Genomic DNA, 274,617 nt, shown 5'->3' on the forward strand with positions numbered 1-274,617 from the left:
TGGTGCAGGAAACCACTTTTGCACTTGTATTAGTGTGGAAAAAACACTTTTTGCACTTGTGATAGTGTTGAAAAACCACTTTTTGCACTTGTGTTAGTGTTGAAAAACCACTTTTCGCACTTGTGTTGGTGCAGGAAACCACTTATGCACTTGTATTAATGTGGAACAACCACTTTTCGCACTTGTGTTAGTGTTGAAAAACCACTTTTCGCACTTGTGTTAGTGTTGAAAAACCACTTTTCGCACTTGTGTTTGTGCAGGAAACCACTTTTGCACTTGTATTAGTGTGGAATCAACACTTTTTGCACTTGTGATAGTGTTGAAAAACCACTTTTCGCACTTGTGTTGGTGCAGGAAACCACTTTTGCACTTGTATTAGTGTGGAAAAACCACTTTTCGCACTTGTATTAGTGTGGAAAAACCACTTTTCGCACTTGTGTTAGTGTTGAAAAACCACTTTTCGCACTTGTGTTAGTGTTGAAAAACTACTTTTCGCCCTTGTGTCAGTGTTGAAAAACCACTTTTCGCCCTTGTGTTAGTGTTGAAAAACCACTTTTCGCACTTGTATTAGTGTTGAAAAACCACTTTTCGCACTTGTGTTAGTGTTGAAAAACCACTTTTCGCACTTGTGTTGGTGCAGGAAACCACTTTTGCACTTGCATTAGTGTGGAAAAACCACTTTTCGCACTTGTGTTAGTGTTGAAAAACCACTTTTCGCACTTGTGTTAGTGTTGAAAAACCACTTTTCGCACTTGTGTTGGTGCAGGAAACCACTTTTGTACTTGTATTAGTGTGGAAAAAACACTTTTCGCACTTGTGTTAGTGTTGAAAAACCACTTTTCGCACTTGTGTTAGTGTTGAAAAACCACTTTTCGCACTTGTGTTGGTGCAGGAAACCACTTTTGCACTTGTATTAGTGTGGAAAAACCACTTTTCGCACTTGTGTTAGTGTTGAAAAACCACTTTTCGCACTTGTGTTGGTGCAGGAGACCACTTTTGCACTTGTATTAGTGTGGAAAAACCACTTTTCGCACTGTGTTAGTGTTGAAAAACCACTTTTCGCACTTGTTTTAGTGTTGAAAAACCACTTTTCGCACTTGTGTTGGTGCAGGAAACCACTTTTGCACTTGTATTAGTGTGGAAAAAACACTTTTTGCACTTGTGATAGTGTTGAAAAACCACTTTTCGCACTTGTGTTAGTGTTGAAAAACCACTTTTCGCACTTGTGTTGGTGCAGGAAACCACTTTTGCACTTGTATTAGTGTGGAACAACCACTTTTCGCACTTGTGTTAGTGTTGAAAAACCACTTTTCGCACTTGTGTTGTTGCAGGAAACCACTTTTGCACTTGTGTTAGTGTTGAAAAACCACTTTTCGCACTTGTATTAGTGTTGAAAAACCACTTTTCGCACTTGTGTTAGTGTTGAAAAACCACTTTTCGCACTTGTGTTGGTGCAGGAAACCACTTTTGCACTTGCATTAGTGTGGAAAAACCACTTTTCGCACTTGTGTTAGTGTTGAAAAACCACTTTTCGCACTTGTGTTAGTGTTGAAAAACCACTTTTCGCACTTGTGTTGGTGCAGGAAACCACTTTTGTACTTGTATTAGTGTGAAAAAAACACTTTTCGCACTTGTGTTAGTGTTGAAAAACCACTTTTCGCACTTGTGTTAGTGTTGAAAAACCACTTTTCGCACTTGTGTTGGTGCAGGAAACCACTTTTGCACTTGTATTAGTGTGGAAAAACCACTTTTCGCACTTGTGTTAGTGTTGAAAAACCACTTTTCGCACTTGTGTTGGTGCAGGAGACCACTTTTGCACTTGTATTAGTGTGGAAAAACCACTTTTCGCACTGTGTTAGTGTTGAAAAACCACTTTTCGCACTTGTTTTAGTGTTGAAAAACCACTTTTCGCACTTGTGTTGGTGCAGGAAACCACTTTTGCACTTGTATTAGTGTGGAAAAAACACTTTTTGCACTTGTGATAGTGTTGAAAAACCACTTTTCGCACTTGTGTTAGTGTTGAAAAACCACTTTTCGCACTTGTGTTGGTGCAGGAAACCACTTTTGCACTTGTATTAGTGTGGAACAACCACTTTTCGCACTTGTGTTAGTGTTGAAAAACCACTTTTCGCACTTGTGTTAGTGTTGAAAAACCACTTTTCGCACTTGTGTTGGTGCAGGAAACCACTTTTGCACTTGTATTAGTGTGGAATCAACACTTTTTGCACTTGTGATAGTGTTGAAAAACCACTTTTCGCACTTGTGTTGGTGCAGGAAACCACTTTTGCACTTGTATTAGTGTGGAAAAACCACTTTTCGCACTTGTGTTAGTGTTGAAAAACCACTTTTCGCACTAGTGTTAGTGTTGAAAAACCACTTTTCGCACTTGTGTTGGTGCAGGAAACCACTTTTGCACTTGTATTAGTGTGGAAAAAACACTTTTTGCACTTATGATAGTGTTGAAAAACCACTTTTCGCACTTGTGTTAGTGTTGAAAAACCACTTTTCGCACTTGTGTTGGTGCAGGAAACCACTTTTGCACTTGTATTAGTGTGGAATAAACACTTTTTGCACTTGTGATAGTGTTGAAAAACCACTTTTCGCACTTGTGTTGGTGCAGGAAACCACTTTTGCACTTGTATTAGTGTGGAAAAACCACTTTTCGCACTTGCGTTAGTGTTGAAAAACCACTTTTCGCCCTTGCGTTAGTGTTGAAAAACCACTTTTTGCCCTCGTGTTAGTGTGAAAAACCACTTTTCGCACTTGTGTTAGTGTTGAAAAACCACTTTTCGCACTTGTGTTAGTGTTGAAAAACCACTTTTCGCACTTGTGTTGGTGCAGGAAACCACTTTTGCACTTGTATTAGTGTGGAAAAACCACTTTTCGCACTTGTGTTAGTGTTGAAAAACCACTTTTCGCACTTGTGTTAGTGTTGAAAAACCACTTTTCGCACTTGTGTTGGTGCAGGAAACCACTTTTGCACTTGTATTAGTGTGGAAAAAACACTTTTTGCACTTGTGATTGTGTTGAAAAACCACTTTTCGCACTTGTGTTAGTGTTGAAAAACCACTTTTCGCACTTGTGTTGGTGCAGGAAACCACTTTTGCACTTGTATTAGTGTGGAAAAACCACTTTTCGCACTGTGTTAGTGTTGAAAAACCACTTTTCGCACTTGTGTTAGTGTTGAAAAACCACTTTTCGCACTTGTGTTGGTGCAGGAAACCACTTTTGCACTTGTATTAGTGTGGAAAAAACACTTTTTGCACTTGTGATAGTGTTGAAAAACCACTTTTCGTACTTGTGTTAGTGTTGAAAAACCACTTTTCGCACTTGTGTTGGTGCAGAAAACCACTTTTGCACTTGTATTAGTGTGGAACAACCACTTTTCGCACTTGTGTTAGTGTTGAAAAACCACTTTTCGCACTTGTGTTAGTGTTTAAAAACCACTTTTCGCACTTGTGTTGGTGCAGGAAACCACTTTTGCACTTGTATTAGTGTGGAAAAAACACTTTTTGCACTTATGATAGTGTTGAAAAACCACTTTTCGCACTTTTGTTAGTGTTGAAAAACCACTTTTCGCCCTTGTGTTAGTGTTGAAAAACCACTTTTCGCCCTTGTGTTAGTGTTGAAAAACCACTTTTCGCACTTGTGTTAGTGTTGAAAAAACACTTTTCGCACTTGTGTTAGTGTTGAAAAACCACTTTTCGCACTTGTGTTGGTGCAGGAAACCACTTTTGCACTTGTATTAGTGTGGAAAAACCACTTTTCGCACTTGTGTTAGTGTTGAAAAACCACTTTTCGCACTTGTGTTAGTGTTGAAAAACCACTTTTCGCACTTGTGTTGGTGCAGGAAACCACTTTTGCACTTGTTTTTGTGTGGAAAAAACACTTTTCGCACTTGTGTTAGTGTTGAAAAACCACTTTTCGCACCTGTGTTAGTGTTGAAAAACCACTTTTCGCACTTGTGTTGGTGCAGGAAACCACTTTTGCACTTGTATTAGTGTGGAAAAACACTTTTTGCATTTGGGATAGTGTTGAAAAACCACTTTTCGCACTTGTGTTAGTGTTGAAAAACCACTTTTCGCACTTGTTTTGGTGCAGGAAACCACTTTTGTACTTGCATTAGTGTGAACAAAACACTTTTTGCACTTGTGATAGTGTTGAAAAACCACTTTTCGCACTTGTGTTAGTGTTGAAAAACCACTTTTCGCACTTGTGTTGGTGCAGGAAACCACTTTTGCACTTGTATTAGTGTGGAAAAACCACTTTTCGCACTTGTGTTAGTGTTGAAAAACCACTTTTCGCACTTGTGTTAGTGTTGAAAAACCACTTTTCGCACTTGTGTTGGTGCAGGAAACCACCTTTGTACTTGTATTAGTGTGGAAAAAACACTTTTCGCACTTGTGTTAGTGTTGAAAAACCACTTTTCGCACTTGTGTTAGTGTTGAAAAACCACTTTTCGCACTTGTGTTGGTGCAGGAAACCACTTTTGCACTTGTATTAGTGTGGAAAAAACACTTTTTGCACTTGTGATAGTGTTGAAAAACCACTTTTCGCACTTGTGTTGGTGCAGGAAACCACTTTTGCACTTGTATTAGTGTGGAATAAACACTTTTTGCACTTGTGATAGTGTTGAAAAACCACTTTTCGCACTTGTGTTGGTGCAGGAAACCACTTTTGCACTTGTATTAGTGTGGAAAAACCACTTTTCGCACTGTGTTAGTGTTGAAAAACCACTTTTCGCACTTGTGTTGGTGCAGGAAACCACTTTTGCACTTGTATTAGTGTGGAAAAAACACTTTTTGCACTTGTGATAGTGTTGAAAAACCACTTTTCGCACTTGTGTTAGTGTTGAAAAACCACTTTTCGCACTTGTGTTGGTGCAGGAAACCACTTTTGCACTTGTATTAGTGTGGAACAACCACTTTTCGCACTTGTGTTAGTGTTGAAAAACCACTTTTCGCACTTTTGTTAGTGTTGAAAAACCACTTTTCGCACTTGTGTTGGTGCAGGAAACCACTTTTGCACTTGTATTAGTGTGGAATAAACACTTTTTGCACTTGTGATAGTGTTGAAAAACCACTTTTTGCACTTGTGTTAGTGTTGAAAAACCACTTTTCGCACTTGTGTTGGTGCAGGAAACCACTTTTGCACTTGTATTAGTGTGGAAAAACCACTTTTCGCACTTGTGTTAGTGTTGAAAAACCACTTTTCGCACTTGTGTTAGTGTTGAAAAACCACTTTTCGCACTTGTGTTGGTGCAGGAAACCACTTTTGCACTTGTATTAGTGTGGAAAAAACACTTTTTGCACTTATGATAGTGTTGAAAAACCACTTTTCGCACTTGTGTTAGTGTTGAAAAACCAATTTTCGCACTTGTGTTGGTGCAGGAAACCACTTTTGCACTTGTATTAGTGTGGAAAAACCACTTTTCGCACTTGTGATGGTGTTGAAAAACCACTTTTCGCACTTGTGTTAGTGTTGAAAAACCACTTTTCGCACTTGTGTTGGTGCAGGCAACCACTTTTGCACTTGTATTAGTGTGGAAAAACCACTTTTCGCACTTGTGTTGGTGCAGGAAACCACTTTTGCACTTGTATTAGTGTGGAAAAACCACTTTTCGCACTTGTGATGGTGTTGAAAAACCACTTTTCGCCCTTGTGTTAGTGTTGAAAAACCACTTTTCACACTTGTGTTGGTGCAGGAAACCACTTTTGCACTTGTATTAGTGTGGACAAAACACTTTTTGCACTTGTGATAGTGTTGAAAAACCACTTTTCACACTTGTGTTAGCGTTGAAAAACCACTTTTCGTACTTGCGTTAGTGTTGAAAAACCACTTTTCGCACTTGTGTTAGTGTTGAAAAACCACTTTTCGTACTTGCGTTAGTGTTGAAAAACCACTTTTCGCCCTTGTGTTAGTGTTGAAAAACCACTTTTCGCCCTTGTGTTAGTGTTGAAAAACCACTTTTCGCACTTGTGTTAGTGTTGAAAAACCACTTTTCGCACTTGTGTTGGTGCAGGAAACCACTTTTGCACTTGTATTAGTGTGGACAAAACACTTTTTGCACTTGTGATAGTGTTGAAAAACCACTTTTCACACTTGTGTTGGTGCAGGAAACCACTTTTGCACTTGCATTAGTGTGGAAAAACCACTTTTCGCACTTGTGTTAGTGTTGAAAAACCACTTTTCGCACTTGTGTTAGTGTTGAAAAACCACTTTTCACACTTGTGTTGGTGCAGGAAACCACTTTTGCACTTGTATTAGTGTGGAAAAAACACTTTTTGCACTTGTGTTAGTGTTGAAAAACCACTTTTCGTAATTGTGTTGGTGCAGGAAACCACTTTTGCACTTGTATTAGTGTGGAAAAACCACTTTTCGCACTTGTGTTATTGTTGAAAAACCACTTTTCGCACTTGTGTTAGTGTTGAAAAACCACTTTTCGCCCTTGTGTTAGTGTTGAAAAACCACTTTTCGCACTTGTGTTAGTGTTGAAAAACCACTTTTCGCCCTTGTGTTAGTGTTGAAAAACCACTTTTCGCCCTTGTGTTAGTGTTGAAAAACCACTTTTCGCACTTGTGTTAGTGTTGAAAAACCACTTTTCGCCCTTGTGTTAGTGTTGAAAAACCACTTTTCGCCCTTGTGTTAGTGTTGAAAAACCACTTTTCACACTTGTGTTGGTGCAGGAAACCACTTTTGCACTTGTATTAGTGTGGAAAAAACACTTTTTGCACTTGTGGTAGTGTTGAAAAACCACTTTTCGCACTTGTGTTAGTGTTGAAAAACCACTTTTTGCACTTGTGTTGGTGCAGGAAACCACTTTTGCACTTGTATTAGTGTGGAAAAAACACTTTTCGCACTTGTGTTAGTGTTGAAAAACCACTTTTCGCACTTGTGTTAGTGTTGAAAAACCACTTTTCGCACTTGTGTTAGTGTTGAAAAACCACTTTTCGCACTTGTGTTGGTGCAGGAAACCACTTTTGCACTTGTATTAGTGTGGACAAAACACTTTTTGCACTTGTGATAGTGTTGAAAAACCACTTTTCACACTTGTGTTAGTGTTGAAAAACCACTTTTCGCACCTGTGTTGGTGCAGGAAACCACTTTTGCACTTGTATTAGTGTGGAAAAACCACTTTTCGCACCTGTGTTGGTGCAGGAAACCACTTTTCGCACTTGTGTTAGTGTTGAAAAACCACTTTTCGCACTTGTGTTAGTGTTGAAAAACCACTTTTCACACTTGTGTTGGTGCAGGAAACCACTTTTGCACTTGTATTAGTGTGGAAAAAACACTTTTTGCACTTGTGATAGTGTTGAAAAACCACTTTTCGCACTTGTGTTAGTGTTGAAAAACCACTTTTCGTACTTGTGTTGGTGCAGGAAACCACTTTTGCACTTGTATTAGTGTGGAAAAACCACTTTTCGCACTTGTGTTAGTGTTGAAAAACCACTTTTCGCACTTGTGTTAGTGTTGAAAAACCACTTTTCGCACTTGTGTTGGTGCAGGAAACCACTTTTGCACTTGTATTAGTGTGGAAAAACCACTTTTCGCACTTGTGTTAGTGTTGAAAAACCACTTTTCGCACTTGTGTTAGTGTTGAAAAACCACTTTTTGCACTTGTGTTGGTGCAGGAAACCACTTTTGTACTTGTATTAGTGTGGAAAAAACACTTTTCGCACTTGTGTTAGTGTTGAAAAACCACTTTTCGCACTTGTGTTAGTGTTGAAAAACCACTTTTCGCACTTGTGTTGGTGCAGGAAACCACTTTTGCACTTGTATTAGTGTGGAAAAACCACTTTTCGCACTTGTGTTAGTGTTGAAAAACCACTTTTCGCACTTGTGTTGGTGCAGGAGACCACTTTTGCACTTGTATTAGTGTGGAAAAACCACTTTTCGCACTGTGTTAGTGTTGAAAAATCACTTTTCGCACTTGTGTTAGTGTTGAAAAACCACTTTTCGCACTTGTGTTGGTGCAGGAAACCACTTTTGCACTTGTATTAGTGTGGAAAAAACACTTTTTGCACTTGTGATAGTGTTGAAAAACCACTTTTCGCACTTGTGTTAGTGTTGAAAAACCACTTTTCGTACTTGTGTTGGTGCAGGAAACCACTTTTGCACTTGTATTAGTGTGGAAAACCACTTTTCGCACTTTTGTTAGTGTTGAAAAACCACTTTTCGCACTTGTGTTAGTGTTGAAAAACTACTTTTCGCCCTTGTGTTAGTGTTGAAAAACCACTTTTCGCCCTTGTGTTAGTGTTGAAAAACCACTTTTCGCACTTGTATTAGTGTTGAAAAACCACTTTTCGCACTTGTGTTAGTGTTGAAAAACCACTTTTCGCACTTGTGTTGGTGCAGGAAACCACTTTTGCACTTGTATTAGTGTGGAAAAACCACTTTTCGCACTTGTGTTATTGTTGAAAAACCACTTTTCGCACTTGTGTTAGTGTTGAAAAACCACTTTTCGCACTTGTGTTGGTGCAGGAAACCACTTTTGTACTTGTATTAGTGTGGAAAAAACACTTTTCGCACTTGTGTTAGTGTTGAAAAACCACTTTTCGCACTTGTGTTAGTGTTGAAAAACCACTTTTCGCACTTGTGTTGGTGCAGGAAACCACTTTTGCACTTGTATTAGTGTGGAAAAAACACTTTTTGCACTTGTGATAGTGTTGAAAAACCACTTTTCGCACTTGTGTTGGTGCAGGAAACCACTTTTGCACTTGTATTAGTGTGGAATAAACACTTTTTGCACTTGTGATAGTGTTGAAAAACCACTTTTCGCACTTGTGTTGGTGCAGGAAACCACTTTTGCACTTGTATTAGTGTGGAAAAACCACTTTTCGCACTGTGTTAGTGTTGAAAAACCACTTTTCGCACTTGTGTTAGTGTTGAAAAACCACTTTTCGCACTTGTGTTGGTGCAGGAAACCACTTTTGCACTTGTATTAGTGTGGAAAAAACACTTTTTGCACTTGTGATAGTGTTGAAAAACCACTTTTCGCACTTGTGTTAGTGTTGAAAAACCACTTTTCGCACTTGTGTTGGTGCAGGAAACCACTTTTGCACTTGTATTAGTGTGGAACAACACTTTTCGCACTTGTGTTAGTGTTGAAAAACCACTTTTCGCACTTTTGTTAGTGTTAAAAAACCACTTTTCGCACTTGTGTTGGTGCAGGAAACCACTTTTGCACTTGTATTAGTGTGGAATAAACACTTTTTGCACTTGTGATAGTGTTGAAAAACCACTTTTTGCACTTGTGTTAGTGTTGAAAAACCACTTTTCGCACTTGTGTTGGTGCAGGAAACCACTTTTGCACTTGTATTAGTGTGGAAAACCCACTTTTCGCACTTGTGTTAGTGTTGAAAAACCACTTTTCGCACTTGTGTTAGTGTTGAAAAACCACTTTTCGCACTTGTGTTGGTGCAGGAAACCACTTTTGCACTTGTATTAGTGTGGAAAAAACACTTTTTGCACTTATGATAGTGTTGAAAAAACACTTTTCGCACTTGTGTTAGTGTTGAAAAACCAATTTTCGCACTTGTGTTGGTGCAGGAAACCACTTTTGCACTTGTATTAGTGTGGAAAAACCACTTTTCGCACTTGTGATGGTGTTGAAAAACCACTTTTCGCACTTGTGTTAGTGTTGAAAAACCACTTTTCGCACTTGTGTTGGTGCAGGCAACCACTTTTGCACTTGTATTAGTGTGGAAAAACCACTTTTCGCACTTGTGTTGGTGCAGGAAACCACTTTTGCACTTGTATTAGTGTGGACAAAACACTTTTCGCACTTGTGTTAGTGTTGAAAAACCACTTTTCGCACTTGTGTTGGTGCAGGAAACCACTTTTGCACTTGTATTAGTGTGGAAAAACCACTTTTCGCACTTGTGTTAGTGTTGAAAAACCACTTTTCGCACTTGTGTTAGTGTTGAAAAAGCACTTTTCACACTTGTGTTGGTGCAGGAAACCACTTTTGCACTTGTATTAGTGTGGAAAAAACACTTTTTGCACTTGTGGTAGTGTTGAAAAACCACTTTTCGCACTTGTGTTAGTGTTGAAAAACCACTTTTTGCACTTGTGTTGGTGCAGGAAACCACTTTTGCACTTGTATTAGTGTGGAAAAAACACTTTTCGCACTTGTGTTAGTGTTGAAAAACCACTTTTCGCACTTGTGTTAGTGTTGAAAAACCAATTTTCGCACTTGTGTTAGTGTTGAAAAACCACTTTTCGCACTTGTGTTGGTGCAGGAAACCACTTTTGCACTTGTATTAGTGTGGACAAAACACTTTTTGCACTTGTGATAGTGTTGAAAAACCACTTTTCACACTTGTGTTAGTGTTGAAAAACCACTTTTCGCACTTGTGTTGGTGCAGGAAACCACTTTTGCACTTGTATTAGTGTGGAAAAACCACTTTTCGCACTTGTGTTAGTGTTGAAAAACCACTTTTCGCACTTGTGTTAGTGTTGAAAAACCACTTTTCACACTTGTTTTGGTGCAGGAAACCACTTTTGCACTTGTATTAGTGTGGAAAAAACACTTTTTGCACTTGTGATAGTGTTGAAAAACCACTTTTCGCACTTGTGTTAGTGTTTAAAAACCACTTTTCGTACTTGTGTTGGTGCAGGAAACCACTTTTGCACTTGTATTAGTGTGGAAAACCACTTTTCGCACTTGTGTTAGTGTTGAAAAACCACTTTTCGCACTTGTGTTAGTGTTGAAAAACCACTTTTCACCCTTGTGTTAGTGTTGAAAAACCACTTTTCGCCCTTGTGTTAGTGTTGAAAAACTACTTTTCGCACTTGTGTTAGTGTTGAAAAACCACTTTTCGCCCTTGTGTGAGTGTTGAAAAACCACTTTTCGCCCTTGTGTGAGTGTTGAAAAACCACTTTTCGCCCTTGTGTTAGTGTTGAAAAACCACTTTTCACACTTGTGTTGGTGCAGGAAACCACTTTTGCACTTGTATTAGTGTGGACAAAACACTTTTTGCACTTGTGATAGTGTTGAAAAACCACTTTTCACACTTGTGTTAGTGTTGAAAAACCACTTTTCGTACTTGCGTTAGTGTTGAAAAACCACTTTTCGCACTTGTGTTAGTGTTGAAAAACCACTTTTCGTACTTGCGTTAGTGTTGAAAAACCACTTTTCGCCCTTGTGTTAGTGTTGAAAAACCACTTTTCGCCCTTGTGTTAGTGTTGAAAAACCACTTTTCGCACTTGTGTTAGTGTTGAAAAACCACTTTTCGCACTTGTGTTGGTGCAGGAAACCACTTTTGCACTTGTATTAGTGTGGACAAAACACTTTTTGCACTTGTGATAGTGTTGAAAAACCACTTTTCACACTTGTGTTGGTGCAGGAAACCACTTTTGCACTTGCATTAGTGTGGAAAAACCACTTTTCGCACTTGTGTTAGTGTTGAAAAACCACTTTTCGCACTTGTGTTAGTGTTGAAAAACCACTTTTCACACTTGTGTTGGTGCAGGAAACCACTTTTGCACTTGTATTAGTGTGGAAAAAACACTTTTTGCACTTGTGTTAGTGTTGAAAAACCACTTTTCGTAATTGTGTTGGTGCAGGAAACCACTTTTGCACTTGTATTAGTGTGGAAAAACCACTTTTCGCACTTGTGTTATTGTTGAAAAACCACTTTTCGCACTTGTGTTAGTGTTGAAAAACCACTTTTCGCCCTTGTGTTAGTGTTGAAAAACCACTTTTCGCACTTGTGTTAGTGTTGAAAAACCACTTTTCGCCCTTGTGTTAGTGTTGAAAAACCACTTTTCGCCCTTGTGTTAGTGTTGAAAAACCACTTTTCGCACTTGTGTTAGTGTTGAAAAACCACTTTTCGCCCTTGTGTTAGTGTTGAAAAACCACTTTTCGCCCTTGTGTTAGTGTTGAAAAACCACTTTTCGCACTTGTGTTGGTGCAGGAAACCACTTTTGCACTTGTATTAGTGTGGACAAAACACTTTTTGCACTTGTGATAGTGTTGAAAAACCACTTTTCACACTTGTGTTAGTGTTGAAAAACCACTTTTCGCACCTGTGTTGGTGCAGGAAACCACTTTTGCACTTGTATTAGTGTGGAAAAACCACTTTTCGCACCTGTGTTGGTGCAGGAAACCACTTTTCGCACTTGTGTTAGTGTTGAAAAACCACTTTTCGCACTTGTGTTAGTGTTGAAAAACCACTTTTCACACTTGTGTTGGTGCAGGAAACCACTTTTGCACTTGTATTAGTGTGGAAAAAACACTTTTTGCACTTGTGATAGTGTTGAAAAACCACTTTTCGCACTTGTGTTAGTGTTGAAAAACCACTTTTCGTACTTGTGTTGGTGCAGGAAACCACTTTTGCACTTGTATTAGTGTGGAAAAACCACTTTTCGCACTTGTGTTAGTGTTGAAAAACCACTTTTCGCACTTGTGTTAGTGTTGAAAAACCACTTTTCGCACTTGTGTTGGTGCAGGAAACCACTTTTGCACTTGTATTAGTGTGGAAAAACCACTTTTCGCACTTGTGTTAGTGTTGAAAAACCACTTTTCGCACTTGTGTTAGTGTTGAAAAACCACTTTTTGCACTTGTGTTGGTGCAGGAAACCACTTTTGTACTTGTATTAGTGTGGAAAAAACACTTTTCGCACTTGTGTTAGTGTTGAAAAACCACTTTTCGCACTTGTGTTAGTGTTGAAAAACCACTTTTCGCACTTGTGTTGGTGCAGGAAACCACTTTTGCACTTGTATTAGTGTGGAAAAACCACTTTTCGCACTTGTGTTAGTGTTGAAAAACCACTTTTCGCACTTGTGTTGGTGCAGGAGACCACTTTTGCACTTGTATTAGTGTGGAAAAACCACTTTTCGCACTGTGTTAGTGTTGAAAAATCACTTTTCGCACTTGTGTTAGTGTTGAAAAACCACTTTTCGCACTTGTGTTGGTGCAGGAAACCACTTTTGCACTTGTATTAGTGTGGAAAAAACACGTTTTGCACTTGTGATAGTGTTGAAAAACCACTTTTCGCACTTGTGTTAGTGTTGAAAAACCACTTTTCGTACTTGTGTTGGTGCAGGAAACCACTTTTGCACTTGTATTAGTGTGGAAAACCACTTTTCGCACTTTTGTTAGTGTTGAAAAACCACTTTTCGCACTTGTGTTAGTGTTGAAAAACTACTTTTCGCCCTTGTGTTAGTGTTGAAAAACCACTTTTCGCCCTTGTGTTAGTGTTGAAAAACCACTTTTCGCACTTGTATTAGTGTTGAAAAACCACTTTTCGCACTTGTGTTAGTGTTGAAAAACCACTTTTCGCACTTGTGTTGGTGCAGGAAACCACTTTTGCACTTGTATTAGTGTGGAAAAACCACTTTTCGCACTTGTGTTATTGTTGAAAAACCACTTTTCGCACTTGTGTTAGTGTTGAAAAACCACTTTTCGCACTTGTGTTGGTGCAGGAAACCACTTTTGTACTTGTATTAGTGTGGAAAAAACACTTTTCGCACTTGTGTTAGTGTTGAAAAACCACTTTTCGCACTTGTGTTAGTGTTGAAAAACCACTTTTCGCACTTGTGTTGGTGCAGGAAACCACTTTTGCACTTGTATTAGTGTGGAAAAAACACTTTTTGCACTTGTGATAGTGTTGAAAAACCACTTTTCGCACTTGTGTTGGTGCAGGAAACCACTTTTGCACTTGTATTAGTGTGGAATAAACACTTTTTGCACTTGTGATAGTGTTGAAAAACCACTTTTCGCACTTGTGTTGGTGCAGGAAACCACTTTTGCACTTGTATTAGTGTGGAAAAACCACTTTTCGCACTGTGTTAGTGTTGAAAAACCACTTTTCGCACTTGTGTTAGTGTTGAAAAACCACTTTTCGCACTTGTGTTGGTGCAGGAAACCACTTTTGCACTTGTATTAGTGTGGAAAAAACACTTTTTGCACTTGTGATAGTGTTGAAAAACCACTTTTCGCACTTGTGTTAGTGTTGAAAAACCACTTTTCGCACTTGTGTTGGTGCAGGAAACCACTTTTGCACTTGTATTAGTGTGGAACAACACTTTTCGCACTTGTGTTAGTGTTGAAAAACCACTTTTCGCACTTTTGTTAGTGTTAAAAAACCACTTTTCGCACTTGTGTTGGTGCAGGAAACCACTTTTGCACTTGTATTAGTGTGGAATAAACACTTTTTGCACTTGTGATAGTGTTGAAAAACCACTTTTTGCACTTGTGTTAGTGTTGAAAAACCACTTTTCGCACTTGTGTTGGTGCAGGAAACCACTTTTGCACTTGTATTAGTGTGGAAAAACCACTTTTCGCACTTGTGTTAGTGTTGAAAAACCACTTTTCGCACTTGTGTTAGTGTTGAAAAACCACTTTTCGCACTTGTGTTGGTGCAGGAAACCACTTTTGCACTTGTATTAGTGTGGAAAAAACACTTTTTGCACTTATGATAGTGTTGAAAAAACACTTTTCGCACTTGTGTTAGTGTTGAAAAACCAATTTTCGCACTTGTGTTGGTGCAGGAAACCACTTTTGCACTTGTATTAGTGTGGAAAAACCACTTTTCGCACTTGTGATGGTGTTGAAAAACCACTTTTCGCACTTGTGTTAGTGTTGAAAAACCACTTTTCGCACTTGTGTTGGTGCAGGCAACCACTTTTGCACTTGTATTAGTGTGGAAAAACCACTTTTCGCACTTGTGTTGGTGCAGGAAACCACTTTTGCACTTGTATTAGTGTGGACAAAACACTTTTCGCACTTGTGTTAGTGTTGAAAAACCACTTTTCGCACTTGTGTTGGTGCAGGAAACCACTTTTGCACTTGTATTAGTGTGGAAAAACCACTTTTCGCACTTGTGTTAGTGTTGAAAAACCACTTTTCGCACTTGTGTTAGTGTTGAAAAAGCACTTTTCACACTTGTGTTGGTGCAGGAAACCACTTTTGCACTTGTATTAGTGTGGAAAAAACACTTTTTGCACTTGTGGTAGTGTTGAAAAACCACTTTTCGCACTTGTGTTAGTGTTGAAAAACCACTTTTTGCACTTGTGTTGGTGCAGGAAACCACTTTTGCACTTGTATTAGTGTGGAAAAAACACTTTTCGCACTTGTGTTAGTGTTGAAAAACCACTTTTCGCACTTGTGTTAGTGTTGAAAAACCAATTTTCGCACTTGTGTTAGTGTTGAAAAACCACTTTTCGCACTTGTGTTGGTGCAGGAAACCACTTTTGCACTTGTATTAGTGTGGACAAAACACTTTTTGCACTTGTGATAGTGTTGAAAAACCACTTTTCACACTTGTGTTAGTGTTGAAAAACCACTTTTCGCACTTGTGTTGGTGCAGGAAACCACTTTTGCACTTGTATTAGTGTGGAAAAACCACTTTTCGCACTTGTGTTAGTGTTGAAAAACCACTTTTCGCACTTGTGTTAGTGTTGAAAAACCACTTTTCACACTTGTGTTGGTGCAGGAAACCACTTTTGCACTTGTATTAGTGTGGAAAAAACACTTTTTGCACTTGTGATAGTGTTGAAAAACCACTTTTCGCACTTGTGTTAGTGTTGAAAAACCACTTTTCGTACTTGTGTTGGTGCAGGAAACCACTTTTGCACTTGTATTAGTGTGGAAAACCACTTTTCGCACTTGTGTTAGTGTTGAAAAACCACTTTTCGCACTTGTGTTAGTGTTGAAAAACCACTTTTCACCCTTGTGTTAGTGTTGAAAAACCACTTTTCGCCCTTGTGTTAGTGTTGAAAAACTACTTTTCGCACTTGTGTTAGTGTTGAAAAACCACTTTTCGCCCTTGTGTGAGTGTTGAAAAACCACTTTTCGCCCTTGTGTGAGTGTTGAAAAACCACTTTTCGCCCTTGTGTTAGTGTTGAAAAACCACTTTTCACACTTGTGTTGGTGCAGGAAACCACTTTTGCACTTGTATTAGTGTGGACAAAACACTTTTTGCACTTGTGATAGTGTTGAAAAACCACTTTTCACACTTGTGTTAGTGTTGAAAAACCACTTTTCGTACTTGCGTTAGTGTTGAAAAACCACTTTTCGCACTTGTGTTAGTGTTGAAAAACCACTTTTCGTACTTGCGTTAGTGTTGAAAAACCACTTTTCGCCCTTGTGTTAGTGTTGAAAAACCACTTTTCGCCCTTGTGTTAGTGTTGAAAAACCACTTTTCGCACTTGTGTTAGTGTTGAAAAACCACTTTTCGCACTTGTGTTGGTGCAGGAAACCACTTTTGCACTTGTATTAGTGTGGACAAAACACTTTTTGCACTTGTGATAGTGTTGAAAAACCACTTTTCACACTTGTGTTGGTGCAGGAAACCACTTTTGCACTTGTATTAGTGTGGAACAACCACTTTTCGCACTTGTGTTAGTGTTGAAAAACCACTTTTCGCACTTGTGTTAGTGTTGAAAAACCACTTTTCGCACTTGTGTTGGTGCAGGAAACCACTTTTGCACTTGTATTAGTGTGGAAAAAACACTTTTCGCACTTGTGTTAGTGTTGAAAAACCACTTTTCGCACTTGTGTTAGTGTTGAAAAACCACTTTTCGCACTTGTGTTAGTGTTGAAAAACCACTTTTCACACTTGTGTTTGTTTAGGAAACCACTTTGTGCACTTGTATTAGTGTGGTAAAACAACTTTTCGCACTTGTGTTAGAGTTGAAAACCCACTTTTTGCACTTGTGTTGGTGTAGGAAACCACTTTTCGCACTTGTATTTATGTGGAAAACCACTTTTCGCACTTGTGTTCGTGTTGAAAAACCACTTTCCCCAGTTGTGTTGGTGTTGCAAAACCACTTTCCGCACTTGTGCTGGCATTGAAAACCACTTTCCACACTTGTGTTGGTGTTGCAAAACCACTTTCCGCACTTGTGCTGGCGTTGAAAACCACTTTTCCATCTTGTGCGAGTGTTGCAAAGCCACTTTCCCCACTTGTGTTAGTGTTGCAAAACCACTTTCCGCACTTGTGCTGGCGTTGAAAACCACTTTTCCATCTTGTGCGAGTGTTGCAAAGCCACTTTCCCCACTTGTGATAGTGTGGCAAAACCACTTGCCGCACTTGTGCTGGCGTTGTAAACCAATTTCCGCACTTTGTGTTAGTGTTGCAAAGTGTGAGTGTGGAAAGTTGTTTTGCATCACTTGCACAAGTGTGGAAAGTGGTTTTGCAACACTAACACAAGTGCGGAACGTGGTTTTCAATGCCACCACAAGTTCGGAAAGTGGTTCTGCAACACCACAACAAGTGCCAAAAGTGGTTTTCAATGCCACCACTTGTGCGGAAAGTGTTTCGGCAACACTAACACAAGTATGAAAAGTTGTTTTCGACACTAACACAAGTGTCAAAAGTGGTTTTCAATGCCAGCACAAGTGCAGAAAGTGATTTTGCAACACTAACAGGAGCACGAAAAGTGGTTTTCCAACAATTACACAAGTGCGCAAAGTGGTTTTGCATCACTCGCACAAGTGTGGAAAGTGGTTTTCATTGCCACCATAAGTTCGGAACGTGGTTCTGCAACACTAACACAAGTGCCAAAAGTGGTTTTCAACGCAAGTGCAAGTGCGGATTGTGGTTCTGCAACACTAATAAAAGTGTGAAAGTGGTTTTCAACACTAACACAAGTGCGAAATGTGTTTTCCAAAACTAAGAGGAGTGCGAAAAGTGGTTTTGCAACACCAGCACAAGTATGGAAAGTGGTTTTCAATGCCACCACAAGTGCGGGAAGTGGTATTGTAACACTAATAAAAGTGTGAAAAGAAGTTTTGAGCACTAACACAAGTGGGGAAAGTGGCTTTGGAACACTAACACAAGTGTGTAAAGTGGTTTTCAATGCCAGTAAAAGTGCGGAAAGTGGTTTTGCAACACTAACACAGGTGTTAGAAGTAGTTTTGCAACACTAACAGGGGCGCGAAAGTGGTTTTGCAACAATTGTACAAGTGTGGAAAGTGGTTTTGCAACACCAGCACAATGTGCAGAAAGTGGTTTTCAAAACCACCACGAGTGCGGAAAGTGGTTCTGAAACACTAACACAAGTGTGAAAGTTGTTTTCGACACTAACACAAGTGCCAAAAGTGGTTTTCAATGCCAGCACAAGTGCAGAAAGCGGTTTTGCAAAACTAACAGGCGCGCGAAAAGTGGTTTTGCAACAATTGTACAAGTGTGGAAAGTGGTTTTGCATCACTAGCACAAGTGTGGAGAGTGGTTTTCAATGCCAGCACAAGTGCGGAAAGTGGTTTTGCAACACTAACACAAGTGGGGAAAGTGGTTTTGCAACACTAACACAAGTGTTAAATGTGGTTTTGCAACACTAACAGGAGAGCGAAAGTGGTTTTGCAACAATTGTCCAAGTGTGGAAAGTGGTTTTGCATCACTTGCACAAGTGTGGAAAGTGGTTTTGCAACACTAGCACAAGTTCGGAGAGTGGTTTTGCAACACTAACACAAGTGCGGAACGTGGTTTTCAATGCCACCACAAGTTCGGAAAGTGGTTCTGCAACACCAAAACAAGTGCCAAAAGTGGTTTTCAACGCCACCACTTGTGCGGAAAGTGTTTCTGCAACACTAACACAAGTATGAAAAGTTGTTTTCGACACTAACACAAGTGCCAAAAGTGGTTTTCAATGCCAGCACATGTGCAGAAAGTGGTTTTGCAACACTAACAGGAGCACGAAAAGTGGTTTTCCAGCCATTACACAAGTGCGCAAAGTGGTTTTGCATCACTAGCACAAGTGTGGAAAGTGGTTTTGCAACACTAGCACAAGTTCGGAGAGTGGTTTTGCAACACTAACACAAGTGTGGAAAGTGGTTTTGCAACACGATCACAAGTGCAAAAAGTGGTTTTGCAACAATTGTGCAAGTGTGGAAAGTGGTTTTGCTGCACAAGTGTGGAAAGTGGTTTTGCAACACTAACACATGTGGGGAAAGTGGTTTTGCAACACTAACACAAGTGTTAAATGTAGTTTTGCAACACTAACAGGAGCGTGAAAGTGGTTTTGAAACAATTGTGCAAGTGTGGAAAGTGGTTTTGCATCACTTGCACAAGTGTGGAAAGTGGTATTGCAACACCAGCACAAGTTCGGAGAGTGGTTTTGCAACACTAACACAAGTGCGGAACGTGGTTTTCAACACAATCCCAAGTGCGGAAGTGGTTTTCAACGCTTGCACGAGTGCGAAAAGTGGTTTTTCAACACTAAGAGGAGCGTGAAAAAAGGTTTTTTTACACGAACATGAGTTCGGAAAGTGGTTTTGCAACACTAAAGTGCAGAAAGTGGTTATGCAACACCAACACAAGTGCGAAAAGTGGATTTCAACACTAACAGGAGCGCGAAAAGTGGCTTTGCAACAATGACAAGTGCGCAATGTGGTTTTGCATCACGAGTACAAGTGCGAAAAGTGGATTTCAACACTAACAGGAGCACGAAAAGTGGTTTTCCAACAATTACGCAAGTGCGCAAAGTGGTTTTGCATCACTAGAACAAGTGTGGAAAGTGGTTTTCAATGCCAGCACAAGTGCGGAAAGTGGTTTTGCAACAATTGTACAAGTGTGGAAAGTGATTTTGCAACACTAGCACAAGTGGGGAAAGTGGCTTTGCAACACTAAAACAAGTGTGGAAAGTGGTTTTCAATGCCAGCAAAAGTGCAGAAAGTGGTTTTGCAATACTAACACAAGTGTTATAAGTAGTTTTGCAACACTAACAGGAGCGCGAAAGTGGTTTTGCAACAATTGTACAAGTGTGGAAAGTGGTTTTGCAACACCAGCACAAGTTCGGAGAGTGGTTTTGCAACACAAGCACAAAGGGCAGAAAGTGGTTTTCAAAACCACCACGAGTGCGAAAGTGGTTTTGCAACAATTGTACAAGTGTGGAAAGTGCTTTTGCATCACTTGCACAAGTGTGGAAAGTGGTTCTGCAACACTAACACAAGTGTGAAAGTTGTTTTCGACACCAACACAAGTGCCAAAAGTGGTTTTCAACGCCAGCACAAGTGCAGAAAGCAGTTTTGCAACAATAACAGGAGCGCGAAAAGTGGTTTTGCAACAATTGTACAAGTGTGGAAAGTGATTTTGCATCACCAGCACAAGTGTGGAAAGTGGTTTTGCAACACTAACACAACTGCGAAAAGTGGTTTTCAATGCCAGCACATGTGCGGGAAGTGGTTTTTGCAACACTAACACGAGTGCGAAAAGTGGTTTTCAACATTTATACAAGTGCGAAAATTGGTTTTGCAACACTATCACAAGTGCGAAAAGTGGTTTTGCAACACTACCACAAGTGCAGAAAGTGGTTTTGCAATGCCAGCACAGTGCAGAAAGTGGTTTTGCAACATGATCACAAGTGCAAAAAGTGGTTTTGCAACACTCTCACAAGTGCGAAAAGTGGTTTTCGACACGAACACAAGTGTGAAATGTGTTTTTCAAAACTAAGAGGATTGGGGAAAGTGGTTTTGCAACACCAGCACAAGTGTGGAAAGTGGTTTTGCGACACTAACAAAAGTGGGGAAAATGGCTTTGCAACACTCGCACAAGTGCGAAAAGTAGTTTTCAACACCAGCACATGTGCGGAAAGTGGTTTTGCAACACTAACACGAGTGTGAAAAGTCGTTTTCAACACCAACGCAAGTGCGATATCTGTTTTTCAACACAAGGAGTGCGAAAAGTGGTTTTGCAACACCAGCAAAAGTGCGGAAAGTGGTTTTGCAACACTAACACAAGTGTTAAAAGTAGTTTTGCAACACTAACAGGAGTGCGAAAAGTGGTTTTGCAACAATTGTTCAAGTGTGGAATATGGTTTTGCAACACCAGCACAAGTTCGGAGAGTGGTTTTGCAACACAAGTACAAAGTGCAGAAAGTGGTTTTCAATGCCAGTACATGTGCGGAAAGTGGTTTTTCAACACTAACACATGTGCGGAACGTGGTTTTCAACACTATCACAAGTGCGGAAAGTGGTTTTCAACACTTGCACGAGTGCGAAAAGTGGTTTTTCAACACTAAGAGGAGTGTGAAAAACAGTTTTCTACACGAACACTAGTTCGGAAAGTGGTTTTGCAACAATTACACAAGTGCACAATATGGTTTTTCATCACTAGCACAAGTGCGAAAAGTGGATTTCCACACCAACAGGAGCGCGAAAAGTGGTTTTGCAACAATTACACAAGTGCGCAATGTGGTTTTTCATCACTAGCACAAGTGCGAAAAGTGGATTTCAACACTAACAGGAGCGCGAAAGTGGTTTTGCAACAATTAAACAAGTGCGCAAAGTGGTTTTGCATCACTAGCACAAGTGTGGAAAGTGGTTTTCAATGCCACCACAAGTTCGGAAAGTGGTTCTGCAACACTAACACAAGTGCCAAAAGTGGTTTTCAATGCCAGCGCAAGTGCGGAATTTGGTTCTGCAACACTAATAAAAGTATGAAAAGTGGTTTTCAACACTAACACAAGTGCTAAAAGTCCTTTTCAACACCACCACAAGTGCGGAAAGTGGTTCTGCAACACTAACACAAGTGTGAAAGTTGTTTTTGACACTAACACAAGTGCCAAAAGTGGTTTTTAACGCCAGCACAAGTGCAGAAAGTGGTTTTGCAACACTAACAGGAGCGCGAAAAGTGGTTTTCAACATTTACACAAGTGCGAAAATTGGTTTTGCAATACTATCACAAGTGCGAAAAGTGGTTTTGCAACACCATCACAAGTGCGGAAAGTGGTTTTGCAATGCCAGCACAAGTGCGGAAAGTGGTTCTGCAAACGATCACAAGTGCAAAAAGTGGTTGTGCAACACTATCACAAGTGCGAAAAGTGGTTTTCGCCACGAACACAAGTGTGAAATGTGTTTTTCAAAACTAAGCGGATTGGGGAAAGTGGTTTTGCAACACTAGCACAAGTGTGGAAAGTGGTTTTGCAACATGACCACAAGTGCAAAAAGTGGTTTTGCGACACTAACACAAGTGGGGAAATTGGCTTTGCAACACTCGCACAAGTGCGAAAAGTGGTTTTCATTGCCAGCACATGTGCGGAAAGTGGTTTTGCAACACTAACACGAGCGCGAAAAGTGGTTTTAAATGCCACCACAAGTGCGGGAAGTGGTTTTGCAACACTAATAATAGTGTGAAAAGTGGTTTTCAACACTAACACAAGTGGGGAAAGTGGTTTTGCAACAATTGTACAATTGTGGAAAGTGGTTTTGCATCACTTGCACAAAGTGCGGAAAGTGGTTTTTCAACAATTGTACAAGTTCGGAGAGTGGTTTTGCAACACTAGCGCAAAGTGCGGAAAGTGGTTTTTCAACACTAACACAAGTGCGGAACGTGGTATTCAACACTATCACAAGTGCGGAAAGTGGTTTTCAATGCTTGCACGAGTGCGAAAACTGGTTTTTCAACACTAAGAGGAGTGTGAAAAAAGGTTTTCTACACGAACACTAGTTCGGAAAGTGGTTTTGCAACACTAATACACGTGTGGAAAGTGGTTTTGCAACACTAATATGAGGGGGAAAAGTGGATTTCAATGCCAGCACGAGTGCGGAATGTGGTTTTTCAACACAAATAGGATTGGGGAAAGTGGTTTTGCAACACTATCACAAGTGCGAAAAGTGGTTTTGCAACACTATCACAAGTGCGGAAAGTGGTTTTGTATCACCAGCATAAGTGTGGGAAGTGGTTTTACTAAACCAGCACAAGTATGGAAAGTGGTTTTGCAACACCAACAAAAGTGTGACAAGTGGTTTTCAATGCCAGCACATGTGCGAAAAGTGGTGTTCAACATTAACAAAAGTGCGAAATGTGTTTTTCAAAACTACGAGTGCGAAAAGTGGTTTTGCAACACGAGCACAAGTGTGAAAAGTGGTTTTGCAACACTATCACAAGTGCGAAAAGTGGTTTTCAACACGAACACAAGTGTGGAAAGTGGTTTTCAAAGCCAGCACAAGTGCGGAAAGTGGTTTTGCAACACTAGCATAAGTGTGGAAAGTGGTTTTGTATCACCTGCATAAGTGTGGGAAGTGGTTTTGCAAAACCAGCACAAGTGTGGAAAGTGGTTTTGCAACACTAACACAAGTGCGAAAAGTGGTTTTCAATGCCAGCACTTGTGTGAAAAGTAGTTTTCAACATTCACACAAGTGAGAAATGTGTTTTTCAAAACTACGAGTGCGAAAAGTGCTTTTGCAACACTAGCACAAGTGTGGAAAGTGGTTTTGCGACACTAACACAAGTGGAGAAAGTGGCTTTGCAACACTCGCACAAGTGCGAAAAGTGGTTTTCAATGTCAGCACATGTGCGGAAAGTGATTTTGCAACACTAACACGAGTGCGAAAAGTGGTTTTCAACACCAACACAAGTGCGATATGTGTTTTCCAAAACAAAGAGGAGTGCGAAAAGTGGTTTTGCAACACTAGCACAAGTGTGGAAAGTGGTTTTGCGACACTAACACAAGTGGAGAAAGTGACTTTGCAACACTCGCACAAGTGCGAAAAGTGGTTTTCAATGCCACCACAAGTGCGGGAAGTGGTTTTACAACACGAATAAAAGTGTGAAAAGTGGTTTTCAACACTAACACAAGTGGGGAAAGTGGTTTTGCAACAATTGTACAAGTGTGGAAAGTTGCTTTACATCACTTGCACAAGTGTGGAAAGTGGTTTTGCAACACCAGCACAAGTTCGGAGAGTGGTTTTGCAACACTTACACAAGTGCGGAACGTGGTACTCAACACTATCACAAGTGCGGAAAGTGGTTTTCAACGCTTGCACGAGTGCGGAAAGTGGTTTTCAACACTTGCACAAGTGCGAAAAGTGGTTTTCAACGCCAGCACAAGTGCAGAAAGCGGTTTTGCAACATTAACACAAGTGTTAAAAGTGGTTTTGCAACACTAACAGGAGTGCGAGAAGTGGTCTTGCGACAATTGTACAAGTGTGGAAAGTAGTTTTGCATCACTTGCACAAGTGTGGAAAGTGCTTTTGCAACACTAGCACAAGTTCGGAAAGTGGTTTTTCAACACTAAGTTTCCAAGTGTAATATTACTAACACAACTCCGTTGCCCAGCACCCATACGTGTTGTTTTGCTGTACGTACTAAAGTACATACTATTTGATGAACCACACAGGTTTCTGCAATGGAGTAGCGAACATCTGCTCACCAAGATTTTGTGTCAAATACGCTCCTTTTTAGCAAGAAACAAGTCTGTTCTTGCGTGATTAAGGTTCCAAGTGTAATACGTGTTGTTTTGCTGTGTACAAGCTGAAGTACAGACTATTTGATGAACCACATATTTTTCTGCAATGGAATAGCGAACACCTGCTCACCAAGCTTTCGTGTCAAAAACGCTTCTTTTCAGCAACAAACAAGTGCTGTTCTTGTATGCTTAAGGTTCCAAGTGTAATACGTGTTGTTTTGCTGTGTATAAGCTAAAGTTCACACTATTTGATGAACCACACACGTTTCTGAAATGGAAAAGCAAAAACCTGCTCACCTAGATTTTGTTTCAAAAACGCTCCTTTTTAGCAAGAAACAAGTCTGTTTTGCATGATTGAGGTTGCAAGCTTAATACATGTTGTTTTGCTATGTACAAGCTAAAGAACGCACTATTTGACGAAAAACACACTGTGTTTGGTGAAGTCTGTTATTATTCCCCGTTGGACTTGGCCCAAAACGGAGGCTTATGGATTGGATCTCGTCAGTCCATCAGTCCGTCCGTGCGTCCGAAACCATATATTGGCGATGTATGGACCAATTTTGTTTATACTTGGCAAAAAGACAATACATGATGACATATATATTTATATATATATATAAATATATATATTGTTGTGGTTTTGCAATAAAGAACACCCTCCCTAGTTAATTACACGACAACATGTTGCCTGCATTAGTCACTTATTTCTTATTAAATGTAAAGATTAGCTCCATGCCCATTGTGTCATAATTAAAGCAAATATGCGTTGAGTTTCGGCAGGATTTCAAATCTTCTTGAAGGAAGACGTTGATTCATGGGAAAGGAGGCGTGGCTGCATGCACAGTCCACGTGATCAACCGCGATTGTGGTAGGCATGGCTAAAAGAACCACCCACGTCACCAGCAGGTAACCAATGAGAGATCGTGGACACGCAAACAACCAATGAGAGATCGTGGACATGCAAACAACCAGAGAGGTCGTGGACTCTTCCTCAGCATACTTCACCAGCAAGCCTCGGCCAATGAGAGGTCGTGGGCACGTAAAACAACCAATCAGGTCTGGACTCTTCACTAGCAAACTTCGGCCAATGAGAGGCCGTGGAACATTCTAGGGAGCTTTTCCACCCGATATAAAACCCATGCTCATCGCACTTTGAGTTATCTCTGCCCTCTCTTGCTGCCCTCTCGTCGTGGTACTTTAAGCTGGCTGTCCGACGTGCTGGTTCGTCCTTCCTCGTGCTGGTGCTTGAGCTAAGGTCGTCGCCTGCGTTGAATCGTTCATTTGACCTGGATCGTCGTTCGTGCTGAGTTTAACGTGGTGGCTCATCCTGCGGACCTTCTGCAAGCTGCGCATCCTGAACGGCCTGGGAGCTGCGCCCGAAAGCTGGTGAACCCAAGTCCGCAGCTGCACCTTGCTCGGTAGAGTTTAACCTGTGCGATTCATTCCCAGTGTGTGTGTGTGTGTGTGTGCAAGGCGCCTGTCGGGATTTAGATAGGTAAGAATTGATGTCTGCCTCTCATCCTTTTTCTGTGAATTATAAATAAAAGACATGTACATTTTTGTTTCCTTTCATCCTGTTCGTGTACATCTTTCCCCCCATTGGTCCAGCATAGTCCGAACCGAATTTGACTTTTAATTAGGTCCAGAAATCATGCAGCATAACCATGATTCACACCAGCGCAAAAACCGCTCGGCGCACTCGATTGGAATAATGTGTGAAATCGCGAGAAGGGGGTTAATTTCCCGGTCTTTCTAACCATGTGGTCTTGAAGGTATTTGGGTAGTGACCAATTTTACGTCTTTTTCTTCTTGTTTTTTAAGACTATGAAAAATCCACACAGCATATGGGATGTGGACATTGGGTCAAAGGATGTGTTTATGGAATGAAATGACTGCATGAGAAGAAAAGAAGAATCAGGTAATATTCTTGGAGACATTGTACAAGCTCTTCGTGTTGTATTATCAGGCAGGATGGAGAGTGGAGAGAGTAAGAGAGAGTAAGAGAGAATATGAGAGAGTAAGAGAGAGTAAGAGAGAGTAAGAGAGAGTAAGTGAGAGAGAGAGAGAGAGAGAGAGAGAGAGAGAGAGTAAGAGAGAGAGTAAGAGAGAGAGTAAGAGAGAGTAAGAGAGAGTAAGAGAGAGTAAGAGAGAGTAAGAGAGAGAGAGTAAGAGAGAGTAAGAGAGAGTAAGAGAGAGAGAGAGAGAGAGAGAGAGAGAGAGAGCTGGATATATACAAACAGAGGCCACACATTAGTGTCAGCGGTTGGTGATGAATATATGGTCTGGTTAACAGATGTACCATTTTTAAAAAAACACCTTTAGAGGCCATTTTTCCCCGCAAAGCGGGGGTTGGCCTTTTTCGGGCACCGTGGTTGTTGTTGTTTTTTGTTGGTCCCCTTTTTGAAGCAATGTTTTACGGCCGGATGCCCTTCCTGCCGCCAACCCTGTTTGTCGCCTTTTTACGACAAGCAGGGAATTACCAGTGAACTGGTACTCAATTAGCCGACCTCGGAAGGATGACAGGCTGAGTCAACCCCCCTGGCGTTAATTCAGCGATCGACCGGGATTCGAACCCAGGATCCTCGGATCCTAAGCTGGCACCCTAGCCGCTACACCAAAACCAAAACCAGATGTACCATAATGTTACACTGTAATAGAATGACAATAAATGCACAATGGAAGAAACCTCAAAGCCAGGTGCACTTGAGGGGGTGTGGGATTGAAGTGGAGCGAACACATAATAGGCTTACTGATTCATTCATGATCTTCAAACAGAAGAGCTGGTGTGTGTGTCAGCAAAGTAATATTCTTGGAGACATTGTACAAGTACATACTGCATGTAATCAACTTATTTGAGTATTCAAAACCCATGCATTCCCATATTCACAGTAAACAATAAACAATATTACATATTTGCACGTTTCGTCATGAGATGCCATGTTGTTTCCCTCAATCAATCTTTTTTTTTTTTTTTAAATATAAATCAATAAATTCACATTAAACCTGCATACAGAATGTACAAACATATCATAAACAGAAACTTTCTCATAGTTTGGACACAATTTCAGGTTTCAGGCCTCAGATATCAACCATGCTGGGAATGTTTGAGGGAAGAAGAAGTAGACCATGTCTCTGCTCGAGCTAAAAGATGCACAATTGGCATCATCATCATCATGTCACCATGAAGCTGCCATGTCACTGTCCGAATCTTCAAAGGTATGTACTGATTGGCGATTTGAAAGACAAATTTCACCTAGGTTGTCTTGAACTTCTTCTTCACTTAGAATATCACCTGTTTCAGATCCTTCGTTTTCATGGCCATCCGTATTTCCTTTTGTGTTTGCCTGTCCAAACGATATGACGTGGAGTAGTGTAAATACCCTGAAGAGCCAAAGAAAACAAGGCTTTGAGTTAGTAGGCATTCAGGTAGAATGTGCAGCAAATAAAAGGTGTTCCCGTCATAATGATACGATATACGATATAACAAGTTAATTTTGGGGGAAGAAAAGACCCTAGGGTGCCTGTCGCTGGCACCATGGCCAAATTACAAATTCCTTCCCTAACTACTCCTAGGAAGGCAATGACAAACTTCCCAGTGTAACCCTTGGACAGGAAACCACTTTGGTGGCACCAACGCTCTGCGAACAGGATGGTACATCAGCCCCTTTAAATTTGTGGTGGTTTCGATGTTCATCGCATAAAGAATACAGATTACTGTTAAAAAGTGAGCATCTTTGAGACGTCTCATGCAACCAACTTCCAAAAAGTGCATGCAATAAAAACACTGGCCCTCTTTCGTATGTAAACGACTCCACTTCTCGTCGACAAAATGGCCAAAATCAATAAATCAAGGTATGCTAACTGTCTTCGGAAGCAAGGAGAAGCTGACGTTCTGGGCGTTTTTTTTTTTTGTATACAAGATCGAGGCTCATGAAAGAGCGAACATTAATCGCACAAAAAGTCAAACCGACACATAAAACATATAATAAGGGGAGCGGCAGACAAGATGGGGAGAGAGGGGGAAGGACACAAACACAACATTTGAGAGCAGGGACATCGAGAGATCTGTGGGAGGGAGAGAGCTTGGGGGGAGGTGGGAGAGGTAAAAAAAAACATATGGACACTGCAAGGACTTCCAGGAAAGAAGTTGGAATTTCAAAAAAGTGGATCTGGGGTGAATTAGCGGGGGTAGAAAAGATCAAGGTTTTGGATGGGGGGTGAACAAAGAGATGGTGGTGGTGAACACCAAGAGAAACAAAGAGATAAGAGATGGTGGTGAACAAAAATAAAAAACCTGGAGGGAGGAGTGGGATTGAAGGTAGTGGGGGAGTTTTTTCCAGAGGCGGGAGAAAAGAGGAATGAAAGAGTGAAGGTGAGCAGAGAGCCTAGATTTTGGCAGTTTAACCATAAGAGGGTTGCAGGCAGATCTTGTGCGACCTGCAGGAATATTTGGGGGACAGAGCACAGATAGAGCTGGGGGAGCAAGGCCGGAGAGGAGTCGGTAGAAGATGGAAAGACCACCAACCTGCCTGCGGTGAGTGAGTGAAAGGCCCTCAGAATCAGCTTCATCGCAGGAGATTCCAATGATTCTGAAAGCTTTGGTTTCAACAGCGTGAAGCCGAGCTAGGTGTGAGGCAGGAGCACCGCCCCAGAGGGGAGAACAGTATTGTTAACAGTATTAACAGTATTGAACAGTATTAACAGTATTAGTATTAACAGGGGAGAACAGTATTTGCCCTTCGACGAAGGAAAAATATAGTTTAATGCCCAAAACTTCAACTACCATCATTTCAAGTGGCTTGGCATTAATCTTCCTACGATGTCCATGGTTCTGCAACAATAGGTCTCACTTCAGGCCTCAACCAACCTGTGGATTCTCGACCTAATGGAACAATCCTCTTGAAGTTTAGTAACTCAGACTCCTGGGTTTCACCATCACTCATGATCTTTCTTGGCAAACGACATTTCAAAGTTGGCCTCCAAAGCCAGTCGCTATATGGGCATCCTCCGTCCTACAAAGTCCTTCCATGGCACACCTGAACTCCTATCCACCTACTTGGCTTTCATCCACAGCTTGAAGGAGTACTGCTCTACCCTCCAGGCTAGCTCCCCTGTCCCACACCTTGTTCAGCTTGAAACCATAGAAACCAAGGCCTTCAAGGTCAATGCAATCTCCTGTGCTGAGACTCAGTCAATGGGCCTATCACTTCACCATCGCAGATAGGTCAGTGATTTCTATGTCCTCTACCACCTCCACTATGGTCTTGCACCCTCTCCTCTTCCAGTGTTTTGCACATCATGCCCCCCCCCATCCCCCATCCCTTCCCCCCCCCCCACCCCCCCCCCCCCCCCCACCCTGGTTTCTGCTGGGTGCACATGGTCCACAATAAACCTCCTCCTGGTGAAACTATCCAAATCCAGAATCACTGCTCACTTCCACTCAGTCGTTCTTATTTTTTCCCAACTGTGGAATGAACGTCCACATTCAACAACTATCGGGGACACCTCTTCATGGTGGTTGTACCCCCCAACACAAGTCGGGGGCCAAGTCTTACCCGCTGCCCTGCTGCCCAGATTCGTCAGGGCAGTGCGGTCATGGTCAGAGTGTCGATCGGTCCCCATGGACCATCTTTCCATCTTGTCTCTTTCTTTAACTCTGTCGTGGCCCTGACTTTGTGAAGGCGGGGTACTCCATCCTCGATATGGGGGATTTCTGGGTCGCTCCTGGGATATCAATTGGCTGTCTGCGCGCCGCGGACTTGCTCAAAAGAACTGTCCGGGGCTATACAACAACACCAACTTCCACATTCTTCAATCTCCTTTTTCCCTCCAGGTCTTCTCGACGATAGTTTCACTCGACGGGAGTTGTGGGAGATATGTTGAAGGCAGCAGGAAGTTGGGGTGTGAAGAGAATGACAGAGATCTGTAATCTGGTGGTGAAAGAAGGCCGCATTCCAGTGGATTGGGAACTGAGTACCCTCGTCCCTCTATACAAGGGGAAAGGTGACCCTCTGGAGTGTGGCTCGTACCGAGCGATAAAGTTATTGGAGCATGGAATGAAGGTATTGGAAATGGTGTTGGAGAGGAGGATAAGGAAGAAAGTGAAGATCGACGAAATGCAGTTTGGATTTATGCCAGGAAGTGGAACGACAGATGCGCTTTTCATTGTGAGGCAGTTGCAGGAGAAGTACATGGAGAAGAGGAAGAAGTTGTTTTTTGGGTTTGTTGATCTGGAGAAAGCATTCGATAGGGTTCCACGCAAAGTATTGACATGGGCATTGAGGAAGTTAGGAGTGGAGGAATGGTTGATCAGAGTAGTGATGGCAATGTACAAAAGAGCGCGCACAGCTGTAAGGACGAAGGACGGGAACAGTGGTGAGTTTGAGGTGAAGGTGGGAGTGCATCAGGGGTCGGTACTAAGTCCACTACTATTTGTAGCTGTGATGGAGGTGCTGGCTCAGAACGTAAAGGGGGGTTTACCGTGGGAGTTGTTGTATGCAGATGATCTGGTGTTGATTGCGGAAAGTATGGATTGACTGAAGGAAAAGATGAACAAGTGGAAGGAATGTATGGAGACAAAAGGTCTGAAGGTGAATATCGGAAAGACGAAGGTGATGGCAAGTGGTAAAGCATGTGGTGAGGTGGAAAGAACTGGGAAGTGGCCGTATGCTGTGTGCAGGAAGGGTGTCGGAGTGAACTCCATTCAATGTACAATGTGCGCTGAGTGGGTTCATCAAAAATGTAGTGGTCTGAGAGGGTCAATAACCAGTGTGGCAGCTACATTAAAATGTAAGGTGTGCACAGAGGGAGCTGCAGATGGAGGAAATGTTGAGTTGGATCTTGGAGACGGCGTGAAGCTGGAAGGTGTGAAAACATTTTGCTACCTCGGAGACATGCTGAATGGAGAAGGTGGATCAGACTCGGCAACGGTTGCTCGAGTGAGATGTGCATGGAAGAAGTTTCGGGAACTGAGTGGCGTGCTGATGAGGAGAGTGTCGCTGAAGCTGAAGGGAAAGGTGTATGCTGCATGTGTGAGAAGTGTTATGATTTATGGGAGCGAGACATGGGTAATGAACGTAGAGCAGCAACGAAGGCTGGAAAGGGTGGAAATGCGAATGGTTCGATGGATGTGCGGAGTATCGTTGAGAGAGAGGAAGACAAATGATGAATTGCGAAAGATGATGGGAATATTGCCTGTGATTGATGCCGTGAAGAGGAACAGGTTGAGATGGTTTGGTCATGTGTTGAGGAAGGATGAAAGTGACTGGTTGAGAAGAGTGATGGAAATTAATGTAGAAGGAAGTAGAGGATGGGGAAGACCGAGAAAGACTTGGCTAAAGATGGTGGAAGAAGAAATGCGGGCAAGGGGGTTAACAAGGAGAGATGCAGAAAATAGGGCAAAATTGAGAAGATTGTCATGGGCACCGCAAGGCTAACCCCCGCTCTAGCAGGGAAAATGGCCTTAAAATGCATGTTGTTGTTGTTGTTGTTGTCTTCTCGACAGATGTTCACCACCATCTCAGATCATTCCCAATCCAAACCATGATCTTTTCTACCTTTATTAACCCCCCCCCCACGTCAAGCCCGTCTCTTCCAAATTTCCAATTTTTCCCTCCTGTGAGTTTCCTTCTGTATCCATCTTGTCCTTTCATACCCCCATTCCTCCCCACACAGACACACCCATTGTTTGTCCAAGTCTCCCTCTATCTTGGCCTTCAAATCTGCTATTGGTGTCCCCCCCTCGCTCGGCTGTTCCTTTTGTCCTGATCCGTTCAGTGTACCAGCTTTTCCATAAGCCTTGGCTATGTATAAGAAAAACAGCAAAGAAAAAATTCCCCCAAATGGCTCATGCTCTATGCTATAATTGATAATGTCCAACTCTTCTCCCTTCCCTCCCCCAAAACTGTTTTGCTATTCCTTAAATAATGTACTCCTGGAAATGCTCGTCTCTCTGGCTGTCTTCAGCTTCTACCTGTCCACCAAGTTTCGTCTGAATCGGTCCACAACCTTTTGAGATATCGTGCCATATATCGTTTTTGGCTGAATCTCTCAATGGTGAAGAATCACTTAAAAAACGCTAGTAGCCATATCTGGATCTGGATCTTCACCAAAATGCAATCATTTTGTCCTTGTTAAACACCCAACCTGTCCACCAAATTTCGGTTGAATCCGCCTCCAACTTATTGAGATATTCTGTTCACTGACAAACAGATAGGAGTGAAAACATAACCTCTGCCCACCGACAAGAATGTAAGTTATCATCGAAGACACAGCACCCAACCACACCTTAAAAATTGGAGGCATACATTTTACATATACATATATATATATTGTGTGCAGAAAGGTAAAATATATAAATAAATAATTAAAGGTGGTATGTCAGCATCAGTGATGGTAAAGTGTAAATAAATAAATAATTCTGTATATAAATGATGGTTCCCAAAAGTATATACAATTCTGTACTCTCCTGCTGTAAGAAATTTAAATCGCCAAAATTCGAAAATGAACTTGTGTTCCATGACTTTTGACTCCGATCCAAAAATCAATTGATTTGCTTCATTCTCGGGTGTTTTTGCATACATGTGCCGAATCTATACTATGTTGTTGTTTCGTAAGCAACCTGTGGCTGTTGTTGCATCATTCCTGGAATCGCAGCTGTGCCACTAATGCAGTGCCCTCTGCTACCAGTAAGCTGGTGCTCATTTTGGCGATCTCAGAAGGATGACAGGTTGAGTCAACCTACCTGGTGTTAATTCAACACAATATAGAAAGGGGCTCCAACTCAAGACCCCAAGTTATTTAGCCAGCCACCTTAACCGTTGAGCTAACACCAGGCTTAATCTATACAATAGGAGAGCCGTTTGTTTGTCTGTCGGTGTCACCATTTTTTAGAGATGGCCAAACGAATCTTCGTCAAATTTTCAGAAGTTCATCAATGACTGCCGGAGAGAGTTTTATGCCAAAAAAAGTTAGATTTTTAAAACATTTGCTCTGTAGTGCCGAAGCCTTTGTAGCTATGTGAAAAGTAATATTAAATGATCGCCGACCCCAATCCTTAGTGTGAGTAGGGAAGTGTTTTTGGCCCCCCAAAATAAATTTATTTATTTATTTGTAATGTCAACAGGATTAGAACAGCATCGGCAATGCCAGCTACCCCTGGTAGTATGGAATAAATGTCCAGTCATTGTCCAGTAAATGCTCTGCACGGACTGACCACACAAACTATAATCCCTGGTCGAGCTATCTGGTTGTTGGTGAAAAACAAACATATTAAGGGGTATAAAATGACGGGAGAAGGGGATAACAATTGGATTACCTGTGGTACATCATGGCGAGGAACTGTATAATCAACATGGAAGCAAAAATGATGAGGAACATGAAGGCAAGAGGAGGTACTCTGAGATCTTCCTCTTTTGTTGTATCATTTCCGCCGTTGTTGTTTCCAAGAAAAACCTTTGGGATAGGGATTAATAGAGTGTTCCCAAATACCTCCAACGTTAATGTAGCCACAATCCAGAGGCAGTTGATCATCAGGTAAACGAAGGTTACCTGGTTTGGGGAAGAGGGGGAAGGGGAGATAAAGGTATCAATAATGCGTCTGCTAATAAATGTTTTCTTCGACACTTTGGTGATGTAGAAGGTTCTACAGTGCTCGTCTTTTAACATGATATTCTAGTACAGTATTACAGAACTGTATTTTACTGAAACTGCTTTCTGATATGCAATGCCAGCAGTTAGGAACAACTTCCTTGTAAACACTGCAAAATATAGTTTTCTTGGAAAAAAAACTATTTTCTAAAAAAAAAAAAAAAAAAGGAAGAAGAAGAAAGTTTGTGTGTAGTTTGTTTGTTTATGCATTCGGACCCTGCAGGAACCAGTGCAACCAACTTTGCATGACCTCCTCTTTCATCCAGTGGAAAATCGAGGGCTATGTTCAGATTTAAAAAAACAATTAAATCAGATAATTCAGGTCTTCAGGCCTCGATCAGGTCTTGTGCTAATATACTGCCTGGGTTTTTTCCCAGGAGCGATCGAGCATTTTGTGAAGATCGGATTTCGTGATTTGTTGTCAACAACACAAATTTAATTGTTATAGTGTTTACATGTGCGACTGTTGTTAAAAATATTGCTTTACATGGGTTTATTAGAATACTTCCATGCTCAGGCCTTGAGTGACTATGTTGCTCACACTATGCATCTAATAATATGTATTGTGAAGAAAATGCATTTATGCAAGCTAATGACAGAAAATGTGTGTTCCTTTTGTGGGTTCAACCCCTACCTCTAATCCTCCCATCATGGTATGATCCATCTGTTGCTTTTTCAACTTTAATCTACTGTCACAAAGATTGACACGGTATGATCCGTCTGTTGCTTTTTACGGTTTAGCCCATAAGGCAAAGCCGTCTAGAACAGTGTTTGTCTGTCCGTATGTATATGTCCCCTCAAACGTACACCAATCAGAGCTGAGAATCTGGACACATGACAGGGGTGATGTGACGTCATTACGGCGGTACGACGGCTGACTCCACACACCGCCATTTTGATTCCTATGCCGTTCAGGCCGGACATATCATTCAACCTGTCATGTATCACAATGTGCATGCTCTTCCTCAACGTTTTTCATTCAGTGTGAAACACAAACACGTCAAACACATGAAGTAAAACACGTGAAAATAAGGATCTTTTATAACACTCAATTGTTATCATGGCTGTGGTTGTCATTGTTTGTGGGCTGTTTCTGTGTAGTTTTATATATTTTTCTATTGCTTCACAAAATATCACCACTGTATATATAATTTTGTATGCTCATTCCATGTCCTTCCAAAGGGTTTCTACTGTCATAGAATAATAAATGTTTCCGTTCAAACTCTGTGTGAATAAACCGTACATTAGCGCTTCTTCCTCTTCTTCATACACGCAAAGATGCTTTTAGAACTGGCACATTCGTGATTAAACAAACGATTTTTTACGGCGTAGATGTTTGGTTCCTGTGTTTACAGTGTTTGTCCCTCACATATTTATCCTACATATTGTGTGATTGTTATAGTTAACAATTGTGCTTCTGAAAGGTAGAATGTAATGCCATTCGGCTTTGTCAGTTATGTTTCCTTCAACACCCTTCAGGAAACATTCATATATTACGTTGTGGTGGACGCGATGGCTCGCTGGCGCGATGACATCATTCCGCGCACCAGGAGGGTGTCGGCCATGCCCGAGGGGTAGGCGTGGCCTCGGGATATACACGGGGCTCACAGCCCCGAGCACGGCAGTGCTATAGTTTGATCCGTGGAATAAAGACACTTGTGGTTACATCGTTGTTGCTTCCTTTATTGGCAAGACAAGTCGTGCGCATAGCACCGCACTACATTGGTGACCTCGACTAGTTCCGCCGACGCTGAACTACAGAACGCGCCATGACGAGCAGCAATGCGGTAGTGGTGAAACTCCCTGAGTTTTGGGAAGCTCAGGCGGAGATATGGTTTATGCAGGCCGAAGCCCAGTTTCAGCTTCGTGGCATAACGGCGGACGAGACGCGCTATTTCCACGTCATCGCCGCCCTCGGGCCCGGCACAGCCGCCCGAGTCATGTCTGTCCTGCAGAACCCACCGGCCGACCACAGGTACGAGGTGCTCAAGCGTCGCCTCATCGCCAAGTTCGGCCTCACAGATGGACGAACGGGCCGACCGTCTCCTGGACCTTCTCGACCTCGGCGACACGCGACCATCGGTCCGAATGGACCACATGCTGTCGCTACTGGGGGACAAAGCACCGGATTTTTTATTCCTGGCGCTCTTTTTACGCCAGCTACCGGCCCAGGTATGCCTCGCGTTGGCCGGTTCCAAGATAAAGGAACCCCGAGCGCTGGCCGTCGAGGCCGACAAGTTTTTCGTGGCGTGTGACACGCGGGCGAGCTTCGGTGCGGCCGTCGCGGATCCCGGGGCTGACCCTGATGCTGATGCACAACACCTCGTGGATCTCGAGGCTGATACACACCGCGTGGCCGCTGCCACGCCCCGCCCACCACCACCGCGAGAACCGCGGCCTCCGCCTTCGCCGCAAACCTGGTGCTATTTCCACGCCAGGTTTGGCCACAAGGCGAGGAATTGTTGCCCGCCGTGCTCCTTCGGCAAGTCGGGAAACTACAAAGCCGGTGCTCGGTAGCGGCCCTGAGCGTCAGCCATTCCGGCAGCCTCCTGTTTGTCACGGACACCTTGTCCAGGCGTCGCTTCCTCTGCGACACGGGCGCACAGGTGAGCGTTATCCCCGCCTCCACATACGACAAGCGAGACGCGGGTCGGGGCCCCGCGCTGCTTGCAGCCAACGGTACGCCCATACGCACCTTCGGGAAGCGCTGCCTCTCCCTGTGGTTTGGAGGGCAACGCTTTCAATGGACTTTCGTAACCGCCAGCGTGCCCATGGCATTGCTCGGTGCAGATTTCCTGTGTGCAAATGGGCTGTTGGTGGATGTTAAGAACAGGCGCCTCGTCCAGGCGGAAATGTTCAGCTCGCTGGCGTGCACGCTGAGCAGCTCGTTGAGCAGCTCACTGAGTGGCTCACCTAGCGGCTCGCCAAGCAGCTTGCTGAGCGGTCCGATCCCGGCGAGGTTGGTTTGTACGCTCCCGGCAGCGGACGAGTTCACCCGCCTCCTCGCCAGCTTCCCGGCCCTCACGCGGCCCACCTTCTCGGCGGTGGCTGTCAAGCACGGGGTGGAACATCACGTACCCACCGTCGGGCCACCGGTCTACGCCCGGGCCCGCCGCCTCGAACTGACTAAGCTCGCGATGGCGAGAGCGGATTTCGCTACGCTGGAGCGGCTGGGCATCATGCGGCGCTCCAAGAATGCCTGGGCGTCGCCGCTACACATCGTGCCGAAGCCTGGCGGGGGATGGCGGCCGTGCGGGGACTACCGCCGCCTCAACGATGCCACCACCCCCGACCGTTACCGGTCCCTCACATCCAGGACTTTTCCGCCCGGTTGGCGAAAATGTCCTTCTTTTCGAAGGTGGACCTCATACGCGGCTACCACCAGGTCCCCGTACGGCCGGAGGACATCCCGAAGATGGCCGTCATTACGCCATTCGGCCTTTTCGAGTTCCTTCGGATGCCCTTCGGTTTGAAGAATGCGGCTCAGGCGTTCCAACGTCTGATGGACAGCGTCTTGCGTGACCTGGATTTTGTCTATGTCTACCTGGACGACATCCTCGTCGCAAGCGTGTCCCGTGAAGAGCACCTCCGCCATCTCCGCATGCTCTTCGAACGCCTGGTCCAGCATGGCCTGATCGTGAACCCCGCCATGTGCCGGTTCGGCGTCGCCGAGATCGACTTTTTGGGGCACCCCGTCACCAGGCATGGGGCCATCCCCTTACCAGCAAAGGTGGAGGCGGTCAAGGGGTTTCCGTGCCCCCGCACGATCAGGGGGCTCCAGGAGTTCCTGGGCATGGTGAACGTTTACCACCGTTTCCTGCCCCGCATTGCCCAGCTCCTGCGCCCCCTGCACGAGGCCCTCCGAGGGACGCCGGGCAAAGGTGACATCGTTTGGACTGAGCAGATGGACGCGGCGTTCACGGGCGCGAAACTCGCCCTGGTTAATGCCACCATGCTCGCGCACCCGATGCACCGTTCGCCCTCACCACTGACGCGTCGGACTATGCGGTGGGCGCGGTGCACAAGCAATGGGTGCGTGGAGCTTGGCAACCGCTGGCGTTTTTCAGCCGGCAGCTTCGCCCGCACGAACGCCGGTACAGTACCTTCGACCGCGAGTTGCTCGGGCTTCACCTGGCGGTCAGGCACTTTCGCCATCTGCTCGAGGGCCGTTCGTTCATAGCCTTCATCGACCACAAGCCCCTGGTCTTCGCGATGGCCAAGGTCGCCGAGCCGTGGTCGGCCCGGCAGCAGCGTCACCTCTCGGCCGTGTCCGAGTACACGACGGACATCCGGCACGTCACGGAGAAGGACAACCCGGTGGCGGATTGCCTTTCCCGGTCCGTCACCCACACGGTCCACCTCGGCATCGACTATGCCCGGATGGCGCCGGACCAGACCACCGACCCCGACGTCCAGGCCTTGCGGACCGCCATCACGGGCCTCTGCGTCACTGAGGTGCCGTTCGACGGCACGGGCACGGCCCTCTTGTGCGACGTCTCCCTCGGGCGGCCTCGCCCCATCGTGCCCGCTGGCTTGCAGTGGCGGGTTTTTGACGCCATCCACGGCCTGTCCCACCCGGGCACGAAGGCCTCCCAGAGGCTGATCGCCGACATGTTTGTCTGGCATGGCCTCCGGAAGGTCGTCCGCGATTGGACCAGGACGTGCCTCGCGTGCCAGCGCGCGATGGTGCACCGCCACACCCAGGCCCCGTTGGCCCCGTTTACGGTGCCCGAACGTCGGTTCGACCACGTTCACGTGGACTTGGTGGGACCTCTGCCCCCCTCGCGGGGTTTCACCCACGTCCTCACCATGGTGGACTACACCACCCGGTGGCCGGAGGCCGTGCCTTTGGTGGCGACAATGGCGGCGGACGTCGCACAGGCGTTCATCGCCACCTGTGTTGCCCGGTTCGGCGCCCCCTCGGACATCTCGTCCTAGCGCGGCCCCCAGTTCACCTCAGAGCTCTGGGGGGCGGTCGCGCGGGGGCTCGGTGTCCAGCTGCACCGTACCACGGCCTATCATCCCCAGGCCAACGGCCTGTGTGAGCGTTTCCACCGCTCCTTAAAGGCCGCACTCCAGGCCACCCTCCGTGACGGCGGCTGGGTCGACAGGCTCCCCTGGGTCCTGCTGGGCCTCCGGACGGCGCCCAAGGACGTCCTGTGCGCATCCGCGGCGGAGTTGGTCTTCAGACAACCGCTGCGGGTGCCGGGCGAGTTCCTCCCCGACTCCACGGCACCATGGTCCGCGGCGCAGCAGCGCTCCGCGCTGCAGGAGACCGCCCAAGGGTTCGCCCCGGTGCCGACGGCGCACCACGGGCGCCCGCCAACGCACGTCGCCCCGGAGCTTCGCACGGCGGAGTACGTGTTCGTCCGACACGACGCCCACCGGACACCGCTGCGGCCCCCGTACGATGGGCCCTTCCGCGTGCTGGAGACCGGGGCGAAGCAATTCACCCTGGACATCGGCGATACTCCTGACCGCGTGTCCGTTGACCGCCTCAAACCGGCCCACCTCGACGTGGACCACCCCCCGCCAGTGGCTCAGCCCCCGCGTCGGGGCCGCCCCCTGGCGGGCGGACCCCCGGCACCGCCAAACCCCGCCAGCACGCTGCCCCCCGGTCCCGCACCCATCCCAGGGGCAGCCGGTGGCATCCCAGACGCCGCCAGCCGCCAGAGGGCGCTTCGGCCGGGTCATCCGTTTGCCCCGCAAACTGACCCTTCAGGTGCGTGGGAATTCTGGGGGGGTGCGTGTGGCGGACACGATGGCTCGCTGGCGCGATGACATCATTCCGCGCACCAGGAGGGTGTCGGCCACGCCCGAGGGGTAGGCGTGGCCTCGGGATATACACGGGGCTCACAGCCCCGAGCACGGCAGTGCTATAGTTTGATACGTGGAATAAAGACACTTGTGGTTACATCGTTGTTGCTTCCTTTATTGGCAAGACAAGTCGTGCGCATAGCACCGCACTACAACGTCATATACCTGGTTGAGGCAAATTATCACACTTGATGATTGGGAAAAACTGAAATTATGACAACAGGGTGATCATATATGACAGAGGAGGGGGGTGCATGTCCTTCAGATCATATATTATTAAAACATTGATTAAGGGCTCTTCAAACATTGAAGTATTTCTTATGACTGGTGTTGGCTTAACGGTTAGGGTGGAGGGCTTGGGATTCCAAGGTCCTGAATTCGAATCCCGGTCAGCTGTTGAATTAACACCAGGTGGGGTTGACTCAGCCTGTCATCCTTCCAAGGTCGGCAAAATGAGTACCAACTCACTGGATTGGTGGCAGGATTTGCAATCCGGCCACCGTAAAACACCTCATTCCGTAACACACACAGTGGTGTGTGTCGGGATGGTGCTGAGATCACTTTGATATTGTTGGCTAACTGACCAACATATAGAAGAAACCAGTTTTTCAATGCAGTCTCTTCACTTCCATGGTGACAGACACTTAGAGAACTTCAAGAAAGCAAATAATGTAAGTATTACATTAACTGGTATCTCAACCCAGGTCATACGATCCTCTTCAACTAAAGTATCAAACAAGCCTGGCTGTGCTGCTGTTAGACTTTCGGTCTTGTTTAACTTTAATCTACCACGCCTTGAAGATCGGCACGGTATGAAGAGTCTGTTGCTTTTTAACTCTAATCCACCGCATCACAAAGATCGGCATGGTAAGATGCCCGCCGGAGCACTTCTGGTGGCTTCAATAGCACTAATAGAGATAGCTCTGGAAAGCACCATTTTGAGCGGATTGCACATAAGGATTTATTACAACATCACCATGTTCATGCTCCCCCACCTGTAATCCTCTCCGTCTGTTACACAGAAAATACATCGACTTAATTTATATACAACCAAATGAAGCATGTACACGTTTTTTTAGTGCACCATCCATGCTTGCACTCGGGGTGGTTGCCCTGTCCGCCCCTGCCAATTTGCACTCATATGGATGTAAAATAAAAGTGAAGAGTAGACTCACCTTGTTTCGTAGACTGATTAGCTCTTTTTGAATTTCCTCTTTCTTCTTCTTATCTTCATTCAGTGGTTCCAGATACCTCTTTATCAAATCATCCCAGAAGTTCTTCTCCTATCAGTAAAAAAGGTGGCAAAAACTATTTGTCATGTGCATGGGGAAAATGGGAGAAAAGTAAGAGGGAACTAAAACCAAGATAAATCAAAACAGTTTGTTTGAAAATATCTCTCATTCTACAACAGCTGCAAGATAAAAATCAAACGATATGAAAGAAGAAGTTCATGTATGGTCTTTGTTCCCTGCAGCAGCATCTTCCCAAGCACTTTCATATTTTACATCTGTGCAATTGGGTGATGTGTGTGTATATGTGACATGTGTATGTATGTGTGTGTGTGTGTGTGTGTGTGTGTGTGTGTGTGTGTGTGTGTGTGTGTGTGTGTGTGTGTGTGTGTGTTTGCGTGTGTGTGTGTATGTGTATGTGTATATGTGTGTGTATGTGTATGAATGTATATGTATGTGTATGTATGTATATGTATGTGGATGTATGTGTATGTGTGTATGCGTGTTTGTGTGTATGCATGTATGTGTGTGTGTGTGTGTGTGTGTGTGTGTGTGTGTGTGTGTGTGTGTGTGTGTGTGTGTGTGTGTGTGTGTACATGTCTGTATGTGTGTGTGTGTATATATATATATATATATGCAAGTGTGTGTATATATGCATGCATGTGTGTGTACATATGCATATATGAATGTGTATGTGTGTTCGTTTTATTGTAATTTATATACAATAAATTTATAATAATTTATAATAATTATATTTATCATAATTCATAGAATCATACGATACATAATTCAAGAAGTGTTTGTTTGTTTGACATCTTTCAATCTATGCACTCCTGAACCCAGGCCCATAGCTACAGGGGGTGGGGGAATAATTTTTTGCAACATCTACAATCGGACTGACCAAAAAATAACAACGGTTAGCATGATAAAAATAAAAGTTTGATATAAAACCAAGAGTTCTCCCATTTTAAGTTATTTCGGAGTGGGTCCCGATGTCTGGCCGTATGTTCGTACGTATGCCCGTTACATTTATTTGACTGAAACATCTCACAAACTACCTGACCGATATGGACCAAATTTGGTATGATGCATCAGGATAGCAAGGCCTCATAGGGGTGTGCTCCCCATCCAGATGTGCCCCCAATAAACCGAGTAAAAGGGAGTAAAGGGAGTAAAAGGGGGGTGTTGCGCCAAATATTGGTATTTCATTCAAAGATCCTCTGAGGCTGCCAGACAGATACAGACCAAAACTTGCCACGAAGCATCATGACAATGCCCTAACCTTAAGTTGTGCTCCTCCTGGCTGTATCTCCCCCGGAAAGGGGCCACGGTCCCCCTCGAAATCCCTCATTTTCACTAAAACATCTCCTTCTCCACAACAACCAGGCCGATGCGGCCCAAATTTGGTACGATGCATCAGTACAGCGAAGTATCAAGGGGTTGTGCTCCCCCATCCAGATCCACACCTATAAAGGGAATAAAAGTTTGGGTTTGCCCCTAATTTGGGTACATCATTCAAAAATCTTCTCAGAAACTGACCAAGCTGGCCATGTAGCATCAAGGCCATTCCCTAACCTTAAGTTGCACTCCCCATGGCCGTATCTTCCCCGGAAAGGGGGCCATTGGCCCCTCCCCGAGTCCTTCATATTCACGAAAACATCTTCTCCACAACTACCCGGATGATACGTACCAAAATTTGTATGATGCATCATGAGAGCAATGTCTCATGGGGCTGTGCTCCGCATCCAGATCTTCCCTATAAAGGGGGGGAAATGGGGTTTTACCCCTAATTTGAGAATTTCATTCAAAAACTTCTCAGAATCCAATCATATCCAACTGAAACTGGCCATACGGCATCGAGACCATGCTCTAACCTTAGGTTGTGCTCGCCATGGCCGCATACCCCCGGAAAGGGGCCCACCTGCCCCCTCCCCGAATCCTTACTTTTCACCGAAACATCTTCTTCTCAATAAGTATGAGCCAGAATTGATGGAAATTTGACAGGATTCATCAGAGCAGCAGGTTCTTCTGGGATTGTACTTCTCATCTGGATCCTTTCGCCCCCACGGCACCAAATTCAGTTGTGGCGTTCAAAACTTGGCTTTGGCAAAATCCAATCAGGACCCCATTAACCAAAACCGATTCCATCCAAACAGTCCCTACTTGATTCCGCTTAATCGGTCCCGTCCCCGGTCACCCAGCCTGTGGGGGAAAAAACAGTCCCTACCCGATTCCGCTTTGTCGGTCCCGTCCCCGGTCACCCAGCCTATGGGGGGAAAAAACAGTCCCGACCTGATTCTGCTTTATCAGTCCTGTCTCCAGTCACCCAGCCTGTGGGGGAAATAACCGTCAGTCCCCCATGGGGCTATGTTTTTTAACTGCCATCCTAAGACGGGAATGACATGATTTCAAATAAATCTAACTGTTCTTCAATGAAACAATCCTGACATGGAGAGGGGATCCACAACATGATAATATATTTTGTTTTTACTGACAGTTGTTAACAAGAACTAGGCCCATGCACTCCCAAATGAAAATAGTAGAGTTTTGCTCAAATTACACTGCATATAAAAAATTATTTCTGTTTCATCAGTGCCAGATCTGAAATTGATGTGCTTGCCAGAGGATTGCAATGATAACTTACACCTTGCAGTTCCTCTTCTACCTCCTCATTGAAATCTTGATACAGTTTTACAATACTCATTGCAGGACGACGTGATGTGTGATTTCTGCGGGAAGATCCCACGAACACCCCTGCAGGAAGAAGAGACTGAATGTCAGCATGCAATCAATTCATTTAATCTCAAAAGTACATCTAAGTCAAAATGAATTGTTTAAATCGAGATAACGCAATAAATGGTCTCTAATGAAATGTAAAAAGAATGAATATTTTTTGCAGAAATTATGACTCTCACATAGTTAAACAAGAATGGCCACACTGTGGTCACAATACAAAACAAAATTGGGTAACGGGCCGATTGAGAAACATGCATTTAAAGCACCCTTAAAAGATGAACAGCATGATTGGGAAACACACGTTTACTGTGCTCATAAAAATAATTAACTTAACACCTCTGATCCATGTCACTCTCCCCACGGTTATATTAAAATGAACTGATTCATCACACGGTCATGGATTATTTAACCCCAATATGTGGCCGTTCAAAAACTTATATAATGCTATTTTTAAGGGAGGTGCGTACCGTGCATGCTAATGGGCTTGATTAAACCTTACTAATAATTTTTTATTCGACATTGATTCGATTTTTCAGGTCTCTCATCATACACTTTAAGCAAACAAAGGCAATGGAAATCTGACGCAACAGAACCGGGCAGTGTATAATCAGCAAAGGCCTACAGGCCTGATGTGTTAGGCCAACGCTATTTTTTTAGGGAGGCATGTACCGTGCATGCTGACAGGCTTGACTAAACCTTACTAATAATTTTTATTTGACAGATGATTAGATTTTTCGGCATCCCTCTTCGTGAGTAACACTCGACCCAAACAAAACCAATGGAAATCTGACCCAACAAACACGGGCAAGTACATAATCAGCAGAGGCCTACAGGCATGATGTGTTAGGCCCACCAGAAAGCCAAGATGGTGGCCATATTATTTTGTCAGGGTGTAATGGTGGGAGAGTCGAGCAACACATGTGGGTGGGGTCTGGAAGCTATATGACCAATGGGTGCACCTTTCAAAAATCGACCCTCAACAAGAACCCCGACAACAAAATCAACAAAATCAACAAAATCAACGGGCCCTGTGCTTTTTCTGGTCTTCATCAATGATCTCTCTGACTCTCTTGAAAATGCTCTCTATCTCTTTGCTGATGACTCTACTCTCTGTCGCTCCATTCCTCATCCCTCAGATCGGCAGTCTGCAGCCTCCTCACTCTCTGCAGACCTGGACAAAATCACAGACTGGGCAAACAAGTGGAACATGTCTTCAATCCTGACAAATCTCACACTCTTACGATGTCTCTCCGAAAAGACCGACTGGACAACCCTCCCATCCACTTTCTGAATAATCCTCTGCAAGAAGTTCTGTCACTGAAGCTTTTGGGTCTCACTATCTGCCCTGATATTTCCTGGGAAAACCACATTTCAAATCTGGCCTCCAAAGCCAGTCGCCGACTGGGCATCCTCCGTCGTGCGAAGTCCTTCCTTGGCACACCTGAGCTCCTCACCACATACAAGGCTTTCATCTGCAGCTCAATGGAATACTGCTCTCCCTTCTGGGCTGGTGCTCCTGCCTCACACCTAGCTCGTCTTGACGCTGTTGAAACCAAAGCGTTCAGAATCATTCGAATCTCCCGTGATGAAGCTAACTCCAAGGGCCTTTCACTCACTCAACGCAGGCAGGTTGGTGGTCTTTCCTTCTTCTACAGACTCCTCTCCGGCCTTGCCCCCCAGCTCTCTCTGGGCTCTGTCCCCCAAATATTCCTACAGGTCGCACAAGATCTGCCTGCAACCCTCTTATGGTTAAACTGCCAAAATCAAGACTCTCTTGCTCACCTTCACTCCTTCATTCCTCTTTTCTCCCGCCTCTGGGACAAACTCCCTCACTCTCTTCAATCCAACTCCTCCCTCCAGGTCTTTAAAACAGCTGTTCACCACCATCCCTTATCTTCCCCCATCCAAAACCTTGATCTTTTCTACCCCTGCTAATTTCACCCCAAATCCACTTTTTTGAAATACCAACTTCTGTCCTGGAAGTCCGTGGTGTCCTTGTGTTTTATACTTCTCCCATCCCCCCCCCCCCCCTTCCCACGCCTCCTCCCCCCAAGCCCTCTCCCTCCCACACATCTCCCGATGTCCCTGCTCTCAAATGTTGTGTTTGTGTGCTTCCCCTTCTCTCCCCATCTTGTCAACCGCTCCCTTATTTTGTACACCACACCTTTCCTTTGCCATCTCCAGGCATTGCAAATCGTCATTGCCGGGGACCGAAGGGGGCTCGGCAGTGACGCACGCTGAAAGGGAGTACTCAGTTTTCACTCTGGTTGTTTGTTGTACACCGCACCTTTCCTATGCCATCTCCAGGCATTGCAAATCGTCATTGCTGGGCACCGAAGGGGGCTCGGCAGTGACGCACGCTGAAAGGGAGTACTCAATTTTCACTCTGGTTGTTTGTTGTACACCGCACCTTTCCTATGCCATCTCCAGGCATTGCAAATCGTCATTGCTGGGCACCAAAGGGGGCTCGGCAGTGACGCACGCTGAAAGGGAGTACTCAGTTTTCACTCTGGTTGTTTGTTTGTTTGTTTGTTTGTTGTACACCGCACCTTTCCTATGCCATCTCCAGGCATTGCAAATCGTCATTGCTGGGCACCGAAAGGGGGCTCGGCAGTGACGCACGCTGAAAGGGAGTACTCAGTTTTCACTCTGGTTGTTTGTTTGTTTGTTTATTTCTTTCTTTCTTGTTTGTTTGTTTTTCCGGGCGATATCTCAGCCATCCTTTGAGCTAGGAGGCTGAAATTTCGGCACAATAGTGAGCAAGTCCTTTCTCAAAAATAGTATTTTTTGTTTTTTGATAAATCAATTAATTGAGGAGTTATTTAATTATTAGCGATTAATAAAGTACTTATTTAATTAATCAAATTTTCTTTCTCTTCTGACCATTAACTCAGGCACCTTTTGAGTTAGGAAGCTGATATTTGGACATGCCAATGACCAGGTGATTTGGCTGCAAAAGCTATTTTTGATTTATTAATTAATCAATTAATCGATTAATTATTTTATTATTTGATTAATGACAAAAAAAAAAAATTTAAGTTACAGATTCTGATGAAATGGTGGTGGTTTATGTGTTCTCTGACCGAATTGATTAATGATTTAATTTTTTTATGATTATTATATATTTATTTTCATTATTAATCATTTATTTCTTTTCTTTCTCATTTGGCCAATATCTCAGGCACCTTTTGAGCTCAGAAGCTAATATTTGGACATGAGTGACCAAGTGATGTGGCTATCAAGGATATTTTTGATTTATTGATTAATCAATTAATCAATTAATCGATTAATTATTTAATTATTCGATTAATTACTAAAAATATATATATATTCAGCCACATTCTGATGAAATGGTGGTGGTTTTTGTGTTCTGTGACCGAATTGATTAATAATTAAATTTTTTAATGATTATTATTTATTTATTGTCATTATTAATCATTGTACACCGCTCCTTTCCTATGCCATCTCCAGGCATTGCAAATCGTCATTGCCGGGCACCAAAGGGGGCTCGGCAGTGACGCACGCTGAAAGAGAGTACTCAGTTTTCACTCTGGTTTCTTTCTTTCTTGTTTGTTGTACACTGCTCCTTTCCTATGCCATCTCCAGGCATTGCAAATCGTCATTGCCGGGCAACAAAGGGGGCTCGGCAGTGACGCACGCTGAAAGAGAGTACTCAGTTTTCACTCTGGTTTCTTGCTTTCTTGTTTGTTTGTTTTCTTTCTTGGTTGTCCGGACGATATCTCAGCCATCCTTTGAGCTAGGAAGCTGAAATTTCGGCACAAGAGTGAGCAAGTCCTTTCTCAAAAACGGTATTTATTTTTTTTGATTAATCAATAAATTGAGGAGTTATTTAATTATTAGCGATTAATTAAGTACTTATTTAATTAATCAAATTTCCTTTCTCTTCTGACCATTAACTCAGGCACCTTTTGAGTTAGGAAGCTGACATTTGGACATGCCAATGACCAGGTGATTTGGCTGCAAAGGATATTTTTGATTTATTAATTAATCAATTAATCGATTAATTATTTAATTATTCGATTAATGACCAAAAAAAATTTTTTTTTTAAGTTACAGATTCTGATGAAATAGTGGTAGTTTATGTGTTCTCTGACCAAATTGATTAATAATTTAATTTTTTTATGATTATTATTTATTTATTTTCATTATTAATCATTTATTTATTTTCTTTCTCATTTGGCCAATATCTCAGGCACCTTTTGAGCTGGGAAGCTAATATTTGGACATGAGTGACCAAGTGATGTGGCTATCAAGGATATTTTTGATTTATTGATTAATCATTTAATCGATTAATTATTTATTGATTAATCGATTAATTATTTATTGAGTAATCAATTAATTATTTTATTTTTTATTAATGACTTATTTAATTACATTTCTGAAAGATACATCTTCGGATGAAGCACTAGTGCTTTAGTTATGCGATTAGCCAATTGATTATGAAAATATTTTGTGATAATCTTTTATTGATTTTAATTATACAATTAATCAATCGATTAGTGTACACCTCTCCCTCCCAATGCAGCCTCAATGAGCTGCACTGCGGTATTGCCGGCCGCCGGAGGTGCCCCGGCAATGCCGCTCTGTAGGATATTTAATTATTTGGCATTGGGGCGGTGTACTTTGAATGTATGTGTACTTGTTTATTTATTTTCTTTCTCATTTGGCCAATATCTCAGGCACCTTTTGAGCTGGGAAGTTAATATTTGGACATGACAGTGACCAAGTGATGTGGCTATCAAGGATATTTCTGATTTATTGATTAATCATTTAATCGATTAATTATTTATTGGTGAATCAATTAATTATTTAATTGTTTATTAATGACTTATTTAATTATATTTCTAAAAGATACATCTTCGGATGAAGCACTAGTGGTTTAGTTATGCTATTAGCCAATTGATTATGAAAATATTTTGTGATAATCATTTATTGATTTTAATTATACAATTAATCAATCAATTAGCGTACACCTCTCCTTCCCAATGCAGCCTCTATGAGCTGCACTGTGGGTAGGTGATAAATGTTGCTTCTGGGACACCTCCGTTTAACATGGGAAATCCCTATCTCATGTCATTTACCCCCTTGTCTTTTTCAAAAATCATAAACACCTCTATTTCTCCCTCTATGAACCTATAATCCTTCTCACCTTATGAACCTATAATCCTTCTCGCCTTATGAACCTATAATCCTTCTCACCTTATGAACCTATAATCCTTCTAGCCTTAGGAACCTATGATTTTCTTCCTTTATGAACCTATAATCCTTCTCACCTCCACTCTTTAGTCTGGCTCATACTTGGTTCTATCATTTATGGCGAAACATTGCATCATCTTTTGTTGAGCCAGTTGCCAACGTGGCACAGGAAATGACTCAGCCTTGCCAATGACTCAGCCTTGCCTATAAAGGCTCTAACCACACTTGCTTTTTTAAACACACATTATGTTTCTCTGGAGGATGGAGGATGAAGCTTTATCAGAAGACAGGTAAGTTTTTTTGTTCTCACGATTAATTATTCATTGTCTTATATGGAACATCATTAACAGCCTCTCAATAATTATTGTTTTTTCTCTTTTTCCAGTCTATCTTTATCAAAGCTGGTGATTGATGTTGAAAATGAAGCCAATGATTATCACCAACAAAGGGAGGATTTGAATGAAACGCTTAAACAATTCACTGAAGTTCGGAGGGGTCTCCATAATGAGATGGTTGAATGTTTGAACAGCCTCTCTCACTCATTAATATTACCCAAAGCTGTCTCTACAAATGAACAAATGACTGACAACGAATTAAACACCTTGTTTGGGATGTTATGTGAGAGGTAAGATATATGATTAATTCTTCACAAACTTTGATACTGTGTGTATGTGTGTTATTAAACGGTTTGGTTGATACTTGGATACTGTCTTGCGATTTTGATATCACCAGTGAGTTGGTATTTAAATGTCAACTGTTTGTTTTATTTCAGCATTAAAAGCCAACCAAACAACATGAACTTTGATGATGAAACCAATGATTATCACCAACAAAGGGAGGATCTGAATGAACCCCTTACAGAATTACCTGGAGTTCCGAAGGATGATGATAGATCAATAGCAGAGATAATAGATGAGATCGATGACTTCATAAAGACCTGGGATTTGAGGTAAGATATATAATTAATTATTCACAAACTTTGATACTGTGTGTACGTGTGTTATTAAACGGTTTGGTTGATACTTGGATACTGTCTTGCGATTTTGATATCACCAGTGAGTTGGTATTTAAATGTCAACTGTTTGTTTTATTTCAGCATTAAAAGCCAACCAAACAACATGAACTTTGATGATGAAACCAATGATTATCACCAACAAAGGGAGGATCTGAATGAACCCCTTACAGAATTACCTGGAGTTCCGAAGGATGATGATAGATCAATAGCAGAGATGATAGTTGGGAGGAGTGTCAACTCATTTCCTGCCCATGTGAGTTTAAAATTTCCATCTTACAATGTGTGATTGTGTGTATGTGTGTGTATGTGTGTGTTTGGTGAATTATAGTAAGATACTGCTTCGATGTGATTTGATAATGATGATCTAACGGATTTGTGTGTGATATTTGGGATATGGGCGGGTACTGTTGTTAGTTGACTTAATTTAACATCCCTTTTGTGCCTTGCAGACACAACCAATGCAATTTTTATCACCATTGGCCAAACAGCCAATAGGTGTGAAGGTGTTGGTGAAGCCAACATGGGAGACAACATTCTGTTGGACTGCTTTGGAAGAAACTGTATTTATACCTCATGATGCCTTGGAAGAAACTGTATTTATGGAAGATTATATTTGCTTTGTATACAATTTTTTAATTCTTAATTATAAAAAGAGAATAAAGGAAAAAAGATGGGAAGGTGCGTTCCCCACCCTTGATCCCCCCCTCATCCCACCCCTCCCCTCCCCTTGTGGGTGTGGGGAAGGTGGGGGTGGGATGAGGGGGGGATCAAGGGTGGGGGCACACAGGGGTGGGGGATGATGGGTGTGGTCTGTGTGGGTGTGGTCTGTGTGGGTGTGGTCTGTGTGGGTGTGGTCTGTGTGGGTGTGGTATGTGTGGGTGTGGTCTGTGTGGGTGTGGTCTGTGTGGGTGTGGTCTGTGTGGGTGTGGTCTGTGTGGGCAGGGTCTGTGTGGGTGTGGTCTGTGTGGGCGGGGTCTGTGGGCAGGGTCTGTGTGGGCGGGGTTTGTGGGTGGGGTCTGTGTGGGTGTGGCTTATGATTTTTATTTATTTATTTAATTTTTTTTATTACTACTAATTAAATTAGCTAATCTGGGTGGATGAAAGTATGGATGGTTGTTGTTTAATGAATTATCAGTTTTGTTTTTTTAATTCTTGTGAGTAAAATGAACCCAAGATTTCTTCCCAATTCATATCATATAATTTGTAAGTCCAAGGCATAGTATCCATTACATCAACGATTTTGAATAATTCATTAGTCCATCTCTTTGTATAACCTTTCTCAAAATGACTTTTCCATCTGTATATTCTTACAATATCACCAACTTTGAACTTGGGCTTTCTCAAATTAATCTCCTTTTCATATTCTAATTTTGTAAATGTTTCTGATGGTTTTGATTTTGTTGATGAATGAACTGTATTATTGTAATTATCTACAATATCCTGAATAAAATACACCCATTGTTGAGAATCGAGTTGTGTGAATTTTTTATATAATTTCTCTTTTAAAGTACGATTAAAACGCTCAATAACAACTGCTTTTCCTTCATTAAAGGTGCTGTATAATTTAATACCCTCCCCCTTAAGAAATTTCATAAATATTTTGTTATAGAACTCTGTTCCCTCATCGGTCCACAGTTTCTTTGGTTTTCTTTTACTTTTATTAAATATCTGTTGGAAGGCTAACATCAGAGTATAACCTCTCTTGTTTTTCAAAGGAACAACCCAAGCAAATCTACTCCTCAAATCAATTACGGTTAAAGCATACTTGTATCCCTTATCATTTTTTAGTTCGATTAAATCAGCGGACCATATGTGGTCGGTGTATTTAGAATAAACTTTCCTTCTTTTAAACTTTGTGATTATAGGTTTATGTAATTCATCAGACAAAAGCTCCTCAGTCTTGATGACATCATTAGAGCCTAATAGATATTGAGGGTGAATAACCAAGGCCAAGTTTCAATTTAGCATTTATCAAATTTCTCACAATAAACCTATCAACCTTCTCTCTCAACGTTGGATTTTGTATCAAAGACAAATTATACAACATTTCTCTGTCGGCTTTATGTTTTTCAGTCAACGTAGTGGTTTTCCCATAAGCAATATCATGCTTCATACACACTTCGTCAACCCTATTTGTAGGTTTAGACCAAGGTTTAGGATTGTCAGCCTCATCTAATCTTTTATCCAGGTTTGTTCCAGGACCACATCCAGGTAGATGTAGTTCCCCTGGAATTCCAGTTGTTGTAAATTTACTTCCTGACAAAAACTTTTGTATGTCTCCTCCACTTTTAGGAGAGATGAATTGGCACTTTTTAGAGCCACACACTTGACATATTCCTTTTTGATAAACTCTATTATTTTTAGCTTTAACAAAGGAGATATTTTTAGATTTAGTTTTCTTTTTACATTTGAGACAATAACTCATATTTATTTATGAGAAAAAGTCCTAAATAGTGCCAAAGCCTTTTGGGTTTTCAACATATACATTTCTATCTTGATTTTTAAAACATAAAGAATCCTTAGGAATGCCTTCACTCTCTCCTCCATTTATTTACAAATAAAACTAACTAAAGTCAATAACACCAACATCATCAACTATATGTTGTATATCTGCTCTCTGAATTTATTATAGCAAATTAAAAAACCAATATCTTCATAAGAGTCATTAGTTCTTTATTTTCCTCTTCGGTGCGTTGAGATTGATTTATTTGCCGTAATAACTTCAATCTTTCATTAATCTCAGGAATGGTCATATTTTTATATTTTTCCCCCCTCTCTCTTTCCTCCCTCTCCTCCTCCTCCTTTTTCTCCCTTTCCTCCCTCTCCTCCTTCTCCTTTTTCTCCCTTTCATCCTTCTCCTCCTTCTCCTTTTTCTCCCTCTCCTCCTTCTCCCTTTCCTCCTTCTCCTCCTTCTCTCTTTCCTCCTTCTCTTCTTCAACTCCTTCCTCCTTCTCTTCTTCAACTCCTTCCTCATCCCTTGCTACCCTTGAGCTTGAGCCCAAAAGAATATTATACATATACTCATCTGGATTTTGAGATATTCTTATATCTATAATTATTTTTCTCATAATAGGATACCAATAAGATTTGTTGACGATTTCTAAAAGAGTTTTATATTTCATAACTTTGAGAAGTTCATTTTTATTTAATATTTTAAACAAGTCTCTATTTGTGGGTTTAGCAATATCAGTATAAGGCCAGTTTTTAATGACAAAATTTCCATGTATATGCTCCAAATCAAAAGGTATGTAATACCGAGCACCCTTTTCTTGTAGGTATCCCTGAATACAAAAATTATAATTCTCTTGTAGTCTTTTTCCTGCCATTTATGTATCAGAAATATATGTGAGATTAATATTATAACAGTTAATACCACCCCATCTTCCCACTACCAAATCGGTTTGTATTCCTCGGCTTTCTATCCTTATCTCATTACCTTCCTTCTTTGTCATGTTAACCATCGCTATACTATCATATATTTTTCTTTTCTTAAAATCATGTATTTGTTGTTTACTAATTGTACTTCCACATAAATCCTTATCCTCACCAAGCGGATAATATTCTTCTTTACGAGACCGATTCAAATCATGTAGGTCTTCTAAGTTTATTGAAAAATACCAATTATACCCTAAATCAGGCATATCATACCCCCATTTATTGATTCGCATATTAATGCGAATACATCGCTATACTATCATATTAATGCGAATATCATACGCCAAATATGTCCTTCTTTATAAAATTCAATTGTAAGCAGATAGTTAAATTGAATGAGGAAAGGTGTATGGTCAGTATAACTGGGTGTTGTGGTTGTAAATTTTACTTGTTTAACAAAACGTGCTGTTTTATTTAAAAATATATATTGTGATAAATCACTGAATCTAATTAAGTCATTCGCATCTGTAGGGTTTGGATAATTGATTAATTTATAAGTATTCTTCATATTAATATTTTTACTTATACTATATTTTTGTCGTTCAGCCTGTGCCTTTGTATAATAATTTGATAAATCAATATCCTGAGAGGATTTTCCAAAGATAGAACCATCTTTTCCAACATAAGTCATTTATATTAGATTTAAAATGATATCATAAAAATTTTCATTATTGTTGAGTTGAAATAATACATATAAACATAATTGACCACAACATTTAGAATTAATTTCTTGAACTTGAAATGTTTGATAAACACCATTCTGTAAGAATTGTATTACTTCAACAGGCGGTGGCATACCATAACTATCAAAATAATATTTATCCTGACTATTATGAATACAAACCCAATGAGAACCATTTGGTGTCTAAATTCATAATAATATTCATTGTATTCTTGGACAACTTTTTTAATTCATCTCTCATACAAATAACCACATTATCAATTTTTAGTTTTTTACAATATTTAGTAAGTTCTATATTTGACGTTGTATTCTTTCCAAATTGTTTAAACCATTTATCCATTTATTTATGAGAAAGATATAACCCATTACCCCTTTTAGTTAGTTTAACACCCGCTTGAGCGATAGAGGAAAGCATATCTCCAACTAACAATCTAGCTTTATCGGGTAGACTTTCAGGTTTTTGAGCAAAATCTACAATTACACCACTTCCACTAATTTGTTTCTCCAACTCCTTGTTATGTCTTTCCAATTCTTTTTGAGCTTTTAGTTGTGCCTTCCTTTCGTTAGCAGTTTTTACCGCTGCTGAAATACCACCAGTCAATGCTCCCGCCGCACTTAAACCAGCAAATAAAGGAATTAGAAACAGGAGAAATCCTCCTCTTGACTCGTCTATTGAATATTTATTTAACATAGGTTTTGTCATTTTAATTTTAAGTGATCCAGCATCATTTAGTGTTTTCACCTGCTCTCTTGTGAGTAAAACATCAATTCTTACTGCTCCTTTTCTTTGAAATGTATTAACATTAATAATACAAGGCTTTTGATTTTGAATACAAGATGTTAATTTATCAAGATTGATTTGATTAACATATACCCCTACCATTTATTTATGAGAAAAAACCTATGTGATATTAATCATAACACCATTATCTGTATTTATCTGTAATTCTGTTTCCTCCAAAAGCAAACAATAAGCATCAACTTCTTCATTCTCTCCTCTTTCAATGTATAGAGAAGTATCCACTCTATTAGACTTTATAGTTTCCTTTTGAGAACTCAGGTCAATTGCATAGATTGTATAAAGTTTTTGAAACGCAACCATATCCAAAATAGGTTCATTATTACCGTTGCTTTCACACACCTTTTGGTAAGACTTGTAGGCTTCCGCATAATCATTTTTTTCCCAATCAATTTCCAATCTATCTCGCGGATAAAATGTTCCATCAAGATAAACCCGAAGTTGTTTCACCTTAGCATTATCACTCAGCGCATTATTCTTATCAGTACCCTCCTCTCCATCTGGTTTCTTAAAAATGAGCCATAGGTATCGTGGCTTTCCTTCAAGAACACCCAAATTCCAAGTGTAGGTAGTGTGTTCCAGTTTAACGTGTTGACATCTTCTTTTAAGGTATGATACATTTAGCGGTTTCTTTGAGTTAAGTCTTCTATTTAACATCTCTTCCGTTTTAAGATTAGGAGTATATTCACTAATATACCAACACAAATCATCTATCTATAATTCCAGTAATCTCTGTGTGTGTGTGTGTCTGTGTGTGTGTGTGTGTGTGTGTGTGTGTGCATGCCCGTACATGCCCGTACTATATATATATCTAAAATTATATCCCCCCCCCTCTATTTACATGAAATGGTTTGGTCCATTCGCAAAGCCAAAGCGAACGGCTTGCGAGTACGGTGACAATCCCCCCCCCCCCCCCCCCCTCTATTTACATACCAACACAACGTGGGCATACCACGTCCATGTCATATGTTGGTATACATCTGTGTGAATGTCTGTGTGTCTGTGTGTTTGTCTGTGACCGCTGTTTCTCGACAACTACCGGTCCGATATACTTGAAACTTGCCAGGTATATTGCTGGGGACCCGAGGATGTGCCTTTTCAAGGTTTCATATTAATCGGAGAAGTAGTTACCGAGCTATGTCCAAAAAACGATTAAACCAATCAGAGAGCAGCGAGCTATCACGTGTGCCGAACGTGCCGAACAGACTCTGCCTCGGACGGCACATTTGAGAGCGTATTCATTTATTTCACGTTGGCAAACTATTTCGGTGCTTAGTTGGCGTTAAACTATGTTTTAAAACTAATTAAAACTAATTTGCGATTCATCGTAATTGCGCGTTTGTGCACGCTATGGCGATTTCTTTACCAAACTCCGCAAGCCGTTCGCTTTGGACCAAACCATTTCATGTAAATAGAGGGGGGGGGATTGTCACCGTACTCGCAAGCCGTTCGCTTTGGACCAAACCATTTCATGTAAATAGAGGGGGGGGATTGTCACCGTACTCGCAAGCCGTTCGCTTTGGACCAAACCATTTCATGTAAATAGAGGGGGGGGGGGATTGTCACCGTACTCGCAAGCCGTTCGCTTTGGCTTTGCGAATGGACCAAACCATTTCATGTAAATAGAGGGGGGGGGATATAATTTTAGATATATATATAGTACGGGCATGCCCTAGTTAATAACAAATTTATTATTGTCGCCAAAAGCATTTTCAGCCCCAAAAAGCAACCTATTTACATTATCATTCCTTTGTAGTTGAAATCTAATTTTAAGACCATACAAAACTTTATCATAATCACAAAATCCAAATATACCTTTCAGAGGTACTGCTACGGTAAAACTATTCTCTGCTTTTGTATCATCATTATACATTGACTTCCTTTGACTATAACCAGGGTCAGCATTTGTTCCCATTGACATATCAGGAATAAAACCTTCAACAGCTCCCTTACCCATTCTATCACTAAACGAATATAGTGTAAATTTCATCATTTCAGATATAGCAGAGACATATTCAACCGCTTCAACCTCTTGTGTTCCAATATACAGGCGGACACTATCAAACATTTTCCAGAAGAAATCATTTACGAGTGTAGCATTAGTATTATTCGCAGCCTTAGTGAATTTAAATTTACACAGCAAGAAACTATCAGCTATATTCAAGTAAGTTTGTTGATTATTTATTTCAAAACTTTTTGTTCCATTTGAATTCCAGTCTGTTCCTGTTATAGCATTTACCTTAAAATAGTCTTCCTTTTTAGTAGAGTTTGAAATGATAATCGTATCATCCAAATCATAGATACTATCAATCGCTTCCATACTTGTATTTATATAGCATTAAAATCGTTGAAACCCTGACCCAAGTATTTTAATGATTTTTTGTCGTTCTTGTGAAGATAGTTGAGTTTTACCTTTTTTAATTTCTTTGATTGCTTGTAATTTATGAGACTCCTTTTAAGCATCTTTTATACTCTTTATAGCACCTGCAACTGAGCCCACGGCTGAAGCAGTTGAACCAATTAGGTCTTTATGTTTAAGGATGGTTGAACCAATACCCATTAGAGTATCAATTATCCCATCTCCTTTATTTCTAAATTGATGTCCCACACCCCGTTGTCTCTTTGGTTTATAGTATCCTCTACCAAGAAACATACCTTCACCCTTATAGTATGGTGAAAGGAACATCCCATCCCCTGTAATTATTTTATATTTTCCCAACTCGTGTTTTCTCACAATAACCATTATTTATTTATTGAAAAACTTCACGTAGGTGAATTCTGATGGATATAATTTCATCATTAAAGGATATCATACGATTATCTTGGTCGGTTATCCTAAAATTTACTCTGTATATGGTTTTTCCTGACACAGGTAAATAGACAAGATTTTTTGGTTCCATATTAAATTTATAACCAATCGGGGTTGAGTATGCACTGAATGAAAATATTGTATTTGTTCTTATTCCATCGTTATAAGCACCATCAATCAAATCACAATGAATTAATACTGAATTTATACCGGAGGATATTTGAATGACATTATCACTGTAAGACGTCCCATTCGTTTCAATCTTTTTCGAAGAGAAACCCAATAGCTCTCTGAACGAATTTTCAATCGTGAAATCAACTTTATAATTATTTTTAAGTTTAATAGTTGATTTTGAAGTGTGTTTTTGAATATCTATTACAATATTTTTTGGTTCATCACCTTTTTCTTTCATAAGGCGAGAGACTTCTGAAGATATTTGAGAAATCTCGTAAGCACCGGGTGAAACGGTTATAGTTTTATATCCACTTCCTGGATTATAACTAAACTTGTTGTTTTTCTCTGTGATATTAAAGGGTATTGTAAGGGTATTGTAAGTCTCCGTTGACAACAAAGAAGCCTCATATTCTTTTGTGGGGTCAAGTTGTAGTGGGTAAGGGAATGAAGCTGTGTAATCACTCGTTGTGAAATTAAAACTAAGAATTGTGCTTCTCATCTTATTTAATATCTAATAAAATATCTTTGTCTTGACATTTATTAATTATTTTCATATTCATCAACTGATCTAAAATGGCGGATGCTTCATTAAAACAATTGTTGTTTCCAGCCTTCTTACTACCTAACAACAATAATAACCTATTAACTAATTGTGATGGGTCATTTGGAAGAAAACTAACACCCGAACCAAGCTTACTTAAAGCATCAATAATATTTTTCTCCTTCTCATTCTTCTTACTTTTACCAGCAACAGAAACTCCATAATCAAGTGTGTTTAGCAACTCAATATACTCTCTATCTTCCTCTCTTTCCATATCAAGCGGTTCATCAAAATAAGGTGAATTAGCATGTCCATCTTTTGTTAGAAGAAACATTAATCTTGGGGTTAATTCAACATTTGGTTGGTCAGAACTTAAGAACACCAATTTATCATTAAATATCAATAACTTTTCTTTCACAAGATGGAACTGTGCTGGTTCTTCTGTTGGAATGAGACCTGCTCTGGTTTTTGAACCCTTCAAATATTCATTGTTTTGAAGAGCTTCTACAATATAATTGGAAAGTTTATTTACCTTCTCAAGATGTCGAAATAATCCTTCATCATCATATTCTAATTCTCCAAGTTCTTGCTCTGTCATTTGACTAAAATCTTTGAGCATTTGAAATTTTTTTGGAGTACATTCTACCGTGGGAACTGTAGGTGAAATCGTTTGTTGAGTTTTTAAAAGTGGTTTAAAAAATTTCTCTTGTTTTCTTTCAAAGGCTTCTTCACCAGTTAGTTTCTGTCTCCTTTTCTTCTTTATGTCTTCCTGTTGCTTTACAACTTTTGAAACCAACTCTTGATGTTCTTTAAACTTTCTTACTCTTTCTTCGGTATTCATTTTCTGTATTTATTTATTGAAAAATATCATTTAGTATCTCATCTTGTTTCACAACAATATATTTATATTTTCCAATCGTGTGTTTCATATTATTTTCAAATTCCTTCTTACTACATAATGTAGAACAATTATCTCTCCAAAAATTATTTGTATCTATTGAATTTAACTTAAATAAAATAAAAGTATTAGCATTGTTTCTTATTGAGCGCCGAGGGAGTTGAAAATATGACTGACTAAGATAAATACAATTACAAGAAGAATGTCTCCCTCTTGTATAGTAGCTATCCATTACTGTTTGGTTTCTCTCATTAACACAATCATCAAAGATAACGAGGTTCTTTTTTGATTTATCTAAATCTTGAGGTGAAGGTATATCATCCGTATTATCACTGAGAATACAAGTTATGGGTTTTGGTTTTGATTTTGATTTCTGTGTATCACAAAATAATTGTATTATATCATCAATATTATAATCATTTAGTTTGTTTTGAAGTTTAAATAAACCGATAATGTCTTCCTTTTTAAGACCCGCATTAAAACCCTGTGAGAGTAGTTGATACTCGGGTTGAAAACTTGACTTTGTAAAAATTATTAAATTATCATAATCTAAAAAATTAGGACTAAGGAGCATCTTTAAAAGTAAACAGGTTTTTCCACATCCGCTTGAACCGACTATTAGACATCTCAATGAATTTGGAAGATTTTTATGGTTATTAAATTTTATCTTATTTTCCGAAACGGGTAAAAAATCATTCATTTATATATTTGGAAAACAAGTCATCTAACTTTTTTTGAGTTTTTTGAGAAACTCTATATTTTATCCTGGGTTCAGGTTTAATTTCAAAATAATCCATTATTTTGTTTATATAGTATCTTGTATTAACATTTCCATTAAAATTATTTTGAATAATAAATATCATTAAACCCTTATACATTTCCTCAATACAAATAGTCTCTTCCCTCGTAAGAAATGGTGTATTATCAGTTATCACCAACGGATGATTTGATATAATAACAAAAACTGCAAGGAGTATGTTTTTGATATTTATTTGTGTATGATTCTTTTGTATCTGGAGAAGCAGTATCTATTTTTTCTAGAATACTTTCAAAATCAGCATATATAACAAATGGATGTTTGATCTTTTTCTTTTCATCTTTGAATGTGATATTTGAGCCTTCTTTAGGCATATTGATTACCGTTGATTTATGTTAACCACAATAATTTGAATGTTTATCTAATCTTTCTTGTGTATGGAAGAAGTTAAGACAACGCAAACAAATATATATTTTATTTGTTCTTTTACATACTTGTGGTTTTATTAATTTAGCAATATCTTTAATGTATGTATAATGTGAATTTTCCTCTGAATTAAAATATAGAAGATTAATATGAGTTTGTTTACAATTGTCAGAAAGCTTTAAAACCTGAATGCTGTTTGTTTCTGTTAGACCATAAACATTAACTGATAAATTATTTATCTTTTCAAATTTAGGAATATCATTTAAAGCCATAGGAAACTTTAGATCTTTCGTATTTAATGTATTCTCATATTTTTTATAATGAGATACTCTTTCATCATGAAAATGTGGAGGATGTAAGTGTGCTAGAATAGACCAGAGAAAACATTTATTGTCTTTATTTTTGATATTGATAACTGCTTTTCTATTTTTGATAACACTGGGTAAATCAATGTAGGAAGAAGCTTTTAGAGGATCTGATTTAAGAATATGAATGTCTATGTAAATAATTTTTCCTATATTGAAGCCACTTCCTACGATTGAATTATCCACATCTTGCTCTTGTTTAATAAGTTCATCATAGACTCCTGATGTTTTAAAATCTTAATATGAAGATATAAAGTGTGGCTCAGTTCTCATGTATGGTGTATCTATAACTCCTTCGTCCTTTGTCATTTCTAATTTTACTCCCATATAAAATTTAAGTGGTTTCATTTCTTTTAGTGTTTTTTCAATCAACGTTTGAACAGCAGGTTTAACTATTTATACAGCATCAACTATAGATTCTGGTTCAGGAGGTTTGAAGTTAAAGACTCTTATTTTAATATGTCCTTTGAATGCGCCATCAGAGTTTTTAGTTGTGATAAAATTTGATAAATGTAGAATTGTTTTAAGATGTATTTCGAAGCCTTTCTTGAGGATATTTTTATTACATGCAGAACAGTGTTTTGTTTCCTTCTGAATAGGAGATAGTAGGTGAAGTAGATTAAATGTGTGTTTGTTCGTTTTAAGGTGTCTTTTGTATTGTTTATATTCTTGTTCACAAACGTCGCAATATGTTGCTTTGATCATATTTATTTATATAGTAAAATTATACTTAAAACAAAGTGCCTTTTTTAGAGGCTTTTTAAAAGATGAAACTGTGCTTAAAGTAAAACACCTTTGAGCTTTTCAACTCGTTTTATGTATATAGCTTTACTTAAAGTCAAACACCTTTGAGCTTTTCAACTCGTTTTATGTATATAACTTTACTTAAAGTAAAACACCTTTGAGCTTTTCAACTCGTTTTATGTATATAACTTTACTTAAAGTAAAACACCTTTGAGCTTTTCAACTCGTTTTATGTATATAACTTTACTTAAAGTAAAACACCTTTGAGCTTTTCAACTCGTTTTATGTATATAACTTTACTTAAAGTAAAGCGTCTATGTATTAGCCAGAAAGTTTAGATACTCTAGTTCATCAATTTCAATTTCACTATCTGAGTCATCAATAAAGCTGCTCTCATAACTATCATTTGAACACAAACTATTAGTATCATAACTATCTTCAGATCCTAGACTCTCAGTATAATAACTCTCAGAGTATTGACTGTTAATATCACTCATTTACATACCATTAAACTTCCATCAATATCTATATATTTTCTTTCATTAAAACTAATAACCACAATATTTTTTACATTAAATGTTATTTTCAAATAATCTCTAATAATCAGAGTACGGAATGATAGTTCACCACTAATATTCATATTATTAATTTCACCCACATCTTTGGGTCTATTAAAGAATATACAAATGTTTCCTCTAGAATCGTTGATGGTCTTATCATTCATTTTCAAAGCTTCTTTATCAATGACCTTTTCAAGCTTTGAGTAAATTGTTAGTAGTAGTGGAGAAACTTTTATCAAATTTACTTTCATAGAGTTATTAATTAACATAGCTTGTCTCGTAAATTTAATAAAAGGACACATGTTATTCTCCATTATGGGTTTAATCCAAAAATTTCCATATTTATCTTTGTTCAATTTAACATCTTTGACATATTTTTCTATATCTTCCACCGAAGTAGAGATTGATTGAAATTTGTCTTTTGTGTTTTACTTTAAGCACAGTTTCATCTTTAAAAAAGCCTCTAAAAAAGGCACTTTGTTTTAAGTATAATTTTACTTTATAAATATGATAAATTCTGAAGGATATTTAGAATTTCCAGACTCTCCATATGATAAATTAGAAATCTGCCACCGTTGTGGTAGAATAGGGCTTAATAATGAGGGTTCATATAAACAATGTATTTTCTGTGATTTAATTTTAATTAATGATAATAAAAAATATAGAAAAATATATAACTCTTTTAAATTAGAACCAAAAATGAATTACTTTACAAGATTAATAAGAGAGATGAATGTTAAGTATTATGGTGATATTTGTTAAATATAACAAGTTAGAGGAGTATAGAGGCTCAAATACCCCAGAGGAGTTTGTGAAACGACTAGAAAAAGACTGTGTCCGATTAACCAAGATAATGAGAGAAACTAATAAACCAATGTCCTTGACGAGTGAACAGAAAAGGGAATTTAGAAAAAACAATGTTTGTCATATTTGTGAGGAAAAAATTGGTGAAGGTCTAAAGGTTAGAGATCATTGTCATCTCACTGGTAAATATAGAGGTCCAGCTCATCAAAGTTGTAATATTAATTATCAACTCCCCTCTTTCATTCCTGTCTTTCTTCATAACAACGCTCATTATGATACGCATCTATTTATTAATGAACTTTCAAAGACATCTGGACACATTTCAGCAATTCCTAACACGGATCAGAAATACATTTCATTCACAAAAACAATTCACACATCTCCTATTACTCATATCAGATTTCTTGATACATTTAAATTCATGGCAAGTCCATTGGCTAACTTGGTTCAAAATCTAAAAGAGTTTCCATGTCTTTCAGAGTATTTTTCAGATAAAGATTTTCTAACACAAAAGGGAATTTACCCCTATGTCTATATGGACTCATTTGAGAGATTCAATGAAACACAACTTCCTTCAAAAGAAAATTTATATAACAAATTAAACAACAGTCATATATCTGATAAAGATTATGTACACGCACAAAATGTTTGGGAAAAATATAACATCAAGAATCTTGGCGAGTATCACGATTTGATTCTCAAAACTGATGTGCTTTTATTGGCCGATGTATTTGAAGCCTTTAGTTAGATCTGTTTGTCGCACTGGATATGGATTGGATCCTGCTCACTACTACACAGCACCTGGATTGGCTTGGAGCGCGATGTTGAAAATAACAAAACAAGATTTGGATTTGATAACCGATGTCGATATGCTTTTGATGACTGAAAAGGCAAAAAGAGGTGGAATTTCACAAGTATGCTCGAGCAGATACGCAAAAGCAAATAACAAATATCTTCCAAATTATGATTCAACGAAAGAGAGTTCTTACTTGATGTACTATGACGCAAACAACTTGTATGGCTGGGCAATGTCTCAAGCTCTTCCTTATGGGAAACTAAGATGGGTAAAGGAAAAAGACTACACAAAGGTTTTACAAGATGTATGTATCTCTACACAAAAAGAATTGGATGATTCAAAGGTTGGTTATTATTTTGAGGTCGATTTAAAATATCCTGAAGAACTTCATATCAAACATAAAGATCTTCCATTTGCTTGTGAGAAAGAAAGTCCAAAGAAAGAATGGTTGAGTGGTTATCAACGATCGTTTGATATAGGTGAATCAACAGAAAAATTACTTACTACATTATATAACAAGAAAAATTATGTACTACACCAAAGAAATTTGCGACAATATTTATCAAAAGGTCTAAGAGTAGAGAAGATCCACAGGGTTCTAAAGTTCAATCAAAGTCATTGGTTAAAGGGGTACATTGATTTTAATACACAAAGAAGAACAGAGTCAAAAACAGATTTTGAGAAAGACTTTTATAAATTGATGAATAATGCGGTCTTTGGTAAGACCATGGAGAATGTGAGGAAAAGACAAAATATCAGACTAGCAACATCTTGGGAACAAGCATCAAAATTAATTAATAGACCGAGTTTTACTAGAGCTGAGGTCTTTACTGAGAACTTTTGTGCGATCCATTTGGTTAAAGAGAGTATTGAAATGGACAAACCTATTTACATTGGAACATCAATTCTTGACTTGTCAAAGTCATTAATGTATGATTACTTTTATATTAATCTAAAATCAAAGTATAAGGATAATGTGTCATTGTTGTATATGGATACTGATAGTTTTATTTTGAAAATTAATACTGATGATGTTTATTCAGACATGAAAAAGGACATTAATATCTATGATACAAGTAATTACAGTCCAGAGAGTGAGTTGTTCTCTTCTAAAAATAAAAAGGTGATTGGAAAGTTCAAGGATGAATTGGGAGGAAATGTTATGAGTGAATTTGTGGGATTGAGGTCGAAGGCTTATGCTTATAAATACATTGTGAATAACGTTGAAAAGACTGATAAGAAGTTAAAAGGTGTAAAGAAAAATGTCATTAAAGAAACAATAAACTTTAAGGATTATTATAACTGTTTAACAACAAAGAAAGAAGAGTTTAGAAAGATTAATGGAATAAGAAGTTATAAACATCAATTATATTCAGAAGAGGTGAATAAGAAAGCATTGGGGGCTTTTGATGATAAGAGGTTTATTTTAGAAAATGGAATTGATAGTCTCCCTTATGGTTATATAAGTATATAAGTGATAAGATATATAAGTGATATGATATAAGTGATAAGATATATAAGTGATAAGATATATGTGATAAGATATATATATATAAGTGATAAGTTAAAAAGGGGGGTTAGGGATTTTAATGGGCTACCGCTGCCTTTTTTACTATTATATAAATGATAGAACCAAGTATCAACCAGACTAAAGAGTGGAGGTGTAATCAACCTTGGTATATAAATGGAAAACATAACGAATGTGAAAAATATCAGATTCAAGAGGTTGAGAGAATCACTGGTAAGAAGGTTCTCAAGACGGATAAACGTATTCATTTGTTAAGTGGGGTAATGGAGGGTGGGAAGAAAAATATATTAGAGTGGAGTGAGAACTTTAATGGTTATCAATCGGATAATAAATATTATAATTTTAAAATGGTATGTGGGAGAGGAGGAGGTCAAACAAGAACCCTCCGTGAAACATACCACTTTATACTTTCACAACAAAAGGTTAAGGAACCTGTATACTTTATAAATATACTTGATGGGGATGAGTTCTACAGGAGAATGGAACTCTTTAAAAATTTAGAAAGAGATAATATATTTATAGGCTCATTAGTAGAGTGGTCTAAGGAACTACATTAAGGGGGTTGTGGGGGGAATAGGGTAAAAATTACATGTAAGTGAGAAGGATCATAGGTTCATAAGGCTAGAAGGATTATAGGTTCATAAAGGAAGAAAATCATCGGTTCATAAGGTGAGAAGGATTATAGGTTCATAAAGGAAGAAAATCATAGGTTCATAAGGCTAGAAGGATTATAGGTTCATAAGGTGAGAAGGATTATAGGTTCATAAGGCGAGAAGGATTATAGGTTCATAAGGTGAGAAGGATTATAGGTTCATAGAGGGAGAAATAGAGGTGTTTATGATTTTTGAAAAAGACAAGGGGGTAAATTACATTAGATAGGGATTTCCCATGTTAAACGGAGGTGTCCCAGAAGCAACATTTATCACTTACTACTGCAGTATTGCCGGGCGCCAGAGGCGCCCCGGCAATGCCGTGCTGTAGGATATTTAATTATTTGGCATGGGGGCGGTGAACTTTGAATGTATGTGTACTTGTTTGTTTGTTGTACACCGCACCTTTCCTATGCCATCTCCAGGCATTTCAAATCGTCATTGCTGGGCACCGAAGGGGGCTCGGCAGTGACGCATGCTGAAAGGGAGTACTCAGTTTTCACTCTGGTTGTTGTACACCGCTCCTTTCCTATGCCATCTCCAGGCATTGCAAATCGTCATTGCCGGGCACCGAAGGGGGCTCGGCAGTGACGCACGCTGAAAGAGAGTACTCAGTTTTCACTCTGGTTGTTTGTTGTACACCGCTCCTTTCCTATGCCATCTCCAGGCATTGCAAATCGTCATTGCTGGGCACTGAAGGGGGCTCGGCAGTGACTCACGCTGAAAGAGAGTACTCAGTTTTCACTCTGGTTGTTTGTTTGTTTTCTTGCTTTCTTGCTTTCTTGTTTTCTTGTTTGTTTGTCCGGACGATATCTCAGCCATCCTTTGAGCTAGGAAGCTGAAATTTCGGCACAATAGTGAGCAAGTCCTTTGTCAAAAACGGTATTTTTTTTTTTTGATTAATCAATAAATTGAGGAGTTATTTAATTATTAGCGATTAATTAAGTACTTATTTAATTAATCAAATTTCCTTTCTCTTCTGACCATTAACTCAGGCACCTTTTGAGTTAGGAAGCTGATATTTGGACATGCCAATGACCAGGTGATTTGGCTGCAAAGGATATTTTTGATTTATTAATTAATCAATTAATCGATTAATTATTTAATTATTCGATTAATGACAAAAAACTTTTTTTTTTTAAGTTACAGATTCTGATGAAATAGTGGTAGTTTATGTGTTCTCTGACCAAATTGATTAATAATTTATTTTTTTTATGATTATTATTTATTTATTTTCATTATTAATCATTTATCTTTCATTGATTTTAATTATACAATTAATCAATCAATTAGTGTACACCTCTCCCTCCCAATGCAGCCTCAATGAGCTGCACTGCGGTATTGCCGGGCGCCGGAGGTGCCCCGGCAATGCCGCGCTGCAGCATATTTAATTATTTGGCATGGGGCGGTGTACTTTGAATGTATGTGTACTTGTTTGTTTTCTTGGTTTCTTGGTTGCTTTCTTGTTTTCTTGTTTTCTTGTTTGTTTGTCCGGGCGATATCTCAGCCATCCTTTGAGCTAGGAAGCTGAAATTTCGGCACGATAGTGAGCAAGTCCTTTGTCAAAAACGGTATTTTTTTTTTTGATTAATCAATAAATTGAGGAGTTATTTAATTATTAGCGATTAATTAAGTACTTATTTAATTAATCAAATTTCCTTTCTCTTCTGACCATTAACTCAGGCACCTTTTGAGTTAGGAAGCTGATATTTGGACATGCCAATGACCAGGTGATTTGGCTGCAAAGGATATTTTTGATTTATTAATTAATTAATTAATCGATTAATTATTTAATTATTCTATTAATGACAAAAAAAAATTTTTTTTTTAAGTTACAGATTCTGATGAAATAGTGGTAGTTTATGTGTTCTCTGACCAAATTGATTAATAATTAAATTATTTTATGATTATTATTTATTTATTTTCATTATTAATCATTTATTTATTTTCTTTCTCATTTGGCCAATATCTCAGGCACCTTTTGAGCTGGGAAGCTAATATGTGGACATGAGTGACCAAGTGATGTGGCTATCAAGGATATTTTTGATTTATTGATTAATCATTTCATCTATTAATTATTTATTGATTAATCGATTAATTATTTATTGAGTAATCAATTAATTATTTAATTTTTTATAAATGACTTATTTAATAAAATTTCTAAAAGACACATCTTCGGATGAAGCACTAGTGGTTTAGTTATGCGATTAGCCAATTGATTATGAAAATATTTTGTGATAATCTTTTATTGATTTTAATTATACAATTAATCAATCAATTAGTGTACACCTCTCCCTCCCAATGCAGCCTCAATGAGCTGCACTGCGGTATTGCCGGGCGCCGGAGGCACCCCGGCAATGCCGCGCTGCAGCTAATTATTTGGCATGGGGCAGTGTACTTTGAATATATCTGTACTTGTTTGTTTTCTTGGTTTCTTGGTTGCTTTCTTGTTTTCTTGTTTTCTTGTTTGTTTGTCCGGGCGATATCTCAGCCATCCTTTGAGATAGGAAGCTGAAATTTCGGCACAATAGTGAGCAAGTCCTTTTTCAAAAACGTTATTTTTTGTTTTTTGATTAATCAATTAATTGAGGAGTTATTTAATTATTAGCGATTAATTAAGTACTTATTTAATTAATCGAATTTCCTTTCTCTTCTGACCATTAACTCAGGCACCTTTTGAGTTAGGAAGCTGATATTTGGACATGCCAATGACCAGGTGATTTGGCGGCAAAGGCTATTTTTGATTTATTAATTAATCAGTTAATCAATTAATGGATTAATTATTTAATTATTCCATTAATGACAATTTTTTTTTTTTTAAGTTACAGAATCTGATGAAATGGTGGTGGTTTATGTGTTCTCTGACCGAATTGATTAATAATTTAATTTTTTATGATTATTATTTATTTATTTTTTATTATTAATCATTTATTTATTTTCTTTCTCATTTGGCCAATATCTCAGGCACCTTTTGAGCTCGGAAGCTAATATTTGGACATGAGTGACCAAGTGATGTCGCTATCAAGGATATTTTTGATTAATTTCTTAATCAATTAATCGATTAATTATTTAATTATTCGATTAAGTACGAAAAAAAATAATAATAATCAGTTGCAGATTCTGATGAAATGGTGGTGGTTTATGTGTTCTGTGACCGAATTGATTAATAATTTAATTTTTTAATGATTATTATTTAGTTATTTTCATTATTTCTCATTTATTTATTTTCTTTCTCATTTGGCCAATATCTCAGGCACCTTTTGAGCTGGGAAGCTAATATTTGGACATGACAGTGACCAAGTGATGTGACTATCAAGGATATTTTTGATTTATTGATTAATCATTTAATCGATAAATTATTTATTGATTAATTGGTTAATTATTGATTAATCAATTAATTATTTAATTTTTTATTAATGACTTATTTAATTAAATTCCTAAAAGATACATCTTCGGATGAGCACTTGTGGTTTAGTTATGCTATTAACCAATTGATTAAGAAAATATTTTGTGATAATCTTTTATTGATTTTAATTATACAATTTATCAATCAATTAGCGTACACCTCTCCCTCCCAATGCAGCCTCGATGAGCTGCACTGCGGTATTGCCGGGCGCCGCCGCGCTGTAGGATATTTAATTATTTGGCATGTGGGCAGTGTACTTTGAATGTATCTGTACTTGTTTGTTTTCTTTCTTGTTTTCTTGTTTGTTTGTCTGGGCGATATCTCAGCCATCCTTTGAGCTAGGAAGCTGAAATTTCGGCACAATAGTGAGCAAGTCCTTTCTCAAAAACAGTATTTTTGTTTTTTGATTAATCAATTAATTGAGGAGTTATTTAATTATTAGCGATTAATTAAGTACTTATTTAATTAATCAAATTTCCTTTCTCTTCTGACCAATAACTCAGGCACCTTTTGAGTTAGGAAGCTGATATTTGGACATGCCAATGACCAGGTGATTTGGCTGCAAAAGCTATTTTTGATTTATTAATTGATCAATTAATCAATTAATCGATGAATTATTTAATTATTCAATTAATGACTAAAAAATTTTTTTTTTTAAGTTACACATTCTGATGAAATGGTGGTGGTTTATGTGTTCTCTGACCGAATTGATTAATGATTTAATTTTTTTATGATTATTATTTATTTATTTTCATTATTAATCATTTATTTATTTTCTTTCTCATTTGGCCAATATCTCAGGCACCTTTTGAGCTCGGAAGCTAATATTTGGACATGAGTGACCAAGTGATGTGGCTATCAAGGGTATTTTTGATTTATTGATTGATCAATTAATCAATTAATCGATTAATTATTTCATTATTCGATTAATTACTAAAAAAAAAAAAAAAAATCAGTTACAGATTCTGATGAAATGGTGGTGGTTTATGTGTTCTGTGACCGAATTGATTGATAATTTAATTTTTTCATGATTATTATTTATTTATTTTCATTATTAATCATTTATTTATTTTCTTTCTCATTTGGCCAATATCTCAGGCACCTTTTGAGCTGGGAAGCTAATATTTGGACATGACAGTGACCAAGTGATGTGGCTATTGAGGATATTTTTCATTTATTGATTATTCATTTAATCGATTAATTATTTATTGATTAATCGATTAATTATTTATTGATTAATCAATTAATTATTTAATTTTTCATTAATGACTTATTTAATTAAATTTCTATAAAATACATCTTCGGATGAAGCACTAGTGGTTTAGTTATGCTATTAGCCAATTGATTAAGAAAATATTTTGTGATAATCTTTTATTGATTTTAATTATACAATTAATCAATCAATTAGCGTACACCTCTCCCTCCCAATGCAGCCTCGATGAGCTGCACTGCGGTATTGCCGCGCGCCTGAGGCACCCCGGCAATGCCACGCTGTAGGATATTTAATTATTTGGCATGTGGGCAGTGTACTTTGAATGTATCTGTACTTGTTTGTTTTCTTTCTTGTTTCCTTGTTTGTTTGTCTGGGCGATATCTCAGCCATCCTTTGAGCTTGGAAGCTGAAATTTCGGCACAATAGTGAGCAAGTCCTTTCTCAAAAACAGTATTTTTGTTTTTTGATTAATCAATTAATTGAGGAGTTATTTAATTATTAGAGATTAATTAAGTACTTATTTAATTAATCAAATTTCCTTTCTCTTCTGACCAATAACTCAGGCACCTTTTGAGTTAGGAAGCTGATATTTGGACATGCCAATGACCAGGTGATTTGGCTGCAAAAGCTATTTTTGATTTATTAATTGATCAATTAATCAATTAATCGATTAATTATTTAATTATTCAATTAATGACTAAAATTTTTTTTTTTTAAGTTACACATTCTGATGAAATGGTGGTGGTTTATGTGTTCTCTGACCGAATTGATTAATGATTTAATTTTTTTATGATTATTATTTCTTCATTTTCATTATTAATCATTTATTTATTTTCTTTCTCATTTGGCCAATATCTCAGGCACCTTTTGAGCTCGGAAGCTAATATTTGGACATGAGTGACCAAGTGATGTGGCTATCAAGGGTATTTTTGATTTATTGATTGATCAATTAATCAATTAATCGATTAATTAATTCATTATTCGATTAATTACTATAAATAAATAAAAATCAGTTACAGATTCTGATGAAATGGTGCTGGTTTATGTGTTCTGTGACCGAATTGATTGATAATTTAATTTTTTCATGATTATTATTTATTTATTTTCATTATTAATCATTTATTTATTTTCTTTCTCATTTGGCCAATATCTCAGGCACCTTTTGAGCTGGGAAGCTAATATTTGGACATGACAGTGACCAAGTGATGTGGCTATTGAGGATATTTTTGATTTATTGATTATTCATTTAATCGATTAATTATTTATTGATTAATCGATTAATTATTTATTGATTAATCAATTAATTATTTAATTTTTCATTAATGACTTATTTAATTAAATTTCTATAAAATACATCTTCGGATGAAGCACTAGTGGTTTAGTTATGCTATTAGCCAATTGATTAAGAAAATATTTTGTGATAATCTTTTATTGATTTTAATTATACAATTAATCAATCAATTTGTGTACACCTCTCCCTCCCAATGCAGCCTCTATGAGCTGCACTGCGGTATTGCCGGGCGCCGGAGGCGCCCCGGCAATGCCGCGCTGTAGGATATTTAATTATTTGGCATGGGGGCGGTGTACTTTGAATGTATCTGTACTTGTTATATATTTTGTTTGTCTGTTTGATATGTTTGTGAAATAAATCTTAGCTCTTTCACGAGCCTCGATTCTGTATACAAAAAACAACAAAAAAACAACAACAACCAACCACACATCGCAGCTAAAAATCATAATTCCATTCACCCTCTGGTAATGGGGCGGAGTACCTCAAACCCCTTTTGCATGTAACGAACCAGGTCCAAAGACCTGCCGCACTAGCAGAGGGTTAGAATGGAAGTATTACATGATTGAGCCAAGTAGGGTAAGTATTGGATGGCCAGCAGGCGGTATTCTATTTTGTCATCTGCTATTACCCTGCACTCGCGAAGCGAAAAGTCGGGTTAGGCATTCGGTTGCATACGTGTGGTGCGTGTATGTGCGCGTCTGCATTAAAAAAACAATTTTTGGCAACCGTTGGTCCGATTGGCACAAAATTTTACCATAGAAGCGCCTCCACCTGTCAAATGTTTTTATTCATAATTATGACGTCATAGGTCATGTGGTACAGACGCCATCTTGGAAAAGAGTTACACCTCCATATCTCCCAAACCGTTCAATGGAAAAGTTGAAACAAGGCTCATTGTCAAGTACTCCCGATAGGGAATACGATCTGGTGATGATGATGTCATCGGTGCCTTCATTATGACGTCATAATTCGACAAGTTCAATGCTTGATTTGATCAGTATGAATTTTTTTCTCCGCAATTCTTGATCTGATTAACAAGAAATTTTCACCATAGAAGCGTATCCTCCTGTAGAATATGATAATGATAATTATGACGTAATATGTCATGTGGTACAGGCGCCATCTTGGTAAAACTTTTCAGCTCCATATCTCTGAAACCACACCATGTAAAAAATTGAGACTTAGTTAATTGTCAAGTGCTCCCTAATTTGGAATAAGATATGTTAATGGTGACGTCATTGATGCCTTCATTATGACATCCTAACTCGACTAGTATAGTTAGCAAAGGTACCTGCCCTACGGGCGGGGCTTCAATTGGGAAGCCGAAATGAAAAGGCAAAATATCAGAAATTGAAGGCAGAAATTTTTTTTTTTTAACGATTCATGTAAACATCTGTCAAATCATATCACACGTAAATCATCAAAATCAAGTTGTTAGTATAAACGGTATCTTTAGAATTTCAATAAAAGCCACATCACTGTTCATATCGGTAAATATTATTCCATCGTGTTTCAAATCGTGATATCAACTGTAGGCTTTTCTTTAGGGAAAATAATTGAATGATTTTGTACCTTTTCTTCAGCTTAGAACTTCAGGATAGACGACATTGCTGATAAAAGTTGCTTTTCTCGAATTGCACGAATATGTGAATTATGATTGTGTTTCATTGTGATGTTTGTGCGGCGACAGGCAGTGTGTAAAAAGGGCAGGGACTTAATCAACGTGAGCTGATGACTCACGCTTACTGGGAATTCCTCGTTCGTGGGACACTGCCTCAAGCCCCAGTCCCCATCACGGATGGGGCTCAGCGGTTTACCCGAGCCTGACGGCGAAGGGCAAGGTACACACTGGCCCGTCCAGTGTAGCGCGCATGCGGCTCCGGACATCGAAGGGCATTAAACGTTCATAAAACATTAAACGTTCATTAAAGGATTACGAAACGAAATACATATACGAAATTACGGATTGCACGAATATGTGAATTGTGATTGTGTTTCATTGTGATGTTTGTGCGGCGACGGGCAGTGTGTACAAAGGGCAGGGACTTAATCGACGCGAGCTGATGACTCGCGCTTACTGGGAATTCCTCGTTCGTGGCACACTGTCTCAAACCCCAGTCCCCATCATGGCTGGGGCTCAGCGGTTTACCCGAGCATGACGGCGAAGGGCAAGGTACACGCTGGCCCGTCCAGTGTAGCGCGCGTGCGGCCCCGGATATTGAAGGGCATTAAACGTTCATTAAACATTAAACGTTCATTAAAGGATTACGAAACTAAAAACATGACGAAATTACGTTCAAACCGTCACGTCAAACACTACCGTGAACACATACATCGTCACAACATTGTCACAATGAGAACATCGTCACAATGAACGTTATGCGAACGCGAATGTTATGCGGGAGTCCAAACCTGAGAATGCTGGAGATCAAAGCTGAAATTGGGAAAACTAAATAGCCTATTTTACTCCCAGGGGTCCCAGGATTACCCACCCAAAATATCTTTGCGATCGGTTCAGCAGTTTCTACGGTACCTCCGAACAGACAGACCAACATTTGGTGAATTATAGTAAGATACTATAATGCTTCATCCAATTCGTATGAATATTTTTTTCTCTGCAACTGTTGATCTGATGGACACAGAATTTTCACCATGGAAGCACCTCCTCTTGCAGAATATTTTAAAGATAATTATGACATCATAGGTCACGTGCTACAGGCGCCATCTTGGAAAAACCAAAAAACGTTGCACCTCTATATCTCCAAAACCGCTTCATGGACAAAATTGAAACGTGGCTCATTGTAAAGAACTCCGCATGGGGAATAATTGTTATTGATGATGACGTCATTGGTGCCATAATTATGATGTCACAATTCGACAGGGACAATGCTTAGTCTGATCAGTTTTAAATTTATTGAGCGTGATCTACGCAACAATTATATTAGAGAATATAAATTTATGATGTAATCGTTCATGGGGTCTGGCACCCATATTGGATCAAAGAAAAAACCGTTAAAAAACAGAAGAGTTGGCTCACACCAAGTTGACTGCGCAGGGTAAGTATTCTATGAATACCATCTAGTTAATCTATTTTTTTTACTTTTCCCCACAATATTTGTTAATTCCCAGTCTAAAAGTAGAATTATTATTTCAATATGCATTCGGATGTCTATGCCAGATGGCTGGTTCGAATTTGAGGTTGGCCCATCATCTTGATTGGCTGTTCAAAGAGGGATCGAGGGTGGAAGATTGGGAAAGACACTTTAAAGGACTGCCAAGTTACGGCTGAGAAGTTTGGGAAAATTTGGAGAGATAGTTGAGCAGTGAGGGAGTCACAATAGTACAAATGAGACATATGAGACGGTGTAGATAAGAATGGTTTCATCCATTGCAGCCATAATAATAATAATAATAACTAGAATGGCACTCTTTGACGTCATGACGTCGACCGAAATGCCTGCGCCAACAAATATTAGGGGTTTGGTCAGATGGCACCAAGCTTCTGCCCCTGTATTGACCACGATCTTCCTCCACTCCACTCTGTCCTCAGCCAACTCTCCCCACCCTCAAACCACCCCACCTTACTTGTTATATCCCTCATCGTACAATCCCCCCATCTCAATCGTGGTTTACCTCCTTTCCTCTCACCTTGATCCCTCAACCTATCCACTCTCTTTGCCATTCTCTCTTCCCCCATCCAACCAAATGTTAAGCCCATCTCAACTGGCATTTCACCAATCTCCCCATCAAGCTCATCAGCACACCAATCTCCCCCCTCAGTTAATCCATTCTCCTTCCATCCACCCTCTTCACTCCTGCAATTCTCCTGACTCAGTTGTTCTTGCACACCTGCAGCTTCTGTTGTCACAATCTCTCTGTCAGTGTCTCCATCTCCTAACCGTAAAAGTATGCCGGCATTACACAAGACATCAGAAACTTTCCTTTCAATATCTTTGATATCTTTCCATCTGCCATTAATTCCACCACCCTCCCCCATGCATTTGCACCCACCTGAATCCTCCTCTGCACATCTGCCTCTGACTTACCATTCTCGGTGACTGTTCCACCCAGATACTCAAAATCGATTTACTTGTCTGATCTCCTTCCCATCTAACCTGATATTCACTTATTTTCTCGACTGCCTCATTCACATCCCCTCCATCTTCTCCATACTCATCTTCAGCCCATGTTTCTCAAATGCCTCCTTCCACTCCCCCAGTACTTCCTGCATCTCCTGCCCACTCTCCATCACAACAGCCAGATTGTCCGCATACAATATCCTCCCCAGAATACCACTCATGTTTACCTTACTGCTTACCAGCTCCATCACCATGATAAATAGGAATGGGCTGGGAGCGCTTCCCTGCCTCAAACTGATGTACAAACTGAACTCCTCCAGCATCCCAGGACCAATCCAAACTCTTCCCTTTGTTCCCTTGCACATCCCTTCCACCAACCTAACCTCTGCTTCTGGCACTCCCACCCATCTCAGTGTTGCCATCACAATATCTCCCAGGTCAGTGGCGTAGGCCTTAACAAGATCCACAAATCCCAATGCCATTTCACCTTGCACTTCTTTTCCACCAACTGTCTCAGCTTGAACATCCCATCTGTCGTTCCCCTACCCTTTCTAAATCCTTGCTGCTCTTCTCTGATCTCCTTCTCCACACTCTTCCTTATCCTCCCGTCCAGGACCCTCTCCAGCACTTTCATGACATGACTAAGGAGTGTAATGCCCCTGTACTTCCCAGATCTTAAACATCCCCTTCCCCTTCCATATCGGCACAATTAACCCTGTCCTCCACTCCTCCGGAATTGACCCATCTCTCATACATACATTCAAGAACCTCTTCATCGACCTGCCTCGGACATCTCCCGCTGCAACTATCATCTTTGTACACCTCGTTAATGTCTGGCGCCCGCCCCTTTTCACATATAGCTACAACCATGCATAAAAAATATTAATTTGGAAATATAGTACAGATTTGAGGTAAAGTATGTGATCTGATGGATCTAGAGGGATCTAGAGAGAAAAGTACAAAGGGAACAAATGTATATGGATATAATGTTGAGAAAAAACAACTTTTTTTTCATTTCCTGGTCTCAATATTTATTTATTTTGACCAAAAATAACAAATGTAACATTTTGTTTCCAGTGTATAGACGAGCCTGCTTATCTTGCTTATCTGACATTTAAACAATCAGGGTTGCTCTGATATCTTACCGTCATTTCTCTTTGATGTTGCCATGCCTGTTAAGTATTCTTCGACATTTTCAATCTCCTTTTCCAGCTCCTCACGCCGCTTCATGAGCTTGCCATATTTTTCATTCAGCTCTGCATAATCTTCTGGAATGTTGTTGTCTTTCAGAAATCTCTGTTGAAATTGACAGTTTAAAAAAGGATATATTTGCGGGGTATTCTTCAGGCATGGTGAAAGACACCAACAATTTTATCTGCATGTTATGTTAATTTTATCTGCAAAAATAATTTGAATTTGCCACTTTTTATGCAATTCCCTGTAATTTTCATTTTAAATGAAATTATATTTATCGAGAAATAAAATAAGAGACATTATTTTCATACCGTCCCGCCTACATTGTCAGGAAGCAATCTCTGGTTACGAAATAAACAGATTTGGTCATTGAAGCCTTTCCTGCAATTGATAAATTAGATGACAATATTCCAAACCCAGGACATTTGATTAAGTGAGCATGCATTTATTACGTGTGGAAGCGAGTGGGTGAGGCAGTTCAGGTTAGTGTGTATACATGGTGCCCCATGGGTGGGGGTTGTATGTACAAATCATTATCATCGATACTTTTATTACATTATATTTTGAGTAGTTTGCCCAAAATATTGACGTAACTTTATTTGTCTGTTTGAAGCAACAGATGATTCTGGTATTTATAAAGCACTCAAGTTTTTTTGAGGCCTACCCAAAAAAAATTCTTTATAATATTGAGGTGCATGGAAGATCAAGGTTACAGAATGTTTGAACTGACGGTAGGGAAGCGAGGCAACAATTGGACCCAATAAGCAATGTGTACAAAGGAATTTGTTGGAGGGATGGTTAGGGGAGGGGTGGTTTGGAACTGTGCAAGTAAGTCTCACAAGAGTGGAGAGGTGTAAGGTGGATATAATTGAAGACATTTTCAATATGTAATAATGAGATGGCTCCTAGCAACTTACTTCATCCACGTACTCCACAGCAATGCTTCTGGCAGTTTCCACACGTTCTTTCAGATTTTTTTTCAATTCCTGGTATTTCTTAAGTAGTGCTTCGTATTGTTCTTGAGTGTGTTCAACACAATCTGAAATAAAATTGTTTCTTTCTTATTTGCTTGTGAAGTATTAAAGCATACTTTTTCCGAAGGATTCATTAAAATGTAAAGTTAACTTGTTAACAAAAGAGATAGAAAGATATTATGTTACAAGATATTATTTTTCAATTTGTATAACTCGTACACCTGTTTTCCAAATGGGGGAAGGATCATTCCTCTCAGCAATATATAAATTCCAGTAGAACTACGGTCGGGCCTCAAGAACATTGGAGGTCGGGGAGACGGTGTATTTACCAAGTTTCTTATGGAGAGCTCGCTCAGTGTTTTAAGCATTCGAGCAAGCACTCCATTCAAAACCTTCGATAAGGAAGGCTGGCTTGGCAAGTGCAAGTGCTAGCTAGCTGTTTGGTAACTAAACACACCCCGGGTTTCCTCCCTTTCAGTTTTGGGTTAAACAGCAGTAGCGACTTTTTCAAATGACCGCCACGAAAAACGCCACGTTAGTGGCAGGAAGGGTCATGTTGTTAACCCTGGTTGGGTATATAGATTACAGTAGATCTTCACCTCTTGGGGGGGTTGGATATTACTTATATGAATATTGTTTTGTAATAACATTAATATTATGCTCTTATCATTAGGGTTGTTATTATTTTTGTTATTAGAAATGGCCTTGGAAAATGCCATGGTTAGCTCTCTTAACACGGATACGCACCTTAACACGGATTTCGCCCAAGACGGAAAACCCCTTAGCAAATGCAAATTGCAAATGATGTCGGCAAATGATGTCACTACAACCTCCATCGTGTGACCCTTAGTCCTCCTGTCAAGTTTGGTTGAGATTGGCTAAGTAACGACTGAATGCATTGCAGTCAGACAGACACCAAATTGCATGTCTTACTATGATGAAGCAAGTTGACGTGACTCATACTCACTCAATGCAAAGCACTAATAATCATCCTGACACTTCCTTTGGTATATTTTTGAGTGATGAATGGTTCGGTGAGAGTGGGTGGAGGTGTGGGGGAGCTAGCTGTGGGAACTCCTCTCTAAAAACAATATGTTGATGGGCAAGCCCATGGAAAGATTAAAGGCAAAGCAGGATGGAATTCTGAAAGTTCTTCCAGGGTTCAGTTCAAATCATCCGTTCTTCCCCCATGTTTGTGCAAAACAGTCAATTACTACACTTACCCAAACCTCCATTTGAATCATTGCTGATATCCTGTTGTGTGAAGTCCCAATGCGTTGCTCTCACCCCATGTTGCAAAGGAACTGATACTATACAATGGCACGACAGGATAAAGATGAAAAGAACAATGAATAAACAATGTAAAATTGATGAGGCATTTGAGGTGTATGGGGGACAAAAGGAGGGCAGGGTGGGGTACAAGAATTCTGCCATATTTGCGTACGTAACAAACAGATAGGCTCCTTATGTATCTTTATAATGTGTTTTTCACATGAAGGCATGCATTAAACACTCACCTTCTGTTGAAAGTTTGGGATGGTGTGTGTATAACCTGAAAAATAAAGCAAAATGCAATCAACAAACTGATCAAGTAATTGCATTTCAAAGTTTGACCTTCAGTTACAATCCATGATGATGTTTTCACAACATTAGCAAAAAGAGGGAACACCACAACATCATCAGAGGTTTGGAACAGTGAAACAGAACATTTATCGATTATGATGGAAAGATAAAGGTAAAGACTGAGTTTTCTTACGGATAAGCCCATTCTTCATCGGAATCAACCACTTCGTAGCTGTTCACCCAGGGCAAGCAGTAACAACAGCATTTGGTACAATCCGCTTTCCAGTCCCTTCCCTGCCATGGCCACTTGCGCTTGATTTTCTTCGCTTTGTTATCAATTACTTCTGTCGGCTCCTCCGTTGCCTTGTTCTCCCGGGTGCCCCAGGAAACGTTGTTTAAGTTGACGAGGGAGTATATGAGCAACAGTAAATACCCGGAGGGGATGCAGATGGCATAGACAAAGCCATGAACGATGCAAAAAAATTCTTTGGGATGAAACAGAGCGGCTGTAACATGGATGATGATCAATGCAAGGAAGAAGATCCCCGTCGGAGTAAAAGGTCCGTCCGTAATCATTTCAGCAACAACGGCCAATACGGCCGCCAACATGAAAAAACAATAAATCATGGTGAAGACAGCAGCCACGGCAAGCTGGATTGATTCTTTTGTCTTGAAGCAAATGAGCAGAAAAAATGCAGGTGGAATGACAGAAAGCCCAAGAGAAATGGTCGGGTTCACTTTGAAGAGAAAATGAAATGCACCTGCAAAGAGACAATCAGGATCATTCGTGAAACATCAAAAACATAGTCCGATACAAGAGAATTATTGCCATTTCATTGTTTTTGATGCACCTTTTCCCTCCAAAACTTTTGGGCCGATTACATCCAGACTCGCTACATAGGATCAGCATGCCCCCAATTAGTGTATAGGGGTGTTGTATTTTTGCCGGTGGTCTTGGGGATCCGGGGTTGGGGGGGGGGGGGAGGAGGCACACAAATGATCAATGTAAATTTGTATCATGTAGCACCATCTCTAGGTGGGAGAAGGTATTACAAGTCCTCCCCCCCCCCCCCCCCCCCCCCATTACTGCAGAGGTATTTTGAATTACACGTTTGAATAACGATAATAACATAACCCTCCTGGCCACTCAGGAAGGGAGCACTCCCCCCCCCCCCCCCCCCCCCCCCACATATCCATGTGCCTTTGTGCCAAAGTCATCCACCTGACCTTGCCTGTAGAGGAGGTTTTATGCAACACAACCTTACCCTATTTTGCTCTGTTGTTTACATACACTGCCCGATCAGTGCACATATTACTTGCGACTTACTCCTGCCAGACCCCTAATATAAGAGTAATTCGAACCTACTCAAACAAACAGTCCATACTATTCTTACCACAATCTATCGATGGACCACCATCCCCCCCCTCCCCCCCCCCCCCGACCACTTCCACCCCTCAACCCCCACTTCTACGTAACAATACAATAAGTCAATTCAAGTCATGATCACAAACATGACAATGAATAATGTTAGTGGGGGATTTCCATTTCTCCATGTAATAGGCTGCATTTTGCAATTATAATATGTCTATATTGGCAATATTCCACACCAGACTCGGTGGAATAATAGTTTGAGTGTCCACTCTGAGTCTGAGAGGGCAGCAGGTCAAACCCGGTCGAGTCATACCAAAGACTTTAAAAAAGAATTTTCTGCAGCCTTGCTTGATGCTCAGCATTTAAAAAGGATAGAGCATGGACAACAACAATAGGTTGTCAACCATTGTGCAGGCTTGATGGGAATAATGGTGTTGAAGTTTCTTGCAAGAGAACCTATCTCATATGTGCTTGAAAAAAGAAGAAGAAGAAAAAAAGATTTGGTGCAAGTCTCACAGTACGTTTTATGAAAGGGGAAAACATCATTACTCCCGCCAGGGAGTAATGCATTCACTCGTGTCCATGTGTGTGTTCGCGTTTGTGAACAAGATATCTGGAAAAGTTCTGAACGGATTTGGATGAAAGTTGGTGGGATGATTGCCCTTGGGATAAGGAAGATTTGATTAGTTTTTGGTGAAGCTCAGGATATTATTCCGGATCCAGGAATTTTTTGAAGGATTTTTTTACCATTGGAAGATAGGGCTTATTTTTTTTTAACATTATCTTCTATATATTATATATTTAACATTGTGATATGAAAATAGTTTTCATATTTGTTGTAAATGTAGTTTAAACTCGTGGTTATGCGTTAGAGCGGTGTATTTTTTTAGCAGCGTCGTCTTCAATGTTCATTCTTTTTTTTTCTAATAAAGACATATTCTGTCATTTTAAAACCACCAAAGTGTGTATTACGTTTCCCCGTTTCATAAAATGTATCGTTTGATACGTATAATCCTTTAAAACTGTTTTTTTTTGTTTTGTTTTTTTTTACCTCAGAAGAGATATCAACATTTAGCTCAGCGAATGTCATTCGCTGTGTCAGTATTTGATGAACTTATAAAGACTTAGTTCCACATTTGTCAATGGCTGAGGTATATTAACAAACGAATAAAACAGATTTGGCAAAATTCCAACCTTTTTTTTAAAAGATCGCATATTCACCCAGGGTTGTGAGAGGCTGAAGAAGAAGAAGCCTCACATGGGCTCCCAGACCAAATAAATAATTCTGGTTCTGGGATTTTCAGGTTTATTTATCTATATATCTACATATCTGGGCAGTGTCTGTTGGCACTGAACTACTCCCTGAAACTTTTATTTCCGTGGTTGTGAAGTGTTTTTAATAACGTGGTGGTGGTTTTGAATCACGTGGTGGTGAGGTATTTTGAATTATGTGGTGGTGAGGTGTAAATGACGTGGTGGTGAGGTGTTTTTAAATCACGTGGCTTTGAGGTGTTTTTTTTATTTTGTGGCTGTGAGGTGTTTTTAATTTCGTGTTTTGTGGCTGTGAGGTGTTTTTAATTTCGTGTTTCGTGGCTGTGAAGTGTTTTTAATTTTGTGTTTTGTGGCTGTGAATGAATGAATGAATGAATGTTCGTTTTAAGGCCATTTATCCCCGCTAGAGCGGGGGTTAGCCTTGCGGGCCCCATGACAATCATGGTTCCCTGTTTGCGGCAATGTTTTAATGGCCGGATGCCCTTCCTGCCGCCAACCCTTGGTCACGCTCTTACGATGCGCAGGGATACAGTGTACCTATTCTAAACCGGGGTGCACACCGGGATCATTCATCCCAGCAAGCTGGTACTCAATTTTCCGACCTCGGAAGGATGACAGGCTGAGTCAATCCCCCTGGCATTAATTCAGCGATCGACCGGGATTCGAACCCAGGATCCTAGGATCCCAAGCCGGCACCCTAACCACAAAGCCAACACCATGCGTGAGGTGTTTTTAATTTAGTGTTTTGTGGCTGTGAAGTGTTTTTAATTTCGTGGCTGTGAGGTTTTTTTTTTGTGTTTTTTTGTTGTATACTGAATCGAGGCTCGTGAAAGAGCTGACATTTACTTCACAAACAAATCAACCAGACAGACAAAGTATATAAAAAGAGGGAGCGGAAGACAAGATTGGGAGAGAAGGGGAAGCACACAAACACTTGAGAGCACACAACATTTGAGAGCAGGGAGATGTGTGGGAGGGAGAGGGCTTGGGGGGAAGAGGCGTGGGAAGGGGGGGGGGGGTGGGAGAAGTATAAAACACAAGGACACCACGGACTTCCAGGAAAGTTGATATTTCAAAAAAGTGGAATTGGGGTGAAATTAGCGGGGATAGAAAAGATCAAGGTTTTGGATGGGGGAGGATAAGAGATGGTGGTGAACAGCTGTTTTAAAGACCTGGAGGGTGGAGTGGGATTGAAGAGAGTGAGGGAGTTTGTTCCAGAGGCGGGAGAAAAGAGGAATGAAGGAGTGAAGGTGAACAGAGAGTCTTGATTTTGGCAGTTTAACCATAAGAGGGTTGCAGGCAGATCTTGTGCGACCTGTAGGAATATTTGCGGGACAGAGCCCAGAGAGAGCTGGGGGGGCAAGGCCAGAGAGGAGTCGGTAGAAGACGGAAAGACCACCAACCTGCCTGCGGTGAGTGAGTGAGAGGGCCTTGGAGTTATCTTCATCGCGGGAGATTCCAATGATTCTGAATGCTTTGGTTTCAACAGCGTGAAGCCGAGCTAGGTGTGAGGCAGGAGCACCAGCCCAGAGGGGAGAGCAGTATTCCATTGAGCTGCAGATGAAAGCCTTGTATGTGGTGAGGAGCTCAGGTGTGCCAAGGAAGGACTTCGCACGACGGAGGATGCCCAGTCGGCGACTGGCTTTGGAGGCCAGATTTGAAATGTGGTGTTTTTAATTTCGTGTTTTGTGGCTGTGAGGTGTTTTTAATTTCGTGTTTTGTGGCTGTGAGGCTGTGACTGCAATGTCTGTCTTGTGTTGTCTTGTCTTGTGTTGTCACTGAACTACTCCCTCAAACTTTTGTGAAATCGTACTATTCCAACTTGACCCACGGCGGGAGTATGCGCGCTGAGTGGCGTTCTAGTTTTATTTGCTTTATTTAATATCGGCTTTATCTCGAAAGTGAATTTTATAATTGGGTTGTTTTACTCGCGTTTTGAACTGCAAATATTGGTTTGCATAAAGAGCGAGGCATTGGGCTGTAATTTTTTTAAATATGAAGTCAAGGCTCATGGAGGAGCTATTTATCACAAGTCTCAATATTTTCATCCCTTTGCCATTTTTACCTCGCGCATGCAAAGTGAAAACGGGGTTAAGCCTTTAGTTCATGTCCGCCTACAAATGTCAGTTTATGATCAAGAAACAATTTCATTTTCAAATTTAATGTTATATTTTGAACACAAATCGGAAAATGAATCAGAAAGCAAACCTGCCGTTTAACAATGTTTCGTCTCTGAATTTGTTCCGATCAGGAATTTGATCAGGAAGGAGACTTGAGATAATTTTTTACTATCTGCCTGCCCAGCAGTCAAACAAAGTTGTAAATCAGCCCAAACAGGAAACTTACTGTTTTTAGGGACGTCATAAAGAACACAAACAACAGGAAGGAATAACTAATATAATGTGTTAGATAGGGTGGTGTAATCGACAGTGTGGCAAAGGCGGTAAAACGGCGGTAAATTCCAAAATTAATTTAATTATATGACTTTTACGATTTTTATTTTATTTTAATTGAATTTTACAATATTTATTTTATTTTAAATTGAATTTTACAATCTTTATTTTAAAAAAATAACCACATTTAGAGGCCATTTTTCCCCGCAAAGCGGGGGTTGGCCTTTTTCGGGAACCGTGGTTGTTGTTTTTTTTTGGTCCCCTTTTTGAAGCAATGTTTTACGGCGGCCGGATGCCCTTCCTGACGCCAACCCTTTTTGCCGCCTTAACGACAAACAGGGAATTACCAGTGAACTGCTACTCAATTAGCCGACCTCGGAAGGATGACAGGCTGAGTCAACCCCCCTGGCGTTAATTCAGCGATCGACCGGGATTCGAACCCAGGATCCTAGGATCCTAAGCCGGCACCCTAGCCGCTAGCCCAACACCAGGGCTTTATATCAATCTTTATATCATTTAAATTGAATTACTACTTCAACACTGTAGAACACAAATCACCTTCTTATCACTTCCAAGAACCTTCAGTTTTGCAGTACTTGGACATGGTAAATAAGGTGGTGTATAATGGAGGTGTATTAGACTGCTTCAGCAGCGCTAAACTTCTGGATTTTTTTAAATGATCTATTAAAATCAATATTTTATGAAAATTGAAGTATTCATATTCTATGGGGTAACGTATTCGATGAACATATTATATTAACTCTCTAGTTACCCTCGCCAGAGGATAGGGCATTGCATTTGAGTCTGTTTGTTTGTCTATTTGTTTGTCCGCACAGAATAAATATGATTTTCTCTGCAACCGTTGGTCGGATTGACAGGAAATTTTCACCATAGGTGAACCTCCTCCTGTAGAATTTTTAATGATAATTATGACATCATAGGTCACGTGGTATGGGCGGCATCTTGGAAAAACCGAAATAATTGCACAGCTATATCTCCAAAAGCGCTGCATAGAAAAAATTGAGACATGGCTCATTGTAAAGAACTCTCCATGTGGAATAACAAATGTTAATGATGATGTCATAGGTGCCTCTATTATGATGTCATAATTCGACAGGTACAAAACTTCATCCAATGAGGATGAAATTTCTTGAGCATCATCTACAAATAAATTGGTGGAGGAAAAAAAATGATGATGAGGTCATCGGTCACGTGGTCCGGCCGCTATATTTATTTTAACACAAAAGCCTTTAAAAACCACTAAAAACACGTCCTGCTGAAGCTCTGCAATCTCCGATTGCTCTTTCCTGTTTTTCTTGTATTCGTTTTTAACGAGACTAAATTTACATTTTTGATTGTTCTTTTTGTGTTTAAAAATATCTTAGATCACCAATGATGGAGGTCTGGTTTTTATTAGATTTGTGAATCAGATGATTTGCCCATTCAAAGTATCCACTCGATTTGTGGGATTAATTTGTGTGTGTGTTTAGCTTGGAAAGAAACATTATATTTTACAAATGTGGTTATGCTGTACATTGTCAATTTTCTGGTTATGTAGATGGTATGGCTATCTTGACATATAATTATTGATTGGGACTATATTATTATGGAGTTATAAGGTTGATTGAGAATGTATGATTATGTCCTGATTATATGATTACATAGTGAAATGATCCTATGCTTAATCCCATTCTCATTAAGACTATATTGCTCGGTGCTACATTTTGATGAAAAAAACTTTTCAAAACCACCTTTCGTAGTAAAAAAAATAAAAGAAAAACAAGTGCAGGTACAATTAAAGTACACCACCCCATGCCAAATAAATAAATATCCTCCAGTGTGGCACTGCCCTTTAGGCGCCCGGCAATACCGCCGTGCAGTTCATAGAGACTGAATTGGGTGGGAGAGGTGTACAATAATTGATTGATTAATTGCATAATTCAAATCAACAAATAATGATCATAAAATATTTTCTTAATCAATTGGCTAATAGCATACCTAAACCACCAGTGTTTCATCCGAAGCTGTAACTTTTTGAAAATTAATTAAATAAGTCATTAATCGAAAATATTAAATAATTAATCGATTAATTGATTAATCAATAAATCAAAAATATCCTTCATAGCCACATCACTTGGTCACTGTCGTGTCCAAATATTAGCTTCCTACCTCAAAAGGTGCCTGAGATATTGCCCAGATGAGAAAGAAAATAGATAAATGATTAATAACGAAAATAAATAAATAATAATCATTAAATAATTAAATAATTAATCATTTGGTTAATAGAATACCTAAACCGCCACAGTTTCATCAGAATCTACAACTTTAATTTTTTTTATTAATCAAGTCATTAATCAAACAATTAAATAATTAATCGATTAATCAATCAATCAAAACTTTGATTTGGCCTTTACAGCCAAATCACTTGGTCATTGTCATGTCCAAATATCAGCTTCCTAGCTCAAAAGGTGCCTGTGATATTTCCCAGATGAGAAAGGAAATATATAAGTACTTAATTAATCGATAATAATTTAATAACTAATCAATTAATTGATTAATCAAAAAAGAAAAAATAGCGTTTTTGCCAAATTTCTTGCAAACTTTTGTGCCGAAATTTCAGTTTTGTAGCTCAAAGGATGGCTGAGATATCACCCGACCAACAAACAAACAAGAAGACGTCATGCGTAGCACGATACTTGCAAAATCCCCCCCCCCCCCCCCCCAAAGTTTTCCATTGATACAGTAAATTGTCCATTTCATGAAGATTAAAATTTACAATCTTGATCAAGCTCGGGTCAACAGGATGAAAATTGACGATTTTTCAGATGAAAAATGATGATTTTGGAAGGTTGACCTTGAGTTGACCTTTGACCTCTTGACCTCAAAACTAGTTAGTTTCCCTATTTAGTGACTCGATGTGCAAATGCTGTTCAATTGTCAAGTCAATCGGATGAAAATTGAGGATATTAAAAATTTGGCCTATGTTGACCTCAAAAATAGATGGTGGTTGAATTCAGTGACCATATATATAAATCCTCTAAGAAGTTCAAGTCAATCAAATGAAAATTGGTGATTTAAAAAATTTGGCCTATGTTGACCTTTTGGCCTGTGTTTACCTAAAATATAATACGTGGTTGAATTCAGTGACCAGATATGCAAGTCCTCTTCAAATTTCAAGTCAATCAGATGAAAATTGAGGATTTTTTTTTTTTTTTTTTTGTATACAGAGTCGAGGCTCGTGAAAGAGCTAACATTTATCAAACAAACAAATCAAACAAACAAGCAAAGTATATAAAAAGGGGAGCGGTCGACAAGATGGGGAGAGGAGGGGAGGAAGCACACAAACACAACATTTGAGAGCAGGGACATCGGGAGATGTGTGGGAGGGAGAGGGCCTGGGGGGAGGCAGGATAGGTATAAAACGCAAGGACACCAAGGACTTCCAGGAAAGAAGTCAAAAGTCACCTCAAAAAAGTAGATTTGGGGTGAAATTAGCGGGGGTAGAAAAGATCAAGGTTTTGGATTGGGGAAGATAAGAGATGGTGGTGAACAGCCGTTTTAAAGACATGGAGGGAGGAGTGGGATTGAAGAGAGTGAGGGAGTTTGTTCCAGAGGCGGGAGAAAAGAGGATTGAAGGAGTGAAGGTGAGCAGAGTCTTGATTTTGGCAGTTTAACCATAAGAGGGTAGAGGATTTTAAGATTTTAGGATTTTAAGATAAGAGGCTTTTAGAAATGTGGCCCATGTTGACCTTTTGGCCTATGTTGACCTCAAATATACTTGGTGGTTGAATTCAGTGACCAGATATGCAAGTCCTCTTCAAATTTCAAGTCAATTGGATGAAAATTGAGGATTTTAGAAATTTGGCCTATGTTGACCTTTTGGCCTATGTTGACCTTTTGGCCTTTGCTGACCTCAAAAATACTTGGTGGTTGAATTCAGTGACCAGATATGCAAGTCCTCTTCAAATTTCAAGTCAATTGGATGAAAATTGAGGATTTTAGAAATTTGGCAAAGTTGGTGACCTTTGGCTTCTGTTGACCTTTTGACCTATTGACCCCAAAACAATAGGCTTCTTGAATTTGACCAACTCTACCATTTGGTGAAGTTTCGTGAAGATTGGTTGAAAATTGTGACCTGTAGGCCGGTGACAAACAAACAGACAAACAGACAAACAGACAGACAAACAAACAGACAGACAGAACCACAAACACAACCGAAATCTTTGATTTTGCAAGTAACAAACAAGAAAACAAGAAACCGGAGTGAAAACTGTGTACTCCCTTTCAGCGCGAGTCATTGCCGGACCCCCTTCGGTGCCCGGCTCTGGCGTTATGCAGCGCCTGGAGATGGCATAGGAAAGGAGCGGTGTACAAAATGTTTCTGGGATTCCTTATTGAATAATAGTGGAGTAGTGTCCCAGAAACAACTTTTCAATACTACTGTACTGAAGTTCAACACAAGGTGACAGGGATTCGTTATTTGTTTAGGGTGCTGGCGATGGCTCGCAGCGTCTTCGCAAAGGACACCGTGGGATCTTTAAAGCCCATTAACTAATGCTAGTACTAGTAGACTGGATCCCCAGTTTGATGTCCATCTGAGGGATGTCATTAATCTGTATCACCCTACCTGGTGGGAATGACAAAGGTTTGACACCTGAAACGCCCACTTCTAATCACTTTCCAAGGCAGGAGAACACCTCTCAAAACTCCATCGAATTTACAAATTGTACACCTCGATGTGACACTATCTTAAAAGTATATTCTCTGAGTTTTAATTCAATTATATAATTTGTTTCATTAGAGATTGCAGTTCCACGGAACAGTAATGGTGGCCGAGTATAAATCCATCACTATCAATCAGATCTCCAATAACAAGCCTCTAAATACAGTTAATTATGAATTGAACCTATCTGTAAATAGTGAGATGAGATCCTTTCTCTATTTTGTGAATAACACCTTGTTTCAACGTCTCACTGGGGAACTTCAAACATAAAATTCACACACTGACATAATAATTAAAATACTGAATTGAATAACTTTTCTTCAGAAATTAATATCACTGTTCACGATGCTTTTGCAAGAATTTACCAGCAATCAAGAGGCAAACAGATGCAGGTCCCAGCATGGATGTTGCAGTGTAGAAAATCTCGTACAAAATGTAAGGGGAGGAAATGGACGCATTTCGGCGGGAGGTACGTGTACTGGTTTGGAGTAGGTCCAGGGTGTTGGCCAAGGTTGATGGACCCCAGCGTCTGCGCTGATTGTAGAACTCACTGAAGTACTGTGGTGCGTTGGTGAATGCATCTGATGCGGCACAGTACTCTACACGCCAGCCACGCTGCAGCAGCAGTGTGCAGAGCCACCGGTCTTCACCTGAAGAACAAAAACAATTTGGAGTTTTGTGATAGAATATATGTGAAGTAGCTCATAGCCTAAAGGAATTTAGTTTCTTCAAGTAAGGTTGAACGATGCTGCATGGGTTTGAACAACAAGGTGGTCAATGTTCACAGTGGGGATGTCTTCCTTCTATTTTTTCAAAAGACTGGCAAGCTACTCTTTTATGATTTGCACCAAAAAAGGAAGAGTCAAATTGGATGGTGATTTTCTAACAAACTGGGTGAATCATTTCTCAATAGAGTTTTACATGCATGATCATGAGCAAAACAAATTCAGATTTATTTTTTTTTGTATACAAGATCGAGGCTCATGAAAGAGCTAACATTAATCACACAAAAAGTCAAACCGACACACAAAACATATAACAAGGGGAGCGGTAGACAAGATGGGGAGGGAGGGGGAAGGACACAAACACAACATTTGAGGGCAGGGACATTGAGAGATCTGTGGGAGCGAGAGGGCTTGGGGAGAGGTGGGAAAGGTATAAAACATATGGACACTGCAAGGACTTCCAGGAAAGAAGTTGGAATTTCAAAAAAGTGGATCTGGGGTGAATTAACAGGGGTAGAAAAGATCAAGGTTTTGCATGGGGGAAGATAAGAGATGGTGGTGAAAAGCTGTTTTAAAGACCTGGAGGGAGGAGTGGATTGAAGGGAGTGGGGAGTTTGTTCCAGAGGCGGGAGAAAAGAGGAATGAAAGAGTGAAGGTGAGCAGGGAGCCTAGATTTTGGCAGTTTTACCATAAGAGGGTTGCTGGCAGATCTTGTGCGACCTGTAGGAATATTTGGGGGAGAGAGCACAGAGAGAACTGGGGGAGCAAGGCCGGAGAGGAGTCGGTAGAAGATAGAAAGACCACCAACCTGTCTGCGGTGAGTGAGTGAAAGGCCCTCAGAGTTAGATTCATCATGGGAGATTCCAATGATTCTGAAAGCTTTGGTTTCAACAGCGTAAAGCCGAGCTAGGTGTGAGGCAGGAGCACCAGCCCAGAGGGGAGAACAGTATTCCATTGAGCTGCGGATGAAAGCCTTGTATGTGGTGAGGAGCTCAGGTGTGCCCAGGAAGGACTTCGCACGACGGAGGATGCCCAGTCGGCGACTGGCTTTGGAGACCAGCTTGGAATTGTGGTTTTCCCAGGAAAGATCATGGCAGACAGTGAGACCCAAAAGCTTGAGTGACAGAACTTCTTGGAGAGGATTTTTGAGAAAGTAGCTGGGAGGTTTGTCCAGTCGGTCTTTTCGGAGAGACATAGTAAGAGTGTGAGATTTGTCAGGATTGAAAGACATGTTCCACTTGTTTGACCAGTCTGTGATTTTGTCCAGGTCTGCAGAGAGTGATGAGGCTGCAGACTGCCGATCTGAGGGATGAGGAATGGAGCGGCAGAGAGTGGAGTCATCAGCAAAGAGATAGAGAGGATTTTCCAGAGAGTCGGAGAGATCATTGATGAAGACCAGAAAAAGCATAGGGCCCAGAACACTGCCTTGGGGAACTCCAGCCTGAACAGGAAGGGGAGATGAGAGAAATCCATTCAGGGCCACACGTTGACTACGACTAGAGAGGATGTCCGCAAGCTATGCGTGGAGATTTCCATGGATACCATAGGAGGACAGTTTGATGAGCCGAGCTGGGTGCCAGACCGTATCGAAGGCACGTGACATGTCAAGGGAGACAGCTCTAATTTCCTGTTTGGCATTGAGGACCTCCATCCATTGTTGAGACAGCAGAAGCAGCATGTCCAAAGTAGTATGACCTAGTCTGAATCCAAATTGATAAATAATCGGAGATCAAGCCACTGGAGAAGAGGAAGGATTTGATATCCGAAGCAATGATGGATTCCATGACTTTGCTGATAATTGGGAGCAGGCTGATTGGTCTGTAGTTGCAAGGATCTGTTTTTGCACATTTTTTGTGTAAAGCGGTAATGTTTGCTGATTTCCAAGATGCTGGCAGATGACCTTGAGCAAAACAGAGGGTGAAAAGAACAGAGAGAGGGTGAGATAGAGCGGCAGAGCAGGATTTTAGGACCCGTGGGCTGATGCCGTCTGGTCCAGTTGCAGAATCAGAGTCGAGGTTTGACAAAAACTTCTCCACCTTGTCAAGAGAGAAGGACACAGAGTCCAGGAGCAGTTGGGTTCGACTGGGTAAGGTGGGAACAGAGAGAGATGGGTTTGGGTCACAAGACTTTGAGGCAAACAAAGAGTTGAGGCATTCGGCTTTTCACGTGCGGTGTAAAAAAACATTTACACCGTAAAATTTGAGTTTAATGTTAAAAAAATAATCGTGAAATTAAGAGCCTGGTGTTGGCTTAGCGGTTAGGGTGCCGGCTTGGGATCTTAGGATCCTGAGTTTGAATCCCTGTCGATCGCTGAATTAACGCCAGGGGGGTTGACTCAGCCTGTCATCCTTCCGAGGTCGACAAATTGAGTACCAGCTTGCTGGGATGAATGATCCCGGTGTGTACCCCGATTTAGAATAGGTACACCATATCCCTGCGCATCGTAAGAGGCGCCTAAGGGTTGGCATCAGGAAGGGCATAAAAACATTGCCTCAAAACAGGGAACCATGATTGTCATTGGGCCCGCAAGGCTAACCCCCGCTCTAGTGGGGGAAAGTGGCCTTAAAACGATCATTCATTCATTCAATCGTGAAATTAAGAAGTAATTTATAAAAGGTGAGTTCTTCCCACCCCTCCCCTACTCCTCCCACCATTCCCTTCCTCCCTCTCTTACTATTCCTATCACGAAGCGACTTTGCGTTGGCCAGCAATGTTGCATACTTTGCTAGCATTAAATAGTAATGTGATGTAAAAAATATTATCGGAGACATTAAACCATTTCTGTACCCTTTTTAAGCCTTAGGCATTATGAGGCATTATATTTTTGAGTTGTCTGTATGGGCAAACCTTGCTTATCTCAGCAACCACGTGTGATTGAGATGAAACTTTCAGGGGAGATCATGGCGATAGGTGGCGGCTCGGATGGTTTAAAGTTATGAATTGTGAGAAAATAATTGTTTTAAAACCCCTATTTAGGTGCAGGGTGGTAAAAGATGTTATCCTATAAAGTTTTGTGCCGATTAACCTAGGGAGCTCAGAGGAGTAGGTTCAGAAATGAACAACCAAACAAACAAACGGACATTTCGCTTTAATATATACAGTATAGATTATAATCTCAAAAACCGCTTACCCTATTGATGCAAAACTTTACAAATGTAATCTAACACTATTGCTGCATATAGTTTGAAAATGATGACGTCCTAAGTCACCTGGTTTGGCAGCCATCCTAAATAGAAAAACAAACCTTGTCGATCAACACACAACTTCACAGACTTGATCCCCTACCCACACATGAGGAGTGTACATTTTTTTATGTCATATATCACGTGATTTGGCAGACATATTAATTTGAAAGCCGATATTAAAAACACCCCTTCCCCAAAACCGCTTCACCGATTGATGTGAAACATGTCATGTCTGGTAAAAATGTGATATTTGAGAACAGCTGAAGGAATTTAAATCAAACTTGTTTATTTTTAGGACAGTCTACGAGGGCATCTACCTGTTGTCACAGACAGGGACTACACGGAGGCATATTGGTAATGAATTCACATTGCTCTAGATCTATAAAGCTTTTGTTATTACAATTAAGTTGGGTGAACCGACCAAGAGCAGGTTACTTAGACTTTAGTTAAACATCAAGAACATTGTTGTATGCAGCATTAAGCAAAAAGGTAATTCGGGAGTGTAACACAGCAATGATGGGCCAAATGGCCTCCTCATTTCGTTGTTTAAGGTCATGCAGGATAAAGCAACCACTCGCTACACAGATTATCGTCCACAGGAGACTGTGGTCCCTTTGAAAATCAATTTCCATTCTGCATACCAAAATTAATATTTCAATGCAATTGGTATGTTTTTGCTAGAACATCCTCCTTCAAAAGCATGGCGTAGTCTAAGCTCTGCCAATCTCCCCACTGAAAAGTGCACGTGAAGTACGATGCTTGATTGGTCAAAGCCCCGTTATGTTATGCTTTTACATCAATTTGATTAAGAATTGAAAGTTATTATTATGACATTCACCTTCTGTGTGGGAAAATAATGCGGTACAGCAAAGTTGGGGGAAATTGGTCCGGGGGTTTGGAAACATGAGTAAAAAATTAATCTTTACCACTGCCATTCCAGCCAAAGAGAGCTGCATAAAGCAACCAAGAAAAGCTACACGAGGTAAGGCATTTGCCTTAAAAAACAAAGTATATGGATACATCATTCTTCACCTCGCCGAGTTATAATTCTCACCCTGATCATACTGCACATATTCTGAAGCCGCTCCAGCAACAGTAGTGTACGTCTTTAGTACATTTTTGTCCATTATTGCAGTTCCACGGAAGAGTGAGAAGCAGCCCGGAGAACAAAGCACACAGCCCAGGACGTGCTCAGTGGTTTTCTGCAGCCAGTGACCCACAGCATACTCAAACTTCTGATACCAGACGAGAGGACCTAAAGAGCAGTTTAAAACCGTGCATTAGGCCTTTCTGCCATCATAAAAATATCCAGCTCCACCATGACTGCATACGTGTACGTACATTCAATAGTCCAATATTTCCACTTAGCTTCACTCCTTTGTCTCCATTTTCTCATGTCCACCTAATCTTGGCCACCCCTTGTATTCTCACCTACCCCTCATCGTTATCTGCATCCCTTGTTTGTCCGTCTCCGTCTACCTTGTCCCTCCATCCTACTATTGGTGTTTCCCCTTTGGGGATTCGAAATGTCCCTCCATCCATTATTGGTGTTTCCCCTTTCTCCCTGCTGTTCCTTTTGTTATGTTGCATTATGATCCATTATGTGGTCTAGCTCTTCCACGATCCTAACTCTATGTAAAAAAAAACCCTGCTTCTGTTTGGCCCATCTCAATTTATTCCTCCAAATTCCCTCGACAACAAGCTATGCTTTCGCTCACCATCATTCTATTCTTTCTTTAGCCCAGTCATTGCAGAAAATAAATAAATAAAAACATATAATAATATAAAAAGACACCATTGATTATGCCTCATCTTTGACCCAACATGGACTCTACATTTGCAGATGTATCTATCTCCTTCACGATCACAAGCAGGATTTTGATGCATTCGGTGACGAAAGTGAAGGTGTCATTGTTGAAGAAGCTTTTGGAATGGAAAATAATTAACAGAGATTATTGCAAAAAAAACTTCTTTAATTACCAATTGGCGATAGTTTTCAACACTGAAGTAAGCCACCCTCATGCTGATAAACATACAACAAACAAAACCACAATGTTATTTACATAAACAAGTGGCGTCCATTGTCATTTGATGTCAAAATATATACTATGATAATAGCCATAGTGTGTAACATAAACATTCCTCCAATATAATACAGTCATGGCCAAAAGTATTGGCACCCTTGCACTTTTTTCAAATAACTCACAGTTTTCTCTAAAAATAAGTTGAAAATGACAAACGTATTTGGTTTCCACAGTTCTTTATTTCACTGTTAATATTACAGAACCTTCGTTTTTGATTCAGAACTTAATATATCCTTTTAAATCAGAAAATAAAAAGAAATGGCATTAACAAAATTATTGACACCCGAGACGTAATATTTGGTAGCACGGCCTTTGGGCAAAATAACTTCAGTCAAGCGCTTACTATAGCCATGATTGAGCTTCCTACACCTCTCTACTGGCAGTTTGGCCCACTCTTCTTGTGCAAACTGCTCCAGTTCTCTCAGATGTGAAGGGTGCCTACTCCCAATTGCTGTTTTCAGAACTCCTCACAGGTGTTCAATGGGATTTAGATCTGGATTTATTGCTGGCCACTTCAGAACAGTCCAGCGTTTTGTCTTGAACCATTCCTGGGTGCTTTTTGAAGTGTGTTTGGGGTCATTGCCCTGTTGCAAGACCCATGACCTTTGATGGAGACCCAGCTTTCTGACACTGGGTTGAACATTGCGTTCCAAAATGCCTTGGTAATCTCCTGATTTCATGATGCCATGCACACATTCAAAGCACCCAGTGCCAGAGGCAGCACAGCAACCCCAAAACATCTCTGAACCTCCTCCATGTTTGACTGGAGGGATGGTGTTCTTTTCTTTGAAGGCTTCATTTTGTTTTCTGTAAACATAGAGATGATGTGCTTCACAAAAAAGCTCAAATTTGGTCTTATCTGTCCACAGGACATTCTCCCAGAAGGATTTTGGCTTGTTCAGGTGTGTTTTGGCAAACTCCAGTCGGGCTTTCTTATGTGTCTCTCAGCAGTGGGGTCCTCCTGGATCTCCTAACATAGAACCCCCTTTCATTGGGTTGGTGATGGATGGTGCAAGTTGAAACTATCGTATGTCATGAAGGTCAGTTTTAATCTGTTTGGCAGTTGATCGAGGTGCTTTCTCCACCATTTGAACAATCCTTCGCTGCAATCTTCGATGAAGTTTTCTCGTGGCCACGTCCAGGGACATTGGCTACAGTCCCATGGGCCTTAAACTTCCTGGTAGCATTATGTACAGTGGACACAGGAACATGAAGGTCTTTGGATATGGACTTGTAACCTTGAGATTGTCCATGCCTGGCTACAATCTTGTGTCTGACCTCCTTAGACAATTCTCTGGATTTCTTTCTTTTCTCCATGCTCATTGCAGTACACACAGTGACACAAAACAGCAGAGTGACTCCTTTTCTCTATTCAAACTGGTTGAATGCATGATTTTTATAATGCAGGCACCTGCAACTCACCACAGGTGAGTTCAATTCCAAAGAAAAGGAGAATCACCTGCTTGAAAGGTAATTATTTCTAACAACTTCTAAAAGGTGGCAATAATATTGTCCGAGCCATTTTAGGATTTCTGTGTGGAATAAGCTAAGATTTAGGAATTTTTTTCAGCTTTTTTTTGTTTTGTTCCACAGCAAATCAAAGAAATACATATGTGGATACAAAAAGATTTTTTAATTTCAACAATTTTCTGAAAGAAATTCTACATTATTTAAAAAAAAAAAGTGCAAGGGTGCCAATATTTTTGGCCACGATTGTATATGCTGTTTCTTTTTCAGGTTACAAGTATGCATAATTCTTTTAACATTCTGATATACACAAAAAAAAAATGCAAACAACTCACAAACCTCCATAACTAAAGACTAGTATTAACAAGAATTGCAATCAGTAGAGTACAAACAGTACCTGGCTGACAGTTTACGTTTTGTATCCCATTTATATGGCAGATAAATCTGTGTCTGGACCTGGGGATCGGCTTGTTCTTGTCACCCACCCAATTCATTCACCAACTTTTGTCATAATCCATCGACAACTTTTGGAAACATCATGCTCATATCGTTTTTTTGGCCCCACCTCTCAATGGTGAAGAATCACAAAAAAAATCTCGAATCCACATCCAGATCTTCAGCCTGGTGTTGGCTTAGCGGTTAGGGTGCCAGCTTGAGATCCTAGGATCCTGGGTTTGAATCCCGGTCGATCGCTGAATTAACGCCAGGGGGGTTGACTCAGCCTGTCATCCTTCCGAGGTGGGCAAATTGAGTACCAGTTCACTGGTAATTCCCTGTGTGTCGCAAGAGGCGACTAACAGTGTTGGCGGCAGGAAGGACATCTGGCCGTAAAACATTGCTTCAATAGGGGACCATGGTGCCCAAAAAAGGCCAACCCCTGCTCTGTGGGGAAAAATGGCCTCTAAACGCGGTTGCACATCCAGATCTTCACCACAATTGAATCACTTCTTTCTTGTCACACATTCAAACTGTCCACAAAATTTCGTCCGAATTCATCCACAACGTTTGGAGATAGACTGCTCACAGGCAAACAAACATGAAAGATGTTGTGCAGGGCACAATAATTGTGAAATCCCTGAAACAAATTTGACCTCAAATATAATTGGTGGTTAAATTCAATGACCTGATATGCAAATCCTGTTCAAATTTCAAGACGACCAGATGAAAATTGAGGATTTTAGAAATTCCACCGCCTAAGTTGTTGACTTTTGGCCTATATTCACCTTTCAGCCTATGTTGACCTCAAAAATAATGGGTAGTTGAATTCAATAACCAAATATGCAAATCCTGTTCAAATTCCTAGTCAATCGGGAAAAAATTAAGGATTTCAGAAATTCCACCTAAGTTGTTGACCTTTGGCCTATTTTGACCTTTTAGCGTATGTTGACAAAAAAATTCAAAAAGAATTAGTTTTAAAAATTAAAAATAAAATAAAATAAAAATAGAATAATTAATTAATTAATTAATTACTATAAAAATATAATCAATATAATAATAATAAAAAAATTAAAAATAAAATTAAAAATTCGAAAAGAATTAGTAATTGAATTAAATGACCAATATACAAATCCTCTTCAAATTTCAAGTCAATCGGATGAAAATAGACAATTTTAGAAATTCAGCCTATTTTGACGTTTTGGCCTATGTTGACCTCAAAAATATTGATGGTTGGTTTCAGTAGGCTGATATGCAAATCCTATTCAGATTTCAAGTCAATTGGATGAACATTGAAGATTTTAGAAATTTGAAAAAGGTGATTGACTCTAGGCCTATGTTGACCTTTTCGCCTCTGTTAATTTCAAAAATAGTTGGTGGTTGAATTCAGTTCGCCAATATGAAAATCTTATTCAAATTTCAAGTCAATCAGATGAAAATTGAGGAATTTAAGAAATTCAACAAAAAGTGGTTGACCTTTCGCCTATGTTGACCTTGTGACCAATGTTGATCTACAAAATAGTTGGTGATTGAATTCAGTTAGCTGATATGAAAATCCTATTCAAACTTCAAGTCAATCGGATGAAAATTTATGATTTTAGAAATTTGAAAAAAGTAGTTGACCATTGGCCGATGTTGACCTTTTGACCTATTGACCTCAAAATATATACGATTTTGTCGGACCACGAACTCCACCATTTGGTGAAGTTTTGTGAAGATCGGTTTAAAATTGTGACCTGTAGGCAAGTATAAGTGAGCGGACAGACAGACAGACAGACAGACACACACACACACTCACACACACACACACACACACACACACACACACACACACACACACACACACACACACACACACACACACAGGTGAGATCAACATTCTTGTCAATAAAAAAAATTTGGCCAAGTAATAATATGAGTGACCAACCAATATACTTGAAAAAATTTTGATTTTCGCAAGTAACAAACAGACAGACAGACAGGGGTGAAAACATAACCTCCTCCATTCGGTGGTAGAGGTAATAAAGCAAGATAAAAAATAATCAAATAAATTCACAGGTAAGATAAATTGATTTCCACAGATAACAACACTAACAACAACAACAACAACAACAACAACAACAGCAACAACAGTAGTAGCAGCAGCAGCAGCAGCAACAAACAGTTGTCGTACCCATTCCGGTGGGGTGTATCCGTCCACAGGCCGCCCCAACATGGGGATCTCGCCTTAGGCAGTCCACCAGCATGGAGACTGCCGATGGCTGGAAGTCCGTGTCTCCATCCAAAGCCAAAATGTATGTGTGCTTGAGGAGATAGGATGAAAGCAACCTCAGTGGCAAACTCACAGCGATATATGATCAAGACAAATCAATTAATTACTTATTTGTTATGGTTGCCCTTCGTATAGGTGACTTTAACTTCATTAGGAGGGAGGTTGCCCTCCTAATGTGACTTTAACTTCATCTTACCTCTCTTTTATGTTTTCTTGCTTCTTTATTGATTACCGAGGTTGTTTTCCACCCCAGTAGGTAGTACATGTACATCACCTGATGGGGGAATGTGAATATCAGAATCTTAATAACACATGATTCTTCAATCGTTAAGTTTTTCAGTCTTCAATTTTGGAAATACAAGTTGTTTGAAAGACCTTTTTCAATACATAGTCGAGGATCGTGGAGGAGCTAGTACTAGTACAGGTACACTGAAAAGATCAGGGCACAACAGGACAAAAGGACAAAAGGAACAACACATCTCCCGATGTCCCTGCCCTCAAATGTTGTGTTTTTGTGCTTCCTCCCCTTCTCTCCTCCATCTTGTCGACCGCTCCCCTTTTTATATACTTTGTTTGCTTGTTTGTTTGCTTTGTTTGTTTGATAAATGTTAGCTCTTTCACGAGCCTCGACTCTGTATACAAGAAAAAAAACAAAAAGAAAAAAAAACAGAGCAAGGGGGAAAACACCAACAACTTAGCCGAAGGCCAAGACAGAGGAAGGCAGACAAACAATGGGCGGGCGGGGGGGAGGGTGTGGGGGGGGGGGGAGAATGGAGGCTGGAGCAGATGCATGGGGTGGATAATATGAATACAGAGGGAAACTCCATGGAGGGAAACTGGACGTTTGGAAGAAGGAGGGATTGTGGTGGAGGTGAGGGGTTAATGAGGGTAGAAAATATCACGGTTTTGGATTGGGGATGATTTTAGATGGTGGAGAACAGCTGTCTTGAAGACCTGGAGGGAAGAAGATGAGATAGAGGTTGGTTCTATGGGATAGAAGATGAGATAGATGGTTATACAGACTCGAAAAAAAGAGGAACAAATGAGTGGGGGTGAGCAGTGATCCTGGATTTAGGCAGTTTCACCAGAAGGGGGTTGGTGGTGGACTATGTGTGTCCTGCAGTAACCTGGGGAAGAGAGGGGAGCAATAACAGAAAGGAGGCAGTAGAAGATAGAGAGACCCTGACCTGTCTGATGGCGAAGTGAGAGACCCATAGACTCAGCTTCATTGTGGGAGATTCAAATAATCTTGAATGCGTTGGTTTCCAGGAATCAAGATGAGCAAGATGTGAGGAAGGGAAGCCAGCCCAGAGGGAAGAGCAGTACTCCATCAAGGGGTGGATGAAAGCCTTGTAGGTGGATAGGAGTTTAGGTGTGCCAAGGAAGGACTTTATACGACCGAGGATGCCCAGTCGGTGGTTGGCTTTGGAGGCCAACTTTGAAATTTGGTTTACCTAAGAAAAATCATAGCTGATAGTGAGACTCAGGAGTATGAATGACTGAACTTCCTCAAGAGGATTGTTAAGAAAGTAGATAGTTGGGTTTGCCAGATGGTCCTTTCAGAGAGGGATAGTGAGAGTGTGAGATTTGTCAGGATTGAAAGACATATTCCAAGTGTTTGACCAGATTGTGATTTGTTCAAGGTCGGAAGAGAGGGAAGAGGCTGCAGCCTGCCTGTCTGAAAGATGAGGGATGTCATGGCAGAGGGTGGAATCATCAGCAAATAGATGAAGAGGATTTTCCAGAGAGTCGTAGAGATCATTTATGAAAATGAGGAATAGGACTGTACCCAGATCAATGCCTCAGGGCACTCCATCCTTGACAGGGAGAGGTGATGAAAGGATTTTGGTGAGTGCCACAAGTTGACTACAAGAGCATAGGAAATCAGTAAGCCATCATCATCATCATCATCATTTTAAGGAAGTCAAAGGTAATCCTTTTGAAACTTTTGATCATTCGAGGGAGATTCCATATGTGGAGTTGACCTTGGATGCCATCGGCAAAGAGTTTGGAGAGTAAGGCAGGATGCCAGACCGTATCAAAAGCACGAGATATGTCCAGAGAGACGGTCCTGATCTCATGTCTAACAATGAGGGCCTCCATCCGTTGTTGGGTGAGTAGAAACAGCATGTCCAAGGTGGAGTGAACTGGTCTGAAACCAAATTGATGATCTGAGATGAGGTTGTTGGAGAAAGGGAAGAATTTCATACCAACTGCAATGATGTATTGCATTGATGTATTCCAATAACATTGCTGATGATTGGAATAAACTGACTGGTCTATAGTTGGGGGATACGTTTTTGCACATTTTATGTAATGCTTTTCAAGCTTGAGTGAAATGCCAGACTTACAAGCGTTGAGGCAGCTCTCTGGGAATAGCCAGAGAGATGTTGACTTTCACAAGCATAAGTTCAGATGAACCAATTGGAGCAGAGGAAGAGCAGGAGACATTTGCTGAGAGGTTTGCCATCACCAAGTCCAGAAGGGAGGATATGCCATTGGGAGAAATCCAGATTGGAAAGTTCACAGCTTGAGTTAGTCCCATGACGTCACAGAAGTCCTTTGCCGAAGTGTCATGGCTGGTGAGAGAGGTACCAACACCCAGTCAAGTTGCATGGTGACAATTGATATCGCCACACATGAGGATGGGAAAGTTGGGATGAGTGGTGAAAAGTTTGTGCATGTTGTCTGAGAGAGATATGTTGATGGCATCATCACTGTTAAGAGGACAGTACAATACATAGATGGACACGATGTGAGAGCAGAGGGGAAGTTGCAGCCACAGGTACTTGTGGGGGATGGGAGGTGTAAAATCAAATCAGTAAAAGGGTCATGAGAAATTGAGTTATTGATGTAAAGTGTATCTCCACCACCAGGGTGTGGTTCGGGTCTATCAAATAAGGGGAGACAATACCAGGGAGAGACACTAAGGAGTCAGGAAAGTTCTGTAGGAGGAATAATTCTGTTATACACATAATGTCTGCTTTATCAGCAGCGGCCTGGATTGATAGATCTGTCAAGTTAGAGCAGAGACCTCGGATGTTTGAGGTCCACACAGTTAGAGATAGAGGGGATGAGTCGTTGGGAAGGTTGCATAATTTTGGGGGTGGGGGACAGAGGGGAGGCTTTTCAAGGGCAAGGTGGGGCTTTTGGGGTGGGAGTGAAGGGGGTAGGTGAGGGGGGAAGGATGGATTGTGTGTGTGTTTGGGTTTGAGTGTGTGGGGTGTGAGGAAAGGTTTGAGTGAAAGAACCATTATCACTATAAGAAATAACCATCATCATCATCATGTCACATGGATGAAAACCTATATTTCACACATTCAATTTATACATATATAACTAGAGAGTTCATAGAACACGATACCCCATTTAGTGTTAAGTATGCCACTGTTAACATGCAACCCAGTGCTATCTCCCACATGGTTAGGTTGGCGGTAACTAAACCGACACCTCACTGGCTTTGCTAGTGGGGAGAGTATTGTTACACCATGCCAGGACTAAAAACAACACCTGACAAAGGGTGGATGAGCTCCCTTTGGGAGCCAACGGCCATGCAGTATGGAGATGGTGTCTCCGAAAAACACCCAATGGGGGTAGAAAATTTTATTTTTCCGCCTGGCCTAGTTACTCCCTCCTGCACAGTGGTCATGTGAAGAGATTTACTTGTTTCAGGACTGGGTGAAGGTTTGCTAGTTTTTCCTCTTCTTTTTCTCTGTAGCCCTTCACATTTATTGGCTATCAGCCTTGTTTAGGGCAAAGTTCAAGAAATAAAATCGTTCAATTTGAATGAAACAATGATATTAAAGATCGTTAAAACACTTCTTTCTATGCAAGTGCCATCGGGAAAAATTAATAGACAAAGTACTGTCAAGCGGGAAATATGTCTCCCTATTCATGATCAAAATATAGCATTCAACTTAAACAAGTTATTCTTCGAACATAAACTGACGCTTACTGACAGACAAACAGACATGACCCAATTGCTCGACCACACTTTTTGCTTCGCGTGTGTGTGGTAATAATCCACAGGGCTACAATGTGTGGTAAACGGACACTTGCATTCTAGCTCACAGGGCGAGAATGCATGGTCATACAATAACTGGAAACCACCCCTCATGAGGTTGTGGTGTTCCCTGGGTGATGAGCTGACGTGCTGTCCCATGAGAGAGTATATACATCAAGCATTCCATAACTGGAATGGTGACCACGAACCCCTGTGCCACAGCAGCACTTGCTGCAAGGTTCCTAACAGGGGATACATGCCGCACATCCACATGTTTGGGTACTCATAATCAGTTAATAAGAACTTTGCAGCTGAGATAATAGTTATGAAGTTAAATTATATCAGATGTTTTGGACAAGCTATTTGTCTTCAAACTCTTTGTTGCTGCCAATGTCAGATGGTGGAAGGAGCTTAGAAAAAGTCTCAAATATACAGTGCATTCAGAAAGTATTCAGACCCCTTCACATTTTCACATTTTGTTATGTTGCAGCCTTATGCTGAAATCGTTTAAATTCATTTTTTCCCTCATCAATCTCCACTCAATACCCCATGATGACAAAGAGAAAACAGGATTTTAGAAAGTTTTGCAAATTCACGAAAATTAAAAACTGAAATATCACATTGACATAAGTATTCATACCCTTTGCTATGACACTTGAAATTTAGCTCAGGTGCCTCCCATTTCTCTTGATCATCTTTGGGATGTTTCTACACCTTGAGTGGAGTCCACCTGACACATGAAAGACACATGAAAGACATTCTTGTTTCTCACAGACAGTGACAGACCTGTTTCCCACAGAATCTTGTTTCTCACAGTCCGAGAGTCCTTTAGGTGCTTTTGTGCAAACTCCAAGCGGGCTTTCATGTGTCTTTCACTGAGGAGAGGCCTCCGTCTGGCCACTCTGCCATAAAGCCCAGATCGGTGGAATGTTGCGGTGATGGTTGTACTTCTGGAAGTTTCTCCCATCTCCACACAGGATCTCTGGAGCTCAGCCAGAGTGTCCATCGGGATCTTGGTCACCTCTCGTACCAAGGCCCTTCTCCCCCAATTTCTCAGTTTGGCTGGGCGCCCAGCTCTAGGAAGAGTCCAGGTTGTTCCAAACTTCTTCCATTTAAGAATTATGGAGGCCACTGTGCTCTTGGGAACCTTCAATGCAGCAGAGATTTTTTTTGTAGGCTTCCCCAGATCTGTGCCTCGACACAATCCTGTCTCTGAGCTCCGCAGGCAGTTCCTTCGACCTCATGGCTTGGTTTTTGCTCTGATATGCATTGTCAGTTGGGAGACCTTATATAGACAGGTGTGTGCCTTTCCAAATCATGTCTAATCAATTGAATTTACCAAAGTTGGACTCCAATCAAGGTGTAGAAACATTTCAAAGATGATCAAGAGAACTGGGAGGCACCTGAGCTAAATTTCAAGTGTCATAGCAAAGGGTATGAATACTTATGTCAATGTGATATTTCAGTTTTTTCTTTTTAATAAATTTGCAAAACTTTCTAAAATCCTGTTTTCTCTTTGTCATTATGGGGTATTGAGTGCAGATTGATGAGGGAAAAAATGAATTTAAACGATTTCAGCACAAGGCTGCAACATAACAAAATGTGAAAAAAGTGAAGGGGTCTGAATATTTTCTGAATGCACTGTATGAATGACATGCCCACTCCTTCGTTTCCCATCAGTATTATCTCTTCCCAACCTTTTTTTTTTTACCTACTATTCCTATTTTCCTCAGCCTGTCTTTGCCCCCTTTCTGTGCCCATAACCATATTTTTTCTCAACATTCATTTTGCACTTACCATTGCATGTACTTTTATCAGTTAGATGCCTAAAAAGTCTCATTGTGTTCTTTTAAGGAGGAAATTAGAATCATATGGCAAGTCGATTGAGATCTAAGTCACCAGCTGAGTCAAACAAATGGTGAATCTGGTCTGTCATTGAGTAAAGTAACTGAAGTGCCTTTAGTCTGAACCTCACCTGTGACCAGCGTTTCCTGTGCCGAATGCAATCTTTGTCTTTTAGGTGCACATACAGCTTGTTATCGCAAGGCATCTTGAATACCAATCGTGCCCCATATTTGGTTTTCAGAAACATTCCACGATATTTGAAAGGTTTATTTGGCCTCTCAAATTCTGGAATACCCTTGCTGTTCCAAAATTCTTCATCTTTTCGCCGTTGAAATATCCTGCACTCAACAATAAATTTTCATAAGCACCACTGTAACATGTTTTTTTTTAAATCCAATGTACAATAATAATTTTGCTTGAATCACAACTGTGACTCAATTTTTTTAAATCCAGCAACTGAGCGTTTGCACATTACCAAGTACCATACTTATATAAATATGCTGGGATTTAAGTTCAAAACATATTCATAAAACATTCCTTTTTACTTTCTTACAAGGTTCAACATGGCATTGGAAAGTTTGCAAATTTGACCATCCATGATGCAAGGAAGTCGAAGTGAAATGACTATATATGCACACGGTGCACATCGATTTGCGATACAGAAATCAATAACGATTCGAAGAACAAAATCAAAAAGTATCGTTTTAAAATTTGAACATCAATAAAACAAAGCACTAAATTACAATTTTAGCAACAGAGTGTGTGAATCAAATGGGATTCTTATACAGCACTTTTCATTTAGTTAAGAATCTCAAAACGATTTGGTGCAAGAAAAACTTGTTACAGTAGCAAAAATTCACAAAATAAGTGAAAAAAGATGAGATTTTAAATATTAAAATAAAATGAAAAAATTATATTTACAAAAAGCAATTGTAAAAAGACGGGGTTTCAAGAGGGATTTAAAATCGTAATTGAAGCGGCTGTGTGAACCCTGAAATGCACCAAATCCCAAAGTGTCAGAGCATATCAACTGAAAGTATGATCCACAAGATGTGTTCATCCCTGTGCGAGGGATTCACAGGAAACTCCGGCTGTTAGACCGTAATGTTCTTGCTGGTGTGCGAGGTTTGGGTAAAACGGGAATATAGTCAGAACCAAGTATATTTTAACTTTAAAATTATGTGGAAAATATTTTGGTATTAATGCGCTGACGCACTGGAAGTCTTCAGGATTGGTTGGAATGATATGATTGGACTTTGAGCTTGACGACAATCGATGAGAGCATAAATCAGGGCTTCAGTTGTCTGGTGTTGGCTTAGCGGTTAGGGTGCCGGCTTGGGATCCTAGGATCCTGGGTTCGAATCCTGGTCGATCGCTGAATTAACGCCAGGGGGGTTGACTCAGCCTGTCATCCTTCCGAGGCCGGCAAAATTGAGTACCAGCTTGCTGGGATGAATGATCCCGGTGTGTACCCTGGCTTAGAATAGGTACACCGTATCCCTGCGCATCGTAAGAGGTGACCAAGGGTTGGCGTCAGGAAGGGCATCCGGCCATAAAAACATTGCCTCAAACAGGGAACCATGATTGTCATGGGGCCCGCAAGGCTAACCCCCGCTCTAGCGGGGAAAAATGGCCTTAAAACGATCATTCATTCATTTATTCAGTCGTCCTCCGATTAAAACATGAGTGTATTCGAGCGATATTATTAAGATGAATGAATGAATGATTGTTTTTAAGGCCATTTTCCCCGCTACAGCGGGGATTAGCCTTGCGGGCCCCCATGACAATCATGGTTCCCTGTTTGAGGCAATGTTTTTATGGCCGGATGCCCTTCCTGACGCCATGATATTATTAAGATCAAGAAAGGAAATAGGTTTACAGTTTTTCGCAATATGTGGAATAAAGAGGTGCCGACTCCCATGGTGACACAAACATTAAGAACTATAGACAAATAAATTAGGTGCTGATTGCCAAGGTTCATTATCTGTGGTTGCAGCTTTTTGAGAACAGAAAAGGGGGCAATGATCAGCATATCAGTCTTGGAAGCATCAAGTTTGAGAAAATCCCAGGAAATCCACCTTTGAAGTTCAGGCAACTTAGAAGTTAGAGTTGTGAAAGAGAGCAAATGATCTGATTCAATCACATCCTTACCCATAGACTTCGATGACAACCTTCACCAGTAGTTTTGCATACTCGTTGATATGCTTGACACCTTTGGTTTTGCTGAAGGCATCATCAAAAAAGATGTGTGCCTCGATGTTGTAAGGCTCTCGTTGATATCTCTCATGCCTCATCTCTTGAACCTCCTCCTTGAACCTGTTAACAGAGTATTAAGGTTTGAAGCAAAACCTGAGTTTAGATAATAGACCAGCTGTAAATAGTTTGTACAAAGATTACCTTGACATATAATAGAGTGTAGCACATGCCTGCAGACTGTCGCTAAATTTAAAGGTCTTTGAGATTAAATAGAATAATTAATTGTAAAAGGGTATTTAAACTAGGAAATATAAATCGACATATGGATAGATGGATATGCCTCAGCTCGTGTTGCATGTCAACCCACTATGACAGTTTGATCTCAAGTTATTGTCACATGAAAGATTAAAGTTCACATTAGAAAGAGTGCAAGAGATAAATAGAAGAGAGACAACATCAGATACTTCCAACTCGAATTATGGTTAGCGAAATGAGTTTCAAAGTGCACATGACCTTTGACCTGTTGACCACAAGATTTAATCAGTTCATCTTTGTACTCCAGTTCATAAGTGTGCGAAGCTTGGTTGGAATCTCTTCAGTGGTTCACAAGTTATCATGGTAACAAAAACCGAAAACGGAAGCATGGATATGGACTGACAGCCTGAAAACAGTCTCCTGGTACAAGGTTTTTACTGAGCGTACAGATATCGGTTTTGTCCGAAGTTTAATGTATACATCTAGGAGATTATATACAGTGCATTCAGAAAGTATTCAGACCCCATTCACTTTTTCACATTTTGTTATGTGATTTTGCCTTTTGCTGAAATCGTTTAAATTCATTTTTTCCCTCATCAATCTACACTCAATACCCCATAATGACAAAGAGAAAACAGGATTTTAGAAAGTTTTGCAAATTTATTAGAAAGAAAAAAACTGAAATATCACATTGACATAAGTAGTATTCAAACCCTTTGCTATGACACTTGAAATTTAGCTCAGGTGCCTCCCATTTCTCATGATCATCTTTGGGATGTTTCTACACCTTGATTGGAGTCCAGCAGTGGTAAATTCAATTGATTGGACATGATTTGGAAAGGCACACACCTGTCTATATAAGGTCTCACAGCTGACAATGCATATCAGAGCAAAAACCAAGCCATGAGGTCGAAGGAACTGCCTGCAGAGCTCAGAGACAGGATTGTGTCGAGGCACAGATCTGGGGAAGCTTACAAAAAAATTTCTGCTGCATTGAAGGTTCCCAAGAGCACAGTGGCCTCCATAATTCTTAAATGGAAGAAGTTTGGAACAACCAGGACTCTTCCTAGAGCTGGCCGCCCGGCCAAACTGAGCAATCGGGGGAGAAGGGCCTTGGTAAGAGAGGTGACCAAGAACCCGATGGTCACTCTGGCTGAGCTCCAGAGGTCCTGCGTGGAGATGGGAGAAACTTCCAGAAGGACAACCATCACTGCAACACTCCACCGATCTGGGCTTTATGGCAGAGTGGCCAGACGGAGGCCAAACAGTTCAATCTTGGTTTCATCAGACCACAGAATCTTGTTTCTGACAGTCTGAGAGTCCTTTAGGTGCTCTTTTGCAAACTCCAAGCGGGATTTCATGTGTCTTTCACTGAGGAGAGGCTTCCTTCCGTCTGGCCACTCTGCCATAAAGCCCAGATCGGTGGAGTGTTGCAGTGATGGTTGTCCTTCTGGAAGTTTCTCCAATCTCCACACAGGATCTCTGGAGCTCAGCCAGAGTGACCATCGCGTTCTTGGTCACCTCTCTAACCAAGGCCCTTCTCCCCCGATTGCTCAGTTTGGCCGGGCGGCCAGCTCCAGGAAGAGTCCTGGTTGTTCCAAATTTCTTCCATTTAAGAATTATGGAGGCCACTGTGCTCTGGGAACCTTCAATGCAACAGAGATTTTTTTTGTAGGCTTCCCCAGATCTGTGCCTCGACACAATCCTGTCTCTGAGCCCTGCAGGCAGTTCCTTCGACCTCATGCCTTCGTTTTTGCTCTGATATGCATTGTCAGCTGTGAGACCTTATATAGACAGGTGTGTGCCTTTCCAAATCATGTCCAATCAATTGAATTTACCAAATTGTGGGCTTCAATCAAGGTCTAGAAACATCTCAAAGATGATCAAGAGAAATGGGAGGCACCTGAGCTAAATTTCAAGTGTCATAGCAAAGGGTATGAATACTTATGTCAATGTGATATTTCAGTTTCTTCTTTTTAATAAATTTGCAAAACGTTCTAAAATCCTGTTATCTCTTTGTCATTATGGGGTATTGAGTGCAGATTGGTGAGGGAAAAAATGAATTTAAACGATTTCAACAAAAGGCAAAATCACATAACAAAATGTGAAAAAGTGAATGGGGTCTGAATACTTTCTGAATGCACTGTAGATGTACAAAATAAGCATATTAATCAATACTAGCGGGGTCACCCGTGGGAATCCCACGGGCATGGATGTGTGTGACATTTCGACATATTGAGTTATATGCTGCACATTCATTTTTACAAAATGGTTACTGGCAAGTCATCAGATCCAGAAATGGTGTGAATTTAGTTATTTCACATAATATGTGACCCCTCACTCCTCTCCACCTGACACTCTCCTGTCTCCACCTGACACTCTCCTGTCTCCACCTGACACTCTCCTCTCTCCACCTAGCACTCCTCTCCTCTCCAAACCCTCACATCCCTCTCCTTTCCAATCCCTCACCTCTCCAATCCCTCACACTCCTCTCCTCTCCAATCCTTCACACACCTCTCCAATCGCGCCTCACACTCCTCTCCAATCGCGCCTCACACTCCTCTCCAATCGCGCCTCACACTCCTCTCCAATCGTGCCTCACACTCCTCTCCAATCGTGCCTCACACTCCCCTCCAATCACTCCTCTCCAATCGTGCCTCACACTCCTCTCCAATCACGCCTCACACTCCTCTCCAATCATGCCTCACACTCCTCTCCAATCGCGCCTCACACTCCTCTCCAATCGCGCCTCACTCGCCTCTCCAATCGGCTTTCCCCGTCTCGTTTCTCTCCTTTTTCTCCCGTCTCGTTCTTTTTCTTGCTCCAAATCGGCCCGTCGGAATCGGAAATCGGCCCGTCTCGCCCGTCGGCCCGTCGGAATCGGAAATCGGCCCGTCTTGCTTTTGTGCTTGTGCGTAAATAAATTGTGTTCATGACACCATTTCTGGTGTTGGGCTAGCGGCTAGGGTGCCTGCTTAGGATCCTGGGTTCGAATCTCGGTCGATCGCCGAATTAATGCCAGGGGGGTTGACTCAGCCTGTCATCCTTCCGAGGTCGGCTAATTGAGTACCAGTTCACTGGTAATTCCCTGTTTGTCGTTGAAGGCGGCAAAAAGGGTTGGCGTCAGGAAGGGCATCCGGCCGTAAAACATTGCTTCAAAAAGGGGACAAAAAAACAACAACTACCACGGTCCCCGAAAAGGCCAACCCCCGCTTTGCGGGGAAAAATGGCCTCTAAACGGTGGTTTTTACACCATTTCTGGATCTGATGACTTGCCAGTAACCATTTTGTAAAAATGAATGTGCAGCATCTAACTCAATATGTCGAAATGTCACACACATCCATGCCCGTGGGATTCCCACGGGTGACCCCGCAAGTTTGCATTGACGTTCGTCGATGGACTCGTTCGCCCGTCTCATTCGTTTTCTTGCTGCATCCTGTTCAAGTCTGCGTTCTTCATCGATCGTCTCATTCATTTTGGAAATAGAAGTTTCCACGCAGCGCATGAATTGTCACGATCCTCAAGAGGAATTTGTCTCGTAATCATCAAATGATAAATGGCAAGTAAATTATATTGTGGAAAATTAAAGATTTCAAATAAACCTATTTAAAGTGTATTCGCACATAACTAATTTTAAAAAACGAAGAAATATCTCTCGGTAATTTCCTGAAACATATTTTACTTCCGGCTAATAATGTTGAATTAAATAAAAACGAAGAAATATATGTCGGCATCATTGTTGACGTTTTTGTGACGACTGTCATCAAACGAAAAAGTAATATATCTTAACGGAAAAGCAAAAGCGAATTTTTAATATATATCGACACGTTGCCGTCGGTGTCATGTTGGGCGGTGTATGATACACCATGACGCGATTTTTAAAAATATATCTCTGCATTTTCCCGCGTGTGTGGAATGTTCTCAATTATTGCTGACACCGAGTCCAAAACCATCGATAAAAATGAAATCATATGGTGAGTTAGATTGGAGATAAAGGCGTGAGAGAGACTCAATGGCCTTGAAGTTGAAGTTACAGGCGTTTGAGAATTCATTTCGTTCTATAAACGGCAACTTTCATTGGATTTCCTTCCCGTTTTTTTTCAACCGAGTCGAAAACTATGTTAGCGACTGTGAAAAATGAAATGATATATCGAATTTTTAATATGTATCGACACGTTGCCGTCGGTGTCATGTTAGGCGGTGTATGATACACCATGACGCGATTTTAAAAAATATATCTGCATTTTCCCGCGTGTGTGGAATGTTCTCAATTATTGCTGACACCGACTCTAAAACCATCGATAAAAATGAAATCATATGGTGAGTTAGATTGGAGATAAAGGCGTGAGAGAGACTCAATGGCCTTGAAGTTACAGGCATTTGAGAATTCATTTCGTTCTATAAACGGCAACTTTCATCGGATTTTCTTCTCGTTTTTTTTCAACCGAGTCTAAAACTATGTTAGCGACTGTGAAAAATGAAATGATATATCGAATTTAAAATAGATATCGACACATTGCCGTCGGTGTCATGTTGGGCGGTGTATGATACACCATGACGCGATTTTAAAAAATATATCTCTGCATTTTCCCGCGTGTGTGGATTGTTCTCAATTATTGCTGACACCGAGTCTAAAAGTAAAACCATCGATAAAAATGAAATCATATGGTGAGTTAGATTGGAGATAAAGGCGTGAGAGAGACTCAATGGCCTTGAAGTTACAGGCCTTTGAGAATTCATTTCGTTCTATAAACGGCAACTTTCATCGGATTTTCTTCCCGTTTGTTTTTCAACCGAGTCTAAAACTATGTTAGCGACTGTGAAAAATGAAATGATTTATCGAATTTGATTTGAAATAAAACTGGGGGAGAGCAAGACACCACGGGCCTACAAAACAGGACTCAAAGCTATGCGAGTTAATAAAATGGTGGATATTTGTTTATAGCCACTCCCAGAATGGGTGGAGCTATGGGTGGAGCTACTCTGCAAACCGAGTAAGCCACACCCCGGACAGACACCCAACAGATAGACAGACAGACAGACAGAATCATCTACGGCTATTATAATATAGATTGCCAAAATCAACACAGAATATGGGATATGACCTTGAGTTGCAGCATCGTGAAGCATGCAGATTGCAGCAATCTTAAAGCAAATGCATGTTGGACAAGGATTCCATTATGAAATCTGTCTGCTGGTTGCATCATGATTGAAGTATGGATGGTTCTACTTGTGATATAGTATCCATGTACATTAACGCAGGATTTTGAAACAAAGCCAGGGTACCAGCACACAAACGCCTACTTGTTTGAAAGCCACTGTGGGGCCATTGACGTCTCGCAGTGAATGTGATCAGATGCCCCTGAACTCAGCACGCCATCTCCCAGAATGGCCGTGCTGTAGGCTCAATTTAATATGGAGGATGATCAGCATTTTTAACGAGCAAAAAGCGAGCGTTCTAAATACGCTCATTATCAGGAATACAATTAACTTAATTGAACCATTAAGGAAAAGCTCATTAAGGAACCAGGAGAATGTGTCATCTTAAAGAAATAGATAATTTATTAAAATAGGACGAGACAGCATCACCAGAACAGACATCGACTTATCAAGACAAAGGACATACAGGCTTTTATAATAAATAAATACATAAATAAACAAACAAACAAAACAAGAAAGGTTTCGTATTTGCACACAGCACAACACGCACAACACAGTACAAAAAGCACAGCATGGTACTTGCGAAATACAAATTGTTGCCATGGAAACAGTAAATTGACAATTTCAAAACAATGACCGAATCAAGCGTTTTCCATGATTCAATGTAATACAAAAATTTGACTCGAGAGTTTTCTAATTGCAGCCTAATAGGTGTTTTATATGTTTTGGATGGCCTTGACCTTCATCTTTTACTAATTTTGACCGGATTTTACACATATATGATACACATGCGTACAATAAGATGTGTAGGTTTCAATATGAATGAATGAATGAATGAATGATCGTTTTAAGGCCATTTTCTCCGCTAGAGCGGGGGTTAGCCTTGCGGGCCCCATGACAATCATGGTTCCCTGTTTGAGGCAATGTTTTTATGGCCGGATGCCCTTCCTGACGCCAACCCTTAGTCGCCTCTTACGATGTGCAGGGACACAGTGTACCTATTCTAAACCGGGGTACACACCGAGAGCATTCATCCCAGCAAGCTGGTACTCAATTTGCCGACCTTGGAAGGATGACAGGCTGAGTCAACCCCCCTGGCGTTAATTCAGCAATCGACCAGGATTCAGAACCCAGGACCCTAGGATCCCAAGCCGGCACCCTAACCGCTAAGCCAACACCAGGTTTCAATAATTTGACATATTGAAAAATGATTGAGGTATGGCAAAATAACATCACAAAAAGTCCCATTTAATTTTAATGTGGTGAAATTGTCATGGAAACCGTTGACATGTCAAAACCGCTAAATCAATCGTTCTGAGGTTTGGTAAACCAATTCAGTGATGCAATATGCAAATCATGTTCAAATATCAGGTCAATGAGAAGAAAATGTACGATTTTATGCGACCTTGACCTTTTGACCTCAAACAAAATAAGCTTCCAGCTTTTGAATGGTGAACCAATTCAGTGACCCAATATGCAAATTATATTCAAACTATCAGTGTACCCACCCTTCGGATGAGTGGGATTTGAGCGCATCACTAGCTGAAAAAAGCATATTATGTTATACATATTGTTACGTTTGTAGGGGTAGGGATACCATAGACCAGGTAGAGTGCATAAATTAGCATGCTCTGTATGCCGCAATGAAGAAGAAGAACCACTGTAATAATTAGGGAATTTGTATTAGCCCGGATGTCATGTAAGGTGTATCTTCGTCCCCAATACGAGAGGTGGGGTATGTTAATTAGCTCAGGGATTATGGGTAATTTATGCCTTGTAGGTGGTTACCTCTGTAATTTATTTCCTATGTCCCTTTTGGCACCATACCATAGTCACTAGCCAATCGCGCGCATTTAAACACCCTAATTAAAAACCTACTGGAAGCCAGGACATTGAGCGCTGACGCTGATGACATTGACTTTGGAAGCTCATCGAAGCAGGCAGGTCCGTGGGGCCACACCCCCAAGAGCAGTGATTGGTTAGAGGGAGTGCGAGGCGCTTGGGGATTGGTGGAAGGATGACATCAGCGAGAACGTTCTGGAGCGGGCGAGTTGGCACAGACTGGTTGGATTAGGATGAGGATGACGTCAGGGTATGGATTATAAAAGACTGGTGATCCTAACATCGCTCGCTCGGTTGCTGGATCGTGGGTGGCTCTCTCCTGGCTGGATGGTGGATTGACTGGCCGTCTCCTCGTCTTGGCATCGCTCTTTGGGCTTGGTTCATTCGTTCATGGATTCGTTCCTGGTTCCATGTGTCGGCACAAGTGGGATAGTTCATTCCCTCTGCAACATCGAACGGCCGGAGTTTCGAGCACTCCGGTGCGGGAACATCGGGAGGTTTGGCGGTCGGAAGAACGACACACAACGAGGAAAGAAGGTCTGGTGGAGGGCGACTTTTTCATCCACGATTTGGCACCAACCGGCGTGCGTTTCCCGCGTAGGGACATGGGGCCTGGACGACTCGTGACGGGGGTTTAAGCAGAGCAAGGAAAGCTAAGTGCCAACCACAAACATTTATTTTATATAACGTTAGTTTTACCTTTGTCTGTGTTTGGGTCTGTTGTGAGAGCGCTCAATTTAGGAATTTAGTTTTATTTTATCGTGCATTATTTGATTACCGGTATTTCTTTAACAAAGCCGGTATTTTTGTACAGTACATTTTCGTGTGGTTTGAGTTATTTATTACAGGTGAAGACGTCAGGTGGAAGCCGTTCAGGTAAGGCTCCGGTTTCCTCTCTCCCTCTTGCTCCCCCATGCGTATTATCCGCTATTTAAATGAACACCTCGGAGTAACAGCTCGTTTGGTCATCCGTGCTACCCTAAGGTGTTCACCAAGGGTAGTCACACGGCAATATTATGCATATTATGATAATATTAAGCATATTGTGACAAAAGCATATCATGTATACACTAAACCCTTAAATATTGTGGCTTTGAATTTCGTGGGTTTTGACCAAACGCGAGCAACCTCTTGTGTACCGATTTAGTTATCGAGGTGATTAATTTTGACCAATCGCCGTTTTGAGCCGAGTTAATCTCCCACCAAGAGCCTTTTGTTGTTTCTCGTGCACTATTAATAATGACTGAAGTGTAAAACGATGGAGAAAAGAAATGATTATTGTGAACAGTTTAGACTTTGCACATATGAATTCGACTTTACACCTGTATTTGTAAATCAGCGGCGCTGCTGCGGTGCAGGTAGTAACTGAGACATGCAGGGCATACAGTACTGTACTGTACCACCAACACTTCTCCACATCAACACTTTGTTCAGTGTAATCGTAATAAATTCTTGTTTTCAGTTATTATTGTCCTTAACAATTTTTATTGTGAATGTTAAAGTTTTTTTTAATTTTTCAATTTTAAAAAATGATTTAATATATTTGAATTGATGTCTGACTGAGAAAATGGAGGTTTTGGATAAGCTTATTCGAGGTGAGAGTGCGTTATATTTTTGCTGGTTTCGGAGCTGCAGAATGATTTATAAAAGAAACATCACCAGATTACAAAGGGAAACAATTTAAGATATCATGGTAATAGGAGAGGAATAGTGGGGGCTTTAGGTCAGGATGGTCTAGACCAGGGGTCGGCAACCTTAGGCACGCGTGCCACCATTGGCACGCGGCAGCGTAGTCATTGGCGCACTGGCGAAAGCAGTGCCCTCTCCGCTGCATGCCAAATCACCTATTGAACAGCCATTGGCTGTTGTGCGTGTTGCACTATAACAGTATCCCGGTGTGATTGTGCAGGGTGATGAGGTAGATGGATCAGAGCAGAGTCACCATTCCAATTCCAAATTCTATTACTGGAATAATAAATCAAAGATGCACAACATGAGATGCCGGCCTGGCGCATTCAAACACAATATTCGCGGCAACCGGATGTGCTGTAAGAACTGTGGTGTTGTTCACAGCAGATGGTCCGAGGCTGCATCTCCACTCATTATTATTATTTGGACTGGTTTCTGAGTTTTAATATTATTAATCATCATTATTCTGAATTGTATAATAATCGCAGATATAAAACAGGAGATGCAGGCTTGGTGCCTTCCGATATGCCGTTCGCGGCAACCTGAGGTGCTGTAAGAGCGGCTGTGCTGTTAACATCCGGTGGTCAGCGGTTGCATCTCCACTCTTTGTTATCATTCAGGCTGCCTTCTGCGTTTTAATATTGATCTCGTCATTATTTTGAGTTTTTTATGGGGTGGTAGTAAGGAAAATGGGGGTAGTAGTTTTTCTCGTAACACGCGGCCTGTCTTATTAGCCCCCTACCGGTGTACACCGTAAGGGACTATCGGTTTGCACTCCATCCCTCCGTCTGTCAGTCTGTCGATCCGTCAGTCCGTCACGCAAAGAACAGCTTTCCGGACTTTTTTTTCTAAACTCTTAATGCTAATGATTTCAAACTTGGTACATGGTTTCGTCATGACAAGTTACAGATCAAGTTCCAACTTCACGACGTTTCGATCATTTTTGACAAAGTTATGGCACTTTGAACTTTGGGAATTTCCCCAACAGTTTTCCAGACTATAATTTGGAGTGCGGTGAGTCATAATGCTGTCTTCTATGACAGTGCTACCAATGCTGGTAGGGGACATGTTTTGCAGTGCAATACTCAGAATGCTTGTTTAGTTTGATTGACGGTACGGCCTCCCGCTCACATTTCCCACAGGAATTGCAGTGAAGCGGTTCAGGTTCGGTAGATGTTCGGTAAATGTTTCTTTAAAATATTGTTGCTATGCATGTAGCCGATATGGATGAAATAAAATTCCATGTCTGTTGGAAATATTTTTTTGATGTGGTGTCAAAATTAAACTTAATGTTAAACTTAATGTTGATATGGCACACTAATTAACAAGAACATTTCAAACTGGCACTTCATGTCAAAAAGATTGCCGACCCCTGGTCTAGACTGTTGTCTAGCATGGGTTCGAATTCCGACCTGGCTATAAACTGTCATCCCAGTGTCTCACAGATATTGCGATTCATCAGTGTGTGCCAGATAGATGTTAAACTGGGAATCCTGTCTGCCGGCATTAGTTGGTGGAAATTAAAGATCCCCACAGTGTCCTTTGTGAAGAGTTTGCAAGATATTGCTGGCCTAATAGGTGGCACCATGAACAAATTCCAAATGCCTGTCATAACTTCTGCTGGGAAGGCAATGGCAAACCAGCCAGTATATCCCTTGCTCAGGAAGCTGTGCCGATGGTACCGATGCTCTATGAAGATGGTGATGCATCAGAGAGAGAGAGAGAGAGAGAGAGAGAGAGAGAAAGAGAAAGAGAGAGAAAGAGAAGTGGGGGCTTTGGACAAATTACAGAAAGGAAAGGCTGTGTTTTGCAGACGTTGTTGTTTTGAGTTCCAGACCCATCTATGTCTTTAGATCCCTTGACACCCCGTAATACCCCAAGACCATTTAGAACCTTTAGACTCCTTAAGACCCTTAATACCTCCTCAGACCCTGAAGACCCTTCAGACCAATAAGACCCCTAAATACCACTAAGATCCCTTATCCCTCCTTTACTGCGGCGGGGTATCTCAAACCCCTTTTGCATGTTACTAATCATGTCCAAAGTCCTGCCACACGAATGGATGGTTATGACCCCTAAGACACTCTCGTCCCTTTATTATCCAAAGACCCTTTAAGACCCTGAAGAAACCGAATACCCTTTAGACTCATAAGACCCTTAAGGCCCTTTATAATCCTAACACCCTTAAAAAGACCATTTAGACCCTTTAGATATTTTAGACCCTTTAAGATCCTTTAGAACCCTTGACCATTACGACCCTGTTCCATACTTTAGACCCCAACTAATGTTTTAACATACCCTTTGGATCTTTTAGACCCCATAGACCTTTTAGGCCTCTATAAATCCTTTAAACCACATCGACTATTTCGACCTTTACACCGGAGACATATAGACCCTCTAGACCCATTGATGCACACACACAAACATCCATGGAATATTCTTGCAATATACAGACTACGTTTTTTCAGCAAGCAATGAACAAACTCCACCTGTTGAGTGGTGTGCAAACAGGATGGTGGGTACTGTGCTAGTGATATATACAGTATTACAACTTTCTTGGTCAGGTTAATATATTAAAGTGAACACTCATGTCAGCAAGTGACAAACTTGAGATAAATGACTTGAAGATTACGATAATTATTCACAAACTCAAAAACAAGTGGATTTTCTCACTTTCTTCCTAATGTTTGCCTCATTTGTTTCTTCTCCGACCTGAATAAAACAACAAAGGAGAATATTTTATTGTTTAGGCAAAGATAGATAAAATCATTTTCAAATTTCGAGGTAATTAAACAATATTAAGCAGAGATGTTTTCAATTTACAGTTTAGCAGCCACTCATTTATTCAAAATGCAGAATTCAGGAGGGAAGCGTGGGAAGCAAGGGTAACTGGTTGTTTTGAAAAGATAGAAATTGAAAAACAAACAAATGAAATTGAAGAGTGAAGAAAGGGGAAAACAAGAAGAAAGGAAAAGGATATGTCTGTGTTATGATAGTGCAAGGTGTCAACATTCTGACACTTATGTATAAAACAACATTCTGACAACATTCTGACACTTTATACATATTATGTATAAAAAAACAATTGGCCCCAATGGGTGTGACTTCAACAATCACAAGAACGGGGAAGTACAATAATGATTTCTCACATTTCATCAAAGGTTGTTCCTCTCCTTTCTTTCCTAAAAAAGAAAATTTTAAGTACAATAAACCATATTTTTCATGTTCAAGTGTAAGTTTGTCATACGTCCATGAAACTTAAGTATAACTCCCATTTTTTGATTCAAAATGAAACAAACACATGATCAGAATTCCATGTTTGTGTTAATTACTTTTCTTCAAAAACAAATCAAAATCCTGTTTATGTCATATATTTGAAAAGTGACATTGTGGGGTTTTCTATGGGAGGTGTGACGATTTTCAGAAAACTCGTACACAGTTATTTTTAGTCGAATTTCAATTTTTATTTTTTTTAAAGACTACATTCTGTTACATGGTCCTCCCGGTAACTACCTGGTCTCGGTGACCCCCGGACCGTGGGAGGCACCCCGCCAGAAAGATATATGATTTATACGCTTTCATAACGCAATCAAGATGAATTCCAGTCCATAAGAAACCCCACACCAAGGATTCCGAGTAATCAATAATATATTCCCCCAAGGAATCAACAATCAACAACCATCAACAATCCACAATCAACAATCAATCCCCGAGATGATTAAGATGGCCATCTTATATATGTGTGTCCCCTTTCCCCACTCCCGACCCCTTGGGTACTCACGACCCCTTTGGTCTCTGTCCCTCACAATGTCTCTGGGCCCCTCCTGAACAAGGTTATGGTCGGCTTCGCCGCACACGGGCGGTTGAACGAACCCCGGGCGGACGTGCTTCCACCGGGCACGTACCGTACCGGGAACCACGGCTGCAGCGCACACCTCCTGGCCAAGCAAAGCGGGCAAAGCAAGCACCGCTTGCAACGCGCGCGAGGCCCCAAAGTGCGACCCGTACGCGTCCTTGTAGACGGTGCGGCGAACTGTGCCGGACGCTGGGTCTGTGCACGGCCCCACGGGAACTTGACGTGTCAAAAGGGTAGTTACACGTCCCGGTAACTCCTCTCGCCAGACGGGCTTGGGAACGCAGCTTTTCCACGTTGCTCAATATCGATCCCAACTCTCGTCGGAGCTGGGTGAGGAAGAAGAAGAATCGTCGCTTCTCCCGGACCTCGTGTCTTTTCTTCTTCCGTTTCCGGTCTCCTTTTTCCCAGAAGGGCTCCTGACCCTTTAATCACAACAACCCTTAATCGACTACACATTGATAAGCAAAGACCTGAATAGTAATTCACATACATTCACATAAATATGTAACACTCCCCCCCTTCAAGAAAGAAAGTTTGAACCCAGCGAAAACTTTCTTTGCCGGCCAACTTGGATAAACAAACCAGATAACTCACGCCCCCCCCCCCCCCCAACTCATCAGTTCCCCCCGGGCACAGTCATCACTTAAAAATAAAGCAACAAAATTTCACACAATCCCCTAGATTAATTCCCTCTGGACCAAGCGTCAACCACTTCTAGTTTCTCTTGAATGACGGTTAAGAGGTGGTGACCAAAGCCCCCAAATTTAAACCTCTCTATAGCACTTTTTCGGGAGGCCCAGCGGAGTATTCCCTACATGGACGCCTTAAGGAATGTGGAGTTCACGGTTAGTCCGGGGAGGAAAGTTCACTACCTGGACGCCTTTAAGAACGTGGCGTTCACGGTTAGTCCGTGTAGGAGCCCCGGCTCGGCGGCTCCCCCGTATATATAGTGCTTCAACTTCTCCAGACTCCTAACAGTTACGGTGGGACCACTTGTCCCAGCCGTTACCTGACTGGCGGTCTCCTTCTCGGCCAGTGCTCTGACATTCATTTTTTCGGGAGGTGCCGTAACTCTGGGAGCCTCCATAGTAATATCGGCTGCTGCCAACCCCAAAACTACTGCCAAGTTGTCCTCTTCTGTAGACCTCTCGACGCCTACGAAATGCCTTCCCTACTGTTATGGTCCGACCCTCCAAATCCTTACCATTCCAATTCTTCTCTGCCTCCCTGGCATCTCTTGTGCTTGCAAACGTGACAAAGCCGAACCCTCTTGACCGTTGCGTTTCCCTGTCTTTTACCACCCGCACTTCCACCAGCAGCCCATATCTGTTGAAGACAGAGGTCAGAACTTCTTCCTCTGTGTTGAAGTTCAGTCCCCCTACAAATAACTTGGAACTTTTGTCGCCATCCCGAGCTGGTGGGGTGTTATTTTCCCTGCTGTGCTCTTTACCAACCCTCGGGTTACCATAAATTTGCCCCCCGGCCAAATCATTCCCAATAATCACAGATACTCCCTCTACAGGAAGCGTGGCTTGTAAACCGACGGTGACCGGTCCTGACACCAAATCGGATTCCAAATGGATGACATGAAGTGGGGCACTAACACAGCCACCGATCCCTTGTAACCGAACACTATCACCCGTTGCGATACTCTTTGACAATGGCAAAATGCCTTCAAGCATTAAGGATTGATGGGCTCCTGTGTCCCTCAAAACCCTAACCGGTCTTGGGTTAGTCAAGTCTCCCTTGAGTGAGACCAACCCCTCATAAATAAATGGTCGGTAACTCTTCTGTGGGCGATTTCTTACGCTTGCCATCGCATTCGGAGTGGTAATAGTCGGACTCTGCTCTGGGTCTTCCCTTTTCATGCGGTAACAACTGGACATCAAGTGTCCAGGTTTCTTGCAAAAAGCGCAAGTAGGCCCGGAGGAAAAACTCGTGGTCTGCCTCGGGCCCCCCGAAATATAAGTTTGTCTTGGGCCCCCAGCCCTCTGATTTCGAACAGGTGGGGTATCCGCGTTGTCCCCATAATCCTCTCGAGGCCGCCGCCATGTATTGTCGTTCTCCGCACCTGCTGTTCCCCACCTCCCCTGCGGAGATCTAGGCGAGGAGTTAGGTTCGTGGACCCCTATCCGGTGTGTTAAGGCATAATCATCTGCCATGGTGGCTGCGTCCCACAACTTCGGTACTTTCTTTTCCTGCAGGTACACTTTGATGTCCTCGTGGACACACTGTTGAAATTCCTCCACCAGGATCAAGTCACGCAATGTTTTGAAGTCTTTCCCGACTCCTTTTGACTCACACCACCGATCAAACATGTTTTCTTTCACTCTGGCAAACTCCACATGGGTCTCACTCTCCCTCTCCCTGGCATTCCTGAATTTTGCCGGTAAGCTTCCGGAACCAACTCATAGGCTTTGAGGATGTGCTTCTTCAATACCTCATAATCTGCACATTGGTCCATTGGTAGCGCCGAATAAATCTCTTGAGCTTTTCCCACAAGCACACTTTGCACTAGTATGGTCCAGGCCTCCTCCGGCCAGTTTAACTGTCGAGCCACTTTCTCAAAGTGTGGAAAAAATTTAGCGACTTCCTTTTCACTGAAGGGTGGAACCAGCCTCACATGTCTGCCCACATCCCAGGTGTTCTGGCGAGGTGTCGACCCCGTCAGCAAGGGTGGTACCTCTCCCCGTTCTCTCATTAACTCCAGCTCCTTGAATTTAATTTCTTGCTGAAGCTCCATGTCACGTCCCTTTAATTCCCTTTCCGCTTTTCTCTCCTCTGCTTCGAGGTCCCGTGCAGCTCTCCTCTCCTCTGCTTTTCTCCCTTCTAACCTTTCCTGGAGTTCTCGTTCCACTCTCCTTTCCTCTGCTTGTTTCTCTTCTCTCCTCTCTTCTGCTTTCCTTTCTTCTTCTGCTCTTTCCTTTTCTGCTTTCCTTTCTTCTTCTGCTAACCTTTCCTGGAGTTCTCGTTCCACTCTCCTTTCCTCTGCTCGTTTCTCTTCTCTCCTCTCTTCTGCTTTCCTTTCTTCTTCTGCTCTTTCCTTTTCTGCTTTCCTTTCTTCTTCTGCTCTTTCCTTTTCTGCTTTCCTTTCTTCTTCTGCTCTTTCCTTTTCTGCTTTCCTTTCTTCTTCTGCTCTTTCCTTTTCTGCTTTCCTTTCTTCTTCTTTGATCCGTTCCTGGCTCCGTAATTGCAACTCCAGTTTCCGGAGCTCAACGTCTTCTGGTTCTTCGGGTAGCCACTGCCAGGCTAACTCGTCCCATGTTCCTAATCCCACCATAGATTGTATCACCGTGGTCTGCAACTCTGCCTTCCTCACATTAGTTCGAACCTCCAAGTTAAAATGTTTGGCCAATTTAAAGAGGTCCGACTTTAGTAACGCTCGGAACTGTGCCTCACTCGGTGTTACCGCAAAGTTCTGTGCCACAAACGCCATGGTGACTATCGTTAACACCTGTTAACCTTCACCCAAGACTTTACCCCAATTTCCCCAAAAATTTACCAATTAATACTTAATTAATAAATTTTTATTAATAAAAATATTATTTTATTATTTTATACAATTTTAGATCCCGGACGTAGACCCAATTGCGAATCCGCAAATCGTAATTTGGACGAGCCCCCAATTCTGTTACGTGGTCCTCCCGGTAACTACCTGGTCTCGGTGACCCCCGGACCGTGGGAGGCACCCCGCCAGAAAGATATATGATTTATACGCTTTCGTAACGCAATCAAAATGAATTCCAGTCCATAAGAAACCCCACACCAAGGATTCCGAGTAATCAATAATATATTCCCCCAAGGAATCAACAATCAACAACCATCAACAATCCACAATCAACAATCAATCCCCGAGATGATTAAGATGGCCATCTTATATATGTGTGTCCCCTTTCCCCACTCCCGACCCCTTGGGTACTCACGACCCCTTTGGTCTCTGTCCCTCACAATGTCTCTGGGCCCCTCCTGAACAAGGTTATGGTCGGCTTCGCCGCACACGGGCGGTTGAACGAACCCCGCGCGGACGTGCTTCCACCGGGCACGTACCGTACCGGGAACCACGGCTGCAGCGCACACCTCCTGGCCAAGCAAAGCGGGCAAAGCAAGCACCGCTTGCAACGCGCGCGAGGCCCCAAAGTGCGACCCGTACGCGTCCTTGTAGACGGTGCGGCGAACTGTGCCGGACGCTGGGTCTGTGCACGGCCCCACGGCAACTTGACGTGTCAAATGGGTAGTTACACGTCCCGGTAACTCCTCTCGCCAGACGGGCTTGGGAACGCAGCTTTTCCACGCTGCTCAATATCGATCCCAACTCTCGTCGGAGCTGGGTGAGGAAGAAGAAGAATCGTCGCTTCTCCCGGACCTCGTGTCTTTTCTTCTTCCGTTTCCGGTCTCCTTTTTCCCAGAAGGGCTCCTTGTCCCTTTAATCACAACAACCCTTAATCGACTACACATTGATAAGCAAAGACCTGAATAGTAATTCACATACATTCACATAAATATGTAACAATATATAATGCCATTTAATACACTGTAACAAAGACATTTTAAAAATGTAATTCATGTTTGAATTGGGTATAACAATGCAAGTGGGGGGTCTAGCGCATGCGTGATGGCTGTTGGTTACTCGTTGTTAGGCGCCATTTCAGTAGCCATGGAGCTGTGGACGATTGAACATCGCGTCTTTGTTGTTGAGACGTTTATTCAAACGGGTAGTTCGGTGGTGCTTACACAGCGCAGATTTCGTACTCACTTCAATGTTGGTCAACGTGGCGCCGTTCCGTCTCGAAACACAATATTGAAGTGGGTAAAAAACTTCAGGACAACTGGATCTGTGAGGCCGGGAGCAGCTCGGGGAGGTGATCGAACCGTTAGGACCCCGGAAAACATCGAAAGGGTTCGACAAGCTGTGGAGGCCAGCCCTCGTCGGTCAGCGGTACGGCACGCTCGCGCTCTACGGATGTCAGACAGATCAGTTCGTCGAATTTTGCACTTGGACCTTCATTATCACGCATACAAAATCATGGTGGTTCAAGAACTGCAGCAGAATGATTTCGTATGGCGGTTTACGTTCCCAGAAAGAATGCTGGAACTGCTGAGGGATGCTGCTGTGCTGAGAAATGCTGGAACTTTTCCGTGCGTCTGCAAGAATGCTTGGACAAGAACGGCCGCCATTTAGATGATGTCATTTTTCAAACATGAATTACATTTTAAAAATGTCTTTGTTACAGTGTATTACATGGCATTATATATGTAGTCTTAAAAAAAAAAAATATTGAAATTCGACTAAAAATAACTGTGTACAAGTTTTCTGAAAATCGTCACACCTCCCTGACAGACCCTGAATATTGAAAACCGTTTCATGATGCCTCTGCCACAAGATAAAGCATGTTGATCACTGAACTCTGAGTAAACACAAAAGATAACAGGAACCTGCTATACCATTCCATTTACCTAAGTTTCCTCAAAGGTTTGTCACAATATTGTTGCACCAATTTTGTCAATGAACACTCATTCATGAATGTCATAACAAATCGAGTACAATTACAAAATTGTGAAATAACAACAAAATCGTACAGTAAAATTAATCTATTGATGCTTTCTGCATTACACAAAGAAACAACATTGAAACAACATTTGTGTGCATTTCAACAGTGCATTTCCATCACACTGATAACAAGAAAGAGCAATAAGCGATCGCAGACCCTCTCCAGGACATGGTTTTAGTGGTTTATAAGGCTTTTGTGTTAAAGCAAATATGGCGGCCGAACCACGTGACCGATGACGTCATCATTATTAATTTTTTCTCCGCCAATTTATCCATAGATGACAATCAAGAAATTTCATCTTGATCGGATGAAGTTTTGTACTTGCCGAATTATGACGTCATAATGGAGGCACCTATGACATCATCATTAACATATGTCATTCCCCATGGAGAGTTCCTTACAATGAGCCATGTATCGATTTTTTGTAGGCAGCACGTTCGGAGACATAGAGGTGCAAAGTTTTTCGTTTTTTCCAAGATGGCTCCCGTACCACGTGACCAATGACGCCATGATTATCATTAAAAATTTCTACAGGTGGAGTTGCACCTATGGTGAAAATTTTCTGTCAATCGGACCAAAGGTTGCAGAGAAAATAATATTTATTCTGTGCGGACAAACAAACAAACAAACTCAAATGCAATACCCTCTCCTCTGGCGAGGATAATTATATAGATTACTGTATTGAGAAAAAATTGGTATGCGGGGGCTTACATGGTTGCGGGATGAGAAACAAAAGTTTACAGACAGTGATAATTACAGAATACAACTAGAACGGTACTCGGTAGAGTGCATACCTCCACCAGGCTGAACAGTTTACGTTTTGTATCCCACTGATAGGCCGGACCTGTATCCGGCCATCAACCAAAATCCAATCGGCTTGTTCTCGTCACCAAGCCAACTCATTCAACAAGTTTTGTCATAGCCTGTGCACAACGTTTTGAAATATCGTGTGACATACAGTATCGTTTTTTGAGGTTTTTTGAGCCTGGTGTTGGCTTAGCGGTTAGGGTGCCGGCTTGGGATCCTAGGATCCTGATTTCGAATCCCTGAATTGACGCCAGGGGGGGGGGGGGGGGGGGAGGGGTGTGACTCAGCCTGTCATCCTTCCGAGGTCGGCAAAATGAGTACCATTAGGATGGATGATCCACTGATCCAGGTGTGTACCCCAATTTAGGCGACTAAGGGTTGGCGTCAGGAAGGGAATCTGGCCTTAAAAACATTGCCTCAAAAAGGGAACCATGAGGTCATGGGGCCCGCAAGGCTAAGCGCTGCTCTGGAGGGGAAAAATGGCCTTAACACGATCATTCATACAGTATCGTTTTTGGCCCGATCTCTCAATGGTGACGATTCACTTGGGAAATTGTAAAAACTCTTGCATCCAGATCCGGATCTTCACCAAAATCGAATCAATTCGTCCTTTCCACACACCCAACGTGTCCAGGTTTTGGCCGAATGCGTCCACAACTTTTTGAGATATCCAGCTCACAGTCACACAGACAGGCAGACAACCCTTAGGTGGCAGAAGTAATAAACATCAACTAAAATGCCAATAATGTAAATGTAAATGAAATGGATGCGGAATAGAGGTTAAATTTCTTACGTTTTTTCCAGTGAAAATCGAACTTGTTTCTTGTCCAATCTGAACAAAACAAAGGTTTTTATTAGTTCATCAGTTAAAAAAACAAACAAGAAAGCATCTGAAAATGTGTCTGCATCCACTTCTGAAACCATTCATACTCAATAAAATACAAAAAAATATACGATTTTAGGTGATCTTGACCTTTAGTCCACAATATGCTTCCTATGCTTCAATAACCCAATATGCAAACCCTGCTCAAATTTTGGGTCAATTGCAAGAAAATTGTCGATTTTATGTGATGCTGAACTTTGGAGCAAATTATTAATTTGTCTTCGCCATATTCTCATAATAAAGCTTTGTTGAAAATTTTATGATGAGGCTGAAATGGTAAATGGAAATTTTAGATCATTTGGATTGAAAATTGATCATTTCAGGTGACACTGACCTTTGACCTTTTCACAAAGTTATTAATTTGCCTTCTCCATATTCTCATATTAAAACTTGGTTGAAAATTTGATGACAATAACGCAAATGGTAAAAAAAAGTTACGACACAGATGCATACGCACGCACGCCCACACACACATACACAGGCGGCCTGGGATTTGGCGGACTCGAGTGGGAGGGGGTCCTGAGATTTGGCAGACTTGTGTGGAAGGGGGTCCTGAGATTTGGCAGACTTGTGTGGAAGGGGGGGGGGGGGCTGAAAAAGATTAGGACCGGTGGTAATGATGCACGCATGCCCGTACACACACACACGTGCATGGGTTGTGATTTGCACATACACATGCACGATTATGGTTTATACACGTTTGGCTTTGGTTTTGCTTTTGGTTTTGCTTTGGCATGTTTTGGTTTGCTTTGGGTGACATCATATGCTGTGTATTGTGTGCACACATATTATTTTTATGCGATACATACATATATACATATTGTGTACATGTTGTACTGTATACACACATATTATATGTGACATGTTTTGCAGTAGTATGTTGTGCACACGTGTCTTGTGTGTGACATATTGCACATATTTGGTGTGCACATACACACACACACACACACACACACACACACACACACACACACACACACACACATATGAAGGTGGATACATCAAGGCCTGGGAGGTCTCCTTTCCACCTTCTGAAACCCGCATTTAGAGATAACGATGCACACACGCATGCACGCACATAACACAACACACACACAAACACACACACAAAAACACACGCACACAACACAACACAACACAAACACACACAATAGCAAAATCCCATGGGATGGTCTAATAAATAAATAGATAAATAAACCAATGGTGGGAGCTTTCATGAGTTATATATTTTATTGTGCAATACTTTTGCTTGGAAATAGCTCACCTGAAAATAGATGTCAGTATGCGGGTCATCTCATCTTGCGTTTCATGCCACATCGTCGCACACATATAGATGTCAACGTCCTCTTTCATATACTCATTTCTGAAAGAAAGATTGATGAGTTTTTATTTGTTATAAAATAAAGTTTTACACATGAAAAAGCCACACCACTATATTTTTTGTAGCTTATTTCAGATGCACCCAACTCATCTTGTCACCTACCCAACTCATCCACCTAGTTTTGTCATAATCCATCCACAAATATTTGACATATTGTGCCATATATCATTTTGGCCGCCATCTCCCAATGGTCACATCACTTTAAAAAATTATAAATATTCTCATATACAAATCTGGAGCTTCACTAAAAGTAAAATCTAATCAATTTGTCCTTGTCACACACAAAACCTATCCACCAAGTTTCGTCCAAATCCGTCCATAACTTTTTCAAATATCCTGCTCAAAGACAGCCAAACAGACAGACAGGAGTGAAAACATAACCGCTGCCCACCTTCGCATGTAGGTAGCAAAGTGGCATGTAATTTAAAATTGTAACCACAACAGTATGATATCGTTGAGTAAGGTGACAATATATGGGCTGGTTTCAACTTACAGTTTCAAACAAAAACTCTTTCTTCTTCATCTACTTCTTCACATATAATAATGGTCAGTCTCATTCAATCCCGTTTCTCATATCGATTACATTCAGAAAACGCTTGCTGTATTCAATTGTTTTCCTGACAACATTTCCATTTTATTCATGTGGCAGTATTGTAACGCCCTATCAAACAGTATTTCTGATTATACACTGCCTTTTAAAGTATCACAAAGCGCTCTTTACGTTGACGCTCTGCAGTACTTACAATGCAGGTCAGAAAAGGATATTAACAAAAAGCAGAAAGTATTTTTTTTTTCTCTTAAAGTAAGTCGGTCAAAACACTATACCATCTATTTATTACATAAGAAAAAATGGAAAAATTTCCCTCCTTCCCTCTACACTATTCTCCATAAGTGAGGGGTGGCGGAATGATGGAATATGGTGCTTCTCGGAGGGGAGGAGGCACGTGACCTCAAAAATTCCTCTCACGTGCAGACATAAATCCATTTCTATCTATAATATTGATATTCTCATCAGCAAAGCGACAGGTCTTATCACCTAGTTCCATCTTATGCAGCAGCTGGCAGTGATGTTATTTATGTCAGTATGCGGGTCATCTCATCTTGGAGATGCAGAGGCGCAGACACTCCTTGGTGCAGTGTGCTCCATCATTCGGGGCAAGATATTCCGAAATTTGGACATGGTAACAGAATACTATGACCCACTCTTTTTGAAAGGTACCATATGGCCTTAACCACATGCAGTGGCATAATGTTTATACGTTAGAAAGTTAGAACATCTGCTCTGAGTCTGGGGTTGGGGGGTGGGGGGGGGGGGGGGTTGCCGAGTCATTCATACCAAAGACTTGAAAACGGTATGTGCCGATTCCTTGCTTGATGCTCAGCATTTAAAGGAAGTAGAGCCAAGACAAAGAACCAAAAGTTGGCAACCATTGTACAGGCTTGGATTGGCCGAATGGCCTCCTGCATTGAAGTTCCTCTTAAGGGAACTTATTTTGTCATTTCCTCTGAACAGAAGCAGCTCAACAATGACTAACTAAAAAAAAAAATCTTACTTTTTGATCTGTAGATATTCTTCTTTGCACCGCCGATTCAGCATCATGTCCGCAGCAACACACAAAGTATCATGAATCCGTCGCACGAACATTTCCCTCGTTTTTTCCATCCTCTGCGTTTGCTTCTTCCATATGTGGCAGGTTACCAACATGAGTCCCAACCACCACAATACACCTGCTGCAATTGTCAGGTTGAGGCATTTACTTCGAACCAGCGCATCAGATGACCCAGCAGAATTCTTGAAAAATAAGTTGCTGTGACTGGTATTGTATGTGTAGGAGCATATGCTGCGGGCGACGCCATTTGCCAGGCGTTCAGGAAAAGTTTCTTTCCCAGTTCGTGATTCTATTACCATGTCACAGTTGAAAGAGCTGTGGAAAGACAGATGATGGTCAGATATTTTCAGACATTGTCAATTTATCTTTTAAAATTACATTACAAGACAACAGAAGCAATTTATTTATTTATTTTAAGAATTAACAAAGAAAAAAATTACATTGCAGGATATATATATATATATATATATATATATATATATATATATATATACAGTATATATATATATATATATATATATATATATATATATATATATATATATATATATATATATATATATATATATATATATATATATATATATATATATCCACGATATCCATTTTTCCGTTCTCCAACCTATGGCTTTGTCTTTAAAAACTCAACGTTTCGGCCAGCAACCCAGCGTGCGCCGAGCCTCCACTAGCCTTCATCAAGAGAAGTTCCCTTGTTCACCTCCTCCCAGATATATCTGGGGGGAGGGGTGGGCCTATTCTATCAACCAATCACAAAGCTGCGTTGCGAGACCTCGTGACCATGGACCCATGCTCGGCTTATGTTGCAAGTGTTTTGTGCGTGTTTGAGCGGTGTATGGTGTTTTGTTGTCCGTGTTGCCTGTGTCGGCTATGTCCCACTTTGTCTTTGTCCACCTCCACGCATCGGTATGTCTCTGGTGTATTTATGCATGAGAGGTCCGTATGCCTGTGGTAACGCCACAGTCTCCTTTGTCAATGGTGCCCTCGTTTGGCCAGTGTGCCAGGCCTCCAGTATTCGCCTCCTGGCCCGGTTCGGGGATGCCGCCAGCACGTTCACATTGTCCCATAGAGGAACATGGCCCGCCCTTATTCCATGCTTGGCGATAGCAGATCTTTCTGGGTGATTACACTCAAAGGCCTTGTGGTGTTCATTAATGCGCTGGCCTAAGATTCTTCCAGTCTCGCCTATGTATTCTCCACCACAGTCACATGGAATGGTGTATACCACACCTGTGCAATCATTCTTCAGTCTTTTGTCTTTGACCTTGGTCAGTGCACGTCTCAAGGTGTATATAGGTTGGTAGTTGACCCTCACCCCGACCGGTCTCAAAATCCTGCCAATCCATTGAGATACCCGTGGCACAAATGGTAGCACGCAGAAGCCCTTAGGTGGTTCCTGTGGCACGTCCTGTGTTCCTGGAGCCGCCAGTACCATTTCATTTTTTGGGCAGAGGTGGTCTGGGTAGCCATTGGCTTTCAATACCCATTTGAGATGCTTGATCTCTCTCCTTTTGCCCTTCAAGGTGGACGGTATATTCCTTGCCCTTTTTACGAGTGTATTCACCACAGCTCTTTTATGGTGCAGTGGATGGCAAGACGTGAAATCGAGGTAACGCTCGGTCTGGGTGGGTTTCCTATAGAATGCGGTACTTAAGCTTCCATTGAGGTTCCTCCTCACCAAGACGTCCAAAAATGGAAGCGACCCATCCTGTTCTTCCTCACAGGTGAATTTGATGGAAGGAACCGTTCCACTGATGCCCTCCTGGATTGCATTAACAGCCGTGCTGGGCAGATGACAAAAGTGTCATCGACATTGCGGTACCAGACACGTGGCTGTGTTGGGAGGGATGGGATGGTGTGTGTTTCCAGCTCTTCCATCACCATATTGGAAGAGGGGGAGGACGGCACGGAGCTTCCTCCACCATGTGACTGTGGTGGAGAATACATAGGCGAGACTGGAAGAACCTTAGGCCAGCGCATTAATGAACACCACAAGGCCTTTGAGTGTAATCACCCAGAAAGATCTGCTATCGCCAAGCATGGAATAAGGGCGGGCCATGTCCTCTATGGGACAATGTGAACGTGCTGCGGCATCCCCGAACCAGGCCAGGAGGCGAATACTGGAGGCCTGGCACACTGGCCAAAAGCGGGCACCATTGAGCACCATTGACAGAGGAGACTGTGGCGTTACCACAGGCATACGGACCTCTCATGCATAAATACACCAGAGACATACCGATGCGTGGAGGTGGACAAAGACAAAGTGGGACATAGCCGACACAGGCAACACGGACAACAAAAACACAATACACCGCTCAAACACGCACAAAACACTTGCAACATAAGCCGAGCATGGGTCCATGGTCACGAGGTCTCGCAACGCAGCTTTGTGATTGGTTGATAGAATAGGCCCACCCCTCCCCCCAGATATATCTGGGAGGAGGTGAACAAGGGAACTTCTCCTGATGAAGGCTAGTGGAGGCTCGGCGCACGCTGGGTTGCTGGCCGAAACGTTGAGTTTTTAAAGACAAAGCTATAGGTTGGAGAACGGAAAAATGGATATCGTGGATATAATTCCCAACCGCCGTTCATTACTTGATATATATATATATATATATATATATATATATATATTATATATATAATATATATATATATATAATATATATATTATATATATATATATATATATATATATGTATATATATATATATATATATATATATATATATATATATATATATATATACTATATATATATATATATATATATATATATATATATATACAGGGTGCGTCAGCTATTTGAGAACAAAACTTTTAAGAAACAAAAGTGGCCCAAACTTTAATTAAATATGCTCTCTTTTTTCAGCCCCAACATGGAAGCTTCGAATGTAACACAGACGATGAAAAGGCATGCCGTTCTCGTCGCCTTAGCCGCCAACCACAGAGATTCTGAGATTGCATCCTTCTTAAATGTCGCCAGATCCTTCGTGTTTAAGATCAGAAAAGAGCTCCTGGCCTCTGCCGGGAATGTTTCCTCTGTGGCAAAAAGAAAAAAAACATTCTCGACGGTCAGATATTGTCAGAAACGTCGAGTTTGTCCAGCAAGTCCAGGGCATCATCAACGAGAACCCCGGCAAGTGAATGAGGGCCAATGCCAATCAGCTCAATGCTTCGGAGTCAACCATCAGACGTGTGGTGCATGAAGACATCAGGTACAAATCCTATGTTATGAAAAGAGGGCAGTTCATATCCGATAAGACCCAGAAGAACCGTGTGATCAAGGCGAAAGGCTTGCTGAACAAACTCAAGCACTGAGACATAGACATAGACATAGGAGCCCGACAAGCTCTGGTTCTTCTCAGATGAGAAAAACTTTGTCCAAGATCAAAAGGTAAACAGGAGGAATGACAGATGGCTCTGCGCCAGCCCCACTGAAGTTCTCACTATTATGCACACCAAATTCCCATAATCTGTGATGGTCTTTGGGGTCGTGAGCAATGAGGGCCATGTCATGCCTCCTCACTTTTTCCCGCAAGGTCTTAGGGTCAATGCGGCAGCCTACATCCAGACATTGGAGACGGTTGTCAAGCCCTGGATCGAGAGAGTTGCTCAGGGGAGGCCTTACGTGTTTCAGCAAGACTCTGCTCCCTCTCACACAGCCTGCATGGCCCAGGAGTGGATGGCCGAAAATTTTTATGATCATGTTACCCCTAACATTTGGCCTCCTAGCTCTCCTGATTTAAACCCCCTGGACTACTATGTCTGGGGCGTCGTTGAGAGGGATACCAACAAGCATGCCCACAATACCAAGGACTCGTTCATGTCTGCTATTGGGGACGTTATGGCCAACATGAATAAAGATCACCTGAAAAACGCATGTAGTCGTTTCAGAAGCCGTATCGAGGCAGTAATCAAGACTGATGGCGGTTTTATTGAATAGCCTTTTGCTATGTGTATTTGAGAATATGTGTACCAAATTCTATAACAATATATTGGTTTTTCTAATAAATATTTTTGTTTTCCTTAAAATAATTTTGTTCTCAAATATCTGGCATATATACTGAAACGCAAAAGAAACTTACCACCTTTGAAACCTTTAAATATCAACAATAACACTGCATGTAGTAAATGTGTGAACTTATTTGTGGACAATAGTGTCCTCACTGTCAGACAAAAACAGTCACGGATGGTCACTTGAACCTTCAATGGTCACTTCATAGCACAGCTGTTGAACAGCCGTTTTGACTGTCAGTGATTAGCCAATGGGTATGGGATGATTTTAATGAGCTGCACGTGATGTCTTGATGTTGGCTTTAAAAAGGCCAGTGCAAAATGGGCATTTTGACCGAAAAATTTGACCATTTTGACCAACTTCAAAAAGACCGAAAACACAAAAGAAACTTACCACCTTTGAAACCTTTAAATATCAACAATAACACTGCATGTAGTAAATGTGTGAACTTATTTGTGGACAATAGTGTCCTCACTGTCAGACAAAACAGTCACGGATGGTCACTTGAACCTTCAATGGTCACTTCATAGCACAGCTGTTGAACAGCCGTTTTGACTGTCAGTGATTAGCCAAGGGGTACGGGATGATTTTAATGAGCTGCACGTGATGTCTTGATATTTGGCTTTAAAAAGGCCAGTGCAAAATGGGCATTTCAATCAACATGCCACGATTGTCAAGGGATCAACGGCAGCGTGCCCTGGGCATGCTGCAAGGCGGACTGAACTACCGTGAGGTGGCACGTCGCCTTGGCTGTTCACACCAGACGATATCGGCCCCTGGTGGACAGAGACACCCTCCACAACTCTGCAGATGACAGACCTCGATCAGGGGAGGCCAGGACGTCACCACTGCAAGGCAGGACAGGCAGATGGTCCGAAAGTCACCTGCGGGATCGATTCCGTCCAGCATCCCGCACTGCGGCAGAAACTCCGGGGGTGTGCAAACCCACGGATCTCCAATGATACTGCACGAAGACGACTGCATGACTATGGTCTGACTGCCAGAAGACCATACAGAGGCCCCGTGATGACGGTTGCCCATCGCCGCAACCGTCAGAGATGGTGCCGAGCAGCATCAGCGGTGGATCTTGGCGCAGTGGAACGAGGTCCGCTTTCAGCGAAGAGTCAAGGTTCTGTGTGGACAGTCCTGATGGGCGTGAGCGTGTCTGGAGAAGAACTGGCGAGCGATATGCCGATTGTTGCGTGCGTCAAGCCAACAGGTCGGGGTGGCCCAAGTGTGATCGGTGTGGGCAGCCATATCAGGCCGGTACAGGACGCCACTGGTGGTTGTAGATGGGAATCTTAACGCCCAGCGGTATGTGGATAACATCCTGCGACCTCATCTGCTGCCATTCCTGCTAGACCACCCAGAACTGAGAACCTTTCAGCATGACAAACGCTCGTCCCCATGCTGCTCGCTTTACCACTGCATTTCTCCAAGGCGAGAACATCAACACCATGCAGTGGCCTGCGCTCTCACCCTGACCTGAATCCCATAGAGCACCTGTGGGATGAGCTTGGGAGACGCGTCGTTGGCAGGGCCAGGACACGGGCCAGAGCTGCTTCAGACATTGAGGACTGAGTGGGACAGAATCCAGCAGCCAATCCCATCCAAAGACTGGTAGGCAGTATACGCCGACGATGCACTGCCTGTATCCAAAACAATGGTGGCCATACACGCTATTGAAAGGGGACTGACATTGCACCCTGTGCTGTTCTGTACTGTAGAACAAACTGATGGGATGGTGTGTATCTTGGTCAAAAACTTGACATGTCATCAATAAAATGCCAATGTTTCAATTAGCAATTGTTGGTTTGTTTTATTTTGAACTGTTACAATTTTATTACATTTCAAACAAGTGGTAAGTTTCTTTTGCGTTTTCGGTCTTTTTGAAGTTGGTCAAAATGGTCAAAATGGTCAAAATGTTTCGGTCAAAATGCCCATTTTGCACTGGCCTTTTTAAAGCCAATATCAAGACATCACGTGCAGCTCATTAAAATCATCCCGTACCCCCTTGGGTAATCACTGACAGTCAAAACGGACTGTTCAACAGCTGTGCTATGAAGTGACCATTGAAGGTTCAAGTGACCATCCGTGACCGTTTTGTCTGACAGTGAGGACACTATTGTCCACAAATAAGTTCACGACATTTACTATACACAGTGTTATTGTTGATATTTAAAGGTTTCAAAGGTGGTAAGTTTCTTTTTGTGTTTCGGTCTTTTTGAAGTTGGTCAAAATGGTCAAATTTTTCGGTCAAAATGCCCATTTTGCACTGGCCTTTTTAAAGCCAATATCAAGACATCACGTGCAGCTCATTAAAATCATCCCGTACCCCTTGGCTAATCACTGACAGTCAAAACGACTGTTCAACAGCTGTGCTATGAAGTGACCATTGAAGGTTCAAGTGACCATCCGTGACCGTTTTGTCTGACAGCGAGGACACTATTGTCCACAAATAAGTTCACACATTTACTACACGCAGTGTTATTGTTGATATTTAAAGGTTTCAAAGGTGGTAAGTTTCTTTTGCGTTTCAGTATATATATATATATAATTTTTTTTTTTTCCAACTTAAATCTTTAACTTCAAATTATTTATAAAAATGTAATATCACTGACATTGCAAATACATTTGTGCAAAAGAAATTTTGTATTGTGATTGGTGTAAATCATAACAACACAGCAGCTCACATATAGTCATTATCCTCAGTTAAAACAAGGCTGTCTCTATAGACATGTGATGAGGTGTTTTGAATTGCACAGCATGAGGTGGTAATTATGTGAAGGTAAGGTAATTATAATTTCGTGGCAGTCACATGTTTTTCATAACGTGCGTGTACGTGTTGGTGAGGTGTTTTGAATTGTGTGGTGTTTGCGTCTGTTGGTGAGGTCATTTGAATTATATGGCGTGTCCGGTGGTGGTGAAATGATTTGATTTATGTGGCGTGTACGTGGTGGTGAGGTGATTTGAATTATGTGGTGTGTACGTGGTGGTGAGGTGATTTGAATTATGTGTGGTGGTGAGACAAAGTATTTAATATTCAGTATGCATATCTGTGCAGTGTCTGTCACGTCATTGAACTACTCACTCAAACTTTTGTGAAATCATCCAAAACTTCCAGTCTGCACCGACTTCTCCCATGCGTATATGCTAAAGGGTTCCTTTTAAAAATATTTTTATTTCTGCAACCTAAATCTTCAACTTAAATTGCTTATAAAAATGTAATATCACAAATATTACAAATAAATTTGTGCAAAATAAATGTTTGTATCATGATTGGTGACAATACAGCAACTCCCAACTCTCAACTCAGGTCATTATCCTCAATTAAATCAAGCCCGTTCTTCCATTGCGATGTGTGGTGAGGCGAGCGTAGTGAGCCGATGTTTGTATTTGGGATAAATAAATAAAAATTTATAGGGATATATTGTCGATCAATAAAAAAAATAACAATCTGAATTTAATCCATTTTAAATTCAGGCTGAACACAACATATTGTGAAAAAAGGTCAAGGGCTTTGAATACTTTCTGAAGGCATTACATACAGTACACAACGCACACACACACACATATATATATATATATATATATATTATATATATATATATATATATATATATATATATATATATATATAGGTTTTCTTTACAAGAAAAGTTCTGTAGAACCAAACATCTGTATATAGTCACGTGAAAAAGTAAGTACACCCCATGTAAAGTTTTCACTTTTTCAACATATTTCATCATACAGCTATTTGATCTTCATTTCAACAAAATTGATAGATAAAGGTGATATAATATAACAAATATCATGAAACATTTACATTTTGTAGTCCATATAATTAAATAAACATAAATGCAAATTTCCCATGTGGAAAAAGTAAGTACACCCTTGGCAGAAACAACCTCAAGTTGGCGTTTCTTATAACTGTCTACCAGTCTCTGACATCGACAGGGAGACATTTTTGCCCACTCCTCCATGCAGAATTCTTTCAGCTGTGCGATGTTTGAGGGGTTTCTTGCATGCACTGCTCGTTTCAAATCCCCCCACAATATCTCGATGGGATTTAGATCCAGGCTTTGACTTGGCCATTCCAGAACCCCCCGTTTCTTTCTTTTCAGCCATTCCTTGGTGGATTTACTGGTATGTTTAGGGTCATTGTCATGTTGCAAGGTCCACCTTCAGTTGTCTTCAGCTTTCGGACAGATGGCCTCACATTATCCTCAAGCACCCTCTGGTACAATGAAGAATTCATAGTGGATTCCATGATGGTGAGCTGCCCAGGCCCTGATGCAGCAGAGCTGCCCCAAACCATAATATTTCCACCACCATGCTTTACAGTTGTATCAGGTTCTTGTGGTCAAATGCTGTCTTAGTTTTCGCCAAACATGTCTTCTGGTACTGTGGCCAAATAGCTCTACCTTTGACTCATCTGTCCAGAGCACATTGTTCCAGAAGTGCTGGCCTTTGCCGAGGTGTTCATTGGCAAACTTTAGTCTTGCCCTGATGTTCTTTCTGGAGAGCAAAGGTTTCCTCCTGGCACACCTCACATGTAGATCAAATTTGTGCAGCCTCTTTCTAATGGTAGACTCGTGCACTTTGACATCAACAGTGGCACGAGCTACCTGTAGGTCCCGTGATGACATTCTGGGGTTCTTATAGACTTCTTTCAGCATCTTGCGGTCTGCTCTCGAGCTGAACTTGCTGGGGCGGCCTGGCCTTAACAGTGTTGACAGTTGTTTGGAATCTTCTCCACTTGTAGATGATCTTCCGGACAGACGAATGATTTATTTCAAATTGTTTGGAGATCTTTTTAAATCCGTTCCCAGACTCGTAGGCATCTATAACCTTCTTTCTGAAGGCCTCAGAGAGCTCTTTTGGTCGAGGCATGGTGACGCTGCACACTTCAACCACAAAGAGCAAACCAAACTAAATGTCTGAGGTTTAAATAAGACAGGTTCCTCCAAGATCCTCTCTAATGATGTTCTAATCATTTGCACCTGAGCTGGTGCACCTGATTCTAATCTATATATATAAAACACAGTGTGTGTGTGTGTGTGTGTGTGTGTGTGTGTGTGTGTGTGTGTGTGTGTGTGTGTGTGTAATGTTACCGGTAGACTCCTAAACGGAGAGGCTCACGTACTTGATATTTGGCACAAACATGGCCATTGAGCCTGGGAAGAACATGGTCGACCTAGAAATTTATTTCATAATATTTTTAAACCATATTTTTACCTCAGCGCATTTCAGCGAGGCATATTATGACCGGAATGGCAGAGCAGCGCGCTGATTCGCTCAGAGCGATCACGTAATGTTCCTTGCCGCCATTAACTCAGTTACGCGTTCGCACGTATTTCAGAGCGAAAAGCGATTCCATTTTTTCACATTTCAGCGACGAACATTGCCATTCACACCACATAGGTTTTTTTCCCTTTCATCTTTAGATCCATATTTTTTGCCATAACGTAGCGCATTATGGCTCTCTCGAGCTCGAGTTAGCCAATCACCTGGGAGCATGAGGCCACGTTGGCCATGCCCACGACACGACACAGAGTTGCAATCGATCGCTCAGAGCGATCACGTGATGTTCCTTGCCACGCGATTGCGTTTTTTCACATTTCAGCGAGGAACATTCCCATTCACATCACATAGGTTTTTTTTTCTTTCATCTTCAGATCCATATTTTTTTTCAGCGAGGAATATTATACACGGAATCTGAATCGGTGGCAGAGCAGCGCGCTGATTCGACGATCAGGTGTGTTTCCCTCCCCCCTCCCTCCCCGCCCCCCCACCCCCTCCCCCATCACCCTCCCCTCCCCCCTCTCCTTCCCTCCCCCCTTCTCCTCCCCTCCCCAACCCCCTCTTCTCTCCTCCCCCCCTCTTCTCCCCTCCCCCCCTCTTCTCCCCTCCCCCCCCTTCTCCCCTCCCCCCCCTCCTCCCCTCCCCCCCGTTCCCCTCCCCTCCCCTTTCCCCTCCCCTCCCCTCCCCTGCCCTCCCCTCCCCTGCCTGGCAATGCCGGGTACTTCTGCTAGTTTTAGATATTTGAAGTAGTGATAAATGTAGGGGTGCACTTACTTTTTCCACATGCAAAATTTGCATTTATGTTTGTTTAAATTATACAATGGACTACAAAATGTAAATGTTTCATGATATTTGTTATATTATATCACCTTTATCTATCAATATTGTTTTTTGGTTTTTTTGGTTGTTTTTGTATACAAGATCAAGGCTCGTGAAAGAGCTAACATTAATCACACAGAAAAACAAACCAACACATAAAACATATAACATGGGGAGTGGTAAACAAGATGGGGAGAGAGGGGGAAGGACACAAACACAACATTTGAGAGCAGGGACATCGAGAGATCTGTGTGAGGGAGAGGGCTTGGGGGGGGGGGAGGCATGGGAAGGGGGGGTGGGAGAGGTATAAAACATATGGACACTGCAATGACTTCCAGGAAAGAAGTTGGAATTTCAAACAAAGTGGCTCTGGGGTGAATTAGCAGGGGTAGAAAAGATCAAGGTTTTGGATGGGGGAAGATAAGAGATGGTGGTGAACAGCTGTTTTAAAGACCTGGAGGGAGGAGTGGGATTGAAGGGAGTGTGGGAGTTTGCTCCAGAGGCGGGAGAAAAGAGGCATGAAAGAGTGAAGGTGAGCAGAGAGCCTAGATTTCGGTAGTTTAACCATCAGAGGGTTGCTGGCAGATCTTGTGCGACCTGTAGGAATATTTAGGGGACAAAGCACAGAGAGAGCTGGGGGAGCAAGGCTAGAGAGGAGTCGGTAGAAGACAGAAAGACCACTAACATGCCTGCGGTGAGTGAGTGAAAGGCGCTCGGAGATAGCTTCATCGCGGGAGATTCCAATGATTTTGAAAGCTTTGGTTTCAACAGCGTGAAGCCGAGCGAGGTGTGAGGCAGGAGCACCGGCCCATAGGGGAGAACAGTATTCCGCGATGAAGCTAACTCCGAGGGCCTTTCACTTACTCACCACAGGCAGGTTGGTGGTCTTTCTGTCTTCTACCGACTCCTTCTACCGCTCCCCCAGCTCTCTCTGGGCTCTGTCCCCCAAATATTCCTGCAGGACGCACAAGATCTGCCAGCAACCCTCTTCTGGTGAAACTGCCAAAATCAAGACTCTCTGCTCACCTTCACTCCTTCATTCCTCTTTTTTCCCACCTCTGGAACAAACTCCCTCACTCTCTTAAATCCCACTCCTCCCTCCAGGTCTTTAAAACAGCTGTTCACCACCATCTCTTATCTTCCCCCATCCAAAACCTTGATCTTTTCTAACCCCGCTAATTTCACCCTAGATCCACTTTTTTGAAATACCAACTTCTTTCCTGGAAGTCCTTGCAGTATCCTTGTGTTTTATTCTTCTTGCCCCTACCCCTTCCGACGCCTCCTCCTCCCAAGCCCTCTCCCTCCCACAGATATCCCGATGTCCCTGCTCTAAAATGTTGTGTTTGTGTGCTTCCCCTTCTCTCCCCATCTTGTCTACCGCTTCCCTTATTATATACTTTGTGTGTCTGATTTTTTTTTTGTGTGATAAATGTTAGCTCTTTCACGAGCCTCGATCCTGTATACAAAAAAAAAAAAAAATTATCAAAAAAACCGGGAAAGAAGGACCTTGTCAGACTACTTTCACAGAACTACAGAGTTCCTTGGCTGAGATGGGAGAACCTGCCAGAAGGACAATCGTCTCTGCAGCACGACACAAATCAAGGCTTTATGGGAGAGTAGCCAGAAGGAAGCCAATCCTGAGAAAAAGGCATGTGACGGCATGCCTGGAGTTTGCAAAAAGCCACGTGAAAGACTGAGAGCATGAGTCAAAAGATTCTGTGGTCTGATGAGATGAAAATTGAACTCCTTGGCCTGAAGGAAAAGCACTATGTCTCGCGGAAACCGAGCACAGTGTGATGAAATAAAGGCGAAGATCCGATGTAATTCCCTCTCTAGCGGTAAGACCTGCCTATAAGAGGTTAGCTTGAGAGTGAGGGGATTGCCCTTTTTACTTCTGACTGGATTCGAGTTGGTAAGTTAAAATGATGCATCTTTTATGGCTTGCTTTACATGGGATATATTCTATGGACGCATTCTAAATGTCATTATCCTTTTTGTAGATGTTGTGGAGAATCAATTACAATAAAGCTCAATATCTTGAAGAGGCTGTGATTGAATCGCATCACACACAGCTCATCACCCATCAAACACCATCCCTACTGTGAAGCAAGGTGGTGGCAGCATCATGCTATGGAGAGGCTTTTCAGTGGCAGGGAATGGCAGACTTGTAAGGATAGAGGGAACAATGAATGGAGCCAAATACAGTCAAATCCTTGAGGAGAACCTGCTTCAGAGTGCAAAAGATTGTAGACTGGTGAAGATTTGCATTCCAACAGGACAATGATCCGAGGCATACAGCCAAAGCAACACTGGAATGGCTTCAGAACAAGAATGCGAAAATCCTTGAGTGGCCCAGCCAAAGCCCATACTTGAATCCCATTGAGAATCTATGGAAAGCCTTGAAGATTGCTGATTGCTGAAAAGCCTTGAATTGGGGGAGACAGGGGAGAGAAGAGGGGGAGACAGGAGAGTGGCAGAAGGGGGATGGAGAAGGGAGTGGGGGAGAGAGAGAGAGTGGAGGGGGATACTTTTGCTAGCTTTTCCCATCACTTGGGACAGGTACTCTTCCCAATGTGTGTGTATATATATATATATATATATATATATATATATATATATATATATATATATATATATACAGTGCATGAAGAAAGTATTCAGACCCCTTCACTTTTTTCACATTTTGTTATGTTGCAGCCTTATGCTGAAATCGTTTAAATTCATTTTTTCCCTCATCAATCTACACTCAATACCCCATAATGACAAAGAGAAAACAGGATTTTAGAAAGTTTTGCAAATTTATTAAAAAGAAAAAAACTGAAATATCACATTGACCTAAGTATTCAGACCCTTTGCTATGACACTTGAAATTCAGCTCAGGTGCCTCCAATTTCTCTTGATCATCTTTGAGATGTTTCTACACCTTGATTGGAGTCCACCTTTGGTAAATTCAATTGATTGGACATGATTTGGAAAGGCACACACCTGTCTATATAAGGTCTCCCAACTGACAATGCATATCAGAGCAAAAACCAAGCCATGAGGTCGAAGGAACTGCTTGCAGAGCTCAGAGACAGGAATGTGTCGAGGCACAGATCTGGGGAAGCGTAGAAAAAGATTTCTGCTGCATTGAAGGTTCCCAAGAGCACAGTGGCCTCCATAATTCTTAAATGGAAGAAGTTTGGAACAACCAGGACTCTTCCTAGAGCTGGCCGCCCGGCCAAACTGAGCAATCGGTGGAGAAGGGCCTTGGTAAGAGAGGTGACCAAGAACCCGATGGTCACTCTAGCTTAGCTCCAGAGATCCTGTGTGGAGATGGGAGAAACTTCCAGAAGGACAACCATCACTGCAACATTCAACCGATCTGGGCTTTATGGCAGAGTGGCCAGACGGAAGCCTCTCCTCAGTGAAAGACACATGAAAGCCCGCTTGGAGTTTGCAAAAAAGCACCTAAAGGACTCTCAGACTGTAAGAAACAAGATTCTGTGGGCTTTCATGTGTCTTTCACTGAGGAGAGCTTTCTGTCTGGTTATTCTGTCATAAGTCCCAGATCGGTGGAGTGTTGCAGTGATGGTTGTCCTCGCGGCTCGTGCTAATGGAGATAGCTCTGAAACGGACCATTGATGGCGCATTACACCTTCGGATTTATTACAACACCATCGTGTTCATGCACCCCCACCTGGAATCATCTCCGTCTGTTGCGCAGAAATGACACAGGCTCAACAACTCTTTTTTTTTTTCTCTTTTTTTTTTACTGATGTTAATTACTCGGTTTTTATTTATTATATTATGTATTCCCACGTCATGAAAACGAACTTTGTTTGCAAGTCATCTGCTTCTGGGCTCCCAAGATATTTTCGATTCTGACAATAGTTCAATACATATTGCATCGAATTTCCCCAGGCAACACCGGTTACTTCAGCTAGTATTTATGTATATATATATATATATATATATATATATATATATATATATATATATATATATATATATATATATATATGTATAATTTGATTTTCACATCATCTCCATCGGAGTGGTGACGCATCCAGAATTGGAACTTAAACAAAGAAAAAGTTTCTGCAGAACCGATACTCTGTATTGAGCATGGTTCACGTGATGGTGTGATCTTCTTCTTTCGAATGCAGCACAAGGTTGCTGGGTGGCATCATTGCTTGAGGAGTCGACTGTACCTCTGATGTAATTCCCTCTCCAGTTTATGGCAGGAATTTGTAATTTGTTCAGGATAGCTCGCCTACTCTTCGCAAAGGACACAGTGGGATCTATAACGTGCGACAACTAATTTCTTGTCCGTGAAACACCAGGATGACAGTTTATAAGCTGGCCTGGGATTCAAACACTCACTAAGCAGCTTTGAGGCGAGTGTGTGTACCTCTAGGCCATCCTGCCAGGCTATGGTGATGATAATTTCACATCATAACTAGAACGGCACTCAGTAGAGAGCATACCTCCGCCTGGTTGGCCATATCACTCAATGGTGAAGAATTACTTTAAAAATTCCAGTTGCCGGATCCGAATCCGGATCTTCACCAAAATCTAATCATGTCGTCCTTGTCACACACGCTACATCTCTGCCAAATTTCGTCCGAATCCGTCCTCAACTTATTGAGATATTTTGTTCACAAACGGACAGACCGACAGGGGTGAAACATAACGTCCATCCACCTTTTTTTTTCTTTTTTATTTGTATGCAAGATCGAGGCTCGTGAAAGAGCTAACATTAATCACACAAAAAGTCAAACCGACACATAAAACACAAAATAAGGGAAGCGGTAGAAAAGATATCTTTGGTGGTGGAGGTAAAAATATCTCATCTTATCTCATCTCATTGTTCAATAACTTTAAATAAAGTCCACCATTCACCCTTACGCCACACCATGAAATGGATTGCACATTTAATCAAAATCCTGCACTTTAAAAGAAACAATCAATGTGTGAACTTTATTGCTATGTTTGTGCCTATTATGTCATTTTGTTTGTTTTCTTTCTTGATTGGTTATGTCGATTCAAAATGTCATCCAATTACTATAATCTCCAACTCACCTCAAGTTCCGTGCGAAGAATCCTTTCGTCCACCACTCATTGACATCCCATATGTTGCTACCAGAAGCAAGGGAGGCCATGAACCACAAAGCTAAACCAGTGGCTGGAAGTGTAAGAGTTAGTGGCATTGAGAAGCAAGTGCGTTGACGGCAAATCTTACAGGCCACGTTTCCCAACCAGTGGCAGAAGGATGCCATAAGAGCCTGGCAAGCCATGAGACCTAAGGCAGGTGTTGCATATTCACTTGGGTTAGAAGATACGACCCACATTTTTGACCAAGACCATTGATTCTTCTCCGTTTCCCAACCTAGGAAATAAAAACATCTTATATAATATGATCTTTATTTTTAAAAATGCTCATGAAACTTGAATGTCAGTCGTACAAACAAACAAACTTTATTTTATTTTTGCCAAATATTGATGTTTAGCCTTAGGTTAACCTTGCACTGGACTTTGGAGGTCCCACAATGTTTTCTTCTTGATTTGGACTCCTGAGACTCTGTATTGCGGTTGCCAAACTGGCATCTTTGGGCATTTTGAGAAAATGCCAGTTGCCATGGCAAACACGTACATTAATTGCATATTTTAGAAAGTTGAATATCTGGACCTACAAATTATATAAACATATTCCAAATGTCCATTCATGTGTTCTTTGATATGGGCTATCAAATAGACAACTAACCAAGGTGAGGTCAAGATCAATGAGAAAAACTCAAGGTCAAGTGAAAAATGCACACTTTCTGCAAAAAATATACTTTGAAAACATTTTTTTACCAGTTTAGCATTCATAAGAGAACTTTTATTTTGTCTCTGATGTACCTGCATTATTATTTTTTATTTTTTTTGTATACAGAATCGAGGCTCGTGTAAGACCGAACAAATTGAACATGAAAACATGCACAGACACATAAAACATACAATGAAGGGAGCGGGAGACAATAGGGGGAGAGAGAGGGAAGCACACAAGCACAACAACAGTAGAGAACAGGGACATCAGTAGATCTGTGGAAGGGGGAGGGATGGGGGAGGAGGGGGCGGGGGGGGGGGGTTCACGGTATAAAGCAAATGAACATTACTAGGAATTTCAGGAAAGAAGTTGGGGATTGAAACAAGCGGATTTGGGGTGTTTTAATGGGGGTAGAAAAGATCAAGGTTTTCGATGGGGGAAGACAAGAGATGGTGGTGAACAGCTGTTTTAAAGACCTGATGGGAGGAGAGGGATTGAAGAGAGTGTGGGAGGTTGTTCCAGAGGTGGGAGAAAAGAGGAATGAAAGAGTGAAGGTGTGCAGAGAGCCTTGATTTTGGCAGTTTCACCAGAAGAGGGTTGCTGGCAGATCGTGTGCATCCTGCAGGAATATTTGGGAGGCAGAGCACAGACAGAGCAGGGGGAACAAGGCCAGAGAGGAATCGGTAGAAGACAGAAAGACCACCAACCTGCCTGCGGTGCAAGAGAGAAAGGCCCCCAGCATCAACTTCATCGTGGGAGATTCCAATGATCCTGAAAGCTTTGGTTTCAACCGCATAAAGCAGGAGCACCAGCCCGATTCATCAGTAGGTGTGAGGCAGGAGCACCAGCCCAGAGGGGAGAGCAGTATTCAATTGAGCTGCAGATGAAAGCTTTTGTAGGTGGTGAGGAGCTCCGGTGTGCCCAGAAAGGACGTTGCACGATGGAGGATGCCCAATCGGGGACTGGCTTTGGAGGCCAGCTTGGAAATGTGGTTTTCCCAGGAAAGATCATGGCAGATTGTGAGACCCAAAAGCTTGAGTGACAGAACTTCTTCAAGAGGATTGTTCAGAAAGTAGATGGGAGGGTTGTCCAGACGGTCCTTTCGGAGATTCATTCACAGAAAAAGAAGAGCTTCCTCACAGAGAACCAATGTTCAGTTGCCATAGCAATATATTTGTAAAGTGTACCCATTGTTCAAGTTGATTTATTTATGGTACTTCACGGGCATGCTTGATAGTATCATGTACTTAGTGTACGTAGTTTAAGGTTATGAAATTTAGCCAAGGTCACTGATCAAGGTCAAATTTAGCCAGGGTCACTAATCAAGGTCAAATTTACTCAGGTCACTCACTGACAAAGGTTTGTGACGGAAGTCAAAAACACAGAATATTTGAACTGCCGAGTCAGCATCTCTCTTCCAGACATTGACTTCAAAACATCTTCTGGATCCTGTCAGTCACCCAAAGGAGGGCATAGTCTGGATAGTGAGTGGCTGGATTGCAGGCGCCCCTGTAAATGTTGACACAGCATTGTCCACTGGTCAAGCAATGATGAAAGAATATGAAAGCACCTGGCCTCGTGGCTTTAATTACCCATTGTCGAAAGAGGCCAACTTCCATGTATACAAATTCTGGTGACATGCAGACAGCAAAGGGAAAATCAGTGCTGATGAACAAGCTGCAGATTGAAGTGCCAACAAGATCCTTGATCAAATCAGATAGTGTGATTGCTGATGGATCTGCAATGTTGTTGGTTGTGCACTGGCAAAAAATGGGAGTAGGGGAGTTCATAGACAATATCCTCTCGTAAATCACCAGCAGGTTGAAAGATTATGATGTGTACCTAGTGTTTGACAGGTAAAATAAATTCAAATGACATCAAAGGTGTGAATCGAGCAGCTAGAGCAGCTAGATGCAGGCGATATAAACCCTCAATCTCTATGCAATTGCCATCGAAGAGGGTTCTTCTGACAGTCACCTATAACAAGGTACAAATGATCAGTCTGATCATTGAGTACTTGCAAGATTAGAGAGAAGGGTGGCTCGTACCAACTGAAATCAACAGTGGCTCGCTCATCAAATGGCAGGACGTAGTGAATACTGAAGAGGCCGATTTGATAACGATTCATCAGTTGGTGTCCATTGCAGAAGTAAGGGGAGCAGACACTCATATTAAAATAATTTCAGATGACAGATGTGTTTGTGTTGCTCCTCTACTTTTACAAGAGAAGACAACTGAAATGCTCACTGACATGGAACCAACTTCTAGAGAGAGGAAAAGCATTGCCATCAGAGCATCAGCTGAGACGAACAACGATATCATTCTTGACGTCTTGACTGTCCAGTCTCTATCTGCAAGTGACACTGTCACACGATGCTGGGGGTATTGGGAAGGCTAAGGTGCTGAAAGTGCTTCATGCAGGTGGATACACGGTATAAAACAAATGGGGACACTACTAGGAATTTCAGGAAAGAAGTTGGAGCTTGAAAGAGGTGGAATTGGGGTGTTTTAACAGGGGCAGAAAAGATCAGGGTTTTGGATGGGGGAAGATAAGAGATGGTGGTGAACAGCTGCTTTAAAGACCTAGAGGGAGGAGTGAGATTTATTTTTTTTGTATACTGAATCGAGGCTCGTGAAAGAGCTAACATTTATTTCACAAACAAATTAACCAGACAAACAAAATATATATTTTTAAAAGGGAGCGGAAGACAAGATGGGGAGAGAAGGGGAAGCACACAAACATAACATTTGAGAGCAGGGAGATGTGTGGAAGGGAGAGGGCTTGGGGGGAGGAGGCGTGGGAAGGGAGGGGGGGGGTGGGAGAAGTATAAAACACAAGGACACCAAGGACACCAAGGACACCAACGATTGAAGAGAATGTGGGAGTTTGTTCCAAAGGCGGGAGAAAAGAGGAATGAAAGAGTGAAGGTGAGCAGAGAGTCTTGGTTTTCGTTTGGAAAGGTGATGATCAGCTGGAGAGGAGGGAGAACAATGGAGGAGATAAAAGGGCGGGGCGAGCCAGCTTGTGGTCGAGGGTGGGGGAGGGGAAGCCGCGAGGAGAGAAGGAAATTATTTTTAGGATAACAAGTTTTTTTTTTTAGTTTTTTTTTTGTATTTAAGACTTTAAACAAAGGGTAAGATGTTCGGGTGAAGTAGGGGATGAAAAGAAAAACAAAGAAGAAGGCAATACAGCGAAATAACGAACATAAATAAACAAAAGAACGATGAGGAGACGGGAAGCCTCGAAGGACAGGCCCCAAAACGCAGCGCGAACACGAACGACTATAGAACACGAACGACTATAGTGTGCAATAGCTATTGCACACGAGTTTGTACGATTTACACAACAAGAAATGTAGTGTCAGATGTGTTAGGATTTTGTTGGGAAAGGTTTTACATGGCATTGATCAATCTGTAGTTAGACTTTGAATTTGCTTATGACTTCTATGACTTCTGCCTCTGTATTCACACTGTTGTGACATGTGGACACAGCATGACTTTAGTCTAAACTGGTGGTGAGGGTTGTATACGTTTGGAAGCGAAGTGCTGACTTAGCAGTTTGAAGCAGCTGTTGATTTGTCATCAGTCACTGACCTTGATCAGTGACCTTGGCTTCAGCCCATACCCTTGACCTAGTTAACATGTCCAGGAGACTGTCAAACATAGACACCATGAAAGTTCAAATGAACCCATGAGTACAAATTGCAAATGAATAGCTATGGTAGGTACAAATTTACCATCAATGTTGCAAATGAACTATGTCTTATAAAAGTTATGTATGCTGTACATGTTATTATGGCAACTGAGTATTTGTCCTCTTCAAGGAAGTGTGATTTCTGCAGGCATATCTGAAGAGGTAGGATGACAAAGCCAAATATATAACTTTTTGATGGTTGCTAAATTTGTCATAAGGTTTTGAATGTATAATTTTCACTAACCTTGAGTTTTACTCAATGACGTTTACCTCAAATCACATTGGCTATGTGTTAATTGGATAGCCCATGGCAAAGAACATATAAATGGACACTTGAATCTCTCAGATCATTTGTAGGTCCAGAGATATTCAACTTTCTAAGATATGCATTTATTGTATATGGTTGCCATGGCAACGGGCAATTATTTAAAATACCCAAAGATGTCAGGTTTGCACCCGTCAATGTACAGGGTCTACAGAGTCCAAATCAACAACAAAAAACATTGTGCGACCTCTAGTGCAAAGTCACATCCTTGGCTGCGGTTCTATTTAAGCATTTTCCCCCTGAAAGACATAATATTAAAGTGCAATTAAATAAATAAACAGGATTATACCTAATTAAATTGATATATGTGGGAAAATTACACACCCAGACCAGGAATCAAACCCAGGTCCTCTGGGGAACCGTACCAGTGCTCTGCCATCTGAGCTATCTGGGAGACCCTGACTGAGCATGCAATTTTCACACACATATAATTGCCACTTGTTCCGTCAATGCTTCCGGGGCACTCGCTGCCAACCATAGGAGCACCAACGGCCTGCTCACAAAAGGGTCTTCCTCCAATGGGGGGTACAAATCCCTGTCCTCTATTATATACACCACTGGGGGCATAGAAACACAGGATTATAACTATCTATTCTAGCTAATTAATTGACATATGTGGGAAAATTGCACGCCCAAACCTGGAATCGAACCCAGGTCCTCTGGTGAACCGTAGCAGTGCTCTGCGATCTGAGCTATCTGGGCGACCCTGACCAAGCAAGAGGAAGACCCTCTCGTGAGCAGGCCGTTGGTGCTCCTATGGTTGGCAGCGAGTGCCATGGAAGCAGTGACGGAAAAAGAGTGGCAATTATATGTGTGGGAAAATTGCATACTGAGGCAATTTCGCATGCATCCTGGTGAAGAAAGGGAGGGTCAGAGGAATAAGAGAGACAGAGGTAGCAATATGGGAGAATAGACAGTAGAAAGCAGAGAGACCATCGACCTTCCTGTGATGTGAAAGCAACAGACCTTGTGTTTCGGTCTCATGACTGGAGATTCCAATAATTTTGAGAGCTTCACATTCCCCCGAATCCAGGAGTGACAGATGTGATGCTGGGGTGCCAGCCCATGGTGGAGAGCAGTAATGATAAAAATAATAATAGGCCATTCCGCCCATCAAATCCTGCGTTAGTCTTGCCAATTGTGTTTTTTTTTTTTGTTTTTTTTTTTGTATACTGAATCGAGGCTCGTGAAATAGATGACAACCGCGAAGGAAAGACAGCACAGGGGGACCACGAGGGAAAGACAGTACAGGGGGACCACAAGGGAAAGACAGCACAGGGGGACCATGAGGGAAAGGCAGTACAGGGGGACCGCAAGGGAAAGACAGCACAGGGGGACCATGAGGGAAAGACAGCACATGGGGACCACGAGGGAAAGACAGCACAGGGGGACCGTGACGGAAAGACAGCACAGGGGGACCACGAGGGAAAGACAGCACAGGGGGACCGCGAGGGAAAGACAGTACAGGGGGACCACGAGGGAAAGACAGCACAGAGGGACCGCGAGGGAAAGACAGCACAGGGGGACCACGAGGGAAAGACAGCACAGGGGGACCACGAGGGAAAGACAGTACAGGGGGACCACGAGGGAAAGACAGTACAGGGGGACCACGAGGGAAAGACAGCACAGGGGGACCACGAGGGAAAGACAGCACAGGGGGACCGCAAGGGAAAGACAGCACAGGGGGACCGCGAGGGAAAGACAGCACAGGGGGACCGCGAGGGAAAGACAGCACAGGGGAGCACGAGGGAAATACAGCACAGGGGGACCGCGAGGGAGACAGCACAGGGGGACCGCGAGGGAAAGACAGCACAGGGGGACGGGGAGGGAAAGACAGCACAGGGGGACCGCGAGGGAAAGACAGTACAGGGGGACCGCGAGGGAAAGACAGCACAGGGGGACCGTGAGGGAAAGACAGCACAGGGGGACCGTGAGGGAAGGACAGCACAGGGGGACCGCGAGGGAAAGACAGCACAGGGGGACCGCGAGGGAAAGACAGTACAGGGGGACCACGAGGGAAAGACAGCACAGGGGGACCACGAGGGAAAGACAGCACAGGGGGACCACGAGGGAAAGACAGCACAGGGGGACCATGAGGGAAAGACAGTACAGGGGGACCGTGAGGGAAAGACAGCACAGGGGGACCACGAGGGAAAGACAGCACAGGGGGACCACGAGGGAAAGACAGCACAGGGGGACCGCGAGGGAAAGACACCACAGGGGGACCGCGAGGGAAAGACAGCACAGGGGGAGCGTGAGGGAAATACAGCACAGGGGGACCGCGAGGGAAAGACAGCACAGGGGGACCGTGAGGGAAAGACAGCACAGGGGGATGGGGAGGGAAAGACAGCACAGGGGGACCGCGAGGGAAAGACAGTACAGGGGGACCGCGAGGGAAAGACAGCACAGGGGGACCGCGAGGGAAAGACAGCACAGGGGGACCGCGAGGGAAGGACAGCACAGGGGGACCGCGAGGGAAAGACAGCACATGGGGACCGTGAGGGAAAGACAGTACAGGGGGACCACGAGGGAAAGACAGCACAGAGGGACCGCGAGGGAAAGTCAGCACAGGGGGACCACGAGGGAAAGACAGCACAGGGGGACACGAGGGAAAGACAGCACAGGGGGACCATGAGGGAAAGACAGTACAGGGGGACCGCGAGGGAAAGACAGCACAGGGGGACCACGAGGGAAAGACAGCACAGGGGGACCGTGAGGGAAAGACAGCACAGGGGGACCGCGAGGGAAAGACAGCACAGGGGGAGCACGAGGGAAATACAGCACAGGGGGACCGCGAGGGAAAGACAGCACAGGGGGACCGTGAGGGAAAGACAGCACAGGGGGACGGGGAGGGAAAGACAGCACAGGGGAACCGCGAGGGAAAGACAGTACAGGGGGACCGCGAGGGAAAGACAGCACAGGGGGACCGCGAGGGAAAGACAGCACAGGGGGACCGCGAGGGAAAGACAGCACAGTGGGACCGCGAGGGAAAGACAGTACAGGGGGACCGCGAGGGAAAGACAGCACAGGGGGACCACGAGGGAAAGACAGTACAGGGGGACAGTGAGGGAAAGACAGCACAGGGGGACCGTGAGGGAAAGACAGCACAGGGGGACCGCGAGGGAAAGACAGTACAGGGGGACCACAAGGGAAAGGCAGTACAGGGGGACTGCGAGGGAAAGACAGCACAGGGGGACCGCGAGGGAAAGACAGCACAGGGGGACCACGAGGGAAAGACAGCACAGGGGGACCATGAGGGAAAGACAGTACAGGGGGACCGCGAGAGAAAGCCAGCACAGGGGGACCGCGAGGGAAAAGTTTGTCCATATTCTATCTTTGAAACATCGAGCGTAAAGCAAGGAAGCAGCAAACACCATATTAAAAGTCTTTGCCATGACTCGGCTGTGGTTTGAAAAGCTGAACTCCCAGGTCATCCCCATCCAAAGTCTTGATCTTATCTACACCTGTTAAACCACTCCCACCCATCCCCAAATTTGCTTATGTATCCATGTCGTCCACCACTTGTGTTCTCCCTTACCCCTCATCGTTACCTGCAACCGTTATTTGTCTGTCTCCGACTACCTTCTCCCTCTTCCCTGCTATTGGCGTTTCCCCTTTCTCTTTCTGTTCCCTTTGTTATGTTATATCCTGATCTGTTCTGTATCCGAGCTCTTCCACAAGCCTAGACCATGTATATAAGAACCACCTTTAGGGGCCATTTTTCCTCGCAGAGCACGGGCTGGCCTTTTTCGGGCACCTTGGTCCCCCTTTTGAAGCAATGTTTTATGGCCGGATGCCCTTCCTGCCGCCAACCCTGTTAGTCGCCTCTTGCGACACACAGGGAATTATCAGTGAACTGGTACTCAATTTGCCGACTTCGGAAGGATGACAGGCTGAGTCAACCCCCCTGGCGTTAATTCAGCGATCGACCCGGATTGGAACCCAGGATCCTAGGATCCCAAGCCAGCACCCTAACCGCTAAGCCAACACCAGGCTAAAACCATGTATATAAAAAGAAAAGAAAATATATTTTGAGATATTTTCTGAGCTAAGCAATTTTCACCACACATGCAAAGCTTCATTGCTGTATTTTCCTTTCCACGTGTCCTCTCGCCTGTTCCTTCTACTCCTTTCCATTAATATATTATGTTTTCATTTCCTTGCATTTTGCACCATTTTTATTTTGCCTCTCCTTGTCACAACTGTAGTTGTATCTAGAAGTCGTATTGCTGTGCTCACCATTTGAAGCTGTTGTCATTCTTTGTCTCAATGTGCTTATGTGTATTTTTATTGTTTATGTAGGCTGTTTCAGGAGTATTAGAAAAATACTACAAAAACGTTTTACATGTGATTTTTAACACGTTATCGATCGCAGAAGAGACTAGCAAGGACTCACCTACGACAGAGCAAACTACGATGAATGTAACCACAATACGGATGAGGCTTCCAAGAAAGTTTGCGGTGTTCAGCGTGGTCACATTGACATTTTCTTCACAATCAGAGGCATTATTCCTTGGCCAGAAGTTCTCCCACCAGGCAACAGAGCCCAAGATGAGCCCAACCAATAGCAGAGTCATACAAACGATTCTTGAACTGAAAGAAAATTGGAATAAGCAGAATACCAGCAAAACTCTGAAAGTTAACCAACTATTTTCTTCAAAATAATACTTTTTCACAAATATATTGTTATGTGGATTGGAAAGGGTTGGGGGCAACCGGCAATGTATAAGTGTAATGGAAATCACTACTGTTTGTGTTCATGTTGTCAGCCCCGCCCTAATGAAGTGGGCTTTTGTAGCCAAGCTCGAGGTCCAATGCCAATCATTTTAGTGCAGCAACTTGTCCAATAAATCTGTGTTAGCAAGTCTCACCACCCCACCCCCAAACCCTTCTCTATCATCAAATGGCACCACAGCCGAATCCGTTCGTGAGAAGGCCAAATGCCTCAATTCTGGGTGTCCTTCCAACTATTGTATCGCCAACCCCTCACTCTCTGTGTTCACCCCACCCAGTCGCACCCAACTGCTCCAGGACTCGGTGTATTTTGGACTTGTGAAGGTGGAGGAGTTTCTGGCAACCTGTTTCTGCCACGGTTTCTGTGATCAGGTAACACTTCACTCTAAGTCTGCAACTGGACTTGATGGCATCAGCTTACATGTCCTAAAAAAACTTCCTCTGCTGCTCTTGCGCATCCCTTTTTTGCTCTGATCACCATTTAATTTGCCCTCGGTGATCTTCCATCTGCTTGGTAGTCAGCCAACATAATCAAATTACATAAACTAGAACGGCACTCAATAGAGAGCATACCACTGCCTGGTGAACAGTTTACGTTTTGTATCCCACTGATAGGCCGGATCGAGATTCTGACCTGAACCAAAATCGAATCGGATTGTTCGTCACCTAACCAACTCATCCACAAAGTTTATTCATAACTCGTCCAAAACTTTTTAAAAGATCATGCAATATATTGCTTTCACCCGATCTCTCAATGGTGAAGAATCACTTAAAAATTAAAAAATTCTTGAAGCCGAATCCATATTCAGATCTTCACCAAAATCGAAACTATTTGTCCTTGTCACACACCCAACCTCAAACCAAGTTTCCAACCACAACTTTTTGATACATCCTGCTAACAGACAGAGAAACAGACAGGCATGAATACATAACCTCCATCCACCTTCGGTGGTGGAGGTAATAGATAATTTCTCTTCTCCAACGGCCTGATCTCTGATCATCAATTTGGGTTCACACCAGGTCCCCCCGACCTTGGACATTCTAGTTCTACTCTCCCAAAAATAGATGGAGGCCCTCAATGCCAGATGAGAGCCATTTCTCTAGACTAGTGGTTCTCAACTGGTGGTCAATGGTGACATTTTCGGTGGTCCACAGGAACATTGTCCAAAGTCACACGGCGTGAGAAGGTGCCACCATCCGGCTGTTTTAAGCCGTGTACAAAAGCTGTGTTCGAACTCAGTCCGAGGTGGTCCACGAAAAAATTTTGATTGGCCTGGTGGTCCGTGAACTGAAACGAGTTCAGAACCACTGCTCTAAACATATCTCGAGCATTCGACACAGTCTGGCATCTCGCCCTGCCCTTAAAACTCTTTGCATTTAGCATCCAATGACAACTCCACACTTGGCTTATTGACTTCAGGCCCGGTCACAACCCACCGTGCGTGTTTTTAGTCCGTACGTTTTTTGGGGAGGCCACGGCCGCCACGTTTTTCCAAAAACGTGGGGAGGGAGTGGCAAGAGTAGGGAGAGAGTACGTCAACGCACGTCACTCGCACGGTTGCGCAAGGTGTAAGTACGTGGCCCGCACGCCACGCCTGGCCGTGAGCGGTTGCGTGCATCGTACGTTGCACACGTGGTAAGTGAGTTGTACGTGCTTACAACTTGCTTACAACGTACGATCTCCGTGCGATTGCCACGTTATCGTACGGAGGCCGTACTTACACGTGCTGCTCACGTACGGTGTCCTTACTCACTCGCATGTTGTAAATGCATGGAAGTGCGCCGTCTGTAGAGCAAGTGACCGTGGGAAAAATTTAAAAGACTCACGGAGTCAGTGCGTTGTGCGCTCATTGGCTGTAGAAGGCACGCGCGTCACCCGTACTGGGGTGAATCCGTAGCCGGACCGCATCCCGAACGCAGCGAAAGTTCCTCATGCACTAAAAGTGCTACGGCGTGTCTGCGTGCTCACAAATCCTTACTGAGGTGGTACTCACCACGTACGGATCCCCAAATTTTGCCCACGTTTTTGCAAGTAGACAGCACGCACTTGCAAGTACGGCGGGTTGGGACCACGGCTTTACTCTGCTCTCACAGCCAATGTTTCGTTCTCAATGTAATCCTTTCATCCCCCCTCCCTGTCAAAGCTGGAGTGCCACAAGGCAGTGTTCAGGGCCCCGTCATATTCCCAATCTTCATCAACGATCTCTCTGACTTTCTAGAAAATCCTCTTTATCACTTTGCTGATGACATCCCACTCTGCCGTAACATATTGCATTCATCAGATAGGTAGGGAGTATCCTCTTCCATCTTACAGACCTTGATAGAATCACAAGCTGGTCAAACAATTGGAATACATCTTTCAATCCTGAGAAATCCCACACACTCACTGTCTTTCGCCAAAAGGACTGTCTGATAAATGCCCATTTATGTTCCTAACAGTCCTCTTGAAGAGGTTTATTAACTCAAACGTTTGGGCCTCACTATCAGCCATGATTTCTCTTTGTCAAACCACACCCTAAGTTGGCCTCCCAAGCCAGTTGCTGACTGAGCATCCTCCCTCTTGCAAAAGCCTTCCTTGGCATACCTGCACTTACCACCTACAAGGCTTTTGTCGTGCAGCTTTATGTAGTACTCCTCTCCCCATTGGGCTTGTGTCCCTGCCTCTCAACTTGCTCAGATTGATGCTGTGGAAGCCAAGGCCTTTAAGATAATTGAAAACTTTCCTGATGAAGTTAAGTCTATGGGATTATCCCTTTCACATATCAGATTGGTCGGTGGTCTCTCTGTCTCCTGCCTCCTCCCTTCTGAGCTTGCACCCTCCGCTATGTCCATACTCTGCCATTGACCTCCTCCTCCTTCTTCACTCCCCCCTCTCTCTCTAACTCATTACCTATTGCTGTACCATCTCCACTACCACCACCATCACATAATCGACCATCGGTATCTTCCTGCTGCCAATGGTATCGAGCATGCACTGCGTGCAGACAAACGGACAGGCGTGAATACATAACCGCCTGTCTCTCCGCACTCAGTGGGACATTTCCTCAGGAGGAATTTCCTCCTCCCCATGGATACCAACCAATGTTTTTTTGATGATTGTTTTTGCTTAGATCAAAAGGTCAAAGGTCAAGGTTGAGTAAAATCACCAATGTTCACCCGATTGACCTGAAATGAAAATAATTTGCATATTGGGTCTCGGAATTGGCCCACCAATCAAAAGCTAGAAGCTGATTTTTTTTTTATATCAAAAGCTCAAAGGTCAAGGCTGCATAAAATCATCAATTTTCATTTTGTAGTTTTTAACCAATTTCGTTATTTTGAGCATATGGAAAAAGAAGAAGACGTCTTATACAAACGGACGTGGAGGGGTTTTGTATTTTCAGATGCTTTCTAGTTTATATATTGGTATTCTATTGCTCTCCTACTGGTTCCCCATTGACCAACTGTTTTTTTTTTTGGTATTTTCTGCTGGTCCAACATTTCAACTTTCCTTATTGAAACCAGTAGATCCTACTGATCCAATTTCATATGGGATTTTTATGGGATTTGTCCTATTGGTTTTCTATGGGATTTTTGACCTGAGTATCTAAACCGCCATTTGGAGCACGGTGGGTTAATGGTGTGACATCACTGGCGAAATCGAAAATCGAGTTGTTAGGGTTAGGGTTAGGGTTAGGCTATTTTTGACACTTTTTCTGGTTGGTAATTTTTTTTTAAATTACCTTCAAATTAGCCCGTGATTATTCATTATTATCAATGGTGTTCAGAAAAATATTTTTGCGTTTGGGTTCCCCTTTAAGGGAAACCAAAAGTTTTGCAACCTGACCATAACAAGCAATATTCATCAAACTTCGTGGAACTCCCAACCACCTCACAACCCCACCCACCAAAACCTCCATCCTCTCAACATGCCCAATCGCAATACTAATGGCAATAATCCAAACTTCAAATACCATATCCTCAATTTTCCTGGCAAACCACATCCCTTAATCCTCCTTAAACATCGAAGAAGCTTGTTCCATATCTACTCCACCAAACAAACGCAGAAAATGGGAAAAAAAATCCAATGAAAATTGACAATTGTATGTGACCTTGACCTTTTGATCTAATTATTCTTTTTCTCCATATTCTCCCAATAAATCTTTGTTGAAAACTTGATGACAAAAGCTCAAATAATAAAGAGTTATAGGTCTGGACAGACAGAAAGATACACACAGAATCGATTGCAAAAGACCGTCTCCCACCCTGCACAAGCGGACGGGCTAATAATCATCTTCTTCTATATATATAAAAGAAAGTTTTTGTTTGTTTGTTTGTCAGCAAGTGCTAATCTCTTGAACGGTGAAAGATAGGAGGAAACCTCTGAAACAAAAAATGTTGCGACGGGCCCCGGGAAGGTTATAGGCTAGGTGGCGAGGCCAATCGAGGCCGCCTCGGCCGGGCTGGGCCCATTTCGCAATTAAAAGCTGAGCTGAATTATAGGAGTCAATCTTCTACAGCCACGAGTAAAAGCTGAATTATAGTAGTAAATTCATTCAAAAAGAACCTGGGAAACGCTGGGTGCATTCAGCAAGTCATATTATAATGGAGCTACGACGTATGTGTGTATTTACGTATGTATGTAGCCAAAACTCCAGGGATTGCATTTTTCATAAATTACAATGAGTACATGTCTTTTTTTTGGAAACTTGAGCTTGAATTCAATTGTAAAGATATATGTGCAGAAAAAATAATTTAATTTGAAGGTAATTATAGAACGCAACAATCACAGAACATGGTTATATGAGTGGAAAGAGAATATTTGTGGTATTTACCGAGGCACGTCATAGATGGGCACTTCTGTTAGTAATAATACTAATAATAATCAACACACATGAATGTAAAAATTGCTTACCCTTGCGGGTCTTCTCTCTCAAAGACGCACACACCATAAAGCACAAATCCCAGTAGACAAAGGATCAATCCAATAATTGAGATGAATCGGGAATTACTTTTACATTTGGTCCTCCAGGAGTCAATAACCTGCCAGGAATACAAATACTTCACACAGACACTGAGCAGGGGATAACAGTGCAGAATCTTGTCAAAGCTCAGTTGAGCTCCATATGGAACATTTCATAGACAGCACAAAAAATCAATTCGCATTAGATTCGAACATTGTAGGTATGTATGGTCCTATAAATACCCCATAACTCCAACTTCCAAGGTGAAATGCAATGTAATTCCAGCTTTTTTTCACCGTAGCATTGCTACATTATGTGTGTTTTGAAAGTTATTGCAATCCTGCAATTTAACGGGAAAGTCATCTCATTAATGACATCGTGTTCCAGCACAGGAACGTTTCCATTTCTATCCCACATACCTTTGCAGGACATTTAAAGACATTTTATAAAGTTACCTTTGGAACAATATTATCGCAGCAGCCTCTTAATCTTCATACATGGAACACCTTAACAACTTCACTGGAAGTATGATATGATTAACACAGTTATTGATATTTATATTATTTTAAACACAACTACGCTATGCTGTATGCCAATGTATAGGGCCCAGTCTTTTTCACGAGTGCTTACAAAGTTGACAGAAAAGACAAGCAATTCAGATCAATAAGCAGATGAAAAAGCATGAAAGAAAATTCTCAGTTGTTGGAAAAGTTAATACTATTGTTATTTTGAAAGGATAATGTTTTATTACCCTCGCTAGAGGAGAGGGTATTGCATTTGGGTCCACTTGTCTGTTTGTTTGTAAACCTCCACCACCAAAGGTAGACAGAGGTTACGTTTTCATCTGTTTGTTACTTGCAAAATCGAAGATTCGCAAGTATGTTGGTTGCTATGGTCTGTTATTACTTGGCAAAAAAAAAAAAAAAAAATTTGCAAGTACAGTCATGTGAAAAAGTAAGAACACCCTATGTAAAGTTTTGACTTTTTCAACATATTTCAACATACAGCTATTTGATCTTAATTTCAACAATATTGATAGATAAAGGTGATATAATATAACGAATATCATGAAACATTTACATTTTGTAGTCCATTGTATAATTTAAATAAACATAAATGCAAATTTCGCATGTGGAAAAAGTAAGTACACCCTTGGCTCTCATAGGTGGTATTGCCCCCTTTGGCAGAAACAACCTCAAGCAGGAATTTCTTATAACTGTCTACCAGTCTCTGACATCGACTGGGAGAAATTTTTGCCCACTCCTCCATGCAGAATTCTTTCAGCTGGGTGATGTTTCAGGGGTTTCTTGCATGCACAGCTCATTTCAAATCCCCCCACAACATCTCGATGGGATTTAGATCCGGGCTTTGATTTGGCCACTCCAGAACCCTCCATTTCTTTCTTTTCAGCCATTCCTTGGTGGATTTACTGGCATGTTTAGGGTCATTGTCATGTTGCAAGGTCCACCTTCGGTTGAGCTTCAACTTTCCGGCAGATGGCCTCACATTAACCTCAAGCACCCTCTGGTACAATATAGAATTCATCGTGGATTCTATGATGGTGAGCTGACCAGGCCCTGATGCAGCAAAGCTGCCCCAAACCATAATATTTCCACCACCATGCTTTACAGTTGGTATCAGGTTCTTGTGGTCAAATGCTGTCTTTGGTTTTCGCCAAACATGTCTTCTGGTACTGTGGCCAAATAGCTCTACCTTTGACTCATCTGTCCAGAGCACATTGTTCCAGAAGTGCTGGTCTTTGCCTTTGTGTTCATTGGCAAACATTAGTCTTGCCCTGATGTTCTTTCTGGACAGCAAAGGTTTCCTCCTGGCACACCGCCCATGTAGATCAAATTTGTGCAGCCTCTTTCTAATGGTAGACTCGTGCACTTTGACATCAACAGTGGCAAGAGCTACCTGTAAGTCCTGTGATGACATTCTGGGGTTCTTAGAGACTTCTTTCAGCATCTTGTGGTCTGCCCTCGGGCTGAACTTGCTGGGGCGGCCTGGCCTGAACAAGTTGGCAGTTGTTTGGAATCTTCTCCACTTGTAGATGATCTTCCGGACAGTCGAATGATTGATTTCAAATTGTTTGGAGATCTTTTTAAATCCCTTCCCAGACTCGTAGGCATCTATAACTTCTTTCTGAAGGCCTCAGAGAGCTCTTTTGATCAAGGCATGGTGACGCTGCACACTTCAACAACAAAGAGCAAACCAAACTAAATAGCTGAGGTTTAAATAAGACAGGTTCCTCCAAGATCGTCTCTAACGATTTTCTAATCATTTGCACCTGAGCTGGTGCACCTGATTCTAATTTTAGGTATTTGAAGTAGTGATAAATGTAGGGGTGTACTTACTTTTTCCACATGCGGAATTTGCATTTATGTTTATTTAAATTATACAATGGACTACAAAATGTAAATGTTTCATGATATTTGTTATATTATATCACCTTTATCTCTCAATATTGTTGAAATGAAGATCAAATCGCTGTATGTTGAAATATGTTGAAAAAGTCAAAACTTTACATGGGGTGTACTTACTTTTTCATGTGACTGGATGTTGATCACTCCGGTTTGTGTGTTTGTGTGTTTGTTTGTCCGCTCACTTATACTTGCCTGCAGGTCAGAATTTGAAACCAATCTTCACGAAACTTCACCAAATGGTAGAGTTCGTGGTCCGGCAAAATCATATATATTTTTGAGGTAAAAATGTCAACATAGGCCAAAGGTCAACCAATTTTTTTCACATTTCTAAAATCCTCAATTTTCATCTGATTGACTTGAAATTTGAATATGATTTACATATCAGCCAACTGAATTCAACCACCAACTATTTTTGAGATCAGCTTAGGCCAAAAGGTAAAATAGGCCAAAGGTCAACCACTTTTTTTTGAATTTCTAAAATCCTCAATTTTCATCCGATTCACTTGAAATTTGAATGGCATTTACATATCAGTTAACTGAATTCAACCAACAACTATTTTTGAGATCAGCATCGGCCAAAAGGTCAAATAGGCCAAAGGTCAACCACTTTTTCAAATTTCTAAAATCCTCAATTTTCATCTGATTGACTTGAAATTTGAATATGATTTACATATCAGCCAACTGAATTCAACCACCAACTATTTTTGAGATCAGCTTAGGCCAAAAGGTCAAATAGGCCAAAGGTCAACCACTTTTTTTTGAATTTCTAAAATCCTCAATTTTCATCCGATTGACTTGAAATCTGAAGAGGATTTACACATCAGCGAACTGAATTCAACCACCAACTATTTTGAGATCAGCATAGGTCAAAAGGTCAACATACACCAAAGGTCAAACACTTTTTCAAATTTCTAAAATCCTCAATTTCCATCCAATTGACTTGAAATTTGAAAAGCATTTACATATCAGCTAACTGAATTCAACCGCCAACTATTTTTGAGATCAGCATAGGCAAAAAGGTCAAAATAGGCCAAAGGTCAACAACAATTTCAAATTTCTAAAATCCTCAATTTTCATCCGATGGACTTAAACTTTGAAGACGATTTGCATGTCAGGTCACTGAATTCAACCACTAATTATTTTTGAAGTCAAAAGGATGCTCTCCTGAGTGCCATTCTACTTTGTTCTGTTTTGCCAAGTGTCGCTCTATGAGTGATTTTTCATTCTGTCTATCTGTCTGTTTGGATGTTAATCATCTACAGGTCACATTCTAACTCCGATCTTCATGTAAATTCATCTGGTAGAGTTAGTCATAAGCAAGAAGCCTATTGATTTTGAGGTCAAACGATCAAAAGGTCAAAATCGGCCAAAGGTTCGGTCCAATTTCTAAAATCCTCAATTTTTATCTGATAGACTTGAATTTTGAAGAGTATTTGCAAATCAGATCACTGAATTTAACCACCAATTATGTTTGAGGTCAACAAAGGCAAAAAGGTCAACATTGGCCAGATTTCTAAAATTGATAATTTTTTATCTGTTTGACTTGACATTTGAAGAGGATTTGCATATTTGGTCATCGATTTCAACCACCAATTATTTTTGAGGTCAAAAGGTCAACATAGGCCAGATTTCTATAATCATCAATTTTAATTCAACAAGAAAGATTAGGGTTAGGACGTCAGGACACTCACTCATCAAGACAGCACACCATTCTAAAATCAAACCAATTACCCCACTTCGTCGATTAAATAGAAATGGTACTTCTTGACCTCAAGGGAGAACATCAGCCACGAATTATGTCTCACTCAGCAATCCCCACATAATTCGCAAGTAACAAACACGTGCCTGCCACACACATATTTGTTCCCACCAATGCAAACCACAGAAACCAGCAAGTACGTTTGATCGGGCTGAATAGATGAGATATATGGAGCGTGATGAGCGTCCTAATGAGTGCAAGTAATCACGAAATCCGGATAGGCAGCTCTGTTTTGATATTTAACCAATGATCACCACATAAATCTCCATATCATGGAGTGCCCGGGCTGAAGCCTCCGAGTTGGAGGTGACGCTCTGGTTTAAGCTGTACCGACGCTATTGTTTGTGCATGCGTGGAGATCGGGAGAAGAGCTTGTCACTCTCCATATATATATATACAGACTTGGCATTTAATATGGAATATTTTTTTTGTGGGGATGAACTTACTTTTCATGATGTCTTAGAACAAAAAGTTCATTGGAATTATGTTGAAATTATTCTCGATTTTGTTAATGTGACCTTTAAAAGAAACAAAAACCACATTTGACATTTCGAAACAAATAAATTGATCCTTGAAAGTGATGTAAACTGATATCGAACTCAATTCATGGACAGTACTGTGTTAAACTTCTGTACGTTTTCCAGAAGTATCTCTTTATTTTGCACATTAGCCAAAAAAAATTTCAACGAAAACAAAAGTGACATTACGACTGGGATTACGGACAGTAAAATTACAGTTCAGTACTTCGGGTAACTCCCACGAGCATTCAGGAGAGCACGTACACGTTGAGGCATGCTGTGTCACGAGATTTGCCAAGGTTTGGACAGGAATCGCTTGCCATGCAGTGACAATAGCCTGCTGCAATTCACGCACATAGGTCGGCTGCTGGTCCAAGTGGGCGATTTGACGCGTTAATTCTGCCCACAAGTTCTCTATCGGATTCATATCCGGGGACATGGCAGGCCACTCCATATACTCTTCACCACGGTCAGCAAGAAAGTGTTGGATCATGCGAGCACAATGAGGCCGTGCATTGTCATCTTGGAAGACAAAGTTTCCTCGAAAGGCTTGCCGAGCAAATGCAAGCAATGTTTCTTCCAGAATGGCCCTGTACTTGAACTGGTTCAGGTTTCCATTCAGAACAACCAGGTCAGTTTTGCCCCATGCATGAAAAGCAGCCCAAACGGTCACCCCATCACCTCCAGCTTGGACTCTTGGCACTATACAATCTTTATTGTAGGCTTCATGCACTTGTCTGCGCACTCGGACGCGGCCATCTTGACGATAGACCAGAAATCTAGACTCGACACTGAAGATCACGTGATTCCAGTGTCCTGGCTGCCATTGACGGTGCTCTCTGGCCCACTGCAATCGGCGCTGGCGGTGTTGTCTGGTCAGGCTTGGCTTTCTCAGGGGACGCCTGGCACGAAAGCCTGCTTGAACCAGTCGTTGGTTGACTAGCCTTCTGGATACAGGCACTTTTGTCAGTTGCTGCCACTCACCCTTAAGCCGATTAGCTGAATTGGTACGGCCATTGCGGACTAACCGGTGCAGCTGGCAATCATCCCTCCTTGTGGTTCTGCGGGGACGTCCTGACCTCGGTATTGGAGTAGGGACACCCCTCTGAGCATTTCGTTTCAGGATCTTTGACACCTGACCTTGAGTGATGCCATACTGCCGAGCAATAGCACGCTGTTTCATGCCGTAATTTCATAAAGCCACCACTCCATGACAAACAGCATTGTCGAGTTGACGGACCATCTCCAGAGGAAGCGGCAATAACTTTTGGAGACGTGCAGCAGTTGTTTTCCACTAATACAGAACGCAACAACCCTTGTATACCCGACTGTGAGCCAATCATCAAATGCACCTGTCCGTACATTTTGCCACGCCACCTGTGATATAATCCTGTTGTTGACTTCTTGCTGCGACAGACAATCAGTGACATGGTTCTTTTAACAAATAAATCACCAAAGTGTAAAAGAAACTCACCAGATTGATATACTGAGTTAAGAGAGTAAACCCAAGTCAAGAAAGAAAAAAAAATTCCATATTAAATGCCAAGTCTGTATGTATGTATATTGTCCAGATATATATATACAAGTCCTCCAGATATATATACATACTGTATATACAGGGTGAATCAAAAGTAGCGCCCGATTTCTGTTTTTTCGGCTGTCAGATTCTTTCTGGGATTGTCATGTTGTTAATAATTGTCTTGCAGATTATTAATTTTCTTCATTTATATATTTTTGTTTTTGTTTTGCAGGTTATTGATGAGACTTTGGAAAGTTACTGAAGTTGCACCAAATTGAACCATGAATTACCTTTCAATAAATCAATGCATTGCGGCCGTGAAACATTCCTACAAATGTAATGAACAACCAACGATGGTGGCACTCCGTTTGGCACAGGAATTCGATATTAACCCACCCCAGGGAAGAAACATACGATTGAGTGTCGAGAAATTTGAAGCAACAGGGTCGGTAGCCACTGCAAAGAAGTCCGGTCGTCCGAAAACGGCAACGAATGTAGCTAAGGCTGAAGAAGCCATCAGGAGACTGGAACAAAGTCCGCAGAAGTCAACTGGCCGTTTATCTGCAGAGTTGGAAGTGAGCCAATCAAGTGTTATCCGTATCCTTCACCAGAAAAAGTGGAAACCTTACAATCCACGCTTACTGCATGCCCTTCATGATGGAGATGACGACCGGCGTCTTCAATTTTGCGAAGAGTTCTTAGCTAAACTTGACGAAGAGGACACAATGCTAGACAACATCTGGTGGTCAGATGAGACATGTTTTAAGCTTAAGGGCACAATTAACAGACACAATGGTGTCAACTGGACTGTGGAGAACCCAAGAGTGACAGTTGAGAAGGAGGTAAATTTACCTGGCGTGACAGTTTGGGCAGCCATATCTCCATTAGGGATAATTGGACCCTTTTTCTTTGAGGGATCTGTCACTGCAGAAATTTACCTGGATATGCTGCAAACCTTCTTTTGGCCCAGGGTACAAGATCAGGACTGTTATTTCCAGCAAGATGGAGCTCCTCCTCATTATGGACGTCATGTTCGTCAGTGGCTTGATGAAAACTTTCCCAGAAAGTGGATCGGCCGCCACGGTCCGATTGAGTGGCCGGCACGCTCCCCAGACCTTACGCCTCCAGATTTCTTTCTTTGGGGGCTCATGAAAGACCTTGTTTATCGTGAAAAGCCTCGTACCATTCAGGAATTGAAGGCTCAAATCACTGCAAAGTTTGAGGAAATTGATATCGAACTCTGCAAGCGTGTGTGCCACTCTGTGCCTGCTCGGCTGCAATTGTGCATCGATCACGAGGGAGGGCACTTTGAAAATTGCAAGTAAAACAGCTTGGTACACTTCCGTAATAATTTTCCCCCGAATAAATGGTTAGATAAACATGTCATTCATTTATTTATATGTTCTTGTACACTGTAATACAAATGTCAAACAAACAATCAACTGACAGAAATATATATATATAAACAGAAATCGGGCGCTACTTTTGACTCACCCTGTATATATATACACGACCGGTCAAAAGTTTTAGAACACCTCAATTTTTCTAGTTTTTATTGAAATTTACACAGTTTAATGTCCAGTGAATAACCTGAAATGGTACAAAGGTAAGCAGTAAACTTCTCGAGGTTAAAAAAAAAGTTTAGGTTAGCAAAAACGGGAAAATAATGTAAATTGCACAGTTACATTGTAAAAAAAAAAAGGCCTTCTTCAGGGAACAAGTAATGGGTTAACAACTTACAGCTGTTCTGCAGCAATGTAAGTAAATTAAGCCTTGAAAGTTGATGCAATCTATTCCTGCAGGTGTCCCAACCTCTGCTGATTACTTGATTACAAACCCCCTGTCTGTATAAAAGCAGTATTGGAACAGACTGTTATTACACCCTCTGAAGCATTATTTGGACAATATTGCACTGCAGGAAGTAGTAAATTGGAAACTAGAGGAAACTCTGGCAGGAAACGGCCTGGCAGACCCAAAGCCACAACAGAATCAGAAGACAAGTTTCTGAGAGTCAACAGCTTGCATGATAGGCGGCTCACAGGACAACAGCTTCAAGCACAGCTTAACACTGGTCGAAGTAAGCAAGTCTCAGTTTCAACTGTGAAGAGAAGACTTTGAGCTGCAGGTTTTACAGGTCGAGTGGCAGTAAGAAAGCCATTGCTAAGATGGCAAAATAAGAAAAAGAGGCTTGCCTGGGCTATGAAGCACCGCCAGTGGACTACTGAAGACTGGAAGAAGGTCTTAAGGATCGATGAATCAAAATTTGAAATCTTTGGTTCATCATGCAGGGTTTTTGTATGCCATCGAGTAGGCGAAAGGATTGTTCCTCAGTGTGTGACACGAACTGTCAAACATGGAGGAGGAAGCGTGATGGTCTGGGGCTCTTTTGCTGGATCCAGAGTCGGCGACTTGCACAGAGTGACTGGCACCCTCAACCAAAAGGGCTACCACAGCATTTTGCAGCGCCATGCAATGCCCTCTGGTATATGCCTAGTTGGTCAGGGGTTCATCCTACAGCAAGATAATAACCCTAAACACACCCCAGGCTATGTCAAAACTACCTTCGAGGAATTGAACAAGACGGTCGGCTTCAAATCATGGAATGGCCAGCACAGTCTCTAGACTTAAACCCCATCGAGCTGGTCTGGGATGAACTGGACAGAAGGGTGAAAGCAAAGCAACCTACAAGTGCAACACATTTGTGGGAACTTCTGCAACAGTGTTGGGAAGAACTTCCCGAACAATATTTCATTTCCATTGCAGAAAGAATGCCACGAGTGTGTTCGGCGGTTATATCTGCAAAAGGTGGCTACTTTGCTGAGTCAAAAAATTTAATTAAATCTTGTTAAACAAAATGATTCTATGATTTCTTTTTTATCTCCAATTGTTTATTTGTTCTATGCTTAATTTCAGAATACATTGAGACATTCAACTGCATAAATTTCAATAAAAACTGGAAAAATTGAGGTGTTCTAAAACCTTTGACCAGTAGTGTATATATATGTATATATATATACATATATGTATATATATACATATATATACATATATGTATATATATACATATATATACATATATGTATATATATACATATATATACATGTATATATATATATACATATATATACATGTATATATATACATATATATATATATATATATATATATATATATATATATATATACTATATATATATATATATATATGTATATATATACATATATATTGTTGCGGATATGAGGACTGTATATATTTTTTTGATTGTGTGCTGTACTATTATTATTATTGTTTATTCTGCGCCCCCCTACCTCCGGAGCTGTGTAAAGGTGAAAGGGCATCCCATAATTAGTCCACAAGCATACACATCAGCCAAATAATAGAATACCCCTGTTTAATAGTTATCTCTTATTCTGTGTTTTAGAGTAAGGCTGTGTCTCCCATTAATTGAAGCACTCCATTGCACCAGTGAAAGAGAATAGATCCCCTTTCCTTCCCATCCCCAAAATCTCCATTTCCTTTTACACCCCCTTCCGTCATTGCCGGGCCTCGATTGCTGAATTACCTCCCCTCCAATAACCGCCATTGAACATGTGCTCGAATCGGAGAAGAAAGGCGTGCCCGCCCGTCGTCATCAAGGGCGGAGCCAGAGGGTCGCGCGACCAACCAGGGCCGAGGTGAGCACCCCGATGGGCGTGTCCAAAAGGCCGGCGGCTTAATCGCCGGAGGCGCTATAAAAGGCGCGCACGCAAGAAGCAAGTGAGTTGGTCGCCAAAAGAGAGTCGTGAGGAGTCAGTCAGTGGAGTTCAGTTCTGTTTGGTCAGTTGGTTGCGTTGGTTGCGGTGAGGAGTCGGTGGTGGTGGTCAGTTGGTTGCGTTGGTTGCGGTGAGGAGTCGGTGGTAAAGAGTGAGTGGACCAAGAACGAGTTGAGGGTTTGGACCAGACGAGTCGGACAAGGCCTGGCAAAGCACGCGACGTACACAGCAGCCACAACAGCAGCTTGGGGGCCTGAACGGCGGTTTGGAGCAGGGCCGTAAAGGAACGGCCGTTTTAGAGTAAGGCTGTGTCTCCCATTAATTGAAGCACTCCATTGCACCAGTGAAAGAGAATAGATCCCCTTTCCTTCCCATCCCCAAAATCTCCATTTCCTTTTACACCCCCTTCCGTCATTGCCGGGCCTCGATTGCTGAATTACCTCCCCTCCAATAACCGCCATTGAACATGTGCTCGAATCGGAGAAGAAAGGCGTGCCCGCCCGTCGTCATCAAGGGCGGAGCCAGAGGGTCGCGCGACCAACCAGGGCCGAGGTGAGCACCCCGATGGGCGTGTCCAAAAGGCCGGCGGCTTAATCGCCGGAGGCGCTATAAAAGGCGCGCACGCAAGAAGCAAGTGAGTTGGTCGCCAAAAGAGAGTCGTGAGGAGTCAGTCAGTGGAGTTCAGTTCTGTTTGGTCAGTTGGTTGCGTTGGTTGCGGTGAGGAGTCGGTGGTGGTGGTCAGTTGGTTGCGTTGGTTGCGGTGAGGAGTCGGTGGTAAAGAGTGAGTGGACCAAGAACGAGTTGAGGGTTTGGACCAGACGAGTCGGACAAGGCCTGGCAAAGCACGCGACGTACACAGCAGCCACAACAGCAGCTTGGGGGCCTGAACGGCGGTTTGGAGCAGGGCCGTAAAGGAACGGCGGCTGCTAAACGCGCCGGTTGAGCTGCAGGACCCCCTTGGACACACCTCCTTCCAGCCATCCACCTCCTGCCTTTCCATCCTTCTTGTGTACGTGAGTTTGTTCTGTTTGTTCTGTCCTGGGTTAATTAAGTCTGTATAAGCTAGTATTTTCCCTGTGTCACCTGCGTCTTATGTGCTTGTAAATAAACGTGACTGCTTTCTTTTTGCTTATGTGTGTAAATAGTCAATAAATTCAGTAGTATTTCCAAACCTTTCTTTGCCTTCGTTTTCCTCTTTGCATTCGTCGTTTTAGTCTTTTCCCTCATTGAGCAGCTGCGGTGCGATCCGGCCAACGTTTGGGTTCTAATCGGGGAGTAACTGTTCGGACGCGGTAATACCAACCGCTCGGTAAAATAACATCTAAAACCGCGTCTGTAACAATTGGTGTCTGGGAGTGAGATTCGGGGCCCGAACCAAATTTTTAAAACATCAAAAAAAAAAAAAAATTGGTCAAAATTTGGAGCGGCCGAAATTTGTTTTGTTTTATAAAACCCGAATTTTGAAATCGCGCCATGGCTGGTCAAGGCGACGGGATGCCGGTGGGAGAGATAGACAGGGTAGAATCGACCCAGGACCTCGGGGAAATGTATGTGGATGAAAAAGAGGAGGAGAACATTGGCAATGTGGTTGAGGGGGTATCAGGCGCGCAAAATGGCGCCTCGCACATAGCTACGGCGGCCGCACCCGCTGCACAAGTGGGAGGGATGGCCCAAATGCAGGCCCTCATGGAGCAATTTATGGCGCAAATGCAGGCGTCCCTCAAACTGCAGAGTGAGCAATTGGGGGTAATGGGAAACCAAATGGGGGTAATGGGGAACCGGATGTAGGCTCAGAGTGAGCAAATGGGGATAATGAGGGATGAAGCGAGGGGTACCGGTGAGGGGTTAGACAATAATTTTAAGGGATTAGACAAGAAATTTGGGAAGTTAGACGACAAATTTGAGGGGTTAGACAACGGGATAAAAGAGGTGAAAAATGGGTTAATGGGGTTAGAAAATAGGATGGAGGACAAATTGTGGGAGATAGGGGAGCAATCCGCCCGAGAAATTAAACAAATGGGAGAGCAGATAGAGGAGGTAAAAATCGGGGTAGAAACCAAACTGGATGCTCAGAGGGATGAATTGGGACAGATGAGGGCGGCATCTACAAAAGAAAGGGAGGAGATGAAGGAGGAGATACGACGAGGTGTAAGTGAGGAGGTCTCGGGGGTACGCGAGGAGGTAAAGCGAGGCGAAAAGCGTATAGAGAAAGAGGTGAGGAATAATACGGCTAGGTTACAGGGGGGCATAGAGGGTCTGACGAAGGGAGTAGAACAGCTGACAGTGGGACAGAAGGAACTCGTGGACCAAGTGGAAAAGAACACTGCAATAATCGGGGGGTTAAAGGCGACACAAAAAGAAATTTAAAAAGAATTAATAGCGACACAGAGGCAATGTCAGATGGTACGTGAGGAACTGACAATGAGGGTGGACGAGGTGACAGAGATAATGGAGACAAAGGACCGGCAGGTGAGGATGCACATAGAGACGGTCACGGTAGCCTTAGAGGATGAACTTGAGGAGACGCACCGAGAAAAAAAAGAGGTTAAACAAAAATTAGAGGAAGTGGAAGAAGAGGTGAGTGAAATTAAGAAGGGACGGACAGAAACTAAAAGAGAAATCCAGGAGGAGGTGATGGAATATGTGCAAGGTCGGTGCTCAACTCATGATGTGATGCTCACTAACCAAATAAAGAGTTTGCAGGTGGCAAAGGAGGTGCGACGACGAGGTACGGAGGTGAGTGGCAATGTATATGATGTGAGGAAAGCTTCAGTCGGCTTGGGGATTGGTTTGGATCCGGGTGTTCGTGAGAGGCCGTTGGTGAAGTGTGCGACAGGTCTGGTGTGCGAAAAAAGAGGTGTGCGAGAATGTCCGACCATGGGGTGTGTGAGGAAAAAGTGCATGCCGAGGAGTGAGTGTGCCGTCAAGAGTGAGTTGGTCGAAGCGCGTGTGCGAGGGAGCACAGGGAAGCGCGGTGTGGTGAGTGTTACGGAGGAAGTAACGAGAGAGTGTACGCCTGTGGTGAGTGTTACAGAGGGTGTAACGAAAGAGTGTGCTGTCAAGAGTGGTGGTGAGAGTAGTGAGAGTGGCACGGAGCATGAGTTGGGTGTGACAGGTGAGCGAGGATGCACACCTGGAATGGTAGAGCGTGTGTGGGAATGCACACTTGAGTTGGTCATGAGGCACGTGGTTGGGTGTGTGGGTGAGAGTACACCTGTAATTGTCACAGAGGAGGTGACCGAGGAAGGGGCGCGAGGAGGTGTGTTGGTGAGGTGTGCGAGCGACGAATGTGTGCCAAGGTGTTCGGTGGTCAGGTGTGTGACCAAGTCGGTGAGCGGAATGAGTGTACCGAGGTGTGAAAGGAAAGGTACGAGGAGCATGGGAACAGCTGGAGGTATGAGCAAGAAAGGGGTAGCGTATGCTTGTAAGCATCCAGGTGAGGCATCGACGGTAACCGGGTTAGAGGTTAGAACGACTTATAGCCGAATCGGGCCCTCGGTGCGCGTCGGGCAGCTTCGCGTGCCGCGAGGACCAGCGGGGATCCGAACCACGGCGGTTTCGAAAGAACCGCCGTACGCGATCCACGCTGTGCCTCGCTTGGAACGGCCGCGTCCGGGCTCCACTAGGCGGAGCGGGCAGCCCGATAGGAAGGGTCGTCATGGAGACCACTTTCTATTGAGACGTGCCGGCAGGTCGAGATCGGGACATTGGATGGCTCCACGCCGAGGTGGTGCGTGGGATCTCGGCCCGGGTAAGCCCCCGTCCCTGCACCGAGTGCCGGACGCATCCAGCCGCCGGCACAAAAGAACCCGCGTTCATGGCTCGGCTGTACGAAACCGAGCTTTAGAAGGGAATTGGCGCACCGAGAGGATGTAATAAGTAGACGGGTGATGAGGATAGTGTTTTGGCCACGAAATTAGAAAAAGGCGAAATTTGATGATTGGTACGATGATTGGCAGAATTTTTGATTGGTTGGATTTAGGTGTGCGAAATTGATAGTAGGACCTCCCCGATGTGGTGGGATGGCAAATCCACCATCCCTCACAGAAGAGGGGGCAAATGCGCTATAGATTATGGGGTGTATGGCAGTGAAAACTAGCCCGGGTGGGTTAGGATATATCGTGTGTCGGGATCTAGCGAAGATGACAGTAGGTAACGTTAAGGTTAGTTAGTGACTGATACCTGTAGTGGGGATGCAGGTAGTTTAGTGTGGATGATAATGACGTGGGAGCGCAATAGTTTAAAGGGGTGACTGGGAAGCGCAAGTTTCGTAGGGGAGTAGTTAGCTGAGATGATGCCGTGTGTTTGAGGATTGAACAGGTGTGATTGCACAGGTGTGCAACTGAACAGGTGTGTGGAGCAGTGTATGAGGGAGTAGTGGTGATTGCGTGTTGGGTTGACCAAATGGTCCAGGAAGAAAGGAGGGTGCAGGTGGCACCAGGTGTGATTGCACAGGTGTGCAACAACAGGTGAATGGAGAATGGTTGTGTGCAATAAATGGTTGTATGGAATAAATGGTATGGAGCACCACAGAGCAATTGAGAAGCACCACAGTTTGGTCATGGAGTATTGGAATGGATGGTCGTGGAGTGAGTATGGTGGAAATTGTGGAGTGGAGTGGATGGTGCGAAGGTGTGAATGGGGGAAGAGTGGACCCCCATCACGGATACCCGGGGCGGGTAGTGTAAGTGTTAGGTAGAGGGTACAGGTAAATTGTGGTTGGATATTGGCATCTGTGGTGCGAGTGAAAGAATGGTCTTTGGATGGGTGCATTAGTGTTGTGGAAATGGCTGGGCGTGTAGCCTGTTAGTGTGTGTAGTTGGTTTGGGCACTCCACCACTGTGAGGATGTCGGCCAGGTGAGGCCGCAGGTGGGCTCTGGGAGCCGGTAGTTGTGGATGGGGCCCGAGGATCCGGAGGACGGACCCGGGTAGCCCAGTGCCAGAGGGCACCGAGTGGGGTGACAGAGCCAGGAGAGGGCCTTCCCCAGTTAGTTAGGTTAGGGTGAGGAGCTAGGTAAGCTCGGGTGGCAACTGCAGTGGTGGAGGTGTGCAGGTGGGTAGACCTGCTGGGAGAGCTACACGTCGCAGCCCAGAAACTGTGCGAGGGCACCGGGAGATGAATCGGGGGAGTGAGACCCCAAATTGAGAAGCACCACAGTTTGGTCAATGGGAATTGGTTTTTAGAACCCATAGTGTAAGTTGGCCAATGGATTGGCAGGGAGAGACCCCGGGTAGTGTAAAGTGTGTTAATGTCATTTAGAAAGTAGTTAGGATGAAGTCTCCTCGCACCATCTGCATCCACTCACCTGAGGTGACAGGTACTCCGCACCATGCCATGTTTAATTATTTTTACTGTGCAAATGTTTGGATTGTGAGACGCATCATGACGTGGGTGTGACATTGTGCTTTGATGTTCCATCTCTGCCTCCTTATGAGGATTGATGATGAGTTTGGTGATGGCAAATTTTGAAGTAGAGGGATTGTGGAGACGAATTTGGTATAGGGGAAATATGGGGAAGACGTGACAGTAGTGACGAATTTGTAAATGTGTAGATTTTTGTACATATGGGGTAAGGGCAAGGGTAGGGTAGGTGACAGGGGGGTGACGTACGGTAGGGACGAGCTTTCTCACTCCGCCCTCCGTACGCATTTCGCCTTGCATTGCCTTATTGATGTGTACCCTTGTGACCTTACCCCTCGCTCAATTGTCTTTCCCCTTTTGTCTCCCACATGACCTGTGCGCCACTGGGTGCCGAGGGGAGCGTGCGTGGGTCGGCCATTGTGCGCCCGAAATTCCCAGAACCAGCTGTCTGCATCGATGCACCACATTATGGACCACATGTCTGTGGCCGAGCACCACTTATGGACCCCATGGGTTGGGGCATGGCCCCTCTGCTGGAACCGGCCATGAGGGCCCGAAATCTTGCTGGCGGACCTTGGCCACAGGGCACCGATGCCCCACAGGTGAACCACACTAGTCGGCCCTGTGGGCTATAAATAAAATCAAATAAAAAGGACACATTGGGTGCATTTTTCAGTTCAAATAGGCCGCCAGTAAGAACATGAAGGAAAAGACAACAACTGGAAGAAATAATAATAACCAGCAGAGGGAGCCGAAGAGCAAGAGATCACCTGCAGGGTTAGGGGTTGTTGATTTTATTTTGATTGAACACTGATGAACAATGGTGACTGCACCGATTGGTGCTTGGGTGCGTTTTTGGGTGCTTTCATGGTGCGTCGATGCAGAGCAGACTGTCTCCCCCCCCCCAGAAAGAACAATCACAGGTCCTGGGTTAGTTTTGTAAATAAAAATAGCGTCATTGTAAATAATGCTTCCCACCGTCAGTGTATAGTTTGAAGACCATTCCGCAATTCGGTTAACTGTGGGCGTAAGTCTGTTAGGCAGGGTGCAATGGAGCAGCGGGGCACATTTATTTATGTTTTAAAAAACTGTCGCACTCAGGGTCAGGTTAAAAGTAGAGGGAACTACACCTACGTGTCACACTAAAAATAAAAGTTGTAGGCTCGGGGTGTGCCTAAGAGGAGGAGGGTGCAGTGTTGCGGATATGAGGACTGTATATATTTTTTTGATTGTGTGCTGTACTATTATTATTATTGTTTATTCTGCGCCCCCCTACCTCCGGAGCTGTGTAAAGGTGAAAGGGCATCCCATAATTAGTCCACAAGCATACACATCAGCCAAATAATAGAATACCCCTGTTTAATAGTTATCTCTTATTCTGTGTTTTAGAGTAAGGCTGTGTCTCCCATTAATTGAAGTACTCCATTGCACCAGTGAAAGAGAATAGATCCCCTTTCCTTCCCATCCCCAAAATCTCCATTTCCTTTTACACCCCCTTCCGTCATTGCCGGGCCTCGATTGCCGAATTACCTCCCCTCCAATAACCGCCATTGAACATGTGCTCGAATCGGAGAAGAAAGGCGTGCCCGCCCGTCGTCATCAAGGGCGGAGCCAGAGGGTCGCGCGACCAACCAGGGCCGAGGTGAGCACCCCGATGGGCGTGTCCAAAAGGCCGGCGGCTTAATCGCCGGAGGCGCTATAAAAGGCGCGCACGCAAGAAGCAAGTGAGTTGGTCGCCAAAAGAGAGTCGTGAGGAGTCAGTCAGTGGAGTCGGTGGTCAGTTGGTTGCGTTGGTTGCGGTGAGGAGTCGGTGGTGGTGGTCAGTTGGTTGCGTTGGTTGCGGTGAGGAGTCGGTGGTAAAGAGTGAGTGGACCAAGAACGAGTTGAGGGTTTGGACCAGACGAGTCGGACAAGGCCTGGCAAAGCACGCGACGTACACAGCAGCCACAACAGCAGCTTGGGGGCCTGAACGGCGGTTTGGAGCAGGGCCGTAAAGGAACGGCGGCTGCTAAACGCGCCGGTTGAGCTGCAGGACCCCCTTGGACACACCTCCTTCCAGCCATCCACCTCCTGCCTTTCCATCCTTCTTGTGTACGTGAGTTTGTTCTGTTTGTTCTGTCCTGGGTTAATTAAGTCTGTATAAGCTAGTATTTTCCCTGTGTCACCTGCGTCTTATGTGCTTGTAAATAAACGTGACTGCTTTCTTTTTGCTTATGTGTGTAAATAGTCAATAAATTCAGTAGTATTTCCAAACCTTTCTTTGCCTTCGTTTTCCTCTTTGCATTCGTCGTTTTAGTCTTTTCCCTCATTGAGCAGCTGCGGTGCGATCCGGCCAACGTTTGGGTTCTAATCGGGGAGTAACTGTTCGGACGCGGTAATACCAACCGCTCGGTAAAATAACATCTAAAACCGCGTCTGTAACAATATATATATATATATATATATATATATATATATATACACAAAGAATTAAGTTAAGCACCCCCCCCCCCCCCCCCGTTTTTTTACAACCTCGCACATTACAAGTTTGTTGTCGTCAAAACAGTGTAATATACCCATGATATTGCTATATTTTCTGGAGAAGTGATATTATGGTCACATAAAAACATAACAATCATGCCGTTTTCAATATTTTATTCTGAATAATTTAAGGTGAAATTTTTTGGGAATTTTAGGCATATTTTCACCTCAATTTAAGTATGGAGCTATAGGTCCATCACGGACAGTGTGGATGACGTTTATGTTTTCTAACGTACAGTCATTGTTCTGAGAAGACCTCTAGCGATCTTTGCGTCAATAACGTGTGTAGGACCCACGTGATCGGATCACTGACTCAACCAATCACTTTTTTTCACTTTGATCACTCAATTTCATCAATGGATAATTGCTAATGTCATACCAATCATTATTTGATCTCACATACCTTAGAATATATGCCAATGTATACATATACACAAAGAATATATATTAGGGGGTGCTTACCTTAATTCGTTGTGTAGGGGTGCTTAACTTAATTCTTTGTGTTATATATATATATATATATATATATATTAGTTTCGTCGGGAATGTTCGGATTATGTCGGCGGTGGGACGGGGTTTAGCCCGATGGTGAAAATGCACTGGGTTTCCGCCGGCTTGTCGGTGTTGTTGGTTAAGGGGGGCCTGATTGCATGGCTGGATGAGTGAATGTAAAAAACATAAGGGGAAATCACAGGAGGCAATTACATACTGGGAATTATCCTTAAGCCATATTTAACTAACACAAAACCACCCTCCGTGTGGTGACACGTAAACACTCTTAAGCTCACAGTTTTCCCTGCTTATATACATCGAGATGTCTCCTACACATTCACGGTCCATGCTAATCTATACGATCCTATTTCCACGATGGTATGTCATCACCTACCCCCACAAACGTAATAGTATCATAAAGTTTGCATCGATTGGTGTACAACAAACAAACCTCGACTGAAAACCTCTCTTATTTCTGCAGGCCATTTTACAGTACTTTATACTGCATCTGGACAAGTGAAGTCCTTTTTTTTTGTTAATCAGAGTATAACACCATTACAACGATAAGCGTCGGAAATTATCAGTTTCTACATGCTGCAGAATAATGTCAGAGTAGAAAGCACACCTCAAACAAAAGCAATGAAGCCATGAGGTATTCTAAAAAAATAAAACTCAAACAGGGGTAGTTAATACAGTTGAATGATACATAATGGCACGAATACAATTCTAACATATTTCATTTCCCTATCTCAAGCAATGGTTGGCTGGTCCAGATCCATACTGTGTTAGTATGACGTATAGTGAGGAGAATTAAGTGCAAACGCAAACCTGTAGGAAGGATGGCACCAAGGCGATTCCTCCCAGCACCATGAGATTGGCGATTATATCATTGCAGGGCATCCCGAGGAACACGATCAAGGCATTTCCCAGGGCCGCAAGTAACTCCGCGACACACATCTGAATAAAGGTATAACATTTTCAATTTGATGTGCTCATCATTGTACCAATGCACTCTCCATATGATTCAAAGACAAGTTATGCAGAAAGGACTTGGAAAAGTGGAAAATATTGCAACAAAGGTGAAATAATTATTTTTATGATACAAATTAATTGTATTAATTGTAGGGTAGGAAGGTCCTGGTACACTTTCCTCCGATGTTATCGATAATAATAAGTGTGTGTGTGTGTGTGTGTGTGTGTGTGTGTGTGTGTGTGTGTGTGTGTGTGTGTGTGTGTCCTCCATAACTCCAAAACCTGTGGACCTAGCGGCCCAAAGTCCGGATGCAGGGTAAGGTGTGGGAGGGAGGAAGGGAAAGGGGTGGAGGGAGGGAAGAGGTTGCGATGGGAAGAGGGAGGGAAGTGGGGTGTGGTGGGAAGTCTGGAGGGAGGGGATGAGATGCGAGGGGACAGGGGAAGGGTGGGATGATGGAGGAGGGAGGGGTGTGAGGTGGGGTGGAAGTCCTGAGGGAGAAAAGTGAGGTGGGAGGAGGGAGGGGATAGGGCAGGGTGTGGAGGGGTGGTGTGGGATAATTTGGGAGGGGGGGGGGATGGGAAAGGTGGTGGAGGAGGAGGCAGGGGAAGGGGTGGGAGTCTGGAGAGAGGGGGGTGGGGTGGAGGGAGGAGGAAGGGAGGGGGAGGGGTGGGTTGGGTGTCTGGAGGGAGGGGGTGAGATAGGAGGAGGCAGGGGAGGTTGTGGTATAAGGGAAGGGGTGGGGGGGAAGGGTGGGAGGAGGAACCCAGCTTGGCCATGCAATGCCGGGTACCTTTGCGAGTTTAATATAAGGTGAACCAAAATCCTTGTCTTGTTACTTATTAATTTTTACATCAAAAAAGGTTCACCTCAGCTTCAATTTTCATCTTTGGAGGTTACTCCTTTTTTACTTTGCTTTACAGGAGTGAGACTCATGAGTGAACAAACATCAAGTGAATGAACGATTAGGAAAAGAGGAGAGGGAGTGAGGGAGGAAACACTGAAACGAGCAATTAAGATGGATGAGTGAGGAAAAGTTAATGGGGGTATTAAAGATCATAGATCATTGGAGGTACTAAGGATGACATTAAAGAGGGGTAATGAAGATCATGAGTTTTTTTAATGGGGCAATAAAGATCTACACTCATGTAGCCTCAAAACCGTATAATAATTGAACTCGTATCGTCTTATGATCTCTAAATCACAAGGCAGGTCCTGAGCTCCTTTCACTAATCTCCTTTAAAAAAGTGAGATTTGGCGGGTTGGATCTGCCAAACGTTTTCAGCCATTTAAACCAGAAAAAAAAATCAGCTTTCTAATACTTGCCAAGCCGGCCATTCCTTATCAACCGTTTCAATGGAACGCTTGCTTGAGTGCTTAAGCTGCTTGGCGAGCTCTCTACAATCTGCTTGGTAATGGAGCACACCGTTGTTTCTCACCATTCTCTTACCATTCCATTTGCTTTGTTTGTCGTTTTGCTTAAATATTTGTAACTAGAAAGAGTATCTATTTCATCCCAAACATGTTCTATGGGAGAAAGATCAGACAAAACAGCTAGCCAGGGAAGTGTGGGAATGTTCTGTTGTGTGATGACGTCAGTGACCACTTATGTGACGTTAGCACACGCATTATCCTGTTGAAGTGTCATGTGACGTCCATGAACCTGCAGGAATGGGAAAATGTGACACGGAGAACTTCATCACAGTACTGAATACCTGTCAAATTGCCATTAATGATCTCCAGGTGGGTTCTGTGATGTGTGGTGATCACGTTTATGACATTCATTTTCAAAAAGATGTGGCATCACATTTATGACAGTCATCATTAAAAATGTTTTTCACAGCTGGGATGGTTTACCGAATTGTGCTGCGTTGCAATTCGCTCAGTACCACGTGCAGCAATGTCACGTGACTCAGTACACACACATGGCAATTTGTGCGTGTAGTGCACAGCACGCACATACATGCAATTCCCGGATATTCATCGGTAAACTGGGGAACTTGTCAAGGCACATGTTGGCTGACACATATTACTCGGGTAGATGTCAGTATCATCTTACTATAATTCACCAAATGTCCGTCTGTCCGTTCGAAGGTACCGCAAAAACGGCTGAACCGATCGCAACGATATTTTGGGTGGGTATTCCTGGGACCCCTGGGAGTAAAATAGGCTATATTGTTTTTCCAATTTTCCAGTTTTTCCAAACACGATGGAATAATATTTACCGATCTGAACAGTGATGTGGCTTTTGTTGAAATTCTACAAATACTGTTTATTCTACGTACCAGGAGAGAGTAGATCGACTCCTGACGAACTCTTCCTATATAAACGTGCGGCTCCGAAGTAACACGGCAGCGTGTGCAAAGCGACTGAGAAACAGGTGTAGCGGCCGCTTCTGTGTTACAGATTCGGAGCGCACTCTTCACACATAAACGTGCGACTGAGAAAGACGTGTAGCGGCTGCTTCCGTTTTGCAGAATTCAATCTTTTTTCAAAATGGGCGCCATGTACTGTTTAGATTTTGATGATTTGCTTGTGATATGATTCAACAGATGTTTATATGAATCGTTTAAAATAAAATAAAAAGCCTTCAATTTCTGATATTTTGCCTTTTCATTTGGGCCTCCCAATGGAAACCCTGCCCATAGGGCGGGTACCGTTGCTAGTTTGTAGAATTTTGTATTGTGCACAGGAACTTTTTTCCTCATGGACTCTCTCAGATTGACATCAGAAGTCTTCCTCCAAACACCACATCCATTGGGCATTGTTCAGACCATGAAGGCTTACTTCATGTATGAGATGCATCAAGCAATCATAGACATGCTTGAGGACAATGGTGATCACCTGACAGCAAACGAGGTTGCAAAGAAAATGAATATGCCTGATGCCGTGCACATGTTGGCTGGAGCCTGGTCCAAGGTCTCTTCAGAGACCATCGACAGTTGTTGGAAAAAAAAGATTCAAACCACAAGAGGAAGAGCCTGCCACAGCTGAGGAAGAGCTGGATGCAGCCAATGTTGATCTTCTTCCTGGAATAGTTGCAGAAGAGTTCCAAGCTTGGGTTGCCATTGATAATGAAATTCTGGTGACACTTGAAGATGATGAAGAGGAAGATGAAGCAGCCTTGGAAGAAATTGTGTCTGAAATCAATGATTTGAATGCATCGGATCAAAATTCTGATGATGCTACTGCTGAAGAGGATAATGAAGAAATTGAAGGCACTCCTTCAAATGCTGAAATGCAGGCTTGTCTTCACCATCTGCAAATCGGTCTTAAGAGGCACGGATTTGACAATATTGGTGGGTTTAAAAATTTCAAGGTGTCATTGTAGGGGATTTGTAGGGGATATTGAATCCCTGCTTGAGAGAATGCCAACCCCCGCCCCACCATCAGGGTCGTCTCTCAAACTCACAATCCCATGAGATATGCGGAAAGGACGACCCAAAACCAATTATCTTCTTTTTGATTCGTATATAAACATTAAAAGTAAATAATGACCTCTGCCAAAGTTCAAACGACGTGGGTTTAATCTCTACATGAGAGAATTCCACATAGCTATTTGGGTGGTGTATAAGCTAACAGATCGCTGTCTCCATCGATCTTGCCAAGGCCGTAACACCTATCGGCTCAAAATCCTTTTAACTGTTGACTTGGTAGTTTTTACAATGAAGGAAACACGTATCGGGAGTACATACGACATAGCGATTGTGAATGTGACAGCTCTGAGGCGTCTTTCGCTTCGCATCGCAGTGACGGCGAGCACCAACATGGCGGCTGTAAGATTAAAATCTGGCTTCAAGCCCCAACACCATCCAAAGCCTTCAACCAGACATATTAACACGCTCCTCCCCCTTCATTCCCGTTCTTCAAAGCAAAGCGGTAAAAATTGTTGTATCGCCATTCTAGCCGGCGTTGTGAATGAACGCGTACGTATTATGTTGAAAAGCCAGATTTTGCTGGATCCCTTGAGAATTTCGAAGCTTTGACGCACCAAATCGCTCAATGGAGGCCGCCATCTTGCGGATGCGGAAGTATGCATTTTCATTACATTCATTCATCGCATTCATTCATTTATTCATTCATTTAATGATCAATGCACTCATTCTTACACTCATTAAACGTTCATTAAACATTAAACGTTCATTAAACGATTACGAAAATAAAAACGAAAAACATTACGAAATTACGTTTACACCATCACATCAAACACTACCGTGAACATAAACATCGTCACAACATCGTCACAATGAAAACATCGTCACAAACGTTACGTTACGTAATCCAAACCGTGAACACATCGAATATTGGAGAGCCGATTGCCCAAACGATTTGTTTTCTCTGGAACGTGTTTCTGGGCGGGTACCGTTTCAGATAAACCGGTAAAATGCCTCCAAAATGGAAATCCTCATTAACCCTCTGGAGTCTACTCTGGGCGGTAATTGCGCGGTAAATTTGAATGCGGTTAGAGCCGATAAATTCGGCTTGTAGACATTTCGGCGCATGCGTGAAGCCGATAGAATCGGCTTGTAGACTCCAGAGGATTAACGAAAACGTCCAAGGAAGCTGTTGCAAGAAAGAAGGCTAGGCTAGACGAGGAATATCTGAAGCAGGAACAAGGACATAGCACAGCTGCACACCAGTCTCGGAGGCAGTCCGAGGAATACAAATCTGGTGAACAAGAACGTAACACAGCTGCACACCAGTCTCGGAGGCAGTCCCAGGAATACAAATCTGGTGAACAAGAACGTAACACAGCTGCACACCAGTCTCGGAGGCAGTCCGAGGAATACAAATCTGGTGAACAAGGACGTGACACAGCTGCACACCAGTCTTGGAGGCAGTCCCAGGAATACAGATCTGGTGAACAAGGACGTGACACAGCTGCACACCAGTCTCGGAGGCAGTCCGAGGAATACAAATCTGGTGAACAAGGACGTCACACAGCTGCACACCAGTCTCGGAGGCAGTCCCAGGAATACAGATCTGGTGAACAAGGACGTGACACAGCTGCACACCAGTCTCGGAGGCAGTCCCAGGAATACAGATCTGGTGAACAAGAACGTAACACAGCTGCACACCAGTCTCGGAGGCAGTCCGAGGAATACAAATCTGGTGAACAAGGACGTCACACAGCTGCACACCAGTCTCGGAGGCAGTCCCAGGAATACAGATCTGGTGAACAAGGACGTGACACAGCTGCACACCAGTCTCGGAGGCAGTCCCAGGAATACAGATCTGGTGAACAAGGACGTAACACAGCTGCACACCAGTCTCGGAGGCAGTCCCAGGAATACAGATCTGGTGAACAAGGACCTGACGCAGCTGCACACCAGTCTCGGAGGCAGTCCGAGGAATACAGATCTGGTGAACAAGGACGTAACACAGCTGCACACCAGTCTCGGAGGCAGTCCGAGGAATACAGATCTGCTGAACAAGATCGTAACACAGCTGCACACCAGAGCGCTAGGAAAGTCCAGCTTAAAGTGGCTCTAACGCAAAAGAGGAGGATTGGAGCAGTGTTTGATGTCCAGCACATTGAGAAGCTGACTATCCAGCAATGCAGCAAGATCACAAGCTGCCAAGTCTGTATGATACAGAACGTAAGTGCCCCTTCTGCAAGGCCCACTGCTGGAATGACGAACGACCTGGATTCTGCTGTGAGAAGGGAAAAATTGCAATCAATCTGCTCAAGAACTACCCTGAAGATTTCAAAGTTCTGTTCGACCGAAAGGAGTTTATTCAGAAGATACGCCAGTTCAACAATGCCTTGGCCATGGCATCGATCGGAATCAAGGAGCACTTCATGTCAGGATTCAGCCCCATGGTGAAGCTTCAAGGTAAAGTCTACCTCCGAATTGAAGCCCCTCCCTTAGGGCGGGTACCGTTGCTACTATATGTAAATATATATATACAGTACATACAGTATATAAAAGAAGGGAAGACGACTCATTTTGTTGCCATCTGTCAGCACGTAATTGATAGCCATTGGTTCGGGTAGCATTGCGGCGGAAGGTTAGTTGCCGACGTCAATGATCTGTCAACACCCTGGCCTGAGATGGATCAATACGTAGTTGAGATGGAGGTTTGCCGCTGAGTGGGGGTTACCTGTAAAACTCTGGACCCTGCAGGAAGCGCTCTCTTGCACTCCACTCTCATCTCTTCCTCCCTCGATTCAATAGAGTCTATTGGGACTCTTAGTCTCTGGTTGCGAATCCCTTCTCTGCCGCATCTTAACGATGACTCTGGACCTTTGTCTGGATCCCGCTCCCGCGCTGCACCAAATGAGTTCCTCAATAGCTTGGTGATCTTCACCCCATGCCTTTCCCCCACTTGCCTGGTTTTTCGTGTGTGTGTGTGTGTGTGTGTTGGTGATTTGTATTGGCATGATTTTCTAATACTCTTTTTATTTATTTCTCAAGTAATTCATTGCCTCTTGTTGCTGCCAGTTTGTCACAATGACAATTGCGTTTGATTGGGATACTTGGAAGTCTAAATTCAAGGCAATTTTGGTTTATAACTGACACGGTAACATACCCTGCTTCATCACAGGCCAAACTCCACTGCTTGGTAAAGGCTAATGAAAACGTGATAGTTCAGCTATCCTTGAAGCATCCACTTCAGCATGATGGTAGGTAGATACGTGGGTGTAGTTGTGTACTGTTAGAAGGTTTCCAAAGGGACGACAAAATTCTTAAAAGATTTTTAAAAGTCAATTAATGTTGATGTAAATACCTTGGCAATGGTTGCATTCTCGGATTTTGATTTATTACTAAAGGCCATTTTCCATGAGCTTTTCAGGATTGAAATCACGTTTGGAATGATTAAAAGGAAGCTCAAATTCCAGAGAATAAACAGTCGCTCTCCTGGCTGAGTAGTCTCCTTTGCAAACATTTCAAGAGAGAGCAGGCAGAGCTGTGGAGTTGAAACAAAGATGGGGGGGTGGGGAGCGGCAAATAAAACTCGTATTCTTCACATCCACATCTTTATCTTAATATTTTTTATTTCCCTGATCTGCTACTCTCCCTCTCCACTCATATTTTATATAATTTGTGCAGCTCTCCCTTTATGATATCCCAACTATTACTACCAAAGCCAAGTAAAATCACTCCTTCAATATTTGGGCTGCTAACGTTATGCACCATTGGTTGTTTCATGTACTTTGTCTTACTTGTGTATTTGCAGCTGAACAACAGTTGACCTCTAGGATTTAAATATTATCTGAGTCGTGAAAAGCATAAAATAGTGCATTCATGACTTTCCTAACCCTTTTATGGATATTGGTAGCCATTACAAGTACCCCATCCAAAGAGTTTCTTTTGGTCTTCGCAATACTTTTGGCTAATAAGGAGTTGGATAAAAATATATTTGTGATATTACAAATGTAGTCCATGGGACAAGTGCAGAAATTTTACTTGTCGTTATCACATGGGGTGGCAAAGCCTCAGTGGGTTTTTTGGAAAGGTCTTTGGATAGGGGACATATTTTGATGTGATGAGCATTACACAATGACAGCCCTATAAGAGTTTTGGGGCAAAAAAAACACCTTTTTTCAATTCCAATTTAAAAAAATTGGATTTCATCGATAAATATTTATTTGAGGGTGGTATATGGTTTGAATTAAATATCTGCAATTTTTCTGAGTGAATTCCATGCATTTTAAACCATGGAATTGCCATTTTGGGTCAAAAACTACATTTAAAAATCATTTTTGAAACAATTTGAAATAACTCAAAAAATCGAATTATTGAATCACTGTGTATTGTAGTTCATAGGACACCAAATGCTAGAAGTATATCACAATCAATATGCCATGGAGCAAAAATACTACCAATTAGTATATAGACTGATAAACTCTTCTGATTGATGAACGTTTTCTCTTGTATTTTTCAGGATGAGGCTTGTTAACAATGGAAGGTGAAAGTAGTCGACTGCGTACAGACTGCGTGAAACACTGCACTGAGGACGATTCTAAATTAGTATGACCACAAAACCTAGATTTATGACAGAGTTTGTTGAGGGCAGCAGAAACCAAAAATTATGACCATTTTGAACATCGCAAAGGACCTGCCAGAGGGGGAAACCACATTCGTGCAATACCATTGTAAATATCGCAGAACATTGACCCGTAAAAGGCTTCTCAATGAAACAACTACCAAAGGAGCCAACAAAGAGGACTTTGATGATCATGAACACTCTTGATAGGGTTCAAACAAGGCAGGAGGCAAGTTCATCGAGAGTCTATGAGGCGAAGTGTATCTTTTGCCATAAGGTTAACAAACACCTTAAGGGACAGAACTCCAAGGAACATCTGGTTCAATGCACTCAGCTACGCGCTGATGCCACAGTCAGACAAGCTGCTGGAAGAATGATGGACTGGGGGATGCTTGCTATTGTAAGCAGGGACCTTGTGGCAGCTGAAGGCCATTATCCATTACCATGCTACTGTGTGTAAGCGAAAGAGGAGTCTGCGTCAGCCAGTTGTGATGGCCTGGAATGCATTAGAAAGAATGATGACGCTATCTACCAGGCAGCAGAGAACGTAAGGAATGAACTATTTTCGATGCCTGAAGTGATACGCATGATCGATCTCACTAGCATTTCTTCAATGAACATGCATGGCGTCCACGAGGTTAAAGACTCAACCAAAAAGCACATTCGACATAACTCGGAGTGTGAGTTTGGGGACTCGCTTCATATTGTTCAGGATAGCAGTGGCAAACTGTTGGTACACCCCGACCATCTGACAAGGGGATCAACTGGTCTGTGACAATATGAAGCTGAAGAAGGAGTTAAAGGCAATCCGTTCATCTGAAACGGATCCAATGTCAATGGTGACACAAAAGCTGCTCTTTGTATGCGTACAGACATCAAGACCATGATGTGACGGGGGAATGGCCTCTGCAACCATCACAACTCATTGTGGAATCAGCAAACCTAACTGCTGCAGTGAAACACATTTTGTATAATTTTTGAGATATAATTTAAAAAATCTAGTTATACCCCAAAATGTACTTATGATTAGCAGAACTTGTTTCTAAATATTTTATATATTTTGGAGCATGCGGTGTCCAATTAAATACCCCTCTAGTTATACCTCTAGTTATACCCTCTCACCCCTCCTCCTCAAAGCGGCCTCCCCGCTTCTTCCCCCTTCCAACTTTCACCTTCATCTTCCTCAACCTTCTGCCTCACTCTTCCCCCTCCTCAAATAACACCTCACTGCGCCTCACCCAAACACCATCAAACCTTTTGTCCGCCCCATTCTTCCCTTTCTCCAAGCTATTCTGTAATCTCTGACACACCTGCAACAGCTCTCCTTACCTCTTCCTCCTCTTCCACATCCTGCCCTACCGTTCCCCCCCCCCCCCCCTTCCTCCTTCATGATGTCTCTGATTCCTTGGTATCTCTCCCAGGTTACTCCCTCCTCCGGTATGATAGACCTGAGCCTCGTCCTGGAGGTGGGGTTGCTATCTTTATAAAAAAAACTCTCTTCCTCACTCGCCCTGCACTGCCCTCTCTCCACCTCACCCCCAGGAATACCTTTGGCTACGGCTTCCCCTTCGCTCCCACCTTTTGTTCATATGCGTGTTGTACCGTCCACCAAACAGTGATGACTCCATCTACATCTCGCTGTCTGATAATATGGACCAACTTCTATCTACCCATCCCAACTCTCTCTTCCTCATATGTGGTGATTTCAACTGTCACCATGCCAGTTGGCTGGGGGTGGGTACCTCTCTCACCAGCCATGGCTCTTCAGCAAAGGACTTCTGTGACTCACTGGGACTGACACAATCTGTCAATTTCCCAACCCGGATCTCAGTCAACGGAGAATCTTCTCTTCTGGACTTGGTTATGACTAACTTCCCTGAAAATGTCTGCTGCTCTTCTTCTGCTCCAATCGGCTCTTCTGATCATGTGCTTGGTAAAGTGGACATCTCTCTGACCATTTTCAGAGAGCCTCCTCAGCATCGACGAGTCTGGCATTTCACTCAGGCCAACTGGCACGGTCTTCAAGCAGCCATCAATCATCTGGACTGGTCTCCCATCTCTACTGCCTCTGACATCAACTCATCCTGGGAATTCTTCCAAAGTAAATTGCTCTCTCTCATGCACAGATTTATCCCTTCTCGTCTTCAGTTGTCATACCCTTCCTCCCGTCCATGGTACACGGAATCTTGTGGTGAGGCTATTGCCCAGAAACAACTTGCTTTCGTCGCCTGGAAAGCAAATCCAACGGAAGGAAATTTCATTTCCTTTCACAAAGCCCGAAACAAGTGTGTGTCCACCCTCAGGAGAGCCAGGAAACAATATCTCTCCGTCCTCAGGACCGAACTCTCTTATCTGTCTCCCTCTTCCAAATCCTGGTGGCGTCTGGTGAAATCTGTTTCTGGTGTTTGTTCCCCCTCCATCCCCTCCCTCACCTTAAATGGCCACACGGCTGACTCCGCACGTGAAAAAGCTGAATGCCTCAACTCTGTGTTTGCCTCTAAATCTTGTGTCCCAAACCCATCCCTCTCTGTACCCACCGTACCCAGTCGTACCCAGCTGCTCCTGGACTCTGTGTCCTTTCCTCCTGACAAGGTGGAAAAGTTTCTGTTAACCCTCGACTCTGATTCTGCAACTGGACCTGACGGCATCAGCCCACGGGTCTTAAAATCATGTTCTTCCGCTCTTTCACTCCCCCTCTCTGTTCTCTTCACCCTCTCTTTTGCTCAAGGTCATCTTCCATCTGCTTTGAAATCTGCCAACATCACCGCTTTGCACAAAAAAGGTGCAAAAACAGATCCCAGCAACTACAGACCAATCAGCCTTCTCCCAATTATCAGCAAAGTCATGGAATCCATCATTGCTTCAGATATGAAATCTTTCCTCTTCTCCAATGGCTTGATCTCTGATCATCAATTTGGTTTCAGACCTGGACACTCCACTCTGGACATGCTGCTTCTGCTTTCTCAACAATGGATGGAGGTCCTCAATGCCAAACAGGAAATTAGAGCAGTCTCCCTTGACATATCACGTGCCTTCGATACGGTCTGGCACCCCGCTCTGCTCACCAAACTCTCCTCTTTTGGTATCCATGGAAATCTCCACGCATGGCTGGCGGACTTCCTCTCTAGTCGTAGTCAACGTGTGGCCCTGAATGGGTTTCTCTCATCTCCTCTTCCTGTTCAGGCTGGAGTTCCCCAAGGCAGTGTTCTGGGCCCTGTGCTTTTTCTGGTCTTCATCAATGATCTCTCTGACTCTCTTGAAAATCCTCTCTATCTCTTTGCTGACGACTCTTCTCTCTGTCGCTCCATTCTTCATCCCTCAGATCGGCAGTCTGCAGCCTCCTCACTCTCTGCAGACCTTGACAAAATCACAGACTGGGCAAACAAGTGGAACATGTCTTTCAATCCTGACAAATCTCACACTCTTACGATGTCTCTCCGAAAAGACCGACTGGACAACCCTCCCATCCACTTTCTGAATAATCCTCTCCAAGAAGTTCTGTCACTCAAGCTTTTGGGTCTCACTATCTGCCATGATCTTTCCTGGAAAAACCACATTTCAAATCTGGCCTCCAAAGCCAGTCGCCGACTGGGCATCCTCCGTTATGCGAAGTCCTTCCTTGGCACACCTGAGCTCCTCACCACATACAAGGCTTTCATCTGCAGCTCAATAGAATACTGCTCTCCTCTCTGGGCTGGTGCTCCTGCCTCACACCTAGCTCGCCTTCACGCTGTTGAAACCAAAGCATTCAGAATCATTGGAATCTCCCGCGATGAAGCTAACTCCAAGGGCCTCTCACTCACTCACCGCAGGCAGGTTGGTGGTCTTTCCGTCTTCTACCGACTCCTCTCTGGCCTTGCCCCCCCCAGCTCTCTCTGGGCTCTGTCCCGCAAATATTCCTACAGGTCGCACAAGATCTGCCTGCAACCCTCTTTTGGTTAAACTGCCAAAATCAAGACTCTCTGCTCACCTTCACTCCTTCATTCCTCTTTTCTCCCACCTCTGGAACAAACTCCCTCACTCTCTTCAATCCCACTCCACCCTCCAGGTCTTTAAAACAGCTGTTCACCACCATCTCTTATCTTCCCCCATCCAAAACCTTGATCTTTTCTACCCCCGCTAATTTCACCCCAATTCCACTTTTTGAAATACCAACTTTTGTCCTGGAAGTCCTTGGTGTCCTTGTGCTTTATACTTCTCCCTCCCCCCTCCCCACCCCCCCCCCCTCTTTCCCACGCCTCCTCCCCCTGGGCCCTCTCCCATCCACACGTCTCCCTGCTCTCGGATGTTGTGTGTGTGTGCTTCCCCTTTTCTCCCCATCTTGTCTTCCGCTCCCTCTTTTTGTGTATTTTGTTTGTCTGGTCGATTTGTTTGTGAAGTTAATGTTAGCTCTTTCACGAGCCTCGATTCAGTATACAAAAATAAAAAAAATAAAAAATAAAAAAAACACAGAAAATGTTTGTTTCATATTTTGAGTGTATGTCTTAACTGACAACCTACTATGTACGTGTCTTCTATGTGTAATCTAAATTCTACAAATTGCACATCAAAAAACGAGGTATTTATTTAACCCAGATCCCGTAGAAACATTGGTACAAGCATTTAATTTCTTCACAAGAATGTATTGTACCATTATCAATCATATGCCATCGCCATTTTTGTACTACCATTAATATTTCTAATTTTAGAAAATGACTTTCAGTAACCACTTTTACCCAAAAACCGTCTTTTCACATCAAATCGATGTGTTCAAATGATTGTGATGTATTTCTAGTATTTGGTGCCCTATGACTTACCATACCTAGTCATTCAATCATTCCATTCTTTGAGTTATTTCAAATTATTTTAAAATTATTTTTAAAATGCAGTTTTTCACCCATAATGGCCATTTCCATGGCAACCATATGTCAAAATGCATGCAATTCACTCAGAAATTGACAGATAGTTAATTAAAACCATATACCACCCTCAAACTAGAGAGGTTCCAGGGAACCTGAACTCAAATGGTCTATATCAATATGGTTAGAATATGCATAATAGAACCACAAACTAGAAAGTTTATATGTAATAAAAATATATGACAAAAATTTATTTTTCAATATGGCCGCCCTGCCAGGCCCATTTTTGGGCGTGCGACGCCCAAATGCAATCCCAAACTAGTTTATGTCTTAAAGATGCTGCATAACAAGTTTCATCAAATCCAATCAATATTTGTGACTTTTAGAGCATAGACGTCGAATTGTTTACAGACGACAGACAGACAGACAGACAGACAGACAGACAGACAGACGACAGACGGACACTGGGTGTCGACAAAAACTCAGCTGGACATAGTTCAGTTGAGTTTATAAATTTTATTGATCAAATCCAATTTTTGAAAATTGGAATTAAAAAAACATGGTTTCCTTCAAAAACTCTTATTAAAGCTGCCATTGTGCAATGGTCAACACATCAAAATATGTTCCCTAGCCATAGACCTTTCCAAAAAAAACCCACTGAGGCTTTGCCACCCCAGGTGGTACCGATATCTGCTCTGGCCCATGGACTAATGTGCTACCCAGCCAAGCATTAACTTGGACACTTAGACACAAACATGATGTGTTGCTCACCATGCTAAGGGTACTGCTACCCAGAACCAACAAGAAGAGCATTCCGAGGATGATGACCCGAAAGAAAGCAATAAAACGTGATGAATGTTCGTCATCTTCAATATCCGTTTCTTTAACGCAATCATCCCAGCTGCATCCGACAGAAAACATGTAAAAATTAAATCACAATGATAATAATATAGTAATAAAATCAACAGTATTAATAAAGCCTTTTTCCATGCAAAGTATCACAAAACACTGCAACAACACACAACAACATGCATTTTAAGGCCATTTTCACTGCTAGAGCGGGGGTTAGCCTTGCGGTCCCAATGACAATGACATTTATTAAGTAAATAAGTAAATTACTAAATAAATAAATAAATAAATAAACCAAAAAGTAAATTGGTTTAAAAGTTTTTTTCAACCTTTGCCAAATTGAAAAGTTTTCAGTTCAAAGTTGAATTAAAAGCAGAGCCTTTGAAGAACAGATGTTTAGGTGCTAAGAGCTTCATAATTGTGGGAAATACTGAGGAGGCCTGATTCCAAATGACTTCAGCCAGGATTCTGGTGTTGTGAGAAGATAGGGATTTGTTGCGATAAGTGAATGAAAAGATGAATAACAGAAGGAATTTCCAGGTCAGGTCGGTCTTTTGGGATTGCCACTGGTAACATGTAACCTAGTGCTACCTGCCGCATGGTCAAGTTGTCTGCGACTAAACCGACATCCCTCACTGGCTTTGATAGTGGGGAGGGTGACTGTGACACCATGCCAGGACCAAAAACAACGCCTGGTAAAGGGCGGATGAGCGGAGCCAACGGCCATCCAGTAAGGAGATGGTGTCTCCTAAAAAAACACCCATTCGGTTGGGACCGGTTCAATGGAAAATCCCCATCGGTTGGCATCCATGGGAGGGGGAAATTCCTCTTTAGGAAATGCCCCGCTGAGTATGGTCAGAAAAGCAGTGGTTTTGTTTTGACGTCACTAGTACCCAGAGTATCTCGGGAAGTGATGGTAATGATGGCACTTCCCCCAAGCTCAGTGGATGTGTTTAGTGTTTGTCTTGTCAGTATGTTATTGTGTGTGTGTGTGTGTGTGTGTGTGTGTGTGTGTGTGTGTGTGTGTGTGTGTGTGTGTGTGTGTGTGTGTGTGTGTGTCAGCTCTATTACGAGCTTTAGCCCATGTATAAAAAGTGTCATAAAATTAATATGACAGGAGAATCAATACGTAGCTGAGACAAAATGAGGTACAATTGCACTTATTTGCATGGACAAGTCTAGCAGCTGTATTTTAAGACATCTAAAGTAAGTGAAGTAATTTTTGAGATAATAAGAGGAGAATTCCAGTTATCAACCTCTGACATCAGCATCAAATGAATAGGGTTTTTTTTTTGTGACACAACTAGTTTTGATTCGGTGTCCTGATGTAAAGATACATACCTAATTTTGCATAAGAGGAATGTACATTATTTTCAAAGTAAAGTTAGTAATCCATTTGACTACTCAAAACATGAATCAATGAGAACGGCACTCAGTAGAAAGCATACCTCCGCCTGGTTGGCCATATCACTCAATGTGGAAGAATCACTTAAAAAATTAAATAATTCTCATATCCGAATCCATATTCAGACCTTCACCAAAATCGAATCCATTCTTCCTTGTCACACACACAACCTGTCCACCAAGTTTCGTCCAAATCCATCTATAACTTTGTGAGATATCCCGCAATGTATAGCTTTTGGCCCTATCTCCCAATGGTGAAGAATCACTTAAAAAATTAAATAGTCCTCATATCCGAATCCATATTCAGATCTTCACCAAAATCGAATCCATTCTTCCTTGTCACACACACAACCTGTACACCAAGTTTCGTCCAAATCCATCTATAACTTTGTGAGATATCCCGCAATGTATAGCTTTTGGCCCTATCTCCCAATGGCGAAGAATCACTTAAAAAATTAAATAGTCCTCATATCCGAATCCATATTCAGATCTTCACCAAAATCGAATCTCTTTGTCCTTGTCAGACACCCAACCTGTCCACCAAGTTTTGTCCAAATCCGTCCACAACTTTTTGAGATATCCTGCTATGTATCGTTTTTGGCTCTATCTCCCAATGGTGAAGAATCACTTAAAAATATATAGTAGCCGGATCCGAATCCGAATCTTCACCAAAATATAATCATTTCGTCCTTGTGACATACGCTACATCTCTGCCAAATTTCGTCTGAATCCGTCCACAACGTTTTGAGATATTTTGTTCACAAACAAACAGACAGACAAAAAGACAAACAGACAGGGATGAAAACATAACCTCCATCCACCTTTGGTGGAGGAGGTAATAAGAAAGAGCAATCAGAGATTGCAGACCCTCGTCAGGACGTGCTTTTAGTGTTTTTAATGCTTTTGTGTTAAATCAAATATGGAGGCCAAACCACGTGACCGATGGCGTCATCATTCTTCTTTTTTTTCTGCACCAATTCATCCCTAGATGATGCTCAAGAAATTTCATCTTGATCGAATGAAGTTTTGTACTTGTTGAATTATGACGTTATAATGTAGGCACCTATGACATCATCATTAACATATGTTATTCTCCATGAAGAGTTCTTTACAATGAGCCATGTCTCAATTTTTTTCTATGGAGCGCTTTGGGAGATATAGAGGTGCAAAGTTTTTCGGTTTTTCCAAGATGGCGCCTGTGCCATGTGACCTATGACGTCATAATTATAATTTAAAAATTCGACAGGTGGAGGTGCATCTATGGTGAAAATTTCCTGTCAATCAGACCAACAGTTGCATAGAAAATCATATTTATTCTGTGCGGACAAGCACACAGACAGACAAAGCAGACAGACAAACAGGCAGACAAACAAACTGACTCAAATGCAATACCCTCTCCTCTGGCGAGGGTAACTAGAGAGTTTATAGAACACGTTACCCCACACAATGTTTAAGTATATACTTCAATTTAAATAAAATAACGATTTTAAAGATTGTTAAGAAAATTGCGCAACTTTAGTGCTTTTGAAGCAGTTTTGTACAGAGTACACCACACTATTTATCTTGTCCAAGTTCTGCTAAATGGAAGGGTTTTGGAAGTGACAATAGGTGTTCAAGAATATAATTCAACAGTGTTAAAGTATATAATTCAATTTAAATAAAATAAAGATTGTAAAAGTCATATAAATAAATTAATTATGGAATATACTGCTGTTGACGCAGTGTCAATTACAGTACACCACCCTATCTAACATGTTGCATTCATTATTCATGCCTGTTGTATGTGTCCTTTATGACATCCTTAGAAAGACTACGTTTCCTGTTTGGAATTATTACTCCCGCCAGGGAGTAATGCATTCGCTCGTGTCCGTGTGTGTGTGTGTTCGTGTGTTTGTGAACAAGATATCTGGAAAAGTTCTGAACGGATTTGGATGAAAGTTGGTGGGATGATTGCACTTGGGATAAGGAAGAATTGATTTGTTTTTGGTGAAGCTCAGGAAATTATTCCGGATCCAGGAAGTATTTTGGGGAATTTTTTTTGGGAATTTTTTTTTCTGTTTTCCTTTAAAAACCATTTTCTCTGCAATAATTGGACAGATTGAGAGCAAATTTTTACCATAGGAGGGACTCAGTCTGTAGAATATTTTAATGGTAATTATGACATCACGGGTCACGTGGTTCGGCCGCCATATTGTTTTGAGTGAAAAACACTCAAATCCAATTTTCTCCAAAACGCCTGAACAGATCGAGGCCAAACTTTGCAGGCAGAATCGCATACCCATGACGAACAAAAAAGTCAGTCGTCAGAAAGGAATAGGAGTTAGACACAAGCATTTCAGTTTTTGACTAGTTTGATCGAAAACAATTTTTAGTGCTCATTCCTAGTTTTACTTCAGCTCAACAGAGTGCTAAGGTAGCATGAGCAGTTAATTCATTCTGGGGAAAACAAATAAATATAATAATGTAATGTAACAATGAAAACTGACAATATACATGCAAAGTATAATCATCAATGTAAATAACATGTAAATAACATGACCTGGGTGGGGATACCAGTTAATAAATTAATGTAAGTATTCATTCATTCCTCGAAGTCTCTAAGCTGTCTGTCACCATGGAAGTGAAGAGATTGCATTGAGACACTGGTTTATTCTATACTAGGGCATGCCCGTACTATATCTATATCTAAAATTATATCCCCCCCCCTCTATTTACATGAAATGGTTTGGTCCAAAGCGAATGGCTTGCGAGTACGGTGACAATCCCCCCCCCCCCCTCTATTTACATGAAATGGTTTGGTCCAAAGCGAACGGCTTGCAGAGTTTGGTAAAGAAATCGCCATAGCGTGCCCAAACGCGCAGGAAAGCGAAAGAATCGCAAATTAGTTTTTATTAGTTTTAAAACATAGTTTAACGCCAACATAGCGCCAACATAGTTGTGAAATAAATGAATACGCTCTCAAATGTGCCGTCCGAGGCAGAGTCTGTTCGCCACGTTCGGCACACGTGATAGCTCGCTGCTCTCTGATTGGTTGAATCGTTTTTTGGACATAGCTCGGTAACTACTTGTCCGATTAATTTCAAACCTTGAAAAGGCACATCCTCGGGTCCCCAGCAATATACCTGGCAAGTTGCAAGTATATCGGACCCGTTGTTGTCGAGAAACAGCGGTCACAGACAAACAAACAAACACACACACAGACACACAGACACACACACACACACACACACAGAGATTACTGGAATTATAGATAGAAGATAGATGTTTAGAGTCAACAATGAACCAACCATACACCGCTTAATCCAGTAACTTTGCAGTCTCGACAAAGGGATTGCAGTGCTACGATTATATTTACGATATCATTATTAGTCCCCTACCGGTGTACACCGGAGGGGACTATAGGTTTGCACTCCGTCCCTCCGTCCGTCAGTCCGTCAGTCCGTCAGTCCATCAGTCCATCAGTCCGTCACGCAAAGAACAGTTTTCCGGACTGTTTTTCTAAACGCTTAATGCTAATGATTTCAAACTTGGCACATGGTTTCCTCACGATAAGTTACAGATCAAGTTAGAACCTCACGACGTTTCGATCATTTTTGACAAAGTTATGGCACTTTGAACTTTGGGAATCTGATAATTCTGATGATCCTTAACTCAGAGCCATTTTAAGTTTTAATTTCCTTTAAAAAACTTTTTCTCTGCAATAATTGGACCGATTGAAATCAAATTTTCACCATATGATGGACTCGGTCTGTAGAATATTTTAATGGTAATTATGACGTCACAGGTGACGTGGTTCGGCCGCCATATTGTTTTTCGTGAAAACACTAAAAACCCTTTTTCTCTGCAACGGCTGAACAGATCGAGGCCAAACTTTGCAGGCAGAATCGCATACCCATGACGAACAAAAAAGTCAGTGAGCATGACGTCATGCGTCACATGGTTTCAGAGTTATGACGTTTTAAGCATTTTTTTTTTTTTTTTTTTTTTTTTTTTTTGTATACAAGATCGAGGCTCGTGAAAGAGCGAAACATGAACCTTTAAAACCGAGCCCCTCCCTCATTTTTGATCCAATCGAGGGGAAACTTCAGAAATCTGTTCAGCATGTCAGTCTACTAAAATGTCTTTTTGGAATTTGCGATAGGGCACGTGGTTTGGCAGATATCGTCAATTAAACGAAAATATAAAAAAATGGATATCTCTTGAATCGCTGGTACCTCAGACCGTGAGATGGTAATTATATAATTCACACAGTGCAATACGTGCAGGCCGCTCCAATGAGCGACCTTGGGGGCTTATCAACGAGACGAGGCGTGACACACACGTGTCTCAGCATACCTCAGATCAAGTTTGAAAACCAGCATCAACCGTGCATAAATTTGCATATTCGATCATTTTTGACAAAGTTATGGCACTTTGAACTTTGGTAGGGGACATGTGTTGCAGCGCAATACTCAGAATGCTTGTTATTACTAACATTATTACCTCCACCACCAAAGGTCGATGGAGGTTATGTTTTCACCCCTGTCTGTCTGTTTGTTTATCTGTGAACAAGATATCTCAAAAAGTTGTGGATGGATTCGGACGAAATGTGGCAGAGATGTTGCGTATGTGAAAAAAAAAAAAAAAACACCTTTAGAGGCCATTTTTCCCCGCAAGCTGGGGTTGGCCTTTTTCGGGAACCGTGGTTGTTGTTGTTTTTCGGTCCCCTTTTTGAAGCAATGTTTTACGGCCGGATGCCCTTCCTGACGCCAACCCTTTTTGCCGCCTTTAACGACAAACAGGGAATTACCAGTGAACTGGTACTCAATTAGCCGACCTCGGAAGGATGACAGGCTGAGTCAACCCCCCTGGCGTTAATTCAGCCATGGACCGGGATTCGAACCCAGGATCCTAGGTATCCTAAGCTGACACCCTAGCCGCTAGCCCAACACCAGGGTAAGTCTTGTGACAAGGACGAATATTCTAAAGTGTTCTAAAGGGTAATTTTAAAGGCTTCTAAAGCATAATTCTGAAGGGTTCTAAAGGGTAATTCTGTACAGTTATAAATGTTAATTTGAAAAGTTTATAATGGGTAATATTAAAGGGTTATAAAAGGTAAATCTAAAGGATAATGCTAAAGGGTAATTCTAAAGGGTAATTCTAAAGGGTAATTCTGAGGGGTAATTCAAAAAGGTAATTCTAAAGAGTAATTCTAAAGGATTCTAAAGGGTAATTCTAAAAGGTATTTATAAAGGATTCTAAAGGGTAATTCTAACGGATTCTAAAGGGTAATTCTAAAAGGTATTTATAAAGGATTCTAAAGGATAATTCTAAAGGGTAATTCTAAATAGTGGGGCAACTTAGCATAACAATTGTGCATTTTGTGAGGAAAGCACCACATTTGGCACACTAGTAGACTATCATAGTATGAAAAGATCTGGATATTGGGCCATCTCAGATTCAGAGATTTGATTTTTGCAAGATTTCGATTCGATTGAGATCGAAGAGAACACCTTCTTCGTCTTCTGTACAGTGAAGTTGCCAGCCCTGAATTCTCTGGCGACATCTGGGTGCTTCATTGGGAGTGCAACCATGTCCCTCAGGTGAACAGGGCCCCACCTGGCATAGTGTGTGTGGTCTAAGGCATGGAACCATGGGACCAGTTCCGTCAGGGCATCAAGGTACATCGTGAATGAAGCCTGCCGCAGAGAACGCACGTAGACCAGTACCAACATCTCTAGTTCCAGCACAGTTGCCCAGTACTGAAAGTTGGGAATGTCTTCCCCTCTCTGGTGACACTGGTCTTCGAACTCAGGCATGTCTTCTGCATCATCAGCATATGTCATACAGTGGCGTTCATACGCACGGTGTTGCAGGATGTGCAGTGCCGCTGCAGTGATTTGATGAGCTCTTCTTGTGCGGGTGACGTGGGCAGCTCGTAGGAAGGAGTCGGCCGTCCCTGGCGTTGCAATCTCAGCTTGCAAATCTGCAAATCTTGCAAAAATCAAATCTCTGAATCTGAGATGGCCCAATATCCAGATCTTTTCATAATATGATGGTCTACTAGTGTGCCAAATTTGGTGCTTTCCTCACAAAATGCACAATTGTTATGGTATATTTAGCTTAGCTGCCGGACTAAAAGGGTAATTCTAAAGGGTAATTCTAAAGGGATAATTCCAAAGGGTACTTCTAAAGGGTTCTACAGGGTAATTATAGGGGGTTATAAAGGGTCATTCTAAAAGGTTTCGTTCATTTCCAGGCTTTGGCTATTTCAAATTAAAAATTCCAACTGAACCGCTTCCTTCGGACACTGGTGCGATTTGTTTTCCTCTGTCTGCCTGTCTGGCAGTCAAACAAAATTGAAAATCATTCGAAACAAGAAAACTTCTGTTTTGTGGATATAATAAATGACACAAACAACAATCACAAAGAACTAATGTAACGTGTTAAATAAGATGGACGTGTTGATTTCCCCACTTTCATGATGTCTCTGGTGTATCATCCTGATATCGTTGGACTCATCACACCAGCTCCCACCATGTGATGCTGAACGACACACTGACTTTTTTTTCTTTCTTTTTTTTGTATACTGAATCGAGTCTCGTGAAAGAGCTAAACTGTGAGAATTGTGGAGTTCCCACAAACCCCATGGACTATTATGTAATTGAATCGCCAAAAACCAACACCGAGGGTATAACCACAAGTTTTAAAATCATTCCTTCAGCGGTTCAGTTCTCATAATATTCGCATTTCCGGGATTATTTTTTAAAAAATTACCTGCCTAAAACCATCCCCGGGCCCCAACCCAAGCACAACCACAAGTGTTCGACTCATTCCGTCCAATGGTTCAAGAGTAAGTAAAACAAACATACATAAGTATGATATTCAGTCTGATAATTCCCCCTTCTGCAGAGAATTGGGATATTTTATGATGACTTGTAATACCCCTTGACATCGGGAGTGGTGATATATGATACACATTTACATAGATAATGTATGTCCCTCCCCAACTCACAGGCCTCCCCACCCTGAAACCCGGGGGATGTGAAAAACAATTTTTCCCCCATCTAAAACCTTCTTGGGCACACATGTACGAATGTCTTGAAGTAAAACAAACACACAAACACAAATCGACACCTCGAATTGAACACCATACGATTTCAGATATACAATTCGGATTTCATTTTGACGTTATCATCACATTATATTCTCACGCATGTGATCTACTTTATCCCCAGCATTATATTTTTTTTTTACCTCAGCGGTTAGGGAGCTGGCTGGTGTTGGCTCAGCGGTTAGGGAGCTGGCTGGTGTTGGCTTAGCGGTTAGGGAGCTGGCTGGTGTTGGCTCAGCGGTTAGGGTGCTGGCTGGTGTTGGCTTTGCAGTTAGGGTGCTGGCTGGTGTTGGCTTAGCGGTTGGGGTGCTGGCTGGTGTTGGCTTAGCGGTTAGGGAGTTGGCTGGTGTTGGCTCAGCGGTTAGGGTGCTGGCTGGTGTTGGCTTTGCGGTTAGGGTGCTGGCTGGGGTTGGCTTAGCGGTTAGGGTGCTGGCTGGGGTTGGCTTTGCGGTTAGGGTGCTGACTGGTGTTGGCTTTGCGGTTAGGGTGCTGGCTGGTGTTGGCTTAGCGGTTAGGGAGCTGACTGGTGTTGGCTCAGCGGTTAGGGTGCTGGCTGGTGTTGGCTTTGCGGTTAGGGTGCTGGCTGGTGTTGGCTTAGCGGTTAGGGTGCTGGCTGGTGTTGGCTTTGCGGTTAGGGTGCTGGCTGGTGTTGGCTCAGCGGTTAGGGTGCTGGCTGGTGTTGGCTTTGCGGTTAGGGTGCTGGCTGGTGTTGACTTAGCGGTTAGGGAGCTGGCTGGTGTTGGCTCAGCGGTTAGGGTGCTGGCTGGTGTTGGCTTTGCGGTTAGGGTGCTGGCTGGTGTTGGCTTTGCGGTTAGGGTGCTGGCTGGTGTTGGCTTTGCAGTTAGGGTGCTGGCTGGTGTTGGCTTAGCGGTTAGGGTGCTGGCTGGTGTTGGCTTTGCGGTTAGGGTGCTGGCTGGTGTTGGCTTAGCGGTTAGGGAGTTGGCTGGTGTTGGCTTTGCGGTTAGGGTGCTGGCTGGTGTTGGCTTTGCGGTTAGGGTGCTGGCTGGTGTTGGCTTAGCGGTTAGGGACCTGGCTGGTGTTGGCTCAGCGGTTAGGGTGCTGGCTGGTGTTGGCTTTGCAGTTAGGGTGCTGGCTGGTGTTGGCTTTGCGGTTAGGATGCTGGCTGGTGCTGGCTTAGCGGTTGGGGTGCTAACTGGTCTTGGCTTAGCAGTTAGGGTGCTGGCTGGTGCTGGCTTAGTGGTTAGGGTGCTGGCTGGTGTTGGCTTAGCGTTTAGCATGCTGACTGGTTTTGTCTTTGTGGTTAGGGTGCTGGCTAGTGTTGGCTTTGCAGTTAGGGTGCTGGCTGGTGTTGGCTTTGCGGTTAGGGTGCTGGCTGGTGCTGGCTTAGCGGTTGGGGTGCTAACTGGTGTTGGCTTAGCAGTTAGGGTGCTGGCTGGTGTTGGCTTTGTGATTAGGGTGCTGGCTGGTGTTGGCTTCGCGGTTGGGGTGCTAACTGGTGTTGGCTTAGTGGTTATGGTGTTGGCTGGTGTTGGCTAAGCGGTTAGGGTGCTGGCTGGTGTTGGCTTAGCGGTTATGGTGTTGGCTTAGCGGTTATGGTATTGGCTTAGCGGTTATGGTGTTGGCTGGTGTTGGCTTAGCGGTTAGGGTGCTGGCTGGTGTTGGCTTAGCGGTTATGGTGTTGGCTTAGCGGTTAGGGTGCTAACTGGTGTTGGTTTAGCGGTTATGGTGTTGGCTGGTGTTGGCTTAGCGGTTGTGGTGTTGGCTGGTGTTGGCTTAGCGGTTATGGTGTTGGCTGGTGTTGGCTTAGCGGTTAGGGTGCTGGCTGGTGTTGGCTTAGCGGTTATGGTGTTGGCTTAGCGGTTAGGGTGCTAACTGGTGTTGGCTTAGCGGTTATGGTGTTGGCTGGTGTTGGCTTAGCGGTTATGGTGTTGGCTTAGCGGTTAGGGTGCTGGCTGGTGTTGGCTTAGCGGTTAGGGTGCTGGCTGCTGTTGGCTTAGCGTTTAGGGTGCTAACTGGTGTTGGCCAAGCAGTTAGGGTGCTGGCTGGTGTTGGCTTAGCGGTTAGGGTGCTGGCTGGTGTTGGCTTAGCAGTTAGGGTGCTAGCTGGTGTTGGCTTTGCGGTTAGGGTGCTGGCTGGTGCTGGCTTAGCGGTTGGGGTGCTAACTGGTGTTGGCTTAGCAGTTAGGGTGCTGGCTGGTGTTGGCTTAATGGTTAGGGTGCTGGCTGGTGTTGGCGTCATGGTTAGGGTGCTGGCTGGTGTTGGCGTCATCGTTAGGGTGCTGGCTGGTGTTGGTTTAGCGGTTAGGGTGCTGGCTGGTGTTGGTTTAGCGGTTAGGGTGCTGGCTGGTGTTGGTTTAGCGGTTAGGGTGCTGGCTGGTGTTGGCTAAGCGGTTAGGGTGCTGGCTGGTGTTGGCTTAACGGTTATGGTGCTGGCTGGTGTTGGCTAAGCGGTTAGGGTGCTGGCTGGTGTTGGCTTAATGGTTAGGGTGCTGGCTGGTGTTGGCGTCATGGTTAGGGTGCTGGCTGGTGTTGGCGTCATGGTTTGGGTGCTGGCTGGTGTTGGTTTAGTGGTTAGGGTGCTGGCTGGTGTTGGTTTAGCGGTTAGGGTGCTGGCTGGTGTTGGTTTAGCGGTTAGGGTGCTGGCTGGTGTTGGTTTAGCGGTTAGGGTGCTGGCTTTGGATCCTCGGATCCTGAGTTTGAATCCAGGTCGATCGTTGAATTAACACCAGGGGGGTTGACTCAGCCTGTCATCCTTCCGAGGTCGGCAAATTGAGTACCAGCTCACTGGTAATTGGGGCACTGCATCAGCGGCACAAATGCGCTTCCAGAAACATTATGCAAGTCAGCAGCCAAAGGCTGCATACGAAACAACAACAACTTTGTGTCAATGTGTTCAAATACCAATGAGAATGTCAAGCAAAGAATTAAAAAACCAGTCCTGCCTCTTTGCATGTCATCACAAGTTATAACGTTAAAAAAAAAAAGGCTTATGCTGAAGGCGACCATGTCAAAAATGATACATTACCAAAAAAAATTGGTTGCAGGCTTCGAGTGGAGCTTCCACATGGTTCTCATGCAGGCAGGACAAAGACATGGGACAGCGCATCATGATCAACCATCATTCCAGAAGAGAATGCTTCTTCTTTTGTATGCAGCATTAGGCTGTGGGTTGCATCATTTACTGGGGCACAGCCATGACACTGATGCAGTGCCTCCATTAGCTTACAGCAGAAATTTGGAATTTGACCAGGGTGCTTCTTCTTCACGAAGGACATAGTGTGATCTTTAACGTCCACAACCAAATGCCAGTAGACGGAACGCCCAGTTTAACATCCATCAGAGAGGACAGCACGCACTGATGAATCGCCCTGGCTACAAAACACCAAGATGACCGTTTATAGTTGGCCCCAAATTTGAAATCATGACAGATCGCTGAAAGGTGAGTGTGCATGCATCTCGGCTATTCTGCCAGGCCTTGAGAAGAGAATGGTGAAGCACGCCAAATCATCATCATGGCCAAAGAACCATTACAAACATTGTTTATTGGCATAAAATATATGCAAACACATCCTTATCATTCATAATCTCAATCCACATGAACATTTCGCATTACTTTAGGTTTTGGCAGCTCACAGAGTATGTGTAAGTGGCTCAAGTTTTCACAAATCGGTTGGTCAAACCTGATTAAAAAAAAAAAAAAAAACACCTTTGGAGGCCATTTTTCCCCGCAATGCGGGGGTTGGCCTTTTTCGGGAACCGTGGTTGTTGTTGTTTTTCGGTCCCCTATTTGAAGCAATGTTTTACGGCCGGATGCCCTTCCTGACGCCAACCCTTTTTGCCGCCTTTAACGACAAACAGGGAATTACCAGTGAACTGGTACTCAATTAGCCGACCTGGTCAAACCTGATTCTTGAAAGAAAATCCCATTCTGAGTCATCATGGGGATGCACACCAGTGGAGCACCACAAGATGGATGTACCCACTCACCAAATACCCCGCACGTCACAATTGTAGTTTAGAAAATAATAAAACAGCAGAAAGTTTCAAAAGGAGCATGTCTTTGTTCTCAGAATTATTATTTTTGTAATTCTCCCCAGTAATGATCTCTTCCTTGAGAGAACTCTCCACGCATGGCTGGCGGACTTCCTCTCTAGTCGTCGTCAACGTGTGGCCCTGAATGGGTTTCTCTCATCTCCTCTTCCTGTTCAGGCTGGAGTTCCCCAAGGCAGTGTTCTGGGCCCCGTGCTTTTTCTGGTCTTCATCAATGATCTCTCTGACTCTCTCGAAAATCCTCTCTATCTCTTTGCTGATGACTCCACTCTCTGCCGCTCCATTCCTCTTCCCTCAGATCGGCAGTCTGCTGCCTCCTCACTCTCTGAAGACCTGAACAAAATCACAGACTGGTCAAACAAGTGGAACATGTCTTTCAATCCTGACAAATCTCACACTCTTACTATGTCTCTCCGAAAAGATCGACTGGACAACCCTCCCATCTACTTTCTCAACAATCCTCTCCAAGAAGTTCTGTCGCTCAAGATTTTGGGTCTCACTATCTGCCATGATCTTTCTTGGGAAAACCACATTTCCAAGCTGGCCTCCAAAGCCAGTCGCCGACTGGGCATCCTCCGTCGTGCGAAGTCCTTCCTCGGCACACCTGAGCTCCTCACCACATACAAGGCTTTCATCCGCAGCTCAATGGAATACTGTTCTCCCCTATGGGCCGGTGCTCCTGCCTCACACCTAGCTCGGCTTCACGCTGTTGAAACCAAAGCTTTCAGAATTATTGGAATCTCCCGCGATGAAGCTATCTCTGAGGGCCTTTCACTCACTCACCGCAGGCAGGTAGGTGGTCTTTCTGTCTTCTACCGACTCCTCTCCGGCCTTGCACCCCCAGCTCTCTCTGTGCTCTGTCCCCCAAATATTCCTACAGGTCGCACAAGATCTGCCAGCAACCCTCTGATGGTTAAACTGCCGAAATCTCGGCTCTCCGCTCACCTTCACTCTTTCATTCCTCTTTTCTCCCGCCTCTGGAACAAACTCCCTCACTCCCTTCAATCCCACTCCTCCCTCCAGGTCTTTAAAACAGCTGTTCACCACCATCTCTTATCTTCCCCCATCCAAAACCTTGATCTTTTCTACCCCCGCTAATTCACCCCAGATCCACCTTGTTTGAAATTCCAACTTCTTTCCTGGAAGTCCTGGCAGTGTCCATATGTTTTATACCTCTCCCACTGCCCCCTTCCCCCCCCCCCCAAAGCCCTCGCCCTCTCTCAGATCTCTCGATGTCTCCATGTCTCTCGGTCCCTGCTCTCAAATGTTGTGTTTGTGTCCTTCCCCCTCTCTCCCCATCTTGTCTACCGCTCCCTATGTTATATGTTTTATGTGTCGATTTGTCTTTCTGTGTAATTAATGTTCGCTCTTTCACGAGCCTCGATCTTGTATACAAAAAAAAAAAAAAAAAAAAAAAAAAAAAAAAAAAAAAAAAAAAAAAAAAACTGTATAAGCACCATCTGATTTGAAAGCAAGTTTGGCACTTTTTATGCCTCCGCCGACTTTTTGGGTTGTCTGTCCGTCCATCCATGTCCGCACGGGCTAAACCTCGTTTTCTCAGCAACCATATGTCCGATCGAGACGAAACTTTCAGGGTAGGAGTGACACCCATGCAGAATGTTTTTGTGATAATTGTGACGTCACGTGGTATGGCAGCCATCTTGGATTAAAAGCAAATTATTAAAAAATTATTTCTCAGAAACCGCTGAATGGAAAAATCCCTCACGTCTTCAGGTTTGATAATGCATTTCTGTTCTCGAGTAAATGTTTCACAGTTCAGTTCAAAAAAGGTTTTGTAATTGAAGACCATAGAATTATAACCAGGCTAAGTCACATTTTATTTTATTTTCCCCGTTTTTCACGTTTTTCACGTTTTTCAAAATATTTTTTACGTTTTTCTCGAAATGACTAAAATGTGACTTAGCCTGGTTATTATTCTATGGTCTTCAATTATTTTTGATCAATTCAGATGCTATGCCAGGGAAGTCTTGGAATCAAGTTATTAACAATTGCTGAGGTTCAATTAAAATACAAAGTTCTTTGTTTGATAATGACACGGTGAAAAATAATATTCTGAAGTCAGGCTCAAGCTGGAGTGTGATATAGCAAATTACGATGTGCGAATCATTATAAATGTGTAGGGCTATTACAAGAATGACCAAGAACATAATGCTCACATATGACCTGATGATCCCATCCAGCGTGAACATAGAAAACAAAGAAAATGGGACTGTGCAAAAGTTTGGGTTAGTTCAATGATATTCAAGGTTGAGGATCATTATTCATCAAATTATTAGTGATATGTTTGTGATTGTAAACTAGCAAAGGTACCTGGCATTGCCGGGAAATGCAGAGTCGCTTCATGACGGGAATATTAAGAGTGGAGGGGAGAGAGAGAGCAAGGGAATGGGAAGGGGGAGCGGAGGGAAAGGGAGTAAAGAGGAGTTGCGGGGAGGGCTGGGGGGAATGAAGTGGAGGGAGAGAGAGGGAGGCGAGGAAGGTAGGGACAGTGAGGAAGGGCGGGGGGGGGGGGGAGTAGTAGTAAAAGCAAAGGTACCCAGGTGTAGCCTGCGTCCTTCCCTCCTCCAACCCCACCCCCTTCCCACCAGACTCCCACCCACCCCCTACCTCCAGACTCCCACCCCACCCCTTCCCATCCGGACTCCCACCCCATCCCTTCCCTATTTCCACTCCACCCTTCCCTTCCTTTCACCTCTTCCCACCACCCTCCCTCTAGATTTCTACTCCTACCCCTCCCTCCAGACTCGCACCCATTCCCCTTCCCCTCTGGAGTCTCACCCACTCCTTCCCCTTACTCCTCCCACCCCACTCCATCCAGACTCCCACCCCACCCCTTCCCATCCAGACTCCCACCCCATCCCTTCCCCATTTCCACTCCACCCTTCCCTTCCTTTCACCTCTTCCCACCACCCTCCCTCTAGATTTCTACTCCTACCCCTCCCTCCAGACTCGCACCCATTCCCCTTCCCCTCTGGAGTCCCACCCACTCCTTCCCCTTACTCCTCCCACCCCACCTTCGGACTCCCACCCCAGGGATTATACAACATACAATTATCATTTTGCGATAAAATACAGTACAATACAGCATTGAGCTTTAATAAGCGCCACCCATTTTTTGTAATGGTACAATCAAAAACTCCCTCTTTTTATGCCTCCGCCGACGAAGGTATTACGTTTTCAGGTCGTCAGTCCGGCTGTCCGTCCGTCTGTGTCCGTGATAGGTTTTTGTTACCGCAATAACTTGAAAACGGCTGAAGGGATCTTAGTCAAACATGGTGCAGGTATGTACACTGATGTAAACATGAAATGATTAAATTTTGTGGTCAAGAGGTCAAAGGTCAGAGGTCATGTTAGGTAAAAACGTGATAACTTGAGAACAGCTGAATGGATTTAAATCAAACTTGGTATAAGTATTATTTACAATGATGTAGTAATGTGGGCGGAGGCATAATCGGTCGACGTCGTGACGTCGAAGAGTGTTCTAGTTCTTCTTGTTTTATTTCCTTTTAGTGAAATATTCAACTGTAAGGATTACGAAATGCGTTCGTTGTAGCCCGCATTGCCCTGCTGGCTATACCATAAAAAAATGGAATTTGGCATTATGGCTTATGGGGTATTACGTGGAAATCAGTGTCAATTTTTTTAAAATGTAATCCATTCTAAAAATTTGAATACGTCAAAGGGTATGAATACTTTCTCAAAGCATTGTTTGTGGCGTGTTTGTGGGTCTCGGGTTTTGATTTTATGAATTAATAAGAAAAAAAACCCATGGGTTTATCAGCCTCACAAAACCAAACCCTTTCAGACTATCCGAAGATTTATTCTTCGCTGTCGCTGACAGTTTAAAACTCAACCGAAACAAATCCTGAGAAAATTAGACAAAATTAGGCGTTTTTAGACAAAAATGATGCATTTTAAATAACGAAAGAGGCATTTTGATTACGTGTGACTTCCAGACATGTCCCCTTGGAGGATTGCTCATTCATAAGGTCTATTCGACGTGTGTTTGTATTTTAGACATTCATCGAGGTGTTCTGAATTAATTTGGGAGAAACCTGGGGGGAAATAAACGTTTAAAAACAAATTACAATGTTTTGTCCGAAGCATGCATTCGATAGAGGGCTTCTTTGAAATCTCTTCTCGGCCACTGGGAGAGGGATTTGGACCTGTCTCCTTGCTGTCTGTCTTTTCCCCGGATTTCTTTTCATTTAATGTGGAACACTTTGAGGGATCGCTTAACACCTCGTGTGACCTTTAGCAATTCGATGCGTGCATACTATACTTTGGACCACTTTGAGCTTTCCCGACCTCGGGAAAAGGAGACCGAGGGAAGGGGGCAGGGGGGGAAACAGGAAGGAGGAAGAGGGAAAGAGTGGGGGGTGGGGTGGGAGAAGAGATGGTGGAGAAGCGGGAAGGGGGCAGGGGGGAAACAGGAAGGAGGAAGAGGGAAAGAGTGGGGGGTGGGGTGGGAGAAGAGATGGTGGAGAAGCGGGAAGGGGGAGGTATGTTGTAACTACTTAGAGAGCTTTTGAAATACTATTAGGAACACTTTGAAAGCTCTCCACAGCCGCGGGGAAAGGAGGGTGAGATAGGAGAGAGAGAGGATAAGTTGAGGACGAGGGAGGGGTGAAAGAGTGGGGGAGGGTGAGGGAAGGGGACGGGGAGGGAAGGGGAGGGGGAGGGAAGGGGAGAGAGGGGTGAAAGAGTGGGGGGTGGGGTGGGAGAAGAGATGGTGGAGAAGCGGGATGGGGGAGGTATGTTGTAACTACTTAGAAAGCTTTTGAAATACTATTAGGAACACTTTGAAAGCTCTTCACAGCCGCGGGGAAAGGAGGGTGAGATAGGAGAGAGAGGATAAGTTGAGGACGAGGGAGGGGTGAAAGAGTGGGGGAGGGTGAGGGAAGGGGAGGGGGAGGGAAGGGGTGAGAGGGGTGAAAGAGTGGGGGAAGAGGAAGAAAGAGGAGAGGGAAGAGTGGGGGGTAGAGGACCATGGGTGGAGGGTATTTTCGTTATAAATGGAGAAAGAACTGAGAGTAAGACAATAACCAAAGACGAAAGCACCGGATCGAGTGAAGAAGTTATTTTCTCTTTTTGAACGACTACAAATCAACTCAACAGCATCTTGACTGACAGGTTAAAAAAAAGAAAGATTCAACCAAAAGGTAGAATCTTATTGCCAAAATTCATGTAATACAATTACTGTATATACCTGTATTGTGCTTAAACTTTGTCGTATTACCTCCGCCACCGAAGGTTAAGGTGGGTTTTCACGGGACACGCGAACGGTCCGCGAAGGATGCGAATGTCGAAAAAATGGCAAAGTCCAAAATTCGTATTTTAGGCTCCAAAAGTTCGCCAAACATGCGCGGGGGTTCGGAAGCGGCGTCAATTGTTCGCAGGAGTCGTTTTTTGTTCGGCGGGTATTTCAAACTTTTTTTCGACATTCGCATCCTTCGCGAACCGTTCGCGTGTCCCGTGAAAACCCACCTTTATGTTTTCACCACCTGTCTGTCTGTTTGTTTGTTTCTTTGACTGTGAAAAGGATATCTCAAAAGGTTATGCATGCAATTTGTTGGGCAGGTTGAGTAAGTGACAAGGATCTAATATTGATTCGATTTTGATGAAGATTTGAATACGGACCCCTGGAATTAACTTCTATTTTCAGGTAATACTTCACACCATTGAGGGATGCGGCCAAAAATGTAAAATAGCATTATATCTCAGACAGTTATAACAAAACTTGTTGATGAGTTGGTTAGGCAAGAACAAGCCAATTCGATTTTGGTGCAGGTCCGAATCCAGATCCAACCTATCAGTGGGATACAAAACTTAAACTGTTCTGCCTGGAGGAGGTATGCGCTCTACTTAGTGCAGTTCTAGTTTACCAAGTGCTAGTAAGCCCTGTAAACGTTTGTTAGCGGCTGTTGCTCGAAGCTAATTCGAAAAAACAAATGAATCATTCAACACATTCAGCTGTGTGGCAATACTGGATTGTTAGTCCTGTGTGACATCAAGAACACTTTGTCTGCTTGAGGCTTGCTTTGTGGGGATTCATAAGGTTAATTCTAAACGTTTTTAAAGGGTAATTCTAATGGGTTTTAAAGAGTAATTGTAAAGGTTTCTAAAGGGTAATTATAATGGGTTCTAAAGGGTAATTATTAAGGGTAATTCTTAAGGGTAATTATAAAGGGACCTCAAGGGTAATTATATAGCATTTTAAAGGGCATGTCTAAGGTATTCTAAATTTGTAAATTCTAAAGAGTTCTAAAGTGTAGCTCTAAAAGGTGAATTCTAAAGGTGAATTCTAAAGGGTGAATTCTAAAGGTGAATTCTAAAGGGTAATTATTAAGGGTAATTCTTACGGGTAATTATAAAGGGACCTCAAGGGTAATTATATAGCATTTTAAAGGGCATGTCTAAGGTATTCTAAATTTGTAAATTCTAAAGAGTTCTAAAGTGTAGCTCTAAAAGGTGAATTCTAAAGGTGAATTCTAAAGGGTGAATTCTAAACGGGGTATTCTAAAGGTGAATTTTAAAGGGGAATTTTAAAGGGTGAATTCTAAAGGGGAATTTTAAAGGGTGAATTCTAAAGGGGAATTTTAAAGGGTGAATTCTAAAGGGTGAATTCTAAAGGTGAATTCTAAAGGGTGAATTCTAAAGGGGAATTTTAAAGGGTGAATTCTAAAGGGGAATTTTAAAGGGTGAATTCTAAAGGGTGAATTCTAAAGGGGAATTTTAAAGGGTGAATTCTAAACGGTGAATTCTAAACGGTGAATTCTAAAGGGTAAATTCTAAACGGTGAATTCTAAACGGTGAATTCTAAAGGGTAAATTCTAAACGGTGAATTCGAAAGGGTGAATTCTAAACGGTGAATTCTAAACGGTGAATTCTAAACGGTGAATTCTAAACGGTGAATTCTAAACGGTGAATTCTAAACGGTGAATTCTAAACGGGGTATTCTAAAGGGTGAATTCTAAAGGGGAATTCTAAAGGGTGAATTCTAAACGGTGAATTCGAAAGGGTGAATTCTAAACGGTGAATTCTAAACGGTGAATTCTAAACGGTGAATTCTAAAGGGGAATTCTAAAGGGGAATTCTAAAGGGTGAATTCTAAAGGGTGAATTCTAAAGGGTGAATTCGAAAGGGTGAATTCTAAACGGTGAATTCTAAACGGTGAATTCTAAACGGTGAATTCTAAACGGTGAATTCTAAAGGGGAATTCTAAAGGGGAATTCTAAAGGGTGAATTCTAAACGGTGAATTCTAAAGGGTGAATTCGAAAGGGTGAATTCTAAACGGTGAATTCTAAACGGTGAATTCTAAACGATGAATTCTAAACGGTGAATTCTAAACGGTGAATTCTAAACTGTGAATTCTAAACGGTGAATTCTAAAGGTGAATTCTAAAGGGGAATTCTAAAGGGGAATTCTAAAGGGGAATTCTAAAGGGTGAATTCTAAAGGGTGAATTCTAAACGGTGAATTCTAAACGGTGAATTCTAAAGGGTGAATTCTAAAGGGTGAATTCTAAAGGGTGAATTCTAAAGGGGAATTTTAAAGGGTGAATTCTAAAGGTGAATTCTAAACGGTGAATTCTAAACGGTGAATTCTAAAGGGGAATTTTAAAGGGTGAATTCTAAACGGTGAATTCTAAACGGTGAATTCTAAACGGTGAATTCTAAACGGTGAATTCTAAACGGTGAATTCTAAACGGTGAATTCTAAACGGTGAATTCTAACCGGTGAATTCTAAAGGTGAATTCTAAAGGTGAATTCTAAAGGGGAATTCTAAAGGGTGAATTCTAAAGGGTGAATTCTAAAGGGTGAATTCTAAAGGGTGAATTCTAAACGGTGAATTCTAAACGGTGAATTCTAAACGGTGAATTCTAAACGGTGAATTCTAAACGGTGAATTCTAAACGGAGTATTCTAAAGGGTGAATTCTAAAGGGGAATTCTAAAGGGTGAATTCTAAACGGTGAATTCTAAAGGGTGAATTCTAAAGGGTGAATTCGAAAGGGTGAATTCTAAACGGTGAATTCTAAACGGTGAATTCTAAACGGTGAATTCTAAAGGGGAATTCTAAAGGGGAATTCTAAAGGGTGAATTCTAAAGGATGAATTCTAAAGGGTGAATTCGAAAGGGTGAATTCTAAACGGTGAATTCTAAACGGTGAATTCTAAACGGTGAATTCTAAACGGTGAATTCTAAATGGTGAATTCTAAAGGGGAATTCTAAAGGGGAATTCTAAAGGGTGAATTCTAAACGGTGAATTCTAAAGGGTGAATTCGAAAGGGTGAATCCTAAACGGTGAATTCTAAACGGTGAATTCTAAACGGTGAATTCTAAACGGTGAATTCTAAACGGTGAATTCTAAACGGTGAATTCTAAACGGTGAATTCTAAAGGTGAATTCTAAAGGGGAATTCTAAAGGGGAATTCTAAAGGGTGAATTCTAAAGGGTGAATTCTAAACGGTGAATTCTAAACGGTGAATTCTAAAGGGTGAATTCTAAAGGGTGAATTCTAAAGGGTGAATTCTAAAAGGGAATTTTAAAGGGTGAATTCTAAAGGTGAATTCTAAACGGTGAATTCTAAACGGTGAATTCTAAGGGGGAATTTTAAAGGGTGAATTCTAAACGGTGAATTCTAAACGGTGAATTCTAAACGGTGAATTCTAAACGGTGAATTCTAAACGGTGAATTCTAAACGGTGAATTCTAAACGGTGAATTCTAAAGGTGAATTCTAAAGGTGAATTCTAAAGGGGAATTCTAAAGGGTGAATTCTAAAGGGTGAATTCTAAAGGGTGAATTCTAAAGGGTGAATTCTAAACGGTGAATTCTAAACGGTGAATTCTAAACGGTGAATTCTAAACGGTGAATTCTAAACGGTGAATTCTAAACGGTGAATTCTAAACGGTGAATTCTAAACGGTGAATTCTAAACGGTGAATTCTAAACGGTGAATTCTAAACGGTGAATTCTAAACGGTGAATTCTAAACGGTGAATTCTAAACGGTGAAATCTAAACGGTGAATTCTAAACGGTGAATTCTAAAGGATGAATTCTAAACGGTGAATTCTAAAGGGTGAATTCTAAAGGGTGAATTCTAAAGGGTGAATTCTAAAGGGTGAATTCTAAAGGGTGAATTCTAAACGGTGAATTCTAAAGGGTGAATTCTAAAGGTTGAATTCGAAACGGTGAATTCGAAACGGTGAATTCGAAACGGTGAATTCTAAAGGGTGAATTCTAAAGGATGAATTCTAAAGGGTGAATTCGAAAGGGTGAATTCTAAAGGGTAAATTCTAAACGGTGAATTCGAAAGGGTGAATTCTAAAGGGTAAATTCTAAACGGTGAATTCGAAAGGGTGAATTCTAAAGGGTAAATTCTAAAGGGTAAATTCTAAACGGTGAATTCTAAAGGGTGAATTCTAAACGGTGAATTCGAAAGGGTGAATTCTAAAGGGTAAATTCTAAACGGTGAATTCGAAAGGGTGAATTCTAAAGGGTAAATTCTAAACGGTGAATTCGAAAGGGTGAATTCTAAAGGGTAAATTCTAAACGGTGAATTCGAAAGGGTGAATTCGAAAGGGTGAATTCTAAATGGTGAATTCGAAAGGGTGAATTCCAAAGGGGAATTCTAAACGGTGAATTATAAAGGGTGAATTCTAAAGGGGAATTCTAAAGGGTGAATTCTAAAGGGTGAATTCGAAAGGGTGAATTCTAAAGGGTAAATTCTAAACGGTGAATTCGAAAGGGTGAATTCTAAAGGGTGAATTCTAAAGGGTGAATTCTAAACGGTGAATTCGAAAGGGTGAATTCTAAAGGGTGAATTCTAAAGGGTGAATTCTAAAGGGTGAATTCTAAAGGGTGAATTCTAAACGGTGAATTCGAAAGGGTGAATTCTAAAGGGTGAATTCTAAAGGGTGAATTCTAAAGGGTGAATTCTAAACGGTGAATTCTAAACGGTGAATTCGAAAGGGTGAATTCTAAACGGTGAATTCGAAAGGGTGAATTCTAAACGGTGAATTCGAAAGGGTGAATTCTAAACGGTGAATTCTAAACGGTGAATTCTAAACGGTGAATTCTAAAGGGTGAATTCTAAACGGTGAATTCTAAACGGTGAATTCTAAACGGTGAATTCTAAACGGTGAATTCTAAACGGTGAATTCTAAACGGTGAATTCTAAACGGTGAATTCTAAACGGTGAATTCTAAACGGTGAATTCTAAACGGTAAATTCTAAACGATGAATTTGAAAGGGTGAATTCTAAAGGGTGAATTCTAAAGGGTGAATTCTAAACGGTGAATTCGAAAGGGTGAATTCTAAAGGGTGAATTCTAAAGGGTGAATTCTAAAGGGTGAATTCTAAACGGTGAATTCTAAACGGTGAATTCGAAAGGGTGAATTCTAAACGGTGAATTCGAAAGGGTGAATTCTAAACGGTGAATTCGAAAGGGTGAATTCTAAACGGTGAATTCTAAACGGTGAATTCGAAAGGGTGAATTCTAAACGGTGAATTCTAAACGGTGAATTCTAAACGGTGAATTCTAAACGGTGAATTCTAAACGGTGAATTCTAAACGGTGAATTCTAAACGGTGAATTCTAAACGGTGAATTCTAAACGGTGAATTCTAAACGGTGAATTCTAAACGGTGAATTCTAAAAGGTGAATTCTAAACGGTGAATTCTAAATGGTGAATTCTAAATGGTGAATTCTAAACGGTGAATTCTAAAGGGTGAATTCTAAAGGGTGAATTCTAAAGGGTGAATTCTAAAGGGTGAATTCTAAACGGTGAATTCTAAACGGTGAATTCTAAATGGTGAATTCTAAACGGTGAATTCTAAACGGTGAATTCTAAACGGTGAATTCTAAATGGTGAATTCTAAACGGTGAATTCTAAACGGTGAAATCTAAACGGTGAATTCTAAACGGTGAATTCTAAAGGGTGAATTCTAAAGGGTGAATTCTAAAGGGTGAATTCTAAAGGGTGAATTCTAAACGGTGAATTCTAAAGGGTGACTTCTAAACGGTGAATTCTAAACGGTGAATTCTAAAGGGTGAATTCTAAAGGGTAAATTCTAAACGGTGAATTCGAAAGGGTGAATTCTAAACGGTGAATTCTAAACGGTGAATTCGAAAGGGTGAATTCTAAAGGGTAAATTCTAAACGGTGAATTCGAAAGGGTGAATTCTAAAGGGTGAATTCTAAACGGTGAATTCTAAACGGTGAATTCGAAAGGGTGAATTCTAAACGGTGAATTCGAAAGGGTGAATTCGAAAGGGTGAATTCTAAACGGTGAATTCTAAACGGTGAATTCGAAAGGGTAAATTCTAAACGGTGAATTCGAAAGGGTGAATTCTAAACGGTGAATTCGAAAGGGTGAATTCTAAAGGGTAAATTCTAAACGGTGAATTCGAAAGGGTGAATTCTAAAGGGTAAATTCTAAACGGTGAATTCGAAAGAGTGAATTCTAAAGGGTAAATTCTAAAGGGTAAATTCTAAACGGTGAATTCTAACGGGTGAATTCTAAACGGTGAATTCGAAAGGGTGAATTCTAAAGGGTAAATTCTAAACGGTGAATTCGAAAGGGTGAATTCTAAAGGGTAAATTCTAAACGGTGAATTCGAAAGGGTGAATTCTAAAGGGGAATTCTAAACGGTGAATTCTAAAGGGTGAATTCTAAAGGGTAAATTCTAAACGGTGAATTTGAAAGGGTGAATTCTAAAGGGTAAATTCTAAATGGTGAATTCGAAAGGGTGAATTCTAAAGGGTAAATTCTAAACGGTGAATTCGAAAGGGTGAATTCGAAAGGGTGAATTCTAAACGGTGAATTCGAAAGGGTGAATTCTAAAGGGGAATTCTAAACGGTGAATTCTAAAGGGTGAATTCTAAAGGGGAATTCTAAAGGGTGAATTCTAAAGGGTGAATTCGAAAGGGTGAATTCTAAAGGGTAAATTCTAAACGGTGAATTCGAAAGGGTGAATTCTAAAGGGTAAATTCTAAACAGTGAATTCTAAACGGTGAATTCTAAACGGTGAATTCGAAAGGGTGAATTCTAAACGGTGAATTCGAAAGGGTGAATTCGAAAGGGTGAATTCTAAAGGGTGAATTCTAAAGGGTGAATTCTAAACGGTGAATTCGAAAGGGTGAATTCTAAAGGGTGAATTCTAAAGGGTGAATTCTAAAGGTTGAATTCTAAACGGTGAATTCGAAAGGGTGAATTCTAAACGGTGAATTCGAAAGGGGGATTCTAAAGGGGAATTCTAAAGGGTGAATTCTAAAGGGTGAATTCTAAACGGTGAATTCTAAATGGTGAATTCGAAAGGGTGAATTCTAAACGGTGAATTTGAAAGGGGAATTCTAAAGGGGAATTCTAAAGGGTGAATTCTAAAGGGTGAATTCTAAACGGTGAATTCTAAAGGGTGAATTCGAAAGGGGAATTCTAAAGGGGAATTCTAAAGGGTGAATTCTAAACGGTGAATTCGAAAGGGTGAATTCTAAAGGGTGAATTCTAAAGGGTGAATTCCAAACGGTGAATTCTAAACAGTGAATTCGAACGGGTGAATTCTAAACGGTAAATTCTAAACGATGAATTCGAAAGGGTGAATTCTAAAGGGTGAATTCTGAAGGGTGAATTCTAAACGGTGAATTCTAAACGGTGAATTCGAAAGGGGAATTCTAAAGGGGAATTTTAAACGGTGAATTCTAAAGGGTGAATTCTAAACGGTGAATTCTAAACGGTGAATTTGAAAGGGTGAATTCTAAACGGTGAATTTGAAAGGGTGAATTCTAAACGGTGAATTCGAAAGGGTGAATTCTAAACGGTGAATTCTAAACGGTGAATTCGAAAGGGTGAATTCTAAACGGTGAATTCTAAACGGTGAATTCTAAACGGTGAATTCTAAAGGGTGAATTCTAAACGGTGAATTCTAAACGGTGAATTCTAAACTAAACGGTGAATTCTAAACGGTGAATTCTAAACGGTGAATTCTAAAGGGTGAATTCTAAACGGTGAATTCGAAAGGGTGAATTCTAAACGGTGAATTCTAAACGGTGAATTCTAAAGGGTGAATTCTAAACGGTGAATTCTAAACGGTGAATTCTAAACGGTGAATTCTAAAGGGTGAATTCTAAACGGTGAATTCGAAAGGGTGAATTCTAAAGGGTGAATTCTAAAGGGTGAATTCTAAACGGTGAATTCTAAACGGTGAATTTGAAAGGGTGAATTCTAAACGGTGAATTCGAAAGGGTGAATTCTAAACGGTGAATTCGAAAGGGTGAATTCTAAACGGTGAATTCTAAACGGTGAATTCGAAAGGGTGAATTCTAAACGGTGAATTCTAAACGGTGAATTCTAAACGGTGAATTCTAAAGAGTGAATTCTAAACGGTGAATTCTAAACGGTGAATTCTAAACTAAACGGTGAATTCTAAACGGTGAATTCTAAACGGTGAATTCTAAACGGTGAATTCTAAACGGTGAATTCGAAAGGGTGAATTCTAAACGGTGAATTCGAAAGGGTGAATTCTAAACGGTGAATTCTAAACGGTGAATTCTAAAGGGTGAATTCTAAACGGTGAATTCTAAACGGTGAATTCGAAAGGGTGAATTCTAAACGGTAAATTCTAAACGATGAATTCTAAACGGTGAATTCTAAAGGGTGAATTCTAAAAGGGTGAATTCTAAAAGGTGAATTCTAAACGGTGAATTCTAAAGGGTGAATTCTAAACGATGAATTCTAAACGGTGAATTCTAAAGGGTGAATTCTAAAGGGTGAATTCTAAACGGTGAATTCTAAACGGTGAATTCTAAACGGTGAATTCTAAAGGGTGAATTCTAAACGGTGAATTCGAAAGGGTGAATTCTAAAGGGTGAATTCTAAAGGGTGAATTCTAAACGGTGAATTCTAAACGGTGAATTTGAAAGGGTGAATTCTAAACGGTGAATTCGAAAGGGTGAATTCTAAACGGTGAATTCGAAAGGGTGAATTCTAAACGGTGAATTCTAAACGGTGAATTCTAAACGGTGAATTCTAAAGGGTGAATTCTAAACGGTGAATTCTAAACGGTGAATTCTAAACTAAACGGTGAATTCTAAACGGTGAATTCTAAAGGGTGAATTCTAAACGGTGAATTCTAAACGGTGAATTCTAAACGGTGAATTCGAAAGGGTGAATTCTAAACGGTGAATTCTAAACGGTGAATTCTAAAGGGTGAATTCTAAACGGTGAATTCTAAACGGTGAATTTGAAAGGGTGAATTCTAAACGGTGAATTCTAAACGATGAATTCTAAACGGTGAATTCTAAACGGTGAATTCTAAAGGGTGAATTCTAAAAGGGTGAATTCTAAAAGGTGAATTCTAAACGGTGAATTCTAAAGGGTGAATTCTAAACGATGAATTCTAAACGGTGAATTCTAAAGGGTGAATTCTAAAGGGTGAATTCTAAACGGTGAATTCTAAACGGTGAATTCTAAAAGGGAATTCTAAAAGGGAATTCTAACCGGTGAATTCTAAACGGTGAATTCTAAACGGTGAATTCTAAACGGTGAATTCTAAAGGGTGAATTCTAAAGGGTGAATTCTAAAAGGGAATTCTAAAGGGTGAATTCTAAAGGGTGAATTCTAAACGGTGAATTCTAAAGGGTGAATTCTAAAGGGTGAATTCTAAAGGGTGAATTCTAAAGGGTGAATTCTAAAGGGTGAATTCTAAAGGGTGAATTCTGAAGGGTGAATTCTGAAGGGTGAATTCTAAAGGGTAAATTCTAAATGGTAAATTCTAAAGGGTGAATTCTAAAGGGTGAATTCTAAAGGGTGAATTCTGAAGGGTGAATTCTAAAGGGTAAATTCTAAACGGTGAATTCTAAAGAGTGAATTCTAAAGGGTGAATTCTAAAGGGTGAATTCTAAAGGGTGAATTCTAAAGGGTGAATTCTAAAGGGGAATTCTAAAGGGTGAATTCTAAAGGGTGAATTCTAAAGGGTGAATTCTAAAGGGTGAATCCTAAAGGGTGAATTCTAAAGGGTGAATTCTAAAGGGTGAATTCCAAAGGGTGAATTCTAAAGGGTGAATTCTAAAGGGTGAATTCTAAAGGGTGAATTCTAAAGGGTGAATTCTAAAGGGTGAATTCTGAAGGGTGAATTTTAAACGGTGAATTCTAAACGGTGAATTCTAAAGGGTGAATTCTAACGGGTGAATTCTAAACGGTGAATTCAAAAGGGTGAATTCTAAAGGGTGAATTCTGAAGGGTGAATTCTAAACGGTGAATTCAAAAGGGTGAATTCTAAAAGGGAATTCTGAAGGGTGAATTCTAAAGGGTGAATTCTAAAGGGTGAATGCCGAAGGGTGAATTCTAAAGGGTGAATTTTAAAGGGTGAATTCTAAGGGGTGAATTTTAAAGGTTGAATTTTAAAGGGTGAATCCTAAACGGTGAATTCTAAACGGTGAATTCTAAAGGGTGAATTCTAAAGGATGAATTTTAAAGGGTGAATTTTAAAGGGTGAATTTTAAAGGGTGAATTCTAAAGTGTGAATTCTAAAGGGTGAATTATAAACGGTGAATTCTAAACGGTGAATTATAAACGGTGAATTCTAAAGGGTGAATTCTAAAGGGTGAATTATAAAGGGTTCTTTGGGATCTAAAAGGTATTAGGGTTATAAGGGGTCTAAAGCAGTGGTTCCCAACCTTTTTTGTCCACTACACAAAATTTGAAGTCCCATTCACCTCGTGACCCAGATGGTACCGGTAGCTACGATAAAAAAAATTGCCGGAGAAAGCACTTTGCGACATGAAAAGCCCCATTCAAAAAGTTAGAAGTTTGGGTCGTGACTCTGGGTTTGGGAATCTCTGGTCTAAAGGGTCTGTAGGATATAAAGTGTCTTAGTGTTATAAAGGGTCATAGGGTCCTAAGTGGTCTGAAAGGTCTAAATCATGTGCTCCCAAACAGTGGGCCATGGCCCATTGGTGGGCCACAGCACGTTTTCCAGGTGGGCCACAGAGACTGCCCAAATTTGCCCAAATAATTGCCCAAATTGCCCAAATAATATAATCTTTTCACGCACAAGGCCTAAAACACGAGTTCAATTCTGTGTGTGTTGGTGGTAGCCAGTGGTAGCCACCCACTATTCCCTGCATATTTTTTTAGTCTTGTTTTTTTATATTTCCCCTTTTTTCTTCTTCCAGAAACCCTTCTGAAATGACAAAACGAGGATATGATGAGAAATACATAAAGTTTGGATTCACATCCTTACATGATCGTGGAGAATTAAAGGGACAATGCGTCTTGTGCCAGAAAGTTCTCGGAAATCAATCTTTGCGGCCATCGAAGTTGAAGCTCCATTTGGAGAAGATTCATCCACATCATCAACATAAGGATGTGGACTTCTTCAAGTGAATGGAAGAGAACGTGAAATGCCAGCGCTTGGAACAAAGTGGAACATTATTTCAGCAAAACAAGCATCTTACGGAGGCTTCTTAAGCCGTCAGCCTCCTCATTGCGCAACAGAAGAAACCTCACACAATCGGAGAGACTCTGGTCAAGCCGGAGTGCTCACAGTCGGAGTGCTCTGAAGATGGCTAGGATTCTGCTTGGAGAAGAAGCTGAAAAAAAGTTCAACAAAATATCTCTGTCAAATAATACGGCTCAAAGGAGGATTGCTGACTTGTCTAGCGACATAAAAGAACAGGTGATTGCTGAAATCAAAGCCGCTGCATTTGGATTGTTCTCAATTCAGTTGGATGAATCCACAGATGTTTCATCCTGTTCCCAGCTTCTTGCCTTCGTTCGGTATGTGAAGGGTGATTCCATCAAGGAAGAATTCTTATTCAGCCGTTCTCTCAAAAGAAATACCAGAGCTGTGGATGTGATGGAAAAAGTAACAGAGTTCTTTGACCATGAGGAACTGAACTGGCACAATCACTGTGGAGTGTGCACCGATGGTGCCCCAGCTATGCTAGGAGCAAAAAGTGGCTTCCAAGCGCCTGTTCAAAATCTATCTCCAGGCATCATTTCTGTTCATTGTCTGATTCATCGGCATGCTCTTGCTTCAAAAACCCTTCCATCTCATCTTCAGGATGTTCTTGAACAAGTCATCAAAATTGTGAACTACGTGAAAAGCAGTGCTTTGAATTCCCGACTGTTCAAGCAATTGTGCACAGAAATGGATTCAGAGCGTAAGAACCTGCTTTACTACACCAAGGTGCGTTGGCTATCTAAAGGAAATGTTGTGGCACGAGTGTTTGAACTCCGAGAAGAGATGCAGAGTTTCCTACAGATGCAAGAAAAGCACAAACTTGAAGCTTCCTTCCAAGAAAAGCTGTGTGTCTTTTGCCTTGCATACCTTGTGGATATTTTTGATAAACTGAACAGACTGAATCTAAAGCTACAAGGAAAGGGAACAACTAGCATTAAGTTCATTGACACTCTCAGTGCATTTATACAGAAGCTTGAAAACTGGAAACGAAAGGCTGAGGAAGGAAACTTTACCATCTTTGAATCTCTTTCAGAAGTCACTATTAATGAGCCATTGGATCCTGGCATTGCAAAGGATGTTGTGACACACCTCAGCTGTCTCCGAGAAGAATTTCTGCAGTACTTTCCAGAAATTGGGAGAGAAGGACTGGCACTCATGAGGAATCCTTTTCTTGTTAAAGTCAGTGATGTCCAGGATGACCTGCACGATTAACTGATTGAATTTCAAAAGGATTATGGATGCAGAGATGTCTTTGAAGCTTCCTCTATCTCTGAGTTTTCGCCAAAATGAAGGGAAGCTACCCCACCCCAACATTGCAAAGGAATGCCTTCGGAAACTCCTGCCCTTTGCAACAACTTATTTTTGTGAATCAGGCTTCTCAACGTTGATGCAGCTGAAGACAACGGCTCTGAACCACCTTGAATGTGAGGCAGATCTCAGATGTGCGCTTTCTACAACAGAACCTAGGATTTGGAAACTGGTGCAGAAAATTCAGGAGAACATCTCTCATTGAAGTAACTTTAGGTTAAACTGGTTTGAGGTTTTTTTTCAATTGGCAGATACTGCAATGTTTTGTGTTACAGCCCACAAGCAAAGCACCCTGGAGATGAGTTTTTAAATATTTTTTTATTTTCCTGGTTATTATTGCAATGTGTTAATAGAGTTTCATTTCTTAATTTAAAATAAATATTTGTTTTGTTATGGAAAAGCCTTGAAGTCTGAAGTGTTCATTTTCCTTTTCAAATGATTTTCTTGATGTTATGTTCTAAAAAATTCTCGCAAGACCCTTTGTCACAAATAAATTTGATTTACGTCACTCGCATTCATTCATTTCACAAAGAAATTGTTCAAATGAGAAATATTGTTCCATTAAATACTCCAAAAGTATAAATTGAATTAAGTTGTGGTTCTTATTGACATTTCTTTGGTTTCAAAAAAATGCTGCCAGGTGGGCCACATAGCGAAAAAAAAGTTGGGAAACACTGGTCTAAATAGTCTGAAAGAGTATTAGGGGCATTAAAGGGTCTTAGGATTATAAAGGGTCTTTGGGGTCGAAAGTGTCTCAGAGGTCGAATGGACATTAGGGGTCAAAAGTGCCTTAGGATTTGAAAGAGTCTTTAGGGTCGAAAGGGTTTTTGGGTTCTAAAGATTATCATGGCTCTTCAGGGTCTTATGGGTCTTGGTGGTGTTAGGGTTATAGAGGGTCTTTAAGGGTCTTAGGATTATAAATGGTCCAAAGGATCTTAGGAGTCCAAATGGTCTGAGAGTAGTAAGGGGTTTTCGGGGCATCAAGGAGTCTAAACTTACAGAGAGAGGGAGCTAAAGGTATATAGGGATTTTTAACTTGCATGCACGCACACACGGATTCACGGATATACATGGACGCACGTACTGCTCCTTTTATAGTATAGATATCAGCAACCAAATAGTTCCACAACATTTCTGACATCATTGGGCTAAAGTCTGCAGTGTACACTGAGTCAGCAAAGTTTAGCAATGTAGCTGACCTGGTAAGATAGCCCAGAGTGCAGGCATCGGTTGGTTATGCATCGAGGCATTATAGACCTTGAGGTATGCACACTCACTCTAAAATCTCAGCCCAGCTATAAACTCAGCCTGCCTCTCAGCCCAGTGAAAAAATCTCAGCCCAGTGAAAAAATCTCAGCCCAGCCTCGGTTTGAATCTCAGCCCAGCTATAAACTGTCATCCTGGTTTTTCACAGGCAGAGAGATTTATCAATGTGTGTGCAGGCCCACGGATGTTCAGCAGAAGGACCCGCTGAACCTGGGGACAACAAAGAAGAAGACCTTTGTTGGTCGAAAGCTTGTCGAGATTTAAAGATCGACCGTCCTGAAACTACGTCCGCGTCTGCTTTAATCTCCCGATTATTTATTTAATGCAAATGAGACGCCCTGCTCGTACTGTGGAGTTTCTACTATTTCTCACAGTTTATATATATATATATAATTATATATATATATATATATATATATATATATATAAATATATATATATACATTGTTGTGGATATGAGAATTGTGTTTTTGTTATTGTTGTTGTAAAATATCACCCTCCTTCCTCCATTTGGTGTGTAAAGGTCAAAGGTCGTGCCCGTAGTTATTCCATATACAATCACGTAGCAAATCATAGATCTCCCTGTTCAGAAGTTATCTCCTTATTATGTGTATTAGATTAAGGTTGTGTCTTCCATTAATTGACACTCCATTGCACCGAATTCAAACAAGGTAGATTCCCTTCACATCCCCTTTTGTCATGCCAACTGCATTGGGCGGTTTTCTGCATTCCGCTGCTGCTTTGGGGTTGTGGTTTTTCGCTGCAAGACTCCATTGCGCACGAGGTCATCTTGGAGCAGAAGGTGGGAGGAGTCAGCCCAGCGCCAGGAACAAGGCGTGGCCTTGCAAACGCCTCCTCTAGCGGCGGGATCGGTGAGCCCTCGCGACCAATCAAGGCCGAGGCCAGCTCACCGATGGGTGTGTCATGGAGGCCGGCGGCTTGATTGCCCCAGGCGCAATAAAAAGGGCGCGTGGAAGCCTTTGAGAGAGACAGCAAGCCATTTGAGAGAGAGAGAGAACCCGTCACGCAACGCCCCCATGTCAGATGCGGCACACCACAGCAGCTTGAACCAACGGAGCTTTGAAACCACCGCAGTTTTTGAACACGGCAGCTTTGAGCGGTGACGGCAGTTGCAGCCTCGAAGCAACGTCGCCGTACGAGAGACGATTGAGGAGAGCCGGCGGCTGCCCAACTCGAGCCGCGATCATCCCAACCACCCGGATCCTTCCAGCCATTCGTTCCTGCCATCATCCCCCGTGTAAGTCTGATTGTTCGTCCGTCTTCTGTGTTGTCCTGGGGTTGTAAGTAAGACTGCCATAGGAAAGCTAGCGTTGCACTGTGTCCTTCTGGTCCGTCCCTCTTTCTGCCTTTATTTTATTATCCTTCCTCCTTCCTTGGTTTCTTTTGATTGTACATAATAGTAGTAATAAATTATATTTGTATTTCCAACCTTTGGTCTTCTTCTTCTTCTTCACATCCTTCGTCTTTGAGGTTTCCACATTGAATACCTGTGGCACGATTTGGCCAACGTTCAGGAATCGGGTCTAGTAATTGTTAATAGTTCGTGCCGCGGTTGCTAAAAACCGCTCGGCAATTAACATCTGTCCGCGGTACGAACGGGGCTGTGCACCTGCCTTTCCGGGGGTAGCTGGGCAGTGTCAGGGACCACGTCGGTCAGTTATAGAAGAGGGGATTAATCCCCCCTCTAAGGGGAACAGAGGCCGACGTTGGGTTCCGTAACTATATATATTGTTACGGATCGCGGATTAGATGTTATTTACCGAGCGGTGGTATTGCCGCGACCTAACAGTTCCCCCGATTCTTCCCCAACTCACCCGATTCCACCCGAACGTTGGCCAAATCGCGCTACGCTAAATCAATGATTGGAAAGGACACAACGACTGGGATAAATGGAACGACGCAAGGGGTACAGTTCTCAAGACCTCCGGAGGAGGGTATAATTAGTGGTGGAGAAAAGGGGTAGATTACAAGGTAGTGAGGTAAAGACACAGAAGAGATAGGCACTTAAATACAATCTTATCTTATCCCAGACAGACCACACACAAACGGGACAAGGCTGACTTACACAGGGATTGATGGCAGGAAGGGACAGGTAGTCGATAGCACAAGGTGCACCTTGGCTCGGGGGCAGGATCAAGCACGGTCCAAGAGATGCAGGGAGGTCTCACTGCGCTCGGAAGGGACGTCTCTCTTGCTTCAAGCTCAGCGCGCATCTGACGTCACCACTCCCTCGGCTGCGCATGCTCAACGGGGAGTGACACGCCCTCGGCTGGTTGGCTCCGCCCCAGATGGGACCGGTCCGCCACTTCCATTGGGTGCGGGGGTTACCGGGCTCCGCCCTTGACGAGGGGCTGACAGGGAGCCCCTATTTGGTAACCCCGTTGAGCACATGTTTGATGGCGGCTCGTGGGGAAGGCCTCGTGCCCTCCCAACACCCCCTACCAACCAAGCCGGAGTGAGGACGCGCACTCCCTGTGCATGCCGCCGCTGTTGCTGTTGTTGTTGTTGTTGTTTCTGAACCGTGAGGAAGAGCTGCGGGGAGGTATTGGGAGGTCCTAAACTTCCTAACGGTGCCATACAATCACATTCTGGTGCAACGAAGGGTCAGAATTAATGGAAACGAATCCTTAACTGACATAGACTAAGAATAACTAGCAAGATGTCCTATAGTTGTCTACGTGAGATGCGGTGGATCTGGATGCGACATTTAATGGGGGGAAATAGGGGGAGGTCGGGTCTACAGAGTGTTGTTTACAGCAAATGGGACTAGGGAATGGGGGATTGGGGATAGTTGGGAAGTATTGAGGAAATAAGGGAATATTTACAAGCGGATATGGATGGATGCAAATCCCATATCCGCAACAATATATATATATATATAATATATATATATATATATATATATATATATATATATATATATATATATATATATATATATATATATATATATATATATATATATATATATATATATATACAGTCACGGGAAAAAGTAAGTATACCCCATGTAAAGTTTTGACTTTTTCAACATATTTCAACATACAGCTATTTGATCTTCATTTCAACCAATATTGATAGATAAAGGTGATATAATATAACAAATATCATGAAACATTTACATTTTGTAGACCATTGTATAATTCAAATAAACATAAATGCAAATTTCGCATGTGGAAATTTGTAAGTACACCCCTACATTTATCACTACTTCAAATACCTAAAATTAGAATCAGGTGCACCAGCTCAGGTGCAAATGATTAGAACATCATTAGAGAGGATCTTGGAGGAACCTGGCTTATTTAAATCTCAGAGATTTAGTTTGGTTTGCTCTTTGTTGTTGAAGTGTGGTGGCGTCACCATGCCTCGATCAAAATAGCTCTCTGAGGCCTTCAGAAAGAAGGTTATAGATGCCTACGAGTCTGGGAAGGGGTTTAAAAAGATCTCCAAACAATTTGAAATCAATCATTCGACTGTTCGGAATATCATCGACAAGTGGAGAAGATTCCAAACAACTGCCGACTTGTTCAGGCCAGGCCGCCCCAGCAAGTTCAGCCCAAGAGCAGACCGCAAGATGCTGAAAGAAGTCTCGAAGGACCCCAGAATGTCATCGTGGGACCTACAGGTAGTTATTGCCACTGTTGATGTCAAAGTGCACGAGTCTACCATTAGAAAGAGGCTGCACGAATTTGATCTACATGGGAGGTGTGCCAGGAGGAAACCTTTGCTGTCCAGAAAGAACATCAGGGCAAAACTAAAGTTTGCCAATTGTTACGTGGTCCCCTCGGTGACTACCTGGTCTCGGTGACCCCCGGACCATGAGAGGAACTTCACCAGAAAGTTGTATTATATATGCGCTTTCGCAACGCAATCCCTATGAATTCCACCCAAGAGAAAACTGATTTTCAATGATATATTTCAAGGGTAATGATACCATACAATTTCAATGATACAATCCAGGATATATTCCCCGAGCAATCCACCATCCACAATTCACACTCAACAATCAATCCCCTATATGATTAAGATGGCCATCTTACATACGTGTGTCCCCTTTTGTACTCACGACCCCCTTTGGTCTCTGTCCCTCACAATGTCTCTGGGCCCCTCCTGACCAAGATGCTGGTCGGCTTCGCCGCACTCGGGCGGTTGAACGAACCCCGGGTGGACGTTTTTCCACCGGGCAGGTATCGTACCGGGCACCACGGCTGCAGCCCCCTCCTGGCCACGCGAAGCGGGTACTGTAAAGCAAGCAAAAGCCACACGCCGCTTGCAACGAGTGTTAGGCCCCAACGTGCGACCCGTACGCGTCTTTGTAGACGGTGCCGCGAACGGTGCCAGACGCTGGGTCGGTGCACGGCCCCACGGCAGCTTGACGTCTCCACCGGGTAGGTACCCGTCCCGGTAACTCCTCTCGCCAGACGGGCTTGGGAATGCCGCGTTTCCACACGGCTCAATATCGATCCCACCTCCCGTCGGAGCGGGGCGAGGAAGAAGAATCCTCGTCGCTTCTCTCGACCTCGTGTCTTTCTTCTTCCGTTTCCGGTCTCTTTTTCCAGAAGGGCTCCTGACCCTCCAACCACAACAACCCTTAATCGACTACACATTGATAAGCAAAGACCTGCATAGTAATTCACATACATTCCCATAAATATGTAACACTCCCCCCCTTCAAGAAAGAAAGTTTGAACCCAGCGAAAACTTTCTTTGCCGGCCAACTTGGATAAACAAACCAGATAACTCAACCCCCAAATCATCAGTTCCCCTGGGCAACAATTATCACAACTCAAAAATAAAGCAACAAAATTTCCCAAAACCCCCAGAGATTTTCAAAGGTAATTCACTCTGGACAAAGCACCAGCAACGACATTGTCCCTGCCCTTTACATGTTCCATTTCCCGTTGGACTCCTGCCAAGCCAAACTACATCTCATGACCCTCTGACTTTGACTGTCAGTTTCTTGTGAATGAAGGTTAAGGGGTTGATCAAAGATCCAAAGTTAAGCAACTCGATAGCACTTTTTCCGGGAGGCCAAGCCGAGTATTCACTACATGGATGCCTTTAGGAACGTGGAGTTCACGGTTAGTCCGTGCAGGAAAGTTCTCTACATGGACGCTTTGAGGAACGTGGAGTTCACGGTTAGTCCGTGCATGAAAGTTCACTACATGGACGCCTTTAGGAACGTGGCGTTCACGGTTAATCCGTGTAGGAATCTTGGCTCGGTGGCTCCGCCGCATTCAGTGCTTCAGCTTTTCAGAACTTCCCTAATAATTATGGTGGGACCGCTTGTCACTGTAGTCCCATGAATAGCGGTCTCCTTCTCGGCCACTACTTTGACAATCCTTCCTTCGGGAGCTGCCGTAACTCAGGGAGCCTCCATAATAATATTGATTGCGGCCACCACCAAAACTACCGCCCAGTTGTACTCTCCTGTAGACCTCTCGACGCCTGCGAAATGCCTTCCCTACTGTTATGGTCCGACCCTCCAAATTCTTGCCATTCCAATTCTTCTCTGCCTCTCTGGCGTCTTTTGTGCTTGCAAACGTGACAAAGCCGAACCCTCTTGACTGTTGCGTTTCCCTGTCTCTTACCAACCGCACTTCCACCAGCGGCCCATATCTGTTGAAGACAGAGGTCAGAACTTCTTCCTCTGTTTTGAAGTTCAGTCCCCCTACAAATAACTTGGTACTTTTGTCGCCATCCCGAGCTGGTGTGGTGTTATTTTCCCTGCTGGGCTTTTTACCAACCCTCAGGTTACCATAAACTTGACCCCCGGCCAAATCATTCCCGATAACCACAGATACACCCTCTACAGGAAGTGTGGCTTGTAAACCGACGGTGACCGGTCCTGACACCAAATCGGACTCCAAATGGATGACATGAAGTGGAGCACTAACACCGTCCCCGATCCCCTGTAAACGAACACTATCCCCCGTTGCCGTCTCCTCGGACCATGGCAAAATGCCTTCAAGCATTAAAGATTGATGTGCTCCTGTGTCCCTCAATATCCTAACCGGTCTCCGGTTAGTCGAGGCTCCATCCAGTGACACAAACCCCTCTGAAATAAATGGTTGGTAACCCTTTTGATGGCGATTTCTCACAATGGCCATTGCATTTGGAGTCGTACTAGTCGAACTCCGCTCCTGATTTTCCTTTTTCAGGGCATAACATTGGGACAACACATGTCCAGGTTTCTTGCAAAAAGCGCAAGTAGGCCCGGAGGAAAAACTCGTGGTCTGCCTCGGGCCCCCCGTAAAATAAGTTTGTCTTGGGCCCGTAGCCCTCTGATTTCTAACAGTTGGGGTATCATAGTTGTCCCCATAATCATTCTCGAGGCTGCCGCCATGTAAGGTCGTTCTCCGCACCGGGTGTTCCATAACTCCCCTGCTGAAGTCTAGGCGAGGAGTTAGGTTTGTGGACCCCTATTCGGTGGGTTAAGGCATAATCATCTGCCATGGTGGCTGCGTCCCACAACTTTGGTACTTTCTTTTCCTGCAGGTACACTTTGATGTCCTCGTGGACACACTGCTGAAATTCCTCCACCAGGATCAAGTCACGCAATGTTTCGAAGTCTTTCCCGACTCCTTTTGACTCACACCACCGATCAAACATGTTTTCTTTCACTCTGGCAAACTCCACATGGGTCTCACTCTCCCTCTTCCTGGCATTCCTGAATTTTTGCCTGTAAGCTTCCGGAACCAACTCATAGGCTTTGAGGATGTGCTTCTTCAGTACCTCATAATCTGCACATTGGTCCATTGGTAGCGCCGAATAAATCTCTTGAGCTTTTCCCACCAGCACACTTTGCACGAGTATGGTCCAGGCCTCCTCCGGCCAGTTTAATTGTCGAGCCACTTTCTCAAAGTGTGGAAAAAATTTCGCGACTTCCTTTTCACTGAACGGTGGAACCAGCCTCACCTGTCTGCCCACATCCCAGGTTTTCTGGTTAGGTGTCGACCCCGTCAGCAAGGGTGGTGCCTCTCCCCGTTCTCTCATTAACTCCAGCTCCTTGAATTTAATTTCTTGCTGAAGCTCCATGTCACGTTCCTTTAATTCCCTTTCCGCTTTTCTCTCCTCTGCTTCGAGGTCCCTTGCAGCTCTCCTCTCCTCTGCTTTTCTCCCTTCTAACCTTTCCTGGAGTTCTCGTTCCACTCTCCTTTCCTCTGCTTGTTTCTCTTCTCTCCTCTCTTCTGCTTTCCTTTCCTCTTCTGATCTTTCCTTTTCTGCTTTCCTTTCTTCTTCTGCTCTTTCCTTTTCTGCTTTCCTTTCTTCTTCTGCTCTTTCCTTTTCTGCTTTCCTTTCTTCTTCTGCTCTTTCCTTTTCTGCTTTCCTTTCTTCTTCTGCTCTTTCCTTTTCTGCTTTCCTTTCTTCTTTTTTGATCCGTTCCTGGCTCCGTAATTGCAACTCCAGTTTCCGGAGCTCAACGTCTTCTGGTTCTTCGGGTAGCCACTCCCAGGCTAACTCGTCCCATGTTCCTAATCCCACCATAGATTGTATCACCGTGGCCTGCAACTCTGCCTTCCTCAAATTAGTTCGGACCTCCAAGTTAAAATGTTTGGCCAATTTCAAGAGGTCCGACTTTAGTAACGCTCGGAACTGTGCCTCACTCGGGGTTACCGCAAAGTTCTGTGCCACAAACGCCATGGTGCCTATCGTTAACACCTGTTAACCTTCACCCAATACTTTACCCCCAATTTCCCCAAAAATTTACCAATTAATACTTAATTAATAAATTTTAATTAATAAAAATATTATTTTATTATTTTATACAATTTTAGATCCCGGACGAGCCCCCATTTCTGTTACGTGGTCCCCTCAGTGACTACCTGGTCTCGGTGACCCCCGGACCATGAGAGGAACTTCGCCAGAAAGTTGTATTATATATGCGCTTTCGCAACGCAATCCCTATGAATTCCACCCAAGAGAAAACTGATTTTCAATGATATATTTCAAGGGTAATGATACCATACAATTTCAATGATACAATCCAGGATATATTCCCCGAGCAATCCACCATCCACAATTCACACTCAACAATCAATCCCCTATATGATTAAGATGGCCATCTTACATACGTGTGTCCCCTTTTGTACTCACGACCCCCTTTGGTCTCTGTCCCTCACAATGTCTCTGGGCCCCTCCTGACCAAGATGCTGGTCGGCTTCGCCGCACTCGGGCGGTTGAACGAACCCCGGGTGGACGTTTTTCCACCGGGCAGGTATCGTACCGGGCACCACGGCTGCAGCCCCCTCCTGGCCACGCGAAGCGGGTACTGTAAAGCAAGCAAAAGCCACACGCCGCTTGCAACGCGTGTTAGGCCCCAACGTGCGACCCGTATGCGTCTTTGAAGACGGTGCCGCGAACGGTGCCAGACGCTGGGTCGGTGCACGGCCCCACGGCAGCTTGACGTCTCCACCGGGTAGGTACCCGTCCCGGTAACTCCTCTCGCCAGACGGGCTTGGGAATGCCGCGTTCCCACACGGCTCAATATCGATCCCACCTCCCGTCGGAGCGGGGCGAGGAAGAAGAATCCTCGTCGCTTCTCTCGACCTCGTGTCTTTCTTCTTCCGTTTCCGGTCTCTTTTTCCAGAAGGGCTCCTGACCCTCCAACCACAACAACCCTTAATCGACTACACATTGATAAGCAAAGACCTGCATAGTAATTCACATACATTCCCATAAATATGTAACACAATGAACACCGAGGTTCAATTCTGTGTTTTCAATTCGAGTTCGAGTTCAATAGGAGAGAGTACACAGTGTAAAGGACCAGCACTTCTGGAACAATGTGCTCTGGACAGATGAGTCAAAGGTAGGGCTATTTGGCCACAGTACCAGAAGACATGTTTGGCGAAAACCAAAGACAGCATTTGACTACAAGAACCTGATACCAACTGTAAAGCATGGTCGTGGAAATATTACTGTTTGGGGCAGCTTTGCTGCATCAGGGCCTGGGCAGCTCACCATCATATAATCCACTATGAATTCTTCATTGTACCAGAGGGTGCTTGAGGATAATGTGAGGCCATCTGTCGGAAAGTTGAAGCTCAACCGAAGGTGGACCTTGCAACATGACAATGACCCTAAACATACCAGTAAATCCACCAAGGAATGGCTGAAAAGAAAGAAATGGAGGGTTCTGGAATGGCCAAGTCATAGCCCGGATCTAAATCCTATCGAGATGTTGTGGGGGGATTTGAAACGAGCTGTGCATGCAAGAAACCTGGTGTTGGGCTAGCGGCTAGGGTGCCGGCTTAGGATCCTAGGATCCTGGGTTCGAATCCCGGTCAATCGCTGAATTAACGCCAGGGGGGTTGACTCAGCCTATCATCCTTCCGAGGTCGGCAAATTGAGTACCAGCTCACTGGTAATTCCCTGCTTGTCGTTAAAGGCGGCAAAAAGGGTTGGCGTCAGGAAGGGCATCCGGCCGTAAAACATCGCTTCAAAAAGGGGACCGAAAAACAACAACAACCACAGTTCCCGAAAAAGGCCAACCCCCGCTTGCGGGGAAAAATGGCCTCTAAAGGTGGTTTTTTTTTTTTTTGTGCATGCAAGAAACCCCTCAAACATCACACAGCTGAAAGACTTATGCATGGAGGAGTGGGCAAAAATTTCTCCCAGTCGATGTCAGAGACTGGTAGATAGTTATAAGAAACGCTTAATTGAGGTTGTTTCTGCCAAAGGGGGCAATACCACCTATTAGAGCCACGGGTGTACTTACTTTTTCCACACATGAAATTTGCATTAATGTTTATTTAAATTATACAATGGACTACAAAATGTAAATGTTTCATGATATTTGTTATATTATATCACCTTTATCTGTCAATATTGTTGAAATGAAGATCAAATAGCTGTATGTCGAAATATGTTGAAAAAGTCAAAACTTTACATGGGGTGTACTTACTTTTTCATGTGACTGTGTATAGTATATATATATATATATATATATATATATATATATATATAAATATAATTTAGTGCTCCAACCTAATGAGCGAACACTGACGTCACCGCCACATGTGTCCGCCTTGCCTGCCAAGCTCCGGAGGAGCCATCTATCAGTGCGTCTTTTATAAATGTTGATTAAGATACTGTCACAAGTAAACTCCCAGTTATACTGCATGTGTATACTGTATGTGTATAATATATAAACACACACACACACACATCTCGTTTTTTCATTTCTGTTCCTCACAATTCTATCTCTCTCTTTTACAAACACACACACACACACACACACACACACACACACACACACACACACACACACACACGCACGCACACACACACACACACACACACCTCGTTTTTTCATTTCTGTTCCTCACAATTCTATCTCTCTCTTTTACACACACACGCACACACACACACGCACACACACACACACACACACACACACACACACACACACACACACCTCGTTTTTTCATTTCTGTTCCTCATAATTCTATCTCTCTCTTTTACACACACACACACACACACACACACACACACACACACACACACACACACACACACACACATCTCGTTTTTTCATTTCTGTTCCTCACAATTCTATCTCTCTCTTTTACACACACACACACACACACACACACACACACACACACACACACACACACACACACACACACTCACACACACACACACTTAATTAATTGTACAGTATCGGTTTTTCCTAAACGTAAATAATTTAAAGGATTGTTGTAAATGATGTTAATTTCACAACATCCCATATTCAACTTTATTTAAATTGCAAACCTCAAACATAGTTTCTCCACTTAAAGCAAGAACCTTAACCTGTAAGCAACTGACTAGTTTCCCGACTGCATGGATCATCAGGTGGGCACCGTTCTTCCTCGAGGTTTCGATCCTTTCAGCCCAGGACCTCTCCAAACGGCGGATCCACAACCTCGATCATGGATCCACATCAATAGATGGTACATCAGTAGATCCACAACCTCAGTTGCGTCCAGGCAGTCAGGCAACCCATCAATGCACCAACATATTGCATCGCACATTTGCTGCAGGTCAATAGGTAAACTATATTTGAGGTTTTACATGCAATTAATTCTTTAGTTTCTTTTAACTTGTAACATGTAGCCATTACTGTACAATTGTCAATTAATGATATTGTTTGCCACATCAACAAAGAATAAACATATACGTATACTGAGGTATACATATACGTATATATAAACATATACTGAGGCTAAATGTTACTGATCGCGGTTTAGATGTTACTTTGGGCCGAGCGGATGGTCCAACCGCGACCGTTACAGGATCCCCAATTGGCCCGACTCCCCCAACGTTGACCAGATCGCACCACAGATATTCAATCGGGAAACCTCTAAAGCGACCGAAAGAGAAGGAAAAGAGAAGAAGACAGAGTACGGAGGAAGATATATGAGAGACAGTAAATATATGAGAAACAGTATAGTGGATTTTCCACCAAGACACACAAAAGTTTTCCACGAAAAGTTTTACACACACACACACACACATACACTAGCTTGGCTCGGCTCGCTGCACTCGCCTCACCAAGCGTCGTTACTGAGAAACAGGCTTATTTTAACTGAGGCTAATGACTGTACCTGAGTTGCTGTGTTGTCATGATTTTCACCAATCATAATACAAACAATTATTACTTTGCACAAATGTATTTGTTGTGTTTGTGATATTACATTTTTATGGGCAATTTAGGTTGAATGTTTTTTTTTCAAGAAAGAACCCCTCAGCACACACACAGGGGAGGGGTAGGTGCATACTGGAAGTTTGGGACGATTACACCTCACCACAAAGTAATTCAAAACACTTCACCACAAAGTAATTTTAAAAACCTCACCACCAAGTAATACAAAACACCTCACATCCATAAAACACGTAATAAAAACACCTCACCACCACGAAATTAAAAACACCTCACCACCACGAAATTAAAAACACCTCACCACCACGAAATTAAAAACACCTCACCACCACGAAATTGAAAACACCTCACAGGCATCAAACACGTAATAAAAACACCTCACAGCCATCAAACACGTAATAAAAACACCTCACAGCCATAAAACACGTAATAAAAACACCTCACCACCACGAAATTAAAAACACCTCACAGCCTTAAAACACGTAATAAAAACACCTCACAGCCATAAAACACGTAATAAAAACACCTCACCACCACGAAATTAAAAACACCTCACAGCCATAAAACACGTAATAAAAACACCTCACAGCCATCAAACACGTAATAAAAACACCTCACAGCCATAAAACACGTAATAAAAACACCTCACCACCACGAAATTAAAAACACCTCACAGCCTTAAAACACGTAATAAAAACACCTCACAGCCATAAAACACGTAATAAAAACACCTCACCACCACGAAATTAAAAACACCTCACAGCCATAAAACACGTAATAAAAACACCTCACAGCCATAAAACACGTAATAAAAACACCTCACAGCCATAAAACACGTAATAAAAACACCTCACAGCCATAAAACACGTAATAAAAACACCTCACCACCACGAAAGTAAAAACACCTCACCACCACGTCATTTAAAAACACCTCACCACCATGTCATTTAAAAACACCTCACCACCAAGTAATTCTAAACACCTCATCACCAACTAATTCTAAACACCTCACCACCACATAATTAAAAACACCTCACCACCACGTAATTATAAATACCTCACCACCAATTAATTCAAAACACCTCATCACCAACTAATTCTAAACACCTCACCACCACATAATTAAAAACACCTCACCACCACGTAATTATAAATACCTCACCACCAATTAATTCTAAACACCTCACCACCACATAATTAAAAACACCTCACCACCATGTAATAATAAATACCTCACCACCAATTAATTCTAAACACCTCACCACCACATAATTAAAAACACCTCACCACCACGTAATTATAAATACCTCACCACCAACTAATTCTAAACACCTCACCACCACATAATTAAAAACACCTCACCACCACGTAATTATAAATACCTCACCACCAATTAATTCAAAACACCTCACCACCATGTGATTTAAAAACACCTCACCACCATGTGATTTAAAAACACCTCACCACCACGTGATTCAAAACCACCACAACGTTATTAAAAACACTTCACAACCACGGAAACAAAAGTTTGAGGGAGTCGTTAAGTGAGAACACAGACACTGCCCAGATGTGTCGATATATAGATAAATGACTGTACCTCACCACCGTTGCCGTTTTGTCATGGTTTAAACCAATCATAATTCAAACAATTATTTTGCACAAATGTATTTGTAATATACGTGATATCACATTTTATAAACAATTTAAGTTAAAAAAAAAAAAAGATCCCCAAAAAAATCCAAAAAAAAAAATATTGGAACATTTTCCAATAAAAATACCCTTAGGACATACGGACGGGAGAGATATGTGCATTCCAGAAGTTTGGTACGATTTCACAAAAGTTTGAGAAAGTAGTTCAGTGACAACACATCACAACACAACACAACACAACACAGGACAGGACAGACGCTGCACAGATATATACATAGATAGATATAATCGGGAGATTAAATAAGACGCGGACGTAGCTTCAGGACGGTCGATCTTTAATTCTCGACAAGCTTTCGACCAACAAAGTCTTCTTCTTAGTCGTCCCCAAGTTCAGCGGAACTTTAAAAATTCTTGTAGCCGGATCCGAATCCGAATCTTCACCAAAATCTAATCATTTCGTCCCTCTCACATGCACTACATCTCTGCCAAATTTCGTCCGAATCCGTCCACAACTTTTTGAGATATTTTGTTCACAAACAAACAAACAAACGGACAGACAAACAGACAGGGGTGAAAACATAACCTCCTTCCACCTTTGGTGGCGGAGGTAATGAAAATGTACCTGTCATCATTTTCATCCAATAAAGCGGAAGAAAGACTCGCAAAAGATGTTCTCTCGGTCAAAGTGTCCATAATGCCCTCTTCGTTTTCTCCACCTTGACAACAATCTCTTCTCGCACCTTACAAGCACAGAAAGCGTATGACAGAAAGCGTATGTCACAGAATGTGACAAAGCTCACAGCTCACATTCAGCACTGAATATTTAAACTGCCTATCCCCTCACCTTAGACACACCTTATAATTACTGTCAGCAAATTGACATGATTCATGATGTGACGTTTTGTTTGTTTCCGGTAATCAATGGTGACGATTCCTTGGATATAACCATTAATCACGACAAGGCTAACAAGGTGATGGGCGGTTAGGAAATAGTAATACTTTACCTCTTTTTTTTCTTTTTATAAATATCATGTTTTTCAGCCTTTTTAAAAATAATGATAGAATACCTGCACAATTTCCAACACTGTACCAGTTATAAAAAGTGATATGTATATAATAAAATAAAATTTCATTAAAATCAATTATGAAATTTCGTTTTCTGCAAGGCAGCAAGGACTTTGGGACCAACTTGTTGGGAGAAATTTATCCTTCGCTATGTCGAAATGTGAAGCACAGCACAAACATAATATATATATATATATTTTGTATACAGAATCGAGGCTCGTGTAAGAGCTAACACATTGAACATGAAGACATGCACAGACACATAAAACATACAATGAAGAGAGCGGGAGACAAGAGGGGGAGAGAGAGTGAAGCACACAAGCACAACAACAAAAGAGAACAGAGACGTCAATAGATCTGTGGAAGGGACGGGGGGGCTGGGGAGGAGAGAGTACACAGTGTAAAGCAAATGAACACTACAAGGAATTTCAGGAAAGAAGTTGGTGATTGAAAGAGGTGGATATGGGTGTGCTTTAATGGGGGTAGAAAAGATCAAGGTTTTGGATGGGGGGTAACATTATAACATAAGAGATGGTGGTGAACAGCAGTTTTAAAGACCTGGAGAGAGAAGAGGGATTGAAGAGAGTGAGGGAGAAAAGAGGAATGAAAGAGTGAAGGTGAGCAGAGAGTCTTGATTTTGGAAGTTTCACAGAAGAGGGTTGCTGGCAGATTTTTTACCTACTGCACATCAAGGTAGAGGTAAGGCCTTGATGGTTATTGTCCCAGGCTTCAGGACTTGCTTACAGAAATTGGAGACATGTAATTTAGAGTGGGGGGCGGGTAGGCGGGTGAGAGTGATGACATGGCCGATGAGGGGGATGGAATGTGTGCCACACAGTGTCTTGTGGGTGGCGTATGTTTTTGTGTAGAGGTGATATGTTTTTATGTGGTCGTGAGTTTGGAAATTGAGTTATGAGCGACAGTGTTTTGAAATGTGCTTTTCGAGATGTGTTGGTTAAATGTGAATGGGGATTTCACATTGAAGCAGGCCATGGCAGCAACTTTTGAACAACTTTTTGTGACATCTGAAAATGTGTTGAGAATTGAATGGAAGCGGGGGAGGAAATGTGTTTTGTGGATTTTGTGGGTCGGGAAGGTGTGCGTGTCCACAGGTACAGATCAGGCTCTGGAGGAGCGATAACTGCAACCCCCCTCTGCGGCAATTACCCCTGGCAGCCAGTGGTGACTGTAAATTGGAGCCCGTCGGTGGTGGGGTCTGTTGGGCGCCCTGGGGTGAGTGAGACTCCTGGCGACCCGTGTAGCTGCAAGGATGCAGGAGGCAACGGAGCCTGGTGTGTGGAGACCCACACCAGCGGGGTAATGGCAGAAAGGGGCTGTTTGACTGTCACGGGGCCAAGGGGTAAAGGGGGGGGGGGGCAATGAATTTGTAAGTCAAGTGACTTGTGTTTGGGACTGTGGGCACCGCAGCCTGAAGCGCCCCCACCATCCTGCTCATGCGGTACCTCCCTGCTGCCTAGTTGAGAAATGCACACACATGTGAAATGACCTATGCCATGGTCCTGCAGGGGGGTGAAATAAGTGCTTTGTTGATTTTTGGAATGTGTTTGGATTTTGGAATGCGTATGCATGGTTATAGGTTTGTGTTGAATGAATGCGGGTGAAATCCACCGAGCCATGTCACTCACCTGTAACACCAGGACAGAGCCCGCGGAAATTTGGGGTGCATTGCGATGGCCTCGCAGGTAACGTTGCGTCTTGTGGCATCCGCCGGGGGACCGGCCATGTCACTCACCTGTAACACCAGGACAGGGCCCGCGGAAATTTGGGGTGCATTGCGATGGCCCCGCAGGTAACGTTGCGTCTTGTGGCATCCACCGGGGGACGCGGTCTGTCGGAAGGGGTTGTGTTTATGGATCAGAGAGTGTTATGTTGGAAGGGGGTATGTTTATTGTGTTTATCAGAGAAAATGTTTAAAACTTTTTAAAAACTTTTTAAAACTTTTTTTTTGAGTTTCTACTTTTGAAAAACGTTTATATCAGAGTACGTTTATCTGGTACGTTTAAACGTACCAGAGAAAATGAGTCACCAAGCATATAAATTATTACCCTTGTTGCTGTCACTTGGGTATATATTGTGATGGTTTTGTGAATAAAGATAACCCCCCTCGTAGGTAGATGCAACACAACATGTAGCCTCGTTGTAGTTCAGTTATTTCTTATTAAATGTAAGCGTAGTCTCCTTTCCTGTGTTAGTTTTGCGTTGAGCAGGCCAGTAAGTGTAGGCCTCGATTAGGCTGGAATGCCATGTGCTCAGCCTGGAACAAGTCTGGCAAGGCCGAAGGGAGGAGCTGCAGGGAGTGGCCGGTAAGCCGCGAGCAGCCAATCGGTGCCCAAGGGGAGTGGCTCACAACGGCAACGAGAGGAGGAGCTTGGAACATTCAGGTAAGGCCGGAGAGGGGCCATATAAGACCCTGCCCCGAGCCCCCCACGTCAGAGTCGTGTCAGAGCAGAATCGTCAGAACCGGAGCAGTGAGAGTCGCTTCAGAGCTGGGAAAGTCGTGGTGGTTAAATCGGGGATCAAAGAGACATTGTAGCCAGGACTGGATTGAGTTGATTGTCATAGCCCTCTGTACACAAACTCTCCCCGTGCCCTGTGCTCTGCTGTCGCTGTATTAATCGCGCTGTGTGAAGACGACCCATTCCGGGCCACAGACGCGCGATCTCCTTGCCTGCGCTCCCAGCACACGTGCCGTGAACAACCGAGGGCCACGCCGGGCGAGCTGTCCGGAGTGGACGGCGCCAGGACGCGTTTGGGCACGCGAAGTTGTTCTTCCTTCTTTTCCCCTGCGTGAGTGAGTGGGCCCTTTGTCTGGGCTTTAGTTAAGACTGTTAAGCATCTGCTCTGTATCCCTTCCATTTTATCCGGATCGCTGTACATTATAAATAAACCTGTGTTCTTTCTTCTCTTTGATCATTCCCGTCCTTTCTATCTATTGGCCTAGCATCACACGAATAAAACCGCTCAAATCGGGTTCAATAAAAGTAACGGCACGAGTCACATGATACGCAAACCGCTCTGCGTATTCGATTAGCGTGGCTTGTGCGAGGTTCAGTCCCCGTTCTCGTGGTAGCGTGGGTACCAAAGGTACATGTGGAATCGACCCGATACCCATTCCCACGCCCGCTACGGGAGTGGCGACTCGGCCTCGTGGACACGAAGACCCGAGGGGGAAAAGGGGTTTAACCCCCCCCCCCCCCCCCCCCCCCGTACGTCTACGGGCTTCGAGAGATCGTGATAAGGCGTCGTGCAGCGTCTACGGGCGTGATAAGGCGTCGTGCAGCTGAAACGGATGAAGAACGAGCTGCTCGCTTGGCAGACAACACTGAACGCGAGGCACGGCGTCGTGCAGAAGAAATCCCTCACCAGCGAGAAGACCGGCACATAAGGGATGCCCTGCGCCATGCGGACGTACACCATGCGAGACTTGAGCAGGTTCACCGTGACAATCGCAATCTTGATCGATACGATGATACCGATTTCTTCCGAGAGGAACTTCATGTTGACTATAGGCACGCGTTGAGCATGACCTCAGTATTTCAATGCACAAAATGCGCGCATTGTGCTGCTTTGGTGTGGAACGAGGCGGGAAGAGGCTTTTGCTGCAACCACGGCAAAGTCGACCTTAAGCATAATCCTACGAATCCCACACCCGGTTCAATTCCATCACAACCTCCAGATGCTATTAAAAACCTTTTCCTTAACCAGGACTTTGTGAAGCACGCGAAACAGTACAACAACGCGCTGGCAATGGCAAGTATCAGTGTCCGAGAGATAGGTGTGCCTGGCTTCAATCCTGGAGTGCGCATACAAGGTAAGGTTTACCATTTCATTGGTGCTCCTCTTGCCGATCTGGGTTGTACCCCCACGCTTTGCTCAGATCTACTTTCACGATCCAGCCCATGAGCTGGATTATCATCGTGCCCACGCCTCAAACAGTGGCCTGAAGGTCTACTCAACTTGCTTGCCAACGAAATACATCTCTGTGTGTGTGTGTGTCTGTATGTCTGTCTGTGTGTATGTCTGTGACCGCTGCTTCTTTTGATACTTGCCAGGTATATTGCTGGGGACCTGAGGATGTGCCTTTTCATGGTTTGATATTAATCGGACAAGTGGTTACCAAGTTATGACCATTTATTGAGCAAACACATACGTATTGTTACGGACACGACTTTGATGTTATTGTGGGCCGAGCGGAATGGCCGCCGTGTTCGCACAAGTTACCCGATTATACTCGAACGTTGGCCGAGTCGCGCTACGCTAAATCAATTGAGGAAAAGGACACAACGGCTGGGTTAAAATGACACGACACCAAGGGTTCAGTTCTCAAGACCTCCGGAGGAGGTTATAATATTGCGGAAGGTCAGATTACAGGGATGAGAGGTACAGCATAGTAAGATAGGCACTTAATTACGGTCTTATAATAGCCCCGACAGACGACAGATAAACAGGACAAAACTGACTCACACGGGGATTGATGGCAAGGAAAGCGGGTAGTCGATGGCTCAAGGTGCACCTTGGCTCAGGGACAGAATCGACCCGGTCCGGTCCAGTAGATGCGGGGAGGTCGCTCAGCGCTCGGAGGTCGCGACTTGTCTCTTATTCAAGCTCGGGGCGCATCTGATCTCACATCCGGTAAGTCGCTGCGCATATCCGGCGGGGAGTGACACGCCCTCGGCTCGTTAGCTCCGCCCCGGATGGAATCGGCCCGCCGCTTCTCACTGGCTGCGGGGGGTTACCGGGCTCCGCCCCTGACGAGGAGCTGACAGCCAGCCCCTTCGTGGTAACCCCGTGGAGCGCATGGGCAATGGCGGCTAACCGAGCCGGAGTGAGGACGCACACTCCCCGCGCCGCGCCGCGCCGCCCCCCTCTGTTGTTGTCGTTGTTGTTGTAGTTGTTGTTGTAGTTGTTGTTGTAGTTGTTGTTGTAGTTGTTGTGGTTGTTGTTTCATGGGGAACATGGGAGGAGGTATGGGGAGGTCCTAAACTCACTACTGGTGCCATACGATCACATTCTGGTGCAACGAAGAGTCAGAATTAATGGAAACGAGTCCTTAACTGACATAGACTAAGAATAACTAGCAAGATGTCCGAAAGTTGTCTACGTGAGATGCGGTGGACCTGGGCACGACATTTAATGGGGGAAAAAAGGGGAAGGTCGGTTCTACAGAGTGTTATTTACAGGCAATGGGACTAGGGAATGGGGGATTGGGGATAGTTGGGGAGTATTGGGGAAATAGGGGAATATTTACAAGCGGATATGGAGGCCAAGTCCCATATCCGCAACATTGCAACCTTCTCTACCCTCGGGGCGTCCCGACCCGATAAATTTTTACCTATTTTAGTGTGGCACTCAGATGTAGTTCCCTCTACTATTAACTCTACCCTGAGTGCAACAGTTTTACAGATCTTCACAAATGAGTAAATATGTCCCCCTGCGACGTTGCACCCTTCTCCTCACAGAAACACACCCACAGGATAACCGAATTGCGGAAAGAATTCGCAAACTAAACATACAGCCGGTAGGGAGCATTATTTACACAAGACTACGCTGATATTTACACTACGATCCAGGACCTGTTTTTGGAGGAACACATGCAGATGTTATGCATAGAGAGAGCACGCATGCCAGCATCGATACACCAACCCACGAGTGCTCTGTGGCCTTAAGGCCTTTAATAATGTGCAGAGCACCCCTTCCCAGCACCAAAAGCACCACCCCATCACACAGTCAGCACCATCCGGTGCACCAATAAAATGTTTAGTAATCATGGTGTGGTGTCGCAGCCGGCCGATGTTCTGCCGGCTGGTCTTGCCTTCGTGTGGTGCACTTGGCCTTCTTGCTTCTTTCGAAATAAAGAAAGGCGCCAACCGCGTCCATTTCTTATTGTGGCCGTCAGGGGGCCAACTATTAGTGGTTCACCTGTTTGGCATAGGTGCCACGTTGACCCAGAGGTCCATCAATGGGTGGTGCTTGGCCGCAAAAGCACTGCGGTCCATGGTGGGCGGCCACAAACATTGCGGTCCATATGGTGTATCGATCCAGGCAGCAAGCAGCGAAAGTACAGGCCCACAACTGCGAAGCCAGCACCTCTCTCTCCTCTCTCTCTGCCCCAAAGCCAGATCCTCGGAGGTGGGAGACAAAAGAAAAGACAAGTGAGTAAGGTGGTAAGGGCGCAAAAGTGCACGCAATGTAAGGTAATGCACACTGGGCGCACATGGGAACCAGGTGAGACAGGTACGTTCCTACCGTACGCCCCCCCCCCCCCCACCAGGTAACCTACATGGCCCCTCCCTTACCCCTTACTGTATCCACAAAACACAACACTACTCATAAACATCTACTTTACAAATCAACAAACGTCCCTACTGTCTTCCCCGTTCCTCCCATAAACCAAATTCGTCTTCTCTCCCTCCTAACCAATCAAATTTGCCATTTTCAACTTTCATCATAATTTGCCATCTCCAACTCAACATCATAATTTGCCATCACCAATTCATCATCAGTCCCTCCTAGGGAGGGAGAGATGGAATCACCCCAATGTCTCATCCACGTCGTGATGCGTCTCACAAATCCAACAGCAATCCTTACTTCCTGCAACACAAAACAAAGAAAACACAGGTGTGGAGTCATCATCACCACAGGTAAGTGGCTGCGTATGGTGCGACAGGTTCATCAATCCTAACTATTTCCTAAATGACTAACAACTTTACACTACCCGGGGTCTTTCTCCGGCCAAACCATTGGCCCTCTTACACTATGGGTTCTAAAAACCAATTCCCATTGACCAAACTGTGGTGCTTTTCAATTTGGGGTCTCACTCCCCCGATTCATCTCCCGGTGCCCTCGCACAATTTCTGGGCCGCGACGTGTACCTCTCCCAGCGGGTCTACCCACCTGCACACCCCCACCACTGCAGTTGCCTCCGAGCTTACCTGCTCCTTACCCTAACCTAACTACCTGGGGAAGGCCCTCTGGCGCTCTCCCCACTCGGTGCCCTCTCTGGCACTGGGCTGCCCGATCCACACCCGGGATCCTCAGGCACCCACTCACAACTACCGGCTCCCAGAGCCCACCTGCGGCCTCACCTGGCCGACATCCTCACAGTGGTGGAGTGCCCAACCAACTACACACACTAACAGGCTACACGCCCAGCCATTTCCACAACACTAATGCACCCATCCACAACACCATTCTGCAACCGCACCACAAATGCCAATATCCAACCACAATTTACCTATACCCTCTACCTAACACTTACACTACCCGCCCCGGGTACTCGTGAAAGGGGTCCACTCTTCCCCCATCCACACCTTCGCACCATGCACACCACTCCGTACCACTTACTCCAACTCTCTCCACACACCTGTACTTGCACACCTGTGCTCTCATACTTGGTGCCACCTGCACCCTTCTCTCCCCAAGCGCATTCGCGCTGATCCACACACTCACTACTCATACACTGCTCCACACACCTGTCCAGTTGCACACCTGTGCAATCACACCTGTTCAATTCTCACAAAGCATCATCTCATCTAACTACTCCCCTCTGAAACTTGCGCTTCCCAGTCGTCCCTTTAAACTATTGCGCTCCCTCGTCATTATCATCCATACTAATCTACCTGCGTCCCCACTACAGGTATCAGTCACTAACTAAACTTAACGTTACCTAATGTCATCTTCTAGGGCCCTATCAATATCCTAACCCACCCGGGCTAGTTTTCACTGCCATACACCCCATAAACTATAGCGCATTTGCCCCACGTTTGTGAGGGATGATAGAGTTGCCATCCCACCACATCGGGCATTCCCTACTATCAATTTGGCACACCAAATTTCAGCCAATTCAAAAAATTTTCATTTACTGCCAATCCTACCCATCATCTGCCAATCATTACTGCCAATCCTTTGCCAATCATCAAATTTTGTTTTTCTCTAATTTTGGGTCCAAAACACTAACCTCATCACCCAGTCTACTCACTAATGCCTCTCGGTGCGCCAATTCCTGTCCAAAGCCCGGCTTCGTACAGCCAAGCCATGAATGCGGGTTGTGTGGTGCCAGCGGCTGGATACGTCCCGCATTCGGTGCAGGGAAGGAGGTTTACCCGGGCCGAGGTCCCACGCACCATCTTGGCACGGAGCCATCCCATGGCTCGATCTCGGCCTGCCGGAATGCCTCAACAAAAAGTGGTCGCCATGACGACCCTTCCTATCCAGCCGCCCGCTCCGCCTCGTGGAGCACGGACGCGGCCGTTCCCAGCGAGGCCCGGCACGCACCGAGGGCCCGATTCGGCTAAAAGTCGACCTAACCTCTAACCCGGTTACCTTCGATGCCTCACCTGCATGCTTACACCCCGCAGCCCGTTCCTTGCTCACACATCCAGCCGTTCCCATGCTCCTCGTACCTTTTCCTTACACACCCAGGTACCCTCATTCCACTCACAGCCTTGGTCACACACCTGACCACCGAACACTTTGGCACACATTCGTTGGTCGCACACCTCACCAACACACCTCTTCGCGCCCCCTCCTCTGTCACCTCCTCTGTGACAATCACAGGTGTGCTCTCATTCGCACACCCAACCACGTGCCTCACTACCAATTCCAGCGTGCATTCCCACTCACGCTCTACCATTCCAGGTGTGCATCCTTCCATTCCAGGTGTGCATCCTCGCTCACCTGTCACACCCAACTCATGTTCCTTGTCACTCTCACTACTCTCACCTCCATTCTTGACAGCGCACTCACCCTTACTCTTGACAGCGCACTCTTTCCTCATGCACCTGTCCGTTACACACCTTTCTCGCACACACTCTCCCGTTACACACCTTTCTCGCGCACACTCTCCCGTTACACCCTCTGTAACACTCACCACAGGCGTGCATTCTTCCTTGCCTTTGACAGCGCACTCTTTCCCCATGCACCTGTCCGTCACACACCTTTCTCGCGCACACTCCTGCGCACACTCTCCCGTCACACCCTCTGTAACACTTACCACACCGCGCTTCCATGTGCTCCCTCGCACACGCGCTACGACCGACTCACTCTCGCCAGCACCCTCACTCCTTGGCACGCACTTTTTCCTCACACACCCCAGAGTCGGACTTTATCGCACACCTCCTCTTTCGCACACCAGACCTGCCGCACACTTCACCAACGGCCTCTCACGAACACCCGGGTCCATCTCGACCCCCAAGCTTCTTGAATCACCTGGCGCATCATACGCACGACCATATTGGTCACCACTTACACCGGGTCCTCTTCCTCTTCGCTTCTCCTCCATCACCTGCGAATCCCTCATCCGGTTAATGAGCACATCATCACGATCCAAACACAGACTTTGGACCAATTCTTTTATCTCCTCCTTTATCTCTTTCTTATCCCCTCTCCGTCGCTTCTTAATTTCGCTCACCCCTTCTTCCACTTCTTCTAATTTCTGCTTCACCTCTTTTATTCCCCGGTACGTCTTCTCAAGCTCGTCCTCCAAGGCTACCTTGACCGTTTCCATGTGCGTCCTCACCTGCCGGTCCTTCGTCTCCATTACCTCTATCACCTCGTCCAACCTCGTTGTCAATCCCTCACGTACCATCTGACATTCCCTCTTCGTCGCTACCAAGTCATTTTTTAGGTCATTTTGTGTCGCTTTTAAACCTCCTAATACCGCAGTGTTCCTTTGAACCTGCTCCGTTAGTCCTTTTTGTCCCTCCGTCAGCTGTTCCACCTCCTGCGTCAGGTCCTCTATGCCCCCTTGCAATTTTACAGTCCCCTTTCTCACCTCCTTCTCCATGCGCTCCTTACAGTGCCTCACCTCCTCGCGCACTCCTCCGACCTCCTCACTCACTCCTCTTCTGATCTCCTCTCCCATCACTTGCATCTCCTGCCCAGATGCCACCCTCATCTGCTCCATTTCCTCCCTGTGAGCATCCAGTTTGGTTTCTACCCCCATTCTGACCCCCTCTATCTGCTGCCCCATTTGTTTAACTTCCCTTTCCGCTTGGTCCCTCATGTCCCTCAATTTGCCTTCCATCCTGTTTTCTAACCCCTCTAACCCCTTTTGCATCCCTTCCATTTGATTCTCTTGAGCGGCCATTCTGTTTTCTACCCCCATTAACCCATTTCTCACCTCTTTTATCCCGTTGTCTAACCCCTCAAAATTATTGTCTAACTTCCCAAATTTCTTGTCTAACTCCTCAAAATTATTGTCTAACTTCCCAAATTTCTTGTCTAACTCCTCAAAATTATTGTCTAACTTCCCAAATTTCTTGTCTAACCCCTCACCAGTACCCCTCGCTTCGTCCCTCAATTTGCCTTCCAATCGCTCACCCCGAGCATCCATCCGGTTCCCCAACCGCTCACTATCAGCCCTCATTCCCACAATTTGGTCTCCCATTCGTTCCATAAGGGCCCTCATTTGCAACATAAAAAGGTTCGAATCCACCAGGGGCGCTGCCACGGTCGCGGTCGCCGTGACCAGCGAGGCGCCATTTTGTGCGTCTGCTATCCTCGCTGCTTCGCTCTCCTCACGTCCCTCAATTTGGTCCTGGACCGACCCTGCCTCACTCTCCTCTACCGGAACCCAGCCGACTTGGTCTGCCATAGCGCGACTTTCAAAATTCGGGTTTTTATTTTCGTAAAACAAAATCAAATTTCGCCGTTATAATTTCGAGCGCGGGAAACGCGCTCCGGATCGAATTCTACTTCCCAACACCAAAATGTTACCCTAATGGTACAATTGGTGTTCCAAAATTTGGGCCTAATAAATTTAGTCCCAGGTCCGAATCCGACACTCCTGACACCAATTGTTACGGACACGACTTTGATGTTATTGTGGGCCGAGCGGAATGGCCGCCGTGTTCGCACAAGTTACCCGATTATACTCGAACGTTGGCCGAGTCGCGCTACGCTAAATCAATTGAGGAAAAGGACACAACGGCTGGGTTAAAATGACACGACACCAAGGGTTCAGTTCTCAAGACCTCCAGAGGAGGTTATAATATTGCGGAAGGTCAGATTACAGGGATGAGAGGTACAGCATAGTAAGATAGGCACTTAATTACGGTCTTATAATAGCCCCGACAGACGACAGATAAACAGGACAAAACTGACTCACACGGGGATTGATGGCAAGGAAAGCGGGTAGTCGATGGCTCAAGGTGCACCTTGGCTCAGGGACAGAATCGACCCGGTCCGGTCCAGTAGATGCGGGGAGGTCGCTCAGCGCTCGGAGGTCGCGACTTGTCTCTTCTTCAAGCTCGGGGCGCATCTGATCTCACATCCGGTAAGTCGCTGCGCATATCTGGCGGGGAGTGACACGCCCTCGGCTCGTTAGCTCCGCCCCGGATGGAATCGGCCCGCCGCTTCTCACTGGCTGCGGGGGGTTACCGGGCTCCGCCCCTGACGAGGAGCTGACAGCCAGCCCCTTCGTGGTAACCCCGTGGAGCGCATGGGCAATGGCGGCTAACCGAGCCGGAGTGAGGACGCACACTCCCCGCGCCGCGCCGCGCCGCCCCCCTCTGTTGTTGTCGTTGTTGTTGTAGTTGTTGTTGTAGTTGTTGTTGTAGTTGTTGTTGTAGTTGTTGTGGTTGTTGTTTCATGGGGAAGATGGGAGGAGGTATGGGGAGGTCCTAAACTCACTACTGGTGCCATACGATCACATTCTGGTGCAACGAAGAGTCAGAATTAATGGAAACGAGTCCTTAACTGACATAGACTAAGAATAACTAGCAAGATGTCCGAAAGTTGTCTACGTGAGATGCGGTGGACCTGGGCACGACATTTAATGGGGGAAAAAAGGGGAAGGTCGGTTCTACAGAGTGTTATTTACAGGCAATGGGACTAGGGAATGGGGGATTGGGGATAGTTGGGGAGTATTGGGGAAATAGGGGAATATTTACAAGCGGATATGGAGGCCAAGTCCCATATCCGCAACAGTATTTTGTGTGCACGTACGGCCACGCACGTGAACGAAGGAACAGCGAAGGACGAGAGCGAAGGAACGGCGAAGGACGAGAGCGAAGACCGAAGGAACGAGGAAAGTTTTAATTTTTTTTTTGCATGTACGGTCAAGCTACAGCGAAGGAACCGCATGTGTGTTTGTTGTTCTCTTCTCTTTGTGCTTTTCCTTGCGATGAAATTGCAAAATGGCAAAATATGTTGGCGCTAATTGAAGAATTGGCCATTAAAACTAATTTGCGATTAATCGTAACAGCGATATGCGAACTTCCAGACAGTGAGGCCTTATTTTTGGTACGTACGTCAACGTACGTATGTCCACGTACCTACCTCCCCACACGTACGGGCACGCACTAGTATACACAAAATAAGAAATAATAATCGTAACAAAAAAAAACAAAAAAAACCACACACAACCAACCGACACCGTTCGAGGTGCCTCCATAAACTTCCTCCATATCCAAAATGAGCCTTTCAAGGCAACCTGGCCCACCTTGTCACACATCCTCCTTCTTTCTGTCCCACACACTCCCAGCCGAGCAAGAAATGCAGAAAAGGAATTGCCAATATACCTTCTACACCCCACCTCAAATGGCTGACACAAAACTCGCCAACCCTCTCCCGGCACTCTGCCTCCAGCTCAGTGTACTTTCCTCTCTTCATCTCGTGCACCTCCTCCATATTCTCTTCCCAAGGTACCGACAATTCCCCTAAGATGACCTGTCTTGTTGCACCTGACCAAATGACAATGTCAGGCCGCACCTTGTCACACAGATCTCCTCTGGGAATACCAATTGTGGCTTCAGGTCCGCCACCACCTGCCAATCACAAGCATCTGACAGCCCTCTTGCTTTCCACCTCCTCCTCTTTCCACCTCTTACCACTTGGCCATCTTTGACAAACCACACCTCTCCCCCATCAGTCTCCTTCTCCACTCTTCTTTCTGTCAGCACCTCATTTTTCATTGGACATGTATGTTTGATGGTGGTAGTGAGGTGAGGTATACAGTCACGTGAAAAAGTAAGTACACCCCATGTAAAGTTTTGACTTTTTCAACATATTTCAACATACAGCTATTTCATCTTCATTTCAACATTATTGACAGATAAAGGTGATATAATATAACAAATATCATGAAACATGTACATTTTGTAGTCCATTGTATAATACTAGTGCATGCCCGTACATGCGGGGAGGTAAATACGTGGACATACTTACGTTGACGTACGTACCATAAATAAGGCCTCACTGTCCGGAAGTTCGCATATCACAGTTACGATTAATCGCAAATTAGTTTTAATGGTCAATTATTCAATTTTTCAAACCGCGAGGCAGAAACAACAAACACACGCGGTTCCTTCGCTGTAGCTTGACCGTACGTGCAAAGAAAAATTAAAACTTTCATCGTTCCTTCGGTCTTTGCTCTCGTCCTTCGTCGTTCCTTCGCTCTCGTCCTTTGCTGTTCCTTCGTTCACGTACAAAACATATGTGTTTGCTAAATAAATACCCATAACTTGGTAACCACTTGTCCAATTAATAGCAAACCTTGAAAAGGCACATCCTCAGGTCCCCAGCAATATACCTGGCAAATTTCACTTAGATCGGACCAGTGGTTGTCGAGAAACAGCGGTCAAAGACATACACACAGACAGACACACAGAGATTGCTTGCATTATAGAGAGATAAATAAACATAAATGCAAATTTCGCATGTGGAAAAAGTAAGTACACCCTTGGCTCTAAGAGGTGGTATTGCCCCCTTTGGCAGAAACAACCTCAAGTATGCGTTTCTTATAACTATCTACCAGTCTCTGACATCGACTGGGAGAAATTTTTGCCCACCCCTCCATGCAGAATTCTTTCAGCTGTGCGATGTTTGAGGGGTTTCTTGCATGCACAGCTCGTTTCAAATCCCCCCACAACATCTCGATAGGATTTAGATCCGGGCTTTGACTTGGCCATTCCAGAACCCTCCATTTCTTTCTTTTCAGCCATTCCTTGGTGGATTTACTGGTATGTTTAGGGTCATTGTCATGTTGCAAGGTCCACCTTCGGTTGAGCTTCAACTTTCCGACAGATGGCCTCACATTATCCTCAAGCACCCTCTGGTACAATGTAGAATTCATAAATGTATTCTATGATGGTGAGCTGCCCAGGCCCTGATGCAGCAAAGCTGGCCCAAAACATAATATTTCCACCAACATGCATTACAGTTGGTATCAGGTTCTTTTGGTCAAATGATGTGTTTGGTTTTCGCCAAACATGTCTTCTGGTACTGTGTCCAAATAGCTCTACCTTTGACTCATCTGTCCAGAGCACATTGTTCCAGAAGTGCTGGTCTTTGCCGAGGTGTTCATTGGCAAACTTTAGTCTTGCCCTGATGTTCTTTCTGGACAGCGAAGGTTTCCTCCTGGCACACCTCCCATGCAGATCAAATTTGTGCAGCCTCTTTCTAATGGTAGACTCGTGCACTTTGACATCAACAGTGGCAGGAGCTACCTGTAGGTCCCGTGATGACATTCTGGGGGTCTTAGAGACTTCTTTCAGCATCTTGCAGTCTGCTCTCAGACTGAACTTGCTGGGGCGGCCTGGCCTGAACAAGTTGGCATTTGTTTGGAATCTTCTCCACTTGTAGATGATCTTCCGGACAGACGAATGATTGATTTCAAATTGTTTGGATATCTTTTAAAATCCCTTCCCAGACTCATAGGCATCTATAACCTTCTTTCTGAAGGCCTCAGAGAGCTCTTTTGATCTAGGCATGGTGATGCTGCACACTTCAACAACAAAGAGCAAACCAAACTAAATGTCTGAGGTTTAAATAAGACAGGTTCCTCCAAGATCCTCTATAACGATTTTCTAATCATTTGCACCTGAGCTGGTGCACCTGATTCTAATTTTAGGTATTTAAAGTAGTGATAAATGTAGGGGTGTACTTACTTTTTCCACATGCGAAATTTGCATTTATGTTTATTTAAATTATACAATGGACTCTAAAATGTAAATGTTTCATGATATTTGTTCTATTTTGTCACCTTTACCTATCAATATTGTTGAAATGAAGATCAAATAGCTGTATGTTGAAATATGTTGAAAAACTCAAAACTTTACATGGGGTGTACTTACTTTTTCACGTGACTGTATGTTGCATAATGAGATAGCGGGGCAAAACGGGATAGTGGAATAAACCCTGGAATATTTCAGCAATCAATACAATGCTGAAACTATGTAAGTTAATTTAATGAGTAATTTAATGAGTAATTTAATGAGTAATTTAATGAGTAATTTAATGAGTAATTTAATGAGTAATTTAATGAGTAATTTAATGAGTAATTTAATGAGTAATTTAATAAGTAATTTAATGAGTAATTTAATGAGTAATTTAATGAGTAATTTAATGAGTAATTTAATGAGGAATTTAATGAGGAATTAAAAGTGGGAGGGGGCAACACCACGCATACCTCTTTTAAGGTGTGTATAAACCCTGGAATAAACGTGGGAGGGGGCAACACCACGCATACCTCTTTTAAGGTGTGTATAAACCCTGGAATATTTCAGCAATCAATACGATGCTGAAATGATGTAATTTACTGTGTAAGATGGTCGACCTTGTAGTGGGGCGGCTTAGCCCAAATATTCAAAAGAATTGTGCATTTTGTGAAACAAGCACCAAATTTGGCACAAATGTACATTAATATGTTGCGAACATTTTCAGATATTGGGCCACTTGAAATTCCGTAATTTTTTTTTTCAAATTTTTTCAAATTTCGTAATTTCAAATTTTTCGGGTGACACCGTCACAATTTCGGTCTTCGAGGCCGGCCGATAGGCAAAGTGTGACCGGAAGGGACGAGGTTCTCCTGACCACGTGGCCCTCGATCTGGGAAGCGAGAGGCGTTCCATTAGTGGACGCGCCCCTCACGCCCGACTTTTGGGCGGCCCCGGCAGGCCGTTTGTTTTGACGTTCCGTGACAGGCCCCGCACCCCCACCTCCGGGCCGACCGGAAGCTTGTGCTGAGTACATCATACCTGAACAACTCAGTGAGGCAGAACACAGCAGTGCACACCAGGGTGACCCCTTCAGTGCATAAACCAATTAACCTGTCCACTGCAGGGCATATAGAAATGAAGTTATTTTCTGCATATAATAATAATATAAGTTCAGTTCTATATAACAATTTCTGTTATCACCACTACCACTACAACTACCACTACTACAAGCTTTGTCTGGAATTTTGTGGACTAACAGACAAACAGACATACAGACAAGCTGGGATCAAAACATTACCTCCTTCCACCATTGAGTGTAGAGGTAAACATCATGGAAATTATATCATGCCCTAGATTTAATTCATGCTTACCCGTGTATTTGCTTCACTGGTTCACAAGGTCTTTTGCATACATGTAATTCAGACTCTCGTCTTCATTGCTGACCACACAATGTTCGCAACATATTAATGTACATTTGTGCCAAATTTGGTGCTTGTATCACAAAATGCACAATTCTTTTGAATATTTGGGCTAAGCCGCCCCACTATATCGGCCGGCCTCGAAGACCGAAATTGTGACGGTGTCACCCGAAAAATTTGAAATTACGAAATTTGAAAAAATTTGAAAAAAAAAATTGCGGAATTTCAAGTGGCCCAATATCTGAAAATGTTCGCAACATATTAATGTACATTTGTGCCAAATTTGGTGCTTGTATCACAAAATGCACAACAGGTTTGCTATGCTGCTACACTATAGAGGCGAAGTCAGGATGAATTTCGTAATAAAAAAGTCAAGTTCTTCGGCGACGAAAATTTAACATGGGGTTTTCCTATGTAAATTTACCCTGAAGTAATTTTACCGAAAATCCTGGAAATTTCGCGGGGCCAGTTTCTGTCGAGTGTTTAAGACGTACTAGCGACTGCGAAATCCGGAATCAGAATTAAAATCCGAGCCTCCGTTAGCTCTAAGGGCCCCCCAAAACAAATCGCATATATTCCTAATGAAAAAACTTCGAAGCTCCTAAATCCCGAATCCCAAACCATCCGATGTCAATCCATATATTCACACCTCGGGACGAACGTTATGCATCTAATGACAGGCATACAAACCATCAAAAAATATTTTAAGACCACTTTATTGGACAAAATGAGGTGCGGCCTAACTTCTAGTCGAGACCACGGCCCGAACACGATAACGACGAGAATAGAACTCGCACACCCGGTGCAATACCAATAATCGAAAACCGATTCCAAAATGGCCCCTCGCTACGATTTGCCATGATCACATTTTATTTTCACGTACTTCAAATCGACGGATTTTTACCAAATAAAATATCCCCTTCGATGCACTAATGTCATTTTTGCGGCAAAAGTGGAAACAGATTCTAATTTGGAAATAAAACGAAGGCGTACACAATGTAACAAAATCTCCTCGGAACCGAAATTCGTGCCACGGAACGTGGTGACGTCATCGCGCTTTACACTTAAACGACCTATTTTATATAAGTTCATATTTTGAATAACTCGGTCAATCTTTGCCCAATCTTCTCCAAATAAAGGTTCCCGTTATCCACAGATACCCCTGTATCCTCCTAGAGGCGAAGTCAGGATGAATTTCGCAAAAAATAAAGTCCTTCGGCGACGAAAATTTAACATGGGGTTTTCCTATGTAAATTTACCCTGAAGTAATTTTACCGAAAATCCTGGAAATTTCACGGGGCCTGTTTCTGTCGAGTGTTAAGACGTACTAGCGACTGCGAAATCCGGAATCAGAATTAAAATCCGAGCCTCCGTTAGCTCTATGGGCCCCCCCAAAACAAATCGCATATATTCCTAATGAAAATACTTCGAAGCTCCTAAATCCCGAATCCCAAACCATCCGATGTCAATCCATATATTCACACCTCGGGACGAACGTTATGCATCTAATGACAGGCATAAAGATCATCAAAAAATATTTTAAGACCACTTTATTGGACAAAATGAGGTGCGGCCTAACTTCTAGTCAAGACCAGGGCCCGAACACGATTCCTTCACTCGACGATAACTCCGACAATATAAGTCGCACAAATTCGTAACATACCTTTTTCTTGTCGCGGTATACTCACGCTTCTCGACGCAGTGTGGAAAAGGAGGGATTCTGACTTAGAGGCGTTCAGCCATAATCCCTCAGAGGGTAGCTTCGCGCCCAAATACCGGAACCACCCGAATACCACTTTCTGAGTCTGAGTGCGAACGGGCCCGTGTCCAGGGATAAGTTAAGACCATATAAGGCTGCCCTGTGTATCTGCTTATTCTTCTTCTTCTTCACTGTACATTGCTTCTTCTTCTTCACTGTACATTGCTTCTTCCTCTTGACTATACATTGCTTCTTCTTCTTCATTGTACAAAGTGTAAATAAATTGCTTGTTATTCCTTTTCCTCTTAATTCGACTGTCTTGGTGATTTCTCCATTGGATAAACGTGGCACGATTCGGAACCGCTAGAATCGGGTCTAGTCATTGTTAACAGCTCGGATCACGGATCGCTACCGCTCGGCATTTCTATCTGTATCCGTGATTCAGGCGGGAGTTATATCCTTGCTTCCTGGGCGGCGTAAGTAAGTAGGTAATAAGAATTCGGCTTACAACCCTAATTAACGCCGTCCGGAAGGAACGTCATAGCTCCGGATCCCGTCGGCTAGTAAAAAGACAAGGGCATTAATCCCCCCTTGTAGGCCTCAAGCTGACACCGTGTATCGTTCAATCCCGTTCCGAGGTCAGAGAGACTAAAAAATAATCACTGGTAATCTGAGTACGTGCCGAGTTGTAGCACATACAAAACGTTTAACTAACAGATCCTGCCAGTTTGAAAGTTTTCCACGCGTTTATGTCACACTACTTTGTCTTGCATCGAAGGCACTAATTTTGAATCTAGGCCTATCAGAACACTTGCTTGGGTCACATGACATACAAAATGGCGGCGCCCATGTCACGCTGAATGTTTAGTCATGGCCTCGGGGAAAATCGCGTTGAAAGTGCTTCATGCACTTTGAACACGTCGTGAATGACATAACTTCGCCGTTTACGCCTCTTAGATGGAGTAAATATCGTGAATGCCTGCAGACGTGGCTGCAATTGGACGGTGAGTGCCACAATCTTGCCAACAGACACCAGCATCTGGTCAACGTCGAGTTCACCAACACCTCCACGAGTCTATGATACACCTCTACGACTCTAGGATCTACCTCCACGAGTCTACGATACACCTCCACGAGTCTAGGATCTAGCTCCATGAGTCTAGGATCTACCTCCACGAGTCTAGGATCTACCTCCATGAGTCTAGGATCTACCTCCACGGGTCTAGGATCTACTTCCACGAGTCTAGGATCTACCTCCACAAGTCTAGGATCTACCTCCACGAGTCTAGGATACACCTCCACGAGTCTAGGATCTACCTCCATGAGTCTAGGATCTACCTCCACGAGTCTAGGATCTACCTCCATGAGTCTAGGATCTACCTCCACGGGTCTAGGATCTACTTCCACGAGTCTAGGATCTACCTCCACAAGTCTAGGATCTACCTCCACGAGTCTAGGATACACCTCCACGAGTCTAGGATCTACCTCCACGAGTCTAGGATCTACCTCCACGAGTCTAGGATCTACCTCCATGAGTCTAGGATCTACCTCCACGGGTCTAGGATCTACTTCCACGAGTCTAGGATCTACCTCCACGAGTCTAGGATCTACCTCCACAAGTCTAGGATCTACCTCCACGAGTCTAGGATACACCTCCACGAGTCTAGGATCTACCTCCACGAGTCTAGGATCTACCTCCACGAGTCTATGATCTACCTACACTGCTAATTATACCCCAAGTTATTGTGCAGGGTGGGACGAAACGAGCTTTGTTGTACAATATCTGCATCGGTGGGTGATATTGGATATGCGTCCGCCTGCGTTCGGTCAACCCACTGTTTACGTTTGATCTCGATTAAAGGTCACATGACAGAGGTAAAACCTCAGATGTTTCAAACTCGAGTTATGATCTGCAAAAATATTTTCAAAGGGCACAAGTCCTGTTACACCCAAAAATTTAATCTGTCCATCTTTGCACAGCAGGCCATTGTGGTGTCAAATTTGGTTGTTGTTGTATCACTTCGGACAGTTCTCTCGAACAAGCCCGTGACACAAAGACAGCGGATCGATGTCCCAGAAACGACCCAGAGATCCCCCACATCTAGGATGGTGTGACCCACCTTCACGAAGTCAGGGCCACGTCAGAGAGAAACAGGGACAAGAGGGAAAGGGACGGTCCATGGGGACCAATCGGCACTCTGACCCTAATAAAGCACTGACCTGATGAATCCGGGCAGCAGGACAGAATGGGGAAGATTTTGCCCCCGAATTGCATTGGGGGTAGGAGGGGGAAGGGTTCAACCACCATGAAGAAGCATCCGCGATATTTACTGTCAAGTTTGATTGAAATCCCTTCTCTCGTCCACAAGTTGTTGTGGTAACCAAGATTTTAAATTAAAGGTCACATGACCATGGTCCCTTTGACCTTTTGAACCCAAAATCGAACCAGTTCATCTTTGCATTACAGTTCATACCAATTTTGTTATCATACCAATTAATTATTACAGTTCATACCAATAAGCCAATCCCATAAGCGGTTATTCTGGAAACGAAAGTCTGGTACGGACCGACAACCGGACGAACAACCGTCCTGCGGAGGCATAAAAACGTGCACTGTATACTAATTTTAATAATAAAATGCTCACGATCACCTTGCTGTTCTACCTGAGCTAAATAATTGCTGATTAATTCTACCTGAGATTTTTCAAGTACATTGCTTGATCTTGTGCGTTTTTCTGTCTGTCTGTTTGTCTATCTGTCTGTTTGTTTGTCTGTCTGTTTGTCTGTCTGTCTGTCAGTCAGGCGCCTACAGGTCACAATTTTCAACCGATCTTCACGAAACTTCACCAAATGGTAGAGCTGATCATAAGCAAGAAGCTTATTGTTTTTGGGATTGAAAGGTCAATAGGTCAACATAGGCCAAAGTTCACCAACTTTGTCGAATTTCTAAAATCCTCAATTTTCATCCGATTGCCTTGAAATTTTAAGAAGGTTTGTGCTACTTGAGCCCGTGGACATTCAGAATTTTCGCATACATCGAAGCCTGCATCTTAGTTTATTCACCGTCGTGTCAATACGCAATCATGCGATTTACTTCAGATGTGTGCCTTATTATTATATATGGATTGATACTTATTGTATCAATGGATTATCATGTATTCATCGGATTCATACCGCCGACCATAACACCAAGCTTCCCTACTCTACATTCACTCTGCTATCCCTGGTCATCATGTGGTCCCCATATGCATCTGGAGGCATTTTTAGTGTCGCCCCTTCATCCGTTGTTTTCCAGACAACCACGAAACGTCGTCAATAAGCAATATCCCTTCCATATGCCAAGCTTACCCATTTTCGAGAGGATATCTCTGATGGTTTCAAAAATATTTTGGGTTAATTTCAGAGAAATTCATTGAATTTTACAGTCGGTACGTACGACAAAAGTACATTTTTTACATTTCCGCTGTATGATGCGTGCGTAAGTAAAAGCCTTCAAAACTGACAGGGCCACAGAACCATGGGAGGTCTATGCCGAGCATAAATTCCTAGGCTGAATTATATGTACTGACGGAGATACCAGGCCGCAAAGTCGGCACCGGAGCTAAAAATCCTCCTTTTTGACTCGACATGACCCAGTTTGACGTGGCCGTTCGCGGAAACTGGCAGGATTTCAGAGTTAAACTTTTAACACAAGGTCAGGCATGTTATATACAATTTTAAAAATGCATAGAAATCGTAGTCCCACGAGTTCGGAACGAAACTCATTTTTTTGGCACTATTTCAGGCCTTAGCTTGAGGCCTATTGGTAAGGGGAAAGGCTGACGTTGGAGATCCCAACAACAATATATATAATAGGCTAATGCTGTTTGTCCCACCGTAAAACACAGAAATGCTCCTCCGAAATCTTATTATAATAGAGCAAACGTATATGGTTATGCATGTCGTTATGTCGTTATGTTTACATGGGACGAAAACGTCTTCTTCTGCTTCTTCAATTAAAATCACCACCCTCTTAATTAACCCTCTTAATTGTGTTAAGACTGAGGCCCCTCAGACCTTTGACGACCCTTTAATTCCCCCAAGAACCTTCAGACCACTAATACCCCTGAAGACCCAAAATACACTGAAGACCCCAAAGACCCCAAAGACCCAAAACACACCAAAGACCTAAAATACCCTTCAAGGCCCTGAGGCTCAAAAAAAACCCTGAATACCCAAAAACTCAAAAGACCCTGAATACCCAAAAACTCAAAAGACCCTGAATACCCAAAAACTCAAAAGACCCTGAATACCCAAAAACTCAAAAGACCCCAAAGACCCAAAAGCCCCCGAAGACCCCAAACACCCCGAAGACCCCAAACACCCCGAATACCCCAAACACCCCGAAGACCCAAAACACCCCGAAGACCCAAAACACCCCGAAGACCCAAAACACCCCAAAGAAAGACCCAAAACACCCCGAAGACCCAAAACACCCCGAAGACCCAAAACACCCCGAAGACCCAAAACACCCCGAAGACCCAAAACACCACGAAGACCCAAAACACCCCGAAGACCCAAAACACCCCGAAGACCCAAAACACCCCAAAGACCCAAAACACCCCGAAGACCCAAAACACCCCGAAGACCCAAAACACCCCGAAGACCCAAAACACCCCGAAGAGCCAAAACACCCTGAAGACCCAAAACACCCCGAAGACCCAAAAGACACCGAAATGTTCAAAGATGCCTACCCCTCTGGAAAAACATGAGGTGAGGCATGCGAAGCACACCGAGTCACACTAGTATTAAGAAATATTAAGTAAAGGATGCTTCACATTCATCAAAATTTAAAGGGAAATTATAATTTTTTCAATCACACAAATTTTTTTACCAGGTGGTGTGCCACAAGGCTGGTCTGCAGCTCCCTCTGTGCACACCTTACACTTGAATGTAGCTGCCACACTGGTTAATGACCCTCTCAGACCACTACATTTTTGATGAACCACTCAGCGCACATTATACATTGAATGGAGTTCACTCTGACACCCTTCCTGCACACAGCACACGGCCACTTCCCAGTTCTTTCCACCTCACCACATGCTTTACCACCTGCCATCACCTTCGTTTTTCTGATATTCACCTTCAGACCTTTTGTCTCCATACATTCCTTCCACTTGTTCATCTTCTCCCTCAGTCCATCCATACTCTCCCCAATCAACACCAGATCATCTGCATTCAACAACTCCCATGGTAAACCCTCCTTTACATTCTGAGCCAGCACCTCCATCACAGCTACAAATAGTAGTGGACTTAGTACCGACCCCTGATGCACTCCAACCTTCACCTCAAACTCACCACTGATCCCATTCTTCGTCCTTACAGCTGTGCGCGCTCTCGTGTACATTGCCATCACTACTCTGATCAACCATTCCTCCACTCCTAACTTCCACAATGCCCATGTCACTACTTCGTGTGGAACCCTATCGAATGCTTTCTCCAGATTAACAAACCCAAGAAAGAACTTCTTCCTCTTCTCCATGTACTTCTCCTGCAACTGCCTTACAATAAAAAGTGCGTCTGTCATTCCTCTTCCTGGCATAAATCCAAACTGCATTTTGTCGATCTTCACTTTCTTCCTTATCCTCTTCTCCATCACCCTTTCCAATACCTTCATTCCATGCTCTAATAACTTTATCGCCCCATACAAGCCACAGTCCAGAGGGTCACCTTTCCCCTTGTATAGAGGGACGAGGGTACTCAGTTCCCAATTCACTGGAATGTGGCCTTCTTTCACCACCAGATTACAGATCTCTGTCATTCTCTTCACACCCCAACTTCCCACTGCCTTCAACATATCTCCCACAACTCCCGTCGGCCCTCCAGCTTTTCCACTCTTCATTGCTTTTATCGCTTCCTCAACTGCCTTCTCAGTTATCTTTTCTGCCGGTCCTAAAACTGGGTTACTCTCTATGTTGCCATCCCATTCATTCTCTGCATTCAACAGCATTTCCATATATCTCTTCCATCTTCCTTTAATTCCATCTGGGTCCACAACGATTTGTCCCACTTCATCCTTCAAGCAACTCACCCCCATCACATCGCACCTCTCTTTCGCGATATGCTTTGCAATCCTCAATACCGCTCTCCGACCCTCTTCCAAATCCAAGCGTTCTCCGAAAATTTTCCTATATCCCTCCTGCGCCTTTGCCACCTCTTTCTTTTGCAGCCTTCTTGGCTGCCTTATAACTTTCATGCTCTGCCTCTTCTGCTCATGTACCCTTCACCTTCTGCCAATCCTTGAACTTCTTCCTCTTCTCGTCAATCCTCTTTCCAACTTCATCATCTCACCACCATGTTTCCAAGTTCCTCTGTGGTCCATTTGTCCATCCACATACCTCACCAACGGCTCCCAACAGACTATCTTTCATTCACATCCAACCAATTTCAAGCTCAACCACATCATCCTCAACCATACTCAGCCTCTCTTTTGATGCCTCCCTCACTGTCACCTCTTTCAACCTCCACACCTTCATTCTCGGTTGGTACTTCACCCGCCAAGCTCTCCCCGCACCTTTCACCCTTATGTCGCAAACAACCAAGTGGTGCTGTGAAACAGCCTCCTCCCCCGGGATCACCTTTGTGTCCCGGAGGTTCCCCCTATCTCGCCTACGCACCATCAGGTAGTCAACAGTTGTCGTCGACCCACCTGACATGTATGTAACAAGCTTATTATCCGCTTTCTGGAACTGAGTATGACAAATCAACAAACCAGCTACATCAGCAAACTCCAAAATCCTTTCACCTTCTCCATTCTTCACACCATGTCTGTCACCCCCATGAACTCCCTCAAAACCGTTTATACTCCTTCCCACATGTCCATTTCGGTCTCCCCCTACCACAACAACTTCCTCATCTTTCACATTTTCCATCAGCTTCTCTATTGCACACCAGAACTTGTCCTTCTCTTCATCGCTCCGAACGATCTGCGGAGCATATCCCGAGATGACATTCACCAAGAGCTTTCCAATCATCATTTTCACCATCATCAACCTTTCACTCACTCTGGTCACACTCACCACACTGTCTGCAAACTCCTCAGAAAACAGGACACCAACACCATGCACACCTTCCGGGTACCCTTGCCACACAAACTTGTATTTCTGTCCCTGCCTACCCTTCACCATTATCACACCACTTCCCTTCTATCTCGTCTCCTGCACACAACGTATGTCCACTCTTCTTCTGACCAATACTTCCACCACTTCTCCTGATCTCCCTGTTATTGTCCCTACATTCCATGTCCCAAACCTCAGAAACCGATTTCCACACGGAGATCAGACGTTTCATCGTCATAAATGGAGTAATTTCCACACTTGCTTCGACCGGGTTCCCCACCTTGATTTTTGACGAGGGGGGGTGAAGACCCCCACGGGTTACTTCTGGCTGTACCCTGCCCATATGTAATTGTAATTGTCATGCCTCCCTTTTTGAGGCAATGTTTTATGGCCGGATGCCCTTCCTGACGCCAACCCTTTTAGTCGCCTCAAATGACACGCAGGGATATGGCATACCCATTCTAAACCGGGGTACACACCAGATTACTTGACACTACTCTATATAGTGCTGTATATATAATCGGCTAATGCTGTCTGTCTGTCCTCACCACCCCTTCCCCTGAAAGAAGGAAATGCTCCTCGGGAAAAAAAAAAAAAAAGTTGAAGATGCTTCAAATTAAAGTAATGTAAACCTTAAGAAAAATTATAGTGTAAAAAACAAAGTTGTACACAAGATATTGCATCTTCACGCAAATAAAGTGCAGATAGTGCAACCTTTAGAATGGAAGACTTCCCTGATAGATGAATTATTGGATGTAGTGGGGCAGTCCCCTGGACTCCATGGACTACCAATGTGAAGCACTTAAACGTATTATTGTGGGGGTATGTCAAGGATTGTTTCAAAACCTCTGTTGCTGACAGTGAAACACTTCGAGCAAGGATAACCAATTGCATTATCAGTGTGATGAGGAACATGTTGCCCAACACGTGGATTGAAGAGGATTATTCGCGCTGGATGTGCGCTTGGATGTACGACGCTACGTGCCACTAAATGTGCACATGTTGAGCCTCATGAATTATGTGACAAAATGCAAAAACCACATCATTGCATCTCTTTTGTTTTGGTTGTCATGGGATTTTAATACCGGAACAAAACTTTGCGGACAAGTCTTCCCGGTCCTCTACTTCCTTCGTTCCGAAGCCTAAAATTATCTTTATATTGTCCTTTGGATGGCTCTATTAAGACGGAGCACCCACGCATGAGCTTACTTTGAGGCGATATTCAATGGCGGATTTCACCATGCAAGCGCGGGAGGGGGGGGGGGGGGATGGGGAGAGAGGAAGAAGAAACCGGAGCTTTTACCTTTGGGTCCTGCACGCCGTCTTCAACCATGCAAATTAATAAACTCAACAAACACGATTTTATGTACCAAAATAAACACGGCTTTATTGCCGGACCCCGAGAACAATGAACGTGACGGTTACTAAACCCCCTAATGAGCGCTCCTACACACAGATTTAGAACATGGACAAATGGGGGAGATAATAAAAGAAACGCATCCAGTGTGCGTTTGTGCTGGCTTAGCTCTGTATAGCTGCAGTGTCAGGGATCGTCAGGGATCGTCAGGGATCGTCAGGGATCGTCAGGGATCGTCAGGGATCGTCAGGCTCCGAACGCAGTCGTCCGACGCGGCTCCGGTTGACGGAAACAAGGCCCGGATGTGCCCCCGTTCACTAGGCCTCAATAAGGCCTCTCGCGCCCTCGTTCACGCACTGCTCGGCCCAGGTACGCTGCAGAGAGGCAAGCCTCGCACCTGCATCTCCACGCTGCAGTGGCAAGCCGCGCCGGCACGCCCGTCGCTCGTACCGAGAACCCAATTCTTCGTGCTCGCTCAACCGTCTCTCCACCAAAGTCCGAATGCAAGACAATCCAGCGGAACGTAAGGGAAGTCCAGGGCAGGTAGAAGGTCCCAGCACAAGCGAGCAGTCCAAACGCCGAGAGAACAAAAGGGGACGTCAATGCTGACAGAGCCAAAATGCGACCGCTCGCTATGGGATCCAGAACGACAACAACAACAACAACAACAACAAGCATTTTAAGGCCATTGTCCCTGCTAGAGTGGGGGTTAGCCTTGCGGGCCCCATGACAGTCTTCTCCATTTTGCCCTATATTCTGCACCTCCCCTTGTTAACCCCCGTGCCCGCATTTCTTCTCCCACCACCTTTAGCCAAGTCTTTCTCGGTCTTCCCCGTCCTCTACTTCCTTCTACATTCATTTCCATCACTCTTCTCAACCAGTCACTTTCATCCTTCTTCAACACATGACCAAACCATCTCAACCTGTTTCTCTTTTCAGCATCCATCACAGGCTCTATTTTCATCATCTTTCGCAATTCATCATTTGTCTTCCTCTCTCTCAACGATACTCCGCACATCCACCGAAGCATTTGCATTTCCACCCTTTCCAGCCTTCGTTGCTGCTCTACGTTCATTACCCATGTCTCGCTCCCATAAATCATAACACTTCTCACACATGCAGAATACACCTTTCCCTTCAGCTTCAACGACACTCCCCTCCTTGTCAGCACGCCACTCAGTTCCCGAAACTTCTTCCATGCACATCTCACTCCAGCAACCGTTGCCGAGTCTGATCCACCTTCTCCATTCAGCATGTCTCCTCGGTAGCAAAATGTTTTCACACCTTCCAGCTTCATGCCGTCTCCAAGATCCAACTCAATATTTCCTCCATCTACAGCTCCCTCTGTGCACACCTTACACTTGAATGTAGCTGCCACACTGCTTAATGACCCTCTCAGACCACTACATTTTTGAAGAACCCACTCAGCGCACATTTTACATTGAATGGAGTTCACTCCGACATCCTTCCTGCACACAGCACACGGCCACTTCCCAGTTCTTTCCTCCTCACCACATGCTTTACCACTTGCCATCATCTTCGTCTTTCCGATGTTCACCTTCAGACCTTTTGTCTCCATACATTCCAGAACGATCCAGAACAAGAAGGGTCAAAATGCCGGCTCGCACGTTTTGCCGCTCGTCGTCTGACGTCACCGGCCCTCCCTCCCAGTCGTGTGATCTGCCCTTGAAACCCTTTTGACCAATCCATCGCGAGGTGGGCATGGCCTCAGCCTGCCTGAGCAACGTTTGTCTTCAAGTCGGGGTAATGCGTGGTCACTTCCTATCTGTTCTTCCGGTCAGTTTCCTTGTGGGGGGGAATTTGTTATTCGTGTATGCGCTAATGGGGATGGATTCCTAACTAGTGTCTAGTTGCGTTGCCATACGGGACAATGGAATGATCACAGGTTTGACACATAGGGGAATTAACATAATCCATACTCTATCGAACACAACGATCATCCTTGTATGATCACAAAGATACACTTACACGAACAAACCACCTGAACAGAACTTCTTACATGTGGGGTTCACTATCGCGACAGCCGGAGCATAATACCCATGCAGATCTACCTGGATCTATATATGTCACTATCCCACTGACATAATATAATCCGTGGTAAGTTTACCCAAGAAATGTTTTTGAATAAACGAATAAGTTGTTAAACTAATTTTACTCTCTTTTTTTTTCTTTAAGTGGGAGGTGCATATAACATACCTTATTGAACCTCCCAGTTTTGAGCTCTTTCAACCAGCACAAGAATAAACGGCTTCCTTTTTTTCATCATGGTATTTCTACCATGTTAGCTTCTGTTAGTCCACCATGTAGTGTCAAATACAACAGGTTGGAGTAGTTTATTCGACGGTGCAGCCTCATGAGTTTGCCAAAGTCTGAAGCCTCGGCCTAGTGTCAGGTTTGCTTATATCCTCTTTATTTATTAGACATCCTACAGACCTAAATGAACACTCGTTTTACTCTGCGCGTGTTGTACATCACGTGTAGTGAATTTCACCTCCCTGCTCCTTCTATTTATTGTTTTTTTTAAAAACGCTTCTGTACACCGCCCTTGAGGCTCGGTTTGCGAGCCACTATCTACCATTCCAATAGAAGAGACATAATTACTCTTTTATGGAAAATATTTTTCGAGTTTGTTTTATCCTCAAAGATGGACCATATTGAACACACATTCGTGTAAAAAGATTTGCCTTTAAAATCTACACTTAAGAAGGGGGACAAACTGACATTGTGTTTTATATGGTAGATGATTGTTTATGGGGATTTTTAAGTGGAGTCTCTTCAGTGGAGTCGGGATTCGGGCAATAACTTCACCTTTCTTACGTCAAAGGCTCATCTTAGAAAGGATTTTTAAGTGGAGTCTCGGTGAAGCAATTATCCCAATGATGACTTCGGGCTTTGGGCAATAATTACACCTTTCTTACGTCAAAGGCTCATCTTAAAATAGTTCTGCAAACACTGTCGTGTATGTCTCATCCTTGTGCTGCACAAATGTCAAGCAATAAAATTATGTACAAGTGTTTACCTGTCTCACCACAACTCTAACAACTTATCAGAAGTAATTTATTTCAAATCTTCCGAGTCTCTGGAATGCCAGACAGACATTAGATTATTGTCGTAACAGGGAGAGAGAAAGAGAAAGAGAAAGAGAGGGAGAGGGAGAGGGAGAGGGAGAGGGAGAGGGGAGAGGGAGAGAGAGGGAGAGGGAGAGGGAGAGGGAGAGGGAGAGAAAGAGCGAGAGAGAGAGAGAGAGAGAGAGAGAGAGAGAGAGAGAGAGAGAGAGAGAGAGAGAGAGAAAGAGAAAGAGAAAGAGAAAGAGAAAGAGAAAGAGAAAGAGAAAGAGAAAGAGAAAGAGAAAGAGAAAGAGAAAGAGAAAGAGAAAAAGAGAAAGAGAGAGAGAGAGAGAGAGAGAGAGAGAGAGGGGGAGAGAAAGAGAGAGAGAGAGAGAGAGAGAGAGAGAGAGAGAGAGAGAGACTTTGACTTTTGACGTCCTTTTATTCCAAAAAATATAAAGTGCATGGATGTACAGTGTATAAAATCAACAAAGCCAAAAACAAGAGAAAACGATGAAGCGAGGAAACAATACAGATACATGCGCTGATCAGTTCAAATTTTACCGAAAACAAATGCAATCTTCTGCAGCAATACTACGAAGTGTAGAAATTATGAACAATCAAGAGAAAAATAATACCAACTCGTTTTGGCGGACTTCACAGACACTTTTCAAACACCATTTTTCTACAAATCCATCAATTTCACCCATGATCTTGGAAAACTCAAACTCATGTTTTAGCCTTGCAGCACACAGTGCATTGAAAAACGTCATGACATTGCATTGATGAATGGGCTTACCATTCCGCTTCTCCTTTCTGGACAGGTAAGTAGCAAGCTTTGCTGTAGCTACAAAAAAGCACAACAGTTCATATTCTTTGTTGTGTTGCCGTCTCTTTTTGAGCCCAAAAATAAAGGATCGAAAAGTAAATCTGAAATTCATTTTGAACGACACAAAGTCTAACCATTCAAATAAAGGAAAAAGTCTTTCACAACCAATAAAAAAATGAAAAACATCCTCATTTACAGAACAAAAGGGGCAACATGCAGATATTGGGGCAAAATTCCATACATATGTATTGCATGGGATGATCCAGTGGGCAAGGCGCCACTGAAGATCACCTGTTCTTTTGTTAATCAGCTTACAATACATTGATTCCCATACAGGTTCATTGGGGGGCCCGGCAGGGAGTAGCCTCTTCCATCGTGCTACTCCATTTAGCGGAGGAATACCAAGAACTTGAGATAACCACCACCTATACAGGCTCTTGCTGCTCTCAGCGTGCAATACACTTGTCCCTGTGCTAACAGGTGGAAGTTCCTTGGGAAAGCAGTCAAAAATCTGTTTCGGAAACGGGGACTCGTTGGGGTGTCCAAAAGTATTCCAAGTCCAAAGTTTCTGTAGCTGATGACGTTTTTGAACAACTTTCCTCAAAATCGTTCCAATTGTCCTCTTGGACCGAATCGCCGTCAAGGTTGAAATTTCCTCCACATTCCTCCACCCGACAGCGGAGTTTGGCCGAAGGTGCCATACTTTGTTTATGCCTGCCTCAATAAAGCGTTGGCACAAATGACGACTCTTGAGAACATCAGGGAAGAGAGGATTGAAGAACAGGGGTTCAACCTCGAACATCCCTGGGGAGTAAGTGTCCGCTTTACGGCTCACGGAAAGTCTTTCCCAGGCACTGAGAAGGCTCTGGTAAAATATGGGGAGCGTTGATGTATTCACGTACTTAAGGTGAGTCAGGAATACTTCGAGACCATAGCCGAGTCTACCCGCCTGCTGTAAAATATGGCAAGCCAAGGCATGGTTTGGCAGGTTTTCACCAAATAGGAGGCGTTGAATGGAGCACAGGCGAAAAGCCATGAGACGGGATCTCACGTGAACAAGGCTCTGACCACCTTCAGATGAAGTATGGCATATTACGCTTGGCCGCAGCCAATGATGGCCTCCCCAAAAAAAGTCCACAAGTTTGGCCTGTATCCTGTCCAGCAGCACTTCTGGTGGTTGCAGGCAAATAAAGCGATGCCACAACGTTGTAGCAACCAAGTTGTTTGCCACTAAGACTCGGCCCTTAAATGAGAGGTGCGGTAGGGCTCTTTTCCACAGGTTCAGCCTCCTGTCTATTTCTCCAGTCACACCTTCCCAATTCCTTTTCTCAAATTGTGTAGAGCCCAGGGACACACCAAGGTAATCAACACCATCTGCTTTCCACTCCAAGTTTTCTGGAAGAGCAGGCAGATGTGTTGAGACAGGTAGGCAACTATTAAGGTATGGCACCCAAAGAGCTTTGCTTTTCGTCCAATTAACCTTCAGAGATGAAGCCATGAAAAAGGTTCTTAAGGACTTTACAAGAGCAACAATGTCTTGGTGGTTTTTTATAATGACGCAAACATCATCTGCATAGGCCGATATAGTCATTGGTGGGCTTCCAGGAAAACAGGTCAGGCCAGAGATATTCTTTCTCAGTGTGCAAAGTAATGGCTCCATTGCTAACGCAAAAAGCAAACCTGAGACTGGGCAACCCTGCCGTACCCCCCTCTGAACCTTTATGGGGGGAACCAGTTCATTGTTCACCTTAATTACACTGGAGATGTCAGTGTACAATAGAGTTATAAAGGCCCTGAAAATTACCCCAAACCCACATGCTTCAAGAACATGGCACAAGAAAACATGGTCAATGCTGTCAAAGGCTTTTTCAAAGTCTAGAAAACATATTCCAAAATCATTTTGGTCATGGCGAGCATACATTAAATCCCGCACGAAAAAAATGTTGTCGTAAATCGAACGACTGGGGATGCAGAATGTCTGATCAGGTAAAACCAGATCACCAATGACTTTTTTCAAACGATTTGCCATTGCTTTCGAAACCATTTTATAGTCAGTGCACATTATTGAAACCGGTCTCCAATTCTCCATCCGCCGGAGATCTCCTGACTTTGGGAGAAGACTCACCACTGCTCTCCTTAGACTTAGTGGCATTACACCTTTTCGCAAGGATTCTTGGAATACAATCAATAGTTCCGGGCCCAAAATTCCATGTAAAACTCAGCTGGCAGGCCATCAATTCCCAGAGCCTTTACAGATTCCATTCCAACCAGGGCACGCTGTAACTCATCAAGGCTTAAAGGCACATCCAGCTCCAGGCGTTGAGTCTCAGTTAGGGTTGGGAGATGGGAGGTAAAACATTTTATTTTATCCTCATATATATCTTTTTTAGCAAATAGTTCAGAATAATACTTTCTAATAGTGATTTTTACCCCATCAGAACTTGTAATTTCATTCCCACTGGGGTCCTTAACTGATAAAATAAGCTGGGGAGGCTTCGTTTCAGCTTCTAAGTGAAAGAAGGCTTTGCTAGGACTATCCGATACTTTAATGCTTTTTACTCTCAGTCTAACTAGTAGTCCTGCAGCCTTCTCCTGTAATAGTTCCCGGAGTTGGGTCCTTTTTTCAAGGAGCAATTTATAATTTGTCTCATTTTCTTGCTCTGCCATTTTGTTTTGCAGTTTTAGAATTTCGGTTTCCAACCGTGCCAATGTGATTTGACTTTCATGAGTGATGTGGGAATTAAACTGTTGACAAAACAGTCGTATATGAGTTTTTATATTATCCCACCAAAGGTTAGTGGAAGCAAAGAGGGGCTTTTTTCCAACTATAGCTATCCATAGGATGCGAAAGGCTTCCTTAAACAGGGTATCATCCAAAAGACTTGTATTGAATTTCCAATAGGCGCTCCTCCGTTTGAATTGAGGGAAAGATAGGCCCATCGTAACCATGTGGTGTCAGAGAAGATGGAAGGGGTAATAGTTGAGGAGGTTACAATATTCCTAATCGTGGGGTGATGTACCAGCGGTCAGCCTCGCTAAGGATACTTGGCATTGGAGCATCGACACCATGTAAACTGCCGGTCATTTGGGTGCATCAATCGCCATACATCCAAAAAAGCCCCACCTGAAAGAAACTGGGAGAGGTCACCATGGACTCGGGATGTGGTTCCGGTGAATTTCTGTCTATTTTGGCTCTAGCGTACAATTGAAATCTCCCCCCATGCATATGCACTGATTTGGGTCAAACAAATTTAAATGGTTTATCACTTCAGTAAAGAAGGCTTTACGGTCAGTACTCTCACTTGGTGCATATTACATTAAAAATAATAAGCTTCAGGCTATTGATCACCAATTCTAGGGATGCAAAACGTCCCCGAATCACCTCCTGAAAGAGGCAAGATTCAGGTACAAGTCTGGTTTTAACAAAAACCCCACTCCAGCAGATACAGATGACATATTACTGAAGAAACATTTACCTTTGAACATGCTGCACCAGTCATGTTCAACCTTCTCAATAATATGAGTTCTTGCAGTAATATTACATCAACTTGTTCCGTTTGAATAAACTATTCACTTGGATCTGGCGGACGTGACTGGCCCCCACCGCCATTTATATTGAGTGTTGCAAGATTAAGCGTCTTCATCACTCATTAGTAAATTTTGTCTGCCACTGGTGAGTACTCACTCTTTGCCTTTGTTATGATTTTCTTTAGTCGATGAAACTGCGATTTTGTTAGTTTAGTTCCTCAGATTTTTTATGACTAGTTTTGCAGCCTGAATAAAGGGAGCAAATCAGGGAAATGATCCCCAATGATGACATTTCGCTGTCTATACGTTTCATTGAGGAATGAGAGAACAATATGGGAGGGGTTGGGGGTTGATCTGCCATTAATTGTGATAATGCTGTTACCTCCACCTCCTCTTCCGATTCTGATAAATCAGAAAGTGGTCCAATGGGGTCTGGGTCAATACCGTTTTCTTCTCCTGCTATGCACCTAGCCTTCCCTTGTCTGGGGGGTCCACGCAGTGCTGTGTTTGGGAAACATCAGCACATTGATTACTGATTTCCTCAATTGGCATGAAATCATTATTCCCACATTCCTGTGGATTTATGTTTCCACCCTTATCTGCTATATTGGCAGATTTTATTATGGATGTCAGCTGTTCGCGACATCGCTGGATCAATGATGCACCATTCACGTATCGTGGCCTGAATTATTTACATCATTAACGTCGTCTGTGTGAGTAATGGAAGCGCGTTGTTTTAGCGGCTGAACCCTGATGCTCTTTTCTGCGTTTTCCTCTTTATTTATTTGGGTCCACGCTTTGCAGAGAGATTCCAGGTGCATCCTGAAGAGTTTTTCCACCAACAGCATGCAAATCGAGCACAACCTTTTTACCTGCTCCAGATGAGTCACTATCATCCGGAGCCCTTCGTTACTCGTCCCCACTTTACTATCAGTGTCATTTCAACATATTGCTGAGGAGGAATAAATACGTTCACGCTTGGAACACTGGATTCACCCTCATTAGGAATTTTAAGCGGTGGCAATGCGTTAACCTCCCCCCCCCCACTGGGAATCTCAATTAGTGGAGCAACGTTAACCTCCCTCCCACTGGGAGTATTCATTAGTGGAGCAGCGTTAACCTCCCTCCCACTGGGCGTATTCATTAGCAGAGCAACCTCCTCCTTACAAACTATGGCAGTGTGACCTGTCTTGCCACACCTGACACACGAGGCTTTGGGACAAGAACGTTTTAAATGTCCATACGCTCCACACTGAAAGCATGTTAAGGTGGTGGACGATGCGTATAGCTGGAAATTTGCCTCTTCAAAATTAATTTTGAAAGTGATGTTGAGGCCTGTGGTCGTCCCCACGGTCTGGAAGGACCATATACACACTGTCTGCGGAAGCTCATACGTGCTTAACATGTTCATTCCGACACCCAAGAGGGATTGTTGAAATCCTCGATACCATTTTACCGTACCGTGATAGCACGGTCATTAACTTGTCATTTGGTATAAATGGTGGTACGTTAGAAATAACCACTCTCGTCGCGGCAGTTAATAGCGGCGACGCCATCATAAAGTGACCGCTTT

The 274,617-nt window shown here is 42.8% G+C and overlaps 1 protein-coding gene across 2 annotated transcripts; it reads right to left on the bottom strand.

The window, feature by feature from the left end:
* Positions 1-25,996: 25,996 nt before the first annotated feature.
* Positions 25,997-238,857, bottom strand: LOC137417425 (chitin synthase chs-2-like). Of its 2 annotated transcripts, XM_078785804.1 has the most exons (27): positions 238,646-238,857; positions 193,060-193,189; positions 186,191-186,370; positions 179,317-179,445; positions 160,089-160,216; positions 154,857-155,053; positions 145,715-146,021; positions 130,435-130,806; positions 128,765-128,863; positions 127,411-127,449; positions 119,555-119,587; positions 119,079-119,117; positions 107,414-107,578; positions 105,393-105,600; positions 99,611-99,688; positions 99,316-99,445; positions 94,211-94,411; positions 89,612-89,896; positions 79,680-80,247; positions 79,441-79,475; positions 79,147-79,233; positions 77,867-77,988; positions 76,901-77,051; positions 43,475-43,584; positions 40,777-40,884; positions 33,453-33,685; positions 25,997-27,517 (listed from the first exon to the last, which is right to left on the bottom strand). In XM_078785804.1, the coding sequence occupies exons 1-27, from the start codon at positions 238,714-238,716 to the stop codon at positions 27,313-27,315; spliced, it is 4,410 nt and encodes a 1,469-aa protein (XP_078641930.1). In that variant the 5' UTR covers positions 238,717-238,857; the 3' UTR covers positions 25,997-27,312. The 2 variants fall into 2 exon arrangements, with proteins under 2 accessions (XP_078641930.1, XP_078641931.1); XM_078785805.1 differs by lacking the exons at positions 186,191-186,370; positions 193,060-193,189 and having other exon boundaries at positions 238,646-238,667.
* Between the last annotated feature and the right edge of the window lie 35,760 nt (positions 238,858-274,617).

Source organism: Myxine glutinosa, chromosome 10 (assembly GCF_964187855.1).
Source record: "Myxine glutinosa chromosome 10, kmMyxGlut1.1, whole genome shotgun sequence".
Taxonomy (NCBI): Eukaryota; Metazoa; Chordata; class Myxini; order Myxiniformes; family Myxinidae; genus Myxine; species Myxine glutinosa.

Coding starts and splice junctions, on each gene's coding strand:
- LOC137417425 (XM_078785804.1), bottom strand. CDS start 238,716: ATGGACACTTTGACCGAGAGAACATCTTTTGCGAGTCTTTCTTCCGCT. Junction 99,446..99,610: donor CAAGAAAACATAAAAGAGAG/GTAAGATGAAGT, acceptor TATCTCCTCAAG/CACACATACATTTTGGCTTT. Junction 79,234..79,440: donor TCCCAAACTTTCAACAGAAG/GTGAGTGTTTAA, acceptor GCCATTGTATAG/TATCAGTTCCTTTGCAACAT.